The sequence below is a fragment of the Arvicola amphibius genome, chromosome 11 (genome assembly GCF_903992535.2).
Source record: "Arvicola amphibius chromosome 11, mArvAmp1.2, whole genome shotgun sequence".
NCBI classification, from domain to species: domain Eukaryota; kingdom Metazoa; phylum Chordata; class Mammalia; order Rodentia; family Cricetidae; genus Arvicola; species Arvicola amphibius.
The window spans coordinates 96,815,202-97,074,787 of NC_052057.2; the positions used below are offsets into that span (position 1 = coordinate 96,815,202).

At 49.4% G+C, this 259,586-nt stretch overlaps 1 protein-coding gene across 1 annotated transcript; it reads right to left on the reverse strand.

Annotated features, from left to right (window-relative positions):
* Positions 1-73,579: 73,579 nt before the first annotated feature.
* Pax5 (paired box 5) lies at positions 73,580-238,029 on the reverse strand. The gene is given in 11 exon segments (XM_038347799.2): positions 73,580-73,656; positions 79,074-79,110; positions 79,112-79,161; positions 109,809-109,910; positions 146,351-146,480; positions 180,974-181,149; positions 213,302-213,430; positions 216,681-216,745; positions 226,391-226,588; positions 232,242-232,407; positions 237,987-238,029. Coding segments are annotated over 11 exon segments (1,173 nt in total).
* Between the last annotated feature and the right edge of the window lie 21,557 nt (positions 238,030-259,586).

Here is a 259,586-nt window from a genome sequence, read left to right on the forward strand (position 1 = left end):
TTGTGAACAGGGTGAGGACAAGCAAGGGGATTTTATTCTGGTGGCCTGCCTTCCTCCTCAGGTAACTAAAGGCAGCTGAAGAGGAGACAGCGCCCATCTTGGGCTGATTATCTTCTGTCCTTTCCGGACAGAGCTGAGCTGGTCTGTGCGAGCCACTGGCAGGACTCAGGTCAGGAGGGACATGCTGGCTTGTCTCACAAAGCCACTGGCTTGCTCACCCCCATGCACGTCACTATATTCCTTACATTTGGACAAAGACCAAGTTCCCCTTCGTTCACAATCTCACCATTCAGTCTTCCTGAGCTGGAGTCTCCTAGAGTCCTGGGCAGTTGTGAGGTCAAACTCAAACCCCACTTCCTCCGTTTCCACTAGAAGCTCCAGCCCTTTGGCTCTATTGCACTCACTGGCTCCTGACAGGTTTTTTTTTTTTTTTTTTTTTTTACCTTCAAGAAACCTGTCCAGTGGGACTCATGGTTGAAGAGGAGTTCAAACATCCATAGCAAGGGAAAGGCACGGGTCCTGTCACACAGAGGGGAGGATGTCGTCCCTGCAACAAACACTGCGGAAAGCGTCGTGCCCACAATAACAGTCCTGGGGGAAAGTCTGATCTTTCAGGTTATGGAGACCATGTGAGCAGGGGCTTCTGAGTGCCTACTCATACCAGCCCCGCCTGCCGTGTGACAGTTCCTCTAGAAGTATTTGTCATGTGAATGGTGTGTTTCTTAAGCTTTCTCAAGCCCAAGATGCAAGCACTCTAAGAAACACCACAGAAACGAAACAACCCTCGCCACTTTGAGCTTCTCAGGAGCTGCAAAAGGCGCCTGTGCCCGTCAACGTGTGCACAGATGAAGAGCAAAGCAGAGAGGCACCCTAATAACAGAACACCAGCAAGGCACCCTATAACAGAATACCAAACCGTACAAAGACACTATGCTCATTCCAGAATCAAACACTCCTGTGGCAACAGCTCCCTCCCAGAACTGCTTTGCCAACTGGGTCTTCAGGCTAGGTTCACTATGCAGGGCCCATTGCTTTTCTCGGTTGGTCATCTGCCCTTTCCTGCCTGGGGATTTCTGGAGCTCAGTTTTTTCTCTCCCTCAGAAAGTAGCCACAGCCTCACCCCCTCTTCAGCAGTAGCGTGTTGAGAGGCTCTGTGGGCCATCTCACCCCTGACTTTGCAAATGACCAGCCCTGTGTAAATGACCATATTTTCTTCACTTTATGGGCATAATGGAACTCTGCAGCTAGATTCAAATGAAAGGACAAATGTCATTGGCCAAAATGAACAATTACAGGAAACAAAGGGAAAATAACGATTAAAGATCTTTCATTACAGCCGGCTAATTATCATGAGTTCTGGACTTAACTGTTCAGGCATAGAATTAAAAACCTTAATTATATTGTCACCTTTGTCTCTCAGCTCCCATTGCCACAAATGAATCCATTTACTGTAAGTGCTGCTGATGCGCAGAAATTGATGGCAGTCCCGGCGAGGTGGGAGAGGGGGTCCAGGAGTGTGAGGGGGGACGTCTGTACACCAGGCAGGACTACCGGGCCTGCACAGCTGGGCGGCCTCTGCATTCCAGGACATTATAAATTAGGAACACTTTTAATGAGACAAATACAGGTTTGATGGATTTTATGATTTCTTCTCCCCTTCAAACCACTAACAATGCTCCTCCTCTTTCTTCCTTTCTATTAGAGCAGGCGCTTGTTAAGTGATTGCGTTAATGGTCTTCGGAGACAGGTGAATGTGCGAGGATGGGGGGACCTCCCTTGTGAGGCCATCAGAGGGCTCTTTCCTCTGAAGAAGACAAGTCCCGTCTGTTGTTCCAAATGGGAGACTTTTAAAGCCCAGAACTGTGAGTGGAAAGGCGAGAGCATTCGGAGAGCAGGGCAAACTGGAAGAGAGAGCTCTAGGCTGGCTGGGAGATAAGGCTCTCCACGGCAGCCGGGGATAGAGGCCACTCTGAGAGGCCAGCCACTTCAGTAAGAGCCAGGTATAGATACCAGAGAGATGGCCGATGGCCAAACGGTCAGTGTCTTGCCTCCAGGGTGTGGTGGAATGCAGCTGGGGGTGAGGACTTGTAGAATTACAACCAATCCCAGAACTGTGATTCTGGCCGCAAACTCAGAAAACAAATTGCTCGGGCTTGGATCTAGGCTCCAGCCTTTCTTATGATTCTGCACAAATCATCCAACTTACCTGTGCCTCAGTTTCCTCTTTTATAAGGTGATTTGGCAGTACCTACTTCTTAGGAGACTTACAGGCTGGCAAGATGGCTCAGTGGGTAAGGACACATGCAGCCACGCTTGGCAACCTGAGTTCAGTCCCTAGAATACACATGGTTGAAGGGAAGAACTATCTCCTGCAAGCTGTCCCTTTTCACACACACACACACACACACACACACACACACACACACACACATGCACACACACATGCACACACACACACACACAGAGTATTACAAAATAAGTGCCTGTCATACCATAAGAACTACTGAGTATTAAATATGCCAATAAAATATGTCCTGGCTCAAAAGTACATCCTCATAGCATCCCTTAACCTCGCCAGCCTTCAATTTCTCCTATATATGGGAGAAACCACACGTAGACTTCCGAAGTTTACAATAGGAGTCAATGAGAGAGCCTGAGTTTACCATTGCTGTGGATTGCTGCTGCATCTGCCTGGGTCTGTGACGGAGCCAGCTTAGATATCAGTGTTTGAGGGAGACAAGGCGGGGATGTGATCCTGGGGCAAGATTACTTAAACCAGGTGGAAAGCCATCTGCTAACACTCTCGGTGGCCGAGGTTGTCTTAGGTGGAGGCTGGTTCCTGGGGCAAGCTCTGTGTCGGGTGCATGACAGGAGGGCAGGTGGTGACCTCAGCTGGTAATGAGTGAAGTCTCCGCCCCTCTCTGTTCATGTGGGGATGGAGTGCAGGCCTACCCTGGTGGCGATGGAGCATCTCCTGTCTTTGGGAGAGTCGGGAGCCTGTTACCATGGTGATGTGGAGGAGTTAATGGGATGGAACTTCTCACAGGGCTGGCTTTGGGATAGCACAGTGGCACCGAGGCACTGGAAACAAAAGGGGACACCTGGGCCACTCAGGGTCACCACCAAAGCCAGCTTATGGGCACTGGGGTACAGGAGTCTGCTCCTGGGGCTTTCGTCCCACCATTGGGTTGTCCCCTCTGCTACCACGTGCTGTTTCCTCTTCCTCTTCAGAGAAGAAATAAGGCAGGGGGGTGTCAGGGAGATGTCAAGTAGAGAGGAAGGGAGTGGGACTTGGAGACAGGAAACAAGGGTCAAATGCCCCACTGGAAGAGTGTACAGACAGCTGGATCTCAGGGGTAACTAAAGGCCTTCATTGCTTTTGTTTCTCCAAAGACCCTGGCAGCAAACAAAGCAAGACTTCTGGGTCCATTTTACTGCAAGCTGTGACTCCGAGGTGACGAGCAGCTCCAGTTTGGTGTCAGGGCCTTACAGCCAGGAGACTGACAGGGCTGAGGTGGACAGAACTCCGTGCTTCCATCTCTCCGCGGTATTAATCTTCTTCAGCAAAGGCCTGGGATTCATCTTCGGTTCTGATATGGGGTTCTCTGAGGTCCAGAGGCAGCTCGGTGAGAGCAGCTGCCCGATCGGCAGGTGTAGCCCCTGCCAAGCACCGATCCTGCAGAGCTGATGGGCTCTGGGGAAGAAGGACCCGACCCTATATCACAAGAGTGCGGATGTGCATTCTTCTTCCTCGTGAACTCCACTTCTGATCTCCAGTTGGCCTCCGACCTCAGAACCTCTGTTTCTCTGTCTGTAAAATGGGGCCACATGTGACTTGTTCACCTCACAGTTGGCAGTAAGTTAGATACTGTATCAATTTCTTTTTTATTGCTGTAACAAAACACCATGACCAAGGCAACATATACAAGAAAGAGTTTAATTGGACTACAGTCCCAGAAGTTAGAGTGTATAATGGCAGAGTGAGGCAGGGTGGCAGATAGCTGGAGAAACAGCTGAAAGCTTACATTTCAATGAGAAAGAGAGAGAGAGAGACAGAGAGAGAGAGAGAGAGAGAGAGAGAGAGAGAGAGAGAGAGAGAGAGAGAGAGAGTATGCATTGGGAATGGCAAATGTCTTTTCAAATCTCAAAGACAGCCCTCAGTGACTTACCTCCTCGAACAAGGCCACACCTCCTAATCCCTTTCAAACAGTTCTACCAACTGAGGATCAAATATTCAAATATATGGGGGCCATTCTCATCCAAACCATCACACTTATTAAGACCACTAAGGCAAATTCTGGGATGCTGGCTGGTGTGATGGCTGACCTGCTTCTATCATGGCCTTGAGACTCTAAGCCAGGCCCAGAGGCCACATCCTCATCCACCCGCCTTCCTCCTTCTTGCTCCACACTTCATTGTTTCCCAAAGTCCCAAGACTGACACACTTGAGGCTTTGCTCTGGCTGTTGTTGGGCCCTTGCTCTGGCTGTTGGGCCCTTGCTCTGGTTGGTTCTTCCATCTGGGAGTTCTTCCCGGATAGGAACGGTGCCACCCCTGCACCGCAGGAGCACATGGGGACAATGATGGAGCACAGGGAGGACTCAGCTCCGTGGCTGCAGGCTGCACTTCTGTCAGTGCTGCACATCTGTGGAGACTGAGGTTTACAGTAGACAGCTGCCCTCCGTGAATGAAAGCAGAGGACCCGGGCCCGGGCCCAAATCAGTGTGTTCAATGCCACCTCCCTGCCACTAATTTAATCGGGACCCACTCCCACGGCCAGGTAGGTTGGAAAGAATGAATCAGGGTTCTTTAGTTACAGATAATAAAGATAACTTCAGCTGTTTAAGGAAATGAGGGACTTTTGATAGAAAGCTAGTTGTGCGTGGAATCTGAGACGTGCTTGGGGAGCAGGGCTCAGCTGGATCTCCAGAGATCTCTCCTGGATCCATGCTGCAGAACTGGCTGCCAGGGGAGTCCCCACCTTTATCACAGCAAGGGATTGTGGAGGAACGCACAACAGTGGGGTAAATGGTCTTGGGTCTGCCCTGCTTCCCGACAGGCCAGGACGCCTACGGGCGCGTCTGTACAAGTTGAAGCACAGAAGGGCAGCCCGTACTTTACTGCCAGCTATTCTCATGAAAGCTGAATCATGTCCTGGCTGCCAGGGCCTCTTGCAAATGTAGCTTTTGGTCATGAGTCTATGTAACAGTATCCCCACGGCCATGTCTCCGAAGGAGTATTTGTTTCTTTCCTCTTTGCTGTGACCTGACCAAGAGGTGACTTAAGGAACCAGAGGTTCATTTTGGCTCATGGTTAAGGGAATACAGCCCCTCAGAGTGGGGAGGGCACTGTGGCAGTGGGACCAGTTCTCTCTTCATCGGGATGGCAGGAGCACAGAGAAAGGACTCAGGAAGCAGAGAAAGCTGGTTTTCAGTGACGAGTTCCTTCTTCCCTTTTCACTCAGTCGGTGACTCTGGCCCGCAGGGCGTACTGTCCACATTCAGAGTGGTTTCCACAGGATTAATCCTCACTGGAAAAGCCTTCGCAGAAAACCCGGAAGTGCTCCTCACCCAATGCCCTAGGTGTTTCTTCTCCAGTCAAGTTGACATCCAAAAATGCCCCATAGCAACCAGAGTGAGTCTTTTACCTCTCCATGGGACGCCCCTGGCAAGCTCATGGGACTCAGTCAACCATTTAGTACATAGGAAGGGGATGGGTGTGAGGCACAGGCCAGAGTTTCTCATCATGGCTGTGTACTAGAAAGTCCACGTCACTCAGCCTTCTGGCTAAGACCAAGAGAAAGGTACAGGTGCAAGTCCACCAGCAGCCAGGAGGTGGCGCTGTCCAGCCTGGGGTGGGCTTGGAGCTTCGGTCTTATTCAGGGATGCTAACAAGTAGCTCAGGTTGAGACATGCTGGACCACGTGTCCTGCCATGATCTGATGTGTCAGGATGGAATAGTGCCACCCTTATATTTTAACCAGAGGATGTATTTGGTTTCACCAAATCCTTGCAGAATAAAAGTAAGATTCTCTTCGTGGTGAGGAAATGGAAGCTGGCGACGCTGAGGAGACCCGGAAGGTAGCGATCAGCTAGAAAAACATTCTTGTTCCGTTTCGGCTGCCGTGACCAAAAGCAGGTTGTGGTCCCTCATTTGGGGGAAATCGAGGCAGGAACTGGGGCATCTAGTCATGTCACATCCACAGTAAAGGAGTGAGAGAAGTAAATGTCTCTATGGTCACTTGTGTCCAGTCTCTCTTGTCTACACGCACGCAGCCTGGAATCCAGGCCCAAGGAATAAGACTTGTCCGTAGGCCATGGAGGTTCTCTTCCCCAGTGATTCTAGATTGCTCCGACTTGACAAATACAGACAACAAATCGATGAAGATGATTTTGATGGCCTTGTCTTGTGAAGTAGCATCACCAACAATGGGGAGTCTTCATGTAGGTCCATTCTGCTTTGGGAGGAGATAAGAGCTTGGACTGTTCATTGAGGGCCAGGCTTCAGGGACTGTCCCCCTCTGGTCCCAGCCAGCCTTTCCATCCAGCTGCAGGAGGCCCCAGGGCTTTGTTTACTGGGACAAGATCTTGAACTTTCCATCTCCTGCTTCTGCCTCCCTTGTGCTGAGATTACAGCTATAAACACCAAGTTTCTTCTGTTCTTCGAGGAAGGGTTCCTCCTGCCCTGGCCCAGTTAAAGAGGCTGAGTGGGAAAAGGAAGGAGTTCTGGCTTGGAGTTGGTTTCCTTCTGGGAGACCAATGGCGTAGAGGCTCCTGACACTCAAAGAATCCTGGACAGGCTGTACATAGTCTAGGTCCTGTGATTGGCTGACTGCACCTTCCCAGGAGGATCTGACCTCTTGTCTGTGACCAAGATTCATTCATCACGCCGAGCATCTCCCACATTGAAGGAGATGGGATTATGGATGGCACCGGGAGAAAAATGGGCCTCAGCTTCTGAGTAAATGGATTTATCTATTCCCAGGCCCCGGGTCGGACCATGCTGGGGGGAAGAAGTCATTTATCTCTTTGAGAGATGATTTTAGAAATACAGTCATGAATGTGTCATTTCTGTGCTTCCCAACTCAGGGTGAGGGAGGAAGGACTGAAGTGTCTCCTGCCCAGGGAAGACAGCAGGAGGGCCCACTGCAACCCAAGCTTGCCTGACAGCAGGGTCCAGGCACCGGTGCTAATTACGACATCCTTTCTGAATGGGAGTCGGGGTGGTTCCTCTTCACTTCCTTTTGATTATCTCAGGGCAATTCTGAGAGAGCCAGGGCGAATTAAGCAGAGCTGCTGTGGACATTATTATGGCTCCTCTCTGGGTTTAAATGAGTCTCTTGAAAATAGGTCTTTTTATTCTGTTTGCCTCTCCTTAAATGGTAGCCCAGCCCCAAAGGCGTGGATTGATTGTGCATATCTTCGCTTTGTAATGAGCCAGCCTCTTTATCACTTCTGAGGTCCTGGAATTGGGAATGCAGATGGGCGTGTTGGGGCCATGGCTCCTCCCACTAACCCCTCCTGTTCCCTAGGACCAGAGGAAGCTTTGCTCCCAACCCTTCAGTTTTTAAAGAAGGCACACAGTTCACAGCAGTGGATGTGAGGTGAGTATGGGGACAAGGGGAGTCTTTGTTTCCTGTGTGTGCATGGACCTTAACTTGGGGACAGGATCTGTGAGGGACGTTTTTAATGGATGAGGGAAGCAGATACCCACAGAGTGGCAACAAATGACTTACCAACAGAAAAGAGGAGGCCATGCCCAGGTGTTTGCCATCAGCTGGGGGCCCAGAAGCTCTGTCCTGGGCACACCGATCTTACCCTGGTCTCTAATTCTGGAACTTAATGACAAAGTTGTGACTGACATTTTTCTAGTCCTTCCATGATCTTAGCGGCATCCGCAGTATAAGTCTTTGGTGACTCTTGCTGCATGCCTTGGTTGTAGGCCTCCTGCAGGCGACACCTCATACGGGGACCTTCTGGTCAGAGGTTGCTCTGTCCTAGGCTGTGGGCTAAGTGCTCGCCTGTGTTGTCACAAGGTCTTCACAACAGCTCGGGACGTGGTGGTATAGAAACAGAGATGCTGAGGCACAGAGAGATTGGATAGCTTGCTTGTGGTCACCACATTGTATGCGGAAAACCTAGAGTGAATCTCAGGAATTCTGGCACCAGGGGTTTTTAACCTCTGCCTCAGCAAGCTCATGCCAGGTCTTGGGAGATGGGCAGGGAATAAATAGTCCATTGGCTCTATCCGCGGATCTCTCATCTGGAGGGAGATGGGCAAGGAACAGTACACTGGCTCTGTCCACGGATCTCTTACCCGGGCACATTTCAGCCTCTCTATTTGTGCCATGGCTGTAGTGTGGCTCATCCAAGCACTCTCTACACTTGCCTGAAGGCACTGTCTTGAGAAACATCCTAACATGCCACTTCTCTAAGTCCCACCATGTGACCTAACATCTCCCAAGTGTCTGATTTAGGTGTGCTTCTAACCCATCTGGTCCTACTCTCCACTAAATTTTCTGTGGATTCCAACTGGCCAAGCAAAAGAACTCACCATGTTCTCCAGGTGATGTATTTTCAAATGGCCAAAGCTTCGGGAAAAAAAATCATTTGTTATGGTTACTCTCATTATTTTGGGACAGGATTCTATGTGGCAACTGTCCTCAAACTCACTATGTAGCCGAGTAAGGTGGTTTGAATGAGAATGGCCCTCGTAGGCTCTTAGGTTTGAATGCTCAGTCTCCAGTTAGTGGAATTGTCCAGGAAGGATTAAGAGGTGTGGCCTTGTTGGAGGGTGTTTGTCACTGTGGATGGACTTTGAGGTTTCAAAAACCCACACCAGGTCTAGTCTGTCTCTCTCTCTCTCTCTCTCTCTCTCTCTCTCTCTCTCTCTCTCTCTCTCTCTCTCTCTATCTATCTCTCCCCACTGCCTGTGGATCAGGATATAAATCTCTCAGTTCCTGCTCCAGTGCCATGCCTGATGGTCATGAACTAATCCTTTAAAACTATAAGCAAATCCTCAATTAAATTTTTCCCCCATAAGACTTACCTCTTCACACTGGCTAGTGTGTATCTGCAAACAAAGCTGATTTTTTTCTCTTTTTGAGTCTACAAGAATACGCTTGAAAAATCTAGACAATCTCTCAGGAAGAAGAAACCTTGAAGCCCTGCATGGGGTGTTAATATTTTGGTATATACATTTGCAAAACATAACCTTTAGCACTTCTTATTTCAAATGTGGACAGAATTGAGGACATTTTCTCATTCTCCATGGCACACCCTCTCTTTAATCAATGCAGCAATTTCCCCATGTAAAATTATAAGTTGGAACACTTCTGAATGATGATGTATAAATCATATATAGTGCTTGAAAGCTATTTCTCTCCCTTCTCTTCCTCCCCATCCTCCCCTCCCTCGCCACCTTATTATTCACAGATGCTTTCCACGGCTAAAGAGTATTGCTTGTAAGGACATACCCTAGTTAATTCCATGAACCCATCCCCTATTTTGGAATATTGATAATGACAGTAAGCATGTCTGACTATTTTACTCCAGGGTAGGCTCAGAGAAGCCTACTTTTTTCGGTGTCAGAGAATAGGAACAGCTAAGTTGGCTTTCCAATTGGTTGTGCTCACTTATATCTCCATAAGCGGCATGAGAGAATGTCCATTCAGTTCATCCTAGCAAGAATTAGACATTAAGTGTGTGAAGTCTTACCAGCAACGAAAGAGTGAAGGAATGAATGGAGAGAGCCTTAGTGGGGGTGGGAATATCTCCCTGGGATGTGGCCATCTTGCTATCCCTGTCCTGTGAACTCAGATGTCAGATGCCACCGTGTGTGTGTGTGTGTGTGTGTGTGTGTGTGTGTGTGTGTGTGATCTAGGGGTAGCGAGAGCAGCAGAAGGATGACTTCCAGACGGTCCCCTCAGCCAGTCAGTCTGTGAAGTGACCATGCCACCATGCATGTGACCAGGCTAATGTCTCCTCCCTGACTGCTTGGATCAATACTGTACTCACTGCAGATTAGCTAAATGAGCCAGCACAGCTGGGAATGAACTTCCAGAGACAATGACTGTGGGAAATACAGTCATATTTTAGCTAGCACCACATGCATGAGTCTCTTAAATATCGATATATATTTATTTGCTTGCTTGACAAAAATAGATTCAAGTCATGAGATTAATTCAAATGATTAGACTGTAAATGACCCTTGTGCAGACTGTGGTGAATTCTTGACCTTTCTCATGGTTGCTATTGTTCAGGTTGCCCTGGAAACATCCCAAAGCAGGCAGTGGTTGGCTCATGCTGTTGTCTGCCAGTTTTCTGTGGGCAGAAACATCAGATGAGGAAAATCATTCCTATTTGGGTAGTGTTAGCTCACTTGATCCTTGTCACAATTTGGAAGGCCCAGTAAGCATTGACTTAGTAAATTAATTCATCTATGTCACAAATAATTATGGAGGAGGGGCCCTCATGTATTGTCCTAGGCTTTTTCAGTGCAGCTTGAACCAGGGAGGGAAAAAAATGACTTTACATAAATTTGTGTAAAGATGCAAATTTGTGAAGCAGGTGCTACAAAGAGAAAGATTGCTCGGTCTAGGAAGAGAAACTGTGGGATGTCCTTCGTTTCAGTGAGTGTCTAGAGGAGGGGTCTCTGAGGAGGTCATGTTAAAGATGAGGTTTGGTGCCAGGGCCAGAGGGGAGGAAAGGAAGTGGCTAACACTGGCATGAGCTGGGAATGAGAAGACAGAGTGGGTGAGAACAGACAAATCATGTAGGATCCGTGGGAGAAGCAGACATCTAGAGCCCCTCGGAACGTAGTAAGGAACATGGCTTTTGCTCTATGGGGCAGAGGAAGCCTTGAAAGCCCTTTATACAGGGGAAGGAATGGCCCAATTTCTATTTTTAAAAGATCACTCTAGGGAGAGTGTAGTGGGAAGGCTGTTTGGTCGTTCCAGCTGCTCAGCCCTGAAATAAGCACACAGAAACTATATTATTTAAAACACTGCTTGGCCCATTAACTATAGCTTCTTGTTTGCTAACTCTTACGTCTTAATTTAATCCATCTCCATTAATCTGTGCATCACCATGAAGTCATGGCCTACCAGCAAAGTTTCCGGTGTCTGTCTTCAGTTGAGGCTCCATGGCTTCTTTCTGACTCCACCCTTCTTTCTCCCAGCATTCAGTTTAGTTCCCCCTCCCCAGCTCTGTTCCCCTATAGCTCTGCTATAGGTCCAAAACAGTTCCTTTATTAGCCAATGATATTCACAACATACAAAGTGGAATCCCACACCACCAGAGAGGAGAAATGTTGCCCATTCACCTCCAGAGCTGGTCCAGAAGAATAATGAAAGTAAATAGGTGAGCTGCAAGGGGTGGGGGTGGGGGATTGGGTAGACACCTGCACAGGCCTTTCTGGGATATGAGGTATCTTTGTATCTGCATTTTGTCTGAGTCCATATCTCATTTCACAGATATGAAGTGATTGGTGCTGGCATTATTCTTAATCATGGAAAAACATAGGATGGAGAAGAAAAGACTTCTAGGACTCTTTGATGTTGTCAGTGTTATCCCAACTCTGAAATGTCAGTTTTTGTCCTGGAGGGCAGCATGAGCCTTTCCTGGCTGTGGTAGGTCATTGGGGAATGGTGGGAGTGTCCTCAGGGTACTGCTCCTTACTCAGCCTCTGGACTGATGGCATCCAGGGCTCAAGGGTCAGCTCCTCAAGTTACTCTTTCCTGAAGACGAGAAGGCCAACTGTCAAGGTCTCTGGTTCCCTCCACACTCAGTGTGCCCACAGTCTTGAGACTGCACACTGCTATGACCAGAATATTAAAGACCCTCAAAAGGCTTATACGCTAACTGGATCTCAAGGTATTGCTACTGGGACTTGGAAGAGCCTTGCGAGAAGTCTTTAGATCACTGAGGGTGTGTCTTCCTTCTCTTCTTTGTGCTTTCCCAGCATCTAAGATGAGTAGTTTTGTTTTGCCACACACTCTGCCATGATATGCTGCCTGGCAGTCACTCATGGATTCAAACCTCCAAAACTGTAAGTCAGAATAAAACCTTTCTTTTTAAGTAGATGACCTCAGATAGTTTATTACAGTAAGGAAAATCTGACTGACATCCTTACCTGGCACTACACCGACATTGGTCCCCCTCCTAGATGGTACACTATGGGCTGGTATTGGTCCCCTGTTCATAGAACCTATGTTAGGTGGATCACAGCCATCTATAACTCTGGCTCTAGGGGAGATGATACAGGTTCCCAGACACATGTGGTATACACTTAGACAACACACATAAATAACAAAGGCCCCAGGGCATACTATCTCAGGAACTTGGTCATAGGGAGCCCAGATAGGCTACTCCAGGGCCTGTGTGTGTCCTTCATTGGTTTATAATGTCTGCCTCTGTTGTAAGGAGGCTGCTTGTTTATTTCCCAGTGGCTCAGACCCAAAATAATCACACAGAAACATATTATTTAAATCATTGCTTGGCCCTTTAGCACTAGCTTCTTATTGGCTAGCTCTTATATATTAATTTAATCCACCTCTATTAATCTGTGTATCACCACGAGGCTGTGGCTTACCGGGTAAAGTTCCCAGCATCTGTCTCTGGTGGGGCTACATGACTTCTCTCTGACTCTGCCCTTCTTTCTCCCAGCATTCAGTTTAGTTTTCCCCACCTAGCTAAGCTCTGCCCTGCTATAGGTCCAAACCAGTTTCTTTATTCATCAATGGTAATCACAGCATACAAAGGGAAATCCCACATTATGCCTCCTCTCAACTTTTAATTTTGTGGGGTCCAGGGATGACCCATTTCATCTCTACCGGTCCCTAGGCAGCAGGAGGGTCTCCCCCCATAGGTGTAATATATTTCCTTTGTTCATTTAAAATGTGCTTACTTATTTGTGTATCATGCCACAACACATGTGTAGAGGGCAGAGGACAACTGGAGGAAGCTGATTCTCCCACCATGTCAGTGTCATGGATCAAGCAGGATGTCGGGCTTAGCAGCAAGCACCTTTGCCTGCAGAACCATTTCACTGGCCCTGAGGTCTAGTTCCTGGAGAAAAGAAGGGGTCACGTTGGCATTGTTTGCTGCCAGCTTCTTCCTCCTTCTGGCTATTGCTGTTTTGTGAAAGGAGGGAGCTCTGGCCCCATGTTCAGGTGAGAGGATGGGACACAGGAAGCTGTTGGCACTCAGGAATAAGAGACTTTATTTCCACACTGAGTTCTTTTCCCATTTCTCTCCCCACCCCTTCCTGTCCTCTTCTTCCTCTTTCCCTTTTCCACCTCCACCTTCTTCTAATCTTTCTTTTGACTTTAGCTGGATCTTAGATGGAAAAACATATTGGCACCCTGAGAAGTAAAAGAAACTTGGGGACTCTTTTTAATCCCTCTTGCCCTGAGAGCCCGTCCCTCCTTCAGATTTGTTGAAATAAGGGATGGAGAGGCACCGTATCTGGTAAACTATTTGCTAAGTAAGTATTAGGTTCTGAATTCAAGTCCCCAAGTCTTCAAAGAAGCTGGATTTGATGTTCCAGGGAGCAGGAGATAGGAGGATCCCCTGGTGGGCTGTCCAGGCAGCCTGGCCCCTTGGGTGAGCTCCAGGCTAATGAGAGACCCTGTCTCCAAGAACAAGTGAGAGGCTCATGAGGAATGACACTCAGGGTTGACCTCTGACATACGTGTGTGTGTGTGTGTGTGTGTGAACACGTGTATTCACTTCAGAGCCCAGAAACTCCTGAGAACAACACGGATGCTTGTGCCTCACCAACAGGAGCCCCCCAAAACAGGATCTGCAGAAATGAGTGGCACCTATCCTGGACGTCTCTGCAGCATCCAATGGAGACAGCAGGAAAGCACCCTTTCAGGGCCTTGTCTGTCCGGGACAGTGAGTTTGTCCCATACTTGCTAAATACGTCGATGAATGATTCACAAGACAATTAAGATCTTTATGGCCACATTATCTATAATTCAGACCCAACCTGAGAAAGCCAGAGTGAGCCAGATTAATTTTCACTCTGCTTTTCTTTACAGCACCAACCTTTGGCTTACAAAAAAGGAGGACCCGAGAATGAGGAAAATCTGTGCTTACTTGGCGTTTGAAGGCGTTTCAATCCTAGCAACCCTCTTGGAAGGTCATTATTTCCTTGGGAGTTCAGGAAACCAAATATTGATACTTTTATTAGAAATAATCGTTTCTGTGTAAAGTCTATCAAATACTGAAATTTCAAATTAGGCCATTTGTGATGTTCTGTTAAATGAAGGCCATCAACTGAGGAAAGGTTTGTTAGTGCCACTGGTCAGTTGTCTCACCGTCTCCCTCTGCCTTTCCTAGTAGGTCCAGTGTGCTGTGGGATAGGCCTTCTAAATGGGCCTCTCTGACCTGTAAAAGATGCCAATATGTCACCACGTTCCCACTTTTTTTGTTGTTATTGTGGTGGTGGGGAATGGGTCTAGGACCTCAGCGTACCAAGCAAGCATCCTCCCGACTGACCTATATGCCAAATTCTCTTTTTCCCTTAAACCTTTCATGTCCTGTTTGGTCTCTTGGGTCTCTTTTCTGCTGTTTGCCCCTGTGGCTTCCCATTTCCTTCTGGCTTCCTGTATCTTCTTTGTTAGCAGTATTAAGACCAGGAAGGATTACCAAACTCTCTCCACCTGAGCTCCCAAGTCCTTCTCTCACAGGTTCCCAGGTGGCAGCATGGGGTCCTGGGTAAATCCATCACTCATTCTTTATTCATAACACCTTTTCCCCCCACCCTTCACCTTGAACCTGCTGTGGGCTGTCCCCTCAGTGCTGGCTCCAAGGATTTAAGACACCTGTCATGGTTCTTCCTCCTCCTTGGTCACCTTCTCTTCCTTCATCTTCTTTTCTTCCTCTTCTTCCTCTTTCTCCTCCTCCTCTTCCTATTCTTTCTCCTCCTTTTCATCCTGAGTCTTTCTAAGTTCACTTCCTGAAGTCCCACTTCCTGTGTGCTTGTCCTTTCTTCTGATGTCCACTTTGAACTTGGGAGGGAGACTTTTCCATGGATTCTCTAGTATCCCTTCAGTCCTTGCTTCTGTTTGAGGAAGTCCTTATCAACATCTTTCCTTTTAACATCCGAGTTTCTTAAAATGACACACGAACTAACAAGGAAGTTGAAAGGACATCCTTAAGTAGGAACATATTCACAGAAGGGGTAGAGATGGCAAGGTGACAGAGGCCCTATGAGCCATGTCCAAGACTTCACAAAGCTGAGATACCCATGGAACAGGCAGATCATTGACAGATACCCAAGCAAGAGTACTAGTCATGTTGACTTAAGGTCTTACCCCAATCAGCTCAGCTTGATTAGATGACTTTGGTAAAGACCCTCCTCCCCAGGACTAATGGCTAGGGGTCCACATAACTCTTTTAGGAGGACATGGTATAGGTAGTGATAAGAGGCCTGTTCGTCTCTCCTTTCTCTCTCTGGGTTTCTGCCTCTCATTCGCTCCTTTGTGGGGCTCCATTCAACAGCAGATCTTTCCCCAGGCTCTCATAAAGATGGACATGTAATAGTTTGGGGTCTCCTGTCCACCATCGTAGTTTCTTAATGCCTTTTCTGTGAATTTTGGCTGAAAGTTCCTGGTTGCTTCTGGTTGGATTAGTCTAAATCAGGTTCCCTCCCCCTCTGGATCCAGTCCCTGGGATGCTCAATGCTGGCCGATTCTGGAGCCAGGGATGAGGCCAGTCTCTCTAAATCACACAGACCATGAGCTAGGCAGAGATGGTGGCCCAGCATGAAGGCCAAGGCCTTGCTTTCATAAGGGGTACTGGGCAGGCAAGAGAAAAAGATGAGCTATAGAGTCCCCAAAGAGCACGGCCAAGAGGCCTGACCTCTATTCCCTTAAGGCTGGTGTGGGAAGTGGAGTGGGTTTATTTAGAGGGATGGTCAGAGAACAAGAGAAAACCAGGGGGGGAGGGGACAAGTGGCACATATGAGCTCCATGGGAGGAAGTACTTCGTGGACACAGAGCAGTGGGCATTGGAAGGGGCCTTGGCCCCATGAGAAGTCTTTGAATTCTCGAGGAGGAGTGGGTGGTGAGCAAGAAATACCACACGATTTATTGAAAATGTCATAAAGGCAGTCCACACCAGTGTGGTGTGGGCTAAATCAGTGGCTTTCAAACGTTTGCTTCTGTGACCCACAGAGACAGATTTGCAATCACACACACACACACACACGCGCACACACACACACACACATGCTTCTGAAACAAAAGTTTCACAAAGCAATTTCTTTTGCTGCAAACAATATATTCTGACATTTATCCCTCCTCTTATCTCATTTTAAAGTCATTTTCAGTTCAGTAAATTGATTTCCCAGACCGGGGTTTGGACACCTGGGCTGTGTGACCTCTGAGGTCCCTGAAACTCAGAGTCTGGTACTCTGGAAGGGCATTCTTGTGTAATGATGTTGGGGAGCGGCGAGAAAATCTGTCTGTGTTTGTCCTTCCCTGGGTTGCTCTAGGTTTGGCCTGGGCTCTTTAAAGCAAAGGGGCACCTCAGAGAGTATTTTAGGTCAGACTCCGAGTCTCCCATGCCCAAGTGCTCTCTATATAGGGGTCTGAGCTTTTGATTCTGTCCCTGAATTGGGGTGCTTGAGAGGGGGTTAAAATTGGGGCAAACATTAGATGACTTGCCTCTCTTCCTGTTGGGGTTCTGGGTTCCTCTCTCCTGAGCCCCTCATGCCCACCCCTTGCCCAGGACCTTGTTTATCTCATTCTGAAGCATCTTCTAGAGATGTTTCTAGTCTCCCCTTCATCTCATCCTCAGTTTCTTCAAACTTCTCAAAGATCTTAGCCGCTACAACCTAAGGGGTAGAGGGGTGGAGACAAAATGAATTCTGACAAAGATAATTGCGCGAGTGCTTGGTAGCTTAGACCTAAACATGGCTGTACACTGTCAGTTTTTATTTCGTTCAAAGCCTGCATACTGAAGTCAGTGTTCTCCTGTAGGTGAGGGGGTAGTGGGGATGCTGACAGAGGAATGGTGCAGGGGTGGGGTGCTGAGGGATGAATGGTATGGGGTGGGGGTGCTGGGATAGGAATGGTGCAGGGGTGGGGTGCTGAGGGATGAATGGTATGGGGTGGGGGTGCTGGGATAGGAATGGTGCAGGGGTGGGGTGCTGAGGGATGAATGGTACCGGGTGGGGGTGCTGGGATAGGAATGGTGCAGGGGTGGGGTGCTGAGGGATGAATGGTACGGGGTGGGGGTGCTGGGATAGGAATGGTGCAGGGGTGGGGTGCTGAGGGATGAATGGTACGGGGTGGGGGTGCTGGGATAGGAATGGTGCAGGGGTGGGGTGCTGAGGCATGAATGGTATGGCGTGGGGGTGCTGGGATAGGAATGGTGTAGGGGTCAGAAACAAGGTCCACGCCCCACAATGGGGCTCCTCTGGGACCTGGGCTGCATTGCAGAGCCCTGGGCTTCCTTTGGTCTGGGGACCTAGGCAGTCTCTGAGGTAGATAAACAGACACATGAAGGGCTTTGGGGACCACCACATTGGCACGGCTGCTGGGCTGGGAATCACAGCTTTAATGAACACTGAGTTTCTTGATGAAGCAGGTACAGGATCTCCCCCCACTGGAAAAGTTGAGTGAGCCATTGGCAGGAGGGGGGTCACAGTGACCTTGCAGGCTTGTTTTGCAGCTGCCTCTCCTCAGAGTTCCCTGCCATCACCGTTGACAGGAGTCTTGGGACAGCTGCTGCCCTTCAAGTGTGCTCTCACATCCAAATCCTCCCATTTCAAGCCTTCCGGCTTTGCTCATTGGCCTCCACACTAAACGCAGGCTCCTGGTCTTTGTTGGATCAGGCGCCAAGTGTCCCCAGGGTTCTGCGCAGGGATGTTCCTGTGGGTGGACCATGTGGTTTTTACCTGTGGCCACCTTCTTCCATGTCCCAATTTTCACTGTGTAAAATCTAAGTCACCCATTAGCTCCTCACTCTGGTCCTCAGAATCCTCCTCAACACAGCCACCAAGCAGCTTCTGCTGGAGACTGGGGTGAAACATGTTGTCGCCAGCTTTTTTTTTTTTTTTTTTTTTTTTTTGGTTTTTCGAGACAGGGTTTCTCTGTAGCTTTGGAGCCTGTCCTGGAACTAGCTCTTGTAGACCAGGCTGGTCTCGAACTCACAGAGATCCGCCTGCCTCTGCCTCCCGAGTGCTGGGATTAAAGGCGTGCGCCACCACCGCCCGGCTTGTCGCCAGCTTTTTATCTCCACCCAAAGAAACAAGTTAAAAGAGCAAAGGGCTTATTTTGGCTCCTGGTTGTAGAGGGATCAATTCCTCAGGGTGGGGAGGGCACGGTAGAGCCCATTACTCTACATGGTGGTAGTGGAGTGTGTGATGGAGGAATGCCGGTCCCTTGCTGCCACCGGGAAACAGTGAGGCAGGAAGCAGTCAGGGATAACATACTTCCAATGCTCAGTTTCTAGTGATGTATTTCTCCTGGTCGCGCCCCACATCTGAAGTTTCCAGAACTTCTCTAAGTGGTGCCAGCATCTAGGGACCAAGCATTTCAATCCTGAGCCTTTGGGGGGACTTTATGTATCCAAACATCACCCTTATTTACCCCCCTGGATCTCAGGGAGGCAATCAAAATTTAATTGGCATGAGTGTATTTAATACTATCAGAGTTGGGGCTGCAGAGGTGGCTCAGGGGCTAAGAGCACCAAGTTCAAATCTTAGCACCCACATGGCAGCTCACAACCAACTGTAACTCCAGTTCCAAGGGATCCCATTCCCCTTTCTGGCCTCTGTGGTCACACATACACTCAGGCACACACACACATACAAATAAAACAAATGTTTAAAAATGAAGAAAGCCGCTCTAGGGATTTAGTTTGCATGTCAGCTGTGCCACAGGTGCTGGAAGTTGGTCTGGTGCTTGTCACAAGAGTTTGTCATAGTGATTGTTGGTGAGGATTACTGTATATAGTGTTGTACCAGAATTCCTTTTCCTGGGGAGGGTGTCAATAGCTTTGGAACCTACCCTGGCACTCACTCTGTAGACCAGGCTGGCCTCGAACTCACAGAGATCTGCCTGCCTCTGCCTCCCGAGTGCCGGGATTAAAGGTGTGCACCATCACTGCCTGGCTCAGACTTTTTTTTCCTTTGGGCCACCAACTAACTCCTAAATCATAACAAGGAGACTTACTATTAGTAATAAATTCTCAACCTTAGCTTATGCTTATTTCTGGCTAGCGTTTTTTTTCCCTTTAGCTTAAATTAACCTCTTTTTCTTCATCTATATTTTGCCCCTGACTTTTTACCTTTCCCTCGGTTGCCCTGCTCTGCTGGCTGGTGGCTGCCTGACTGGCCCCAGGTGTCTCCTCTTTCTCCCTCGTTCTCTCCTCTCTTCTTCTCTTGTTCTCCAGATTTCTCCTCCTATTTATACTCTCTTCCCGCCAGCCCCACCTAGCCCTCTCTGCCTAGCTACTGGTGGTCGTCTTGAACTGTCCCTTGGAGGTGCGATACTGAGAGAAACTATACATAGATCGCATTTGAACTCCCCACATTACATCCCTAAACATGGAGGTGACACCACCCACTCATCAGTTCAGTGGTATCAGCCAAATCAGAAAAATGTCCCCGAACCCTGGCTCAGGCACTCTCTATAGAGACCCGTTACCTAGAGTTAGCTGGGGCTTCACCTTGCCTCTTGCATGCTTCTCAGACCCACATCTCTGTCCTTTGCCCAGAGGTACCAGGAAAAGCTGGTGAGACAAATGCCGGGCCCTGTCTGTGTAACTGGTTCCCTCCTTTGGGGTCTTTAAGGCCTTGTGCAGTATTTACAGGAATTGTCCCCAGAGCAGAGAGACAAAGATAAGCACACACCACCAGTCTCTCACAGCTCTCTAAGACAGACAGCCTGGTTGGGAGTCACTGTGATGCAAGACGTGGAGCCCCCCCCTCCCCCGGAAGTTCGGGTTGAAAGGGGGTAGTGGGTTGGGGATATAGTTCGGTGGTGATACTCTTGGCCTAGCCCGAGCAAGGTCCTGAGGTTCATCCCCAACATCGTTAGGCACTGAAAAGGGGAGGGGTCACAAAAGACTCAGGACATTTCTCTTCAAAAGACACAAGTAGGCCTCACAGGCCAGGAAAGACCTCTGCCACCTCCAGTATTTCAGAGGCTAGGTTTGCATTTGCCGCTCTTGAGGCTTCTTGCGCCCGCCGTTTGCTGGCTCACTGATTTTCCTGCTTGCTCATCTGCCCTGCCTGGCCCATCAGGGCCTCCACTGTAGGGCACTTTCACCTGGAGCTAAAAGGTCTCCTGCTCCCATCTGTTCTCTGTTCTTGGAGAAGCTGTGTCTGGGCCAGCCTATGAGAGACGGGCCAGCCTATGAGAGACGGGCCAGCCTATAAGAGACGGGCCTTCATGAGAGACGGGCCTTCGGCCCAATCAACTGGAAGCAGGGGAAGGTAGCCACGTTCTAAGCTTTCTTCTAAGAAATGGCAGGAAGAAGGATGCAACAAGCATCTCCGATAGGAATAGCATCCATCCTCTGAGCTGTCACATGGAGTGTGGCCTCCCCTAAGCTTGTCTTTTAGGACTTCAGCTTCCTCAGGGGAAGGCCATACCTGTGCCTGTTCCTGACTTGTCAGGATGCTGGATAGTCACACTAGGACAGGAGCAGGGGACTGCCTCCCAAGGCTGGATAGCCACACTAGGACAGGAGCAGGGGATTGTCTACCAAGGCTGGATAGCCACACTAGGACAGGAACAGGGGACTGTCTACCAAGGCTCACCTTGCTCCTTCCCTCTAAAACCAGTCAGGCAACTTTAAAAGCACATTTAATGTCTGTGTTGGAAGTGGGAATGATGGGTGGCTTTATTCCCTCCTTCCATCTTGCCAGTGAGTTCTCACAGGTGTCCCCAAGTGTCCCCAAGTGCCTGTGGTTAAGGTACAGACTCTAAGCCCTGACTGCCCCAGCTGAGGCGTAGTCAGTGTTTAGACCTCAGAGCCGGTGGTCCCATGGAGATCAAGAGTAAGTGCCATTTAGATCCCAGGTCAGTCCATGAAGCTATGGAGTAATAAATCTTTTGTGGTTCCCGATGGCCATTTAATAAAAACCTTCGTTGAGAAGACAATTCTAGAAGGGAATCTTTTCTTAGAGCTGAAAGGGAACTCCTAGCAACCTACTTAGCCATCCCTAAAAGGGAACGTCTGGAAACCTATGTAGCCATTCTTTTTCCTGGAGGCTGGATGTAAAAAACCTGTGTTCCAGATCACGTCCAGAGCAGCACTGCAGTGTAGATATGAGCTGGTTAGGGAAACAAAAGCCCCCTGCGGAAGAGTCGAATTAAAGGCAAGGTTAGAGAGATGGTGTTTAGAGTAGGAGGGACTCTGAGAAACCAACCGAGCTGTTCATTTCCAATGTTGACAGCTAAGGAAAAAACAACTTGAATCAGATGAGGGATGCTACTCAGTTTCCTTAAACTCCAGAGGGTTTCCATACATAATCTCTTCCTCCCATTTTCATGTGTATGTGTGTGTTTGCGTGTTAGCATGGAAGTGTGCACATACATGTGTGGGTGCATGTGCATCTCTATGCATGCACATGTGGAGGCCTGAGGTTGACAACAGGATTCTTCGTGGACCCCTCTTCCGCTTTACTCCAGACAGGGCCTCGCAATGAAACCCAAGGCTCGACATTGTGGCTAGTCTCTTTCTCCATCCTGCTAGGCGGGATTACAGGTGGATGAGCATGCCCGCTTGTCATTTTATGTGGGCTCTGGGGAGCCAAACTCTGGTCCTCACACTCACGTGGCAAGCACTTTAACCACTGGACCATCACAGCCCCCTCTCCCCAAATACCTTTAAAGGGATTATCTAGGGAGATGTGGAGCAATGCTACTCAAGAGAAGGGCTTGTGGTGAGAGAAATGGTCCTTCATGCACATCTAGTTCAGCCACCCCAACCCACGTGACTACAGGTCACTTGCCGTGTGGATCAATATAGCATAGAAACTGAGATTCCGACTTTGTTTAATTTTAACGAGCACGTTTAAGTGTGTGGAACTTAAATTTAAAAGTACCAGCCACTGCAGCTCTTGGTGGCTGTTTTGGGCAGTGTGCACAGCGTTGTTAGGCATATCAACCAGAAGAGGAACAGATTTAGGGCTCAGAGGTAAACAATGAATTTGGAAGGAAGTGTTGAATTAAAGGTAAGTGGGCCAAAGTTAGAGAAGGGGTTGCTTATGCATAAGAGGGTCTCTGAGGCAGCAGACTGAGCTATGAACAGAGAGAGGTGGGGAGAAGAGGAGCTTAGTGTTCTCATTCTCGGGTGGGATTAAAGACGATGAAGAAACCGTGGTCCAACAATTCCAGTGCTTGCCACCAGGGGTCCCCACTGACCTAGTGCAGCTTGGTTTCTGTGGTAGCAGAGGCAGTGTTTGTGGTTGGCCAGCAGCCTGTGAATATGCTGAAGAACATGGGGGTAGCGAATGACTCACCATTTGGTGCTAACATTAAGTATTTTAAAAACAATAGCTTGATCAAGAAATTATAGCACCCCCATTTTTGCAGACTAGGCAGCTGTTAAGTCCAGAGCTAGGAAATGCACTCAGCAGACAAGTTCCGGAAGCTGAGTTGGCTGTTGTGCTATGCAACCTCTGCGAGGAGCCAGCCCCTGTCTCAGTCCTTCCTAGAACGTGGTCACTCGACTGGGCTATCTCCACTCCCGTCTTAGTTTGAAGCTTTTGGGAAGTTTTATGTGAAATATTGCATTATTTTATGTTTTCTTTCCCCAAAGTCACTCTTTTGCACTTATTTCTTTGTTGGTCACATCATACACAGAGGCTGGGACAACAAAACCTCAGAGAGGTGACCCTTGGCAACTGGTAACTCAGCAGGAGCTGCGAAGTGGATGGTCACACCCATTGCGCACTGTGAGTATCGTAGGCCTTAAGACAGAGGTGCGAGGGGAAAAGATACCACTGATAGGAAATTCTCGGCTGAAGTCACCTGGCGTGAGACACTGAGTGGCCACAGCCTGGCGTGCTACGGGGAGACGAGGAAGCCTGTTAGCTCTTCCCACCTCCTCTACACACTGACCTTCTTTGGATGCACATGACCAGCTAGAGCTGCACCTGAGGCCCTGGATTTCCTCCCAGGCCTTGCCCAATGCCAGGCATCTGGATTCCTCAGAAGCCCACTCTTGAGACCTGTCCAGTAAGGCTTGGAAGCCCAGGTCCCTACAGACCTGCTAGTTAATGAGTTCTGCAAAAACTAGGTCTGTCTGTAATCGAAAAGGGAGTACAGGGCCGCATAGTCCCTGAATTAATTCAGTCCTTCTCATAGAGGAGCAAGGAGAGTGTTTCCGCCACTGCCTGCTGGATCCGGATCCGGAGAGGTCTGTGAGCATTGCTTCCATTTGGGGACTTGTTGTTTTCCATCTCTTTAGTACAATCCGGAAAACCTTTTCCAGGTCTGTTTCTCCTGTCTCCGCTGCCACACCAAGGCAGTTTTAACAGTGCCCTCTGCCCCCACAGGTCTCTTCTCCATTTAATATAGCCGGATGGGCAGAGTATTTAATGGCTGCTCTAGACTCAAAAGTCCCTATTATTTTATTTCCCCCCTTACTCTTGTCCAGTTTTTTCTCAGGGTGGGGACAAGCAGGTAGGAAACAAATGAATCGTGAACTCACAAAGAGGAGACGTCAATGCAGTGGAGATGTGGCTGATGAATTTTTTGGGTCTCTGTGGGAGTGTCCATGCCCCCAGTACGCCCTGCCCCCATGCTCTGGGAAAGGGAATCAGGGTGTCTGAGGTTTTGCTGTCTCTTCGGAGCTATCTGGATATGGAATAACAGGAAAAGGGAAAAAAGACAAGGGGCTCTCAAAGTGCCAGCCTTCAAGAGGGGCAATGTCAGCCTCAGACTGCCTCAGTCCCAGTTATTGTGCCCTAGTGTGACAGTACCAACCCGCCATTCCTTCTGGGTTCTCTCCCCTCTCCTCGTAGGAAGTGTCCCTTCCTCAGCCTGGGATTAGTTACTCCCAGCTGCTCCCTCAAACTCTGCTTATGTGTCCATTAAATGTGTTATTTCTGTCAGGTTGTTCGTATGGTTGATTGCCAACTTGATGTGACTTGATGAGTAACGTAGGAGACTCACCCCTGAGCATGTGGCGAGGGTACCTACAGAGAAGACCAGCTGAAGGGAAGAGGGGACCACAGCCACAGTGGCCAGCACTTTCTGAGGAGGTCTGAGGAGAAGGCAGCGTGTGCTCCTTCACTTCTTTCACAATGAGGGCATCTATCGTTGCTGAGGTCAGACGCCATCTTCTCCAGCCTTCCAACACGGTCTCAAACACAGTGACTCTCTGGGGGAGCATCCAGGTTTTCAGAGCTTGGCTGGGACTGCTGAGGCGTCCAGCTTGGTGGACTAAGCAGTTGCCAGGTTCTCAGCCTCTGCAGTGTGCAGATGGCCTTGCTGGACCACCGGGTCCCTCGTGTATAAATACTCTTCGTCTCATAGATTTCGCATAAATACACATATCCATATACACGTCCAAATGCGTATATAGTCTCTGGGTCCGTTCCTCCAGAGAACCCTGTCTGATATGACTCCCTTCCACTTTACACCATCTCCACTTTCCCTGAAAGGAAAAGGCTATGATGCCATGCCCTTGGGATGGAGTCCTGATTTATCACCTGCCTGCTGCGTGACTTCATAAACCCCTCCTAATTCTGGCCCCAATAGCTCAACATGAAACAGGAAAGCACCAAGACCCACAGGCTGTTGTGAGCAGTCTCTGAGATGCCAGCTCCCTTCTCTGGCAACTCTTTATGGCATAGGAATTCTGCAGTGAAACCCATCTAGCCTGAACCCCCAGTGTCACCATTTCTAACCATCATGGGCTCTGTTGTAACCTCTCTGAGCCTCAGCTTCCTCATCTCTGAAGTAGTGACTAGTGACAGTATCTCACCCCCGCTTGCTCCCCCCGTCTCTGTCTCTGTCTTTCTCTTTCTCTTTTTGAGAGAGGGTTTCTCGATGTAACAGCCCTAGTTATCCCAAAACTAACTCTGTAGACCAGACTGGCCTCAAACTCACAGAGATCTGTCTGCCTCCCAAGTGCTGGGATCAAAGGCCTGCGCCCCTACTGCCCGGCCATCTTTGTCTCTTATTGGAAGGTAGTACCTGGCACTATATAACACTCAAAATGTTAGCCATTGCAACTGCTGCTATTATTAGGCAATCTGCAAGCTGGTGGGGCAGAAATCTCAGCCTACTATACTGCCCGGTGTCCACTAAGTACTGAACATGAGTAGCAGAGGAGAACGTTACATAGTAAATTTAGGAGGCACGTACTGCAGATGTACTGGTGGGTCATGTCACTCTTTGTCAATCAAGAATAGTAAGATATTCTGGTGATCAGAGCTTGCAGGGGAGCGTATGTTCCTGGGCTGGATCTCCGGGGTTCCCATCCCTGCGGCTGTGCCAGCCTCTTCACCTCTTAGCCTTCCAGTTCTTCCAGAGGCCGGGAACTACAGGTAATAGACGCTCATCCACTGACGGCCAGAAATTTAACCCAGAAGGAAAGAAAATCCATGGCTGCCAGCTCCCACGCAGTCGGCAGCAATTGCTCACAAGTCAAGGTCGATGGCTCGACAGATGGGAAGAACCAAGGAAGGGCTGGCATTTGCTGAGGTTGCTGATTCTCAAGCGCTGGCTTCTAGTGAAACAGCTGGGGGTGGGGGAACCTCCCAGTAGAACCTGTGGGGGCCTGTGGAGATTGGGGCCTGGGATTTCCCTGAGACATGTCTTGGGAAAACTGCCTACCCTAAAAAAAATTCATATCTACATCTAGATCTATGTATGAGCTGTGGCTATAGACATAGCTAATGTTTATTCAGAACTAATTGCATTCCAGTTTACACTGGCCAAGCCAGGTAATAATCAGATGTGCCCACGCAATAGATGCTAGTTCCTTGTTGTGAAATGGAGAAGGTAACAGGCCCCATGGGCGTTAGTCAGGGTCAGCTAGTCTGTGCTGTGGTAACGAGCACCTCCCAGGTCTCAGTGGCCTACAGCACTTTTCCTAGGAATCAGCCAAGGGCACTGGTCCATGCTATTGTCATTGGCAGCCAGGCCCTGACTGACAGGACAACTATTATATGGAACACTGCTACTCAGTGTAACAGAGGGAGAGAGAAGAGTGACGGATCGTGTGTGGACTCCTAAAGCTTCCCCTTGGAGGGACAAGTGGCACTGCCTGTCACACTTTCTTGGCCAAAGCAAGTCAACCACACCTAGCTCTAAGTGGCTATGTCATGTGGTCCTCTTGGATGCCCAGAGAGCTAAAAATGTTAAGTGCACAGGAAAGAAAGCAGCCACATCACCCGCTGCTGTGTTTGGGGCATCCGATGGCCTCCTGGACTCTGCCCTTGAGCAGAGTAGATGCCCTTGGAGCTGTGTGTGGAGATGTGCCAGATACGCTGTTATTGCTTCGATTTGCTTTGTGTGAGACAGACAGGACACTGTAGCAGTGTTAGTACCCACTAGAGGTTCTGGAATAGGTCCCAGCCCCTGAATAGTGGCCCTGTCTAGAGTCCAGGCTTCCAGGATGGCCATGGGGATCCATTTTTGCCCTTAGAGACAGTCTGTCACTGAATGGCACGTGCAGGGTGTCACTGAGTGCTCACAGGATTGTGACAGTGACTGGCCTCTTGGATGCTCTCCTCGGGGATGGGGCCTCGGCTGTTTCAAGGGACTTAGGGTCAATTCGAGAATGACCAAGGTGCCATTTCCTATTCCCACAGAGGAGTCAGGTGTGTGTGTGCGTGTGTGTGTGTGTGTGTGAGAGAGAGAGAGAGAGAGAGAGAGAGAGAGAAAGAGAGAGAGAGACAGACAGACAGACAGACACAGACAGAGACAGAGACACACAGGGAGTCATAGAGACACAGAGACAGATATACACAGAGAAAGAGACAAAGAGAGGCAGAGACAGAGGGAGACACAGAGAAACACACACATACAGAAAGTGAGAGAGAGAAAAAGAGAGAGAGAAAATGTAGTGAGCCCCTTGTGAGCAATGATGGTCCAGGCTTCAGAGAAAGAAGTTTCTACTTACAGCTGGTAGTCTTCAAGGAGAAGGTGGCATTTGTCCTGGGCTGGATTTTCTAGTTGGTCTTTCATGGACATGTAGGAGAGTTAAGGACCTTTGTTCAGGATGTTTGGAGGTGCTAAATAAAGGGTGGCTGTGGCTGTGTTGGGGACAGATGTGTGCAGAAGGAGACTGTTCGTTTCCCAGTTGCCCAGACCTGAATAATCACACAGAAACTATATTAATTACAACACTGCTTCACCAATGACTTAGGCATATTCCTAGATAGTTCTTACATCTTAAATTCACCCATTCTATTATTCTGTGTATCACCCCAAAGCTGTAGCTTACCAGGTAAGGTTCTGGTATCTGTCTTTCTCCTTCAGCAGCTACACGGTGTCTCCATGACTCCGCCTACTTTCTCTCTATATCTCCTTTCTGATTTCCTGCCTGACTTTGTTCTGCTAAGCCATTGGCTGAAACAGCTTTGTTCATTAACCAATGATAATAAAACATATTCACAGCACACAGAGGGGAGTCCCACATCAGCCCTGATGGTGAGAGCGTCACCTCCACCAGCAGTACAGACTAATGCTGACCCATAGTGAAGATGGTGGGGAAGGGAATGCTGATCTTGACACTGCGGGAAGCAGCTGTCTGGAGGGAGAGGTGCTGGGGCCTCTCCCTTGTTCTGCTTTCCACCCTCGTCTCCCTACTTTCTACTCTGCAAGGCTTACAGCTTTCTGGCTTCTGGAAGGCACCAGCAGAAGGCAGGAGGATGGTAATGGAGGCTGGGGTATTTAGTGCCTAGCTTCTTCCCTGTGGCTTGACAGTAGCTATTTTTTTCTTGCTGTTTTCTCCTGATATCCTTTCAGGCCTAATGATGCTAATGGCTCCCTCTGTTACTAGGGGACAGTTTAACCAGCATATCCTGGTACTCTGTTCCCTCTGTCTCACCCTTTCTTTCTTCTTCTTTCTTGTGGATGCTCACATGTCTAAGAGTTCACACGTGTGAGCCATGTGGAAGCCATAGTGCAATCTAGAGTATCAGTTTCAGAAAGGAGGGTCTCTCATTGGCCTGGAGCTCTCTGAGTAATCTAGAGTAGCTGTGTGGTGAGCCTCAGGGTTCATTGCTTCTGCCTCCCCAAAACTAAAAGTACAAGTGTATGCCATCACTCCTGTTTTTTAAATATATATGTATAAATAAATTATATATATACATATTTTTATGTGTATGTATGTGTGTATGTGCGTATCTGAGTGTATATATGTGCACCACATAGATGCAGTACCCTTGAAAGCCAAAAGAGGGCATCAGATTCCCTGGAACTGGAGTTACAAGCAATCGTGAGTCACCTGGTGTGGGAACTGAACCTGGGCCCTCTGGAAGAACAGCAAGTGTTCTAATCACTGAAGCATCTCTCCAGTCCCAACACTCGTAGGTTTTTAAGTGGGTTCTGGGGGTTGATCTCAGGTCCTCATGCTTTTAAACAAACACTTTGCTGACTGAGGTATCTCCCAAGCCCTTGTAGAGTTTTGTTTGTTTTGACACAAAGTCTGGCTATGTAGGTCAAGCTGACTTTGAGCTCACAATTCTCCTGCCTCAGCCTTCCTGAGGGCTGGGGTTACAAGGGTACAAAACTATACTGGGCCATTTGCTGTTTTTTCTTAATCAGGCCACACCTGTGTAAACATCGCCACCAGATTCCCTCTTGTCTTGATTCTGGGTTAGTCATCTCCTTCCTGCCTGACACGGACGGTCTAGGGACATGCTTTCCACAAAGATACTGTTCAGACAGGCCGTGGTCTCAGCAGTGGCCTGGCCTTGTAGAAGCATTCGGGAGTAATGGGTGTGGGGCTCAGATAGCAGCCCAGACGTTGACACTCACAGGGCAGTGGAAGTAAAAATGCAGAGAACAGAGCCGCGCAATGTGGTCAGGACTTGGAGGTTTGGTCTTGTTTTCCAGGATCTCTGTGACCACGGCTCTGAGAGTAGCTGGATGCTGGACACCAGAGTTGGAGAGGCAGAGGGTTTAGGATCCAAGGAATGCTGGGCACCAGGGGCTTCTTTCAGTGTTCCCACCAGCAGAGTGAGGGTGCTGCCTCAGTTTCTTTATTAAACTGTGAGTTCTTCAGCACCAGGTCGTCTCTCCCGTCTCTGCTGGTGAGATCACCTGAGCTGGGCTCCGCCAGTTTGGCTTGACCTGAAAAGGTCTTTTAGGGTGGGTCCTGATTCCCTGAAGCACCCCCCCCCACCCACCCACATCACAGACATGTCTGACTTACAAGGATTCTAGAAAACACCATTTTATTCCTTTCCAGACGCACAACAAGCAATCAAGAACATTCCTCTTGAGTCTGGTGTGATTTCCTCTCCAGTTCACTGCCCCCGAAGCCAAATCCCAAGTCTGCTCTAATGAATATAGAAAACTCACTTGTCATTAGTTGGACAAAAGCTAATGGACTGGAGTCCTTGAGGACAGTGGGTCTCTTGAGCAAATTAAACACTCCCCTTGCAATCTTGAAGTCAATGTTAAATTGTTTATCAAACCTTCCTTCCCAGGTAGCGTTACGCTGAAGTTTCCCACCTTCTGGCCATTCGGTCAGAAAATTTTATTGAGCTGGAGACAGGAAGGAGGAGGTAATTTCAAAACTGTTTTATTCTGGGGAGGGGATAAAAGGGTATATTGCTGAGGGTTTGGAGAAGGGTCCATAAATATACTTCACCTCTGGTGTCACTCTGGCCTTCGCTCATGGCAGACATTCCTAATCCATCATACGTCCCCTTCCCATTAGCTCAAGACAAAAGCCGCTTGCAAACCCGGGCCTAAGGAGCACGGGGCTGAGCATCAGAAAGCCTGGTTCCAGTGCTGTGACCTCCATTTCTTCACTGAGTCTCGTCCTTTTGCTCAAATGGAGACCCTTCCTTCATGTGCAGCCTGAAGGCTCCATGCAGAGCTGCAAAGAGCGTGGCTATTGCTGTATGTGACCCCCCGAGGTCACATCAGCGTCCCAGTCATAGTGCCCCGGTTCCTCTTTCCATTTTCTGTCGCTATAAAGTTATACAGAAAGCTCGGTAATTTATAAAGGAAGTTTATTGAGCTGGGTTCGTGGTTCCGGAGTCTGGGAAGTCTAGGAGCATGATGGGAAATCCAGGAGCGTGATCACATAGTAGACAGTGAGGGAGTTTGTAGCGCAGACAGGGGAGGTGAAAGACGGGGGCGGGGCAGCCGTCACGGGGAAACTGATCTCGCTTAGCTGTGCAGGGATGAAAGAAAAATTATTTGCCCCAAAACTGCAAGGAGCATGTGCAAATCTCCGAATGGGGCCTCTGGAAGGGGAATAACTTCACTTGCAGACATCACATCAATTTCATTCAATTTGTAAGACTTGTCTCTCCACTCAGGAGGAGAAACGAACTCAGTTCCATCTGTCATCCATTCCATCTGTCAGTCCGGAGAGAGGCCACCCTTTCTCAGGGGTTCAGGCTCAGCACTTCCAGGAGCAGAACCACAGGAAGCTTGCAGAGCACTGGGTCAGCATACACATCTCAATCCTGTTCTTTCTGTGTCCTCCCAAAGCTGAGACTCCCAAGGAGCACTCAAGCTTCAATCTGGGGGCCGTCTAGAGGTGATGAAGGTGTGCTGTGGCTTCTTCTCTGGTCATGGATCAATGTCTCGGGCTTTTCCACTACGATGTACAGATGGAGGAGAACCCTAGGAGGCAGCCACCATCTCTCTCCATCTTTTCTTTGACCCCTGTTTTATGACACTTACCCCTGTTTGCTCCTGAGCACGAGTCTGGCCAGAGTCAAGTACCAAAACCATCTGTCTTCTCACACAGTGGAAGAGTCTCCCATACCTGCTTTGACCTTCCTGCCTGACCTGGAAGTGTAAGTGTTGAGACTGGAGAACCGTAGGAAGTAGATCCTGGGCATAGCCAAGACCTTTTACTTGTCTGTTTTCATCCCACTCCCTTCCTTACCCTGTCTTTATCCACAGCAGACTGCCGGAGTTCCCACCGGGATTCTGTCGAGTGGGGCCTCCCACCACTAGCGGGGTTGTCATGAGCCCGACCTTTAGACACAGCAGCTGCTACTGAACGCACGAGGAAGTACAGGAGACCTTCACTCAGGCCCAGGCCACCAAGTACCCTGTGGTGGGAACACAGCAAGTAGCATCAGGGTGAGCTAGTTAAAGTGGGAAAGGCGAGCACTGGGTGGGGCCGGTGGACTTTGTTTCCCCCCCTCTTTTTTCCTTTTTCTGCATCTGTCCTGCCTTATCTCTGATAAAAGGAAATTAGAAGGAGGGAGGAAGATGAAGCCTCAGGAGAGAACCCTGTCTGGAGTGCCTGCTCCTGTGAGCAGCCTGCCAGCCTCCCTCATGATGGAACCAGCTCTGATTGTGGTAAATGCTGACGATTCTCCTGCCACAGCCCCTCAGGGACAGATTCTGGCAAGGATGATAGATAGACCTTGGAGTGGGAGCGCAGATGATGTTTGAAAACACGGTGGCGCTGGGGAGAACCTGTCTGGGGCTCAGGAACTGAACACGTTTTGTTTGTTTTGTGTTTGTTTCAGCTGATCTTCAAGAGAGTGGAGCAAAGCTGCAAAATGTGACACACATGGACATACACACACACACACAGACACACACATGCGGGTATATACACGGACACACACTGACCCACTGATCCACACATACTGACACACACATGGACACACACTGACACACTGATACATACAGAGGCACACAAACACACACACAGACACACAAACACATAGGCACACATATACACTGACACACACAGACACACAAACACACATAGGCACCCACACTGACATACATACTGACACAAAAAACTGATACTCAGGCACACACACAGACATACATGCACACTGGCACAAACACACACACACAGGTACACACATACACACAGAGGCATGGACACAGACACACAAACATCTACACAGGCACACACAGACATACAGACACACACACTAACATGCAGGCATGCACATAGGCACACAAACACATACACATGTACACACATATACATACAAACACACACACTGACACAGACATACACACAAAGGCACACACAGAGAGACACACATGCACACTGACATATAAACACACACACCAACACACACAGATGCATAAACACACACACAGGCACACATACAGAGACACAGACACAGATACACACAGACGCAGAAACAAACACAGTCACACACATACACACAGAGACACAGACACACAGACACAGATACACACAGACACACAGGTACACACATAGACATACAGACACACACTGACACACACACAAAGGCAACACAGACACACACATACACACTGATATACATTCACCACAGACACACACTCACACACAGATACACACACACACACACACACACACACACACACCATTTTGTCCTCTGTTGAAGCTCATGTGTGGGGTGGCTGGTATTTGGCAATGTCAGAAGCCCCCACTCTGGGCCAAGCCTTGAGGAAACTCTGGAAACATAGGAAGGAGCCTGCTGTGGTCCTTGTCCTGAGTGCATCAGTCGTGTGGGGAAGCAGCATGTTAAGACAAGGATGGTGCAGAATGACCCATGCTGTGATGGAGGGGACAGCAGTATGGGGAGTGAAGGGAGGGGGCGCTTGGCGTGCGTGCGTGTGTGCATGCGTGCGTGTGTGTGTGCATGTGTAAATGCTCATGTCTGCACACAAATGTAGAGATAAGAGGACAACTTGGAGGACTTGGTTCTCACCTTCCACCGTGTGGGTTCTGGGAATTGAACTCAGGTTGTCAGGCTTGGTGGCCAGCCGGCCCCTTTACCCACTGAACGAACCATTGTGTCAGTCTGAATGTTCTCATGTGATGGCCGATGCAGAAACTATCCAGACAGGAGACAGAAACCTGCTGCAGTCGGTGAGAGCACCAGAGAGACAGGGAGTGCTTTGTTTTGTTTGAAGCACTGGGAATCGAACCCATGACCTTGTATATACCAGGCAAGTGTTCTACCATTGAGCTACATTTATTTATTTATATTATGTGTTTGTTTTTGAGACAGGGTCTTGTTAAGTTGCCCGGGGTTGGTCTTGAACTCACTTTGTATTCCAGACAGACCTTGAACTTATGGTCATCTTGTTTGAGTCTCCAAGGCAGCTGGAATAGCTGCACCAACAGGCCCAGACACAGAGTAGTTAGTTTTAAGACAGTGTAGAACATAGTAAGACTGGAGCTTTAGGGGGAGAGTCCAGATAGGAGGGAGGGCAAAGGGCATAGGGGAACAGAGGTGGGTGAGATCATCCATGCTCTTCCTCCTGTGAGCACAACTGCCTTTGTGGGACCCAGGAGCATTTCAAGCTAGGAAGAATGGAGCCCTGAGAGTGTGCTTTTTTGATCAGCAGGTTGGGACAGGGAGTGGGGATGGGGCAGAGAACCAGGGAGCAAGGAAGAAGGGAGACAGTGTGGTAAGTAGTACCTGAAACATAAGCTTTATTAGGCAAAACTGGCTTCAGATTCCATCCACACAACCTTGGCAGCATTTTGGCCAGTTTTGTACCAGTCAGGATAGTATAGATTATGCTGCAGTAACAAATAGCCCCGAAATCCAAGTGGCTGAAGATGACAGCTTGCTATGAGTTCTTTATCTAGGGTTTGCTGGCACTGCTATTCATAGGGGTAACTTGGGACTAGGTTTGTGGAAGCTTCTTTTTATTACTGCTTCTCTGGTGACCAGAACAAGGCAGAAAGGGCAGGGTGACAATTTCTGGTTCTTGAAGTGACCTACTTCATTTCTCCTCTGGTTTTATTGTTGAAACTAATTTAGCCACCCTTTCTCGACAGGACATGAAGAAGCAAGAGCTGAACTCACTGTGAACAATTCAATTGAGACCCAAGTCTCAACTGCTTTATCTGTACAGTGGGAATAAAGTTGCCAAGCTCAGATGGGCACCCTGAGTCTAATGAGATAACGCATGCTACCGCCTCCATGGAATATAGTCACACTCAAACAACCACAGCCCCAAACCTAAAAAGGCGTGGGCAACCAGAGGAGACAGGAGAAGCATTCGTTGCTTGTGGGGTTTCCTAGACGCCATGGTTGACTGGCCAAGGAAAAGCAACTGAGCCTGGAACAGCTGTAGCCGGAGCGGCAGCTTTGCCTGCGACCCAGGAGCAGTCCCCGGTGCTTCTGAAACTCCTGCCATTGAAAAGCTTTGGGGTCCTCAGAGAATCTTCGGGCTGAGCCAGGGGGTGTTCTCGGAGGCAGCGGCAGGTCTCCTTGCCAGGAGTGTGCATTTCAAACAGCAGCTAACAGCGTTCCCACTGCTGCCACAGCCCCATGGAAATAGCAGTTTTATTCCAAGAATCAGTTCCCATTCATCACCGTGAAGCGCAATACCTGGGGGAAAACGGGAACTGAGACTCTGCGCGCGCGTCTCCAAAGAAGGGAGGGTGTCTGCGCCAGCGAGTAATTAGAGCAGGGCTCTGCACACATGCCTAATCTTTATTTAAGACATTTCACTTAGGTACACATCCAAGTTATTCAAAAGTCAGTTTGGTTTGAGGCATATCTGTCATTAAACGGTTTCTCGTCCCCATTCTAAGTTATAAAAGTTCCCAGAACCATCGTGTTCAGTGTTTACTGACACCACAGGCTAAGCAACCTCACTCAGCCTTTTCCCTGACTTGACTTTCAAGTTTTAGAACAACATTTTCTGGTGCCTCTGCCTCTCGTAGCTGAGGAACAAGAAGGAGACCTGAGTAGTCTTTTTGTTTGCTGTTTTGTTTTGAGACAGGATTTGGAGCCTGTCCTGGAACTAGCTCTTGTAGACCAGGCTTGGCCTTGAACTCACAGAGATTCACTGGCGTCTGCCTCCGAGTGCTGGGTTTAAAGGTGTGCGCCACCACCACCCAACGGCTTGGGCAGCCTTAAGCACTCCCTTAAGGCAAGAGTGAACAGACAGAATCTAGTCTGGGAGGACAATGAAAATGAAACGGCAGTTCTCATGAGTGGAAGTGATCTTGTAGGCGCACGGGTGACCTGGCTCATTGATCCTCTCAAGGACTGGGAAGGGGAGTGCCCTGTTTTCTCATTAAGGTGACTGGTGTGACGAGATTGTGTGACTCCCTCGACATAACCATAGCCGAGAGTGAGGTGGAACCAGAATGATAGCCCAGATTGAAGTCACCGGGTCTTTTGCTTTGGACCATAGCGCATCTCCGTGGCTTAAAGACCTGGAGGGGCTTTTATGGGAAAGCAACAACTGGACATCTTTTCTCCATTTTTTTTTTAGACCAACAAAAGTAGATAAAAGGGGTAAAACCACAAAGGCAGATCGGAATCTGCCGCTCAACCAACGCTGCTCTAAGGTCTGGGTTTCTTAGAGTGAGCTTACCATGCCCAGAACGCTTCAAGAATAGCCCGAGGGGCCGGAGAGATGGCTCAGAGGTTAAGAGCATTGCCTGCTCTTCCAAAGGTCCTGAGTTCAATTCCCAGCAACCACATGGTGGCTCACAACCATCTGTAATGGGGTCTGGTGCCCTCTTCTGCCCTGCAGGCATACACACAGACAGAATATTGTATACATAATAAATAAATAAATATTTAAAAAAAGAATAGGCCGAGTGGCCACAGCTGTAGAACGTTCCTTCCTAGCTTGCCCTGACTTGGGTGGCCTCTGCTATTGCCCCTCCCCCTTCCTCTCTCCCTCCCTCCTTCCCTCCTTTCTTTTTTCTTCCCTCCTTCTTTCCTTCTTTTTTTCTTTTCTGAGAATGCCTCAATGTAGCCCTGGCTGTCCTGGAACTTGCTGTGTAGACCAGGCTGGCCTTGAACTCACAGAGATCCGCCTGCCTCTGCTTTCTGAGTGCTGGGGTTAAAGGCATGCGCCACCACCACCTACGTTCTACTATCCTTTAACAGGAGAGTTTTCCAAGCATAGCACAGTTCCTGATATCCGATCATGACAAATTTTTACTGTTTCCACTTTTCTTTCTTTCTCCGGGGTGGGCGTCACATATGCTTGTGTGGAAGTCAGAGGGCAATCTGGGAATGTAGTTCTCTCTCTTTATCCCACAGGTTCTGGGGATCAAACTCAGGTCATCAAGCTTGGTGGCAGCAGGCACCTTTGCCTGCTGAACCGTCTCGGTGGCCCTAGAGAAACGTTTTTACATTAATATATCCTCCCCCTACTGATAGCTGGGAGTGGGCGGCAGCTCTACATTGCAACTCCGAGGCCCGAATGAGAGATCAGTGATATCACTGAATTAAACTCATCGCCAAACGGGTCTGACACATGATAATCATGCAAATAAAAGCTTTACCTGGACTATCGACTGACCTCAGCTCACTTCATTGATTCATCCGTTCTACCAGTGTGATTTTATTAGCCAAGCCTGCTGCTGTGTTTTGTGTTTGCCTGCTAGCTCCATGAATTTCCCTAACTTTCACAGGGACCGTTACATGTGGCGGTTTCCCCAGGGTGACACAGAGTCTTGTCTGTTGGGGGGCAGCCTTAGGAGGAGGGAACTGAGTTATCGCAGGTTGGCCTGAAGAACCAGGCATGAGCCGGGAACCTTTGTGGTGAGTGAGAACTGTAGGAGAGTGAGACCCAGTGGGAACACACACCAGATGTGCTTCAGTTGGGGGAACAGACATAGCAGCAGCAGCTCAAAACTGGGGGATGGTAGCATGCTCCCCCAAAGCTCCCAGACCAAAAGGAAAGGAACTGGGGACTATGGACATAGCTCTCCGTGGTAGAGTGTTCACCTCGCATGCAGATAGCCCTGGCTTTTATTCCCAGTACTGCCTAGACAAGGAGGGATGGTGCAGCCTGTGATCCTGTGGTGCTGCCTTCGGCTCTGTAGGCAAGAGGTCATGCTCTGCTGATAGTGAGTTCAAGGCTAGCCTAGAATATATGAGACCCTGTCCCCGTCAACGAACAAACAAACAAGATATGACAAAATGGGGTGAGCAGCAAGGATGCCTTAGAAGATTCTGGGCATCTTTTATCTGCTCTTTTGGGTGCATTTCTAAGTAGGTAGCCCTGATTCTTGAAGCAGGAACCCAAACCTGGTAGTAATAAATAACCAAAAACCAAACCAAACCACCAAAAAACCAAAAAAGCCAGCACTGGAGACCCAGGGGCTTCTAGCAGGAGGCTCAGGGTTGGCTCACAAACCTCCTTCCCTCCACCTTATCCACCCGAGGCCCCAGGGCTGAGGGTCTGACCTTATGGAGTCTCTTTGACTCCCTGCTTAGCTGCAGGGCTTCATCCTGCTGCAGGAGACCTGGTGTAGAAAGTTCCTAAGGATTGCCTGGTTCTGCAACACAGTGGGTCACCTCTCAGATCTCACCATCTCCCATAAAGGGCTGGCAAAGAGGTTAAACTGGCCTACAGTCTCTCTTTCTTCCACTTGAGAACTAAGAATTTCTATAACCTTAAAGTTTAGATTTACAATTCCAAGAGCAATTTGGCGTAGGAGAGAATAATATGTTCTTTAGACCTGGAAGCCCCTGAAAGAAATGATGAATGCCCCCAAGGGAGGGTAGATCCAGGAAGAGCTCCCCAGGCCCCAGCAGGACTCAATTGCCCTGCCCCTTGAACACTTGGTATCATCTCTCACAGAGTTTCCCACCTCATGTTCTGAGTAGCCTCTTGTGACTTATGCCCCACAACCAGGTCATAGCCTCCTGAAGTCAGTGATTGTGTACTTCGATCTTGGGAAGGCCTCATGATGTGCTGGTTGGGTAGAGAAAGCACACCTTTGTGCTAAAGATGGAAGTGTCCCCATCATCTCAGTGGGATGATCTACCAGGGCCCATGCTGCTTTAAAACTACATAAAGGTCCAGGCATGGTGGCACACACCTATGCCCCCAGAAACTCCTGAGAGAATGAAGCAAGAGAGTCATGAGTTCAAATCCAGTGTGGGAAAATAGAAATTCAAGGGCAGTCTGAGTTGCATAGTGAGACCCTCTCTCAAAAATAAGACACATATAAAGCTTATTTTAAAAGAATTTTTTTCATAAAGGCTCTGGGGCTTTGGGTTTCTTTAGATATAGAATATGTTATAGAGTATGGAGTGGTTCAGTTGTTATATGGAATGAACCCTGGGTGCTTCACTGCTACGGCCTGGCTTCTAAATAAAGGCCCTGGGTGCTGGCATGGGCTTCTCCCAAAAGTTTTCTTGGCAATTCTTAGTATGAGGGACTCTGGAACTTGGCCTCCCTTGGCATCATATTTCAAATGGCCACAATAATTAAAAACATGCATGTGTGCATGTAGGTACATGTGTACTTGTGTGTACATATGCATGTGGCAATCAGAGGTTGATGTTGAGTGTCTTCCTCTATTCTCCTTCTCATGTTTTGAGACAGGGTTTCTCATTAAACCTGGAGCTTACTAACTGGATTAGACCAGCTGTCCAGGGAGCTCTGGCAACTAATCTTTCCATCTCTGCCTACCCTGTACTTAGGCTACAGAGAGCTGCTACTGTCCTTGCTGGAATAGTTACCACCAGAGAGCTCACATTTGGGCAGAGTCTGTGCTAAGCCCAACCCAGGGAGTGTCGTCACAAAGCATCTGAGGGAGATGAGGGAGAACCAGTTCCCAGCTAGTTCCCAGCTGAGGAAACTGAAGCCTGAGGCCACACAGCTGAGGCTGCTTTTCTCAAGGGGCCCTCCTCATTCCTTCAGCCTCACTGCAGGGCGCTTCCCAGGCGAATCTCACACAGCTCCTCAGCACCTGTGGTGTTTGAATAAGAACGGGCCCCACTTTTGAATGCTCAGTAACCAGAGAAGAAAGATTAGGGGAAAGTCCACACCAGACCCAGCAACCTCTCTCTCTCTCTCTCTCTCTCTCTCTCTCTCTCTCTCTCTCTCTCTCTCTCTCCTCTCTCTCTCCCGCCTCACGACACCCTCCCCCTCCTCCACTCCCTCCACCACTCCCTCCCTCCCTCACTCCCTCCCTTCATAACTACACCACACAACACACACACACACCACACACCACACACACACACACACACGCGCGCACACACACAGCTACAGACCAGAATGTAGCACCCATGCCTGCTTGTGTACCACCATGCTCATCATCATGATAACAGACTAACCTCTGAAGCTGTAAGCAAGTCTCCAACTAAATGTTTTCTTCTATAAGCTGCCTTGGTCATTCCTCTCTCTATAGCAATAGAAGACTAAGACACCACCCAACCTGCCATCACCAGGGCCTCAAACTCGATAATGTGCCTAGGTCACTCAAAGGCTTGGTTTGTAAACTGCAAGCTACTGGGCTCCACTCCAGAATTTCTGATCTTGTAGGCTTGAGTTCAGGGCCAGGAATTTGCGCTCAGGACATGGTATCAGGTACCACTGCAACACTTGACTCAGCCAAGCATTAAGATTCATTGCTAATATAGCACTGTTTGTCTCCTTCGAGACACCAGCCTGAGTCTGTAACTATGCAATTGATTTGTTTACTTCCTTGGTTGTTGCCACATCCACCAGACTGGAAGCTTGGGAGGCAGGGCCTTGCAAGAACAACATCTGTTCACCTCTGGCGTGTGGCAGAGGCTCAGTTACATGTCTTGACTGAATGGGTAGTGAGGGACTGAGACACAGCCCCGGCCTGTCTGCTGAGTGGATGCTATAGATGTCACTGGGCGCTATGTGCTTCCAACCTTACACCCTCCAGCTGTGCTGGCTGGCTGCCACCAAACTTCTGTGTCCTGAGTGGCTATTCTGCCACTGTTCAGCTCTGTATTCTGGTAGCTCCAGAAGCCCAGAGAGGCCAAACAATCAGGACGTGAGGTGTCACAAGTGCAATGTGTCTGGCTTCTGACAGTGCCAATGTGTGGGCAGCCAGGAGTACAGGGTGAGCCCATCTGCTGCATCATTGGCCTGTCTGGCCCTGCTGGGACCCCCTCACATCTCTATCTATCTGCCCGCCCATCCACCCATCCACCCATCCATCCATCCATCCATCCACTCATCCATCCATCCATCCATCCATCCATCCATCTATCTATCTTATCTATTTATCCATCCTATCTATCTCTATCTATCTATCTATCTATCTATCTATCTATCTATCTATCTATCTATCTATCTATCATCCATTTCTATCATCCATCCATCTATCCATCTCACTATCTACCTATCATCTATGTATTTGTGTGTCTGTCTGTCTTTCTATGTGGAGGGGGACAAGTTGTATGAGTCTGCTTTCACCTCCCACCATGTGGGCTCTAAGGATTGTACTCGGGTTGTCAGGTTTGGTAGCAAAGGCCTTTGCCAGCTGAGCCATCACACCAACCCCTACTCCGCCTCTAAGAACCCCAACCTAAGAAGCCACAGGTACTCAGGTCTGACCATGGGGAAGAGCTGATGGTCTGGAGATCATGGCTGCACGCTCAGAGACCCAATCCCGTAGATCCGTCCTCTCAAAGGGAAAGGCAGAGGGAGAAGGGAAACAAGGGAGAATGAAGCCAAGGAAAGTAGACGGTGTCCCCCTCCATGTGGCCAGACAGAATGCTCACTGGTTAAGATAAGCTGCACAGGCTTTGGCGAGTGTTTTGGGGTCTATCTTGAATAACCTGCCTTGGGAGATTTCTATTAGAAATGACTCCACAACTAATAATGTGGTCTCTGTCACTTAACTGGAAAGTCCCTCTTGGACCCGCACAGTGAAGCGTTAAGGAAATGAAATCTCTCTCTCTTTCTCTTTTTATTTTCGGTCACATACAGCAAACTTTGATTTGCTGAGGACGTTTCTCCAGCTGACGAGTTATAAGCCATGTCTGAGCGGCCCGCTGGGAACTTCCACAAATCACTGGCGATCATTAGCATTTTAGCGGATAGATTTTTGATAAGAAAAATTTTTGCTCTGTGGGAAGAAAAAAAAAAATCCTGACAGCTGATAATGTAAACAGAGTAGCAATTTTAATTAGGCCCCCAGCCTTCCTTGGGGTGGCAAACATCACACATGATCCAGATGTTTTTCGTCTTGTAGGATGAGAGCTTAAAGTGGTGTCAAGGTCATGAGGCCAAACAGAATCAACTACCGTTTCCTGAGCACTTACTACAAACCTGGGGCCCTGCTCCCTCACCTCAATTACTTAGTTCCGTCTTGAGAGAGAGCTAACTGCCATTATATCGTCCCTCCCATTTTACTGAAGGAACACTGGAGCCCAGAGTGGTTCTCTGACCCAAGAACTGGAGGCATGAACCAAAGTCTGTGTGCTGTAGAGTCGCCAGCCTTACCCACTGGGCCACACTGCCTCCCAGTTGCCATCTAACAGGGGACAGGCTGAGTGAGCAGGAGAGAGCATTAAGATCTCCCACTGCCTGGCCTCTGGGACTGGGTGACGAGTCATGTGACCTCTCCTGGCTTCAGCTTCTTTGTGGGGTGCGGACTGTAGCGGCCACAACTTCCTCACTGGGATCTTGGGGGTCTCCGGGAAGGAGTGGCTGCACTCAGGGGGACATTTTCCCCTCTCTTGGATCCAGATTCCACTAATCCACCCATGGGGCCGCCTGGAGGGGGCTTTCCTTGGGAATGTCAGGAGTTTGTCATCAATTCTGGGGTTTTCTTGCTTTCAAGGGCTCAGTGGTTTTCATTTCTTCAGCAGGTCAACCTCCCGTGGGGCTGTTGCAATACTCTGTCAAAGAGCCCCTTCATGTGTGGAAGGAAGACACTCACAGCCACTGTGAGGATGAAAGGAGTGCCTGACACTGTGGTGAGCAGGCCGGGACACCCAGGTGTGTGCAGAGTGCCTGCTTGGCACCATTGTTCCCCCTTACTTAGGGATAGAGCCATGGTTTGATCCAGAGCGTCTCAGGGCGCTGTTGCCTGACTTTCCTGCGTACAGGAGACTGCATACATTGTGAGCGTGTTTGCCATCAGTGCCCTGGATGCGTGTTAAGACAGAACCTTTTTATGTAGAGATTCTCTGAGTTCTAATGAAAGTTAGTTTCTCCCGATCTAGAACAAGTGGCATCATAGATTGTGTAGCGGATCTTCCTTGTTGGACTTTCTTGGACTGACAATCCCCAGTAATGACATGGAGACTTATAATTAGTTATGAAAGACTGGCCGTTAGCTTAGGCTTGTCTAACTAGCTCTTATAACTTAAATTAACTTGTTTCTATTAAGCTATGTTCTGCCACATGGCTTTTTACCTCTCCTCCATTCTGTATGTCCGACTTCTTCTGTGTTTCACTGGTGTCTCTCACATGCCTAGATTCTTCCCGAGTTCCTCTCTTTCCCTGGAAGTCCCACTTACCCTTTCCTGCCTTGCTATAGGCCATTTTAACTGTTTATTAAACCAATCAGGTGCCTTAGGCAGGCAAGGGAAAACAGCGACACATTTTTACACAGTGTGCTCAAACATCCCGCAAGAAGACTGTGCACTTTCTGTGCCCGACTCTTTCCTTCTGTTATGATATTCTGAGATTTGTCCTCAGTGCGTGTCTCTGTGGCCCATTCCTCTATATTGCTCAGCAATATTCCATTGGGTGGCTAGCCCGTGCCTGACTCATTCTGACACCTCAGTTTTTTTTTCCTGCTTTTAACTGCTGTGGGTAAGATCCTATAACAATTTTACCAACCTTTTCAAGAACATATTTTAATTTTTTATTGACGAATACCTAGACATGAAGTTGCTGGGAAGATGTATGCTTAGCTTTTTAAGAAGTGATAAAACAGTTTGCAAAAGTGGTTGTCCCACATGACACCACAAAGTGCGAAGCCCAGAAATCCCAGTGCCTTCATCCCCCCCAGTGTCTGCTGCGGTTGGCATTATCGGTTCAGCCTTCCTACGTGGGAGGGAGCGATGGCTCATTGCAGTTCTGATTTGCATTTTTTCTGATGGCTAATGCCAAGTGACACTCTGAATGTGTCTTAGTCAGTTGTATAGAGATCTTCCTTGTAAAGTATCTGCTCAAGACCTTTACCTTTTTCTTTAGAAATTCTGTTTTCTGCTATTTGGTGCTAGAGTCTGAACCTAGGGCATTGCACATCCTAGGCAGGCTCTCTACCACTGTGCTACAGTCCAAGCCCAATTCTGCTGTTTTTCTTCAGTATTGCCTTGTTTAGGACTCCCATCGGATGGCGATGCTGTGAGTATTTCCTCTCATTTTATGGTTTACTTGTTTTTTTTTTTTTTTTTCTTGGTACTGATTTGTTTATTTATTTGGTTTTTTGAGACAGGACTTCTCTGTGTAGCTTTGGCACCTGTCCTGGAAGTCACCCTGTAAACCAGCCTGGCCTCGAACTCACAGAGATCCTCCTGGCTCTGCCACCCTTGTCTGGGATTAAAGGCATGTGCCACCATCGCCTGGCTATTTTTTTATTTACTTTTTTTTATTAGTGTGCATGTGTGCAAGTGTATGTATGCCACAGCATGGACCTGGAGGTTAGAGGATAATGTTCAGGAGCCAATTCTGTCCTTCCTCTGTGGGCTCCAAGAAGTGATCTCAGGTCATCAGGCTTGCGCAGCAAGCGTTTTTGCTTTCTGTAGTTGATTGAACGAGACCGTCTGCACAGGCTCATGCGTTTGAATGCGTGATCCTCAGTTAGTGGCACTGTTTGGGAAGATTAGAAGGTGTGGCCTTGTGGGAGTGGATGTGGCTTTGTGGGAGTTGTTGAAGTAGGTGTGGCCTTATTGAAGTAGGTGTGGCCTTGTTGGAGGAAGTATGCCACATGGGAGTGGGCCTTGAGGTTTCAAAAGCCAGTCCGGCCTCTCTCTCTCTCTCTCTCTCTCTCTCTCTCTCTCTCTCTCTCTCTCTCTCTCTCTCTCTCTGCCTGCAGATCAGAATGTAAGCTGCTAGCTCCTGTTCCAGCATCCTGCCTACCTGCTTCACCATCATTTCTCTCTCTGTCATGATGATAATGGGCTCAGGACTCTGAATGAAACTGTGAGCAAGCCCTCAATTAAATGCTTTCTTTTCTAAGAATTGCCTTGGTCATGGTGTCCCTTCATAGCAACAGAATGCTGACGAGTACGCCTACTGATCCATCTCTCCAAGCCCTTGATGATACTTTTTGATAAGAGAAGTTTCTAGTTTTATAATTCATTCTTTTCCCCCTTTTATAATTTATTTTATATATATCCTAAGAACTATTTGTTTACCTAGAGGTAATCACTTCTCGGCCTTTTGGCTAAGATCAAGTGTTTACCTAGAGGTCATAAACATATTCTACATTTTCTTTTAATAGTTTCACTTTTGGAAATGTCTATGCTCCATCTTGAATTAGTGTCTGTGTATGGGGTGAGGTGGGTCTAGACTCTTTGTTCCTCACATAGATAACCATTGCTCCAGACCATTGCCAAAGACATTTTCTTTCTCTACTAACTGACTAGGCTTCCTTGACAAAAACCAAGTGACTATAGATGTACAACCCATGTCTGGACCCTCATTCTGTCCCACTAAAACAGCTGTCTCTCTTGTCATCAGAATCAACTTCTTAGGCTGTTGGAGCCTAACATAGTAAGTCACGATGTTTGGTAGTGTAAATCTCCTCATTTCTAATTGATTTTCAACATTCTTTTGGCTATTATTGGTCCTTTCCTTGAGACAAAACCTTATTTTATATTCCTGGTTGTCCTGGAACTCACTCTGTAGACCAGGCTGGTCTCAAACTCACAAAGATCTGCCTGCCTCTGCTTCCCTAGTGCTGGGATTAAAGGTGTGCACCATCACACCTGACTTTCAAATGAAACTTAAGGATCTTTATAACTTGGATCTTTAGGTCAGTTTTAAGACAGTTAATATCATATGAATATTGAGTCTTCTGTCACATGGATTTTAATTTTTTTTTATTTCATTTGGTCATTTGAAAGCATGTTTCTTCTGGTGCATTTTCATAATTTCAGTGTAGAAAATTCATGTCATTTTTATTACATCTACACAAGTATTTTGTGTTTTGAATGTTGTTACAAATGGCATTTAATTTAACATCATTTTAAAATTGTATGCAGAATGCAATTGACTTTCTACTGGCTTAATACATAGTGAGAATCTAAATTCACATGCTCGTTCCAGTGGGTTTGTTGCATTGTGTTTTGTGGACATTTAGGTTCTCTTATACATACATAGTCATGTCCACTACAAGTAGAGACAACTTTTGTTGTTTTTGTTTTTTGAGTTTTCTTTTTTTAAACAATCTATATACTTTTTATTTGTTTTTCTTGTCCTATTTCATTATCTAGGCTTTCCCCTTTAAATGTCTTGATTTTGGTAAAAAAACAAACAAAAAACAAACAACAGTCTTTACAAAGCTCTTAGTTTTTCCTGTCTTTTCTTTCTTCTTCCTTCCTTCCTTCCCTCTCTCCCTTCCTTGCCTTCCTAAAGATGTACAATCAGCTATAAAACATCTTTCTGTTCACAGAATTGGAATTTTTCTAGACAAGAAAAAAAGCAGCTTTATTAGTGTGAGTAGCCAATTATTTCTAGTCCTTTGGGCAGAGGTATCACACTTCTTGGGTGCTGTATGCCTATTCCAAAGTCATCTGATGACTCAGTGACACCAAAGCACTGAGTGTATAAAATGGAAGTTATTCCATCTGCCTGGGTCTCTGAGTATCTACAATTAGCAGAGCCCATGCAGCTGGTCCACAGTGTACGTATGACTTGAGATAGAAATAAAGTTTTGTTCTTTGAGGGCATTAAAACCTGGCATCATTTGTTACAGCCAGGACCTACTTTACCTTAGCCTAACCTCGCTCATGACCACCTTGCATGACATTTCCAAAGGACAGAGTAGACCAAGGATACGTGATGAGTAGAAATGACATATGGACAACACTATTGTTTCTTCTTTGGAGTGGAACAATGGAAATAGCACCCAGAGAAGAGCATCAAGTGAATCAGTACACATGACGGGTCTAATAAGGGCCTTTGTATTTGTATGTAAACAAGAACCCAGACATAGCAGACCATAAGAAAAAGGCGCTTCCGTTCCAGCAAGCCAGAGTTCTATCAGCATCGTGCTCTGCATAATTGAAGCATTGCATCTCCTTTCCTTCCCCCACGTTCCCTCCTGCCTGTTGAATTGGAAAAGACAAAAGATCCTTGTCTCAAAAATCGTCGGGAGAAATTGTGTTGATTACAAAATGCTCCGCAAATGCAAAGTCCTATCTAAGTGGCAATTTTCTCCATTGCTCTGCCAGTTGTAATAAATAAATATTGTTTTTAAAGCTGGCTCCTGGCTTGCTTTCCTGTGGTCATCCCATCAAACACTCCACCATGCCTGGGGTTATTGTCTATTCTGGATCTGCCTGCGTGTGCATGGGGCCTGGGTAAGGCTGTTTACTGAGGAGTTGAGGATGCCCATCTTGTAGTAATAAAATTTGAGAACGATGTCATAGCCCATTGGAGAGGTGATGGGTCAGAACAACTCGGGAAAAATGTACACACGCGCTCTAGGGGCAGGGGGCTTGTTCAGCAATTCTGCAGCCCCAGTGTGCAAGGACAAGGAAGTGCTCGCTACAGCTATTAAAATATGTCAGCTCCTGGCCTAGCTTGAATTCGGTGCTCAAGCTTCCTGGTGTCCGAGATAGCCATCAATAGTCCAGGAAAGCTTGTAGACTGTGCACTGGCTGATAGCTGCCATCCTGTCCCCTGGCTACTAACAGTGACTGTGTTGGAAACAGTGAGGGACATAAAGTCTCTGGCCCCTACCAGTGCTCAGCTGATAATGGGCTCGGCAAGACATTCATTCATTTTCTTGTTCATTTGTTTGTATACCTATTCAGTCAGTCACTGCTTCATACCAGTGCCATGGTCTGCTAACAACAGACTGATATTCAGACAGCATTCTAGCTACCTACCCCCTGGAAGGTGGCTCAGCCTCAGGAAAATGTTCTCTGTGTAGTACTCAAGACCCGAGTTTCAGGCCCTCAGTCTCCTCATTGCAATCCAGGCACAATGGCATGTTCTTGTACAGCCAGCACTAGAAGAGTCAGAGACAAGAAGATACCTGGGGCTTGCCTTAGTAGCCTGTTTAGCTGAATCATTGACATCTGGCCCCATATACATGTGTGTGTGTGTGTGTATACACATGAATGTGTGTACACACACACACACACAAATCTCAGCCCTTAGGGAGCATATGTTCTGGTCAATGATATAACATCAATCAAATATTCATGCTATAAATATTTGATTATAAAATGTAATAAGCCACCACTAAAGAATAATTTAAAATTCTGAAGAGGCTAAGAAAATGAAGGGAAAGACTGTGGTAGGGGAAGCAGGTAAGGGAACACCTCTTGGGTGCAATCCGAACCTCTAAGTGCCTAACGGATAAACCCAGGACAGTGTTTGATGCAGCTAGGGAGAGAATGAAGCTGGGTAGAAGATGCACTTAGTGTAAGGCAGACTGTGATGGGGCACTAGAGAGGAGCAACCGCTTTCAGGGGTGTACCAGCAGAGTTGCTTTGTTTCTAGGATCGAAGGAAGATTGACCACAAGAATAGTTCTTGGGCTGGGCCCAAGAACTTCCTGGGTGTTTCTGGGACAGAAAGGAGGGGATGAGGCCTTTGTGTCAGGCTGTGGCTCCTCTGGACTGCTAAGCTCAAGTGCTACACTCCCTCTATGGCAGTGAGGAGTCACTGAAGGCTCCAGGACAGAGTGTGGACTCGAGTTCCTGGCTGAGAAATTGCCCTTTGTTCTCTCTGGAGACAGCCTTTTACAAGATCCCAAGGAAGCTGGGGAGAAGAGCTCACTGCACAAGCATGGAGTCCTGAGTTCAGATCCCCAGTACCCACGGAAAGAGCCTGGCCTGCTCATGCACATCTGTGATCCCAACAGGGTGGAGCCAAGTCAACAGGTCCCTGGGGCTGATGCACCAGCCAGCCTCTCCAAAGTGTGAGCAGCAGGTTCAGTGAGAGACCTTGCACACATGAACAGGCACACACAAACTCAGTCAAGTTCTCAAAGCCTTTAGCTTAGCTACTCTTGAGCTCAGAGAAGGGACACGATGGTCAGCTTTCCTTTGTCCCAATGCCCTAAGGAGACATCGCAAAACAGGCAGTTGAAGACCCAGAGTCCTGCGGCTCAGCCTTTTCTCCTTAGTGACAAGACAATGTGTGTCTGAGCATGGCACCCAACGTGGCTCACTGAGCAGGGGGCTGAGTGCCAACTGCTGTACAAAACACAGAAAAGGGCCTTATGTTAGTCTTGTGCCTCATTTCAGATGCAAGGGAAAGGAATTTTTAAAACACATTCTGTAAGAAAAAACAGAGTAACAACTGGGCCAAAGGAAAGGACACCTCTAGGAGATGCCGGGTAACTTCAGGCCTGGCTGAATCAAGGCTTAAACCAAATCCTCAGGATTCTTTCTCCCCAGTTTCTTGGGTTCCCTTATTTTGTGTATTGGCCTCATTATCTCCCACCTCAGAGCTTCCTCAGTGTAGGTGCTGGCGTACACCTTCAATCCCAGTACTGGGAGGCAGAGGCGGGTGGATCTCTGAGTTTGAGGTCAGCTGGCTCTTTTACATAGAAAATTTCAGGAAAGCTCTAGTCTTCCATTCAGTAGAAAGGAGTGGCTTGTAGCTTTGGCCAAGCCTGTTCCAAGACCGACTGTGACCCCAGTAAATTAGCCAATGGCAAGTAGAGCTCCAGCGGAAGCGGAAGATCGGTGCTGACAACATCTGCTACCTCCCCATGGACTGTCTTTCTCGCCGTGGTCCCAAGTTGGCCCGTCTTCACATCTGAGAGGGTTTTCCTCTGCTGGTGAATCTCACAGGCCATGGCTTATTCCTGCAACATTAACTTTCTCTTGGTGAAGTCCTTTTGTGGGCAGATTCCTTGTTCCCACAAACACTGCCGACCCCACCACCCTCCCTCTGAGGACTGGAGAATCTGAAGCATGTGACATTTGCTGAAGTGGCGAATGAACTAACAGTCAATGTTTCCAAAGCTTCTAGTCCTGTGCCTAACAAGAACCCACAAAGAGGACCTTTACCACTGGACTGAGAGAAGCAGATACACAGTCACAGGAACCCTGGGCTGGAGGGCTCTCAGAAGCTCCGGGTAAAGAGTCTCCTCCTATGCAGAGATTCCCCCCCAGCCCCGGGAACACTGGCTCCTCCAGTTGCTGTATCCAACACCATTCATGGCATGCATGGCTGGCCTTCCATCCTTGGACTCCTTCCAGCATCTGATTTGTCTGTGACATTCCAGAGAGGCCAGAACAAGGCTGGCACACCAGAGAAGATAGGCTGTTTAGAAGATGAGGAGAGGAGAGAGGAAAAGGGTTGGGGAAGGGTACAGAGAAAGACAGAGGCAGAGAGAGGAGTCAGGGACACAGGGAACAGTGTGACTGGAACACTGGAAAAAGGCAAGAACAGGGACAAACAGTGGGGACCACAATCTCAGTGTGAGCGAATTCTCTCCCTTTGAAGGAAGCCAGGAAAGGGACACTTTGCTTTGTAGGAGGTTCCCTGGCTGTGATATAGAAGCCTGGGGACCTCAGCTGATGCCTGGGAGCCCAGCTCTGAGAAAGATGTGTGAGCCAAAGGCGATGGTAGGTATCGAGAGCAGAGAGTTGTCAGGAGACAGGTGAGGAGGCTGGAGGTGAGGAGGCTGGACGTGAGGAGGCTGGAGGTGAGGACGCTGGAGGTGTGGGTGTGGTGGTTCACTGGCCGGAGTCTGCAGTTTTTACCACAGCCAGGCACCGTACATGGATGAGGGCTCTAGGGAGCAGACAAACTCCTTTGGGTATAGGGTCAAGGTGTGTGTGTGTGTGTGTGTGTGTGTGTGTGTGTGTGTGTGAACCTGGAGACTTCAGGGGTAGTTGGTCAGGTGGGATTTCAGACCAAGCACCCAGATTCACATCCTCCAGTGGCATATGCGTGTCTTCTGTGGGAGAATTTAGCTTCACTTACCTAGTTGGGTCAGTTGGATCCTGGGGGCAGGATCCGTTTCTGAGCAGCATTCTCTACAAAACAATGACTTCACTTCCTTTCTGGAATTTTCTCTAGAAAAGGGTTAGTGAGGGTCCTGGGGGGTGGTCAGCTGGGTTCTGGGTAATCCCTTGAGGACAGAGAGATTCGCCTGCAGATCCCCTTCCCCAGGGATATTTCAGGTCAGCTGATGGGTGGATGGAGGTTGAGAGGGAGAGACAGGTGGCTGACAAGTGTCAGCCTCATCTTGCAGATGGTCCGGTGGGTAGGGCCTGCCATTGGTGCGTCTGACTGCCCTCCTGTGTCATTACATATTCTTTATTGAATCTTAATTTTATTTTATGTGCGAGTGTCTTTCTTACATGTTTGTCTGTACCAAGGGCATGCCTGCTGCCTGAGGAGGCCAGACTAGGACATCAGATCCCTTGAAACAGTTACAGATGGCTGTAAGCTGCCATGTGGCTGATGGGATTTGATCCTGGGTCCTCTGGAAGAGCAACCAGTCTTCTTAACCACTGAGCCACCTCTCTAGCCCCCTCAGTACATATTCTGATAAAGCATTTCTTAAAGGCGAGGGCCACGGAGAAGGACTAGCTTTCGAATTACTTGACTCTGAATGAAAACCTAAGGACTCCTGAGAGGGGAAGGGATGAACCAGGACACAGTAAAACTGAATTGCACGCAAAGGTGTAAGATCATGATACAAGTGCTAGGCGGTTATACTCATGGCTTACAAAGTGTGATGTCTAGCTGAGCATTGGGGCCCATGCCTGTAACCCCAGCCCTTGAGGGGCCCAAGAGGAGAGGAGAGAGTTTCCAGCTAGCCTGGATTCTACAGAGAGATCTTGTCTCAAAAACCAAGACCAAAAGTAAACAAGAAAAGGTAATGTATATTTTAGAAATGAAAGGGCCAGGGGCAAGGCTTCCTTTGGCCTGGGGTTAGGGAGGGAGTGGGTGCCTACTGTCTGTCCTGGGGGTGTCCACTGCCCACCAGGAGCCGGCAGAAAGGAAGGCTTGGTCTGCCAGTAGGTTTTTGATCCTACCTGCCCCTGCCTAGCCTTTGCCTCTGTCTTCCTCCTCTGGAAAATGGGACCAAGCGCCTGGCAGTGGCGTTGTGGGGGTGGGGCAGCTCCAGTCAGGGGACTAGGCTGATTGAGCGTGAGGCAGCAATGGAGGGCGCTGCTGGAAACTGGTAATTAATAAAGGAAATGCCCTGGGACTGCCGCCCAGCCGCCTCACATGACATATCTGTCGCAGACTCGGCAAACCATTAAATGACCATTTTCTGACAGAACGACTTCTCCGCTGTCGTGAGCTGCAATGGCTTGCCAGGGGACTGTTCTCTCTTCCCGAGATCCTCTCTTCTGCCTGCCCACCCCACTTCCTCCCTCCTCTCTCCGTCCCAAACGCTGTCCTCTTTGCTGGGCTAAGGGTATCGTGTGTCTTTCTTGTGCTGTTTCTCTTGTCTCTCTCCCACTCTGGGTGCCTGTGTGTCTCAGTGGGCGCTGGTTTCTGCCTTCCTGGTGTCCCTCTCAAACTGGTCTCCTGTCTCTGTCTCTGTCTCTGTTTCTGTCTCTGTCTCTGTCTCTCTCTCTCTCTCCTTCCCTTCCCACTCTGCCACATCATCCTCAGCTCTCTGCCTTCCTTCTCCCAAGCTGCCGCCTCTCCTACCAGCTGCCACCCCCTCCCTGGCCCACTGCACCTCTCTCCCTACTCCCCCTATCTGCTTTGACTCCCACCCTTCCCCCAGCCTCTCTGTGTGTCTGGTTTGGCTCCCCCATCCCACTTCCCCCCTCCCCGGCTGCCTGACGGCTCTAGTTCATTTCTGCCTGTTTAATTGGGCCCCGGATGAGTTTGGTCGACAGGGCCATTCATCATGTGGCCGCGGCTGGCGGCGGAGCCCGGGGGAGCTGGGCTGACAGCTCCGCCAGGCTGGGATGCGGCCTGCGTCGGGAAGTTCACATATTTGGGCATTAGTGCAGCTATTAGTTTAACAAGCTTCGTTTATCCTTGTCACTACCACTTCAGCTTCCCATGTAATCATTTGAAATGTAGATTACAGCCAGACAAATGGGACAGCACAAGACGCGTGGGGTGGAGGGAGTGACACGCAGCTCGTTAGGGCCGCCTTCCTGGCCCCATCCCTTCTCAAGCAAGGCTTTGATTAGCTTAATATTCGCATGATTTCAGTGGGAAGCGCCAGTCACCTGTGCCGAGCCAGGGGCTGGATGGAGGTACCCAGGGTGCATCCAGGTAAAGGGCCAGGCTCTCCTGAGTTACAAGACAATCCAGCCTGGCAATGGCACAGGAGGGGACCAGAACCTGCCCTGTCTCTCCTCTCCATGATTTTTCCTTCCTAAATGAGGTGGTTTCCAATTAGACCATGACTTTTTCCTTCCACCCTGGTCTTAGCAGCCTTAGCCTTGGACTGCTTTTTTAAAGCTCACATGACCCGAGGAAGGCCTGAGCTTCTCCAGACCTCCTGTCCCCACGTGGAAAATGTCGGGTTTGCTGTACTTCAGGACCCGTCTCACTCCAGCGCCCGAAGTGGAGCCCTTCATTTCCGGCCTGTTTTTACGCAGCACACTGTGGGCCAGGGGCTCTTAGACAGATAGAAACCCGGTTCTGTCCAGGAGCCCTGGGGTTCTGAATGTCCTGTAGGGCTTGGGGGGCAGGGGTGGAGACGGGGAGGAGGCTGCAGATCAGGCGGCACTGCCCACCCTGGGCGCTTTCTCCACCGCCCGCCCCTGCTTTGTCTTGCACTTCACTTCACTTCTCTGACTCCTGCCGTTCTCCCTTGCCTTTGGAGTTTTGTATATGCCACATGTCCTCTGCCAAGAACGCACTGCCCCTTGTCCTTCCCCCAACGCTCTTTCTCAGACCATTTTTCATCCTTTGCGCCCATAGTTTGAATACTCTTCCTCCAGGAAACCTTGCTCTCTGGCCCTCGTGTTCCTGTCCTCTCACCTGTTCTTCAGAGTCTGAGCCATGGCATCATAGTCTAGCACACAGGACTAGCCTGCTCTTGTAAATTCGCTGAGGGCAGGGCCTACCTGCTCTGATCCCTGGTTCCCGGAAGCTGCCGGGCCAGCATGCATTGGAAGGACAGCACGGGCATGTGCAGCTATGTGCCTGAGAAGCCTTGAGAAGAAGCCATGCACCAGTGGTCCTCGTGTAACAAATGTGTTGTGCTGAGACTCCCTCCTCCCGACTCCCCTCTGCCTCAGCCTGCCTGTCTCCCACTTGTTTGTGCAGCCCCTGAAGCAGCAGGGGCTCCAGGGGAGGGGCTCTTCTGAGTCAAGGGAGGGGCCCCCAGGAGAAGTGGCTGCCCCTTAAATAGTCCAGCTGTGAAGAACTTAGTGATGAGCGCACAGGCTGAGGTGGGATTAGGTGCAATGGGAGATGGGGGGGGGGCAGCAACAGTGGGGAGGCCCCAAGCCCTGAGGACAAGAGGAAGAGTGTGGTAGCCAGCACCTGAGGAAGCCTTGGAGAGGAGCTGCAAACTCCAGAAATCAGCCATTGGGATGAGCCAGGAAGGAAGAGAGGACAAACTCTCTGACCTTTCCCGCCAGTGTCTCATGTCCCACTAATGCCCCCGCCTTTGGCTACATCCATCCATTTGAAAGTCAGAAGGTTGGATAGTCAGGGTGATTTGTTCCAGAGACCAACCTTGGATACAGGTCAGGACAGAGCAAGATGTAGACCAGTGTGGACGAGAGCAATGGAATGTGTCTAGCGTAGCATCTCTGTGAAATGCCTCAGGCAGGCCAGTTTGGGCCACACCCATCCTAGAAGGGCTACAGAAAGCGATAGCCCAGAGCCAAGTGGAGGGTCCTCTAGAGAGGGCACTCCACGAGCAGACACGTTCTTTTTTATCCCCTGTCATCGCCTCACCTAGCACAGCTGACCCAGAGCCATCCTCCGCTCCAGCATCCTTTCTTCCTTGGCGCTCCCTCTGTGAGGAGCTTGTCTCGCTTTCTTCCTGACACCTTCTGAATAATGACACCAGACCCCGAAAGCAACGAGTCGTGAATCAAAGTGGCTTCTTGCTATCATAAAAAAGATGTTCTAAACCCCAAACATAAAGATCGTTTTATCTTTATTAATAGTTTAATGCATCTGAGAAAGCTATTTGACATTTTTTACACCTCCAACTCTTTCCTTCATGCATTGCTGGTCAGATTACACCAGGGTTCAGCCACTTAAATCCACTTAATAACTGACTGAATTCTACACTGAATTTACATTGAGCTACAAGCTGATTCTAGGATACAGACGAATTTTCTAGTGGGAGAAAAATCTCAGCACCCTGACTCCTAAGTTGTAAATCTGCTCTAATAATGAAAAAGGAATTAGTCAAAGGATGGGGACCGATGTCCTCTTCCCGATGAAGACTCTCCAGCATGAAGTAAAGGAATGCTCCTCCATCAATAATTGGGAGTGAGACATTCTCCTCACCTGTGTAATTAAAGCTGCACACTTGCAAACACAGATGTGAGATTAATTGAAAACACATGGAATTTTCATGGTGAACAATTTGACCCTTCCCAACTGCTGGCAAGCCCAACACACATCAGTGCATGACATTGTGAGGAGAGAGGTTTGTTATTGATGATATCTGAATTGGAGTAGCATCTAATTGGCTAATTTTTTATTGTAGATGCATTTGCACACCACCACCACATCACAAATACATATGCAAATGCACAGCTCAATAACTAACATATACATGCACACGCACTGCAGCCCAACACACCACACACAAACATAGCCCCACACCCATGCACACACATTAAACACGTATGCATAGGGCTTTGTTGTACAAAGTACTCTCAAGACTCAGTGAAAAAAGCAGGGAAACATGTCCTCTGCCTCTTCCCAACTTCCCAGAAAGGAAAAAATATTGTAACTGTCAGAAATGTGATAGGACTGTCAAAGACATGTGGAAAAATCCCAAACACACCATGTAAGTTGTGAAAATAAATCCTAATTCCATTTGTTGCATGACAGTATATAAACCACACATTTTTCATCAAGATAGAAAATTAAAGCCTTTCCCAGGTTCAGAATGATGGGGAAGTTGGATAGAAACCCTTGCATCCTGGCAGAAGGAGGAACATCTGTTGGCTGGGCTAGGCCGGAAGGATGCTTCAGTACCACGGACAGCGAACTCTCGCCAGCCCTGTTTCCGAATTCCTTCTTGAGGTTGTGTCCCCACACATACCCGAGGGTAATGCCGAGGGTAATGGCTGTCTAAAAACAGCACAGGTATAGTTCTCATTCTAAAAACTCTCTGATTAAGGACTGGATAAGTGACTCAGTGGCTAAGAGCTCTTGCTGCTCCTCCAAAGGACCCAAGTTTAGTTACCAGCACCCACACCTGGCTGCTCACAATTGCCTGTAACTCCAGCTCGTGGGATCTGGTGCCCTCTTATGGCCTCCTCAGGCACCTGCACACATGTGGCATACACATAAACAGACACAGATACACAAATAAAAATAAAATAAAACTACTGGAAACTTGTTTAGTTAAGCATAGGTTTGCTTGGGGGGAAGTTCTTGAACAGCCTTAGCCTTCACATGTCTGTTGAGCTGCATCTGATTCACCTGATTCATTTCAAATCTCCAGGTAGCCTGGGAATTTTTCCAATACTTAACCCCTTCCTCACCAAAAAAGTTCCCGCCCCCTCAATAGCTGCTAATATTAACTGGCATCAGTTAATCCCAGGCTCTAGAGAATTTGAGGATGTTATTCTAGTCCATTCAAAGTGTCTGTCAAACTACACATTTGACTTTTCTTCCCCTAAGTCAGGTTTCTAATCACGAGGGAGGGGCCCAGTGCTTCTCGAGAACTTCAGTGTTGTTAGTGGGGCTCTGTAGAATGTTCTTTAAGGCTGCCCAGAGACTGAACAATAACGCCTGTGGCTCATTCTCATTGACACACTGTTCTTCCTCAAGGACACTGCAAGTCAGACAGGCATCTCTGCAGGACAGACTCCCTTGTTGTGGTTTGAATGAAAATAACCCCCATAGGCCCTGGCATTTGGATAGTCCCCACTTGGTGGTGCTGTTTGGGGAAGCTTAGAAAGTGCAGTCTGGCTGGAGGGAAAGGTTTCAAAACCTCACACCTGTCCTTGTTTTCTCTCCTGGCTTCCTGCGTGTGGTTCAGGACGTGAGCTCTTAACTGTTTCTTCCACTGTTTCTGTCACCTGCCCCATACTTCCTTGACACAATGGGCTCTTATTTTGCTGGAACCACAAGCCTCAACAAATCCTTTGTTTTATGAGTTTCTGGGGTCATAGTGTTTTAGCAAAGCAATAGAAAAGTAACTAATACATCCGTTTTCAAAGTTTGCCTTTTGTGGCAAATTTTGCCCCTAAATCACTATTTTTAATAGTTCTCCTTATGAGTGGCAGTTTCTAGCAGTTTGGTGTTTCTTCAGATGGGGAGTTATTTCCAAAGCCTCATTGTGACCAGAATACTGAAATTTTATTCAGGAGTGTGTTGGTTATTGGCTGTAAATAATGTCTGGCCAAACAACATAACGGAGGAGGGGTTTTTGGCTCACAGTTTGAGAGTACAGTCCACCATGGTTAGGGAGTCAAGGTGGCAGGGGTGTGAGGCAGCCAGTCACACTCAATCTGTGGTCAAGAAGTAGAAAGGAAGAAACTCTGGTGCTCGACTGGCTTTTTCTTCAGTTCAGACCCCGGCCCATGGGAGAGTGCCACCCACATACAGGTTTGTCTTTCTACCTCAGTGCACTAATCTGGAAACTCTCTCACACAGGTTTGCCTTTGAGGCGACTCTAGAGCTGGTCAAGATGACAGCGTTAACTATCACATGCGGGGAGCAGTACTCACTGAGATCCTGCTCACCAATTCAGCAGCAGCACGACACTTGGGATTGCAGGGGGCCTCTGAACTACCGGGACCACCACAGGGGAGTCCAGACACAAGCGGCCCTCAGATCTCTGACTCACCCTTACCTCTGGGTGAGTCATGGTGACTTTTTTTTCCCTTGAGTGTGGCCAATTATGGGACCGTGGACCCCCATAGACTTCTGAGGCAAAAAGACTGGCGCTTACAGGCTCTATCTTAAGTCCCTATTGTGCAGATAGGGAGGCTGAATCCCAGAGGAGGGATTGGGCAAGAAGATGACAGTTCTCTGGGGTCTGGTCTCATCTGGACCTTGGTGGGTTTCCGAAGAGGTCCAGATCCTCCGACATTTCTGCACAGGACTACCCTATCCCCTCCCCCCATTCAATTCAACTCCACTGAACATGTCTCTAAACTGAACCAGTGGAGTAGGCAATGGGGTCCTGAGGGTACTATGGCTATGCTCCGTCAGCTCCTCTCGGTTCTATTAATAGGATACGCAGATAGACAAACGGGGCTGCTGGGTACAGAGGTCATAGTCCTGGCATCCTCTGCAGCTAGATGTCACCACACGATTACGTTCCAGTCAGTGGAGTGTAGGCAGACATACCAGGTAGTAGTTTTCTAGAACCTCACTGAAGGGACATTTTCTTCTTTGTCTCCTCCGTTCTGAAGTCTGGAATCCCCATGCTCCATCTTGGGCCAATTGGCTAAGGAGATGCTGCCTTGGGAGGGCCAAGGCTGACTGACTCTGCTCCCCGTGGGGCTCCTTGGCCAAGCTGCCGTATCAGCCATGGATCACTGACCTTCAGACTCCATCTGTGAGAGCAGATCATCTGTCCTGTTTAAGCCACCGTTATTCTGAATTTGTCAGTCATTCATAGCAGATCTAACTAACTATTACGAGCAGTAGAATAAATATTTAACAAGGATTTGAAAAAAAGTCTGCTCTTTTAGTTTTGCCAAGGAAAACATCACACTTCTTCACAACGAAACGCCCCTAAGAACCTAGACTGTGGCCGAAAGTACTTTTAAATAAAGTGATTCCTTCTCTACACGTGTTATCAAGGGTACTAGATGAAGGCTGTGGTCAGAGGCAAGAGGTCTGAGAATCTGCAGTGGGGAAGACGTGAGAGCCACTTGCCTGCTTTATAAATTCCTCTTGGATTTATTTTAGTTAAAAAGTTTTTATTTTACATTTATTTAATTATTTGACTGCCTGATTGTTTGGCGTGTGTGCCCTTGCAGTACAACATGCCACACAAGTGGAGGTCAAAGGACAACTTGCAGGAGTTGGTTATCTCCTTCCGCTATGTGAGTTCCTGAGATCTAGCTCAGATGCTAGGTTTGGCAGCGAATCCATTTATCCGCCCCTATATTAATTTTTATGTATGTGTCAGTGCCTGTGTGTGCGTGCACATGTGCTTGTGAGTGCCTCTGGAAGAAAGAAGTCCCCTGGAGCTGGAGTCAGAGGCAGTTGTGGGTCACGTGACATGGGTTCTAGGAACCAAATGCCAGTCTTCTGGAAGGACAGTAAGGACTCTTAACCACTGAGTCATTGCTCCAGCCCCTTGAATTTGCCTATCACATGTTGTGTGTTATCTTAAAATACTTATCTATTTGTCTGTCTGTCTATCATCTGTCTATATATCTGTCTGCCTATCTATCATCATCTATCTATCTATCTACTATCTATCTACTATCTATGTATCTATGTATCTATCTATGTATCTATTATGGTGTGTATAATGTATGTGTGTACACAACAATGCTATGGCACATGCATAGGGGTCAGAGGACAATTCTGAGGTGTTGACTCTTTCTTTCCACCCTTACATGGGCACCAGGGATGCAACTCAGGTTGCCAGGCTTCTGTGGCAATCACCTTTGCCAGATGAAACATATCATTGGCCAGAGTTATCATGTCTATGTATTTATTGTGTGTTTGTGGATGCACAGTTCAGAGACAACCTGAGGGAAGCTGTCCTCTTCTTCCACCAAGGGACCTGAATTCAAATCATCAGACTTGGTGGTAAGGGCCTTTACCCATTGAGCTATTTTGCCCACCTTTTTTTAAAAACACAAGAGAGAGAAACAAATGAAAGCACATTTTATGCCTTCAAAGGCCTTGCCCAGGTGGACCAAATGGGCCATTCAGTATTGCCGCGTGGCCATCCAGCTCCTGCTTGGTGCTCAGTGCCCGGGCACACACCTTCTTCCCAGAAAAGGACAATAGGCTTCTTCATCTGGGGGAATACAGAAAGTCCCTACAGGGCTCAGTGAGCATGCTTAGCAGGTGTGGCCCATTCTTGCTGTCTGGTGACAGTACTGACTCCAATGGGACACCTGTTCCACGCAGTCCTGCATTCCAAGTAACTTGCAGACACTGTCCCTGAACTACTGAACTCCCCAAGTATTTGCCTCCCTGCTCACCAAAAGGGGTTTTTAGCATGATTAATAAAAACCCAAAGACAGAAATTGGGGTTTAACCTAAATGTCAGAAAAACAAAACAGTTCGCCACTGGCTCTTAGCTTGCCTCAGTCCGAAATGGCGATCCTGCCTCCAGGAATCTCAGAATGAGACTATGTGTGTGAGCTGTCTGCTCCCATTTTATATTCCTCTCTAGGGCTGGGATTAAAGGCGTGCACCGCTGCGATTAAAGACGTGCACTGCCTGGTTTCTATGGCAACCTAGTGTGGCTACTAGGATTAAAGGTGTGTGTCACCACTGCCTGGTCTGTAAGGCTGACCAGTGGGGCTGTTTTACTTTATGATCTCCAAGTGAGCTTTATTTATTAAAATACAAAATGAAATGCCACCACCATGGGTTTTCTCCCAAGCCAGGGACCAGGCTTGATTCACCTCTGTCCTGCAGCCCTTGCACGCTGCAGAGACTCTGTCACGAAGTGAAGATCAGGGAATCCTTGCTGGCTGAGGAGCAAGAGAACTGGTGATGAACTTAAAGCAGATATCCAGCCAGGTGTGATAGCACCTGCTGTCAACCTAGCACATGGGAGGCTCCATATTGTTTGGAAATCAATCAATCAAACAATGAACAATAACAACAAAAAGGGAAAAAAAAGAAACAAGGACAACAGCAATAACAAATTCAGAGTGTGGCAGCCTTCCACTGCCCAGTAAGCTCTGAGTTCACTGGTCTTTTGGTTTGGTCCGTACCTGCCGGGGGCATTAGAGTGTGAGGAGGACCCAAGAACCCTGCCTCTAGGGAAGAGTAAGAGGAGAAGGCCCTTGGCATGCCCCAGGCCTTCCCGGCCTCCTGCAAAGCTGGCTAGGGGTGCCAAATAAGTTGAGTGTTCAGTTGGGATTCAGATACTCAGTAACTTCCTTTTTGGGGGGCCAGACCACTTGGCTTCAAGTCTTGACCACACTGCCTACCACCTGCATAACAGTGAAATCCCTCTGCAGGCTCATCTGGGCGGCTGGGAACAACACGCACCATGTTATTGGGCAGGTTAAATGAGATGGCACATGTGTGGCATGGCTCTTTGAGCTGTGAACACGAAATGAGATACAAGTCCCCTCTTCACTATGTAAAGCTGTTATTCTCCATTTCTGGTAGAGTGGTAGGAGTTTTACCATCTTTGGTCAGATTCTAGAACTTTCTAATTATTTCCGGTTACTAGAACAGTTTCATTCTGATGTCAACTCTGTTCTTTCGGGAACTTCTGTCTCAAACATAATTCAAAACTGATGCTCTGCTCCCCTCCCCAGTGCAGGGTGGGCCTTTCTGAGGCTTGCAGAGACATGTGTCCATCTTCTATTGATGGACACATGGCTTCAAATAACTTTGAGTCATTGTCTCATGGTCACTGTGGACCAGGAGTTTGGAATTCCTTAGCTGGTCCACTCCTTGGGGCTGTCAAGGTTGAGCTCAAGGTTCCTGAGAGGCCGGCTACTGCTTTTAAAGCTCAGGACCCGCCGGGCGGTGGTGGCGCACACCTTTAATCCCAGCACTCGGGAGGCAGAGGCAGGTGGATCTCTGTGAGTTCGAGACCAGCCTGGTCTACAAGAGCTAGCTCCAAGACAGGCTCTAAAAAAGCTGCAGAGAAACCCTGTCTCGAAAAAAGCTCAGGAGCTCAGGACCCTCTCCATTCCTGAGCTGCTGATAGAACTGGATCCACTGGGGCCAGCGAATCAAGTTCCCACAGTTCTAGACTGATGCTCTGGTCTCCTGGAGGTTGCTGGTCATTCCCCGTGGCCAAACTCTGCCACAACATGGCAGGTATCTGCCCCCTGCCCACAAACCTCTTATAAAAAGACAGCCTGTTTAAGTCAGGCCCACCCAGGATACTCTCTTTCCACTAACTTAGAGTCAGTACATTAGGGACCTGCATTCCATCTGCATGACCTTCCCACTGTGCTCCTGTAGCAATCCTATGTTCCTCCCCTCCCCACTCCTGCACCGGGTTCATGTATGTTGGGAGATGTGACTCTGTTTCTCCCAACCCCCTAATGAAGACTTCCCACCCAAAACAGCCTGCAGCGTCTCTACATGGGAGAGGCTCTTTGGGGTTCCAGCAGGGCAATATAACTGTAGTTATCACAGATGTATATGTATATACAGATATAGATATCACAGCCAGTGGCATTCAGTTGCCCACAAGGTACTGACATATAGTTGGCATACCCTTTCTCTTGCTTCAGTAAACAGAAGGGCAGGCCAAAATCTTGGCGGATGGAGGAGATGCTCAAACAGGAAGCTGAAGTCCAATCTCGCGAGGGGTTCTCTCAGCTGTTGCTGCTCAGCTTGAGGAGGAATTAGCAACCCTCCTCACAGGGAGGGAGTGTCTGGCCTCTCTGACGAACTTGCTTGTTCTGCCTGCCGTCCACTCCTTCTGTCTCAAGCCTCTTGCATTTGTGGTCAGTGGTGGTGGTCATGGATGGTGAGTGGAGGCAGTTAGAGAGTCAGGTCTGGTCTCTGCAGTACATCAGCACTGCAGGAAGTAACTTCAACACTTGGCTTCAATTATGGGCCTTGGTTACGTAATTCTGGAGCAACAGGAAAAACTCTGCTAGGTGTTAGTGGCTGGTAAATAATTAGCACTTAGTAAATGCTAACAGGCCTTCTTGTTCATGGCTCAAACCAGAGCTGTATTCAGAAGGGGGCAGCAGATCAGAGAGGGCCCCAAGCAGGTTTGCGGAGGACGTACCATGAACCGCCTTCCATCCTCCCAGGACAGAAGTATGCTAGTCTCCGTGAGTCAGCTGGGGTTTAGCTGAGGGCAGGGCAGAGCTGAGGTCCGAAGCAGGGCAGGGCGTGTTCAGGCCATTCTGAACAAAGCCAAGGTAACAATTCTCGGCATTCGTGGGTGTTAGGCTGACGCGGTTAGTCCTTCCCCAAACCTGCCTTCTCGGTCTTCCTCATCACACGCTAGGCTGCTTCCCCGTCTCCCTTGCAATGGTCCATGGCCACAGGACTAGGCTCTGGCTAAAAAAACTCTAAATGTGTATCATTTCCGCCCTGCTGATGGAAACATCTCATGGGGTGGTCTCCAGGCGCTTTGCTTTTTGGCAGGCATGCTGCTCTCAAATACGGCGAACTTGAAAAATGGCAGAGCCAAAAAGAAGAAAGAAGCCTGGATCCTCGGGTCACCTTGTGGAAGGCTGCCTGCCTTCTGTGAGTGCCAGTGTGAACCCCGAGCAGATTTCTATTGGGTTGCCATTGACGTTAGGGCTACGCTTACTTCATTCTATAGGCTGGCATTGCCTTGACCAATCCGCACGTTTCCCAGTGAGGGGGACAGTGAGAGAGCATCTACGGAGTCCGTGGTTTAAGAATTTCTGGAAGTTTCCGCCTACTTGCCATGCTCTGTAAAATATGCACAATGTTTTCATTCCACTTCACAGAAAGGCTTTCTTTATAGACGCTCTTCGGGGGCCTTCCTTATTAAAAGAGGCCTGTGTTTAGAAACCACTACTTAGCGTTTTTTGGAACTTGTTATCCTATTCAGCAGAGTCCAAGTCAGGAGGCTCTGCACTCGGACAATTACTGCTCTTGATTAGCAACAAGAACTGATGAGTTGGCCTTTCCAGTGTGCTAAGCAAACTCAGCCAAGCAGAAAATATCACTGAAGGGGAAACAACAGGAAGTGATTTTCTTGGTTACATTAGCGCTGTTGCGATATTTACACATGTTTGTGGATGACGGGGGAACCTCCGCTGCCGCGTGCCCTTCCAGACAACACCGCTGATCTGGAAAAGTCACATCTTCCGAACCTGCCCACTTTCCAGCGACTGAGGGACCAGCATCAGGCCTAGAAATGGGAGGACAGCTTTGGTCTCACCCTCTCAGACAGCTCAGGGGCAGCCTGGTGGACATTTCTCTGTACCGTCTCCAGCGCTGACAGGACGTCTGTCCTTTTGAACAGTGTCTGTGCTGGGTGGGTTGGCTCACCTGTAACACCTGGAAGGCTGAGGCAGGAGGATCATCATGAGTTCAAGGTCAGCCTGGGCTAAAGTGAAATCCCATTTTTAAACAACAAAACAAAACAATAAATAACCCTGTAAATTTGAATTATGCTTTGAATCACAGGCTGAGCTTGTACTGAGAAGTGGTACGTGTCCTTTTGTGAATGAGCCGTGCATGCCTTTGACTCATTTTTCTGTTGAGGAGGAGACTATCTTCATATTTCACATATAAATTTTTTTGTATATTAAGGGCAGTGTGTCTTTTCATATTTCTTAGATTTATTTAACCAACCACCGACCTATTTGCCTTTGCATTTTGCTAAAAATATTTAATCACATATAAAATTTTATCTATATATAGTATATCTTATATATATCTTATATCTTATATATATTTTATCTAAATATAGTATTTATATTTCAAATACATTACTCTTTTCTTTTGAGACTTTTCTATCTCTTTTTGAGCTACAAAGTCCTGTTTCACCCAGTACCTATAGTTTTATGAAAAATTATAAAGTAACCTCTTACTTAGTCCGGCAGACACTGGATTAAATGTAGGTGCAAGGAAAGATCTTTCTGGGGGCCATACTGGAGAGCTAGGAAATGGAGGTGGGTGGTGGAGCAGAAGCCTCCAGCACAGACAGTACAGTCTGCTGGTTAGACACAGTATGAGACATGCCAAGGACGGCTGGCATGTGACGAGCCAGCCCAGGCTGGACTTGGGTCTGTGAGTCTCTGTAGTCTTGGGTGGATTTGTGGACAGTTCCCCAGGTTCTCATCCTGCTGGCAGAGACCTCAGAGGGCTCCTGTCTCTGTGCATCTGCACACACGCACCTTGATCTTGGCCCCAGACTGAAGGGAAACAAGTCAGTGAGCCACCATGTGTGTAGTGCTAAATTACTCAGCCTTGAAAACAAATACAGAAGGAACTCTCTTTACTAAATGCCCTCAGGGTTGGCCTGAAGCAGGACTTGAATCCTCCTAGCATCAGGGGAGACCAAGCCAAGAACAGCTTTGTTGATTTCAAAACATTACATAAAGATGGTGTACAAGGTGGACTCCCTGAAGAAAAAGAATCAGGACGTACGATAAGCAAACCAAAACCGAATCCGACCAGTTGGGGTGTTAATGTCTAAAACCACAATGGCTATGTCTGCTGTAAGGAGGCTTTCGGGTACCAGGGCACCAACCACTCCACTTCCTGGACTTTGATGGACTATGCAGGCCAAGAACCTCTCCTGAAGTCAGCTCTGGCATGCAGGCCTGAGGTGCCCCTCCCCCAACATAGCCATGTGATGGATATGCTTGCCCGGTCTCTGCAGCCCGCTGAGGAGGGGCTTCAGCCCCTGCCTACACCTGCCACCTCCCTACTGCTTAGGCAGCCCGACCTGCTAGGAAATGACATGGGCCCAGGTAACCATCCTTTTGAGTCCACAGTCAGGTTAGCTATGAGTCTGACATACAGAGCCTCAGAGGGTAGGACCACGGTGCACAGGGGTAAGCGGTCATTCCCCACTCTGGGCATCCCTGTATGCAGCTCCTACTAGGGCCTAGCGTGGAGGGAATCTGCGAAATGAATGGACCCGAGGCTTTGCCTTGCTCTTCAGACCCCAGCATCCCTCCTCCTGCTTTGTGGTTGATGCCAAGTGGAGAGAATTTCAGGCTGGCTGGCACTTATATAAGCCCCTAGATTTATTACTTTTCTTTTGCTGTGACAGGAGAAGAAGGATTCACTTTGGATCTCCGTTTCAGAGGGGTCAGCACATATTAGTTTGGTCCCCTGCGCTTGGGCAGCGCACCATGGTGGCGGGATCATGAGGCAGAACCGGTGAGTTCATCTGGTGGTCCAGGATGTGCAGAGAAGGGGGAAGGGGAAAAGGCCAAAGACCCACCCGTTTCCTCCAGCTGGGCTCCACCTCCCGAAGACACCAGAACCATGCAAAATAGTGCATCACACCAACTTGTGGGAAACATTTCCAGTTCAATTACAATCACCCTCCTCTCCTGGGGGCTTTGTCCCTCTCCTCCATTCAGCTGTCATGTGGGGCTACACCTGCCCTGGCTACCACAGACACACAGCAGGTGCAAGGTTTCCGTCCCCAGGGAAGCAGAAGCAGGAACCTGGTTGGCTCCTCCCTGTGTTACCTACCCCCAAACACAAGCGCTTCTCTCTAAAGTTGGTGCTCTGAGCCCGAGGCTGGGGAGGAAGAAGAGCTGGGCTCTTGCACGCTCATCCCCCTTTTCCCTCCCAGAGGAATCATCTTCGTCGTCACCATCCATTGCAGAAATGAATGGAGGCCACGCAGCCAGCTTTATTAAATATGAATGAGTCGCAGTCCATAGCCCCCACATGGTCACTCACCCACTCCATCTCTGGCAATTACTGAGTTACACACACTGTGCCAAGGGGCACAGCGGTCCCCGCCTGCCCTTGTAGACTGACAAAGCCCGGCAGGGGCATGGCTCAGGTCTACAGCTGCCCTGCCCCCTAATGGGAAAAAAAAGCTACCCCTGGTTCCTGTGCAGCCCAGCTGCTCAGTTCTAATGGCTCAGAGACAGGGCTTCCCTCCCAGGACTGAAGAGTCTGGTCACCAAGCTCAGGCCAGACAGAGCGGTGCTTTGGAGACTAGGGACGAGGTATTCTGGTGAGAAAGGCTTCTGAGCTGTCAGCACCCAGGCACTTCAGGTTGGAGGAGACTCGGCCTGGGTTTAGGTCAAAAGCATAGGTGCAGGCAGATGCCCCCCACTCCGTAATTCAGCTGTGTTTACTCCATGCTCCCAAGCTACTAGGTTAAGAGTGTGATGTGAGCGGGGCTCTTGCTTGCTCTGGGGTAGACGAGATGCTTGTCAGTTGTTGAATGGATAAACAAATGAAGCGAATGATGTGGGTAGTCCTGGTTATCGCTGCGTTGAAGAAGCAGAGATTAATGAGTTTAGTGAAGGCTTCCATGCCAACGAGTGACACAGTGTGTGAGTGTGAGAATGTGTGTGTATGTGACTGTGTGCCAGAGTGTTTGAGTGTGTGTGAGAATGTGTGTGTGATAGTGTATGTGAGTGTATGAGTGTGTTTGAGTATGAGAGTGAGAGAATGTGTGTGAGTGTGTGAGAATGTATGCGAAAGTGTGAGTGTGTAAGTGTATGTGTGTGAGTGTGTGTGAGTGTATGTGAGTGTGTGAGAATGTGTGTGAAAGTGAGTGTGTGTATGTGAGAATGTGTGTGAGAATGTTTGTGAGAGTGTGTGTGAGTGTGTGTCAGAGTGTTTGAGTGTGAGTGTGTGAGAATGTGTGTGTGTGAGTGTATGTGAGTGTATGAGTGTGTTTGAGTATGTGAGTGTGAGAATGTGTGTGTGTGAGTATGTGAGTGTGTGTGAGAATGTGTGTGAGAGTGTATGTGAGTGTATGTCAGAGTGTTTGAGTGTGTGAGAATGTGTGTGAGTGTAAGAGTGTGAGAATTGTGTGATAGTGTGTGTGTATGAGTGTGTGATAGTGTATATGTGTTTGAGTGTGTGAGAATGTATGTTGTGTGTGAGTGTGAGAGTGCATGTTATGTAAATGTGTGTGAGAGAATGTGAGTGTGTTGCACAAGAGAGTGTGTGTATGAGTGTGAGTGTGTGTGCGGCAGGGAATATCACCCCTCCAGTGCACATTCTGCTCCTTCTGTCACATGTGCAGTCCTATATACTGGGTGTTGAAATTTGTTTCTGACCCCAGTTTAACCAAGAGCCATGAAGTTGCTTACCACTCCAGGGGCCTTCCTCAGGATTGGCAAAGACCATGTACGGATTAGTAAAAACAAATACAATCAAATCCTTTTTCTCAACTTAAAAAATTACTTTTATTTTAGGAACCAATAAAATTATGGCAAATATTTACAAATAATTATCTCACATAAAGGTTACATAAAATCAATTCTTCACAAGAAACAGTCACTCATGAAAAGACACAGATATTGAGACTACGCCAACCTTATTGCATGTTTCTCCAGCTAATTTAAAATAAAGGTGTTGCAGTCAACCATTTAACTTAAAACCACAAATCCCAGGTTTGACGAGAAAAAAAAAAGTTTTAAAAAAAATCAAACCAGTATACCATCCCAGTGACCTCCCAAGTCCCACCCGAAGCCCCGCCCTTCCCCCAACAAAAGAAAAATATGTCCAACATCTTTGGCAAATTGGCACTGCTGTAATTACATTCAAATATTATCACACACAAAAGCAACACACATCACTAAGAAAAAAAGCCACCAATATTTCAAGTCAGTTCTACTAGAAAAAAAGAATATAAAACATACACACTTTTAAGAAGCTTTTTGTTTCTCAATCTGTTGGAGACAGATCGTCTCCCACTTCCAAAGGCAATTCAATTGTGTGGTTGTATTTATTTTTTTTTGTCGGTTTTTTTGTATATTTTTTAAACAAGCGTCTATGCAGGCATCACAAACTTTGGTGGATACAGTAGATATGCATTTCTTTGATGCTGGGCCAGTCCCTAGGACAGCGTTAACTGTCTAAAAGAATGAGAAGCAAAACTCACTTGTCTTCCTAGCAGAGTTCTATCGGAATGTTATCTACATTCCCACAAATACTCAATGTCCCGAGGCCACGAGAGGGTGGCAAACCAGGGCAGCATCGTCCAGCAGGAGTCAAAATTCCAACCCCTGCTCACTGTCGGGGCGGCCCTGTAACCAGGCAGAGAAGCAGCATGCTGGCCACAACAGGTCCTCATGCCCATTACCTACATTGTGCTGGTGGCTTGGGCCTGGGGCCAGCTCTGTCCCTCTCTGAGCCCCAGGACAGGCTGCTGCTGGGTCCACTCACCTTCTGTGACCAAAGGCAAGCAGAGCCAGCAAGAACTGGCATTGGGAGACACAGCAGCTCTTCTGAGTTTCATGTCCTAGTATTAGAGAGAGGGTGTGTGTGTTTGTGTGTGTTTTGTGTGTGTATGTGTGTGCTAGAGAAAGTCTGTGTGTATGTGTGTATGACTGACTGTGTGAGTGAGTTTGTGTGTGTGACTGTGTATGTGAGACTGTGTACATGTATTGTGTGTATGCTTGTGTGTGTATATGTGTGTAAACTCCCCTGTCCATGCACTTGAGCACATGGCATGGAGAAGAAGGCCTGACTACGAGGCTCTAAGTTTTGCATGATGTTTAGAATAGATTTGGGATTTATTTTCTTTTTAATTTTATAGCAATTAATTGGCTATTATCGGTTGGAAAGTCCAACTCTCCATTCCCTCAAATCCAGTGAAATAGTTTCGCTAAAATGTCTCATGCTTGAAAACAAAGGGGTCATTAAATAGTTTCCTTTCTGTTCCATTTTAAGTGAAATGCACCACGTATAAATCAAAAACCCATCGTTACATGTTCTCAAGATGCTTTTGGAGAAGACAAAGAATGTGCCATCTGCATGGTGGTTTGGGGGACTATACCCCCCCCCCCCCCTGTGCAATTTAGCAAGTGAGTGAACCAGGTTGGGGCAAGTGAGACTACAGGCTGGTCTCCTGAAGTCAGGTCTTAGAGACAGCGAGAGACACAGAACTGCTAAGTCTCTAACATTTTGCTAGTTTCCCTTGTTCCCCTCTCTGCCCCCTAGCCAACGCTGTCCAGGCTGAGCCTGATCCCAACTGAGAGCTCACCAACATGTTATGCCATGCCATGCCCACAGTGAGGACAGAAACAGCAGCTTGGTGCTTGCTACTCAGGAGTCTAAGGTGTAGGCAGAAGAATCTAGAGGTACTAAAGGGTGGCTGTGTTCAGCCTCATCTGGAGATGAACTAAGAGGAACTTCTGGATTGACACCCGTGAATGGCAGTGATCAGATATGAGTACCCCATTGGTCCTAGAAGGGTCCAGGAACTGGGCCTCAGTACCAAAGACAAAAAGAAAGATGGATGCCTGCTGCTCCCAGCATGCAGCGCAGTCTACCTTCGCTGCATCTGTTTCCAAACAGCACCTGTGCAAGGGACTCACTATGTGTTCTGCAGCTGGCCCTTGGGGACCCGGCTGCCACTGCAGGAACAGCCTTAGCTGACAGCAACAAAATGTGGATCAACTCTGTGGCTCCCTCATGAATATGCAAAAGGGAATCTTGAGGTCCAGGGACAACAAGGGCCAAGGAGCTGAAGGGGCCACTGGGAGGTAGGGCAGACGGAAGGCAAGATGTCGTGGCCTGACTGTCCAAGTCTGCAATCATGTGTTTTGTTTCCTTTTAAGAAATGCACACGCCTTGGACCTCTTGGCGGTTAAAGCGATAAAGGAATAAATTTACCCAGGTGCACCACCGTGTGCCTGGAAACTATCACAGGCAGACTCCAGATGGGTGACAAGGCCAAGGCCACCAGGGAGCTGGTCTAACTCAGAGACTTATGGGGTCAACCTACTCTAGCCTGGCCTGGCCTGTGCAGGGATCTCCTGGGAGACCACATTTCCGATGCCACTTGTTCCTAGTATATGCTTGGGAGTGCTCGGTTTGTTTTTAAGATTTGCTACCCATGACTTGGAGTTAAATTCTAGCTAAAATGTCACCTACAAAGGGGTGGATGGAGCTAAGGCTGCCAAAGGCACATCAGTCACTCTGAAGTTTGCCTCCTCATAAGAGGATTTCACTCCTCAATGCCCTGTGGCCACATCTGGGGCTCTACACACAGAAAACCAGCAGCTCCCCTCATACCCACCGCCGCTTCCAAAGTTCTAGAAACAATTTGTGCACCGCTCTTCTCCCTCCCATCTTCCCCAAGTGTTCATGAAAGAAGAAGGAGAGAATAGAAGGGCTTTTGACAAGACTGGTTCACAAGTTGGTGGCTGGCTGGCCCAGTTCAGCCCATAGGCATCTTTTTCTTTTGGCCAACAGAGTGTTTTTAAAGTTTTCGCTATTGAGATGCCAACCCATGGGCCGATCATGCTCTAGACACCTGGGGATGTACCATACCCTGCTGCGTTGTTCCCCGCCCAGAGGGTTGGCTTCGAACCACCTGACCGGCCTCAGGTTTTGCAATCTGGAGAGGCCAGGTTCTAGGCCAGGCACCCTTGTACATTGTCACAGTTTGTTCCAAAGCAGAAAGGGCAGAGAAAAGAGAAAGAAAGGGGACGGCTCATGGGACGTTCGTATCTAGACCCTGCCAGGGACTGTGGCACAGGCTTGGACACATTGTCCTCGGAGCCTCAGGGTACAGCAAGGAAAGGCTCATGAGAAAACTCAGAGGTGTTTGTGGGAGTTTAGGGAAAGACTGAAGTGTCAGTGTTGATGGGTCCCTCAAGGCCACCAGACCCCAGACCCTTCCTGTTACTAGACCAATTTTGGGCTCTGTTCTTTCTTTCTGTGTTGTAGGTCTGGGGATTTCTGGAAGACTCGGGGTGGGAGTCTTCAAGCCATACACTTCGTGATGGGATCTCAACTCTGCGGGCAAAGAATGTGGCTCAGAGACCGGAGGATTCACTTCATCCTTTATCTTCACAGTGAGCCTCGAATGTCAGGATCTTGGCCTTGTGGGGGTATTGGAGCATTACAAACCCCTGTGCAGTGTCGTTTATGAAGACAATCTCTAAGCTGGTGACTTAGCAAAGGGACGGTGGGTTTGTTATAGCCTCACAAGCTCTCCAGCTGGAGCTAGACAAGCGGTATGAAAATGTCATTTTTCACAAAGTTCAAACAGGACTGAAGGTTCTTGGAGGGATAGCCCGGCCTTCTGCCACGGTGCCCGTGAGACCCCAGACTCCATTCTGAGTTCTCTGGTGTGTGCACCTGCAGTGCGAGGGTGCTAGCTGGAGAGAGCAGGTGTGCAAACGTGAGAACACCCACACTGCATTTGCATCTCTGGAGCTGGCAAGAGCAGTGTGTGCGTGAGCCGCCATGTACCTCTGTGCCCTTGTGCTTCTGCCTGGCTTCTCTCCCAGGAACCAGGGGGTTGTCTAATAAATACAGACTCCAGTCTGAGGCCCAGCAGCACCTCGGGTGTTTTCCTCGGAGAGGAGAGACATACAGATGGAGTTCCTTGTGTGGGCAAGAATAGGTGGCAGGGAGGGAGCCACCGTGGGGCGGGGTGGGCTTGCTGAGGAAGGGAGGTGTGTGCATTGAAGGCGGGTACGGGTACGGGGAGGTTGTGCCCTCCTGCAGTTTGGAACTGGGAGGAGCACAGGGTGAGCATCACTATAACAAAGCAGTAGCAGGGACAGAGAAGGAACGAGGAGGGAGCCTCTTCCTACCTTAGCTGACAAAGGAAGGCTGAATGCAGGTCGCTCAACTCCTGGGGGTGGGCTGGGGCCCCAGCTACCTTCCTCCGCTAGCAAGTTCCCCAGGTGCTAAGCCTGCTCCAAGCTCATGTGCCTTGCCTCTAGCTTGGTGACAGGGATCCTTGGCAGTTCTACCAGTCCGAAAGCCTGGTCTGGAGTACTGGGACAATGTGCCCCCTGCCATCTTCACTGCCACCTTCTCTTTCAAGTAGATGAAGTGACAGTGACCACCATGTGTTAGAAGGGGCCCAGGTCCCAGCCCTACCTCTGCTGGGACTCCACTTTACTGAGCCTCAATTTCTTCTTCTGTCTTACTACCCTGTGGGAGGTATTGAGGCACAAAACAATGGGGGATATGGGGTTCTATTTGGTCTCCCTGTCTGATTCTGGGCTTCCCTAAGCTGGGCCCCAGTTTCCTCTCAGAACTAAACTAGATCTTTCTGAGGCTCTGTGGTTCCTGTTCTTGTTTCACACTTGACTGGAACATTAGCAAGATCCCATATGCTTGCTCAAAAGTGAGGGCCTGACCCAGGTGACCCTGCCATTGCCTCAGCTCCCTGGGAGGAAGGGAGAGAAGGAAAAATAGTGAGATCGGCCAGCTGTAAGCCCAGTAGAAGCTCAGAGAGGTAAAGGGTCCAAGGTCCCACTAGACAGCAGACCCTACTGACACTGTCAGGAAAATGACTGCCTGCTGTCCTCAGTTTAGACAGGGGTCCTTCTCTACAAGAGGGACCGTGTGGAGAATAGAGGTCCCAGATGAATAAATTGTGTCACTGGGCACCCCAGACTCAAGCCCACCCTCAAATTACCCACCCCTGGCTGGTTCCTCATTGCTTGTCCCGGCCCTCCCCAGCCCTTCCTCTGTCTCCCACACATTCCCCTGCCTTTCCCACAGCGAGTTCCACCTCCGCCTTTCCCACAGCGAGTTCCATCTTGACACCTTCTATGACCAGGCTGGCCTGCAGGCGTAAGTTGGGTACGTGCCACACCCCCACCACCTCCGTGCCCAGCCACACTCTGTGCTCCCCAAGGGTGGCAGGGCTGCTTGCGAGGAAGCCCAGGTCCTGGCTGATGCCCACAGGGTGTGCTAGTCCCTGTGGCTGGGACAGGCTTGCCCAGAATCCAGTTGTTGGGGTCCCAAAGGACAGCTGTGAAGTGCCCATGGCTGATGTCCAGAGTGACTTGAGCTTGGGCATGCTTCAGAAAACACGTTCAGTTTGGTTCCAGGGGCCAGGATGACCAGGAAAGCCTCAGGTTTGTCCCTGGCCTGGGTCCGATGATCTTTTGATCCAGAGAGCCATCCAGAGTCACAATGCCATCTGCACTTGGACGACCTCTTACTTCAGGAGAGCAGCTGTCCAGACAGTTCTCTTGGAGTCCCTGGATTAGGAAAAGGACTATTGACGCTGTGGTGACTCCATGGAAATGAGGGTAAGAGGCCAGGGCGTCTCCCCGAGGTGAATTCCTTTGGTGGGGAACCTCAGGGGAAGCTTACGCCGTGACCACCAGTGAGCCTTGTAGATATCAGAGAAGTGGAGTGAGCTCGAGGCCAGGCATCCTCAAGGTGGCTGCTGTCAGTGTCAAAGACACTGACAGGGCACCAGGGCAGAGGGGGGTGTTCTGTGCAGAGCTGGAAGATATCCTGTGATGCATTGTGGGTAATCTGCTCTGTTAGACCCTCAGGTCCACAGAGAAGCGAGAAGGTATTTACATGGGTGCTGTGAAGCCAGCTGGCCTTTCCACAGACGGGCGGGCAGACAGGAGGACTGGCAGGCTGGGCTTGGCCGCAACAATCTTCAGAACAGCAGAGAAGCCTGTCACCCCTGGGAGAAGCTCGTCGATTGACTCTTGAAATGGATGAGAACCCAGAAGTCCAACAGCCCTACCTGGATTCGGGGCAGGAGAAAATGGAGGGAGGGTGCTCCAAGTGTGTGTGGGATGGGGTGGGAGACGGACTTGTCGGGTCCCTCTGTCTGTCTTGGGAATCGGGAAGCTGTCTACCTCAATGATATGCGTGGTGGGAGTTGGCGCACATGGCTCTGAGGGTCAGTGGCGGTCATAGGCGGTGGCTGCGGCAGGTGGCGCGGCTCCTCGGGCTGCGGCGCTGTAATAGTATGGGGATCCTGGAAGAGACGAGAGGGCACGGAGGTCAGACCTGGGGGTCCCCTTCCCATCAGTCTCCCCACATCTGTCCCTGATGTCCTCTCATCCACTCAGGCCACTGTCCGCTCTCCCTAAGACCTTTGTCCTGATCTTTTCCCTGAACTGACAGTCTGATCAGGGCTGTCCAGAACTGCATGCAGACTGAAGTCCCTGGTTTCTATCCTGGCTGCAGCATGTGGTCTCCCCTTCCTTTTGTGTGGCTTCTGGCTCCTTCCAAGATGTTGGGAAGAACTGGGTAGTTGTCCCTATGGACCATAAAGTCTAAAATATTTAGTGTCTGGTCTTGGGTAAAAACATCTTTGAGACCTTACTTACCTACGAGAGTAAAAGGGTTCAGGTTTTTGTTTGATTGACAAGCCTTGGCCAACCTCTCTGGACTTACTAGCCACACTTCCCATTATTCCCAGCCATGTTCCATGCCATACCTAAAGTCTGTGCCTGATGCTGTCATCTACATGGGTCATCTCATGCAACTGTAGGGGCAGGGCCAGCAACCCCATCTTATCAGACACAGGACCCCTGCCTGTACTTCCCGGCCCTATGCTCCTAACCTCTCTTCTGTCTAGGCCTTCTTCAAGTCCTCGGCCCTGCCCTCTCCTCTGGGAAGACTCTCCCATGACCTTACTTTCCTTCCCAGGTTGAGCCACACGCTGTGGCCACCTCTCTCTTTGGTGGGTTTCCTCTATCTTAGGGCAGAGAATACTAAGGCAAGGACTGGGCTCTAGCCTTCTTGGCATTTGCCCAAGTTTCCAGCCCTGCTCAGTGAGGATTCTGGTATGAAGGAACAATGGTCCCAAGCGAGCAAACAGGAGTGGAGAAACCCTTTGGCCACCCTGCGCAATCACTCGCTAGTTTGCTCCCTTCCTGACCTCAGTGGCGGCAGGGAGGGGCAACAGCGGAGAGCCATTGATTCAACATGGCCGGACACTCAGAGCTAAGGGGAAACTGACCCACACATGTCAGCTTACATGTGTAATCCAGGGGAGCCTGAGGCAAGGAGACTGCCCAGAGGCAGAGGCCAGCCTATAGACCCTGCCTCAGAGGGAAAAATTTAGAAAGGCGTTTGTGCTCTGGGAAGCTGGGCTTTCAGACAAACTGTGGTGATCACTGACAGAAGTGGGATTGGTCTGGGCTCGGGCATGCGTGTGGACGTGGATATGGGCGTGGACGTGGACGTGGACGTGGATGTGGACATGGAGCAGCTGCAGCAGTGTATGTTGGGTGAGGCCTCTTCCTGTCTGTACCAAAATTCTTCCCCAGGGACCTGGGGAGCTGAGGATCCAGGGACCTGGCTGGATTCTCAGAACCACGGAGCTTCAAATCTTTCACAGCAAGGAGACGGATGTTCAGCAATATAAAAACCACTCATATCACACCTCAGTCCTGAATCCTGGGCTTGAACCAGGGATGTGTGTCCTTGGTGAGGGCTTCACCATAACACAGCTCCAGGTCAACAGCAGAGCGACTGACTGATAGAAGTTGGGGTCCTATCAGCCGGTCTTATTGGGGTGGGCCTAATGAGCTAAATTCCCAGAAGAACGGGCTTGGAATTGTTCTGAAGTCTCATTCAAATCCAACCAACCCTGACTGGGTCTCCCCATAACTGGGGGCAGAGCCTGACCATTCTCCCAGATACCCTAACCGGGAGTGGATCTGTGTGGTTTCTTCACAGGCCCACCGTGTCTTGGTGGAAGGCCATGGCCAGGTGGCTTTGCTCCCCTGAGCCTCAGTTATGTTCCTCTTTAAAAAGGGGTCACAGGGGGGCAAATGTGAGGGTACCCTGAAATGAGGGTGTGATGATGCTGTGGAAATGCCACCTTCTAAGGACTTACACCCCTTAACTCTTATCTGGTAGGAACTATGATGATTTCATGGATGGGGACACTTGTCGAACCACATGCAGCTAGCATGCAATAGGGTTAGAGGACGCAAGCATCCTGACCCCCTTCCACACTCTGCCTCACAGGCTGATCGCTCTTGCCCCTGACTCAGGAAGACGAGGTAGCCTCAGGCAGTGATAGTACGGTGGCTCTCCTGGTGGTTCCATGAGGTCCAGGCAAGCATCGCACATGCAAGAATCCCCCAAAGACATTCTCTGCTACCTCCAAGGTCACTTCCCTATTCTAGCCTGACTCTTTCCCTCCCTGGGATGGGACCAGCAACAGGGTGGGGGTGGGGTTCATCCCCAGCGGGTCTGGAGATTGCGTGAGGATATGAGGATTTTGGGGGCAACATCACAAAGGGTCTACAAGGGGCAGGAAGTTGAGGGAAAGAAGCCCTCTCTAGAAGCCCCTGTGGGGAGGTTTCCAGCTCTCTCCCAAGCTCTGTTCACCCCTCAGGGCTTAGCCGGCCTGGGTGGCAGCCTCCGCTGAGGGTTTGATTTACCACAGAAAATGAAAACATCACCTCACAAAGCCAGTCTGTCTCTTGGCCACCCATTAGACCTCCCTCTAGAATAAACTTGTCCTTCCTTCTGTCATTTTTTTCCCCCCTAATTCACATATCATCAATTTACCTCTTGACCACAGTCATTCCCGGCTGGCTCAGGGCTGGTTCCCCTCCCCTAATCCCTTTTACAGCGGCCACAGGCGCCCATTATTCTAATCCTAATTGACCATGGCCTGCTTTTACGCTGCCAACCCTGCCAGCTCTGCTTGCCTCTGCTGCCCCTCGCCAGCCTGGGGAGAGATCCCACAGGATGGGGAAACCCATGAGATAAGGTTGCTGAGGGTAGCTGTCAGTCCTCACTCTGTGCTGGTAAAGGAGGCTTCAGCCGGGCCAACTTGGGGGTACCTGGGGGCCTGAGTTATGATGTATGTCTTCCGGGGCTCACCTGAGCCTGAGGAAACACAGGCCAGGCCCCCACATTCCTGGCCTCCTTCACCCCAAACCCGAGAAGTCATCACGACTGGGTCTTTCTGTGGCAGGGCCCATATGATGGGAGTCGTGGGAGCAGACCGGAGCTATTTGCAAGGCTGTGGTCAGCTGAGCCACGTGTCTTCATCTACATGCAAGCAGGATCCCTCTGGAGTCAGAGCACTGGCCTCAAGAGCTTCACGTTCAGTGCCAGTGAGAGAGGCTACCATGGTAACCAGCCTCATTTCATCCCCAAGCCAACTGAGGCCCAGGTGGGTACGTGGCCTGACGGATCCAGGTTATGGACTGGAGCCTTGTCTCATGTTTGCAGGCCCCACACGATTCCGACCCTCCTGTGTTGGCACCTTCCTATGGCACAGGCCTGCCTCTGGCTTGTCCTCCTGGCTTCCCTTGCTGCTGGGGCTCAGGCGTTTTACCTGAGAGCTGCCTATTAGACCTCTGTTGTGTAGGACCATTGATGGGGAAGGAAGCACCTTCGGGAAGTGGGCTGGGGGACACCCATTTACTGGAAACAGGTATCGAAGACCTCTGTGCTTGAAACGGTGGTTGGGGGCAGCCCAGAGGCTGTCAACACCTAAGGAAAGCTGCCTCCTGCCAGCTGGCAGCCATGGAGGCTGAGCAACCTGGCCATGCCTCGGAGTGTGTTCCTGGCTCTTGTCCCATGCCCGTTTATTGAGTCTGCCTGGAGATCCTGGGAACCTCTGATGTCCTTCACTAAATATGTTTCTGCTTAAATTAGCCAGAGTGAATTCTGTTGTTTGCAATTATAAGTCATTAACCTGCCTCTCAAAACCAGCCGGTTGTCCTCATCACACACAAGGCTTGAGTGTTGAGGGCTCCTCAACCTGTGTCTACAGAGGCCCAAGGTCTCCTTTTGACTGTAACTGCCCAGCCCTGATCGGTTAGGGAGCTTGACGGGAGCCCCATCACACACTGCCTAAGCATACAGGCTCTGGAGTCAAGGGGACACCTCGTCTGACACCTGCCCGCTTGTGACCTTGGGGTGAGTGAGTCTGTTCTTCTCTTCTCTCAGAGACAGTGGGGTGGCTCCCATAAGGCTTATGAAAGGACAAAATGAGAGGACCCCCGCGATGCATCTGGGATGTCTTGTGAAAGGCACCACCGGTGACTCCTCTTAGCAGGGCTTTGTGCCACCCGTGGGCTGGATTTCTGCCCTTCTCATGATCCCTAGGCCATGAAGTCCTGTGTAGCAGCCCTGGGTCAATGAGGCTTTAGAAAGCCATTCCCACAGACCCTGGACCTCCTTTGAGACACACTCCCTGTGAGTCTCCCAGAATTGGGATCAGGGCTCAGTTGGAAGGAAAGCAGATCTCGTGAGAGTCTCGGAGTCTTTTGTAAGGCAGGCTGGACCTCTCCCTCACACAGAGCATCAATTGCTCATGGTCCAAGTTCATCCACAGGTGTGCCATGACAACACCAGAATGCTAGGAGTAGTCCCAGGGTCCCAACCATGTCCCATGCCCAGCTCAGGTGGTGGTAGTGAGAAATGTGGCATCCACACCATGTTTCTGTCTAATCACACCAGAGTGGGGAAGGAGTCAAGGCTGAGACTTCACAGGCCTAGGGTTTGGCAATAATTAAGGATCTGGGGGAATTTATGGGCTTTGGCTGAAGGAGGCCTTGCTAGTGTGGACAGATAGGCCAGAGCAGTCTCAAATGCTCCTCCTCTCTCTGCTCACTGCCCCAAGTAGAACACCTTTAGCTGACTGTAGGGGTGAGATCGGTACTGTAACCTGGAAGCTGATTGGTTGGTTCTACCTGGTAAGGAGTTAAGGGGTGAAATCTGCATCCGGGTTGAGACCTGTTTCAGGTTACTTCAACTTTGGTACTCACCTGCTGGCTTCATGTAGGTTTAGTTAACAAACCAAAGGGCTCTTCCAAAGCTAGTCCTGCTTGTGTGTGTGTGTGTGTGTGTGTGTGTCTGTCTGTCTGTCTGTCTGTCTGTCTGTGTACAAATACACTGATGATATTCACAGACCAGGCTGTTCCAGCCATGGACATTCTGCCAGTTTGAGTCTTGGATAAAGGTTAGGCACCAGCTGAGCCCTACACAGCATGCCTTGGCAAGCCACAGGGCAGCTGGTTTCTAATAGAGCTGGCACTACTTGTGCCCGCAGCAGACATCATTAATCAATCACTGGGCCTCAGAGCCCTTAGTAAGACAGCCAGCACCATCAGTCCAAGTCTGTATTTTCAGTGCCTTTATTTGGGGAATTTACACTATATTAATGGTTCTTAAGAAATACTAGTTCTTATGGACAAGCATTTCCCTATCTTCTTCCTGTCTCATATTCCCCCACTTGAGCTGTAGGGGAATTAACTGCCCTGAGGACCACCATAATAGCTCCTACTAGTCCACATTTATGGGCAAATGACCCATCTCACCCCAGTGGCCAGACCTCAGGAGGGACCCTGGCCCAATGAGGAGGCCAAGAAGGGCAGCCAAGGACCCAGGGACCCCCACAAGACAGGTACTCACCAAGCAGTCCTGGGTTGGGGAACCTCCACGAATCGTTTGTAGGAAGAATACTGAGGGTGGCTGTAGGGACTCCCAGAAAATTCACTCCCTGCAGGAGGTAGGAAGAGGGACAAACAGGAGACAAATGTGAAATCAGGCTCAGAAAAGGCTGTGGGTTCAAGCCAGCTTAAATACTGAATATTGAAGGCACTTGTCTCCTCCGTGGGCTTTGGGCACTTTCAGAAACCAATTATAGCACATCAGGGCTACATCCTCATGCCGTGAGCTGTCTCTCTCACCCCAAAGCACTTTGTATCCCTGGGAATGGAAGGCACGGAGTCACCAGGTGCAGGGTGGGGCTCACTAGGAATACCCGCCTAGGTTTGCTCCTAGTCTGCTGGGCCGTTGGCACCGGCTAAGGCTCCTAAGGGACCCAAGTGTGGGTTGGTTTCACTCCCCACGACCTCAGCTCTAGTGTGGCCCCTCTGTGCTGTGAATGCAGAGCGACTGTGGCAAGCGCAGCCAGCTGGGCAGGGACATGAGACACAGGCCTCCCCGTGTCTGGAGAATGAAGACAGCAGCTCTGCTGCCTGGAAGGGATGGGCTAAATGCTTAGGAAACACAACACAGGGAGTGGGCTGGGATCTTCTAGGCCCCTGGGAGGAGACAGTTGTCCATGGTTGTAGGCATGCTCAGGAAGGCATTGTGACCTGCTCATGGGTGAAGGGAGGGTAGGGTGGACCCAGAGGACGATTCACCAAGATCCAGCAACCTGAAGAGCTAAGCACCCACCCTGGCTGGTCCCTGGGTTTGCAGCAGCCCCAAGGGAGTCTCTTTTCTGCCAGCTAGGCCAGGGCACAGCTTCAAATCCTGTCCCCACACTCTCGTAGCAGCAGAGTCTGCCCACTTCCTCCTCCCCTTTCCCTACAGCTGGGGCCCCAGAGGGCAGACTGCTTTCTCTAGTCAGCACTGAGTGTCTGAGAGCCTGCTGTGTCTAGCGTGGAGGCTTTGGAGCAGGGCATGGAAAGCCAGCGGGGCACTGAATGGTTTGCTCAAACCCCAGGTAAGGCCCTCCCCTGCTGGAGATGACAGAGGAGGTTACATGGTCCTGAGAGACGCCCTGAGGCCAAGCATGACTCCACAATCCCCCTATAGGGAAGGCACAAAGGCCAAAGGGCAAGAGGCTTTGGAAGAGATCAATCCTCCTCCCACCTCATAGGAAAACCCAGGCAGAGTGTACACACACACACACACACACACACACACACACGCATGCACAAACACACGCACACACACGCACACACACTCCTGCTCAGGCCTCTCCTGGGGCCACTCCCAGCCTGACAGGCTGAGCCTTCCAATTCTCTGTTTTTTATGCCTCAGTGGTCAGGGTGTCAGGTTCCGGCATACAGAGGGAGAGCATGGTGATAGTGCTGAGCCGCACAGCCCAGCCTCGGCCTATCCATCAGCGCTACAGTGCCTCCTCCTCCCCCTCTTCCTCCTCCCCCTCTTCCTTCTCCTCTTCTTCCTCCTCCTCCCCCTCTTCCTCCTCCTCCTTCTCCTTCCCCTCTTCCTCCTCCTTCTCTTCCTCTTCCTCTTCCCCCTTTCCCTCCTTCCCCTCTCCCTCCTCCTCCTCTTTAAGAAGCATGTTGGGGGGAATGTGGAGATATGGAAGCCTGGATAGGGGACACACTGTCCCCAAGGCTCTGACACCAGAGGGACATCCTGATAGTGCCGTGCCTGGTCTATCTCTGATTAGCGCTGTATCTCCTACTGCCAGGCCACCTCTTCCAGGAAGCCTCTCTGAGCTCCATCCCCAGCTGAACAAGTCTGAAGGCCACTCAGCTGGAGTGAGGTGACACAGACCCCTGGAGGCCTGCAGAGGTGAATGAGCAACATCCAAATCCACTAGGAGTGAGCCTAAGTCAGCAGCGCCACGTTCTTCCGCCTGCGTGGCTTCCAGAAGGCACCCTTTCCTGCCAGCACAGAGTGCCCTGCATGGCCCTCTAGTGTCTCAGCGGCCTTGCCTTGGGTGCAGTCTGGTCTTGCAGGTCTGTGCCCTGCCTGCTCCCCGTATAATGCCCTGTTTCCAGCAGACAGGGTGCCCAGTAGTTCACTGGTACCCCCATGGCACAGAGTCCCTGAGGCTCTTTCCTACCCTCTTTCTGGGCCCCATGGAGGAGAGGCCCTCCCTGGGATGCTTTCCCCGACCATCCCATCCTCCCTGTCCTGCCATGGTTTATTCCACGGCGCTCATCGCATCCCAGCCTGTCTTGTTCACCATGCTCATCTTGTTAATTATCTGTCTCTTCCACGAGGCTGGAAACTCCGTGGGGACAGAGTTTTGTCTGTTTATGTCTCGATCCCAAGCTTCATCGCCAGGCTTGGCAGCCTGCATCTAGCATGCACGGATGACTAATTGTTCACTGAGCGGGTGAGCAAGGAAGGGAACGAACGAACAAATGAAACACCCAGGTCAACAGGGGACAAATCACCAAGTAGGCCTCTCACTTGAACAACGGCCACCACTTCTTCTTCCATCATTAGCTTCTACAGCCAGGGACCTGCTGTGGCATCTGTTGTAGGCCAAGATGTAAAGCAATTTCTGATCTGTTATCTACCACAGCATCCGGTGCCTAGGAGGAAAGAAAGTCACCAGGGCCCCTACCTGGTGTGCTCAGAGTCATGGTGAGGCGGGCACCTGGGTCCTTGTCCTATGAAACACCATTAGACTAGTACATTCTTGGTAAGGGGAGCACGGCCATCTCAGAAGCATGAGGCTGACCTAGAAGCTGTTCAGCCATCTGCAGGGGACTCTGCAATGGTACCTGATTATCTGGCATGCTATATAGTAAGCTAGCAGAGTGTACGGGGTGGAGAAGCCAGGGTCTCACTACCAGGGAAGCTATCCACAGATCTGGTCCATAGAGTACCAAAACTGATTGTGGGTCAGCAGACTGACCAGGTGGACGCCAGTCCTTGATCAATTTGGCACAAAGTCTCCATGGGTTCAAATCCTGAGCCTGCCTCTTCAAAGTTCTGGGACTCTCAATGGGTCACTCAACTCTGTACCTCAACTCCTTCTTTGAAAAGTTAGGGCAAGTTCAAAGCTCATGTGGTACTTGTAGGACATCCAGAGAAGGCTCAACACATGTCAGCCATAGTGGCAAGCTCCTCCATCAGTCACCAAGTCCTCCTCCATATCCAAAATCTCACTGAAACTCCCTGCACCCTGTGATACTCACTGTATTGATAAAGCTGCATTACAGACATTATTACTAAGGCCAGAACACAGCTCCAAGGCCAGATTTCTGTCTCCTGGCCTTGAACTTGCTTGCCTTTAAGACACTGTTTTCCCATTTGTCAAAGGATAGAACAGACCAAATGTTCTCAACCTTCCTAAGGCTGTGACCCTTTAATCCAACTCCTCATGTTGTGGTGACCCCCAACCATACAATTATCTTGTTAATTCATAGCTGTAATTTTGCTGTTATGAACTTATAACATATAAATGCATATGTTATATATAAATTTACATATATACATTTATATCCGATATAAGGCCCCAAAGGGGTCGGGATCCATAGGTTGAGAACCACTGCCATAGATCTTACCTAGATCCACACAGCAGATATGATCCCTGTGTCTTTTAGGCCGAGGACCCCAGCCTCCTTACCACCAGCCTGACACTGAGGGGCACCTTATTTCTGCTGGAACTTCACAAAAGCAGCTTATAAAGCAAGATATATTTAGCTTAGAGTCCTGGGGCACCTTCTGGGCCCACTGAAGGGTCACGGAGCCCAGCCTTAGGGATGGGTAGAACTCCAACATCAGAGGGAGGCAGGGACTTGGAGCCAAGCTGAAAGCTGGGGCCGGGCCTTGAGGCCAGTCAGCGTGTGATGTGTGATAGTGAGGCCTTCTGAGAAGCCCCAGCAGAGGCTGCCGCAGAGCCGGGTATGGAAGGGTCAACACGGAAGGGTTTCCTTTAGCATGTCCCTGCTGTGCAAGCTACTGGCAGAGGTAGGGGTGGCCACAGCTGAGGGAACTGGCCATCACGGGTATAAAATCCTCCTCTAGGGCTGGCTTTCACCGGGTAGGAAACTCAAGTTCCTGATTCTAGCTTTTGGTTGGGGCTTCCTGAGGCGAAGTCAACAGCCCCGAGGTCAAAGGTCACAGCAACAGAAAGGCGACAGCAACAGAAAACACACTGAGACAACACCCGCAGACTAGGGTTGATGTTCTCCCCAGACATGGAAGTCAGAGGAGATGTCTGGGTGCGGTCTTTGTGTGGTCAATGGAACGATGAAGACGTGCGGTCAAAGGACACTGTAAGGACAGTGTAGATCATAGTGCCACAGGCCAGGGTGGGAAAGAAGCCTGGGAACATGGCAAAACTGGGAAGGACATCATAGTTTTCTATGAGGTGACTAACAAGGGCCTAATTCCATCTTGCTTTTAGTTGAAGACCTAAGGGGGAGCATCCAGAATGGAGCGGTTTGGCCTCAGGAGGCACCGTGTGAGCAAAGGCAGGATGGAGTTGGCTAGTGGTGGCCCAGGATGGGATTCTAGCTATATGAACAGGTCATAGAGAAGCAGCCCAGGCCATGCCCTAGGTATGTGTAGCCTGCTCTTGCTAGAGCTGCCTACCATGGAGAAGAAAGGAGAAAATGGCCTGTAGGGGACTGGAAAGATGACTCAGAAGGAGAGTGCTTGCTTTTCCAGAGGACCAGAGTTCAGTTCCCAGCACCTACATTAGGCAGTTCCCACTTGCCTGTAACTGCAGCTCCTGTGAATTTAATGCCCTCTTCTAGCCTGGGAGGGCACCCACAAACAGGTATTGTATACATATGCAGACACACAGACAGATACATACATAAAAACAAAGTCCTTTTTGAGAGAAAAGAAAATGACTTGTGATGTCACGTGGACCCAGGCTACAGACCAGGCTGGACCACTTGCAGGCGGCATTGCCATAGGCTGTGGATTTACTCCCCTGAGGCTCAGCTTCTTCCTCTCTAAGTTGGAGGGAAGGAGAGTTTCAACTTCCTAAGCTTGTGGAGAAGGTCAAGGGGCATCATGATTACAAATGATCTGCAGACCCCAGTTTGAGGGGAAGGGGCTGTATTTCAACCCCAGGCCCCCTTCCACCACCCTGGCCACCTCTTCCCATCCTTAGCTACCCCCGGCATGTTCACGCTGTTCTCTCCATCACTCTACCCTGACACTTGTCATTTTTGCATTTTAAAGTAAGTTACCAACATCGCTACATTTTCTCTTAAGTATTCCGGTGTGCATATCATGAACTAATGTTCATAACTGATATAAGGAAGACACCTTCCCTTTGAATATAAAGTTTACATGTAATGAAACCAATATATTTAAGTGTACTGATGCTTTCACTTGACAAATGCATGGACCATGTTACCCAAGCTCAGGCCTGGCAAGTTCTAGAATGTTAACATCGCCCTACAGAGAATGCTGAGAACCCAGATGTGTGGATTTAACATAATATGCTCTCAGGTAACAGTGATGACCCGGGCTCTGGTCACTGAAGGAGGCTCCTGCTGGTCACCAGAGTCCCATTGAGGTCACTAATAAGTTGGGGAAGGGCTCTTCTCTTAGAAGAAAGATATAGCTTCGGGCTGAGCCTGATGGTAGAGGCCTGTCATCCCAGTCACTCTGGAAACAGAGGATGGCAAGGTCAGGGGCGGCACCACAGAGAGTTCAAGGCCAGTCTGTGCAACATAGTGAGAATCCATCTCAAAACAGAAAGTCAGAGGAGGACCAGGACGCTCCTCCAGCATGTGCAATGGGCTAGATTCAGATCCCAGTACTGTAAAATACAAACAAACAACAAAAACCAAAAAGAAAGCAAGCCGAACAAAGCATTTAGGACAGATGTGGGATTTCCCCCAAACATCACAGCCTTCCAAATACAAATGGGTCAAATACAAAAGTGAAACTCTCACGACAATTAAGTTCAGAGGGGGCTGTGATAAAATGTTCGGATGCAGTTGCCTGGGAAACCTGCGATTTCAACATCATAGGTGTTTTCATTTTCCCCTTCGCTCAAAACCCAGGGATGGTAAGAAAGTCAAAGTTTCCAAAAATTCTCAGAAGTGACAGGCAAGCAGGCTCCTCATAGCTCTTAATTAACCCAAAACGACACCTGCCAGATGATGGGGATTTGCCAGCTCGCTGGGGGCCGACCTGTCTGCAGATGGTGGGCTCCCACCTCCGCTCCAGACCTTGGCCGGCTACAATTAACATATGGAAAGTCTTTCAAAGTGACTTCACAGTCAACTTCAGTTTCTGAAGGAGTCAAGCTGGGCTGTGAGAGAAAATCTTTGTGGTAAAGGAAGAGGGTGGAAGAGGAAGAGGAGGAGGAAGGGGGAGAAGAGGTCTGGAAGGGGCTAAGGTTACCCTAGTTCCTCCCAGTGGTCTTGTAGAACCATGTGACTGGTGGTGGATCAGGGATCAGCGGGAACCTGGATCTGTCCGTGACCACAGTGATCAAAATGAGGACATGAAACAGACACAGCCAGCTTATGCGTTATTATGTTATTTAATACACATATTACATATAGACAGGATATACACAGATACACAAGCACATATATGAATATACAGAAATATGTACAACATATACATAGGTATGTATGTCTGCATATGTCTATATTTGACAGAGCTGTGTGACCAGTAAACACCTTACTTCTTACCAAACCTCAGTTTTCTCATCTGTGAAGGTGGCAGATATGCAAATGACCTCCAAGAGGTTTCTCTCTCCATCTTCCCTGAATCTAGCCTCCAGGTTGGCCCTTCAGAGGCCGAGGGATGCTTGCTTGCCCTCCCTCTCCACAGCAAGACCTTCCTGGGCTCCCAACAGGGAGGCAAAAACCCAAGCCCAGGAAAGGTCAGCCTGTCAACCTGGACAGCCCTGCATGGTGCGTATTGATCGGCGGCTGGGAAAAACCTCTTCTCCTACCAGTTCAGGTTTTCCTTCAGAAATGCCAAGGGAAGAGAAAAACCAAGAGAGAGAGTGGGCACAAGGAGAGAATGCACAATGGGTTCCTTTCGGCTGCTGCTGGCCCACAGCAGTGCGGGAGAGCTGCCAAGACCTGGGTGAGCACAGGCCTGAGCACTGATGCTGCTACTGGCCAGCCAAAGGCGGTCACGTGACCTCCCTGACCCCGGTTTTTTGTGTTCTGCTTCCTTTGTCTACACTTAAAACCCTGTGGATTCTTCAGGGACTCATGACTGCTTCTAGCACACCCACTTTACGCCCTGGCACAGCAGACTCTACCCTGCGTTGGTTTATCAGATGCAGGAGTGGAGCCTTGAGCTGTGCAGTCCTATTGACGCTGACACAGACGAAAGACTAACTCTTAAAGGCATAAATGTTCATTAGCCAGCGACCAAACAAGGGAGGTCTATTGTCTTGTCCCCCGAGGCTTATTTCCCCTCTTTCTTGGACAAGCTTGTCCCAGTAGGCATTTCCATTTGAGATCAATGGTCATGTTGTAACACGTTTGGAGCAGTTCTGGTCTGGTGTAGATCCGCTTTCTCACGGTAGTCTCTTTCCAGAATTCTGACCCATTATGCCCCAATCTAAGCAAGCAATGGGCAAAACAACACACACGGCTCCTTTCTACTCCCCATGGTGCCAGAGAGCACCAGATTTTTAGGGGTATGAATGTGGGCCCTGGAGCCCCGCCATGCCTCAGCAGGATGTGCCTGCAGGCTTTCTGCTTGTGAGGATGAACTCCAAGTTGCCTCATGGAGGCTAGTCAGGGCCCTTCAGGATCTGCTTGTGAGGATGAACTCCAAGTTGCCTCATGGAGGCTAGTCAGGGCCCTTCAGGATCTGCTTGTGAGGATGAACTCCAAGTTGCCTCATGGAGGCTAGTCAGGGCCCTTCAGGATCTGCTTGTGAGGATGAACTCCAAGTTGCCTCATGGAGGCTAGTCAGGGCCCTTCAGGATCTGCTTGTGAGGATGAACTCCAAGTTGCCTCATGGAGGCTAGTCAAGGCCCTTCAGGATCTGCTTACAACAGACCTGGCAGCCACACTTCTCACTTGGCCACATGCCATGTTCCAAGCCCCCACCCTCCTGCCATTCCCCACGAATGGGCCATTTCCTTCCACCGAAGCTCTACCTGTCCTATCCTCAACTCATCAAGCCCAGCACAAATGCCATCTTCTCCAGGAAGCCTTTCTGGCCAACCCTCCCTAGTAAGAGAGTCCCACCTCTGTCCCCCAAGTCTCCAGCTTCCTGGCCAGACTCATGGCCACTGTGGACAGCCTTGTTCTTCCCTGCCATGAGTCTGCGGCTCCTCAAGGCTGACTATGGTGACCAACATACCACTATAGCCCAAACACAGGGCCCTGCCCGTATCATCAATGCCAACTGTGGGTGCTGAGTGCGGCCTACAGTGGCCACAAACTATTCCTAGGAGCCCCCACGCCCGGGTTTACTCTTCCAGGCCCCAGGTTCCTCTGCTCAGGTGGAACGGCACAGAGGTGAGTTCTGTTACTCGTGACAACAAAGACCTGAGGTCACTACCCTGAAGAGGAAACAGGTTTATTCTGGCTCACAATTTTGAGGTTTCAAAACCCATTGGTTTGAAGTTTGTAGCCGGGTAGCCTATCATGGCAGAAGACAGGACAAGAGCGAAGCTGCTCACCTCACAGTCAGGAAATGGAAGGGAGAAAGTGGAAAGATTTGTGGCTAGAATTCCCCTCAATGTCCCCACGACTTCAAGAATCCCGTACGCCTCACCTCTTACAGGGTCTTACTACCTGTCAATAGCGCCAGACTGGGGCCTTTAACTCAAGGGTCTTAGGGATCCTTGCAGATCTAAACTATAGTAGTTACCAAGAAAACTCTCCCACATATCCATGAAGGTGTCTAATGATGTCAAGCTCACTGTGAGAACACCCTCAGGGCAGCTCAAGAGTTGGGAAGAAAGAGTAAAATGGTTCTTCTGATGAGATTCCACCTGAACCCAGACATGAGCTTAGGGAAACGCACCTGCCATCTTTACTACACTTTTGTAGTAAAGATGGGGCTACATCTTTACTCTTAGGCCGGCATACTAGTGCTGGACCGTGTTTTGGCACATCCATCTCACTCAGCATTCCCAGCGGCCTTTCTCCAAGAGGTCAACATGCCCAGGTCCCAGACCTGTGAGCATGTCTGTGGCAAAGACACATGGATGTCAGCAGAGGGCAAGGTAGACTCAGGCGCAGCGTGGCAGCTGGAAATCGTTTTGACTAAGAGAGCCAGGAAGTGGCTTGTCTGGGTCTCAGAAGATGTATAACCTCGTTTGCTTGCTTCCAAAATTCCTATCTGTCCACCTGCCAGTCCAGGCAACACTTGAAAGCATCAATAGGCATGGAGCGAGCCCCAGCTCCTCCCCGTCCAGAGGCTGATTCAGCAGGATGTTGGATGCCTCCCCTAAAGGGCCCATGTGTTAAAGATTTGGTGGCCAGGGTGGTGCTCCTAAGAGGGACTGTGGGTCTTTCAGGTGGCCTTTACCTCTCTGAGGGTGAGTAATGGTCCCTTCCTCACTCTGCCTCCTTATTCACTATGCCACTATTTACTGCTATGCCCATGCCACCCTTGCCACAGGCTCAGACCAGAGAGGCTGCTGTCTGATCTGGAACTTGAATCTCCATACCTGTTGATCTCCAATAAGCTTCTTTTCTAGGTGAGTAGCCTGTCTCAGGCATTTGATTTTTTTGTTCTTGTTTTGTTTTGTTTTTCTGTAGGGGACCCAAGGTGGTGTTGACACTTGGCAAACGATGGACCACAGCCCAGCTCGGCTCTCAACACTGTCAGAGCGGCTGCAGGGCTTGGACCCTGGCTGGCAAACCTGGGAGCAGGGGACGCTCTGAGCTGCAGGTGAGTTTAAAATTAATGAGAGAAAGATGTGTCCAGTTTTCTGCAGTCTAAGAGCTTAGTGGCCCTTCTCTGTTAACAGTTGGGAGGTCACTACCAGGCCTGCCCAATGCCCACTGGCACTTACTTGAATGGCATTGGAAAAGTCACTAACTTTGTAACTGAATCGCAGGGGCTGTCTTGGTGTTACCCCAGCTCTCACAGGGCCACATAATATTGACACACTTGCAAGTTCTTTGTGAATTAAAAAGTGTGACCCAAAATTATTAAACTCAGTGCTTTGTAGGACTGATTGAAAAATGAACATGTTGGGGCTTTGATCTTCTGTGTTAGAGGGTATATGGTATAGGAGGTTCTTCTGCCTATGTGTTGTTTTCATTGGTTATTAAAGAAACTGCCTTGGTCTAGTTAGTTGATAGGGCGGAACTCAGGTAGGTGGGGAAGACAGAACAGAATTCTGGGAAGAAGGGCAGTGTGGCAGACGCCATGGTTCTCCTGCCCAAGACGGACGCTGGTTAGACTCATGCCGGTAAGCCACAGTCAAGTGGCGATAAACATTAATGGAGATGGGTTAAACTAATATGTGAGAGTTAGCCAATAAGGGGCTGGAGATAATGAGGCCAGGCAGTATTTGAATGAATACAGTTTCTGTGTGATTATTTCGGGGCTAAGCTAGCCGGGCAGAAGGGACCAAAAGCAGGCCCTCTCGTTCTTTGTAACAGGTATATTCCAGATGGTTAACACAAAAACTCACAACTGATCAAAGTAGAGACAGTGAGTGTCTGTGGAGTATCCCACCACAAATGAGACGTCTACACCACATTCCCTCCCTCCAAGGCTCAGCGACCATCTCAGGAGAGGGGACAGAAAGATTCTAAGACCCAGAGGTCAGGGAAGACTGGAGGCAAACAGCATTTTCCGGCGATGACAGGACCACTGCACCGTGAACTCACAGCAGCCGTGGCTGCCTGCACAAGACCCGCACAAGACCACGCCAGTCGGCATTCTAGCATGAAGAGTGAGAGGCGTAGGAGCCACCCCCAACTCCCATGACTAAGGAGCTGTAGACAGCTGACTGCTTCTGGGAGAAGAGCCAGTTTTCTTTAAGAGTCTGGCCCTGGTGGGTCTGTCCTGCTCCAGTAGATGGCCCCGTGCCAATATATATGAATTGGATGCGAACTGGACTTGGTGGGTTATTAAAAATAATAATAAGAAGAAGGCAGAACTTTGGGAAGGGGTGGAGGGTGGATCTGGGAGGAGCTAGGAGGGAAGAGGGGTAAATATGATGGACATACTTTGTATGGAAGTATTAAATTCTCAAAGAATTAACAAAATATAATGTTAAAACACATCTCAGGTGTTTCTATTACATTTCAACAAGTATCTAAAATCATTGGTTGTAAGGAAACTCTCAAACCAGGAACCAGGACTCCTGATCATGTGTCTCTTCCAGCTTGCCCCTTCCAATTAGCTTAGCCTCAGTTTCCCACATGGTGTCTTGGCTTTCTGCCCCTGGGAAATACTCCGGGACTGGACCCTGGACCAGAGACTCCTGGCTTGCTTAATGATACGCCAGTCTCCATCCCTTTAATTTGTTCTCTTTGTTTATTTGTTTGTGTTTTGAAAATACTGAATTTCCTCCAGGCTGACCGTGAAGACCTTGTCCCTGGTCCCTATCACCAGCTCCCGGTCTCAAAACATTGTCCCCGGCCACTCCAAGTCAGAGACCCTCTAATGTCCCAGCACATTCCCAGGGCGTATAGGGATTCCATTCAGCCTGGCACCAGCCCAAAGCAAATGTAGCTCCCCGTGGCCTTGACCTGGCCTGTCCCTCAGAGCAGCCGTGGGTCTGGGAGTCGGCAGCCCCATCTGCAGCTGAGGCTGGGCTTTCCCTGAGCATCCTGGACTGACTGATGAGATGCAGGTGAAGGTGTCGTACCTTGCTGGGAAGTCACAGTGCTAGTCCCGACCTGCACTGCCTGCCATCAAATTTTAATGCCGCTGCTGACATATTTATGGAATGCCTCCCCAAGCGTTTGCGAGGAGACCAGACAAGATTTACCTCTGCAATTACTACTGCGATGTGTGGCTTCACTGTGGGCTGGGAACTCCGAAGCCCAGAGCCCCGCCGCACCCCAAGGAACACACTCAATTTTGCACACCTTTCCTGCCCCCAGCATGCAGGGGTAGAACTGGGAAGTAGAGATGAATCAGATACGGTTCCTGCCCACGGAGAGCCCGCAGTCTGCAGGAGGGGGCTGTACACACATAAATTACCTTCCTCTGAGGTGGCTGGGGACCAGTGTGCTGAGACAGGTACTTGAGACAAGTTGGGGCTTGGTGGGGGGGGGGGTGCAGGTGAGGGGAGGCTTATTTCTTTCTTCAGAGTCAGAGTTGAAAAGGAAGCCAGATATCAGAGCCTTTGGAGTCCTCAGCTGCTGCGTTTCTCCTGGTTCCTTCCTTGCAAGAAGGGGCTCCCCAAGGCTCCCATCCATCCCAAGCTGGTCTCACAGACTCACGCCCCCTTTTCTATAGTGCACAATCCTTTGGGTGTTCCTTTCTTAAAGGAAGCAGTGGCGTGCACCCACGTCTTTCTGTTCACCCTTCCTCGCTGGGCCAACAATTCCTTTCTTAGACTCTGCTATCCAGATTTCCCTGCAGAGCTGCTCCAGGGCAGGAGCAATGCTCAGTGATTTGGGGGCTGGGGCTCAAGTCTGGATGCTCAGCTTAGGTCATGTGGCCATCCACAGAGCTCTGAGACTTTAGACTACAGTACACACCCCAGACTGAGTTATCTGAGGCCTTTAATCCCAGCATGCAGGAGGCAGAAGAGTGGACCTTTGTGAGTTCCAGACCAACTAGAGTTATATAGTGAACCACTGTCTCAAAGCAACAACAAACAAAATAATACAACAACAAAAAAACCCCATCAGTCTCTAGCTTATTTGAACATGAGTAGAGCCAGCTGTCAGGATATAGTGAGTCAGTTTGAAAACTAGGGAGAGAGGACTGGTCCTCAGAGGGGCGGGGCTAACCTCTGGCAGAGAGCTGTTTGAAATCTAGATTCTGGAATTAGCAAGCTGAGGAGCTGGACCACCTTCTGCTCAGATGTTCCTTTGGCTGTGTGCAATGGCGTTGGAGGCATGCTGGTCAACACTGTAGAATTTCCCAGCATCCTCTGAGGCTTAAGAGTCTAGGCCTCTGAAATGGGCGCCTCAGAGGTCAGTTGCTAAGAAGGCTGTCCCCAGCAGGCTAACTCCCAAGGACTTGCTGCGTAGGAGGCCTCCTGTCATACTTTGGGGCTACCATTCTTCACAGTGCTTGGTGAGGCAGAGGCACTGTGAAGGCAGCTGGATTTGCAGCACCCCCTGGCTAGAACACATGCCTGGCATGCTCTTGTCTCTACTCCAAAACTCATTAAATCAAAGCCCTTCCCCAGCCTGGGCCTCAGTTTCCCCAGGAACATAGTGAGCAGGTCCACCTGGAAGTTGGCTGTCCTGATGGAAAGCTTTCTTCTTTTAAATATTTTTTAAGAGCATTGATCTATGTGTGATATATGATGTATGTATGTATGTATGTATGTATGTATGTATTTGTGTACCTGTGGAAGCTGGAGGACAACTTCTGGGAGCTGGTTTTCCCCTTCTACTATGTGGGTTCCAGGGATTGAACTCAAGCCGTCGGCCGTGACCACAGGTGCCTTGACACTCGGAACCATCTTAGGCTTGAGACCTCTTCTTTCTTAAATATTACTGACTCTTCAACTATGTGTCTTCTCCGACTGCCCCCACAGACTTGCCTGAGGCAGTTTTGGGGAAAGGAAGTCAAGTGGGGTGGGGGAAGGAGAGGAGAGCTATCTTGGTAATCAAGGGGAGAAGAATGGAGATGTTTCCCAGAAGAAGAGGTGCTGAGCAGGTGGAGGAGTCCCCCAGCTGTGCTGGGAGCCTGGCAGGTGCCCACCTTGAGGCCAAGTATTAAACAGGGTCCCCCCAGGTGGGCTGGGAGACTGGCAGGTGCCCACTTTGAGGCCGGGTATTAAACAGGGTCACTATCTCACCCCTTTGCTCATATTCCAGGTACAGAGAGGGTGCCTGAGCTAGACCTGGAGCCATGGGCCTGAGCAGACCAGTCAGGACTCCCAGGCCTTTTGGAGCTCACGGTCTGGGGAACCAATCGCCCAGTAAAGCCGGAGCACAAAGATACAGAGCACAGCGTGTCAGACAGCGCTATGCAGGGAGGAGACACAAAGTAGGGCTGGAGTAGGAAGTGCCGAGGAGGGAGAGTGGCTCGGGATGCCCTCCCTGTGAGTGAAAGGGAAGTGAGAGTTAGCCGAGTGGATATGGCAGGAAGAACAGCAGAAACCGGCTGTGCAAAGGCCCTGAGGTGGGATGGGCAGAGGAGTCCTGTATGGCTGGAGAGGAAAGAGAGAGGAGGGAAGAGATGGGGAGAGAGTGGCCAAAGGGTCATGGCAGGACTCTGGCATCCACACTTCAAAGGAGAACACCACCTGGTTTGGGGTCACTGGGGCTGCTATTAGAAGTGGCCTGGAAGCTGGCAGTGATGGCGCACACCTTTAATCCCAGTGCTTGGGAGGCAGAGGAAGATGGGTCTCTGCGGGTTCGAGGCCAGCCTGGTCTACATTGCAAGTTTTGGCAGGCCAGTACCTGGGTTTCTATTGCTGTGACCACAGGGGCTCTTACAAAGGAAAACATTTAACTGTGGCTGGCTTACAGTCCAGAGGTTTAGTCCACTGTCATTATGGCGGGAAGCATGGTGGCATGCAGGCAGACATGGTGCCGGAGAGGAGCTGAGAGTTCTACATCAGGACTGGCAGGCAGCAGGAGCAGTCAGAGAGACTTGGCCTGGCTTGAGCTTCTGAAACCTCAGAGCCCATCCCCAATGACACACTTGCTCCAACAAGGTCACATCTACATCCTAATCATTCAAATAATGCCACTCCCCACGAACCTATGGGGACCATATTCATTCAAGCCATTGCACCCCATCTCAATGAAATAAAATACGATAAAGGTTTGCAGGAACAATGGTGTCCATGAGGAGACGTGGGGAAGCCATCACAAACATTCACTACGAGACCAGTCTCTCCAAAGGATGGAAAACTCTGACTCTTGGGGTCTTATGCCACAAGGCTGGGGAGGGCGGGGCCACACGCCATGCAAGCAGATGGTCACTGGTCAAATCTAAGATCACACCTGGTGGTGGGATGCTGGGTAGGATGGAATATGTTCTGGTCTAGCCTGGGCTGTGCTTGGCCTGCCCATCCTCTCACTGAGCCCATGACAAGAGCAGTGGGAGATGGGACTTTAAGGTTGTGGTGAGGATTCTGGCAGAGAACAGATGTGGAAACTGAGTAAACCAAGGGTGTGTGTGTGTGTGTGTGTGTGTGTGATTCCACCACGCACAGGAGTGTAGGGAGTGGGGCATCTCACTTGTCCACTAGGGGGAGCCCTGCAACCCTTTCTTCAACAGAAATTAAATTGGCAAGCCTCTTCACCATCTCACGCAGGGAATTTCACAAGTTCCCAGCAGCTCTCGGGATGGAAACAGATGTGCCCCTGAGATGTGCAGGGGTTCTGCGGTTGGCACGCTATGAGAGGTTGATATACAGAATCCAAGGTTTCACCAGTTTCTCCCCATGACCCCACCCCAAATTCAATCAGAATAACTGGAGAAGGAAAGCTGTAGGGAGCAGAAATGCTGCCCCAGGCACTGATGGGAGCATAGTGGTGACCAAATGCTGACTGCATGCTTCCTGGGCTATTAAATAACCCACAGGTTATTAAAAGTGGGTTAATCAGTCCATGAGCGTTTGTCTTGTGCCAGGCTCTGGGATGAGTATGAAGCAGCCTTGCAATGCAGCATGAGCTGAGGCTCATGACCTGCTGTCTGTCCCCAGAGAGCCGGGAGAAGCCAGGGCTTTGAATTTCTTGGGTCCCTCTTACCTCTTCATTTATCTGAAGGTTTAAAAAGGCCCAGCGAGGACCGAGAGATGGCTCAGCCACGAAGAACACCGACTGTTCTCCCAGAGGACCGGGTTCAGTTCCCAGCACCCACGCGGCAGCTCACAGCTGTCTGCAATGCCAGTTCCAAGGCATCTGGTACCGTCTCTGGCCTAGGAATGACTGTGTTGCTTACTGAACAAGGAGAGCCAGATGACAGGCAGGGTGATTTGGGGACTAAGACCTAGCCTGCTTTCCAAGCTCTGCGTCTTGGCAAGAGGTCTTGTCTACTCAGGAGAAGGAACAGGATCCCAAGAGACAGCCTGGGAACAACCTGAAAAACTGGAATAAGCCATGGGTCATCTGCCAGGGAGAGGGTGATCTGAGATTTCCCTTCAAAGAGCTCTGACGGCGGTTCCATGGTTGAGTGTTTGCCTTGGGTGGCCCCCTCAGCACCATGAAAGAAAAAAGAGAAAAAAGAAACCTAACATTCAGAAGTTCAAGGCTAGCCTGGGCAACAGAGTCAGCCTTCACCTCATAAAAAGAAAAAAGCAAAAGGCTCTGTGAGACTATAGGGCTCTAACCTAATTATCCAAGTCACAAGGGGGAAGCACGCCCCAGCTCGATCCTCCAAGAAATGGGGTAGTGCCCGCCTGACTTCCAGATGGACAGAGAAAGGCCAGGGGCTGAGGGGTGGAAGCAGTCAGCGAAGGGACAGTACTTGGAAGATCTCAGGTAATTTCACCGCCTCTACCGCACAAGGCCTGCACCCCCTCACAAGGAGCGCAGAGAGAGGGCACCATTGAGAAGGTGTCGATTCCAAGTCGGGATAGAAGCAGAGCTCCCTCTGAGCCCAGCCATCCCGGAATCAGGAGTTGAACCACCTTCCTGCACACGTGCAGATAGAGTAGGTACTCCCAGAGCCCCATGGGGTCACTTGGAGCCCATGGGCTAGGACTGGACCCTCAGTCAGGGAACACCTCTCCATTCTCACGTCGCCCCATATGCCCAAGCCAGCCAAGGCCAGTGGGCCCGAGCCTGGGCCAGCCTCCCCCGCAGCCCACCCGCTAGCCTGCCTCAGGCCAGCATGGTGGCAGGCCCTGCTTGCTCCCTAGGGAGTCTGCCGCCAGGCCTGATGGCGCTAGCCGAGGGAGGGAGGCCGCCAAGCTGTCAGTCTGGAGGTGCCCCTCAGAGCTCCTCCTGGCTGGAGCAAGGAGGGTGGGCCAGCTCCGGAGCTGGGCTGTCAGGGCCTTCACGGAGACGAGGCCGGAGAGGCCTGCCTGACAGCTCGCCCACCGAATTAGGACCATTTGCATGCTAATTTCTAGTGCTCCAACGGGCTGGCAGGCGGGCTGGGGTGTGCGGAGTGTGCAGAGAGGCGCACACCTCCCAGCCCGCCTGCGAAGGAACAATGCTTGACTGATCTAGCTGCGTTAACGAGCAAATTATGGTAATTTTGTTATTACAAATGCATAGAAATTTCCAAAGCAGGCAGCCATTCAGGGTACCTCCCTTGCTCCTCCCTGCTCCTAAATACTGAGCCTCCTGTTTGTACACACGGATCAGCCCCGGGCTTCGGGACTGAGATTTGCACGCGCCAGCCTTCCCTCGGAGCCCTCCCATCATGAATGGGACTGGAGCTGGTCACCAGTCAGGCACGCATCCCAGTGGGCAGGCCAGCCTCCAGCTGCTGTGTCCCTCAAACCTCACCCCTTTGTATCCTCTTTGCCTCCTGGGCCTACCATTCCAGCAAAGCCACTCCCAGACACCATGTTCAAGTTGGCTTCCCTCCATCCTAAACATGAAACACGGTCACTTCTCCTCATAGAAGCTCTTCTGGCCTCAGAACCATTTGGTCGTGTCTGTGCCCACACTGTGACCTGGGCTCAGCCACACGGAAGAGCCTGCGATTACCTGGAGAATGAACGTGGGAATGAACAAGAGTACCAGTGAAGTGGGACAGCCAGAGGCTAGCTCACGAGTGAGGACCCCACCCAGCTGGCTCCCTGGCAATGTAATGAAGCCAAGTCACTTCCGGAATTTACTTGCCAGTTGGCAGCCCTGCCTGGTGTTTGTAATTGTCCACTGTAGAAAGAGCAACTTGCCCATGTTTCGGTTGGAAGTGCGTCTCTGGAAGGATGCCCTGGGGTGCATCCAGAGAGGCCCTGTTTGTTTCCTGGGCTGGAATGGGGAGGGGTGTGGCCACTCCAGGAGCAGGGCTGGGCACCAAGGTGAGTAGGGTAGCTGCCTTGCAAGGGTGGGGTGGTCATGTGTCCAGCCCTACAAGGAATGTGGGCAGCCCTGCTAGTCTGTGATGGGGATTTCTGGCCAGCCTGATGGGGCTGAAATCCACCTTGGAAGGTGGTGAAGAATAAACCCTCAATTCCAGGACGCCTGCTGTGAGGACAGTCTGCTTCTGGTAGCTGGGGAAGCAAGGACTCAGTCAGTACTGGGAGGCAAAGGACTAACGCAGGATGAAGACTTCGTGACCGCAGGCCACGGGCTGTGGTCTGAGTTTTCTGTTTGCCCGATTTTCTGGTTAGGTTCCCGCTTCCAGAGGAATTGAACCCAGGGAAAGAATGCAGTCATTGCATTTTGTCCAGATACCTGACTAGGGTAAGATGCAGAGCTGGAAGGAGCAGGACACCCCCTCACCGACACACACACACACACACACACACACACACACACACACACACACACACACACACCATGCCTCAGGTTCCAGGGCTACTCTGCTGGCCTGGGGAGGTCACCATCTATATCTACTGGGTCAGAGCAGGAAGGGCTCTCAGAGCTGGCCAGGCCCACAGGCCCCAGCAGGAACATGATGGAGAGCAAGGGGGACCAGGGATTTTCAAACACTTATTAGAAGCTCTAGTGCCTGGAACATTCTGGAAACACCAAGTGTGTGTGAGGACGGGAGGCAAGATGCTTCCTTTCCTTGCTTCAAGGAAGACTGAGGCGATGGGGGGGGCATGAAGGCAGGCTGGCTGTTCCTTTTGCCTTCCCTGTGACTCTGCCCACAGCCTCTCCTGTCCTTGCTTGGGACACCAGGCCTCTCTTTCCACCATGGAGGGTGAAATTGCTGTAGACTGCCTGAAGACCTTTCTGGACCCCGAGAGGTAGGCGTTAGCACAGAACTCATCTACAGTCCCCAACCCAGGCCTGCTTCAACCACCTGTCATGTTTCTCCAACAGGGTGGACTTGCCCACTGTGAGCAGAGCCACTAGCTGCAGCCTCTCTTGAGACAGTGCCCACATGGCTGCCCCTCCCACCATGATCCCCATTCCATCCCCCTCATAAAAGAGTCCGGGAAGTGGAGGCTGCAGGACTGATTCCTGAGTGGGGAAAGTCAGACAGAATTTTTTTGTGTCAATCAGTTTTCTGTTTTCATCTCTGCCCCCCACCCTCAGTCTCATTCCTGGGTGTTCTCTCTGTATGACTCCTTACCTAACGTGTTCTTGGAAAAGCGGGGCATTCCCCAAATCCCAGCGCATTTAATTCAGACGAGGTCCCTCAGAATAGACATGGTACTGCCACTTGTCACAGACCGGCTCAGGCCACAACCCATCTCTGGCGTCTCACAGAGAAATCCACTTCTAGACACAAGTACGGAATGCTGAAGAGCCAAACTTGGAGTGGGTGGTCCTTCCCTTGTCCTCCAAAACCTGCACTTGCTGCATGGCTCTAAAGCAGCCCTTTCTCCTGGGCCTCAGTTTTCATCTCTGTAAACTGGGCCAACAACTAAGCTGCGAGGTTCAGAAACTAGAAAGCTCTGAGCAAATAAGAGGTCATATTCTTAGCACTTGGGTGGAAAATGCCTCAAGACGGTCCCAACTGTCTTGAACTCTGGTCCGGCAAAACAGTTCCCAAAGCATTTCTGAGCTGGGATGTTCTTTAGACAAAGGAACAGGAGGAGACAGTTGTCGTTTTAAAGTCTTTCATTTCTCTCGCGTTTTCACCCCCTCCTTGCTTCTTCCTTCCTTCCTTTCCAGCCTGGCATCGAGTCTCCCTTAAGTCCTTAATTTGTGCCTCTGCACATCGGCTCCTTATAAAGACAATTCATTTGTTCAGGGTCACCGCGTGGTTTTTCATTAAAAACAAATTACCCGCATTCAGGGAGGACATCTGGGCTTCCCGGCTCCCATTAATGACTATATTTCCAGCCTCCCCGGCCTGGTTGGGCTCCTCTTGCCTGTCACCCTGCCTTCCAGGCCCCGGGAGGACAATGAGAGTGACAGCCAAGTGAAAGGGGAAACATGAGGGATGAGGGCGAGAGGCGAGTCCCCTGGGAGGGGAAGGAGGGAAAAGTGGAGAGAAAAAAAATAAATAGCTCAAACAGAGGGTAACAAGGGCCATTGTCTCAGTATCTTCCAGAGAGCAGCCAGAGCCAATACTGGAAGGACTTAGGGCAGCGTTTAAGTGGAGCACAAGCCCCGCATAATTACACCCTGGACCCTGAGCCTGGAGTCCACTCAGGCCAGTTATGCGAGCAAGCAGTGAGGGTAGTATTTACGTGAGTTCTACCTACAGCTCTCAGACATCTACTGGGTGTTGGGACCGGGCATAGTCCCGCCTCCAAGAGGAGCTGCAGACTGGGTCTAACCCCAAAAGCAATCAGGAGACAGGGGCACATAGTCCCAACAGCTCCAAGCAGGCAGATCACGGTTGGTGGTGGCCTGGGGTTGAGCTGACCATGGGCAAGGCCCTGGGATGTGCACAGGGAAACTTAGTGCACCATAGGTAGCCCGAGAGAGTAAGTGCTGGTTAGCCCAGGGCCAACTCACATTGCCAGATGGCTAGGGATGGAAAAAGGAATATCCCAGAACCTGAAGCACAGCGTCCTAGCATCCCAGCAGAGTCTGGCACCTCAGGGGAGCACCAGGGAAGCCATAGTCTTCCCCGGGGCCCAGAGCCTATCAGACAGGCTCCACGTCCTCCTGGTTCTCCAGGGGCACCAAGGCTGGCTGAACTTGAGATAGGAGTTCTAGACCTCACTCGGTCTGCTTGCTCCCAGGCCGCCTATGGCGTGATCCAAACTAGGCACATCACCACCAGAGCTGTTAACTTGCTTCTGAACTAGGGTGAACATTCCTGTCTCACAAGGCGCTTTCGGTGGTAACTTGGGTAATAAGTGTGTATCATCTCTCTGGACGGTAAACACTGTGCAGGTTAGGGGGTGGGTGGCAGAGGCGTGGAGATTTGGCATCATTTGAGAACACTTTCCTTGGAGGGCAAAAGCCTGACCTTACTGACTCCGGCTGCTTCCGTGGGTTCTGGGCTCTGGAGAGAGTTGTCTCAGGTGCAGTGAGTTAGAGGTGATGGCCAGTCCAGCTGAGGGCTGACAGCTGACAAGGCCTTGGAAAAGAAGGGCGTGGATTCCCGCAAGCCAAAGAGGCAAAACACAGCCCAGAACTGGTTCAGAAGGACCCCAGTGTATGCAGGACAATGCATGGCCCAGGCCCTATCGTGTACCATCATGTTCTGGCCCTTGGTTTGCTCATCCCCCTCCCCTCTCTGACCAGCACAAGTTTCTCCAGGTGAGAACTGTCTTGCTAGGTCCCTCCCATGCGTAGGGACAGTGGCACAGATACCTCTGAAGGCTTTTGCTGGGCTTCTCACTTCCCCATGGGAATATGGACCATGATGTGTTCCCCATTTTTACACTGCCCTCTGTAGAAGTACATGCCCCTCCCTTTTCTGAGCCTGGTACCCCCTGACCAGGCTCACGTCATCCCTGGGCTTACATGATGCCACACTTGCTTCTCTCTAGGCCTGACAAGGTGTCCTTAGGTTCGTATGGAGATGATCAACAAACCAAAGGGAGGAACTGGGGGCCGCTGACACCTCATCATCTGAAGGCCTTGCCTTTACTTATTGTGGTCAAGGGGGTTTAACAGGGAATCAGGTCTGTCCCAGGTCCCTTCTCCTGGGCATCCAAGTACCACCCTGTGCCCCTACAGCACAATAACTACAGCACACTATTAATTTCGGCTTGAAAATTACAAAAACCTCATATCCATAGTCTTGCTTTGGAAACCACTTGACCATGAGCGATGTGAGAGATTATTAGCTGTGATTTCTTAGCAATCATGGTGTGGACTTGGGAACATTTGCAAAGTGAGACAGTCTAACCTCAAATTGTTTTCAAGTATGATGAAATTTTTATGAGCATTAAATGTAATAGTTAATAAAAGTTAATGTTGCAATCTGCAGGCATTTCGCAGAACGTTTATTAATGCCAGCCTGCCAGTTTCCTTTCTGGAATCTCAGAGGTGAAGTACATTTCCCCCCACTTCCCCCGAGGCATCAGACTGTTGTAAAGTCCTGAAAAGGGAATAGGCCTTTGGCACAGGGCCTGTCTGGGATCCTGACCCCCTCTTTACAGTCTTGTGGGAGATCCAGGGTGGGCCTCCCTGCAGGATCTCCAGTCTGGTAGGGGCTAATATCCACAAAATGTGAGAAAAAGCAGAAGGAAGGCTGGGCAGGCGTGAGTGGGGGTTCTCAGCCTTAAGTGGTCTATTGATGCCCAGTGGACAAAAGCTGGTGTGAGCCCCGGGCACTCCAGCATGAGAGCGGTTGTGGGTTGCTGTCTGGCCTGACTCCTCCTATGGCTTCAGTCTCTCCTACCCCACCCATCCCCTGCTAAGCAAAAGAGGCGCTTCCTCATTTGCCCCAGGCAAGATTCAGGTAGATAACCAGAGAGAATTGCCAGGGGCCCTCTTGGCTGGCCTTTTGGCAAACAGTGGTACTGGAGGCATTTGCAGATAGATCTAGGCCTGGAGTCAAGCTGCTTTGTACTGACTGTGAGGCCAGGGGCCAGGATGGCACTCCTTCCTCAGCATTGGATTAACGTCTAATCTCTGCATCAGAATCCGGCTTGATCATGGCCAAGACCCAGCAAGACCATCCAACCTCTTCAGAACTCCATGTGTCTCTTATGTTCCTCTGTGTACCAAACAAGCACCCCGACCTCTCAGCGGGGGAGGGCCTTGAAGGCGTCAGGCTCAACTCACCCCTTATGCATCCAGTGTGCACAACTCCCACAAATGCTTTTGTGTCTTCTAAAGCAAATCTTGACTGTAGCCCCTTATCTACAGGGCCACTGCAACATAGTCACTGTATTGTTTCCGAGGAGCGTCTGTGGTGGCTCGAACCAGAATGGCTTCCATAGGCTTTTATATTTGAACACTTGGTCCCCAGTTCATGGGAAAGATCTGGAGGTGTGGCCTTGTTGGAGGAGGTGTGCCACTGGAGGTCACTCTGAGGTTTCAAAAGCTAATAGTAGGCCCAGACACTCGCATGCGCTCTCTCTCTCTCTCTCTCTCTCTCTCTCTCTCTCTCTCTCTCTCTCTCTCTCAGTCTCTCTCTCTCTCTCTCTCTCTCTCTCTCTCTCTCTCTCTCTCTCTCTCTCTCTCTCTCTCTCTCTCTCTCTCTCTCTGCCTGAGACTTGTGGAACGGATGTGAACTCTCAGCTACTTCTTTAGCATCATGCCTGTCTTCTGTCTGCCACTATGTTCCCCGCCATGATGATAATGGACTGATCGTCTAAAAGCAAGCCCCCAATTAAGTGCTTTTGTTTTACAAGCTGTCTTGGTCATGGTGTCTCATCACGGAACTAGAAAAGTAACAAAACAAGGGCTTTTGGTGGAAGCTTGGTCAGAATCTCAACCCAGCCTCACGTACCGTGACTGTAGTCTTGGGTCCATCACCATCACCAGAGGAGCCCGAGACCTGGGAGCTATGGACTGTGACACAGATAAGTACCCAAGGTACGGTCCCCTCATCTACCAGCTCCAAGGCTCCAGATTCCCAAACTTTTGGGCACCCATTCCTGGTGTGGTGGTCCTGAGAGTTCATCCTGGCCTCCGAGGCAGTTTGGGGGGCTTTTCCAGTGGAGGTGTAGAAGGACTGTGTATCTCTACTACATCACCTCATAGCCCCAGATAGGAAGAGAGCCTGGAAGCATTTCCTGCCCATTTAGAGTAGAGATGGGGGGACTCCAGAGCTTCCTAGGCTGGCTAGATGACATTAGTGTGGACACCAGCCCTGGAGTGGCAGGACCAGGAAACTCCTTAGTGTGGAGACCAGCCCTGGAGTGGCAGGACCAGGAAACTCCTTAGTGTGGAGACCAGCCCTGGAGTGGCAGGACCAGGAAACTCCTTAGTGTGGACACCAGCCCTGGAGTGGCAGGACCAGGAAACTCCTTAGGGTGCTTTCAGTCCCGTTTCTCCACCCACTGCCTCCTGTTTTAGGAACAGGAAGCCCCGGGATCATGCACAAGGTCCTCCTATCAGTGTCTGACAGTCTGGCAGCTGGGATCAGGCTCCAAGTCTCCTTGGCTCAGGCAGGACCTCTGCCTTTGTAGCACCTTCTCCCAAAGTGTAACAAGACCTCTGAGGGCTGCCAGTTTCTCCCCAAGCCCAGAGACACCTCGGTGGATCTATCCCACACAGGACTGAGCTATTTGGGAGGACAAGGGCTCAGGTCCTGAGCACGTTCCAGACATCTCCATCAGAGCCTTGCCTCATGCCCTGATGCTCAAGAGAGGGATAATGGTGCCAGCAGGGGCCTGTCCATCAGGCCCACTCTGCCTCTCCTGCTCTTCTCCTCAAGCCCTGCAAAGCTTAAGACCCAGTCCTCCCAGGCCCCCATGTGTCCTGGTCCCCGGGTGCCCACACTCTCTGGTCTCTCTGGGGCTCTTAGATGACAATACTGGTCCCTTACCTACTATTGACACTTCTGATTGGCAATTCCAATCTTGTAAGCTGTGGCTCAAATGATCTCTGAGACTCTGAGACATCTCTCATAATTGCCTTCACTCCATTCCATTGCTCCAGCTGACTCAACAATCCCTTCCCCCAACCTCCCGGGCACTGTATACATTCCTGTTTTTTTTAAATCTTTCATCTATCTATCTATCTATCTGTCTGTCTGTCTGTCTGTCTATCTATCTATCTGTCTGTCTGTCTGTCTATCTATCTATCTATCTATCTATCTATCTATCTATCTATCTATCTATCTATCTATTGAGTCTGCACATGTGGATGCGTGTGGAGGCCATAGCACAACCTCAGGGTCACTCCTCAGGGGACACTTTCCACCTTGTCTTGACAGTTCCCCACTGGCATAGAGCTCACCCAAACAAGCAATGGCCAGCAGGCCCCGGGATCCTCTGGCTCTGCCCTCCCAGAGCCGGAATGACAAATGTGTGCCTCCATGCCTAGATTTTTATTTTCAATGTGGGCTCAGAGGGTTGCACTCAGGACCTCATGCTTGTACACGGGTATTTCACTGACTGAGTCGTCTCCTCCATGCCTTAACGTTTAACACACTACATGGGATGATGTACTTTTTTAAAACACTACATGGGATGATGTACTTTTTTAACACACTACATGGAATGATATACTTTTTTTTTAACCTGTCTCCCAAATTAGACTGTGAGATCCCTGAGGGCAGCAGCTGAGTCTGAAATGCCACACTGGACCCAGAACCAGCACTTAGTGTTTCTTAGAAAATGCCTGAAGAGTTAATAGCAAACAAGAGAATGGACCTCCTGTGGCTTCTTCATGTTGTGTCTGGGTTCCTTAGTCCGTTCCTAGCATGGCAGAATGACTGGCGGCCACAAGAGGGCAGCAAAGAGTCAGAAACAAGCAACAGGTGTGCACTCTGGGACCCAGCCCAAGCCAGTTTCACAGAAGGCCCAATGAGCGCTCAAGCAAAAAGCAGGGGGCAGGGGGTGGGAACCCCACAGGAAGAGCCAAAGCCATTCCTTCTCTGAGAAGCACCCAGAGGGCAATGGCTCCACCTCCCATCAGTGCTGGATTCTCCATCTCTTGGCTGGCTAGCCTCTGGGGGGGGTCCTTTCCAAACTTGTCCAGTTCACTGGGTTCTGTTCTGTGGGAAGGGTCTCTGCTCGGGGTGGGGATAAAGTGTCCCAATTATATGTACCACCTGTGCCGAGTATGATTTACTCCCATGAGTAAGAATTGGTGGACTGCACAGGGAGTCCCTGCTAAATTTGGCCACATCCTGCCAGGTTCTAGGCCCCAGCCCTTAAGCCTGACTGGCAGAACTCAGAATCAGGGATAGTCTCACCAGGGCAGGAAAAGCCTTCCTTTCCTGACATCCTAGTCCCCAGATCCTGTGAATATGTAAGACTCCCATAGCAGAGAGAAGTGAAGGTGACAGAGAGGATTACGGTCTGGCGAACTGTCCTGAAGCAAAAGGAATTAGCCCGGTTGGGCAATAAACCCGAGGTAAGCATGCGACTCCTCTAATAGGAGGTAGAGGAGGCTGGGAGGGAAAGGTGGCAGCACACATGAGGCCCAACACTGCCAACTTGAAATACAAAACAATGGGACCACAAGCCAAAGGATGCTTGCAGTATCCACAAGCTAGAGAGCGAAAGAAGACAGCCCTCCCTTCCTCGAGTCCAGAAGAAGCTCAATACCCTGACGTTAGCCCTATTAGACTGTTTTGGGCTTCTGACTTCAAGAATTGGAAGAGAGACATTTCCATTGTTTTAGGTCACTGGGTTATGATCACTTATTATGGGTGGAACAGGGAATTAACACATGTGGGTTACTAGAGAAGGCTTGTCTATGTAGGGGAACAGAAAATTGTGCATGAGCCAGGCGGGCTGGAAGAGAGGAGCTGAGAAAGCCACAGTGCTGTGGCCAGAGGAGCAGGTCCCTCGCCATCAGGGCAGAGCGCAGTCAGTCCTGCCCCAACCTGCAGCTTGCTCCAGATTTCCCTTCTGGCCCCAGATGCCCCTTCTGTCTTCGTCCTCGCCTATCACCTCCTCAGAGACCAAAATGGTCATTTCAGTGTGCTTCATCGCAAGAAGTCCTAGAAGTCATTTTTCCCAATCCTTGACTACTAGTGAGAACTACAGTGCCCAGGACCACAGGGCCCACAGGGCCCACAGGGCTCATAAGAGCCAACAGGGACCACAGGGACCGGTCATGCTCCTTCATGCACGCTGCCCTGACAGGTCTCCTGTCTATCAGCTTCTGTATCCACTGTCAGCCCTCCTGGTATTTTTGCCTAAAGCTCCAGAGCAGGAGCGAAGCAAGGGGCTGGGCAGGAGCCCCCGATGCCTTGAGTGATTCTCAAAGATGCTTACCCCGTGTTCAGACTCACTGAAGCCAAAGGGCAGCAAACTCCCTTCCCCGCAGCCCAGCGTATTTAAGAGTTCCAAATGCCATGTCAATATCTGCAGGGCTGCACAAACATCTTCAGGCAGGCGTCTGGTACTTACTCACCGATCAAGACACCGTGGAATCTTTGGTGCAAAACTTTTGGTATTTGCTGAGACTTGATGAAAATAAGATCTGAAAACTGTCTCCACCTTAAGCTGATAGAACGTGCAGGCTTTGCTTTTGGATGTAATGGATCTGCAAAGGGCTGCAGGAAGGAACTCCACAAACACCTCAGAGGAGCTCACAGGAGACTGTGAGGAGCAGGAGAGGCAGACAGCCCAGCAACAGCCCTCGGGCCAGGAAGTGGGGAGTGCCAACAAGCTGCCACTCAGCACAGAACACACCAGGCCCGTTTTCTCACAGCCCAAAGTTCAGCTGCCAGAGTGTACCCTGGAGGCAGTCCCTCTTGCCTGTGCCCTGAAAGCGAACATTAGAAACGGAAGCCTCCACTCACACGTAGGAATCAGCAACAGCCAAGCGTTTCCTAAAGCCCTCGGAGGCAGGGAGTCACGGGGTTTCTGGCTTCCCTGCAGATTGTACTGCAGGCCCACAGCAAATACGGGAGACTGATTCACACAGCGAAACCATCCATCCCAGTGCGGCCACCTCAGAGCTGGGGAAAGCAGATAACGGCTCCCCCTGAGTCATGTCAACTGTTTCCTCAGAACACGTCAACAGGCCCGCCACGGCTGTGAGAACTGGATGCCAACATAAATACCTCACGGGCTTAGAAACCCGAGAGGTTAAGCAGCAGAAATCTGAACACATGTAAGATCGAAGCCCTCAAACAGATCACAGGGCAGTTTCGTCCCGATCCCTGGAACCTGACGTGTGAGGCTTCCTGTGTGAGACCTGTGAGTGCCAAGACAGGCTGGCAGACATGAAGAAGTTGGGAACTTGAGTGCCCTTATATGGGAGAGAAGAGAAGGGTGGCATGCCGACTTGGCCCTGGAGTGCTGCAGCGCCAGGAAGGAAAAAAGCTGGACGAGCTGAGGAGCAGCCACTTCCCAGGGCTTCCCAGGGAGTGGGACTGTGCCGGCACCAGCATCTTGGCCCAGTGATCCTAACTTCAGACTTGTTACAGAGACGTGAGAGAATTCTCCTGTTATCCTGAACACTACACTGGGGATTTTCTCCTGCTTGCCACAGGAAATTAAAGCACCGGTTATCTGCTTTGCCCTGCTACTGTCCCCTAGCCGACACTCACAGAAGGCACCTAGGACGTGCTTGGTACTATGATGGTGCCCAAGGCTAAGACAGCTCCAGTGAGAGCGGGATGCTCAACATAGCGGATGGAACACAAAACACTAGTGGCCCCAGGAGGGACCATCCTTGGAAGCTTGTGGGCCGTGACGTTTGTGCTCAGACCTGGAGACTGAGGCTGGATCTCAACAGGCCAAGGTGGGAAGCAGTCCAGCCCAGGAGACTGAATGAAGGAGATGAGTGATTGGGGACGGGGGGGGGGGGGCTGGAAGAGGGGCCCACAAATTAAGCAAGGGCCAGACCCTGGCAATGCACGGTGGGAGAGGGGGCTAGACCACTGCTCTGTTGAAAGGCAAGGCCCTCTGCGCTGGGAAGGCAGGCCATCCAAGAAACAGGTTTGGAGACAACGTAGAAACGGGACGCGGCAGTGGCTAGGACACTGAGGAGCAAGCGCTAAGCTGTCTTGCTCTGGCACTGACTGCTGCGAGTGTGGGAAAAGAGAAAGCTGGAAGCCAGTCAGGAGGAGGGAGTGGTGACGGGGCAGGAAGCAGGGGCAGAGATATGGAGAAGGAAGAATCCAGGGTCCCTGAGCAGCAGGCTCCCCAAACATAATTCTTGCTTTCCTCCCTTCAATTCTGTGCAACTCTCCTCTGTGGTGGAGGATGGAGTCCCAGAAGTCCCGTGTTCCCATTGCAACAGATGGGAGATTGTGGCTTTATATGGTCCTGTGACTCCTGCTGCCGTCCCTACTGGATGAGAAGCTACCACCATCCCACTGGGGCCTCAGCCAGGAGTAGCCATTTGCGTGTGGAGCCTGGTACTGGGGCTGGAGGAACGACAGGGCCCAAGGGCCACTTTGTTTTGATAAACCAGGAAAGGTTCGGCTGCATCTCTCTACTTGGCCTCTTGGGGAGGCCCGGGTTTTCTGGGAGGGCCATCAAGGTGATGTGACTTTGATTGGCTCTAATTGGAACCAGGACCCAGGGTTACTACAGCAGTTTCCTCCTAAAAAGCCAGGGTTAGGGACTTAGGGAGCCCATTTGCTAAGGGTCAAGCCCATTAGCAGCCCCGTGAAGTCCACTAACTTCTTTGGGTCCCAGCCATTTAGGAGAATGGGGTAATGCCCTCGAGCTAGCCCATCTGACAGCGTTGTTCTGTATAAGCAAGGAGGAAGGAGTTTGCCTGTTGATACAGAAGTGTATAGAAAGGGGAAGAGCCGTTCTTGAGTGTGGTCTGTGACCCCAACTGGCAGAGGCTGGAGAAAGAGGAGCCCAAGGGTGTGGTGGTGGCAGTAAGTGCCCACCACCTCCGTGCGCCTGTGCGCTATATTTCTCCGGCCTCCGCCGCAGGGCCATCCTTGCAGCAGGAAAGAGGACACTCTCACTGTGCAACCTGGCAGGCCTCCCAGGTGTTGGCAAGGCCCAGGACAAGAGTGCTCGTGGAGGCCATTTCCCATATGCCTCATATTTAAAAGGCATAAATCAAGCTAACAAACCGTTAAATGAAATATGCTCCATCCTCCTACCTTGTTAAATACACTGCGCACGCAACTAGGCCAGGGCAGAATTTTGAATTGTGGGGCTCCTTGATGTTCTCTGCCAGGGTACGCAGTGTGGGAAACTCCACTTGCCTGTCTGTGCCCTAACCTGCTCCACTTGTTGTCGTGTGAAGACACACACACACACACACACACACACACACACACACACAACTGTGAAGCCTTATTATATACCTTACACTCAAGCTCGTTCAAGTCCCTACCAAGAGCTCACCATCGGGGGTTCACAAACAGGCCATTAGGGCATCTCCAAGAGGACAGCCCTGCGGTAGAGCCAGAAGAAGCTCAGCTCCATCTGGTGGGTATCCAGAGTGGAGGAAGGAGCCCCACGGTTCTGTGGACTCACCCTGGTCCATGGGATAATGGGGAGAGGGCAGCAGATGGCATCCTTTTAAGGAATGGTGATCTCTATTCTCGGTGTCAAAGCTGACATACCACTGGTGGAGGGACAGGTTTTAAAGCTTTCACAATGTTCAGTCTACTGGCAAAACTCAGGAGTCGACAGCCTATCTGACTTGAAAACACTTCTCACACTCAAGGGATAACACCACTAAGAGCACCTTGTGGGGCTTCTATGTGGTTCATGTTACACAGATTGGGGAATAAAGGAGAAGTTGAGGGAGGGAAGGAAGGATAGGGAGATACTCCAACTGGCTGGCCCTGCACCCTTCTGGGCCCTGGCACCCAGTGTGGCTGACCAGGGGCTTTTTAAGTGTCAGACAAGGACCCACCCTCTGATGTCCTCCTCAGCACAGCCCCACTGCAGCCCCAGCTGCAGAAGGGGCTGAGTCAACCTCTGTTGATTTATTCAGCTTGCTTTCTCAGAAGCATGGAGGTCACCCGGGCTGCTTTGGGGCAGAGAGTGCCCTCCCATGGCCACCCCATCTGCCGCCTGCTGTGGAGATGCAGGCAGTGCAAACTCACCCGGCACCATCCCTGTCAGCGTCGGTGCAGAGTAGCTGCCCTGTCCAGCGGGGGGGACGTGTGGAGGGTACCCAGGGAGGGTCGTGCTTGCCAAGTCGCGGCCTGAAGAATCAAAGCAACATATGACAGGGTGAGCATCTCTGCAGCCTGATGTTTGGCCACAGCTCCCTGGACATTCTACATGTTTGTCACTTCTGGAAGCTGAACACAAGCGTGCCCTGTTCCCCATGTCACTCATACATGCTTACAACACACACACACACACACACACACACACCCCTCAGGGAGGTGGGACGATGTCAGTGCCACATACCAGGCTGTGTACTCTTGTGACTTTGATTGCTCTGCCCCCACCTTGTTGCCCCTGATTGGTTCTCAGCATACAGTCCATCCTCCTCCTGCCACATGTAGCCCACCATTGCCTTCGAAGACAGGCTCACTCTTCTCCCTCCTCCATTCCCAACAGCATGGGGTGGGAGCACATCAGACCCTCCAGCCCCATAGTCTTGTATTGCATTTTCTGTCCCAAGACCCAGATCTCTTCCTTATTCAGTAAACATGAAGGACACTTCTCCCAACCCAATATTGCCTTGCCACTGGCACACGGAGGTCAAGACCCTCCAGTGGAGGCTCTCAGCTCTTTGAGAGCAGGGATGACTTCCTGTCCATCCCGATGGCCCTGCTAGAGTAGTGGGAATCCATTAAGAGTCTTTCACTCTGCTCAAGAATCATTGCAAGAAGAGCACGGAGAGCTCCCCTTGGCTAGCCCACGCTGATATTTTGGAGACTGCAAAACAGACTTGAAGCAGAAGAAGGGGAGCAAGTTGGCTCAGATCTCATGGGGACCCATGGCAGAGCAGGTACTTTGTGGCACATAGTAGGCATTTTGTGCATAAGTCTACAGGGTAACTAAACATCCAAAAGGCTTGTGGGAAGTAATCTCAAGGTAACCGAATGCCGTAAGCAAGGAAAGCACAACCGTGCCCCTGTCTGTGTCCCTTCAGGGAGGAGCAGGGCCTGTGGCCCTTCAAACCCTCCTGCAGGTTATATACGACAGGGAGACCACTGACGAGACGTGGAAACCAGACCTTGGCAAAGCATTGTGTTCTGTAGTTTCTGGACCCCGAGGGAAGCCACTGTCCTTGGGGAGAGAATTGGCAGCTTACCCTAAAAGGAAGGGGCGCGACCACCGTCTGCCTCCCGGGAAGTGGCGGGAAGTGGCGGAGGTTTGGGACTAGGGTGTGGACACTGATAGGGAGAGGGTGAGGAGTCAGAAGGGCCCGTGGGCTGCACACTGAGTGACTGCTGATCACGCAGAGCCGAGATGAGTCTCAGCACTTCTCAGTCTTTCCTACAACTGCACACGTACGGCCTCTGAGCCCAGCCCCACCAATGGGTGGCTAGAAGAGGGCCATCATTAACCAACAGACCCCCCCAAAAGAACCAACACCAGCATGCAGCATGAGAACATGAGCATGCTCTGAGTGATTCCACAGTCCTTCTGGGGCCATGAGTCAGCGACCATTCCCGAGGCTGCCCCATCTCACAGTCCCCCAACCTTCCAGAATTTCAAGAACCCCAGAAGCCCTCCAAAGGAGTCCCCTGCCCCTGCTCATCACTTCCCTGGCTTTGGGCTGGGAACCCTGGCTCAGGTATCTTTACATGAGATATCGGAGTTGAGCAAACGCTCCAGGATTAACCTTGGAGTCCATCATCCTCGGAACGAGTTGCAACCACGCAATCCTCTCAAGGAGGGGCAAGACAGAACCAGTCAAGCTTGCAGGACCAGAGATGATCGAGGAGGTTTGCCCCATTAGGCTTCCTGTACCTCTCTGCAAAGTCAGAGCTCCAAGTCAAGTCTTTGAACCCTAAGGTCAGAAGGGCACAAGGCAAAAACATTTTAGTGAGAGAAGCCACTCTGCTGGAGTAGCAAGGGTCTTGGGAGTCTGGGCAGTCCCCACCATTCCTGTTCAAGAAGAGAGTCAAGGGGGGCTAAGGAGGCTCTTCTTGCCATTTTGCAGATGGAAAACTGAGATCTGGCAGAGGAAGAGGAGCAACCAGCTTGGGGTCCCCTGGACACAGCAGACTCCTCAGCCCAGGGCCTAGCCTAGCTCAGGGTCCTGAGAAGGGCAGTGTGTGCCCATGCAAACTCAGAGAGTCTGAGTGAGGGTGTCTGCCTCCTGGGATCCAGTTCATTCTTCAACACGTGTCTGCCCTTTGGTTCGTGTTTGGTCAACAGTTTTTGCTGCTGGTACACACTTTAAAACCTTGATCCTTCAAGCAAAGGTTCAGAAAATCAGAACCTTGGCAAAGAGCTCGACTCGGAAGGCCATAGGAAAAAGCAATAAAAAGCCACTTGGGGAAAGGAGGAGGAGGACGGAATCAATAAATAAAAGGGGAAACAAAAAGACAGACACAGCCAAGGGTCAGTGTTGGAAAATAAAGTGACGTCTATAGCCAGACCACCTCACACAGCCCAGTCTCGTCTGAAAAGACCAACGAAACAGACAGACCCAAGTCAAGGTTTAAAATAAATCCCATAGATTTATCAAGATAAATGGGCCCAGGCTGCTGCTGAGGGCCATGTCTGGGTCCATGGTCCAGCTGCAGCTGAGCTCAGTGCTGATGTCTGTGGCCAGCATCACCACAGGGGGCCAAAGGAACCATGTGTGATGAAACCAGAGGGCCATGCTGAGCCAGGCCTGCTCTCACTGACCCTGGGTAAACTGGCCTTGCCTCTCACTGGACACTGCAGCAGGAGAACTGACCCTGAGGGCAAGGGCATAGGAGAGCTCGCTCTGCCCCCTTGCCTGAGTCAGGCATCCCCAGTGGCCTGGAGTGACCAGCTCAGCTACCACCCAGGCCCACAGCCAGGGCTTGGCTTGGCCCACCCTAACATCTACTCCACCTAAGACCTGCTGGAGCTCATAAAGGGACTGGTCCCATGGAACGATACCCACAGGATATCCCAGGGGAGTTTCAGTGAGAACCCAGTGATGATGGTGGACCAGAAACCAGAGGCCTTGAACCAGACCAGTGACTCGCTGCAATGAACATTTGCTAGTGAAGCTGACTGGACAAAGGGTGTACTGTGTGACACACTGCTCCCAGTGCCACCAGGACAAATGGAGAGGTGTTGCAGAGGCGGGAAAGATGGAGAAGGGAAGGTTTTTTGGTTTGTTTTGTTTTGTTTTGTTCTTGTTCTTGCTGGTTTGTTTGTTTGCTTGCTTGTTTTGTTTTATTTTGGATTGATTTTTAAAAATCTTCTTTTTGGAAGGGCACTGTAGGGATGAGGAAAAGATGAGGGGGGACTTGGAGGTAGGCAGAATTAGGGTGCATGGTGTGAAATTCTTAAAGAATCAATAAAGAAATTATGTTAAAATTTTAAAAAGATAAGAATGAACAAAGATATAACTAAAATAATAGAAAAATAATATTCATAAGGAAGAATATGAACTGCATACTTATAAACATGAAATTCTGGACAAAAGGTTTGATTTTTTGTTAATTAATTACCATAATTAACAAAAGAGCAGCTAGAAAATACCAGTGGCCTCATAGTGTTGGGAGAAGTAGAACAAATGTCTTTTGTAAATAATAAATGCCTTGTCCACTTAGCTTCCTGAGCAAGTTTCTATTTGTTCTCGTTTGGGGAAAGTTGCTTTAAATCTTCATGGGATATATTCTTATGTTATTAAATGCCCTGGTTTATAAACCAAGAGAGTCTTCCCAATTCATTCCACCAACCTGGCCTAATTGTGATGTAAGCACTTAGCAGACACAGCAGAAGAACTAAGGGTTAAAGGTTAGTATCATGACTCACTCATGTGGTACTTCTTGCTGCTGTCAACAATGGGAGCAAACGTCCACCATCACACCGATTGGGCATCTCGGGGGAGGCAATGACAGGCTAGGACCAAATGAGTTTCATTCCAGGTATGAAAGGATAGTTCAATATCAAAAGATTGGTTAGAACTTCCTATCACTATTTAAAAAATCTGGGTGTATGAAAGAGATGGAAAAGACATTGGCTACTATCCAAACATCGTTCTTTATATGTTAGTAAGTAAGACTGAAGTACACTCTGGTCTTACATTGATTTTAAAATAGTCAATATTTTATATTATACTTCATTGTTGAAACACTTGGAGGATTTCCTTTCAAAACCAAGAATGTGGCAAGGAAATTTATTAGCAAGGGGAATTGTTCTGAAAGTTTCAAGCAATATAACAAGACAAGAGGAGTTACTGGAGGATGTGGGGAAATGGCAACCAGAACTAGCCAGCCGGATTTGCTTTGGGCCTGGAAAAGTAGCTCCCCTGCTAGAGCCAGTGGAAGAGCTGGTGGGACTGTCGAGTCATGGATGGGTATCCGTAGGTATCAGCTTAGAAGACTAGCTCCCACCACCTTTGAAATTAAGAAGTCTCCAGCTAGTTTTCCGCGGCTTCCTCAATCTGAGCTTCCCCAGCTCCGTCAACACCTGCCAGTTGCCAACCTGCTTGCACCCTCAAGCCTTTGCTCAGGGGGTTTCCATTTCAAGGAGCCTTCCTCGGGTTCCTATCCATTTGATGTTCAGTCCAGTCCCAAGTCACCCGCTTTTCCATACAGCCTTTTCTGCTCCTGCAAAAGGTTTCCTGTCCCCTATCCCAGAGCATTGGAAACACTGGAGGGGAATGGACAAAGCTGAGGTGACGAGATTTTAATGACAAAATAGTCCTTGCTTTGCCACTGGACACTCTCAACACGTTAACACCATTGTCCTAACAAGTGTGGAAGGGGAAGATGGAGGAAGGGTGGATAAGTAACCTATGCACAATGGCCCATCCAGCAGGAAGCAGAGCTCAGCATTGAGTCCAGGGCTCTGGCCCTCAGCCTGAGCCTCTGCTGATACTGAGGGGTGCTGGGACTGTGGGGAGCTGTGAGAAAGGGTAGCTGGCAACGGGGAGGGCGAGTTGATAAGGTGGACAACAGGACCGGATGAGCAGGTGACACAGCAGAGGGGGAGGAGGCCTTTGACAGGCCACTGGAAGTCACAATGGAGATGGCTGTCAGTCTCCAGGGAAGAAGCCCTGTGTTGTCCAGGCCAGAGCTGTGTGACACTGAACACACAACACTCACTAGCACTCTGGAGGGGGAAGATATGAAGACCACCCAGGGCCCTTTTGTCCCAGTCCCACCTCTGCTTCTGAACCTCTGTGGGACCCTGGGCAAGCCAGACTACCTCTCTCTCCAGCCTCAGTTTCCCCAACTTTAAAGAGACTTCCCAGTTGAATCTTTAAGAGCCCCTGAGGCTCTTGCTAACCTAAGTGCGCACAAGTGTGAAGGGCTGTGGGCATGAGGTTGTAAGTACGCGTACGCGTACGCGTAGCCTTAATTCCCCACAGGTGTATAGCACTTCCCAGAGGACTTTAGGTACTCCTCGGGCTGGGGGAAGCAGGTTCTTCCTCAGTGGGGCTTGGTGCTGGCTCTGGCCTTGTCGTGGCACTAGCCGGGCTCATTCTTTCCCTTTCCGGCAGTGCGCCCTGCGAGAAGCTGGCAAATGGTGACGTGTGTTCTACCAGGAACCCTGCCACTGAGTCTCTTGGTTCCTAGGAGCTCCTTTGCGTTCCCCTGTAGCTATGAGCACTCTCAGGAACACACAGTTGTTGTTGGGAAAATTGAGGAAGTCAGACTGACAGCTTTTTGTGTCATCTCAACTTTCTGCACTTCCGCCAGAAACCAGTACCAGTCAGGATGGAGGCTGCAGGTGGACACCTACCCATCTTATCTTCATCACTGACACAATTCTATATGGACCAGGGCGGAAGACTGCCTCCGGCTTAACGCGTTAGAGCAGCCTGCAGAAGAGCGAGGAGAGCATCAGCTCCTGCTGCCATCCCTGACCCGGTATGACTCTGGGAGACTCTGCACCACTCTGAACCCCAGTGTCCTCATCTACAAAGGGCAACACTTTACCTCTCCTGCTGCCATCTCGAAAAAGAATGGTGGCGGGACTCCAAAGATGTAGCAAGGACATAACCACATTCAAAAATTAGGAAAATGGAAAGGAATGGTTTTTAGCTCTCCTTGTTGAACAGAGAGGGTTTTTCTGCCCCTGTGGGACCTTAGCAATATACCTTGCCTTGGACAACAGAGTACCAGTAGGTACCCCCGGGGCAGCACTTGATGCATGAGTGTGTGTCTGGGTGTGGCAGTGGGTACGTCTGCTGTCGCCATGAGAACATGTCTCACCTAGCCTCTCATCCAAGAAGCAGGGAGATAGGGTAGAGAATGACTCATCCTCCCCTGATTCAGCCACTTCCCGCTGACCCCCAAAGGCATGAACAAGACAAGTGATTGCCGGCCCTGCATCGCAGTCTGGCCTACTAAGCCTCTGATGATTGATACAAGATTTCTATGTGAGATCTACTGTTTTTAATCCATATTCTCTACTACAAACACACTTCCTGGGGCCTCCAAGGACTCCATTCTGAATCCAAGCAGAGGCTGACCACATCCTGGGGAGGAAACACAGAAAGAATTCAAGGCTTAGCTTTGCCATGTTGGCCTCTGAGGACTCTCCTGGCCTGGAACGTGGATCCCATAACCCTGAGAGCAGTGGGCATTTCCCCTGTCCCCTCACTTGCCTCCATCAGTACAAAGCAATTAATAAGATACTAAGATCTTGCTTAGCTGATCCAGAATCAACATCTCCAAACACAGCACGACACAGGGCTCACGTCTATGCCCCTTCTCACCAAGGAGGTTTTAAAATGAAAAGAAAATGAAGATGACCATAGCATGGGAGAAACATATTTTCAAATTAATTTTCTCATAAAAGGCTTATATATCTAGAATATATAAAACATCAGAAATTAATGAGAGAGAGAGAGAGAGGGAGGGAGGGAGAGAGAGAGAGAGAGAGAGAGAGAGAGAGAGAGAAACCAATTCCAAACAAGCAAAGGACTTTTATAGGCACACGGATGAAAAGAGCAATAGAAGCCCAGATTAAGCTGCTCAGGGCCTTGGCCATTAGGGAAATGTAAATCAAAGCCATAGTGACAGAGTGTTTCTCTCCTACCAGGACAGATGCATCTTAAAGACAGAATATAATCTTCCATAGATGAAGAAACCTGGAATCTTGTCTCCCGCTGGAGGCAATGTAAAATGGTACGCGTACTTCAGAAAGCCTGGCGGTGCCTCAGAAGGCTGGACATAGGGCTTCCATGTGACCCAGCAATTCCACGAGTTGTACCGCCGATAGAAATGGGACCAAGTGCCCCTGTGACAGCCGGCATGTGAGTTCATAGGAGCTCTGCTTGTGATAGCTCATGTACCCGCCAGCTGACGGACGCAGGAAGTCCAAGGTTAGATTGCGAGAGTCTTCCAGAAAGTCTTTGGATGTAGGACAACAAAAGGTGTGTGGATATGGTTGAACACATGAAGAGAAGGTGCTAAACATTTTGGAATGCATCTAGGGGAGAGAGCAGGGTTGGGCCAAGGCAAGCCACAGCTGCCCTGAGGAGCATGGCCGCCAGAGGGCAGCCTTCCCTCCAGGGAGGAGAAGCTGGGTCAGTGCTGTGAGGCCTCAAGAGCCAGGACGCCCCCATAAGCAATTCTCCTTTCACACACCCTCCACAATTACCTCTGGAGCCAAATCTAGACCTCAGAATGTGGCAGGGAAGGGTTAAGTCTGGGAGACACACGGGCCTGAGTTCAAATCTTACCTCCGCTACGTACTACCTGTGTGACTTTTCAGAAAAGTAATAAGATTATCTGAGTCTTTCTTTCTATAATTGGAAAAATAGTACTTTTAGGGATTGAAACAGTGGCACTCTTTATGACCGTTTGCAATCCCTCTCATGCAGAGGTGGTATGTATTTACCCTCACATTGACTCTGCACGCTGGACACTGGCCAACCAAAAGAGCCACAGCTTTTCTATGAGCTATGCTTTGGAGCAGGACTTCTCAATGCCAGCTATGTTTGTAGCATGGGCAATGCTCTAAGTACCGTTTAGGTTCTGTAGATAAACATTCATTTAACCCTCAACACCTTCGTAAGACAAGCTCTCTTGCTGGCCGTTTTCCAGATACAAGAACAAGGATGCAGAGGTTAGGTTTAGGCATTTGCCCAAGTTCACACAGTTGGTAAGGAATGGAGTCACATCCAAACCCTGGGCATTCTGACACCAGACAATGCCCCCCTCTCAATCCCACACCCTGACTCTTGTCCTCCTTCTGCCTCTGGACTGGAACTCTCCAGAGATCAAGAGCTACTGTTGTCCCTACCCTTGCCTGCCCTGGCTTGGTCAGAAGGAGGTACAGAAAGTGCCTGTCATGGTGATCTTAACCCAATGATTCAGTTCTGCTTGGCCGAAGGAGCCATGGCTCCCTCTTACCCGCATCTCAGAGGCTCTTCCTTGCTACCTCTGTAAAATGACCAGACCTGGCTTACCAGTTTCTGCTCAGATACAACTTTGTCTTCCACCCAGCCCCTTCCTAGGTAGTCTGTGTATACTAATGGGGGGGGGGGGAGGTTGAATCCAATTAACTTCAAATTTAGCTCATAATGAACTTATCTCATTTTGCTACCAGCTCGGTTCTCATCGTGTGGCAGTAATTAACCACTGGGGGTTGTCACTCTTAGACACATGACACAAAAATCCTCCAGCCCTTGCTTCAAGCCCTTGCAGAATTCATTACTCTGACAGTGTTCAAAGCCTTCACTTTGAATGCCATGGGACACAGACTCAACTCCCCCTCCACCTACCTGATGTAGGGAGGGAGAGACAGGACAGACATGCCACTCCATTCTCAATGGAGAGGCAGTCATTAACTGTGAATGGGTTTGGGCTGGGGTGAGTGGACAGGAAGCTAGTGATGACTCCTTGGCCAAGAGAGGGGCTGCTGTCCTTGGTCCTGACAACCCTGGGTAGACAGGAGGAAGGGTTTCTGCATGTAGCCTCTCCTTCCACCCCAGCTATAAAGGACTACGGTGGAACAAGCTGGAAAAGGTTCTTCCCATGCTAATACCCTATGAGTTGGTGTCCTCTGTCTTGGGACAGATAGAGAGGCTGGTGCTGCTGGCTGCTGCCAAGAGCAACTGCCTGATACCAGCGCACAGCCCTCCTCCCCCTCCCCCCAGTCACCCCAGAGCCGCTGAGCTGCACCTGGTTAAAAAAGGTTAAAAGTCAGTCCTGTTGTGTGTCCAGGAATGAAATCTCTTGAAGGAGATGGGGTTGCTTAGACAGCTAGGAGTAGAGGGAGTCCAGCTTTTCACACAGTTCCCTTTCATTTGGAATATATGGACTATGTCAATGCTAATAACTAATGTGATCTTAAAATTTAAAAACATAATTTTTGCAAGCATTTATAATGAAATTTATCTTAAAATTAAAAAACTAAAATAAATATATATCCTGAAGAACAAAGAAAATACATCCAAATGTTTAGTCCCTAGACTTCCAATTTCCCACCATTACCCATCCACAGGACCCTGGAGTCCCATCTGAGCCACCTCACCAGCAGCAGCTCCATCCACTGCCAGGCCTGGCTCGAGTCAGGACTGTTGTTTGGGACCAGGTACCTGCCAGAGAGGAGAGCCCCTGATGGTGGAGGAGGCCAAACAAAGCACAGACAGCACCCAAGAAGACAGGGGTGGGAGTCAGTCAGCTTCTGGAGGCCACCCTGCCTATTCATCTCTTTGGCTGACAGTCTTAGCTTCCTGTCACTCTGGCTTCAAAGTGAGAACATTTCTTATGAAAATGAGACTCCCCTTCACACCAGTCAGTCTCTGAGCCCTCCTGACTTTCTGTCCCCTGCTCCACGATACCGACTTGCCCTGCATCACACTGTCCCTCCCTCTGTCCCACCATTCTGGCAGCTGCTCCCAGGCATCCCTGCCCCCATGCCAAGGCCCTCTTTGGCTTAACTGAAGAGTGCAAAGGCAGCTCACTTGTTCCTGTCCCGTTCTGTCGTCACCACGACAGCAGACACTTCTTCCTCCCTCAGGGTTGTTCATGGTGTCTTACCAGAAGCCCCCTTCTCACAGCCAATGAACCGCAAGAAACCTTGTTCTTATGAGTTGAGGAATATCCCTCACAACTTAAACAACAGGTCATAAAGGTGGGCAGTGTACAGGGCCCCTCAGTGTCCCAGGGCATTCCTTGGTGGCAGACCAAAGGTTGCGTCTCTAAGAGAATGCATCTAGCTATGTGTAAGTTGAGCTCTGACTCAGTGAAGGCACAGGCTAACATGAATTTCCACGGGCTAAGAGAGATAATCTTATAAATAAGGCCTCATAGTATATTAACCAGCTATATTTTCAATCTAGTTCTTACGCTGATGTATTTTTTAAAATCCTTCTCTTGAGGAATTGGAAGTGCAGCTCAGTGATAGATTGCTTGCCTAGCACAAACTGGCCCTGGGTTCAATTCCCAGCATTCCCCGCCCACAAATATTATTTATTTATTTTGTTGGTTTGCTTTTGAGGAAGGGTTTCTCTGTGTCTCCTGGATGTCATGGAACTTGCTTTGTAGAGCAGGCTGGCCTCGAACTCAGATATCTGCCTACCTCTGCCTCCCAAGTGCTGGGATTAAAGACATGTGCTTATTTTTTTTTCTTAAAAAAAATTTAGGGGGCTCAAGAGATCGCTCAGTAGTTAAGAGCACTAGCTACTTAGCTACTCTTCCAGAGGACCTGGGTTTGAGTCTCAATGCCCATGCAGCTATGGAGGCCCACAACCGTCTGTAACTTCACTTCCAGGAAATGCAATGCCCTATTATGGCCTCTGTAGATGCCAGGCACACACGTGGTACACAGACATAATGCAGGTAAAACACCCACATACGAAATAAAATGAGATGATTTACACTTACATTTTGTGCACGAGTGCTTGTGTGGACATGCATGTTAGAGCATGCGTATGGCAGTCAGAGGACAACTTGTGGAAGTTGATTTTCTTCTCCCACCATGGATTCTAGGTCATCAGACTGTGTGCACCATCTCTCCAGTCCACAAAGAAGGTTTAAAAAGGCCTTTCCTGATCAAGGGTATAAATCCCTGTTTCTCTAGTAGTCTTGGAACCAGTAAATTTCCCAACTACTTAACAAATAGAATTGGATCTTCATAGATATTGTCAGTTTTCTATTGGTATAATATTCATGCGATGGCTTGGGTCAGTGTCTGTCAAGGGTCCCTGTGCTTTGTCCCCAGTGTGGCACTGCTGGAGAAATGGTGAGAATACAGCAAAGTCGGACCTAGGGGGAGGTCCTTAGGCTATTTGGGGCATGTTTTTGAAGGGGACTGTGGCTTTTTTAGATTTTACTTCCTGGCCATTACGTAAAGTGCCTTCCATATACACTCCACACTGCTGTGGTCCAACATCCCCACTAGAGGCTCAAAGGGGCAGGTCCACTAGATCCTGGGCTGGGAACTGCAGTGCTATAGACTGAGTACACATCTCTCTGGATGTTATTTTTCCCTAGGATCTTGTTATAGCAATTATGACTAAAACGATTATGTTTCTAACCTTTCAAAAGTGTATTTGCTATCTGTTGTAGGAACCATGGCTGAGACAGTGGCATGAGAGGAAGGTTTTTAGCAAGATGGACAACTGCCACTTTGGGGGAAATGAAAGAGCCATACCAAGGACTTGGAGAGGGAGCGAGGCCTGCGGCACAGCCTCTCGTGCGAACCTGCGCCCAGTGTGCACAGTGGTAGCTCACAGCCCCCACTGGCAGCTGAAATGTACAAACGGACTGCTCAGAAGTCCCTCTTCTTTTGAACTTGTCACTATCAAAGATGTGCAGTTACACAAGGGGCCCTGCCGTAGCAACCCATCTCGGCCTACAGCGGCCAGCTAATTGAGATGAGCGGCAGCTAGCCATCACAGGAGGTCTGGCGGGCTCCTAATGACAGGCTTATTAGCCGTTAGTTTAGGAGTGTTGTTTATCTAGAAACAATAAGCCTACGCTTTTTTTCCCAAATTACAATTTCTCACATGTAACTAATTCTGACTGGCCTGTCTTTTTTCTAGCCAGACTAAAAGTGCGGCCTGGGTCTGTAGAGCCAGAAGGACAAACAGGAGCGCTCAGGAAGTAACTGGGTACCATTTACTTTACCATCTCCAGTCCTCCCAGCCCTTCATCTGGGCAAACCTCAGCTACTTCTCCGAAGTCACTGGGAGCTGTGCCCTCTCCCCAATCCTGTGTTTGGGAGATTTTTCTTTGTTTTGTTTATTGATTTTGTTTTGGTTTTTGAGATAGTCTTCTGTTCCCAAACACTAAAGTCACTAAGTAGCTGAGACTGGTCTTGAACTCCTCATCCTCCTGCTTCTACTTCCAAGTGCTGGGATTATAGGTGTGTGGTTGGAAGGTACTGGAGATTAAACTCAGAACTTGCATGTGCTAGGCAAGATGTATCTCTGAACCCTTGTGTTTTGGTTTTGAGAGAGAGAGTGACTTCCATCTGCCTGGAGTTTTAGAGCAGATGCAGGGCTTAGTCGATGTTCTTGTGCACCTTTGTGGCTTCCTCTTGCCTCACTGGTGACTTTTGATCCAACACAGTGAAAGGCAGAAGGCAGAACTCCGACTGGCAAGGCCAACAAGCAGCCCCACCACACCAGTGGCTCTGAGTCTTTCTGCCAAGACCAGCCCTGATTCAGGGAGAGGAGGGGTTCGTAATTGCAGGAGGAGCCACAAGGCAACTAGGGCTGGTCCAGTCACTCATTTATGCAGTATCTGAAATCTGCTCAGTGATGCTCCTGAGTGTCCCAGAGAACTCAGACACGAGAACAGCCTTTGTAACAACCGAAACATCATGCATGTAGCTCTTACTGAGCTCCAAGCACAGGGGCTGAGCATCACAACCATTCTGGGAGATGGAAAACTTTGAAATCCTTAGTTTGAAATAAAGTACTCAGATAATAAGGGTGTGTGGTAGTTATACTGTAACTGGCCCCCATAATCTCATAGGGAGTGGCACTATTAGGATGTGTGGCTTTGTTGGGGTGGGTGTGGCCTTGTTGGAGGAAGTGTGTCACTGTGGGGCTGGGCTTTGAGGTCTCCTATGCTCAGGATAACCCTAGTGCCTCAGTCCTGTTGCCTGCAAGATGTAGGACTCTCAGCTACCACCCCAGCACCACATCTGCCTGCACAGTGCCATGTTCCCCGCCATGATGGTAATGAACTGAACCTCAAACCAGCCCCAAGTAAATGTTTTCTTTATAAGAGTCGCTGTGGTCATGGTGTCTCTTCACAGCAATAAAAACCCTAACTAAGACAGGGTAAGTTGCATGTCGATTGAGGCTCTGACTTCAGACCCTTAACTCCCCTGCCCACACCACGCATCCATCCCATATATTTGGTTTCAATAGAAAAACTGCAAAATACAAAATGTACCTTCCCTTTAACTAGCAGTTCTGATTCTAAGATTTACCATGGACATATGCAGCAAAACGCACCAAGACTTGCATTTAATTAGAAGAAAGGAAGGAGAAGGAATTTGAATGTGGGGATTATGGAAAGATCTCCAACATATATTATTAAATGTATAAAAAATGCAAAAGAGGATTCTGTACTATATAGTTTTATCCCTGCCAGTAAAAACTAATAGATAAAAGCCATGTGCTAAGAGACAAATAAGATGTTAAGGTGATATATGTTTACACAAAACTGAACAAGAAAGCTGAGACTGGTAAGGAAGAAGCTTATTTATCATTTTATATTTTCCTCTACAGTTTAAATAACTTTTTTTTTCCTTAAGAGCTAGACAGTGTCCATTCCCCAAGGGGTCCACTCAGTCTAGAAGGAGAATGATATTTAAGATGCAGGAAGTTGCTGTCCCTTGTTCTGGAACTGAGCTGCCATAGGAGAAAGTCCTTGCTTTCCAGGACGGCCTCGTGATGCCAAGAGCGTCTTGGCTGTATCACTTACACAAGTAGCAAATACTCATCCAAAATTCATCAGGCCTGTCCACGCCAGTATCCAATGCTCAGTGGTGGCCTGTCCCGCCTGCCTGGAATACCCTAGGAGACAATGTCGGCCTCTTTCCATGTGGCCAAAAGAAAGGTCTAAGGCCTGCTCTGAGTCCTTCCTGCCCCCAACTCTGGAAACGCTAATCTTCAGAGGAATATCGCTCTGACAGACTTGGTGGCTTGGTTTCCCAGGCTCCCACTAACGTATTATGGACAGCAGACTAAAAAGTGGGGGAGGAGACTTTGGACCTGCTCCCGCTGCCATTAGGAAGAGTGACAGGTGATTGGCAAGGGCACTGTGTTGATTACTTTCCTTATTGCTGTAGTGAAATACCTGGGAAAAGCAGCCTGATGGCTCACCAGGTGAGAGTACCGTCCCTCATGGCAGGAAGTCACGGTGGCAGAGCATGCTTGACGGATGACTTCCACAGTGGGGACCAGGGAGAGATGAACGCTGGTGCTCAGCTCAGCTCTGCTTTTATCCAGTCCAGGGCCCCAGCCCACGGGATGGTACTGCCCACACTTAAGGTGGGTCATCCCATCCAGAGCACTGCTCCCAGACAAGCCTGGAGGTTTGTCTGCTCGGGCATGACCCTAGGGCCAGTCAAGCTGGCAAGCAGTATTAACTGTCACATTTGGAGATAGGAAAATGATAGGAGCAGATACAGAGCCCAAACCTCAGGGGTCAGGGGTAATTAGTGGCAACACCAGTGACTGCCCACCTTCTCCCAAGGCTTCACTGCTGTACGGGGGATCAGTCATGCCTAGTCACAGGACAAGCCTGGGTGAGGTCCTCAGAAGTAGGCCATGTTTTGCCTACTGTGCACCTCTTACCAAGACTTGTATAGGCAAAGAAGTCTGGTAAGCCACCCACCCCAATAGTTGTCATTAACAGAGGGTGAAAAGTTCTTTGCAGGGGGTGGCACCAGGACACACCTCTATGAGGTTAGATTGCTGATGGGTGCCAGCTACACCCCTTCTCCTATATCTTCCTGTCCAGACCAAGCCATCTCCAAGCAGCTGGAGAACTAAACTACATCTTTGCCTCTTTTTTTGTTTGTTTGTTTGAGAGAGAAGCTGGCCTCAAACTCACTATGTTGCTGAGGGTGGCCTTGAACTCCTGATCCCTGTGTGCTGGGATTACAGATGTGGGTCACCGTGCTTGACCCCCTTTGGTCTTTTGATGTTTCAGAATCACACAGTTGCTAGCCTAGACTGAAGAGGATGCAGTTGCTGAGTGTCCTCCTGCCCAGGGCTGCCAGTACTGCTGCCACCTGTTTCCCATACTGCTCTGCCCACTCCTAGTAGCTACTGCTGCTGTAGAACACACTCCCCAGACCTAAGGTTGTAGGACAGCCTGTCCTCCTGGGAGATGGCGTCTGTATCTAATACATTATTGCTAAATGAAAAAAACGAAGGCACAGGAAACACAGAGTTCTCAGGAAGATGTTGTCTAGATTCAAGAACATTCCATCTGTACAAGGTAGGTGGCAAGGCATCGTGGTTAGAGACAAAGGCCTAGGACTGTGGTCTCCATTAAGCTCCTGGCTCTAAGTCTGCTAGCCCGACTTGGAGTGTGGTTCCAAACAAGCTGCTTCTCCACATCCCAGCTTCAAATTCATAAAACGAAGAACCTTCTGTCTGTATTGTAGCATTATCGCATGGATTAAATGAGCACGTATGCACACAACACTGTGCCAACTCAGCATGTCCACTCATGATGCCACTGTTGTCACCTATGGCTCCCTGACCCTGCAGTTACCCTCAGTCTGTCCATATTGGTCTCAGAAGTGCCGTTCTGCTTATGCCAGGTCACTTTGGAAACCTTCCATTGGTCCTCAACACTTATATGGCTAAGTGCACACTTAGTTAAAAGAATTTTCTAGACACTCAACCTACTGGGACCCAAACTCCAGCTCTGCCACTTACTAGACTCTAGAAAGGCAACAGCCTCTTGTCTTTACTGACAGCCGGCTGGGGGAGAGGGAGGCTGCAGCTCTGAAGCTGCAGATCCCTGGCCCCTCGACTTTCTTTGTCTGCTGGAGTGAACTGAGCAAAACACCCGTGCCTGCAGCTGCTCTGAGCCTGATGAGTCTGCAGCTGAAAGATCCCGAGAGCTGGGCGTGGCTAAGGATCCCTATATAAGCTGTCCCTGAGCACAATCAAGGTTGGCATTCTTGTATCAAGGATGACCTGCGTCTGTGTCCCTCTCTGTCTGTTTCTGTCTATGTGTTTTTAAGTCTCTCAGCCTGGTTCCCGGCTCGCGTACCGTCTTGTAGTAGCTACAGGACCACACAGCTCCTCTTTGCTGGGACAGTCAGAAGGCTTGACCGAGACAGAGTTGTGGGCCACCTTTGCGGCCCACTCTCCACATGACCAGCCCTTCCTTACATATACCCCCTTTATGCTGTGCTGCTGCCAGGTTGGGCCCTGTGTGCATCAGGTGACGGTAGAACTGGAGGTCACTGAGTGGAGAGGGACCCACTGCTTCTTCCAGTGTGCAGAGCCTCGAGAGCCACTCACTCCTGTCCCACAGTGATGCAGCCTGTGCTTTGCATGCACTGTGGCCAGAGAGCCTGCGTTGAGCATGCACTGTGGCCAGAGAGCCTTAACCGAGCATGCACTGTGGCTGGAGAACCTGTGCGGAGCATGCACTGTGGCAGGAGAGCCTGCGTTGAGCATACACTGTGGCCGGAAAGCCTGCACTGAGCATGCACTGTGGCAGGAGAGCCTGTGTTGAGCATGCACTGTGGCCGGAGAGTAGTGTGGACATTGGGGCGCTCCCACTATCTATCAGACACTCTTACTTAGGTGCCTTGTGCCATTCAGCCATCCCCACATTCCTATGGAAGAGAGTAACCAGTGCTGTTGTTATTGAGGTGCTGAGTTCCCGCCACTGACAGCCTTGGGCGTGCATAAGTTCCTTCATCTACAAACTTAGACTGGTAAACAGGAACTAAGACTTCATACACATAAAGCCTGTGCAAATGCCCTAAGTGTCAGTTAGGCTGGTTTTACACCTAGCACATCAATGTAGGTGTCAAGTGATGCTGGGACAGATTTAGTAATATGCCTAAGGTTGCATAGGCAGAAAACAAACCAGGTTAGGAGTGATGAGGATTGGACTTAGGACCCCAACAGCCTGTACTCTTAGCACCAAGGCCTTTGCTCTAGGCTGGCATAGATCAAGCATGGTGGGAGGGGCTTGCTGGTCCTTACAAGCTAAGGAGTGAGGTCAGAGCTGGACGATCACATACATGTAAAGCCCACTGGGGCAGAACCAGCCTGGGCTGGAGAGTGAGAAAGCCCACCACTCCCTTGCTATACCTCAGGTATGCTCCCTCCCCTCTTAGAACATCCTGCCTTGGAACCCGGAGCCCTGGTCTGCTTACCTAGGAGATCAAATAATACTACAGAAATATCCAAGGACTCAGGAAAAAGCCAGTAGGTAAAGGTCCACACCACTGATACACGTTGATCTCTTGCAAGGGACTCGGGTCCACTATGAACCAGCCCGACAACCTGTCCTTGTCACATCCTGAGGTCTAGATGTCAGTGTCACAGAGCCCTGCCTGGGGGGCGGGCACATCTGGGCAATGCTAAGATCTGACACAACCCACACTCTCCTTCATCTCTTTCCCCAATCCAGTGAGTAAGGCCAGCCTTGATAAGCAACAGCCAAGGGTAAGAGGAGGGTTGAGCAGGTGTGCTGCTTGCTAAAGAAAACCAAGCCTGCCCTGCTGGGGCACCTCCTAGGGGGCGTAGCAAATGAATGTGCTGCAGAGAACACCCATTAAATCACACTGCTGGGCTGGCACAGCAGGCAGCCAGAGCACGGCCCTCCCCTCCCAGAGAAGCAGGTATGGTCACAGCGTTCCTGCTTGCTCTCAGAGGCCCAGCATCGCTCAGATTCCTGCTTGCAAGTCCCTGCCAGCTCAGATCTTGGTTTCTCTTGTGAAATGCAGTCACCCCTGCCCTGCCTTGCTTCCCTCGTGGGTCATCAGGAGGCACAGGTGGGATCACAGAAGGCAAGGTGATTTGGGCTGGCAGGGATGGGAGTTTACCATGTGGGGAGCATCATGGAGGATGGGAGTCAGCTGTCTTGAATCTGATTGTTGTCTACTCCCCAACTAAAGCCCACAGCATAGAGAGGCAGAGGCAAAGGTCACAGCCCTGGTCTCATGACAAGTAAGAGTAGAGCAGCTGGACAAAGAGGGACACATTTGTGATCCCAGCACTTGCAATGTAGAGGTAAGAAGATTAGGAGTTCAAACCCAACCTTTGCTTCATAACCTGGGATATATAGATTATAGATGAGAGAGAGAGAGAGAGAGAGAGAGAGAGAGAGAGAGAGAGAGAGAGAGAGAGAGTTGTGGGTTTGACCCCACAGGACCTCCTACTGAAGATCTTTTGAGCCCAGAAATTCAAGACCAGCCTAGAGAACATAGTTAGCCCCTATTTTAAAAAGCCCACTGAAAAGTCTTAAAAGGCTTTAGCAGCGCTGGAGATGACTAAATGCCTATTCTGTGAGCTGTGAAGACACAGCAAAGGTACAGCCTTGTGCAGTCAGACAGCCTAGCCAGGCCTGGGTTCTAGAGCCACCCTGCACGTCTCTGCACCCATGGCCTGCCTTTACTTTCTCTGCTCCCTCCCACTTCCACTTCCTCCCTCGAGTCACAGAGCTTAGGAAATTGGCATGAGTCTGTCACTAGTCTGGGGCTTGGGGTCCCAGATGAAATGAGCCGGAAAGCATTTTGTTTGTTTTGTTTTGTTTCTTTTGGCAGCAACCCCAAGAATCGTGGTATCTTCTTGAACTGTGCAGACACATAGCCAAGTAAGCAGGGTCTCTGGAGCCTTCTGGAAGCCACTGGGCAGGGAGAGATGGGGTAACACACAGAGAAACCTGATAGGGAAGGATCTGCCATTGCCCTCTGCCTCTGCACTACCAACAAATGACAGCGTGCCGCTAAAGCCTCACTTCTTTGTTTATTTCGTGTTGGTGTGTCCCTGAGGGCATGTATGCATGATCTTGTGTGTGTACATGAGTATGCTTGCTTGTGTGTAAGCCAGAAGTCAACCTCTGCTGGTGTTCCTCAGGAGAACCTACACACTTTTCCCCCTAATTGCTTGTGTGTGTGTGTGTGTGTGTGTTTGTGTGTGTGTGTGTATTTATGCGGCACAGTGCGAGTGTGGACATCAAAGGACAACTGTCTCTCCTTCCATCAAGTAGAGCTCAGGGATTGAACTCAGATTGACAAGCTCGGTGACAAACACCTTTACTGGCTGAGCTATCTCATTGTCTCACTGGCCTTACCTTTTATTTTATTTTAATTTTTCCTTTTGAAACAAAATTCCTTAGTGGGGCCCGGGACTTGCTTGCCAGTGGCATCAGAGGTGGGTTTGCCCCTTCCTCCCTGACTCTGGGATTACAAGCACTCACCACCACTTGAGGCTCTTCATGTGTGCGCTGAGGATAGATTCAGACCTTCCCACTCTCGTGGCAAACACTTTCTGATGGCGCCCTCTCCTTAGTCCTCCCAACCTCACTTTGTACACTGCAAATGTGAGCAAGCCATGGCTTTGCCTCCTGGAATTTCTAGGGTTGAAACTAGGGGAAGAAGAAGCTGTGTGTGTGTGTGTGTGTGTGTGTGTGTGTGTGTGTGTAGAGAGGGAAGAGGGTTCTCCAGTGAGTTAGGTTTAAGACAGAGCCTTGCTATGTAGCCCTGGTTGACCTGGAGCTCCTTCTGTTGTTCAGGATGGCCTCAAACTCAAGACCCCACCTCCCCAGTCTCCAAAAGGCTGGGGTTATAGGTGTGTGCGGCTGTGCACACACAACATTCACCTTGAGTTTGGAAGATCATCACGCGGGAACTGGCGGTCCTGCTGCCTGCACACTGTTTACACAACCTCGGGCAAGGCAGCTTCCACTCCCAGTATCCTTAGCTCCAAAAAGGAGCAAATCTACTCAATCTGAACATTTTTGTAAGTCAGAGGGAGCTGCGTGGAGTCTCAAGTCCCAGGCACAAAAGGCATCTCTTCTCCCCTCTGGCCTTGGGGCCCCAGGAACCCAGAGGTACCCTCCCATCCAAGTCCCTTTCTCTCTCCAGCCATCCCCACCCAAACGCAGAGAATTAAAACATGCAATCACACAGCTTCTTGACGGGAAATGCTTCGGAAATTTTCGGCTCCATTTACTTCTCAATCTAATTTTGTCCTCGGTTGCACATTATGCGCGAGATGGGATCTCATGTGGTTTGCCCGGCGCTCCATACACCAGCAGGAGGCAGCCAGCAATGCTCCTGTCTCTCCCCAGCACATGAGAGGCATAATGAGGGCATCCAGCGGGCTCTGGTGGCACCCCTGGATGAGAGGGCCAAGCTCGGGCACTTCGGCGCGGGTCCACCTACCTCTCCTGCAATAGCCTCTAGCTGGGGACTAGGGAATATCCTCATAGCCAGTCCGTTCACAACAGAGGTTCCCGTTGCGGCTCCAGCCTCCTGAAGAAGGCTATGCCTGTGGCTCTTCAGTGCCTCCAGTTCACAGCCAGACGCCCACTGCCCTTTCCCCAAACATTTTGATAGAAGTGGTGTATTCGTTCCACACCACAGACAACCTGTTCTTCCTCACTTCATCTCCATGACTTAGCAAACTCTGTGACACCCTCAGCATCTTCCCTTGGGCAGATGCCTCCCTGGGTACCGCATCCCTGCCCCCACACTCCCTGTCTTGAGCACACTCAGAGTCCGGCACACACGTTCCTAGCACTTCTAAGACTGCTGGGACAGCTGTTCACTAGAAGACTCAAGCCTGACTGCCTCCAACAGTCACCGGGGACCCCGTCACCGTTCCCTGGGAGTGCCTGCACCACGCTTGGCACAGAGACGAGACTGAGGGCCCATTAGCTCTGAGAACATCTTCCCCGCCATTCCACTAGGCTCAGTCTGGGTGAAGTGCTGGGGTTTTGAACCCATGTGGACAGGGGCTTTTGTTTTGTACTTTCTCACCTGCCTAGTCTCCCAGCTCCAACCAGGGAGCTATCCTGACTTGAGTCTCCCAGCTATCCCCTGCCCCCCACCTGTTGGACTGCAGCCAGCTCTAGCCTCATTGTTCCTCCTTAACCCACACAACTACAGTTGGCCCAGGTCCTCACCTTTCTTTTTTGAGAGTTTGCAGCCTCTGTCACCTGGTCAGAGCTTCTGGCTATGTCTTATCCTCATAATGTATGTCCTCTGCCAAGACACCCCCCCCCCCCCGCAAGAGAGGCCTATAGGACGCCACTTGCTATTTAGAGGCCTTGGAGGTGTCTTAACTTCTGAGCCTGGGAGCCCCTGTGACTTGTCCCTCCCTCGCCATGACCACACTATTCCCTCTGCTTACAGACTTGTCCCAGCCTGGCTACGTCCTCCCCTTCCAAGGCTCCAGTGTAGACTTCTGCAGGAAGCCTCCGCTGTCCACTTCCACACAACCTCGGGAAGGAAGTGGTGGACCTCCTTGGCCCCTGAGTGCATGCCTCTCACTGTCTCTCCAGTCTTTGAAAACATTTCCTTCTGCTGTACCAGGAGCTTGTTAGGAAAGGGATATACATGACCCCATGTGACCCCTCCAACAGTCTATGAAGAGAGAGATCTTCTTGTCTCTAGGTGTGGAAACTGTGGGTCAGAAAATTTAAAATCTTTCCCAGGCTCTTAAAGCAGAGGTCAAGGATTCTCCCTAGGACCGGCAGTTAGGCAGGTGCCCAAACTTGATGGCGATGCTCCATGGCTTCACCCTGAGGGAGTTCCTTTGGTATCTACTTGGTGTGGCCCACGAGGGGCAACACTTCACTTTGCTTAGCTCTGGTTTCTCCTTCTGTAAATCAAAAGTTAAGGCTTTCCTTGTTGCCCTCTCTGGGAGGGAAGGAGCACCAGCAGGTAGCAGATGTTGAGTCACTAGGAAAGCCGTGGCCGGTGGCGCAGAGGTGAGAGAGTATGTATGGGTAGACTTTAGGCACTGTCCCAGTGAGGAATGTCTTGCTCATCTTAGAACCCAAGGCTCTTAACTGGCTTCTTTGAGACCATAGATGAAGGAAGGGCTCCTATTTCCTCCCTAGACCAGAGTGTCCCTGAGATATTTAAAATCACCACCTCAATGTGCCCATCCCCCCACCAATACAATTGTGACAGTCAAGCCAAGTAAGGGGCAAGGAGGATAAAAATCCATAAAGGCTCTGCAAAGTGGAGGCCGGTGGAACGCTCCAGCTCCTGACCACCAGTTAGTGACGTCAGGATTTATAACTGTATTAAATGGTGTGACAGGCAGCCTTGATATATCAGTTCTCCTTCTCCCCAAATCACAGACAATAAAAGCTTTGGCAGTGAAAGTCATTCATCATCATAAAGACCCGAGGCATCTTGATCATCAATTTCACTCACATCCTTAATACCCTAGAGAGGGGGCAGGAGGTGAGCACCTCAAAGCGGGGAGGAAAAACATGAGGGGAGATTGAACAGGAATAATCACAAAGGTCAAAGAAGGGATTCACCCGAGAGGGTGCCAGGCGGCCACCATCACTTCCTGCCGCAGGTGAGCTCCAGTCAGAGAGAGGCTGGCCGCTTGGCCCCGCCCCCGGAACACGGAATGGAGCGGCTGAAACAGGGCCCCTGAGACCTAAACTGGGAGTTCTAGGGACTAGGCAAGCACACGTGGAATCCAGAGCCTCGGGGCTGATTCCTTTGGGAACCTCTTCCTCCATCCGGAAGAGATTTTGAGCTAACGAACCGAGCAGAATCTTTTCATCACCTAGCCCTACCCTGGCCGCCCTTGTCAACGCTGCTCCTCTCAGTAACAACACCAGAGCTGGTGTTCCAGGTACTGAAGGCTGATAAAATATTGCTAGTCCATCCAGCTGGTGGAGCCACTGCACCCTTAACTGTTCTCTTGGCCCTTCGCTCCCACCTCACCCCCAAACCCAACCACTTTGATCGTTCACAGAGATGGGAGTCTAGAAGAGGAGACTTTGAATAAAATTTGAAGGCTCTAGTTAGTGAGGCCGGCCAGCCTTCCCATCCCATGGATCTTCCTGTTAGTCTTGTCAGGTACCCGGCTGGGGTTTTCTACAAACCCTAAGGTCTACTCTTGCACTTGGCCTCTTTTGCCCTCTCAGCCAGGAAGAGCAATATTGGATAAGAGCACAGGAAGCCTTCTCAGCCTAAAGGTAATGAACTGGGAACATACCTGAAGAGAACCAAACCCAAAGTCACGAGCGCTCCCTCACAGGCTTGGCCAGAAAGTTGACAGAGGAACATAGTGATGATCAGCTCTCTATTGCTTCCCCCCTCAAAACAAAAGAATGAAATAAAGTTTGGGTCTAGGTAGGAGCTGCTGGATTAGTGTGGGCTCCTCACACTGGAAGACAGTCTGTGGGGTGGAGAAGCCTTCCAGGGGCTAAGCTAAGCCTCCTGGGATTGCTGGACATCTCTAGTTAGCCTGGTCCAGGTAAGAATATGCTAGAATAGAGAGGGTCCAAGTTTCTGTTATGACTTGAGTCTGAGTTGCACCCCCACCCCCCACCCCCAGGCTCATGTTTTGAATGGCTGGGTCCAGCTTGTGGCTGTAGGAGGCAGGGCATGGCTGGTAGAAGTAACTCAGTAGGAGTTGGTCTCCGGAGAGTCCACCCACTCCTAGTTCCAGACTGTGTCCTCTGCTTCCTGTCTAAACCAGGGTGTGAGGAACCTGCCATGCCCGCCTGCCACACATATTCTGCTGTACCTTCCCCATGGTGACAGGTGGAAATCCTCCTGAGACAGTGAGCCAACGTAAGCCTACCCTTCCTTCAGTTGCTCTGCGCAGGCATTGTGCCAATGATGAGAAAAATAGCAAATACGGTTTCCCAAGATAAAAGGGACATTGGCCAGCTGCCATCTGCTTTGTGCGTGCTCTGTCCCCTGGGTTGCGGTCTGCCCCACTGAGATCTCCTCTGCCGCACTTCCTGTCTGTCACAAGCACAGCAGGCCTGGTGAGAGGCTCCGTGGTCAAGCGCGTGGCCTCTGTAGCCTGGCTGTCTACATTTGGATCCTGACTCAACCGTGTGTGAGCTGTATGGCATTCAGCAAATTTCTATGCACCTCCCCCTGTGCCTGTTGTCACACAGCAAAATGGAGACAGTGAGAATAACCCCCTTCCAGAATGAGATGCCAACTGGACAAGTCAATATAAACCAAAAGACCGAGAACACTGCCTGGCAAGGGCAGGGCAGAGGCAAGTGTGTGTTTCTTCTCTAGTGGTGGCTTTAGGTCGACTGGCCCCTAACTTGGGTGTGCCTCTGGCTGTTCAAAATTAAGACCATCTTTCAGGAGAGAGGCCTGGCCCCAGAGTTCACATAGATTGCCAACTCCCTCCAGGAGGTCCAGGGACACCATCCTGGACAAGGCACAATAGACACATACTGAGAGATCCGTGAGGACAGAAGACAGGCCCATCCAATAAACAGAGGGCACCCCGAGACTCGGGCTGACTGCAGCCTCGTCAGGCCTTCATAGACATTCTCAGAGTGTAGGAGTCCTACAGCCTCAGATAATGAAAATAAAAGCTAATAGAGATAAATTAGAGAGGCTTTTTTTTCCCTGGGCTTGGAACATTGGCAGCAGGGTGGGGAGTGGAGGCGGCAGATAGTAGAAGCCAATGGATTGGGAAAGAAATAATAATTATGATAATATCTCAAAATCAAATGTGCCTCTTTGCTCACAGAAGATATGTATGTGTGTGTGAATTATATCAATAACCTTGACCATGACCTAGCAGGGTGGAGTGAGGGGCGATTAGCAACAACCAATCACCATAGCTCATCTACCCATTTGTCTTCCACTCCCCGAGTCCCTACTGTATTCCAAGCCGCGCACCAGGCTGGAGTGGAGGAGGCAGAGAGGATTGGGAACAGGGCCCAGATGAGTGAGCACCACTTCTAACTGGGACAGTCAGGGGGAGGGAGAGCTTCTTGGGAAAAGTAACACACACACAAACGCACACATGCACGCATGCACGCACACACACAGACTGCTCCCAGGAGATCTGTGCTGAAGGCGCATGGGGAGAGTCAGCTGGTTCCCAGGCCCCGGGGTGGAAGTGTTTTATAGGCAAAGCCCTGGTTCTGCTTTCATCTTCCTTCTAGGAGTCAAACCTGGAACACCTGGTGCCGGCAGGGTGCCAGGCTCTCTGTGGGTTCACAGGAAAGGGCACAGTGCTTACAGATGATGGGGCGCTTGCCTTGTCTCCAGGACACCTCACTACAGTCCAGAGTGAGGGACTGGCTGGGATTGGGACTCCCATTCCCAAGATGCATGAAAATTGCTGGCCAGAGAGATCTCAGAGCGGTAGGAGGGACGGAGGCCTAGGGTGTGGTCTGACCCAACTCCAGGGCATCCATTCTTCCTTTCGCACTTGGCCATCACCTCTGGGCAAACAACAGGGCATCCTAGTCAGGAGGTCAGCAGGAGCCAGGACTCCAGTGTGGCCAGATGGGAGAAGGTGAAAAGACAGGCCTGAGTCCAGGCGCCCATGTTTAAACCACTGAGATAGCCACTGAGGGAACCTGCTGTAGCAACAACCAGAAACTAAGACACAGGAGTTGTCTAGAATAGAAAACCAGAGTCCCTGGCTCCACGGCAGCCATACCTTTGTGTGAAGACCTCAAAGTCTGCCTCTGCCTCAGGCTAGTTTCCTGAGATCCAGATTTTTAAAATAAGACATAAGTAGCCCAGGAGGGAGTGCCATGCCTTTCGAGACCAACTCACATGATAGTTCATCTTAATCGTCCCTTTGTACCGAGAAATACCTAAGAGATCAGTAAAGCCTGCCTCTGGGGGTATTTATGATGGTGTTTCCTGAGGACTTCGGCCTAAAGAATGGATGAATCCATTGACAGATTCATACATGACAGCATTGTGGGGAGGCGGAGAAAGGAGGTGATGGGACCTCATCGTAAAAGGTGAGTCCCTTCTGGGTGTGTAGTGCCATGGCTTCGCCCTGCATTGCTTTCCTCTGCTTCCTGGTTACCGTGGTGTGAACTGCTCTTCTCAGTCACTCTCTCCCCATAGGATGGGGCGACACCCCGGAAACCATGGGGAAATGCTTCATTCCTCCCTCCGATTGTTCTATCAGGTATTCTGGTCACACAGCAAGGTCCTACTCCCGTGTCTGGAGGGAACTGAGGCTCACACACAAACAGCTGAAAACAGAGGTCCCCAGCCCTCAGTCATCAAGCTGCAGGGCGGAGGCAGGCAGACTGCTCTAGAGTCTTATGGACACCATGTCATGTGCTCAGCTTTCATGGCCTCGGGGCCAGCCTGGCTGTGCTCCAGAAAACAGAAGGCTCTGTTCAGGGTCCTGTGATGACAGGGAGCTCAATGCTATCAAAAGCAGGGAGGTGGCGGGGGTAGAAGGCAGGTGAAAACCCCTCCCACTTCAACCCAGGCACTCTCTTCAATCCCAGCACTCAGGAGGCAGAGACAGGTGAATCCCTAAGTTTTAAGGCCAGCCTAGTCTATAGAGCAAGTTCAAGGACAGCTAAGGATACAGAGAGAAACTGTGTCATAGAAAACCAAGGAACAAAACCAAACAAACACCCTGAACTTTAAAGAAAGAGGCATGGTAAGCAGGGCATTGTGGCATGAAATTCCAGCACCTGGAAGGCAGAATCAGAAAGACTGTCCACTAATGTAGGGCCATCCTGTTCTACATAGTAAATTCCAGACTAGTCATGCATAACAAGATCCTATTTAGACAGATAGACAGACAAACAGACCTCAAACTCACAGAGATCTGCATTGCTTCTGCCTCCTGAGTGCTGGGACTAGAGGTGTGTACCACCACTGCCCTGCTAAGAGAGGTGTTTTAATCTTTAGGTCAAGTCCTCTGATTTTATTGAGGCCACTTTTAAACTGTTTTGGTAGTTGCTAAATAGACAACATTCAGAAGCTTAAAAATGTAAACAGGGATTTCAAGGAGGTTCTGTGGGTGAAGGCTCTTGCCAAGCAAGCCTGATGACCTGAGCTCAAACCCTGGAACTTCTGTATGGCTGGAAGGAGAGACCCACTCCAGGAGAGTGTCCTCTGACCTTCATGTGAGTGCCATGGCATACACACACAAGCACACACACACACACTAACGTTTTTGCAGATATAAACGGTTCAATAATAATGTACTCTTCTCACACTCTGTGCTTAAATATGGTCGTGTGTGCCCGAGGTTCTTTCCAGGGTGTAAGATGCACAAATACAAACATGCATTTATAGTATTCAAGTGCACGGTTACACAAAAGGCAGCCAACTGTGTGCATTGCTCTCTGCCTCGCAAGTCACAGAAAATGAATACTAATAACCCCAAAGAGCCCTCCCCATAAAGCCACTGGGAACTTTGTATGTCTCCTCCCAGTGGACATTTTAAATCTTTCTCTGATCTTCAATATGAAAGATGATATTTTTAGTTTTAAAAACATGTTATGCACATCAAAAACTCTTTGGGGTAGACATATGCCAAGGGCACATGCCTAGCTGAGGGATATCCGGGGCAATGCTTAGGTCTGTGAGCTCACAGCACAGATGCCAGCCTAGACTGCAGGACCCTCAGCTCCTAACCTGAAGATGCTTCAACTGAAGGCAGCTTCCAGCATGTACCATATGAAGGTTCTTTGCTCTTGAGATAGTAAGGTCACTGGCAGCAGAGGTGACCCAGTTTTGGTAAGGAATTGTGCGGGACTATGTGAAGAGTCCCATTACCCTGCTTGGTAGTTTCTACTAAGTCTGAGAAACCCCAAAGTCTGAGTTATAGCCTGGGCCCAACTGGCAGTTGAGAGGGAACTGAGAAATGGCCCCACCCTTTAGTCCCCTCATTCTCTATATACATTTAGAGGACACTTTCTGGGGCTGTGTCTTCTGTTGGAAGTGTGTTTTCCCCCAAATAATCCCCAAACTTCTGATAACTGACATCTCTGATCACATGCTGGCACTCTGGGGAGACTGATTCACCACCCCAGCCCACTTCCCACCCATCCTTTCGATAATCTCTCCCTTGGGATTTTGCCCCAAGCTCCCGACATTATGAAACCACACTGTGTGTTCATTCTGTGTTGACTGTAAATGCCACCCCGACACCACCCTCACATGCAGACACACCCAGGGAGGGTAGAGACTGTCTCCAGAGACCCCACAGAATGAGTAGCTATTGATGTCACCCTTTCCAAGGCACAAAGTCACTTCCACAGCCCATTTTCTCCCCCTGGAAGCTGGTGGCCCAGAACTGGTCCCAGCTCTCATGCGGTATTACGACTTTCACCGTCTTTTCCCCCAGCCCTTTTCAGCAGCCTGGGTGCAGACATTTCTCCGAGTCTTGCTTTCATTTTTCATTATGACTCCACTCTGAGGGAAGAGGTATTTAGCTGCGTCTGATGAGCCTCCACAAGCCTCCTAAAAAGTGGGTCAAAGGAGGTGTTCCCCACGGAAGGATGAACAATTGGCTGTTCAGAGCTGCCTGGCGGCTAGCCAGCAGGAGCCTGAGTGAGAAACAGAGCACATCTGAGCAGGACGCCTCCTTAGAAAAGCTCCAGAGTTGCTCAGTAGTATGAGGGGGTCGCCCACCAGGGGCCTGCAACCAACCCTGAAGATTGCCCCCAAGGGTCCAAGTCCCTCAGTTAACAGGCCAAAAGTGATGTAGAGGTTTTTATTGTTTCTCAGATGGGGGAAGATTGTTCATTGCTTGCTGCAGTAGCATTAGGGTCTGAGCTCATCTCCCTAACACGGTGTGTTTAAAAGGTGGGGTAGTATTCACCCTGTAACCCCCGTGGTGAGTAGGCAGAGACAGGCAGATCCCGAAGCTCCATGGCCAGCCAGCACAGTTGAGTTTGTGAACTCTGGGTACAGTGAAAAGCTCTAGTTCAAAAGCAAGGTCAAGAAGGATCGAGAGCGACACCCAGCATCAACCTCTGGCCTCCACACTTATGCATACACATGTGTCAGAACACACAGGTGTTCATACCCACACGAGCACACACAGAGAACTGCAAGAAACACACAAGAAAACGTCCCTGACTGCACTCAGACACTTGTACTCCCTGCCCCTCAGCCAGACGTCCTGACAACAAATGTCCTGAGCCTCTTTCTGTGAACATGTACAGGCAGAATAAGGACCCTTTGAGAGTCCCCAAAAGAGTTTGCCTCCCTACCTGCCCCCCATAGATAACTGACACTGGGTAGTCTATGTTATACACCAAGGACGGAAGTAAAGGACTCATTTATGCAAGAACCAAGATATATATTAAGCACCATACTTAGCACTAAGCAAGGTAGACTCAAAATATCCTCACAAAATGCCAGATGCCAATACAGACACCACCACCACCACCACCACCACCACCACCACCACCACCGCCACCACTACCACCACCACCACCACCACAGAGCTTTTGTCTAAGATACAGCAGATCTTGCTGGCATCACCAGTATTACAAACCAGAAATGAAAAACCAAGTCAAACCCCCAAACTTCAAAGGCAGGCAGCAGAAACAGTCATTCTCCCATTTCATAACTAGAAAAACTGAAGCTTATAGAGGACACTGAATCTGCCCCCAACATAAGAGCACTTAAGTGACAAGCATAGACTCAACTCCTCCCCTCTGGCTCCTGTTCTGAACTCCTTCCTCTAGCCTCAGCCCCTGCTCAGATCAAGAGAGCACAGGGGTGTCTGGGGTCCTAATGCTCCCAACATTAACTGTAGCAGGCAGAGCTTGAGACTTGGGGACTTGGCAGCTACTCTCTCTGCCTTTGAGGGTCTCACCCACCGTGTTATAGAAGGGCCTCTGTGGACTGATGGGAGCAATGTCAGAAATGTCTCAGATCCCAGGCCACTACCAATGTGGGTCAAAGGAGGCCTTCCTCGATGTCCTGCCATTCCAATCTGCTGATGCAGAGACCTGGTCCCCAGGGAAGAAACCACAGGGACATATGTTGGCCTAACTCCTTTATTCTCAAAGGCAAAAGGTCAGGGGGGCCCAGCTGGGGGCAAGACTGTCAGCTCTTTGACCAGTGGGGAGGCAGGCAGAAGCTAGGAGCCTGGTCCCACACCCGCCATGCCCTTTTGTAGGTAGGTAAACCCAGTAGCTTCCCCATCAGCAAGCCTGGGGCCCAATAACACACACCTGCAGGTAATTAGTCCCAATCAGGACCGGCCTCAACTGCTGACAGAGCAGGAACTGGCTGGTCATGTCACCAAATTTGCAGATGGTGAGCGGTTTCTGAAGCGTGGCCCTGGCTGGCAGAGCAGGGTTTAGCTTAATATTTAATGCGGCATATAAACAGTGTAGAGAGACTGACTCGGGCTCTAATGAGAACTTCCTTGGTATATGGACCCGGCATATGGAAGCAGGGATGGGGTAACTCTGGGACTCCCATCCCCCATTCTCTTGTGGCCAGGAAAGATGGACAGAAGTGGACGGGTGGATCAACTGCCACCAACACAGCCACTAACACAGGCTGAGGTAAATGAAAAGATCTGGGGCCCAGCGGCTCTGCAGCCTTTCTTTCGAGGTCTGGAACGTTTGTGGGGTTTGTTTTCTATGATGAGGGGCATTGTTGGCTGACAGACAAACAGACCATGTTTCTCTTTTTCCTTCACTATGGCCTCGTCCCACCAAACATTCAAGTAGGTAAAAACCTGTTTACAATCATCTGAATTGGGAACTACACGTCATTTCCGTGTAAGTGTGGACCTGCCATCTCCACGGTCTTCACAGACCTCATACTTCCTAGGAACCCAGCTGCTGTGTCTCACTTGGAGCTGTGCCAGGAGTTCCTCAACCTGCTGGTAAACCATAATGCCAAGATGAGCCCGTATAAGTCCCCCACCCATACCCCTTTGCGTGTGTTCTGTGCACGGGAAAGCCCTGGGTCACCTCATTATGTCTACAGTACGGACGTTCAGGATGCGTACCTAGCAGACACACATCACTTGGCTCCTCCCGTGCTTCATAGTCCAGGCGCTGTTCTGATTTTATTTGAAAGTAGATGTGAAACAGGTGTGGTGGTTTGGATGGGAATGGCCCCCCACAGGCTCATCTATTTGAATGCTTAGTGTCCAGTTGGTGGAACTGTTTGGGAAGGGTTAGGAGGTATGGCCTTGTTGAAAGAGGCAGTCACTGGGGGTGGGCTTGAGGTCTCAAAAGCCAGCACCATTCCTGGTGTCTCTTTCTCGGCCTCCTATGTGTGGATCAGGATGCAAGCTCTCAGCTCCTGCCTCAGTGTCAATGCCTGCCTGCCTACTGCCAGACTCTCCACCATGATGGTCACGAGCTTGAACCTTCGGGAACCATTAGCCCCACTGAATGCTTTCTTTTATTCATTGCCTCTGTCGTGGTGTCTTATCAAAGTAATAGAAGGGTGACCAAGACAACAGGCTACATTCTTTGTAAACTTAGATATCAAGAACATAACGGGGGGGGGGGGGATGTCTGCAAACATTTGCAGAAAACCCCACTGTGAAAAACCCCACTGTGATAACAAAGGGATTCAATGCCCCATGAGACAGAGGTAGGGGTGCAGAGGCCTCCTACTGAGACTTCATGTACAAGCACCTGCTACACAGGATGTGTGTCTATGTATGTATCTACCTACTGCGTGAGCTCAATGGTTCCACTAATGGCAGTACATTTTTTTAAACTGTGTTATGTTTTTCATCTTTAAAAATACTGTATCGTATTTTTATATATGGGCTCATACTTTATTCCTCTACAATTTGTTTTTTAATCAAATGTATGCCTTAGACATTCACATTGGTACAGATAGCTCTCCTTTGAAAAACATTGATTATCACTTTTGTGCGCCTGCTTTTCTCTACGTGTACCATGTTCATGCAGGTGCCTGCATGGAGGCCAGAAGAGGGCATTGGAGATACAGGCAGGTGTGAGCCCTCTGATGGGTGCTGGGACCCAAACCTGCGACCTGCGTTCTCTGCAAAGGCAGCAATGCTCTTAACCCCTGAGCCGTTTCTCCGGCCCCTAGCTCTGCGTGTGTGCGTGTGTGCGTGCGTGCGTGCGTGCGTGCGTGTGTGTGTGTGTGTGTGTTGGGGTGAGAGATAGGCCCCCTGGGCTGTATTTTCAGTCTTTGGAGGCTGTGAGCCACCTGACATGGATGCCAAGAACAGATCCCAGGTCTTCTGGAAGGACACAGGCGCTCTTAACCACTGACCATCTCTCCAGCCCCTTGCCTTTCTTTTCAGAGTAGCACAATACTGCGCTGTGTGAAAGCACCATGAGCTACTTAGCCAGTTTCTATTGCAGAGTCTGCTTTGGTTCTTTTTATTTGCCGTTACATATGACAGGCAAAGCCATCATTGCAGGTCTGGAGAAGGAGTTCTTTAAAGGGAACAGAAAACTTCTGAGTCAGAGGGTACTCAAATGTACTTAAAACTTTGATAGGCACTGCCAAGTTTTCCTCTAAAAGGAATTACATCAACTTATGCTCCTATAGAAATATATGAAAATACCTTCCCTGTGCCCTTTGCCACATCAAGCCTTAACCCAGAGCTGTTGGTATCAAGCATCTCTCATGGCTGTTTTAACTTGCAGCTTTGAGATATCGGGGCAGGCCCACATCTCCCCACACACTCTGGAGGCACTGCACTTTTGCCAATAAACTACCCACTCACTGCCTAGTTTCTCTACAGGTTATTTTTATTAATTTTGAAAATGTTTATTTTTGTTATTTTTAATTATGTGTGTACATCAGTGTGTGTGTAGGGTATGCGTACACTAGTGAGGGGCCTGTGGAGGTCAGAAGTGTCAGATCTGAAGAGGGTTGGGGCCACCTGACAGGTGCTGGAATTGGAACTCAGGTTCTCTGCAAGAGCAGAGTGCGCTCTTAATTGCTGAGTCATCTTTCCAGCCCCCTTTTCACTTGTTTTTATTTATTTGTTTGTTTAATTTTGTTTTTTTCGAGACAGGGTTTCCCTGTAGCTTTGGAGCCTGTCCTGACACTCACTCTGTAGACCTGGCTAACCTCGAACTCACAGAGATTCGCCTGCCTCTGCCTCCCAAGTGCTGGGATTAAAGGCATGGGCCACCACCGCTTAGCCTTATTTGTTTTTAAAAGCCCTTTTTATAGAGGCTATAGAGATGGCTCAGCAGTTAAGAAGACTGTTACTCTTAGAGGACCCAGATTTGGTTCTCAGAGCCCACACCAGGCTGCTCACAATAACCAGTCACTTCAGTTCCCACGGTCTTGGTGTCCTCTTCTGGCCTATTTGAGCACCTGCACACATATGGTGTACATACAGATAAGCAGGCACACACACATACATATAAAAATACTGCTTAGCAGTAGTTTGTGTGTACACAAAAGTTCTTTACATATTAAACAAACTAACTTTTATCATCTGTATTACATTCCATACCCTAGTTTTTATTTTTGTCTTTAGATGTTTTTACGTACAAAAGGCTTTACATTTTAACATTTTTTCAATCATTTGCATTTGAAGCACTTTTAAAGGCCTTTTTCTACACTAAGATTATAATTTTCCCTAAGATTTTTTTGTACTAGTTTATTATGGCTTTATATTTTTTAAAGTTTTGACTAACTGGAATTTGTTATAAATGATACAAGAATATACATGTTTAGGGGTACCCTGTGATGTTTTGATAGACAGCACAGTGTGATATGACTAAATCTGGCTAGTTAGCATATTTGTTAACTCAACCCATTTGTTCCCATGGAGACAGTGAAATGGGGATCTGGCCACATGTATTTGGACCTGTTTCTGTGCTGTCCATTCCAGCCCATGTGTTTGAAACCTCAACTTCTACAATAGGTTTAGTTACTATAGAATTATCACTCGTTTTTGTTCTTATTTAAAATTTTATTACATTTATTATTTTTGTTTGGTTCGTTGTGCACGCGTTGCTGGCCCCTTGTCACCTTGTCATATGTTCTGGAATGTTCTAGAAGATATACTTATTTCTTTATTCCAAAACATTTGTAGCTATCCTGCAGTGTTTATTTAGCCAGTATTTAGCACCATTTTGACGATTTTTCTTAAAGTCTATTGTGCTTTCTTTGGGGTTGCTTTATGATAAGAGGTGACTTGGGAGTGGACGCCTTTCTGACAGGCAGTCTAGGAAGAAGCATCTCTCCATTGTCCTGTTCTGTCACTGTGGTTCTAAAGCTAAATTTATTCTCTGGGATCACATATATTGTTGTTAAAGATTTGTTCTTCTATTATGCTAAATATTACTTCTTTATAAGGAATCTAATGATTATGTTGATAATCGGAATATGCCTTCCATTTTGTATGCCTGCTTTTGTGTTTTGAAATTAGGTCTTACTATGCAGCCCAGGCTGGCCTCCAATTCCTGATCCTCCAGCTCAGCCTCCTGAGTGCTGGATACCACAGGCGTACCCTCCCATACCCTGCTCTAGAAGGTCCCTGACATTTCAAAACTAAGCATAGCTCTAATTTTGGTAAGGGATGTTTATACTCCTTTCCTGTGCTATAATGTGACTTTAAAAATGAAGAAATTCAAATAAATACAACTAATGTCTGGTCCGGGATTTATCTGAAAACCAATCCATGCATCTTACTTCTGGCCCTCCTGCAGCCTTCTGCAGGTCTGAGACCCCCTATAGCATGCTGCAGGTCTCGGAGCTCCTCTAGCATGCTGCAAGTCTGGGAGCCCCTGTAGCATGCTGCAGGTCTGGGGCCCCTGTAGCATGCTGCAGGTCTCGGAGCCCCTGTAGCATGCTGCAGGTCTGGGAGCCCCTGTAGCATGCTGCAGGTCTGGGAGCCCCTGTAGCATGCTGCAGGTCTGGGAGCCCCTGTAGCATGCTGCAGGTCTGGGAGCCCCTGTAGCATGCTGCAGGTCTGCGGGCCCCTGTAGCATGCTGCTGGCCTTTTCAACTGCAACTCTGCAGATCCAAGTATAATACACACTCCTTTCTATGCATGGTTTCTAACATGAGTGTGGTGGCCTTTGGCTGGGAACCATGGAGGCCTGTTTGAGGAGCTGCTGCCACTTAGCCCCCAACCTGCCAAGGTCCAAGGGACTACAGCCCATTGGGGCCAGCTCTTCTAATATTTTAAAAAATCAGAAGGCTTGTTTTTTTTAAAAGTCTTGGATCAAATTTTCTAAAAGCCCCATGAGGCCCAATTAGATTTATCTGAAGGCCAGATTAGCCTTAGCTAGCAAGCATGCATCTCCTTCCCACAGACAAGAATCTTAGCCTCAGTGCTCACTGGACTATTAGCCGCCTAAAGAAGCATGCTCCCAAACCCACTTCCTAAATCCTGCCCCAAACGTTTCCTCTGCAGTGCAGTTTCCTAGGAGGCAAGGGTGGCTGTAAACTCAGTTTCTTACTCCATACAGTGGGCACATCTCAGCTTGGCTTCTGCCCCTGTATTACAGCAATATTGTCATGGAGGTCCCTATTGAACCCAGGCAGGGGTCCTCAGGAAACACCTCACCATCTGGAGCTCCCTGGCTGGCATCCCTTCTGTTCACCTCCTCCCTGAAGCTCAGCTGGCTTTGGGCTGTTCCCCAGCTTAGCTAAACCGAATACCAAGTTACTCTTGCTCTGCCCAACGCTCATGTAGTACCCAGACCTGCACACAGGGCTCAGCTGTTTTTACCCTGAGCCCCAGGGCTGACTTGGTTGTTAGGTCTCAGAGACAGGCCTCTTTTCTTGTCGCTAAGGGACCCTTGGGCCTTAGATCTTGCCTCGTTCATCCTTCCGCTTCAAATACATGAGAATTTCTTGGTTCTGTCACTACTTTCGGGTTATGTCCACCAGCCAATGGGGACATCTTGCCATCTCTGGTTGGATCCCAAGTTCCAGCCCAAGTATAGCCTGCCAGTCCCCACTGTCTGTATGTTTTATATTCTGGAGACCCTCCTGCCTCACTGGGGCCAGAACTCGGGCCCCGCACATGCTGGGCAGAACCCTGGCTGAGCGACACCACCAGCCTGAGGCCCCTACTCTTAATTTTCACACTGATGGTGTAATGGAGGCTGGCAGAAAAGCCAGCTGCTTGGCACGGACCTGGCCCCTCCTAGCCCTTCTGTGTGCAGCCCAAGACAGAAAATCTGAAGCACCAGTGGTGACTCACAGAGTCCCTCTTCTCCTGGAAGCTGATGCCAACCACAGAACGTCCTGGCTCACAAAAGGAAGAAATCCCAGACCTCTGAGTGCCTGGCACTACCACAGGGCCCCTCTGACTGCAATCCCTGCCTCTCTCAGCACTCATTCTCCTCTAATTTTGCGAAGCAGCGTGCAATCATGTCTCATTTCAGCCACAACCTGTGTCCTGTGTTTCCCAGCAGTCTGCCACCTGACCTGAGCTGGGACCTTCTAACCTCATTAAAGCAGAGGCCATTCATATCCAAAAGCACAAAGAACAACTTCCAACCTCACATTCTCTCTCTCTCTCTCTCTCTCTCTCTCTCTCTCTCTCTCTCTCTCTCTCTCTCTCTCGTTCCTCTCTCTCTCCTCTCTCGTTCTCTCGCTCTCTCGCTCTCTCTCTCCCCCTCCCTCCCTCTTCTTCCCCCCCCCCAAATTCCCATCCAGGTATGCTCACCTGTAACAATGGGGTAGGACTGCGGACCTGGCACGCTGCTTCCGATGTCAGCAGGGGTGGGGCTTGTCAAGTTAGCTTTCATGTCGTCCAGGCCTCCAGCCAGTGAGGCCATGGCTGAATACTCTGTGGTCTGAAAGAGGAAGCAGACATCTCAGCATGTAGCCTAGAGGCACCCTGATCAGATGCAAGGCCATGATCTGTCCACAGAGGTTCCGGGAAACCCAGGCGGAAAGGGCAGATGCAGCTCAACAGAGCAGCACATGTCTCCAGAACCGACCACTGCTCCCAGGTGAAAAGATGGGCAGGAGTTCACACAGCATCACAAGAAGTCAGATCTAACCGACAGATTCCCCGGCTCAGCCCCAGAGGCCAGGGAGGGCGTCCGAGCAAGCAAGGTAGAAATAAGAGTCTACTTGCCAAGGGCAGGGGCAGCCTGGTTTCTGGTTTGGGGGCTCTCAGACAACAGGGTGGGACTCCAGAAACAAGGGTTAAGAAGGAGTTTGAGGAATCACCCAATCCAGACCCATTTCACAGATGGACAAACTGGAGTCCAAGAGAAAGAGGGCTGGGTCCTCAGAAGATCAGAGAGAATCCCGATCCAGGGGCTAGCTGATGAGAAGTTCCCAGCCCTAAGTCAGCACACAGAGCCAACCCAGTCGCAGTTTGAGGAGTGACTTTTGGATTCTGGAAGTCTATGAACACTTGTGTGCTAAACGTTCCAGGCACAGATGTCAGATTTATCAAACCCACAACAACCAAGTGTGCTGGGCAGCGAGTCGTGTCCATTTCTTTAAGTCACTCATGAAATCTAAGCCTGTGACGAGCCATTCCCTTGACATTAAAGCCATTGCAGAATGGCCTCCAGGGAAGGCAGAAAAGATACCAGCCTGGACCTTCCCATTCAAGGAAGGACGACATTGTAACTATAAACGACTTGTCTTCGCGCCCCTTCCAAATCCCACTATAAACATTGAAAGACAAAGATTTCAGTTGTGTGTACCAAGTTTTGGCCGGGGGCTTCTCTGGAGCCTGGCCTTGCTAACGGCGGTCACATCCTGTCTGTCCAAGGTGACATACTTGGCAGGCAGGGACAATAGTAGGTGGGTGATAATGAAGGAGGGTCATCTGTCTATGTGTTACTCTCATTGGTTAATTAATAAAGAAAATTGCTTGGCCTGATAGGTCAGAACATAGGTAGGTGGAATAGACAGAACAGAATGCTGGGAAGAGGGCAGTGAGGCAGACGCCTCAGGCAGTCGCCATAACTCTCCTCTCTGAGACGGACGCAGGTTAGGATCTTTCCAGGTAAGCCACCACCTCATGGTGCTACACAGATTACTAAATATGGTTTAATCAAGATGTGAGAGTTAGCCTATAAGAGGCTGAAACTAATGGGCCAGGCAGTGTTTAAAAGAATACAGTTTCCTTGTAATTATTTCGGGTAAAGCTAGCCGTGCAGGAGCCAGGCGGCGGGAAGCGGCCCGCAGTACCTTCTACAGGGTGAGGAGGCTGAGAGCTCGGGAAGCGGCCCGCAGTACCTTCTACAGGGTGAGGAGGCTGAGAGCTCGGGAAGCGGCCCGCAGTACCTTCTACAGGGTGAGGAGGCTGAGAGCTTGTGACTTGGAGTTCCTCGTGTACTTGGGAAAATGATGGTTGCTATTCCTGCAGCACCACTTGGCCGGTGGAGCGGGACACATGTCCCCTGAGGAATGGTCCCCAGAAGACGACCTTCCAGAGGATGAGGAGGCACTGAGGTGGGACGGGGAGATGGCTAAGACCTGCTCCTGTCTTCACTGTGACAGGCCACTTTGTATGAACATCCCTGTGCCCCTCCCCAAGGCCTCATCCTCCATCCCATGAGGCCATGTTTGTGCCTCGGGAGTCTGGGCAGGACCTGAAGCTGGCCCGATCGGGTGCCTTTGCCTTTTGCATTTAGGTCTCTAATCCACCTGGGATTGATTTTTGTGTCCTGTATAAAGATCTAATCTCTCCCTTCTCCTCATTTCTGAATGGATAACCGGTTGCCCATTGCTGGTTATTAAAGAGTCCATCTCTTCCTGCTGATTTGTACATCTCCTTACCTATATATCAACGTTCCGTATGTGCGCAGATGGCTTTCCAGCCTGGATCCTGTTTCATTGGCCTATTTATCTCTCCTGGTGCCAATAACACACCATGTTAATTACTGCAGATTTCTAGTGGTCCCTGGTGCAGGTAGACCCGGGCCCCAGCCTGGCTTCTCCTTGGAGTAGCTGGGCCTGCAATAGGCCTAGGGATTCTTTGCTACATGTTTTTGGAATCCGCCTCTTCTGGAAGATGATTGACAAGCCCTGGGGGCTCTCTGAGCTGTCCTCAATGGGCCACACCTCGGAACCCCAGGGCCTGCAGTCCCTCTCAGCTCTACTGCAGCCCTCAGCCTCAGCCGGCAGTGACGCTACTCAGGCAGCCCTTCCCAGCCTCCAGAGAACACTGTGTCAGGGATTTCACCTGTGACTTCCATCTCAAGCCAAGCTCTGCCTATGAAGGGGGCTGTGTTATTCCACTTCTCAATGCAAAAGCTTGAGATGTCGATTCTAGAAGAAACATAATGAACTTAAAGCCAAACAGCACCTCGGTACCAGGATTCAAACATGGGTCTATCGCACCCCAGCATCTTGACAGCTACCCTAATGATTCTCTAACTGTGAGACCCAACCTGTAATAGTGATGAAATCAAACAGTTGGTTCCAACTATTTAAAGCTGAGTTTTTTTGTTTTGTTATCTTTTAGCTGGTTCTTGTTATTTTGGGGTTGTTTTGAGACAGGGTTTCATGTAGCCTAGGCTAGCCTAAACTTAATTTGTAGTTGAAAATGACCTTGAACTTCTGATCCTCCTACATTCAGCTCCCCAGGTCAGGATAGTAAGCATGGATCATAACACTCAATTTCCTGCCGTGCTGGGGATTGAACTTAGAGCTTCATGCATGCCAGACAGGCGCTCTACCGGCTGAGCTATATCCCCAGCTCACTGGTAGTGGAATTAGAAGGCATAGAACAGAGATCGAGGCTTTCACACCTAAAAAAGTTAAGCCCTATTTTGTAAATTGTGGTTCACATATGAGTGGGTAGAGAGGAAAATCTGTTTCCTGCTGCGAGTTAGAAACAGCAGCATTTGAAGAGCGTTTCTGCACTCCATGTAGCGGGGAGCTGTTGGGGAAAGGTTGCTGTCCAGATTCCCTCCCTGTAGGACGGAACTGTGGCTCATGCCCTAGAATACTTCTGAGATAAAAGCTCCCCAGAGGCAACTACCTCCTGCAGTACACTGCCATGCCTCTAGGGGGCGTCTCTTTTGAGGTGGTACCTTCTAGAGCTCCTGGATGCCTGAGCTCAGTGAGGGTGTGTTTTCTTCACCCGTGCTAGGCCCTGTTGCATGCATGCGGGTGCGTGAGACAGAAGAGATCCTCCCAAGCTCCCAGAGAAAGATGCAGAGCCCCAGAAAGCCCATTCAAGATAGAGGAAAGCACCCGGCCGTTCATTCTCATGGGGTGTGGTGTGGTCAGGAAAGGTTTCTTGGGGTGGGCTGAGCAAGCTCCATCCCTTGAGTTGGAACAACTGAGCAGAGCTGAGAGGCGAAGGGAAGGAGGGGGTCAGACGGGAATGGGGCACTGACTGAGGGAGCGAACACGAAGGTAGGCCCGCTGGAACTGGACTACCATGGATCTCTCCCGTGGAAAGAAAGCTAAATAACAAGCAGCTCCTCCAGGCCCTCAGCATCCAGTCAAGTGTCAGCACAGCCCCACACCATCTCTGGCCACGGTCTCCAGGACTCTATCTGCAGACATGGCTGGCAGCTGAGGCTATGCCGGAAAGCGTAGGTTTCCCCCAAGGAGACAGAGCCATTTGCAAAAGTGTGGCTGATGGGGATTTCCTGTCTCTTCATGTATTTAAATTTCCAGGTAGAAACCAATAATTGATTTTGTTCCGTGTCAGACAGCGTGAGTGCATGGAGTCACTACGAACTGTTGGTTTCGCGAGACTAGGTACTTTCGGCATGTGGAGAAGGCTCCCTATGCCATCACTAAAGCACCATCGGCTTTCAGGAGGCGAAGAGAAAGAACCTCACAGAAGAGTTCAGGCTTGTGGGCGGTGGTTCTCACAAAGGAGGCTTTAGCAGCTCTGTCTCCACCCAGCAGGGGCCCAGGGCTGTTGCTGGGATTTGACAATTCTTCCTCTGCTCCTCTGGGAGCAGGCTACTATCTTTTATGGGAGTGCTCAGTTGTTCCTCCAGTCTATCCTCAGAACTGTCTGTGATGTTCAAGGGCTACTATGTTCTCTCCAATCTCCAGGGCTTCCACCGACTGGGCTTCCAACATGCCAGGCTCCTATCTGTCTCTGTCTGGAGGGCCCATCTCCGTATGAAAAGAGCTCCTACACTTTCCATAAGACCCAGCTCAAATCTGACCTCCTTGGTGAAACCATCCCTAGTTCTATACCCGCCCACGAAATCATCAGTCCTCCGCTTCCTCACTCTGTGGCTTCTTGTATGACTCTGTCATAACACCTCCATATATAACGTCTCTCTTCTTTCAGAGCACAGGGCCTCCCTACTGCCTCCCCACAAGTGTGAACTGAATGAATGAATGAATGAATTAATTAATTAATTAATTAATTGTCCATCCTCATGACATAAACTACAGATCTCAAGAATTTACTGGAGGCCAGGAATGCTAATAATCTTAGCATCCATGAGGCGGGGGGCGGGGGAGAAGGGGAATCAGAGTTCCAGGATAGCTTGGGCTACACAGTGAGATCCTGTCTCAAAAAGCAGAAAAAAAACAAAAGAATTAACTAGAAAGTTTTCAAACAGGAGCTCCAAGTGACACAGTAGCCCTGCCTCCTCCCGCTCGTATGCCTCATCGGGCCAGGTGACGGGAAAGCTGGGTCCCTGTCCAGTGTTGGTCAAAGTCATTGGAGAAGTACACTTATTAAAGACAATAAAAGAAAAGGGTCATACAAAGGTATTTTTTAAGCTCTGGAGACACTGTCCATTAGAATATTCAAATTCCTTGCCCTCCCTCTCTCGATTCCCTGGGGAAAAGGTTATTTCCCATGCTGAGTTGTTCATTTGCCTCTGACCAAACAACTAGCACATTCGAAACCCACTGTGTTTCGCCTTTTGCTTGGGCCGGCTGGAAGCTCAGTCAAACTCGGGGTTCAGCCAGCAGACCCACACCACTGCTGGACCCTGGAACAACACCCTCCCCTTTCGCTACAGTACATTTGGACTCCTTCAGACGGACTTTAGACATGCATAATCACTCCTCAGATCACCTCAAACAAGTCCTTTGTGGAAAATGGGGCCTGGGAGAGATAGACTCTTGTAAAAAAGAAGATGAGATGATAGAAAGATGAGAGATGAGCCAGAGACGAGAGGGCTCCTGGTGCCCCATTCCTGGTAGCAATGTCTGTCTTCTTCCATTTCTCTGTTACTCGGGAAGCCGAGGGCAAGCCAGCGGGACGTGAATGTGGAGGGCGCATATACACACTGTGTGTTGATACACCCACACTCTGGGCTCATCACCCCATCCCAGTCACCCCCAGTCACAGAGCCCAGCTGTGTTCCCCACTCTCCCCTTCTCTGAGCCCTGCAAAGTCTGTCTGAAGCTGTCATGTCAGGATCCTGCTCCCTCTCCTGGGAGCCCCTGCTGCCGTCCTCCTCCATGACCCAGAAAGAAACAGTAACCAAGGCCAGCAGTTCACAGACTGCCCAGTCCCGCACAAATAACAGAACTAAACCCCTCTGCCTGCAGCCACAGACACCTCTAAGGCCCCAGAGATCATGCCCACCAGTTCAGACTGTGTACCCTCCTTGACAGAGAGTAGACTCCAGTTCGTGGTGGGCCTCACCCTCTCTTGAACACCGGAGTTACAAAGACACTCAGAGCTGCCTTCTCTGATGTCTGAAGTCTGAGAAACAGAAGAGTGGGTGCGCTTCATGTTTCTCTTTCATTCGAAATCTTGGTCCAATGGGAGACAGAAATGAAGCTTGGAGTGATCACATGGGACTCTTGTCCCAGCTCAATCTCTCCTGGACCCATTCTAGGGGGAAAGGCTATGCAAGTGAGACAGGGTGAAATGGTGTTTTTGTTCTAAATCCTGGCTGCCTGCCTTGTGGAAGCTCATGAAAATCTGATGAACAGGAGAGGGAAAGCAACCCAGAGACAGGTACTGAGTGGTTGAGGAGTCCTAGCCACAGACTCTGAGGCACGTGTCCCAAGAGTGTGTACCGCATGTCATTTGGGTCCCTAGGAAATTACCTGGAAAAGCACTGCCTGGGGCTGCACCAAGTATTGTCTCATCAGCACCGGGCACCACTGCCATAGCATGGAGGAGAGAAGAAACAGACACGTGAGAAAGAGGGGCACAGCACGGGCATGAGAGTTCAGGGTGCCACTCAGCCAGCCCTGGACGGGGGACTTCCATGCTGGGGTACTATAGCGTCAGACAGCCCTTGGGAGCCCAGTCAGAACCAGGACACCCACCCCTTCCTTCCTTTCCTTTTTTCCCCCCACTCCTCATGGTAGTGTTTAGGTGTCTGTCTGAAGGACCAGACCCTTGCTCACCTCCGCCCCTCCCCAGAGGAGGCTCGAGGCTAGGGAAGAGGGGGAGAGTCCTCAGGGTCTGGCCTGAAGACGGAGACTGGAGAAGTAAGGGTTCTTCTCCTAGGAACACCTCATGGGGCTTCTAGAGACTTCCATTTGGGGCCGCTCACTCTATGACCTCGAATCCTTTTCTAATGCTGATAACTCTCTGCCGTTATCACTGGCCCACAAGACAAAGTACCACCTCCATCTTCATGAAGTGAATTCCAAGGTGAGAAAAGAGAGGCAAGGAGGCCACCAAGCTAACAGGGACTTGGAAAAATGTCAATCCATTCAATGGGTACCCTGATTTAGGCAAACTGTAAAACATCTACTAAAAAAAATCATGCCATAAAATGGGAAACTCGTGCTTGATAACATCAAGGAACTTGCTAACTTTTCAGGTATGATAAATGAGACGGTCACACTCTGCTCAACATCTTTAGAAGAATCTTTGAAAGATTTGTTTCAAGCCTTAGTAGTGAAGTGGGGTACCGTGGAGCAGGGACTGAGCACCGCATTCACATCTCTGCATCCCAACGAGAGATGCCGCGCAGCCGGTCTCCTCATCCTTCTGCCTCTACTCCCTAGTTTCCAGGACAGAATGCATCCCTCAGAACCCAAGCAAAATAAACCCACCCCCTTAACTGGCTGTTTCCAAAGGTATCCGGTCCCAGCAAGGAAGAAGTAATTTCGCCAGCAGCCCCCAGTACCATGGCATAATGAGAGCATCCAAGAGGCCAACAAGAGCCAGGAGTTCGTTCTCTGCCCCCTCTCCCCGTGTCTGCTCTGCTTCTCCAGCCTGCCGCATCCCTACTCCAGCTTCTGCCTTCAGGGACTGTGAATTCCAAACCATTCTGGAGAAAGGAGACCTCACACCTTCCTCCTGCCTGGCACCTTCCCTGCCACATCCTGCAGGTCCACTATCTCGCTGGGACCCTAGGGTGTGGGCAGATGAGGAAGAGCAGCTCAGGAGGGAGCCCAGGTGTTCTCATGCCTGCTCACGCCAGCAGTCCTTCAGCCCAGGGGCAGAGACAGGGCAGAAAAAGACTTCACTCATTCGTAGCCATTGCCCCAGACACAGACCAGCGCTAGGTCTCACCTAAGTTCATGAAGTGAAACGTGAAAAATGGTCACACACTTCCTGTTCTCAGCTCCTTTTCTTATCTGGAATATGGAGATTTGTGAGCAAATTTGGAAGGCCACAAAAACACGGAAGAGGGAATGCCAGGAGCGCAAGAACTGGAGGGCAGCTCATCTATTCTCTTTCTTTTTTCTTTCCTATTTCCTTTCCTCTCTCCTCTCCTCTCCTCTCCTCTCCTCTCCTCTCCTCTCCTCTCCTCTCCTCTCCTCTCCTCTCCTCTCCTCTCCTCTCCTCTTCTTTCCTTTCCATTTCTTCCACTACCCATGGCCAGGCATGTTTAAAAACAAACAGACAACAGAGCAACAACGAACTTGAAAAACACCAAAATGTTAGGGTGGAAAATACTTCAGTGAAACCGCTAAGAAGTGGAGGGAGGCGCAGAGGGGATGGCGGACTCCACAAGTGTCGGGGTACGGCTGCCAGTCACCACACCACGCTATGAGGTCACTGTGGGAAACCGGGCGAGCGAGGCATGTGATTCACCTGCGTTACTCTAAGTTCATCTACAGCGATCTCAGAACAAAAGGTTACGTTTGTTTTCAAAATAACAACTGCAAACCAACAGGCTTTAGCATTCTGTCTCTACTAACCAAATTAAATGAAGCAAAATTTGAAAATAAACTCTTTGCTGATTGTAGACTATGAATGAATGACACTAGTAATAGTATCTGTCGTCTACAAAGTATGGCTACTCCTATTAGCTTGAGGCAGGAATTGTCAAGGATCCTGGAGGGCCTCCTGATTTCCCTCCTCTGTGCCCCCCAGACACGCCAGTGTGCACAGCTCTACCAAGCCATGTCACCACTGCCGTCTTAACTACTCAGGGTCCCCATCCTGCAGCCGAGTGTCAGCTTCGACAGGAGGGACAGAGTCCCCCTTATCTTTGTGGCAGCAGCTCCTGACCTGCCTCAAAACAGCAGTGACACAAATGCCTGGAACCAAGAGGACAGGGACAGGCACCTGGCTGAGCTCTGCCAGTGGTGTCTGAAGGGTTTTGCAGTGTAAGGAGGGGGGGGGGGGGGGAACAAGCGATGACGAAGGTCTTTCAACTCTAGCAGAATAAGGGACAGGACTGGCAGACTGTATCTGCTGTCTATCTAGGATGGTGGCCGTGTCTGGGTTAAAACGATTCTCAGCAGAGCAAAGGGCTTCCAAGGAGACACATGCAAAGTTGGATGGTGTATCTTCTTTCTGTCTGCAACCCCAGAGCACCCCAAAAAGCTTCTGGGTGGGATGGGCAAAGCAGAGACATTCCAGAAAGGAGAGTGGGGTCAGAGGGCATGCCTTCGGTCCCTGGGAAACTTTCAGCAAAGAGTAATGAAGAAACCCTTCTCTGGTCTCTGGTAGGCCTTAGGTGAGCCTCAAGGCTCGGAGCCCAAAGACAAGATGCCAGTGTCTATCTGGTGTTCAGAGCTCACCAAATGTGTGTCTTGGTGACAAGGAATTTACTACTTTCTGAGGGTCAACTCTTCTACTGCCACAGAGCCAGCTTTGGGAACAGAGCTCAGACTGTTCCCTGGAGGCCTTGGGTGAGCTTTCTCTACTCCACCACCATCAAACGTCCCCTGAGTTTCCCAGGCTGGTATCTTCCTGTCTGATTCCATACAGAGCTCCAGGGGCTCCGCTGCCCCTTCTGCACCCCTTCTGTGGCTGGGGCACTTGCTTCGGATTCTGGGGTCCTCATTTCCTGGCTCCTCATGTTGCTCTCCGAGGCCATGAACCGGAAGTGATTGTGTATGTGACACAAAATAAATAAGTATTCACTCCCCGCCCCCACACCCACGCCCGCTGACCAGTGTGCTATCGGCAAGCTCACACGTGTCCCCAGACACAAACTGGAAGGCCCCTCTCCACAAGGACACCCTCATTGTCCTGACAAAGATCTGAACCTTGGGGCATTTTGATAACTGACACCCATGTCTGGGGCCACTGGAAGGGTGAGGGCCTGCAGGGTTGAGGCCTGAGGGTAGGGGAGGAAAACTCGTGTGAGGCTTGGGCCTGCTCCAGATGAACAACCAGTTCAGGTCCTAATGTGTAGAAGGAAGGAAAGTTCCAGAAACAAAGCTTCATCTTATGCAGCCAAATTCCACAGCTTTCCCCATGGCTGTCCCATCCTGCTTTAAAGATAGCAATACGCTGGGAGGGTCATTCCTCTCCAGGAAATGTTGGATTCTTATCTAAGACGCCTGAGTAGGAGAGAAAAAAAGGGGACCCTTTTCCTCAAGAGAGGAGAGAAGCCACCCCAAGATGCCCACAGCTCATCTTCTTTCATACTGTCCAGCTGTGAGGAGGAGAGGGAGGTTTTCCTGGGACCATGAAGAAATGATAATGGACCACTTCCCTTCTAAGAGAGAATTATCAGATAGAGCAGGGACAGGGTACAGGTGGGGCCGGGTGGGGCGGGAAGGGGTGGGCGGGGCGAGGCAGACCCTTCTTCTGACCCTCTCCACTAGTACAGCAGAGTAGAACCATGCCTATTCTTCCCACCCCTCCCTTAAGCCAAAAGGCCACTTCTCGGGCCCTTCTGTCCCCTGTCTCTAACAGGCAATTCTCTGCAAAGGAAAACAAACACAGGGAGCCCGAAGGGAATGGCCTCTTTGTCACAAAAGATTCCCTAGGCCAAACAGAAACTGCGATGGAACTTCCAGAAAAAAGAAGGCTAAGAAATCCATGAACACAGATCCACGGTCTATAGTTTAGAGGACTCTGCTAGAACTCAAAGAAATCCTAACGCACCTTAAAAACTGGAAATAGCTTGCATGTTCCACGTGCTTCCTACACACAGGGGACTGTTGCAGGTTAAAAGGTATTGATTCATTTAATCCTCCGAACAATCCCACAGGGTATCGCAAACCCCCTTACAGATGGTGAGCATGAGGTGCAGGTGCCAAGTGTGATGAATGTGTGAAAACCAGCCCCCATCAGCAAATAAAAAGGAAAAAAAAGGTGCAAGAGAACACACGCCGCCGTGACCAACCCTCGGTCACTGTCCTTAGCCCTGTCACGTCACAGATGAGAAGAGAACACTGAGGCTGAGGAACATACAGAGCAGGGGGAAATGCGTGTGCTGATTCTCGAGTCTATGTCCATTTCTCTGTTTCTCGATTGCCTTGCGGTGAAGCGCTGCTGCCCAGGGCAGCGGGGCCAGCTGCAAGGCCAGGTGTGGCTTCTCACAGTCTCCAGCATCTAACTAAACCTCCCGCCTTGGTGCCCACTCCCTCTGCCCCTCAGATCCTCGCTCAATGATGACATCTTCTGGAAAATACTACCAGACTGGGGTGGAGAGGCTGTTTTGTGCTTAAGAGTACAGTCTGCTCTTGCAGAGGACCAGAGTTCTGTTCTCAGGACCCAATTCCAGCCCCTGTGGTGAGATACTCACCAAGACATATAACCCAAGCTCCAGGGAATTCAGTGCCCTCTTGTGGCCTCCATGGGCAATGCGCTCACAGAAACCCATCCCCCACCCTCACCACACACACACACACACACAAGCATAACAAATACTACAATATTAAATATTTTTTTAAAAATAAAATGCCTTCAGATTGGCCCAGTCCCAGACGTCATTAGCTTCACCATTTCTTCTTTCTTTCTTAGTTTCTGTGTATGTGCAGATTTATGTGTACCAGGTACATGCAGTGCCTTCAGAGGGCAGAAGAGGGCATTAGAAGCTCTGGAACTGAAGTTACAGAAGGTCATGAGCTGCCATGTGGGTGCTGGAATCAAACTCAGGTCCTCTGAAAGAGCAGCAAAGCACTCTTAACCACTGAGTTATCTCTTTAGTAACCACGCCCCCCCATATTCTCCCTTTTAATATTGAAGCTTGTCTATGATTTGTTTGTGATGCTCCTATGTGATAAATTCAAAGGATGGACATGCTCAGATCGAATGCCAACATTAACAATTAATCTTCACACCCATGGGAAACAATAGAGAAAGGGAGGGCATGGTATTAGCACCTCCCAGTCAGTTGGCTTGTGGGCTCTGTGTTCTTTACCGAAGGTGACACCCTGACTTTACTAGAAGCTGATGGAAGGAGATGCTGGCTGGCCTTAGGTTTCAGCAGTTCTAGAGAAGCCCAAATTTCCTCTGAGTTGACAGTAAAGAAAAGGTGGGCTCAATGGCAGAGCTGCTCTCTGCTTATGCGCCTTTCTGTGAAGGTTAAGTTTGCGTCAGAGCCTCTGATTCCATTACACACTGTCTGCACTTTGCAGTAATGTGTTAATTTCATGAAGCCTGCACCTCGGAACAGGAAACAAAGCATAATAATTATTTTCAGGGCTAATGCCTATAATTTATTTAAACAAGCAAGCCGTTTGCCCTGAGTCTGTACGTGTAAACAAGCCCACTTCTCCTAAAGGCTCAGTTTGGGTTGGTTTAAAGCATGCCTTGTCCCCCTTCCAGTGATGCTCACATTCATTTAGCTCCTCTCCTGCAAATCAAGGCTCAGATAACACAAACATGCTGGCTAGAAACAAGCTCTGCACAAGCAAACAAAAGCTATCAAGCCAAAGGCAACTGAGACCCATCTCCAATCCCTGCATTCATCCAACAAAACCATCTCTGAGCCCAACTGCCCGGCAAAACCCCCCAAATATCTCATTTTCATTTCCAGAAGAGGAGGAGATTTGATCCTTAAGTGGAAGACAAGTTTGGTGTAATAGGAGGCTGAGAAATCTAGGCAGGCTTCTCCTTGCCACCCCGTGTCAAGCTCACAAAGAGAAAAATCGTACCATCCGACATGGTTGGGAGAGTTTAATCCAAAGCGGTGCTAATTAATATCCCCAGCTTTCCAGAAGCCGGTGCCACACACAGCTGCGAGGGCAACAAGGCTGTTCTCCCTTCAATTTTATGGGAAGAACATTTTCATCACTAAGCCGCCTCCCATGCCCTCCTCTCTTCGCCAGATTAGCCCCGAGAAGGAAGCAGGCATGATCCATCTTTCGGTACCCCTTCATTTCCCATTAATTTTATTATTTATATCCCGTTTGAAAAGTTATTGGCAACTCATCGTGCACCTGGCCAGAGCCCTTCCTCAACAGGCGGTGGCACCTTCCTGAGACCCCTTGTCGAGGGGAGTCTGGGCATTTGTCGTCAAAACTGATCAACTTTTTTGATATCGGTCTTGGAGAAAAAGTCAACCCAGTGGCAGACACCCCTCCCCTTAAACGTGGATGGTTCTAAGTGTGCCCTTCTGTGAAATCTGTGTCACAGCCCTGGGGAAGACCCTATTGTACCCTTTACTCCCAGACAAATGTCCTCAGTTTCTACCCCATTTTTAGCCTAAACTGCCAGAACCCAGGCAGACCATTTTGTTCTCAAACCCCACGTGCTTCAGGCTGTCTCTTTCCAGCCTCCTAGAGGGACCCCCAAATCCAATCTAGATGTTTCGAATTTACCTGTTTGTCTTTTATACATATAAATAGCTGCATTTCCATTCTTTCTTTGTTTCTCATTTTCATTTGGTTCTAATATCTGCATGTAAATGTCGGAAAATAGCATCTGTAATTGGAGATTATGAAGTATGGCCAGCTCCTGACAGGCTGCTAAGGAAGATGGATTATCCTCATTTTTCTGTAAATTTTGTCAATTTTGGAATTCATAAGCTATCAACACTGATCAAAATGGGACTTCACAGCTGTGTCAAAAAAAAAAGGGGGGGTGGGAGTGGGAGTGGGAGTGAGAGCGCACACGAGCAGGAGAGCACAGAAGCAGCATGGGTGAAGCAGATTGGATGCCCAGCATCATAGGTGCCACCCTTGGTCCCCTCCCCTCCGCCCTAGCATCTCCCTCAGCCCCAGCTCTGGTCCCCTGGCTAAATCAAATAGCTAAATCACGAGACTGAGGGGCCGCAAATCCTCTAAGGCGCCCACTCCAACCCGGACTTAATTTATTGCCTGCACTGCCTGCCTTATTTATCCCGAGGAGTCCGTGGCGCTCTCTGCTCAGGCCTCAGAGGTGTTAGCTCCTTCCAGACCATCACAGCCCACTTGGGGCAATTGTGTTGGTCTCTCTCTCTCAATTTTCCCATTACTGGGAGTAAGTACTGTTGGGACTCTGTAATAGCCCGACTGCAGCCCATATCAATAACAGATGAGGTTTAATCGTCCAACACAAAAATTATTTAGGCGCAGTAAGGACATTCAATGTCATTTGCATAATGGCATTTCTATCGCACGCACCTAACCCGTCTTGCATAAACAAGGCCTTGGGACCATAAATAATAATAAATCATGACGTCTGCACGCCTCTTGTGGTAATAGGAGCCACTCTTTGTGAAAATTATTTCGGCAGGAAATGGGCACTGTAATTTTAAAGACATGTGGCGCGGTGAGACACGGTAAATCACGTGCATTCGCACATGAGCCCCAAGAACAGCTTGGGGACCTGCCCTCAGCCCATGGTGACATACTGGAGCACTGCATAATGCCAGGCCCCCAGGGAGAAAACATCCTGAGCCTCTAGAACAGCCACTAGAACGTGCCACTGTCCCAGGAAACACCAGGATGCTCAGAGACCAGCAGGAAGGAGAATCGACTTAGACCCGCAGAAGTTTCTAGGCCTCTAGGTCAGATGCCTTCTTTGTTCCCGGAGAATGGAAGCTCCCTCAGGGCAGCTACTTTTATCCACCATGTTCCTCCTCGTCTCCTCTGTACCTAGTACAGTTTCTGAACCCAGGCTCTGGACATATCCTGAAGTCAGGTAACAAGAGGATGGGAAGTGCCCGGAAACCCAGCTTTGAAAAGGGCAGGCAGAGGTACATCCCCAAAGAGGAGTCAGCAATGGACTGGCACAGAAGAGCTGCTGTCCCCGATGGGGTGGCGGCAGCTCAAAAACACCCAGGAGACTCTGTCATACTGCAGGCAGCTGTGCCGGAGGCGGATCACACACAGATGGCGAGGCTGGCTGGGAACGCCAGCCCTTCCTGTCAGACCAGTGGCCTCACCTCTCCAGGCTTCAACTTCCTCCTCTGTGGAACACACCTAACCCTGTGCTTTTGCAGGCAACCCTGAACAGCAGACCACAGACTGCACAGAGAGGGAGCACACAGAGCTCTCTAGGAGAAGCCAGGTCAAGCACTGGCTCAGCTTCTTCCTCAGATTTCTCTCCCCGATAAGGACACAATGACCAGTGCCTCTGGAAAGCAATGCGGTTGTGTGATGAAGTGCCTTGTTTACTTACACAGAGGCCTGGTATCCATAAAGCCTTTGGAGAAAGGAGTTTCTCCATTCCTGCCCCGGGGTCCTCTTCTGCTACTCTTACCCCCTGATGACACCCTGAGAAATCTCTAGCCAGATGTGCAACAAATCTCCAGACAGGAGCGTCAGCCCAGCCATCCCTGCCCTGTGCTCAGTGTGCACGTAGAGAGGAGATATTGCGTGGTCCCACTTGTCTCCCTGAGACTCTAATGGATGAAGCATCCTACTTCCAGGCTTTGGCACTTGCTGATGGAACAAAGAGCCTATCTGGACATTTAACAGCAGACGCTGTATTTGTTTCCCAAAATGAGAGGAAACAGTAATCATTGCTCCATGGAGTCCAGCCTTTCTGACCTCTAGAGGCTTGAGTGGACAGCATAAAGTGCTGGGTATGATGTGAAGGTTTAAGGTGTGGTACCCTTGAACTCAGGAAAGAGAGGGGCTCTGGTACAAGCCTTGCTTTCACCAAAATATGCCTAGTTTTGCTCAAAAGTGAAAGCCTGGAGTTTAGTTTTTAGTATTGTACCAACATTGGTTTCTCAGTTTTGGTAAATGAGCTGAGCTGTGGTTAAGCCAGACATTAACGCTAGGGGAAACTGGGTGGCAGGAATGTGGGAACTGGTTGTTCTACTTCTACAGCTTTTCTGAAAACTTTCTGTAATTTTTCCAAAATTAAAGTGTATGGGGGGGGAGCCGACCTTACTCACAGTCAAAAAAGAACAAATTAAAACCACAACATCTCATTTCTCGTCTTCCAGACTCAAAAGGTTGAAGCCATAGTTCCTAGAGCCAGGCCTTTCTCACACAGGGGCATGAGTCTCATAGGGGAGCAGTTTAAATCTATGTTTAAAACTTCACGGTGTTCTGGTAGGAGAAATGGAGAAAAAGAGAGGCTCCTTGGGGAAGGGAGTGGGAGGTAAATACAAGAGAAGGGAAGAGGTGGGCAAAATAACAATATGGGTGTCTGAAAAAGCCACCAGGAATTATTCTAAGAACTATTCACCCTAAAAAGCAGCTATGATGCATGTGATTCAGTGAATAAATACACATATATAGCTTTAATGAGCCTTTTTCATCGAGGCTCATAATCCTGCCCCCAAGAGCCAAAGACTACCTAACAAAACCCCCAACCCCAGACATGAGAGGCCCTCTTTGGTTTGTTGGTCAGGACTTTCTAAGAGAGCCCCAGAACATACAGCCTACTGATGTTGCCCTTGGCTAGCCCTCAAAGGTGGAAGGTTGCTCTTCCCTATTGCTGAAGGAAGACATCATGAACTTCAGACACAGAGCCCAAAAACCCCTGAGCTGGATCTGACCTGAAAGCATCCTCCCTGAAGACCAGCATTCATGGTAGCAGAAGATGCCACGCAAGCTTCCATAGGAGGGAGGCAACTGACAGGCTACCCTGCTATGGCACCTATGAACCACATCTACAACCAGCATGGCATGATGACGTACGGACACAGCAGTGGCATGCACACCGTAACGGTAGCCAACTGCTCTCTAATGAGACTTAAGACTTGCTCAACAAGAGAGAGACCATGCCTGGTCCTGCAGACCTAGCTAACTACTCAGTGCTAATGAAATCATGGTTATTGAAGGAGAATCTACAACCTTCAATGCACTAAACCAGCATAATCCATAACCACAATCTATAAACATTTTTCCTTATACCCACAGTTAAGAGCAGTTGTCTTGCCGGGCAGTGGTGGCGCACGCCTTTAATCCCAGCACTTGGGAGGCAGAGGCAGGTGGATCTCTGTGAGTTCAAGACCAGCCTGGTCTACAAGAGCTAGCTCCAGGACAGGCTCCAAAGCTACAGAGAAACCCTGTCTCAAAAAAAGAAAGAGAGAGAGAATAGTTGTCTCCTCTCATCAAGGAAACATCTTCTTTACTACTGAAGGAGATCACAATCAAAATGCACAGCTGTGGAGCCCAATCCCGATGGATACATCTATAAGACACTCCTGCACCTAAGACTCAGGGGACATTGTGGAAGAGGCTGTGGAAAGGTTGTAAGAGTTGGAGGATCAGGGAGTCTGCTGTGAGGCTGTCTCTCCTAGTACATCAAAAGCAATGCTGGTAAAGTCTCACCAACATGACTGCTCAACAAGAGCTGATGAAGGACAACACCAACAAACTTGTCAGACTCGATAGGGAAAAGACCACAAGGCCTCAACCCCACACAAGGAACTACAGGCAAAGCTGTGAGTGGAAAGGTGGTCCTCCCCAGGGACGAGCACACCAACTGGTTATTTAATGTCAAATGGTCAACCCTGAAAACATACACAAGCTACATCATATGGACTCAACAAGTTCCATTTAGGAATATATATGTATAAACATATATATATATGCATGTAATAAAAATTAGTGGAAGAAGAGGTCATGAATTTGAAAGAAAGTGGGGAAGGATATGTGGAAGGGTTTGGGGGGCAGAAAGAGAAGGGATAACTGTTGTGATTAAATTACAATCTCAAAAATAAATAAACAAAACATTTTTAAAAAGAAAAATATCATAATGCACATATACCGAGCCAGCTATTCTACCCCTGAGAACATATGCCAGGATAGTCTCTCACAGACATAAAGAAACATGGGGGGAAATGCTCATTATAGACTTTTAAGAAGAAAACTATCAGAAGCAACCAAAAGCACACATCCTAAACAACCTTCGATAGCTCACACGGCAGAATGCTATTATAATTATTAAAGAGAACAAAGCAAAGCTGGGTGCAGTGGTGCACACGGGGAGGTGGAGGCAGGAGGGTAAGGCGTTCAAGACCAGTCTCATCTATATTAGCAAGTTCGAGGCCAGTGTGAGCTATATGAGACCTTGTTTCAAATTTTAAAGTAAAGAAAGGAACAGCACATTTTAAAACAACATCTATGTAGTGTGTGTATGTGTGCACATTAATGCCACAATGTACATATGGCAGTCACAGCACAACCTGCAGGAGACGGTTATTTTCTTTTCCATTTGTGTGGACTCTGGATCAGACTCAGGTGGTCAGGCTTGGTGGCAAGTGACTTTACCCTTGAGCCATCTCACCAGCTCCAAAAAGCAGTATTTTATCTCTGTGGAACAATCCCAAGAAACGCTCATTAACAGAAGACAGCAAAAATAGAACACTGTACACAGTGTGCTACCATCTGTGTTCCGAAGTAGGTCACAGCAGCTATGCTGCACCTATGTTTCTCGGGCACCTTTCACCTTGTTTTGGGGGGTCTCCCACTGTCCTGGAGCTGGCCAATTAGGCTACTCTGGCTAGCCAGTGAGCCCCAGGGATCTTCCTCCCAGCATGTCTGACCCTTTTCATGTGTTTTAGGGACTGAACTCAGCACTGTGTCCTTCCCACAAACACAGAGATGTCTCCCTCACCCCCTCACCCTTCACCCTCTCACCCCATAAATAGTCTTTAGGAAATATAGAAGCAACTGATAATAGGGCTATCTCCTAGGGGTGTAATTAATCATTTAAAAAGGTGGGGAGGAGGGAAAAGATGGAGAGGCTTAATTTTTGCTGCATGCTTGTAGTATTTCGAAGTTTTACTATTTTGCAATACCCTCTATTGTGTTATGCTTTTATAAATTTTTGTTTTAGTTTTTGAGACAGGGTCTTGTTATAATATAGTCCAGGCAAGTCTTGAACTTGCAATCTTCCTGCTTTCCCAGAATTACAGAAAATTACAGCCGCAGCTAAAAGTTTTAAAGAGAAAAATAACTGTTATACAGGTAAGTGGCCATGGGCAAGTATCTTGAGGACTGGTACTGAGCCGTAGCTGCAGTCATAGGTCCTTCAGAACCTGTCTTGATAACCCTTGCATCACCTAATCTGGGTGGCATGATTCTGCAGGACACCTGCTCAGCAGTGGACACCTGGTATGTGAATCTGTGTGCCCAGGAGGCTGAGGGAAGAGCCCAGGCTCTCTCATGGATCTGTCCTGCAGCCCCAGAGAGTGTCTGAGCTGGAATGGATTTGGTGGTATCATTCCCAACCTCCCTGAGTTTCAGGTGAAAACTGAAGGGAAGGGCTGGAGAGATGGCTCAGTGGTTAAGAGCACTCCCTACTCCTTCGGAGGTCCTGAGTTCAATTCCCAGCAACCACATGATGGTTCACAGCCATCTATAATGAGATCTGATGCCCTCTTCTATCTGATGCTCTCTTCTGTCATGCTGGCATACATGCAGATAGAGCACTCATATGTATAAATAAATAAATAATTTTAAAAAACGGAAGGGAAACACTTGTTCTGGGGACACTGTTTGATGACAGGTGGGTGGTCTCAAATCAGAACTCGGGTTTCAGGAAAAGCAATGCATGCCACTGAGAGGCATCAAGAGATGCTTCTGTGTCTCTCTGGTTCTCACTTGCTCCATCAGCAGGACCAGAGCAGCGGCTCCCGTTCTTTTGTCTTGGGCTCTGTCCTACTTCCTCACTTCCAGACGCGGAAACTGAGCACAGTGTCGTGACCACACAGCACAATTTCACCCTGGACTGCGATGTTACACATGCCTGTGCCTGAGACAGAGCACTCAGCGGGGCAGCCACTAGACATGGTGGAACCTGGCTTTCCCCAAGTGAGTGAGCACGGAAGGAGCAGCGGTAAAAGCTCCTAACCTGGGTAGCCTGGTCGGTCTGGTGAGGCTGCAACATACCAGAGAGTGAGAAGTTCCTGCCAGCCCTGTCTCGAAGCCCTTCTTCTCCACACTGAGCCTCCAACTGTCACATCTGGGGCTCTCTGTGTCCTTGGGAAGAACCTGTTCCAGTTCAGATGCCCCAGTCCCGCTAGTTCCGTTTATTCTTCTCCATCTCAATTCTCCCTGCCCCAGCTCCATGGATTTACACTCTTTTCTCTGCATTCTGTTATATCACCAGGATCACACAGCCTTGTAGGATTGTGGTTTGTCTACAGAACCACCAAAGCATGCATTCCCAGAGACATGGCCTTGGGATGGGTGCAGGTCCAGGGTGTGCCCAGACACTTTCCCACCCGACTGGTTCATAGTGTCCCACCGGCAGTGGCTCTGGTCCCATCTCCCATTCCTCATTTCAAATGGCCACTCCTGGTCTCCAGGGCATGAGCCTGGGGTTTCACACACCTAGAGCGACTTTTCAAAGCCAGAACTTGGTGTTGCCATGGAGATAATCGCATTTGCTGCGTTCAACGTTCTTGGAGACCTAGCTGAGAGAGCTTGTGAGTTAGTTCAACCCTCACGCGCTTGCACACCCACAAGCCACACCTCTGCAGATAGATGGTTTCGTATAAGGCAAAGACTTAGATCACTGTCCAAGGAAAAAGAGTAAATATTATCTCAAGAGAATTTTCATAATGAAAGTCCCTGAACCAAAAGAAAGAGAAAAACTTAGAGAGGGACAAGGAAGTCTTCCAACAACTCTTAGTCTATTGAGCATTGCCAAATTGGTTAACTTCAATTGCTCCATAACTCATGTCCCAGGAAAGGCTGAAGAGAGCTCACATAATGCAAAAAAAATACAGAGAGGTGTAGAGGGGGGAAAAAAAGAAAGCCCAAATCAGAGCCTAAAATAGGAGCCAGTGAGATGATGCAACGGGAAGAGGCATTTGTCACCAAGCTTGGTGACCTGAGTTTGATAAGCAGGATTCATGTGGTGGAAAGAAAAGACTCCTGAAGGTTGTCCTCCACCCTCCACATGTGCACATACACAAGATAAATAAAGCATGGAGACAAATAATAACTGCAGTAATGAAAACGGAACACACATGACATGGTGGGCATAGTCTCTCCACTTCATAGGGATCCACAGCTCATGAAAGCTCACTCTTGTTATGTCCATTTTGTAGACAGAAAAACTGAGACTTAGCAAGGCTACCTGGCCTGTCCAGGATCCTGAGATTGGTACTGGTATCCTCCCTTTCCCCAGACAGAGCACACACATGTCACTCATGTTCCTCCCCTTTGCTTTCCATGTGACAATCCCTTGCTCACTGTCCTCCCCACCGCTTTATGCGTAGTCCCCCAGATGGTAGGCTGGGGCAGGCGGGAGCCCTGTCTGCATTGTTTAGACATTCTCTGGGGGGGTCAGAGTACGGATCAGTAACCCCCTAGTGTCTCCTGAGTGCAGGGTTAGATTCCAACACCAGGCTGATCCTGGCTTCTCCTCAGGGCCCTGCCATGTGGGCCGTGCAGTGCAGCCCAAGCATGAGTGACAGTGACAAGCGTCTCTGGGAACAGCTCCCTCCCTTCCTCCAGGAGGGATCTTCCAAGCCTTGCTGGCTGGCCCCTCTGAATCTCTCCTCTGAGTTTATAGCACCTCCCGCCCCTCCGCTTTGAGCAATATCCAACGCTTGTCATGTCCCCTGTTTCTCCAGAAAGGAAACAGGAATGCCCTTGTTTGCAGAACTAGAACTATTCATGTCCAACCAGAATTAATAATTTACTACAAGGGTTTCTTAGCTCCTCCAGCAGAAGTCCTAAAAGTGGTACAAATTGTTATTTTTATTGCTTTAACAGGATTTCCCCTAGAAGCCTGAGTTCGTTTGCCTGTATAATCTGTAGCCAGTAAATGCAGAGAAAGTCTGGGGAGGAGAAAGCCCCAGCCACTCAATGGCACAAAGACTCTACCGCTGCAGGCAGATAAGATCTCTGAACCACTGCAGTGGGGGATGGGACCTCTGGACCACTGCAGACAGATGGGACCTCTGGACCATTGCAGGGAGGATGGAGCCTCTGGACCACTGCAGGGGGGATGGAGCCTCTGGACCACTGCAGGCAGATGGGACCTCTGGACCATTGCAGGGGGGATGGGGCCTCTGGACCACTACTGGGGGGATGGGATCTCTGGACCACTGCAGGCAGATGGGACCTCTGGACCACTGCAGGGGGGATGGGACCTCTGAACCACTGCAGGCAGATGAGCCTCTGAACCACTGCAGGGGGTATGGGACCTCTGGACCAGTGTAGGCAGATGGGACCTCTGGACCAGTGTAGGCAGATGGGACCTCTGGACCAGTGCAGGCGGGATGGGACCTCTGGACTGCTGCAGGGGGGATGGAACCTCTGGACCAGTGCAAGCAGATGAGCTCTGGACCACTGCAGGCAGATGAGCCCCTGGACCACTGCAGGCAGATGGGACCTCTGGACCATTGCGGGGGGGGGGGGGATGGAACCTCTGGACCAGTGCAGGGGGGATGGGACCTCTGGACCAGTGCAGGCAGATGAGCCCCTGGACCACTGCAGGCAGATGGGACCTCTGGACCAGTGCTCCTCTCCACCCCAGTTTTAGGCATTCTGATGCAAACTAGATCCTGCCCCACCCTGCCCTATCTGTTGTAGGATATCTGATCATACTGTGAAGCCAGAGATTGCATTATTTATGGAAAAAACCTGTTTTCTAGTTGTGGTGCCCTAGCACACATCTTTAATCCAAGAGTTTTCTGCCTGAATATTTTTAACAGGATTAAACAAAGTCAACCATAGATCAAAGGCAGAGAAGCAACCAGTTGGCAGGATTATTTTTTTAAATAATTTATGAAATTATTTATGAAAAAGCTATAGAGAGCAAGAGGGAGTCAGGAGGATGGATAGAGAGATGCATAGAAGGTAGGGACACTGAGTTTGAAGAGTTTTGTTTGAGACAATGGAGGAGACAGGAGGCTTCTGGGATGTTGGCTAAGGAGGAAGGCCAGCTAGGGGCTTTCCTCTCTCTCTGAACTAGCAGGCTTTCACCCCAGCATCTGGCTCTGGAGTCTTTATTGGTAGTAAAGTCAAACCGTTGAGATTTAGTCAAAAACAACACGTACCTGCTGGGATTTCTAGCACTCTTTTCTAGAGAGACCCTACTAAGCCCATTTGCACTCATCTCACTTAATCAAGACAGCACTGTGACAAAGGTTATCACTGTCCCTACGTGAGGAGGTTGAGGTGAAAGCACTGGTACTCGAGCATCTTTAAACACCTTTATTCAAGAAGGCAGAAAAGTGAACCCTTGCCAGGAAGTGATGGGAATCAGTAACCAAACCCAAAAGCAGGAGGCTCCCGCAGACGCTGCAAGTAAGACTGCACTTCCTCCAGGAAGCTCACAACCAGTGTAAGAGGCTGGAACAGTGCCAGGTCACTGGTACCCTCCCCAATGGGGGGCACGCCTCCCTTCTATCTCTGGGGCTGTCTGAACATGGCTAGGTCTGCAGGCTCCGTGTAGCCTTACCCGACTACACCTTGCTGTCTGCTGTGACACCTCCTCAGGTCCCCGCTCACCTGCCCACGTCAATCTTCCACACACACCTGACCGCTCCAGCTTCCTCCAGACCTTTCACTTGGCGTTCAGCTGCCCTGAACTTCCCTGAGTCATCGCTCAAGAGCCATCTGCTGCCAGTCTCCTCACAGATCCCGGGGCTGTCAGATTCAGCTCAGATGTTTGAATACCAGGCTGCAGCAGGTGATGGTCCTCAGCTCAGAACACAGGCATGACTAAAAATTCCATCACTTCCCCAAGATAGAAGACATAAGTCACTTCTCTTGATTTCCCCTGAGACCCTGGTTCTGTCTCTTGCACCACAAAGATACCTGTTTCTTCTGCGCTCCCACGGGAGCCTTCCTGAGTCAGACATGGTAGTCACTGTGTTTTCTTTTCTCCGGGCCAGACAGCTCCAGTTCCTTGAAGGACAAGCTTGGAGGTGGAGAAGTTGGGTGGTGTGAGCGACTGTTAACGCTGGCATTGTGGGGGGCAGTTTAGGTGAGGAACAGGAAGACAGCCTCCCATTTTTGTATATTACTGACTTACCATTTGGATTTTTTACAATGTATTACATTCCTTCTGGAATAGACTCTATTGGGATAGACCTTTTTGGAATAGACTCTGCTGGCCATTTTCTAATTTTCTGAGACTTCCTAATTTTCCTTAGACTTTTACCTTTGGGGGAAAAACGCACCCAGGGGCTGTATTAAAAATGGCTCAGTAGTTAAGAGCATTAGCAGCTACTGCACAGGGCCAAGGTTTGTTCCCAGCACCCTCGTGGTGGCTCATAGCCATATATAGCTCCAGTTCCAGGGGATACAATGCCTTCTTCTGGCCTCTGAGGGCACTGCACGCACACATAGTGAGATGTGTCTGCAGGTAAGCAGACAGAGGGTTCTATAAATGTTTTCAAGGTCACGGTCTGCTCCAGGTGCTGTTCTGCTTCATTGCTCAGCTGTGGTGTAGATGTAGATGCATGGCTAGATACTCTCATTTTGTGTGTGTGTGTGTGTGTGTGTGTGTGTGTGTGTGTTCCACCAGGACTTAAAATTTTTGGCACATGGATTTTTTTTTCAGGATGCTTATTTTGGGTGTTTCTGGGTTTGTTTTTATTGTTGTTTTGATCAAATCAAATGAAGATTTATTGAGAAACGCTAAGATAGGGCTGGAGAGATGGCTCAGAGGTTAAGAGCATTGGCTGCTCTTCCAGAGGTCCTGAGTTCAATTCCCAGCAACCACATGGTGGCTGACAACCATCTGTACTGAGATCTGGCACTCTCCTCTGGCATGCGGGCATACATGGAGGCAGAATGTTGTATACATAATAAATAAATCTTAAAAAAATGAAAGAAACGCTAAAATAGTACTCTCACAAGTAGGAAGGACTCCAAGAAAGGAATGCCTTTTGTTTGTAATTACCGTGTGTGTGTGTGTCTGTCTGTGTGTGTGCTCATGCATGCGTGAGTACTGAGTTGTCATAACACACAGATGGAAATCACAGAAAAACTTGTAGAAATTCCATTCTTCCACCATGTGGGTACCCAGGATGGAATTCGAGTCATCGGGTTTTAAGCATCTTTACCCACTGAGCCATGTCACTGGACCTTGCTTTGAATCTTCAAATATGTTTTCTTTGGACTATGCATTTTACTTTTAATTAATTAATTTGTTTATTACTTTATGTGCACATTTGTCTGTACGAGTATGTTGGATTCTCTGGAACTGGAGTTACAGACAGTTATAAGCTGTCATGAAGTTGTTAGGAATTGAACACAGGTCCTCTGGAAGAGCAGCCACTACTCTTAACCACTGAGCCACTTCTCCAGTCCCTGGACTATGCATTTTTTTTAACTTTATTGCACTGTGATCAGAGAACACTCTGTCTAGGATGAGCTGCTGGAGTTGCTCAGACTTGCTGTCCCAGCTGGGGAGCTGTCAGTCCTCTAAATTCTGTCACCATATGTAGAGCCTGTGGTTCTGTGACTTGGCCCTGGTGCGAGCTGTCTGTGAAGCTCATTCACTACATTGCTTGAGTCCTACAAATATCCCAGCCAGCATTTTGTCAGCATGACTGCTTCTTTGGGTTGTTAAAGTCTCCTAACGATATCGGGGAATTTGGGGCTAGTAATTGTTGCTTCTGATATTTGAGACTCTGTGGGCAAGAGTGTAGAAATTGGGGATTGCTCTGCTAATTTCCTTGGAGTTGTTTTTGCTATCATTAAAAACAACTCCTTTGTCTTTGGGGAGGTTTGGGACCTTAGAATTTATTTCTCTGGTGATGCTATTATCAGGCAACTTTTCTGGCTAGCATTGATGGGTCTATATTATCTATTTCATTGCTCGAATTCTTTCTGTTCCATCTTGTTTCAAGTTGCTTTCTATAAATAGCATGTTTGTATGCTTTGGTTATGTCACATGACTTATGATCTGAAAGTTTTTAATTTGACTACTTCCATATAGTTCTACTCTTTATGATCTAACTTCTTGTTTGTCTTGCATTTTCCTTGTGCCCTTCCTTCCTCCTCTTATCTTCCTTTGGATTTCCTGAGAATCCTCTGTGTCTCTCTTTGTCTCTTCTGGTTTGGAAGTCACGCATTCTGTCACATCTAACAACACGTATTAGAGAGAACCCTGAATTTACTCCTCTGCCCCCAACAGTCCCTCACATGTCTGCCCTCCACCTGGTCAGCATGAGACCTTGGAATGCTGTAGTTGTCAGTATTGCCTGCCATTATTATCTCCTCTTCTACTTGTGTCTAAATCCCCAAAACTAGCCATGATTTTGACAGTCAATATAACTTATTGAATAATCTTATTTAGATTATTCTTAATTTGCCATTATACTGGTTACCATGACTTCATAAAACCTACTCTCTCCTAAGTTTTGTGTCCTTCTTGTAGGGTCCCCTGGCTTTTCTTACGCACTCTGCCCTTCACCATCCTCTGATGGGCCCATTCAGACCACTTACATCCAGAGTGGTTCTTACAGAACTGGACTGATATCTACTGTTTATAGCTTCCTGTTCTATAGTCTCATTCTTCACTCCACCCTCCCCTTGCTTTATTCATTTTCCCATGATTCCATTTTGCTTCTTCTGTTAACACTTCCCTTATTCTTCTTAGGAAGTTTTATAAATTACAGTACTTCCCTTGGAATTTGTAATACACAGTTATAACGCTACACCTACCTCCAAAGTGACATTTCTCCTCATTGGTAGGTTAGTACAGGCACTTCCCATTCCCTCCCTCCTGCCCCCAGGACACTGTTGCATTCATTTCCTGTATCTATAATCAATCTATATTAATCACTCCATCCCATGTCACTATTATTAATTTAAACTAGTTTTAGTTAGTTACACTGGCTTTAGACCAGTTGAGAACATTAAAAACCATAGGTTTTATTTCATCTTCATTCACTCTGGCTTCCTTCCTTGTGCAGCTTAGTTCCTGACTTGGATAATTCTCCTCTCCCTTCAATACTCAAATGCTCCCTTTCTAATGTTTCTGGATTAACTGACTTTATTTTACGTGTATGAGTGTTTTGTCTGCATACATGTGCATCAAATGTGTGTGATACCTGTGAAGGTCATAAGAGGATGTCAGAGCTCCTGGAACCGGAGTTACAGATGGCTGTGAGCCACCGTGTGGGGGCAAGAGTAACAAGTGCTCTTAACCTCTTAGCCACCTCTCCAGCCCCTGAAGGTTATTTCTTAGAGAATTTCACGTAATGCATTTGAATCATATTGAGCCCCACTCCTTCCCCAACTCCTCCCAGATCCACTCCCTCCTCCCTACCCCCTCAACTTCCAATCCTTTTTTTCCCAATCTCCTATTGACTCCAGCTTATGCCGCCTATGTACTCCTGGGATGGGCCATCTCCCGGAGTGTGGCTGACTTGCCAGGAGGTGCACCTTAAGCCTTTAGCACATTAAATATTAAACCTCATTCTCTGTTTACACAGTTTCCGACCAGAAATATCTGTAATTCTTTACTTTCTTCCTCTAACAACATGGCGGGGTTTTATTTCTATTTCACTTGCTTGTTTGAGACAGGGCCTCTCTGTATAGCTCAGATTGGCCTCGAACTCAGAGACATCTGAGTGCTGCGCTTGAAGGCATGCATGTCTTTGTGTGCAAGCACATATGTGTGTGCAGGTGCACATGGAGGCCAGAAGTCACCCTCAAATGCCATTCCTCCGCCCACCTTGTAGAGACAGGGGCTTTCATTGGGTCTTGGGGCTCCCCAAATTGGTGTGACCCGATGGCCAGGGAGCCCCAGAGGTCTGCCTGGCTCCACCTCCCCCTCACCGGGATTCTGTGCACATGTGATGATTCATTTCAGGACTCTCTCTCTCTCTCTCTCTCTCTCTCTCTCTCTCTCTCTCTCTCTCTCTCTGTGTGTGTGTGTGTGTGTGTTGTGCTAGCAATCAACCCTAAGATCTCAGGCAGACACTGCACTACCAAGCTACACCCTCAGCCACACCTGTGCAGAGTGGTGCTTAGGGTGAATTCAGGGATTTTATGACTTCACTCCCCACTCTACCTTTCTCTGCTGTGTTTCTAGTTCCTCAACTCTTGTCTCCCAAACAATTAATTTCCTATTTGGCTGTTTCTTAGCGGGCATTTACCCTGTCCATTGAACTTTTAATTCTAATGGGTACCAACCACTTTTATTTCTAGATGTGATTTTCTAATCTGTATCTTTTTTTTGAAGATATTTTAGTCTTTTATAATGGTTTTTACTGTTTCTTTTAATTTTCCTGTTCTCTTGGGTTCTTGAAGTCGGATTCTCTGGCTGTCTCCTGTCTCCCTCGCATTTCTTTGCAAGGTTTGCGTCTTTTAGATTGTGAGATCATTTTTAGTAGCTGCGGCTTATTCTGTATGGAGTACACACGTGGTTGTAGAAGGGTCAAGAGGAGCGAGTTTCCACGTGCTTCTCTGAGGCATCGCTGAGATTACACTGACATAATTCAGTTAGTATAAATTTACACTCAGGTTTCTTATGCAAAGTATGATGAGAGAAACCACACCTGGATATAGCACAGGTCTGAGGTTTCAACTTCCTACTGGAAACTTTTATTCTACTCTTAGTCTCTCAAGATAAGGATGAGCCTGGCCTACGGCTTTTTCCACTGACGGTGCAGGCCTTCCAGATGTTGGTCGGTTTGCCAATGTATCGGTGACAACTCTCACATCACATAGGCCAGGTCTCTGCCAACATCAGCAGCATACTCCAACCCCTCATTCACTAGAAACAACGCAGGATGGGCGCGCTGGGCCACCAGGACGGGCACCCTGGGTCATCAGGATGGCCACCCTGGGCCTTTACAATGGACGCCCTGGGCCATCAGGATGGGCACCCTGGGCCTTTACGATGGGCGCCCTGGGCCATCAGGATGGGCACCCTGGGCCTTCATGACAAGCACCCTGGGCCATCAGGACACTAGCTGTGGGAGTTTGAGCTCTATGTTCCCTCTTCGTTTCAGCCCCTAAGGATACACCACTCTCCCCGCCACCGACACAGAAGTATTCTACTGCTGCTCTTGGTGCAGCGCTCCTATCATTCAAAATATGGTGACAGGAACCGGAAGTGGACCCGACCGTGTTAACAACCTGTGTGCATTTTAAATATAATTTGCAAACCAGGAAAGGTTTATTCACATAATTTTGAAGAGCTTTATAATACTAAATTCCTTAAGCTGAACTTCCACGTGTGGCTTCAAAACTAACCAAGCTATTGGACAAGAATGTCTGGATCTTCCGTCCTTTTTAATTTGTATTTTATTCTTTGAGCTGGGGTCTCGTGGGGCCCAGGATGGCTCAGTCTCATCATGAAGCCAAAGATAGCTGAATTTCTGCTCCTCCTACCTCTACCTCCGAAGTGCCGGAATTCTGGGCATTACCACCCCGGGTTGGTGTAGACACCGAATCCAGGGCTTTATGCATGCTAGACAAGTACTCTACCAGCTGAGCTATGTCCCCAGACTGTTTCTCTCTTTTAAATTGCAGATAGTGGCCAGAGTAGTTTGAGGGGAAACACCTTGACCCAAGTTGGCTCTCACACAGGGCCTTAGGCTGTGTCAGCCATTATTTCTTTCTGCCGCACACCACAGCACAGGTGGCCAGTGTCACTGACACGGCCTGTCTGTAAGATTTCCAGGATGAATGAATGAATACATGAATGAGAGAGCATCCCAGCAAGGTGCAGGCAGCACTGTGACAATTCCCTTGTAATCTTAAACGCCACAGACACGGAATTGGCCTGTCATCAAAAAGAGTAGAATAGACAGGAGTGGGGGGGGGGATGTAAACATGTCAAAATAAAAATAAGAGGTGGGTTCTGATTAATTTCATACCTTACAGAACGCTAAAGCTTAAAAGAATCTCAAGGATGGCCCGGTCTAATCCAGCACCACAGATGCAGAAACCCTGGAGAAACATTCCTGAAGCCTGGGGGCCCCGTACTTTCATTCTGTGACACCTCCCTTGGTCACCCCCCAAGAATTCCCTTTCCTCGCGAAACAGACAACATGATTTGGGGAGAATCCACCCTTCCACTTGATCCACGGGAAGAGAGAAGTGTGCCCAGTGTTTTCAAAGCTGCCTGGGAACACATGGGTGTCTCCGGGGCGGTGTCTACACAGCATGCCAATAAGGCTGAGTCCCCAGACCCAGGTCACTTTCACACGTGGGGCTCTCAGCAAGGATGACAACAGGAAGGGAAGAGAGAGGGTCGTCTAGGCATACTGGGTACCTTTAGGGACCTAGAAAGTAAGAGCTACTGGACACTCCTTCTCAATCCTAAGACAAGGAGACGCTGAAGTGAAACAGCAAGTGTCGTGTGTGAGTCGTCCGTACCGCTCTTTCTTCACACTGGGGAGCGAGACCTCGCCCTGCCACAGACAGTCCCTCCACTCTTGTCGCTCCCTGCCTAGGAATGAGTGCTCACTTCTCATCCTCACTCTGGGCTTGCTGTGCTCCCTTGGCTAAGTCACGGTACAGCTGTCTCACTGGCCCCTTTGCTGTGCCGTCTGCATAGTGGGGTGACGGAGGTTCTTGTGGGAGGAAGAAGCATCGAGTGGCTCTTTGCTGAATCTGCCACGGCCCGTGGTGAGCAGTGAGCACACACTGGCTATGATTCTACGGTAAGAGTTAGCACTCTGTGAGTCACACAGGAGACAGGGGGTGTGGGTTTAGGGGGCCGTGGGTGACTCACAAGAGTAGATCTTTTTTGGGATCTGAGTCCCTGACCTCCTGTCACTCAGATGATAGTCCAGCTCCATGCTGGCATCCTCCAGACCTTTGCCCATGCTGTTCCAGCTGTGCAGAACACCCTTTCCAGGCAACAGTACCGTCTCCACAAGCCCAGATCTGCCCAGCCCTCCAGATATCCCAAGGAACCTTCCTGTGAGTGTGGCCTGATATACCCGTCTCCCTATCCCTCCTCACCTCCTCACGACAGGACACACATACACCAGGGAGGAAAACGAGCCCCCTGAAGCCAGAGCCTCACATCCCTCCCCAATGTCCAGGCTCTATTCTGGTTCATAGTAGCTTCTGAGTCCGCCCCTGAAGACCAAGATTAGGCTTGTTGGGTGATGCCAACAGCCAGCCGCTTCCCATGGGGAGGATGCCCATGGGAGCAGGCAAAGTTAGAAACCAGTCCACCTGCTGGCCGACAGAAGGGCCACCATGCAGTGGGCAAAGCTGCTCCGGAGAACAGGAGGCACTTCTGGTGGCTTTCTGTTAGACAAGGAACAGGCCATCTCCTGATTTAACCCCCCACGACCTTTGAACTTCCCAGGAGGTCAGCAGCACATCCCCGTCCCCAGCTGTCTCTCTGTCTCTGCCCCAATGGGAGGGAGGGCCCTGGGCCCGTTCCATTTTGCTCCCGTATTGATCTGTTGGCAGCAATGGGCTGGATAATTAGCCAGGAATTAGGGTTTCTATTACAGCCAGGAGGCTGCTCCAGCTGATTTATCACCTGAATAATTTACTGTGATTGAAAGGAAATTAAAATGAACTCCATTTGACAACTGTGAGCTTTTATGGGCTTTAGTGAAGGCTCAAAAGCCAGATTAATAGCCTAGTGTTGGTTAATAGTCTGCCGAGGGTAAATACAGCAGGCTGCAATCGGCTGCGTCCTCTCGGTGGCCGGAGGAGGGACCCACTCTGCCAGAGCCAGTGCCCACCACAGTGACAGCCAGCATCAACTTGAGTTTTACTGAAACAGATTCCACTGCTGGACACACATGTGCATCTGCGCACAGCCGTGAACACACACACACACACACACACACAGACACGCACATGCATGCACGTATGCACGCACACAGACATGCATGCACTCACATCAGCAGATTTTTTTGCCCCCTACTTCTCTTGCTCTGTGGTAACTTTCACTCACCCGTCATCTAGGGAAAACAGAACTACTTTTTCAATAACCATTTTGAGAAGGGAGTGCTTCGTTGCCCCAGAGTGAGTCTCCTTAACCTCTTTCACCAAGGCAAAGGGAATTCTTAGTTTCCCTTGAAAAAGAGTCCAAGTTGGCCACCCACTCAGAGCAGAAATTAGCAGGAAAGGCTCCCAACGGTGACCTCGGGACCACTCTGACATTAAGTTATTGATGTTTTTCCCACGAATGGGATGGGTAATCTGTCAGGCCCGTGTATGTCCTGAAATGACCCACAGACTGTCTGAGGAAGGCCTGGCAAACACTAGCCAGTCCAGGAACAGATCCCAGAACCCTCCAGGAACACAAAGACCCATGACACCATCTTGAACAACACGAAGACAGGGAAGAGCCTGAGGTCAGACTCTAGCCTTGTGGCCTCAACCATCCTGGGCCTGAAAATGGGTATACACTTTATTTCAAAGTTCAAATCCATAAACAGGGCCTTAGCGGTATGACCCAGCCGCTTGGAGGACATTTAAAGGGACGGTCCAGTGTGGGCTGCATTCAGTCCCTGTCACGCAGAGGTGACTAACCTTGGTTCTTACTGTCAGTTGGCTGCAGCTGCTGTCATTGTCCACCGTGATTACACAAATAAGAAAACCAAGGTCCAGAAAAAGAAGCAAGGAGTTCAACAGAGCATAGGCAGGGCTCAAAGCAAGGTCCCAGCTCCTCAGTCAGGACAAGCTCTTTATAGCCCCCATTAGATCATTCAGTGAAAGTAACAACAAGCCCTGTGGCAGGCCACTAACAGAGACGCAGGCCACTTGATTTGCTGGCAAGTGGATGAGATGGCCAGTCTCCACGGCCAGCAGCTCAGGGGCCCACTTCTTGGCATCACTACCACTCTGGGGGACCACAAGGGTCACAGGCAGAGCCCACGAACAGTCATTCAGAAGACAGTGAGCAGGAGGGGCTCGAGGAGCTCATACCCTTGATGCCCGTGTCTTACCCTGCAGCAGCCCCTTGCTCAGCTCAAGTCATCATTTGTCCCTAGTGACTGGGAACAGGGCGCGAGGGTGTGTCATTCATAGTCCAGTGCCTGCCTGTGTGCAGGGCGCCCTCCAGCCTCACCCTCCATCTCTCCTCATTACGGCGTGCCTCAGAGAGGTGGAGCGGATTAACCAGAAAACACTGAGTCAGTCATTATCCTGCCTCGGAACTCATAGGCAGGCCTGCGCCAGGCCACAGCGTTCTGAAGGACACCATAGAAACACATCTTCCCAGAGCCCGCGCAGCTCAGGCCTCCTCCCTATTGGGCCTCGTCTCCTCCTGAGCCCGTATGGATCCCATGCGGCATTCCCTCCTCAATACGGTGGCCCTCGGTGCAGCCCTCACAGCTAATGCCTCCCCCTCTTCAGTATTCCACATCCTCCATCGAGCTTTCTCAGGCCTGTGGCTCCTGAGTTCACATCACACCATTCTGCGAAAGAACTGACAGGGACGACACTTGGCTTGTGCCTCTGCCCCCTGCAAGTCTGGCACTGTTCTGGGCCCACTGCTCAGATGCAGGAAATGTGTTGGACCAGCGAGCTCCAGAGTGAGCGAGGAGGTGCCTGGACAGTTCTGGGATGCCTCCCAGTGAATGCCTGCTCTTGGGCCCATCTTCCCAGACATTTACATGGATAAAGAGGAACTTCAGGACTTCTGTGAGACACTCCTATGAAACGCAGAGGGACTTGACACTCAGTGTCTGTGTTTCATTCGTTCTGGTTTAATGGAGAAGCTGGCAACCTTGTGTGGGAAAGCCAGGCCGGGCACAGAGCCCTTGGTCTCTTATTTATGTCTCACAGAGCTCGGATGAAATGTGCCTTTTACCAGCTCTCAGAAACACTCAGCAGTGGAGGGCGGCTGTCTGAGAGTCTCCTCCACAAACCCAGGCTCTGGAACGGGGTCAGCTTTGCCCAATGCACATGGCCATGTCTCTTGCAGGGGAGGGATCATTTAACTTGTAAGAGAATGAGCAACATCCTCTCTCCGTCCGTACGACCAGGCTCATCTCTTCAGCATCACCTCCCACCGTTCCCTGAATCTCAGTCACACTGGATCTTTCCACTCCTGGTCTCTCCACCTCACCTCAGGGCCTTTGCCTTGCCATTCGTTCTGCCAGACACATTCCTCCACGCCCATATCCCCTACTGTTGTTTACCATGGCAGTGTCCAAGCTGGCTAGTCTCACAGGAACTTAGACATCTCTCTAGTGCCAAGCTGTGATTCTTCTACAAATTTGCAGGTTTGGGGGTGAGTCCAAGCTTATCTGCTCACTGATGGGCACATGGTATCTGGTTCTGTGCCTTCCCCGTACTAGACAGTTGCCAGTGTTTGCTTAGTGAATACTTGCTGAGCAGTCTTGGGCAAGCTGCTTTGTCTCTATGGGCCTCAGTTTCCCCATCTGAAAGCAAACTGCCTAAATGGTCTGTAATCTCCTCATCTCAGAGAGAGTCATAAAAGAAAGGCTGGTGTCTGACTTACCTGTCAGAGCAGGGCCTTCTGATGACTGACCCCATGCCTGGCCTAGCCACACCTGCCAGGAGTTCCATGATGCCAAGCACAGGCCAAACGTCACGAGATATCATCCATACACTCCATTACTGTGAGCCCAAGGTCACAAAGTGAGTCTATATATCTAGATCATGTTCCTAACTTGACAGAATGGCAAAACCACCTGGAGTCACCCAGAAGTTCATCACATACACCCCTATCCAAAGAGCCCTGGGAAAGCAGACATTCATTAGCAGCAGAGCAACCACAGGAATCACGTGCCTCTGTGGCTGGCTACAGACAGAGCTAGCAGGCCAAGAAGCCTCAGAGGCCCCCTGAGCAAATTCTCCTGGCCTTGTGGGATGTTGTGACCAGCCAAGCTTGGCCAACACCAACAAAAAGCCCACTTTGCGAAGACCCTCAGCCTCACCATACAGATGCCCCTGCTTCCAGGAATGACCCAGGCCTGCACGGTGGCAGCAGGGATCATGGACAGGAGTCGCGGCGTACCTGCTCTGGCTTGATGGGCTCTGTGGTGGTAAAGATGTCTGAATAGTGCTGTCTCTCGAACACGCGGTCCAGCACCTCCAGCTGCTGCTGTGTGAACAGATCTCCCCGCATCTGCTTCCGGAGGAAGTCTCTGCCTGGAAGTGAGTGGCCGTTTGGCACTGGAGACTCCTGGATACCTTTGGTGAGCATGAGAGAGAAAGGGTAAGTGGAGGCTATTCTGCCACTCACAGAGGAAAGGCCAGACCCTGAGACTGGGGAGGGGGCCGGACTGACCCTCCAGCCCTGCCCATGACAGGGATTCAGGGGCTGCGGGACAAGGTCACGTGCTGCTAACTGCAGAGCCAGCTGCTCATGATCACACGCTAGACACTGCAAAGCCCGTCTGTTAGGGGTTCTGTCCCTTACTTTCCACACAGACCCCTCATACATGTGCCATGGTTTGTATTTGTGCTACTAGTGCTTCTGTGTTGCAAGTGTGATAGTGAGTGAGTGTGTAAAAGGGTGGAGGGGAGGAGGTCATGGTGCCTATTCCTCCTGCTTCCTCTTCCTCCTCCTCATCTCAGCTCTTTCATCTCCCACACAAGCGTGTGCACACTCACACAAGGCTGAGCCTGCACCACAGGTTTGAACTTGCGAATCATGAGCTTCTTCACAAAGTTACCTGCCCTGAGGAATTGCGTGGCAGAAATAAAAACAGGAACTAACTCAGGATATTACTATCCCCCTGTTTCGCAGAAGAAAACTCCAGGCCTACGGAAATGACACAGTTTCTTTGCCCAAGGATTTGAGCTCAGGGTGAGTCAGGGACTTAGTCACAGGTGTTGTCGCCCCTTCTGTACCTCACCCTGTGCATCTGTCACCACCATCGTGCCCAGTCTGCAACACAGTGTTCTCAGAAGGTAGGAGGACACTTGTACAATTCTAGTCACACACTTGTGCTAGATGACTTGACAAAAAAAACTGTCAAAATCCCATGTGCGCTGTCCCTGAGAGACTGCATTTCTGGGAGTATATTTTACAGCTGGCTTATGTATATGGACGTGATAGATGCACAAGGCTCTTGGAACAAAAGGCTAGAAACAACCCAAGTTCATTCATAGGGAGCTGGCTAAACAAGCTGTGGCATTACTGGAACAATGGAAAACCATGCAGCGGTGAACAGCAAACAAACCAAGATGCAAAAACCTTCAGGATCCACGGTTATGTGAAGAATGAGCAAGGTGCAGGATCCTGATGTCCACAGTGTTTTGTGAAAACAGAGAAGAAAAGATGGTTTGATGTGTTCTTACTAATGTTCAGATACATGTATTCTGTGTATACATATTTTCTAGCACAAATATAAAAGAAATATTGCATATAATGCATATAACGCAACTGCCTTTTGTTTCAGAACTTGCAAGCACTGCCTATTCTGATGCATAAGTTAAGAAAGTATCCTGCTATGTTAGCTGCCCACCATGTCTCTCTGGGGATGGTGTTTTTAGTTCAAAGAAAATACAATGAATTATTAATTTGAAAAATGGAGTTGAACCATCTTTTGTATATTTTAAATTTCACACACATGCATACATACACACATGCACACGTGCACGCCCGCCCGCATACATGCACGCACACATGCACGCATGCACATCTGCAATACTCAGCTTGCTCCCACTCAGCAACTGCTCTGTCCAGTCATCCTGTCCCAGCCACTTCTGCCCCAGTGACCTTGCACTCTAGAGCACTCATCAGGTTTCTTGCTGCCATGGAGATCATATCAATTTTTAAGAGATTGCTTTCTGCCTCCCTACTTCCGCTAACCTCTCCAGTCTGCACGCTGCCTCCCAGGCAGCCAGCAAACTCCAAATGAAACCAACTCCCACCAAGATCTCTACTCTTTCTCCTATTGGTTGTTTCTGGAGAAGGTCCAACTCTGCCTTGCATAGAGGCTTCCCAGCCAGCCAGACCCTCTGGCTGAGAGCCCTGCAAGGGTGGAGCTTCATCTCCTGAGGAAGCCCAGGGAGGGGTGGCTTGACTCTGGATCCCTGTGGACAAGGTCACTGGTCACCAAGTAGGGCCCAGCACAGAGTGAGGGTTCGGGGCATGGAGCCAACTCAGGTTATGTACAATAGGTCCTTGAGCCCCTTGAGAACACTGTGTGCACTGCGGGTTCAAGCAGCTTAGCTGGGACCTGGACCCACTTCTACAGAGTCTTTCAGGAAAAGGGCTGGCCTGATCCAGCTGTGACTTTCTCTAAGTCAATATTGGCCCCATGGGCTGCACTCAGGGAACTCAGGCTGCTTTGATGACCCAGATGCTACCAACTTGTCCCAAGCAAGCACCTCCATTCACATGCCTGAAGAGTGGGGAAAGAACTAAGTGACATTTCCCTAAGAAGTCATGGGATTGCTGGGGAGTGTGGTGCAGGCCTGTAATCCCAGAATTCAGGAGGCGAAGGCGGGAACAGTGAGAGTTCCAGACTAGCCTACCAAAAGATTCTCTGTCAAGAATAAAAACGAAAAACAAGTAACTAACAGCCACAAAAAGACTTAGGACGCTCCTAAAGACATAATTACACGTTCAGTTTAGTAAATATTTTAAAAAGTTACCCTGTACCAGGTAATATTAAAAACTTAAGATGATTTGTTTTTTAAGTATGTGTATGTATTGATGTTGTGTCTGTGTGGAGGGGTTATGTGTTCATAAATGTGGGTGCCCACAGAGGCCAGAGGCCTTGGTTCCCCTAGAGCTGTAGTTACAGACAGTTGTGATATGGGTGCAGGGACCTCTGCAAGAGTAACATGTACTCATAACCACTGAGCAATCTCTCCAGCTGGCAAATTAAATTTTTATAAAGCAAACAAGAGAGGATGCAGTGGTGAGGGATGCAATCTCGATAGGACAGCCCACTTCCATGAAGAAATCAAACAAACAAACATGTGACTGCACACAGCTCGACAGTGAGTATAAAACAATGCACAGAAATACACGCGTGTAACCATGTAAAGCTGGAGGGAATGCCGGGGCGGGGGGGGGGGGGAGAGAGCTTCCAAGGGGCAGAGGCTGTGTTTGAATCACAAGTAGAGGATGGGTAGGAGAGGAACAGAAAGGGAGAGATGAAATTCCAGGAGCCTGTAGACAGGCTCAGAGGCCACAGAAAACTTGAGTCTTACTAAAGGAGCCCTGAGCAGACTTGAGCAGCTGAGGAAAGAATTACCCACTTCACTTCTCAACCCTAGGCCCTGTTTCCTGAACTCTGCTTCCAACTGCATCTTTGGAGATCAGGAGCCAAGCAAGACAGTGTTTGCTGTCAGCCTGTTAGCTGCAGGTTACCCAATCAACCCAGGAGTAACACAAACTACACTTCTCATTGGCCTGTGTCCTGTTTTCCAGGACGGACAGCCTGCAAGTGCACACACTTCCTCCTCTAGGATGCCGTCCATCCTGCCCCAGTACTTTTCCAGCTCCAGTTCTCAGGACTCTAGCCACTCCGCATCTCTGCAGCAAGCCGCTGCCCCCCCCCCCCCCCCCGTGCTCACACTGCGCTATTCGCTAGTTCATCTCTGTCGCTGCCAGATGAAGTACCTGTGCAAAGCATTTACGACCAACACCTTCCTTCTGCAAATTTGGTCTGTGCGAATCAGGATCCCTCCACGGGTCTTCACTCAGCCATCCCCTCTTGCCTCAGCCCAGCTCTGCAAGTGTTGATGCAAAGGATGCAGCCATAGACAAGAAAGCCCTTTCCTTCCCGGAGTTCCACCCGTAGGAGAGGCAAGAGTTAACTGAAAACTAACCAGGCCAGGCCAGGCGCAAGTATCAGCCAAGGTGAGCACTCTAGCAAAAAGGAATCTGGTTGCCAAGAGGGCAAGGGCATGCCAGACTGCCTCCGGATGCTGCACACAGTGGGTGCACTGTGGCTATGAGCTACACCAAGAGATCATGTGCTCAGAGGCAGCTACAGAGATGAGCACAAAAAAATCACCCCCAGCACAAGGGCAAGCCTGACCCGCCAGGCAGGCAGTGTGACCCTCTGTGGCGCTTCAGAGATGTTGACTTAATTGGAGGCTGTGGTCTTAGAGGCAGGCTACAGAAAAACTCAGATGGGTTTTATTCCAGGGAGAAACTCCAAACTCACACCGTGGATAGTATGCTTAAATATATAGACAGATACGGGCAAAAGTGCAAAGGTATACAGGGGGCACGGTATCTTTAAATCTTTTTTTTCTTTCGGCTCCAAATCAAATAATATGTAATAGACCCAGTGCTGGGCTTAGTCAACCATGGCTCATAGAATTAACATTCTGGAAGCAAGCTTCAGGGGAGCAAGGGGCAGGAAGCCCCTTCTTGGGAAGCAAAGAAATGCTGGCTTCAAATTTCAGGTTAAGCCAATGTTATTCAGAACCCAGCTTTGAAGCTAAAAGCTTTATACAATTGGGTTTGGTCACGCAAAGCAGGAAGAAGCAAGATGGCCTGAGATTCCCATCTGGTGGGAGAAAGCCTTCTCTTGTGTGTCTTAAAAGATCATAAAGCATTGCGTTTTCTTCACAGCACGGCGGATTCTGGGAGTTTGCATTTCTCTTGCAGGGTTCTGGTTTTTTCTTTGAAAACCACCACATGCTTTATGTCTGAAGATGCTTGCTGGGAGCAAAAAGATAAAAACAAACAGGAATCTGCAAAACCCCTCTGGCATCATGGCCTCTGGGACTCAGCCTCAGCTGGACACTGAGAAACCCTGAAAAACCAGGTTGGAGTCTCAGAAGCAGCCGCTATTCTCAAAGTTCTGCTTCTCCAAAGATCTGGGAGAGCCCTAGAACCATGAAACTTCTTCTGTCCTCACAGCTTGTCCCCAGCAGGGCAGCCAGGCCCAGTGGGAGAAGTATTAAGAACTGACAAACCTGGGTTCTAGCTGTGTGTGCTTGGCAAAGTGTCTCTCTGTCTCTGGGCTCCTGAGTACCCATCAGTAAACTAAGGAGGTTGAGGACCACTGAGGTTCTCACTGAAACTGAGTTACAGTGGTACACACCTGTAATCCTCGCTCCTGAAAGGCTGAGGCAGGAGGATCAGGAGCTTGAGTCCAGCTTGGACTCCATAGTGAGTCTGAAGCTAGCTAGCTTGGGCCACAAAATGAAATCCTATCTTAAAATATATATATATATATATATGTATATATATAGAGAGAGAGAATATAAAGCCATTTCTAACTCCTTTCTCCTTCAAAACTGACTTATATTTTGTCTGCTAAATAATATCAAATGATCACTGTCCTCTCTGTATTGCATTTATAGGCAATGCCACACATACAGCTACCAATGCCCTAAGCGATTGCTTCAGCCAACCAGTATCTAATTGTCAATGCTTTGTTTAGAAATGGACTAGCAATAAGGAAGAGATTTCTTTATGGAGAGAGGCTTCTGACAGAGAAAGGAAGAACTCCCCTCCTCTCTCTCTCTCTCTCTCTCTCTCTCTCTCTCTCTCTCTCTCTCTCTCGCCATGCCTCTCTCTCTCGCCATGCCTCTCTCTCCACCTCCCTCTCTCTCTCTCCCCCTCTCTCTGTGTGTGAGAGTGTATATGTGTGTGCATGCCTTGTGTGTGTGCGTGCATGTGCACATGCATCCCTGTGGGGGGGGGGGCTACAATGGGACCTAAGGCTTTGGGAAAAATAGAGAAGGGCTCTATCCTTGAGCCATACTACCCAGACCTACGGCCTCCCTTTTCTTCCCTGGAACACATTCCCCAGAGCCTCTTACAATTCCAGCAATATTGCTCAGGCCCCATTACTGTGTTTACAGACTCTCCACCCTTCTTCTGGCCCCAGGGCTTCCTGAGGTACATCAACTGTGGTTCCACTGTGCACCCAGAAGGCACACTGCCAACATACAGACCCACCATTTGCCACTGGAGTCCTGAGCCAGCCTCATGGGACTAGATTGTCACCTAAGGCATTTCCAACTTGGGTCAAATGAGCTGAAGGAACTTGGAATTGGTCTTTGCAAATATAGCGACCAGTTCTACAAGCAGTCTAGACAGCCATGGTGACCCATACCTGAATTCTCAACACTTGGGAAGTAGAGGCAGGAAAATCAGACTCTGCTACATAGCAAGTTTAAAGCTAGCCTGGGACATATGAGACCCTGTCTCAAAAATTAACAAACAAAAACAAACAAAAAACAAGTAAAAGCAACATCTATAAAAACAGACCAGTCGTGTTAATCCGCATCTTAAATGTTTTGGGTGGAATTCGCAGGACCCTTGCTGTGGGCAAAATCAACTGTGGAATTTCTCCACAGGAGGGGCTCAAGGTCACACAGGCTTCACCAAGGGTAAGGAGCCAGAAGGGGATGAAGCTGGCTACGTTAGCTGGGGCTACATTAGCAAAAGCATTTCTGCATCTGTCCCAGCAATGAAAGAAAGAGGCTTGGCAGAGACAGTGGGGGCATGGGTTCTCCAACCCGCTCGATGGCTTCTGCTGTCACTATCATTTGCATTGGGAAAACCCTTCACGCCTCCCCTTCCAGGCCCAAGGACCCCTGAGCCTCTGGAGCCTCTGTGATCTGCCACCCCAGTCAGGACCAGTTTCTGCGTTCCCTACCCCCACAGTGCTCAGCAGGCTTCTGCCTGGCTTCTGCTGCCTCTTCCCTGCTCCTTAATGCTAGTTCACTCCGTGCCCTGCCCCATTGAGTGCTGGTTCACTCCCTGCCCCGTGCTGGCACACCCTTCACCCTGCCCAGCAAATTCAGCCTGAAAGCAACCTCCTTCCTGCAGCCCACCTGAAGGACTGAATTAGTCACCCTTTCTTCTGGGTCTCTGTTAGAGGGCTTTTCACAGGTCACAACTCCAGGCTGAAGTTGACTTCTGACCATCCCTCCTGTGAGCTTGGTCTCCAGGACTGGAGAGATTCAGCTGTTGCTCAAGATCACACGGTAAATACACAGCAGAGCACTTCCAGGACTCTTACTATGCAGGAGGATGAAGAGGATGTGCTTCAGGATACTGGGGAAGCCTGGGTACTCCACATTTACAAACCCATGATACCTAAGCAACTTCTCCCCTCTCCCAGTGTGTGTGTGTGTGTGTGTGTGTGTGCGTGCGTGCTCGTGTGCATGTGCGTGTGTGTGTGTGTTTTACTCAAACTGAAGCCAGAGCCTTGTACCTACTTTCTAAGCGCTCTAGCGCTGAGCCTTTTTCACCTGTTATTTTAAGACAGGGTCTCACTGGGTCAGCCAGTCTGGCCACTAGCTCACTCTGCAGGCAGGCTTTGAAGTTGCCATTCTTCTGCCTGAGCCTCCAGAGTAGCTAAGATTCCATCCAGGCTTGTGCCACCAGGTCCTGCCTGGACATTCCTTTAACCTTCCTAATTCTTAATTTTGCAAAATGGGATGTTCACCATACCCGGAGTTACCAAGAGTCATTGCAAACCACAGAGCAAGATACCTGGTGCATAGTAGGTGCTGTTTCTAGGACATCAGGTGCGCTAGCTCGTTTCCCTTGCTGTCTGAGGGCAGAGGCTCTGTGTGACTATCTCATACAGGAGATGCTGATCTTCTGATCAATGCTTGTTGACTAGAAGAATAACCTAAGGAGAGGCAAGGGGCCACAGGGCTACACGCTTCGGGGAAACTCCACAATGGCCAGCCTCCATTATGAGTTCAGAAAAACCACCCTTTGCCTCTGTGACTCTGGAGGAGGAGCGAGAACAACAGCTACAGGTTCATTTCTCCCTGGGATTTGAAACAGTTCACAAACGTTGACATTGGGGTGGATCAGGGACAGCCCAACAACCTAAGGGGGCCTGAGGAGGGAATACCTGAAGTCAGGATGCCTGAACAGGTGAAAAGCACCAAGCCAGGCAAGGTCATGGGAATCTAGGCAGGGATAATCAGAGCCAGCTGGTTGCCATTTTAGGGAATCTATGGGGGAACCAGACTTCTCTCTAGGGACCAGGGTAGTAGGGCAGGAAATAGTCCATGGCAGCCCAGAACCCAGATAACGTTCCAGGTGATTTTCTACATCCCTCCCTAAACTAGCGGCACAGACTGAGAAAATCTGAAGCGGCACGGAGGGAAATTCCACTGGAACCACCACGATTCAGCCATTCGTGCCACCCAATCTTCCTTCGCAGGGGAGGAAAACACGAAATTGTAAAATTGGCAAATGCATTCAGGTTTGACTCGAGCGAATCTGACCGTGCTACGTGTTAGCCAGGGAGTCAGAGGCACCGGTGATGGAAAGGACCCAAGGGACTAAATATCACTCCTTCGGGGATGGCACAGGTGAGGCCAGATGGCAAAGCGCTTTGTCTGGGGCCAGACAGAAGGTCCAAATCAAGCCGCCAGCCCAGGCCACGAGGCCCCTGATGCCGGCACCAAGTCCCTCAGTTCACTGCTCAGGAGTACCAGGTGGGTATCTGCTGTGGCCCTTACTCCAGAGCTTTGAGGGTTCGAGTCTTAACTCCCACCCTGGGGTGGAGGATGCAGACAGTGGACACTCATGCTGTTGCACCTAGAGAAGAGTTGGGAGCCTGCAAAGCAGACAGAGCCCTGGGGTCAAGCAGCTGACTCACCCACTCTCACAAACGCCCAAGGACAGCAAGTGTGTTGCTGCCTTAAATTCCAAGATGAGGGAAACAAGGCACAGGGAAGTTAAATTCCTTGCTCAAGGGCCACAGCTGAAAAGTAGAAGACATAGGATCAGGTATTCTGGTGTATGCTCTGAACTCAATCTAACCTTCTCCGTATAATCCAGACTGGGACAGGACAGTTCAAAGGGGCTTCTCGGAAACAGTCCAGCTGGAGTCCTAAGGTGCGCTGGAAGGAATTAGCCAGAGAGAAGTACTGGACAAAGTCCACTAACCCATGCAAGCAAGGTCTCCCTCCCTATCTGCTCAGCTCCAAGACTCCTTATCCAAAACGTAACCCCACCCCCAGCACGCAGCAGTCTGTCTCTCTCTCCCTGCTATGCATAAATAAATAAATAATAGTTTCAAATCATATACAGTCTGCCATCTTTGCATTACCCCATTTGAGTTTTTAAATCACTGTTTTTATTTTTCCGCCTCCAAGGACAATCTAACTAGAAAGAAGGTTCATATGTTGAAGTGTATCTGTCTGATCACTGCACAAATGTTTTCAAGAGAAATCACTATATTCCTCCAAGATGGTTATGGGTTTAGGCATAGATCAAAGTGAGAGGGGGAAAAAAAGATATATCATCAGAGATCCAAAAATACTTTTCATTTGGAGAAGATACCAGGCCATTTTGATAGGGCTGATGGAATCCTTGTTCTGTCTCCATTACCTGCCTTGGGCAGCCCCAGCCAGGAGCCAACGGCCAAGATGATATTCGCCATAAGATAGTCCCCGATATATATAGATATATATATATATATGATCTTCAACCTCTATTGATTGACCAATTTCACAAGCAAAGACTGGTGAAATGAAGCTGAAATGAACATCATGCTTTAACTCATTGAACCTATCAGGCCTGAGTTAATCTCACTGTCCACTGTCCCTGATAGAATTCAATTGATCAATCATGTTTCGGTGATAGTACCATTTCACTGGCTTATTGCTTCTTCATTTCAGAGCTTGACCTGTTAGATATACTCGGCCTGGCTCGACTTCTCTTGGATACACAGAGATCGGCCTCTGCCTGCCAACGTGTGTCATCTCCCATCCCAGCTGAAAAGAACTCAAGAGGCTTTTGTGTGTATCTGGTGTGTTTTCCCACCAAGCGCGCACACAAAAGGGGCGGGTTTATGGAAGACAGCAACCACAAGTGCCCAGAAGGCTCTTCTTTCCGCATGGAAGCCTGTTCCTTCTTCCCTATGGGAGCAGGTTGACGTGTCTGGGCTCTGAACTCAGCGTATTTCTATGTTAGACAGCCAAGTGGTATGCCTAGGGAGAAGGTACACCGGAAAACGATAAAAAATAACAATCTCTACAATCGAACATGTTCATGCTGTGACATTTTCCTGCTTATCTGATTCTAATGATGACCTCAGTTACCAGCAACGGATTATAGCTCCCAATGTACAGATGAAGAGGAAATGGGCTCTGCCTTGGGTCACAGTGTTACCAGATCAATTGATACAAAAACTCCAGTGTATCAGTCCTCTGCACCTCTGACCCACAGAGACCACCCCATGGGCGATTTCAGAATGCCCAAGGCATTTCAGGCAAGCCATTCTGATCCTGACTTCTTGGATCTTTGCACTTCTGTTCTGAAAACTTTTGACTTTAGGATGGATTCTAAGATTGTCTGCAACCCATAAACTTGGGGGACAAGTCAAGTTCAGAGTCACTCAAAGCCACCCAGACACCTAGCAGCATCACAGGAACTGATACCTTTGCCCTGAGCCCTCCACTCAGGACTTCCTGTCTTCCCCTAGAAGGTTCCCTAATTTATGCCAAAGTGCCCACCTGTATCCACAGCAAGAACCTCAGTCTCCATTTTCAACATGGTCCAAAGAGCTGTTACCGTTTCTTTGTGAAGTTTAATTTCATTTTCCCAATGAAAGCCAAGATGATGCTTGGGGAAATCAAGAGGTTGTAACTGGTAGGGCAAGCTGCCTGGAGGAAAAGACTCGTGCAGCAGCGGGAGGGTCTCTAAAGAGAGCAAGGCAACAGCAGTTCGTATCTGGTCGGAACCACTGTCTGCTCTCAGATGGCATGGGGAAGAATCGTGAATAAAGCTGGAGTCTCTAGGGAAGTCGTTGAGGGAGCTGGCACAGGGCTGAGACTCAGAGGTGGGACAAAGAGCTTCAGGACAACTTCTCTGCCACGTTCTGCCACACACAAAAATGACAGCCCATCTGCCAGGAGGCTTAGTCCACACATCCAGAGTCCACAGGCTCCTCCCTAGGAAGCCAGCCCCTTATCTGACCTTATTAATACACTCACAGTTATTCACAGTTTGCCCCAGACACTGGGGAAGGAACCCTGAACCCTGCATGAGCTAATGTGGCCGCAATGTGGGGATCTTGCTGGGGAGAGACATTGCCCAGGCAAGCAGGAACTTATTCGGAGAGAGGCCATGTCAGGGAAATGGCCATCTACATTAGCGGCAGGTGCAGGAGTGTTATTAGCAAGGACTGTCTCTAGAAGTGGTGGCTGTCTAGGGGTAGGTGACAGGAGGGCCTGGGAGGGTCTGGCTGCTCTCTTAGCAAGATCCACAACTGCTCACAACTGATGTGACCTTACTGGGCCTGAATACTCCCTCTGCAGCCCTGCATTTCCTTACTTTTTTTTTTTCTTTCTTTTTAGTTTCAAGGGTCTCTGTGTGTGTGTGTGTGTGCATGTGTGTATATATATGCACATTTACATGTATGTGGCAGAAGCACATGAATGTGTGTGCATGTGCATATGTAAGCCCAAGGTTGATAAAGGGGTAGCTTCCTTTTGTTGTTCTTGCACCTTATCCTTTAAGGCAGACAGCCTGCCTGTCTATCTAACCAGCTTGCTCTATCTCTGCCTTCTGTGGTCGGAATGAGCAGTGAACTGCCATATCCACCCAGCGTTTCCATGGGTTCTGGGATCCAAACTCTTGTTCTTTGGTTTACGTGGCAAGTGCTTTAACCATTGCGAGGCCCCCCGCCCTGCCTCTCTGTGGCAGTCCCTCGGGCCTCCCCACTGCTCCTTAGCCAGCTACCTGAAGCACACCCTGCCTTTGTACTTGCCATTCTAGAACTTTCCCAGATATCTGTTTGGCTCATGCTTGTTCTTCTCAGAGCCTGTACTCAAACACCATCTCTGCATCCATAAGACACCCACCCCCCAGCCAGGGACGCTGCATCCCTTAACTCCTTCCTAGTTTTGTTTCCAAGCCTGTGTGTACCAGACCCTGAGGGCCATGCCTAACATTCAACAATACAGCATCGGTCGTTCTTACTTTTCTCTGTCTTTAGTAGAATGCCACTCCTGTGTACAAAGACTTTTGTCTGCCGCATCTTTTGCTGTGTCCCTGCCACCTAGGCCTAGAGCAAGGCCAGCACAGAGCCGGCATCCGCTTATCCGATGGTAAAAGTGGAACAAAACAAACAGTACAGCTGTTCCTCGGTGTCCCGACTTTCATGCCCAGTGCGAGGCACCTCTGGGCTTCTGAAGGGAAGGGAGTTGCCAGGCCTTGCCCACTGCTGAGACCACAGCAACAGCAGCACATGGGGAGCTGGTCGGTGGATGACCCTCTCCTCAGGAGGCCTGGCCTTGGAAATGTTAAAAGTGGCGACAGTCTAGCTTTTGGGAGCCAGCTCTGGCTGTGGGACCTTCCTGTCCCTTACCTCATCTGTGCACTGGGGTCGGTAAAACAGGCAGACCCCAAATAAGGGAGAACAGCAAGAACCTGGGGTCACTCAGTGAGAACAAAACGAAGAAAACTAGTGCCTGATCACGGGGGGGGGGGGGGGGGGGGAGGGGGATGAACCTGGAGGCCTGTACCTGCAATCCGCCCCCCCCCTCACCCCACCCCTGTCCCCACTCCCTCATTCCCACTATGAAGGATGGAGGAGAAAGGATGGGTGAACCTGGGCTACTACCAAATGAGACCTGGCTCAAAAAGTAATTATTTCAGTCAATGAAAATGACAAAGCTGGCTGTGGTACCCATTGCCCGTAATGTTAGCCCTCAGAAGGCGGAGGCAGGAGGATCAAGAGTTCAAGGTCATCCACCTGGGCTTTCTGACATCTCTGGTCCCTCTCATTCACTGTCCTAACCCCTACCCTCCACAAATTACAGAGATTCACAGACTTCCCAAACCTTTTTATCCCATTACTCTTTACTAAGAGCCACTTGAACAGCGCTGGAAGTTCAAGACCAGCTTGGGCTACATGAGACCCTGTCTCTAATGAGCAAATAAAATGGCAAGGTACACAAAGAAAGGAGAGGAGGTTAGACTGGATCTCTGGTTCAAGGTACACAGAGAGAGGAGAGGAGGCTAGACTGGATCTCTGGTTCCAGCATCTTTGGGCTCTGGCATCAAGGAAGACTTCTTGGAGGAAGGTGATATTTCAGCCAGGGTTGGGTTTGGGAGCATGAGTAAGGAGGTCAAGGGGATCACAGAGAACAGAGATGAGGGACCTGCACTTACTGACTGACATCCCCTGGGAGTCCAGCAACCTTCGAAGCTTACATATAAATCAGGTTACATGCTTGATTTTTTTTTTTTGTCTCCACAGTTTAGGTCTTACACACAGTAGATACACAGAATACGAAGTGGTGTGTGTGTGTGTGTGTGTGTGTGTGTGTGTGTGTGTGTGTGTGTGTGTGTGTGTGTGTGTGTGTGTGGTTGTTTGGTTTGGGGGACTGTGGGGGAGACACGGTCTTGTATAGCCAGGGATAACATTGAGCTTCTGGGGGGCTGGAGAGATGGCTCGGTGGGTAAGAGCACTGATTGCTCTTTCAGAGGTCCTGAGTTCAATTCCCAGCAACCACATGGTGGCTCACAACTACCTATAATGAGATCTGGTGCCCTCTTCTGGCCTACAGGCAGGATACTGTATAAATAAATAAATAAATAAATCTTTAAAAAAAATTTAAAAAAAAAAAAACAAAAACCATTGAGCTTCTGCTCCAAGAGGGTTGAGATTGCAGGTGTGTCTCAGCACCGCTGGCTTGTGTGGTTCCAGGGATTGGACTCTACCCTACTGCATGCTAAGCAAGCTCTCGCTCCACCAACTACACTACAGCTCCAGCTGCAGGCCTTTGCTTTTAGGAAGACTTGTAGAACTTCCCAGAGGAAGATCACACAGAGGGAGACCTTTTGTAGCGACAGCCCTTTGTGCGCATCTGCAGTAGGGGGGTAGGTGTGGGTCTGGTGTCTGCGTGTGTGTGCTCACATGTGGAGGTCAGAGGGGATGTTGGAGATGTCTTCTATTGCTGCCACCTTACTGTTTGAGACAATCACTTGCTGAACCTGAGGCTCACGAATTCTGCTAGTCGTACTGGCCAGCAAGCCCCAGGTATCCTGTCTCCTCCTCCCCAGCACCGGGATGACAGGCTTCATGTAGCTTCTTGTGTGGGTGCTTAGGGTGTGAATTCAAGTCTTCGTGCTTATGTGGCACGAAGTACATTACTGGCATCCGTCTCTCCAGCGCTGTTCAAGTGGCTCTTAGTAAAGAGTAATGGGATGGAAGGGCTTGCGAAGTCCGTGAGTCGCTGTCATTTGTGGAGGGTGGGGGTTAGGACAGTGGATGAGAGGGACCAGAGATGTCACAAAGCACAGTGGGCTTCAAGGGAGATTGCTGTGTGCTGCCAGGCTTGGGAGCACATTCTTGCAATTCCAGCACTAGGATGTGGGTGGTAAAAGATCAAGGTTGTCCTTATCCGTGCATCAAGAGAGAGGCTGGGCAAGTCTACTTGTCTCAAAAAAAAATTGTCATGAACCCCACACACCTTTAGAATGACACATTCGGCAGTCAGGTTGTTAGAGACTGTGTATAAACATCTGGGCCAAGAACCTAACTCTCTTTTACTCAGAACCACAAAACCTTAGTGTTTTAATATCTACTGACTCCCAAGAATACAACCACCATATAAATAGGAGGAAGACGGCGCTTTGCACTGGCTGGAGTTTTATCAGGACATGATCACAATTTCAGAGACTCGGTTTACTGATGGCAGGACCGCCACAGGCATTGATATTGCATAAAGCCACAGCTGTCTACATTTGTAGCTGCTGGATTCATGACGATTCCGCACTAAGAGCAAGCGCTAACCGCCTCCCCGCGTCTCCTGGCGCAGTCACACCTGAGCCTGTATGTAATGAAGTACACATTTCATTACCACTTTATTTTATGTTCCCTTTTATGTTACAGTTGGGCATTATATTACTTTTTAAAATGATGAGTATTGGTAGGTTATCTTTTACCTGAGTTTTATTTTAGGGCAGCAAAGGGGGGCACTACCTCACACCCATTGCCAAGAGGAGATGCTGGGATGACGGGAGTAGAGCTGGCTGGGATGAACAATTTCCCAGCTCTTCCATTCTTGCCGTTTAGAACTATTCCCTACTGGAGACCATTTTCCAACTCTATGCATCTGAGAAAGGACTATCTCAGTGATGCAAAGAATTCTCCAGAAACTGTTTTAGGGACAAAAGATGGGTGCCCAAAAACTGCTCTGGAAGCCTGCTCCTAGAGCCTGCGTCCTCCACTTGGTTCTCAGCAAAGCTCAAAGCTAGTGTGGTGGCATATGCCAGTAACCCCAGCTCTCCAAAGATAGAGATGGGAGGCTTAGAAGTTCAAGGTCATCCTCAGCTATGTGAGATCTGGTCTACAGAAAAAAAAGAAGAAAGGAAGAAAAAGAGAGAATGATTTCTCAAATTCAAAAATCCTGCTAGACTACAGCAAGGAGGGCTCCGGGTTCTGCCTTAGCTGTTCCTTGCCTATTCTCAGCTATCCACAGCCAGATACAGAGGGCAAAGCCAGAAGAAGAAATGGCACTGGGTCATGGAGTGTGGTGACACATGCCTGCAATCCCAGCTGAGAGTGCTGAGGCAGGAGGATCAGGAGGTCAAAACCAGACTTGACTGCACAGTGAGTTCAAGGCAGTATGGGTTTCCATGAGGCCCTATCTCTACAGCAAAAAAAGAAGGCTAGAAATGTCATTCACCTGCTGTCCTGCAAACGTGGACAATGAGTTTGGGGGCCACAAGAACAAAAGGAGGAAGTAAGGTGAGCAGGAAAGAGCAGGGAAGGTGTCAAGGGCACTATTGCTATCTATGCCAACCGCTTGGGTTTGTATCTAGCCCCCAATTTACTGCCTCTGTGACCTTAGACTGTTTCTCTAACTGCCCCTGGTTCCCATCTGCAAAAATGAAGACAGCAATAGTCCCCATGCTTCTGAGGGCTGCTGTGAGCTATGCCTGTCACATAGAGAGCCTGTCACTGTCTGCCTCAGGAAGCTGAGGAGGGAGAATGATTTATTCCCAGTGGTCACACTGCATGCAACACCCAAGGGCTCTGAGGTAGAATCAGAGGCCTGACCCTGGCCCCAGTTTCCTGGTTGATGTCTCCCACTCCGCTGGCTCTGTGAGCCAGTTTCAATTCCCTCCTTTTTGCAGATAGGGAAACTGAGGCCTGGAAAAAGAACAGAACAGGGACAAGGTTCACACAGCAAACCTGTGTTACAGTATCAGTCCAGACCCCATGCAGCGCATACCCTGCTTCCTCAGAGGCTCTGCACATCAGTCTGTACACCTGTAAATGGTGGGGGTGAGGGGGTAGGGTGTGGGGGAGACCCTGGTGTCTAGAACCAAAGAGAAACAAGATTACCAAGAAGCTGACTAGCTCACAGCTCCAAGTCAAGCCCTGAAGTCTTCTGGGATGCACCTCCGAGCCCCTGTCCTTGGAGCTCGAAGGCATCCTTCTCTTCTGGGACAAGGAAATCTGCCTGTGGCAGGTGTCACGCCAGAAAGCATGAGGATGCAGACAGGAGACAGAGCTCATTGGTTCTGAAATGATGTCCCTCAACCCCCCAATCCACAGTATTCGAGGAAGGGATGCCTTTTGTCCCTTTTGTAAAAATAACAAAAAGTGACGGGAACCTACTTCCAAGCTCAGTGCCAAAGGCGACAGTCATAGATACAATCAGGAAGACTGGCCTGTTCAATACGCAAGGGAACTCAATGAATTCCTATCCGGCTCTGCGCTATGTGTCCCTTATCCGTCCTCTGCAGCACTGTCCAGGGCGGCCCGGAGCTGCTCTCTTGATGAGCCAGGCTCGGATGTCACACTTGCTCTGTCCCCGGCCCCCGGCTCCGGCGCCCCTCTGCTCAGCGCGTGCATCATCTGCTCGGCTGCGCAGCTCCTGCGGCTCGGCTCCTGAGCCCGCACCCCCCGGGGCGGCGGAAAGCTGGCATCCGTTGTTACCATAACAAACTCAATTGTTCTCAGCAGGGCCCCGGCAAATAAAGTCATTCATTACGGGCCTCTCCCGGCCACCGTGGGCTGCGCGGCAATCAGCGGGCCGCGGGCTGCCCCCTCGCGGGCCGAGACACGCGCCAGCGCCGTTACCTGCCGGGGCCAGCCCGCGGCGCAGCGGCCGCCACGCTGCGCCCCGAGGCCCAGCCGCAGCGGCGCCGGCGGGAGCAGCTCCCGGTCGCCGATTAGTTTTATCTCGGAACGTCAATTGACTTATACTGATTGGCTTCCAGCCGCCAAATGTCAATTAAATTGCAAATGTTCAGCAGAGGCCCAGCGCGGGGCGCAAAGGCAGGCAACCCCTTCCCGAGGGCGCCCGGTGCTGCCGCGGTAGGTTTGATTCCTCCTTCCACACCAGGCGCGGCAAAGCCAAGCCCTCCCGGGGCCAAGAACCTGCAGGTCCAGCCTGGGGATTGGAGGGAGGTCCGCGGGGGCACCAAACAAGCCAGTCCTGGAGTAGCTCCGGTTTCTGAAAAAGGGACCATCGCTAGGTGCCAAGGCAGGGTCCTGGAATGCAACTTTTGGCGTGGTCTTTAATAAACCCCTTCTCGCTGCTCCCGCCTGTTTTTCCTCTCCTGCCAAGGCTCAGAAGGACTTGGAGGCTTGGAATCTTCCAGCCTAAGCCCCAGCTTTGAGTGTGCTGGAGGCAAGGGTTGGAAGCATCAGTCGGTTGCCTGGTGCACACACAGAGCCAAGTCCTAAAGCAAGGCCTGAGCGTCCCCCTTCCCCCGCCCCAGCCCTCTGAAGCAGATTCTGTCTGCTTGCGGTCTGGCTGACTTGCTTTGAAACAAGGTCTCTTTTATCCCAGGCTAGGCAGGAACTCACTGAATAACAGAGGATGACCTTGAACTTGTGATTTCTGTTCTTGCCTCCTCTCTCTGAGAGTTGGAATTACAGGTGTGCACCACCGCCACCTTTTTTGGTGTGGATCTGGAGTGAAACTCGGCGCTTCACAGACCCTATACAAGGGCTCTACCCAGCCAGGAGGCACTACTTTTGTTAAGTTCGGTTTTGTTTTTGTGACCGGATCTCTCTATGTAGGCCTGAGCGAGCGATCCTCCTGCCTCCATCCTCTCCTACTGGAATTGTAGACGAGCATCACCATGATTGACTGCTGGAAACGACCTTATTGTCGTTACCACTACCATCTCCAAGAGAGTACCTGGAGCACAAGGCAAAAAAAAATTGTCCCAGGGTTCCCAGAGGACAAGTGACCAGTCGGATCTGCATTCTCCAGAAAGTCTTGGCTTCATTCCTTGAGCAAGATCCCAAAGCAGATCTGTAAGATGTATGGCATTATGGTTCCAGTAGGTGATTGGTGCCCTAGCGTTTATAGAGCACTTTCTTGGGCACTGGGACTCGCTAAATTGCCAGGCCTTTGAGGGAATCGTTCTTTGCTGGTAAGAAAACAGAGCTGGGTATGGTAGCACATGCCTGAAATCTCAGCACTTGAGAGGTCCAGGCAGGTGGATTGGGAGTCCAAGGCTGGCTTAGGCTACCCATCAAGACCTTGTCTCAAAAAGTGGAGAGAGGGGAAAGGACTGTGGAGATGTCTTGGTGAGTAAGATTGCTTGTTCTTCAAGAATAAGGCTCTGAATTTGAACCCCAAGCACCGGCATAAAATGCGGAGCATGGCTGCTTGTCTGTAACCTTCGCATTAGGTAGAGATAGGTGGATCCTGAGAACTCAGTGCCTACAAGTCTAGGCAAAACAGTTGGTGGAAGACCTGTCTCCAGACAATAGCACGGAAAGCAATAGAGGAAGACTCCTGATGTCCTTCTGTGACCTCCCCACGAGTGCACAGGTGTGTGCACCTACATATTCACATACATGCAACACACACATATGCCACATACATGCCGCACTCACACACCAAGAAGAAAAGGGGAGAAGAAAAGGGGAGAGGAATTTGAGGCCCAGCAAAGCTTGCTCAAGATCAGCAGCAAGGGAGTGCAGAGGAAAGACTTGAGGGCCCAGCATTTGAGAGTTCAGTGCTCTCAGCCCTATCTCAAAGGGGCCTTGAACTAGGACAAGCCAGACTTGGACTTTGCTGTCACCCCTCTCTCCCTACAGGGAGCCAGGAGGATGACAGGTGATGTTGATCTGGAAGGTGATGTGGAAGATTCTCTGAGCCATGCTGAAGAACAGGAAGGAGCCATTTGCTGGAGAGATGCAGCCTCGGGCCCCAGAGAGGCTTTGCTGTCAAGGTCTCCAGCAGACCTCCCTGTCTACCTCTTCAGTCTGCCTCCCTGAGGTTGTCTCTTGAGAGAGCGCTACGAGGGTTCTTAACTGATAAAATGTCCAGCATTTAAAAGATACAAACCCAGCCAGTCTCCCTTTGCAGAGGAGAAATGTTCACTGAACAAAAGCGCCATTCAGAGGTGCTGGATGGAGTCTGTGTCTCAGAGAGAAAGGACATGAAGAGAAGATGGTGGGGGAGCGTGGGAGGAGAAAGGAGAGGGGATCAGGAGCTAAAAGACTCGGCAGGCTTCCAGCGTCCGAAAGGGGGTCCAGATGGAGCAGGACCACAGCTAAGGTCACATGGCAAGGGAACCCAGGCTCTTCCACTCCTGTGTGAGCTCAGAGCCTACAACAGCCTCCCCCTCAGGCGGAACTGGAATCCGCTGAGCTTCTGCAGCATGGGGCTAAAATGCTGCCGTCTAGAGTCCTTGCTGCACGTACAAAGCACTGGGAACCATCCTGCGCATGACATAAACCTGGTTGCGGTACACCTCCAGTCCAGGTAATCCCGGTGGGAAAATCGGAAGCGCAAACTCATCCTGGGCTACAAAGCAAGTTCGAAACCAGCATAAGCGGCATCAGACCCTATCTCCATAAATGAATAACTTCTGGTTGGTTCTTCTTCTTCTGAACCTAGTCAGAATAATCTTATTTAAACAAGAGAAAGCAAGATATGGTGCTTACAATCCTAGCACTTGGAAGGCTGATGCTGCAGGATCACTGGGAGTGGGAGGCCAGCATGGCTTTACATTGAGACCATGGGAGAAAAATGATGGGGGGCAGGCTGGCAATAGACTAGGAGATAGAGGAGCCAGGCGGTGGTGGTGCATGCCTTTAATCCCAGCACTTGGGAGGCAGAGGCAGGTGGATCTCTGTGACTTCGAGGCCAGCCTGGTCTACACGAGCTAGTTCCAGGAAAGTCTCCAAAGCTACAGAAAAACCCTATCTCGAAAAAAAACAAAACAAAAACAATAGGAGACAGAGAAATAACCCCCTCAAGATTTTGTTACGGAATCTTAGAGTCAGGGTAAAACTCTGCTCTGATATTAAGAGAAATAATGATAATTTTCTCTGGTCAGTGCAAATCAAATATTATAGGTTCCATTTTTAGTTACCAGGAAAAGTGGGGAAGCCCCCACTTTTAACAGACAAAGAAATCAAGGAAGACCTTCAGCCGTGAAGCACACCCATGGTGTCACCCATGTCAGGGGCCGGCCGATAGCGGAGCTAACTAGCACCAATGTGTCAGGGAAGAGCACAGAGCAGAGCTCTGCTGGAGACATTTCAGAAATGGAGACCTGAGCGGTGACACAAACCTGAGCTGGGGACACTCAGCCCTACACGGGCACTGTCCTATTGTGACACTGAGAAGCAAACCTGCCCATCCTGCCAAACTCTGAGCTGAGTCGGGTGACCTTGGACAACTTCCATGACCTCTCTGAATCTCTGATTCTAAAATAGAGGGTCATGAGAGTACCCGTGTGGTAAACTGGTTGCAGGCACTGCATTAATCATTAAATGCATGTCATCAAAACTTGCCAGTGCTGGTGATTGTATTTTCCTTATTGTAGTTCCTGGTCTGGGGCACAGTCCACACTAGGAACACATGCTCAGGCATCAGGTAAGAGGAGAATCGTAGGCACACGTATGTATGCATGTGTGCCTTAGGCCAGAAGATGTTCCATCCCCTGTAGAATAGTCTTCCTAGCTCCCTTCTATGGGACTTGGCCATGCTGGGGGCTTTGGGTTGGACAGGAGACTAGGAGTCTGATGGGTAAGGCTCTGAATTCCATCCCACAGCCTCCCCTTACTAACCAGCCAAACCCATGCCTCAGCCATCCAGCCTTCCATATGGGACATACATGCTACCATGCACCAGACCCAGAGCTGGGCACTAAGGTGACCTAGTGACCTATGTAGCTGTATATCCCACCCCGATGGGATTCACTGCTTTTGGGCATCAAGGGGGAATGGATGAGTGACAGGTGTTTTATTTTTATTAACATTGCTGAAGGGACAGGTGGCCAGGGGATCCCTCTTTGTGGAAGTGACAAGCTGGATCCTGAGGTCCTGGAACGTCAGCTGGGTTATGATGTGGCACGGAAGGGACACAGTACCAGAATGAAAGGCCTTGGGAGAGTCCTCAGCACCCCACATGCTCAGTCCATCCCTTGGCTGAGCTGCAGACACAACCAGCACCTTTGTTTCCATATGGGGAAACTGAGGCTCACATGTCGCTCACAAAGTCACAGGAGTAGCGACGGGTGAAGCAGACCCCAGGTTGCCTGATGTCAACAGGAAAGGGCAAGTGGCTCTGAGGAGCTGCCAAAAGAGCTTTGGTTTGACAGACTGAACCTAAAGTAGTGGGGGCTCCATCTCATGAGTCACCCAGCTTTGTTCAGAAGTTCAAAGGGCTTCTGGGGGCAATGTATGGGTGAGAACGGTTAAACCCTCCTGTGAGCCACGGCTCAGAACAGAATTGCAGAGGAGACACTACGTGTGCTGTGCAAAATACAGTCTGGAGAAATCGGGAGGCAGAGACCAGTGTGGACCGGAAGCAACAGTCCGAAAGGAACCATGTTTGGACCAGGGCAGAAGCAGAGATGGAGAACAACAAGGGGTTGAAGAAACCTTTAAGACAGAGACACCGTGTCTTCAAGCGGGCATCTGCCAAAAGGCTTTGTTCTATGTTCGTGGGCAGAGATTCAAAGCTAAGGAGGGAGGACATCAAGAACCCTGCAACAGTCCCTAGGGACCCAGACACACAGTCACACACACACACACACACACACACACACACACACACACACTCCGAAGCATTTCCAATCAGATATTTTATCTAAAACCAGGAAAAGTTTTACTGAAAGATATTTCCTGTGAGAAGTGACCTGCCCAAGGTCACACACCAAGTAAAAGCTCAGGGTAGACCAAAGAATTCCTAGAAACGTTTGTGTTGAGACATCTGGACCACAAGGTGGAAAAAAAAAAGGCAGAATTAATCCCCACAACCATGGTCAGCCTCCCCTCCGGCAGAGAAAGGAGACTCAGGTAAATGGAATACAAAGGGAAGCCACTCCCACCCAGGAACAAGCATACCAGTTCACAGATGTCCAGTACCCACTGCCCTGGTACCCTAGACAGCAACTAAGCTGTCCTGGGTCAATGGTGCCACCTGGTGGTTGGTGCTGGGAAGTTCTAACCCCGCCTCACTTTTAATCCTTTCCCAAGGGGCCACACCTGTTTGCTCATCGCTCCCTTGATCTCACTATAAGCGACGCCTCTCACACCACCATCTTCTTGATAACTTCTTTCAATGCATCTTTTTTTTTCCCTGGCACATCTCGGCTTGCCTCAGGGCAGGCTCTTCCTCTCCAGCTAAGCGGAGATGCATGCAAATGATGTGCATGCCGGTGAAAGTGAAGACTGGGGTGTCAGAGTGAAATCAGACATGAGCACACATTGTGCACACACGTGCATATGAGTCACCTCCCCTGATGGTCTAGAAACACCCAGAAGCCCCTGCGTAATCAGATCAAAAATCTCCTTTCATATCTGCTTTCGTCTAGTGCCGGGCATCAAGATAGATACTAAAGGCACTTTCTTATTTTATTATATTTCATTCCCAATCAGTATCATAGCTGAATTTTTCTCCCACCAAAAATATGTCCAGGGAGGGGCTGAAAGCCAGTGTGGAACTGAACTGGGTAAAGAGATCAGTGGGTCCCCAGCTCTGAGAGAGCACAAAAGGATCAAGCTGGAGGGAAGTCAGACCTCAAACCCTACACACGTTCTTCTGGAATACAAAATGCTCGGTAGTCACGTTTCTCTGTGGAAGCAAAGGCCAAGAGAAGAGTCAGAAACTACACTACACAGCCGCTGTGTGGGAAGACTGTCAAATTCCATGTGCCTTGCCACTCCCTCCCAGTTAGGAATGAGAGACCCCAGCACCACCTCTTTTAAATGAAACCACGTATCTGTTCTCCCTGTCTGTATGAGAGACGAGCAGGCACATTCCGGGTCAGGAGCAACCTGTGCAGAAATCCCCGAGGTGTAGTCCAGAGACTCAGGGGGTTCCCAGGACCCCTCAGGGGGGGGGTTTTGGAGGTTGGAATGATTTTCACCATAATGCCCTGGTGTCATTTGCCTTCACCTAAGCACACAGTGGCGTTTTGCAGAGCCTGGCATATGTGGCCTTATGCTACAGAAACATCGCTGAGACTCCAGCTGTCCTCTGTCAACCCAGACACTAAGGAAACTTGCACAGGTATAGAACGGCCTCATGCCTACTAAATTTTCAGTTCGGAAAACAGTTCTTATACATGCTTTATTTATTATTATGATTATACACATCACTCACTTAGTGTTGCTATTTTAATAAATACATAATTTAATTTTACCCACTTCAATTAGCCCAATAAGTTAATTAGCCCTCAATAAGTTTTACATTTAAAGGAGTCCCAATACCCCAAATTTGAGACCTGCTTGTCATATCCCAGGGCTTCCCTGAACGCCAAAGCAGTGAACGGGTGTTAGAGTCTGGGAGACTGTAGGAGGTTTGGGCTAAGAAGGCAAGTAAAGGGGAGGGGGAGGGTCAGTGTCTTTGGCTCCCACGCAGGTTCTCCCTCACTGAATCAAAGTGAAACTGAAGGACCAGAGCTAGGAGGAACTGAAACCTGGCCCCCCACCCATGGGACAGGCCCCAAGCCCGAGGGAAAGACCCACGAAGCGGGCAGGAGACCACCTGGACAGCCCAGGAGCCCTTGCAGCTGGCTGCCTGGGTCTAGGCTGGAGTGCTCACGGTTTCAAAGGCTGGACAAGGAAGAGCCGCACTGGGAACTAGACATCCAGTCCTCAACATCTCATGGACCCCAACACGTCCTCGGGTGATGCCAGAGCCTCTCGCCCTGGGGAGTATAACACAAATGACCTCAGCCCCACTGTTCTGGAAATGTACAGCATGGCTCCTTGGCCTCACCCCCAAGAATCTGACTTCCCAGCCCACCCGCTTTTGGCCTGTGCTGGACTCTCCACACCCCTGACCATAAGGGTGCACACACTCACGTACAAGCTTACACACCCTTTGCCACTTCTGAGACCTGGCTCCCATGGCTCTAGGCAGGGCGAAACTCCTTTCTCTAGGGTCTGGGCGTGGATTCTAGAAGCATTAGGTTATTGAGGCCTAGAAACTAGCACAACTGAGGTGCTAAGGCAGGCTGGGAGCAGTCACCCAGAAACCCAAAGGGTGGTTATCACCCAGCGTTCCAGACTCCAACCTCCAGATGAAAGCACGACCTGCAGCCAGCCCACTGCTGCCTCGCTCTGAACACTGAGTGCAAGTGAGGACTTTGGTCATTGCCTGGACAACAAGAGAATTCAGGGAAGAGGCCATCTAGATGAGTGTACAGGACATCCCTCACAGGGCCAGGGAAGTCACAACAGGGGCCACAACAAAATGGCCGAAACCACCTACCTGCCCCCTAAAAGCGACTATGAGAATGGATGCCTCCGTCAGTCAAAGATCATTGCTTTCCAGGCCTCCATGCTGACCCTGGAAGCAGCCATGGCATTAGCCAGTTGTGAAGGTTGAATGGCTAGCACTGAGCATCCACACAAGGGAGCGAGCTGACTGGGGACAACCCAGACGGGCTGGCCAAGCTAAGCAACTTCTTGGGCAGCCCTGGCCTGACGGAGGGTGCTGATACATGATGGCTGAGATGCAGGGCTCACAGAACACTCGTGGCCCGGCAGCACTGAGCAAAGAGAGGAGGAGGAGGGAGCCACAGGTGGCAGGTCGGCGCTCATGGTGAAGTGTCTCCGAGCATCAGTGGCTGAGCTCCTCCTGCAGCAATAGGCTCAAGGTCACAGTGCCTCGTAACAGTGAGGACCACAGAGGACACCAAGGAGTTTCTGGGGATCCAGGTTTTCTGGGGTTTACCATTGACCCACTCGGACACCTCTTCCAGCCCAGCCTCAGTTCTCATGCGCATAATGACCTTGGAGAAGGTCGTTATGGACCTAACCTCCTAGCTGCTGTCCATGACATAAGCTGGTGACTCTAAGAACCCCTGAGACACGCAGCCCTCCGGCCCCAGGCACTGTGCTTCTGTCCTCTACCCTGGGGGACACCAGCTGGTGTGCACTCTGCACCTCTTTCCTCGGAAAACTGAGGCTTGCTCAGCCCCTTTTTTTTCTGTAAAGGAGAGTGGGAAACTCAGTTCTGAAGGAAAAGAGAAAGGATACGGAGTGGCCCCTGGCTTGGCAGCCGACACCTGGGGGCACTGTTGTTCAGCCTGGCTGTTTGTGGGCTCCCCGGCTTGTCCTCCTTCCCTCCTTCAATTCCTTCAGTGCCCCACCAAGCCCTGACTGTTATAAACAGGAAGTCAGCAGCAGGCAGACTTGTGAGTTTCAGCGGCCAAGCAGCTTGAGCTGTGGCTGGAGCCTGCCATCCCACGCCTGAGACAGTCCTCACATCTTCAAGTCCCCAGCACCATTTATTTGTATGTACTTAAACCCTCTAGGGGAGCCACTTCCTTTTAACCTCAGGATAGTCTACAAGGCTCTTGCCACCTCTCCTTCCCAAATGACAAAACGCAGGTTCAGTGACCAGATTACTTACTCGAGATCTTACTACAAGAAGTCTTCCCACCATTCCTCTCCTGCTCTACCCAGGTTCAACATTGCTAAGAGGCAAGGCTCCCCAGAGATCACAGGTCTGTCAAATAAATAGTGAGGCAAGGTCTATGGCTGCCACCAACTCCCAACAGAAGAGCCTCAGCTTTGCCCATTTCTAGGAAATCTGACAGGAAGTTTCCCCACTCTGTTCCGTCCTCTGCCCAGAGGGCAGGCACTGTAATGCAGAGAAAGATAGACAGACCAGCGCCCACCAACCTCCGGCTAGAGTGAGCGCTGAGCCTTGTTCTCCCATCCCTCCACATCACAGGCCTTAAAGGGTTTGCAGGGTCCGGCTCTGACCAAATGACGGAAGTTTCTTATTGGGGTTGATAAGAAAGAGAGATAGAAAAACAAACAAACAGAAAAAGTGTATGGTGTAGGTGACTAATAGCAAACACACAGAACTAGGAGAACCCAACTTGAGAGGTGCTCCCAACAAAAGGAACCGCCAGAGACACAAAAGCACCCTGGCAACAAGAACAGACAGTCGTGGGAGGAGCCCACAGCCAACTGCCCCAACCTCACTATGGGGGTCACACTGAACTTGGCATTATTTTAGCAGACTGGCACCTCAGGGTCTTACTTCCTAAAAAGCCAGAAGCCTGTTTGCAGCGAGCCTGGCTGCCCTGAGAGGAGCTTCTGTCCTGGAGTCTATACAGGTGCTGGGTCGTTAGGGTTTTCTGAGCCAGTGAAAGGGTTCTCACTCCACTGACCTCGGGTATTCATGGCCTTTCAAACTCAGGGGAGGCGGGGAGGGAGGTCGAGGGGATCTGAATGGGGGCCCTTGAGACCAGCGGAAGAAGACAGAAGAAGGTCTCGCTGGAGATCAAAGTCCCAGGAAGCAGCAGAGGGGCTGCCCTTTCACCCACGGCTGCTAATCACAGCCCCGCCTGATGCTCCCAAGTCCAGTCTGCCCGCAGCTCCTTTGGGTCTTCTGGAGACAGAGGTCTCGCCTCTGGCACTGAACCCTAAGCTCAGCAGGGTCCTGGGACCACTGCCACAGTTTTTTCCATGAAAGGTCACAGGTGAAACCAAGAGACCAGGCTGCCTCTCCACAAGGTTCAACTTGCCAAGGGTCCAGGCCTTCCCCAAGACTCCCGGACATCTCTGAGCAAGATCTTGGCAGGGGGTGGAAGCGCCCAAAAGAGAACCCTTACCCAGTTCCATCCCACGAAAAAGCAGATTCAGAGCCAGCCAAGATAGAAAAGGGACACATGAACAGGAAGGCCACTTCAAAGTCTGCACGTCACAGAAGCACTCAGCTGTCCCAGCTTCTAAAAGTCACAGTAACCAAAGCAGATGCCTCCTTTATTTTCCTGCCCTTCTTTTGTCCAGCCCCTGTTCATCTCTCCCATCCTTGGTCCAGTCTAGCTGGTATGCGGGAGGGAACATGAACGATACACTAGCTGCCTTCTGCTCCCCAGAGCCCCCTTTAACCACCCAGAGGCCACAGGGACTCCATGCTGCCTCAGGCACACAACAGTCCATCTGAACTTTGGGCACAAGGGTCGGCTCCCCAGGTATGGTCCCAGACACATCCGGAGAGGAAGCTGGAATTTCTAGTCTGAAAATCTCTTGTCGATGTGCTGGTCTGCCAATGTCCTAAGCTGTTTGTGTGGCTCTGAGACTCTACTAAAGCAGGAGGCCCTAACCTGCTAGACAGAAGCCCTGGGACTGAAGAGACAAGAGACTCCATTTGCCCTCCTCATTAGCTATGAACCCGCTGAAGGGACTGGTTACCCATTCTTCCAGTAAGCATTTATTGACCACCTATTATATGTGTGGTGTTGTTCAGTACAGTAGCCATCAGCCCACTGTGCTGGGTAAGCACTGGAAATATGGCTCGTGAACTGAGAGCTAAAGTCTTTTTCCTTCTTGTTTTAAAACACTATGGCTATGTACCCTCGGCTGGCCTTGAACTCACTACACACCCAGGCTGCCCTCAGACTCACAGCCACCCAGCCTCCTGCATCATTCCCCCAAGGGCTGAGATTATAGACATGTTCTACCATCACATTTGTCTAATATGTTTTTCATTTCATTTCAATGCACTTAAGTGTTAAAAGCAGAAACCAGGAAGGTAGACTACTCAGGGTGGAAGGGTCTGTGGTGCAAGTTTGAGGACATGAGTTCAACCATGAACCCGTATAAAGGTAGAAGGAGAGAACGGAGCCCACAAAGCTGATCTTCAAGCACCACATGTGCTCTGTGGCATGCGAAGGCCCTAACTCACACACATCACCCATATACAGCGGTAATACTAATTAATAAATTAAAAACGAATAGCAAATAACATGAACTATAAAACTTCATTGTTTTGACAGGACTGACAACATCCGGTGTGAGGGTTCAGATGAGATGTGTTGTGTCTGCTTAGCTCCAGCAGAAAGAGGCAGCATGGCATATCCTAAGGCTCGGTTATATGTTGAAATGATGTTTAGACTAGGGAAATATGTTAGGATTGATTCCACTTGTTTCTGGGTAAGTGTGTGTGGGTGCACAAGCATATGGAGGTCAGATATTCATGTCAAATGTCTTCTCTATTACTCTCCAGATCTATCTATCTGTCTGTCTGTCTATCTGTCTGTCTGTCTGTCTGTCTGTCTGTCATCTATTGAGACAGGACTTTCAGTGAATTTGGAGCTTAGCAGTTTGGCCAGGCTGGTGAGCCAGTGAGCACAAGGACCCTCCGCCTGTTTCCCCAGAGCAGGATTACAGGCTCACACCACAGTTTGAAGCTTTTTAGGACTCAGAGGGTACAAGCCCAGGCTCTCATGATTGTTTGGCAAGCACTTTACCAACCGAGCCTTCTTCTCAACCCTTAATTCCATTTCTTTCTTTTTCTTTTTACTCATTTTTGGGTTGGGGTAGGGGATTGGTTGGTTGATTGCATTTTTGTTTGTTTATTTTTGTTTATCTTTTGAGACTTGACTCCCATAACCCAAGCTAGCCTCAAATTTACTAGAGTCAGAGGCTGACCTTAAACTCCTGATCCTCCTGTGTGTTACCATGCCTGACTTTTGTTTTTAGTTTTTTTTGAGATAGTCTTGCTGGTAGCCAGCATGGCCTTGAACTCAATCCCACCTTTGAGTGCTAGTAATAGAGGAGGACACAGTGACTCTTGTCCTTCTTGTTACTGTTTGTTCTCCAGAAAATGGTTAATTACACCTATGGCTTCTTCTCTGTTTCTACTGAACAGGGCTGGTGAGTCAATCATTTCCAAAACCACATCAACACCCCCAGACATTCAGCACTGTTTTGTTTGTTTGTTTGGTTGGTTGGTTGGTTGGTTGGTTTTTCGAGACTGGGTTTCTCTGTGTAGCTTTGGTGCCTGTCTTGGAACTCACTCTGTAGATGACGCTGGCCTTGAACTCACAGAGATCCGCCTGCCTCTGCCTCCCAAGTGCCGGGACTAAAAGCATGCGCCACCACCGCCTGGCTAACATAGTACTTCTTGAGTCTCTAAAGCCGTTCTATTTTCAAACTAAAATTTCAGGGACTACAGTCAGTATTTAGCACCTGACATGTTTGCCACCTCTCTCCCTGCCCAAGTTCTGGGGCTGGGTACACACTCACTGGAGTCCCAGACTGGAACACTCTCCATTACCCTTGACTGGCACGTTCTCTCTCCTTAGCCCTCCAATGTATCTCCTGAGATGAACCTTTCTAGACCCCTCTAAACAGGCCGCTCTCTACCTTGCTTGCTCCGCCCCCACGGAGGTGTCACCTCACACTCTGCCCTGTGGAGAGACTTAGAGACTTCAGTTGATTCCCCTAGCCTGTCCTCTGCCTGAGATTTAATTATAGGCTTCTCAGACCTGAGGTCTGGGTAGGAATGCTCCCAGGGCAAAGTCCAAGTCCAAGCTGGGGATGATAATGCACCAGCGAGCCAAGTGGGGGACCTCACCAGGATGTCTCATGAAGATGTGGAGCGAGATGCTCGGCTCTCTTCTTCCTGACCCTCGAATACCCCTTTCTTGCAGAGACTTCCTGAGGCCTGCTTATCATCCTAGAAGCCAGCACCCTTCCGTATCCACAGTAAGAAGCCTCATCCCAGCTGGTCCCTGCCGTTCCTAGTCACTCTCTCAGTTGCCTGGGTTACTGGGTCATACTCCCTCTGCTCCCAAACCCTTGACCTCAAGGTCTCACTTCACCAACACCCTCAACATCATCCAACCTACTAACCACGCTCTGCTGCCTGCCACTCTCTCAGGACCCACCACAGGTTCTGCCCAGCCAGCCACAGGCTGCTTCACCTCCACAGCTCCTCTCTGGAGGACAGGACAGTGACAAGCATCCAGATAACACCGGGGGAGGTGGGGTGACCCTCAGGGTTCTTCAGTCCCTTTACTTCCCAGTCTACACAAGTTGTGTGACTGTCAATGGCACAGAGAGCCCTGAACCCTCGGTTACCTTCCTTGCTAAAGTGAGGGCTCTGGCTCTGCTCCTTCACCTCTCTTTGGGGCTAATGCAGAGATTCGGGGGAATACAGAAGAAAGGACAAGGAAGGAGGAGCCCTGTGCAGGGCCCCTGGCCCTGAGACATCTCCTCAACAGAAACCACTTCTCTGCTGGATCTACTCCGTTCTTCCTGAAGCAGGGCAGCCATGAGGGGCCTCACTTAGGTCTCCATTTTTCTCAATCTTGCAAAACTTCTAAGACTACCAAGTCCTTCTTAGCCTCCATACCACAGACTGAGATTTCATGCAAAGTCTTCTTAGAGTTTAAGACTACTAAAGTTTCAGGCCTGGGAGGACCACAGAGCACCCATTCCTACATCTCATTCTGGACGGTTATGTTTTGTTTGTTTGTTTGTTTCTGTTTCTGTTTCTGTTTTTTGTTGTCTTTGAGACAGGCCTTTGCTGTGCAGCCTACACTGGCTCTGGGCTCATATTCCTGTCTCCACTGCCAGGTGCTAGGATCACAGGCATGCACCACTACAGTCCTACTTCTGCATGCTGTCCTTTGACCCCCACGTGTATGCCATGACACTGGTGCACCCCACCCATAAATAAATAAATGTTTTAAAATCAGTCTCCCCAGAGCAGCCGCCATCCTCAGTAAACAAGCTGATTAACCAACCTTCAAGGACACCAGACCCCCATAACCTACTGTGTGCCTGGCTGAGAGGCCAAAAAGCTTCTTCTGGTCAACGACAGTTAACCATTTAACTCTCTAGCACCATGGCCTCCCGCCATCAGAATATGTCTGTTAATAAACATTAAACTAGGTTTTTGGTTTTTTTTTTTTTTTTTTTTTTTTTTTTTCCAAAAATCTCTGCCTGAGTTTTTCAGCTGCAAAGGAGGATCCAATAACCCACCCTTTCACTGTGATCAAACATAGCCAGGTGCCAGCTTGATACATCTGCTTAGAGTCCATGTGACATGGAGAAAAAGATGACACCATCAACTCCATAAACCAACAGAGATGGCAGGCCCACTGCCTCCCGCAGCAAGCTGGCACAGCAACCCACTGTGTTAAACACTTCTGACATCTGTTCCGAAGTATGGGAGCAAAGGAAGGAGATGAAGCTGACTTCGAGAACCATGAATCATGCCAACTTGGACTACCACTGCACACGGAGGCCAGCTCCAATGCCTGGGGCATAGAGACCCCAGGCCAATCCACCAGTGGGCTCACTAAATTTTCTATGTGCAGATGTTAAGTGATTAGGCATATATGTATGACAACATGCATCCCTTACATGATGCTGAGGAAGAAATGTGCCAGCAGATAGATAATTGAATCAAAGTTCCTGTCATTCTGCTCTCCAGCCTCAGACCACAGCCCGCATGCACGCGTGCCTGTGCACACACAGACACAAACACACACACACACAGACACACACAGACACACATACACACACGCGCACGCATGCATTTTCTGACTAAGGTTTTACAGACTCCCAGGGGCTTTTTTAGTGGAAGAAGACCAGGTTACAGCAGTCTGTGCCCTACACAGAGGTGGCCATCTCCAATAGTGCAGGTAGCACAGGAGAAGGTGTCATCTTTGAAATCCCCAGGAGGCCCCGCTGCTCCTTCATCTCAGGTGCAAGGGCAAAAATGGGATAGTGTATTTCCCTCCACCCTTCATCATCATCTCTCCACAGAGGAGTGTTTCCGGTTCCTGCCCTTTCTCCCCACATGTGCCCCTCACTGCAGAGCAAAGCAGTGGCTGCCCCTCCCTAACCCATCTCTTGCCTCCAAAACCCAAAGAGGAGACATTGTTGCTGAGCTAAGACCATCTATACAGCAGCCCTGGGGTCATCTGTCCTCAGGATCCTCTTAAAAACAGCGAGGCTTTTCTCACCCAAGGAGTGAAAATGGGTGGAGACCAGCAAGGAAAGAGTCTCAGACAGGAGCTTGTCTGTCTTCCTTGTCTCAGAGAAAGGACAGAGCCTGGGAACTTGGTCCTCTGCAGGTAAGGGTGTCGAGCTGGCACTTTTGACCGCCCTCTATGAGTGCCCCTCGTAGACCCTATTTGGTCCATCCCTGACAGGGATGCGTAGCCATCTCTTACCTTCATCCCTCTTGCGCTTGTTGGTGTCGGCACTGGGGGACGTGATGCCCAGGATGCCACTGATGGAGTATGAGGAGCCTGCAGAGTCGGTGCTCACCGATGATACCTGCGTCACCGAGCCTGTAGACACTGGAGAAGGAGAGGGGTGTGGGCCTGTCACAAGGGTGCTCACTAGAAACACTGGGCTGGGTACAACTGCCACAGACCCAGCAGAAAGGAGTGCAAGCACAGAATAAAAAGAGAATGGCTGCTAGGCAGTGGTGGCGCACACCTTTAATCCCAGCACTCAGGAGGCAGAGGCAGGCAGATCTCTGTAAGTTCGAGGCCAGCCTGGTCTACAAAGAGCAAGTTCCAGGATAGGCTCCAAAGCTAGAGAAACCCTGTCTTGAGAAACTAAATAAATAAATAAATAAATAAATAAATAAATAAATAAATGGAATTGTTAAGATCTTCGCCAGTCCACGGGTGCAGGAGACAGGAGGGCATGGGAGGAGGGCAGCCGGTGCCACCTCCAATGCCAGGAAAAGACCTAAATGCACACTTGAATCACATTCATCTCTGCTTACTCTCCTCTCTCTCTCTCTCTCTCTCTCTCTCTCTCTCTCTCTCTCTCTCTCTCTCTCTCTGTGTGTGTGTGTGTGTGTGTGTGTGTCTGTGTGTGTGTGTGTGTGTGTGTGAGAGAGAGAGAGAGAGAGAATAACGTGTAATAAAAGAATGCCCTCCACCGTGAATATGGAGAAAGACAACATGCCCCCCCCCCCACTGCCACCCTGCTTTTCACTTGGCCCTTGCAGCAGCCCAGGGTGCTACTGATTGTTTTACTGTTTGCCAAATGAGGGAAGTTAGTTTCATAAGGTGAAGAGCTTCAAAGTAATCTAGCTACGCAGCAGTAGGATTTTCCCTACCTAGAAGGGGAAACAGAGGTGGTGACTTACTGTAGCCAGGGCCAGGTCTCTAAGTCCCAGAGGGAAAGAGAAGACGGGACTTAAACAAGTTTCACACTGACTGGAGTCCAGGGGACCTATGAAGGTCCTCTCTAGCTATGTGGCTGGATTTCCACTTATGAGATGTGGGGGTTCTTCCTCTCTTCATCAAGACTATTAGACAGCTCTCACACTCCTCTCCATGAGCTGCCAGCTGGAAGCAGATGGAGCCTTTACTTTGCAGAGCAGGGCACGGATGGAGGAATAAGCCACATTTCCTTGGAGCAGAGGCAGTCTCGTCTCTGGCTCTAGAGACCTTACAGGGTACAGGGCCTTTCTGTTCACATTTGAGCTTGAGTTTAGATCTCCCTTAAGAAACACCAATGCAGAAATTGCTAACTTCCCTTTCCCTTCACCAGAAAAAAAAAAGCTCCTCAAAATAGATTTATGCAAATCCCATGACCTCTCTGTATTGAGGTGCAAAAAACAAAGGAATAAAGAGACCACTTGGCGCGTCAACAGCCACACAGAAAACAAGCTTGGCTGTGTCCCTGGCAGAGCTGATGACACTTGGTTACGTATTTTGCAATCACACTTAGCACAGAGGACTCAGGTTCCAGTTCTGGCTTCACACAGGACTCTAGAGTAGTCACTGAACCTGTGAGCTCCAACTGCTGCCCATGCTCAACAAGTCTGTAAACTATATAAGGCTGTATACATGTGAGATAAGGTTTTCCCAGAAATTTCTGGGGTAAAACAAATCACTCTGTTGAATTACTATAGAATTATTTCTGTAATGCTACTGAAAGATAGTTTGATTCTTTTTCATGCTACGTGCCCTGAAACAGTTAAACCCACAAGTGAAATCTCAGCAACAAACACCCCTTCACCACACCCAGGAAACCCTTCTCAGCCCAGTCATTCCATCCAGCAGAAAGATGGCCCCTTCCTGCTACTCATGTAGACCTGTTTCCTGGGCTTTGGTGTTTTGTTGTTCTGTTTTGTTGGTGTTTTCATTTGGCTTTTTTGTTTGTTTGTTTTGTTTTGTTTTTCAGACTCCCTTCCCACATTCTTCCACGGGACTGGAAACCCTTGAGAACAGGGACTTTTGTCTGGCATTGCTCTCCAGCCCCAGGGTTCTCATAGCAAGGGCATAGTAAAGTCTGTCTAATGGCAGTACAGAATGAAGAATGGTCACGGGCAGGGAGGACTTCTATCTCACCTTCCTTCAAAGAGCCACCCTTGGGGGATCAGAAATCTCAGGGAACACCTGGTTTGTGCCCCTCCCCCATGCAACAAGGGAGAAACTGATGCTCAGAGGTGAGACACTGGTCTAGTTGACAGGGTGAGCTAATGACAGAATTAGAGCAATAAGCCAGGTCTCTGCCAGAAGTTCGGGTTTTTCTTTAAAGAAAGAATGGCAGTGGAGGCTGGAGAGAAGGCTCACTGGCTAAGAGCACTTGCTAAGAGAACTTCCAGAGGACCTGAGTTCAGTTCCCAGAACCCATATCAAATAGCTTGACTTCCTTTAACTCCAGCTCCGAAGGATCTATCGCCCTCTTCTGGTCTCCTCAAGGAAGCACACACATTGCACACACACACACCCATTTACCTGGCAGTGATAAATGCACTGAATACTGCACAATCTAAGATGCAGTGCTTCAGAATTCTTGGGGTCTGTGGCACCCAAACTGACAGACGCTTGCCAAATAGCTACCTGCTTCCTTACAGTAGAGCAATTTTTCCCCAGCAACCTAGAAGTATTCCCTTGTGCCAAATGGAGAAATGACATCAAGAACATGCCTTGATTATGAATGTCATTTTCAACTCCTCTTTGAAGAGGGAGCAAGAAAAAAAGTTTAGACTTTGGAGTGTGACAAGTTAGGAGTCCACCCTTATGAATCATGGTCACTTAGACTTCCCCTGCGGACCTCAGAAACCCCACAGGCAGCCCGCAACAGTTAGCAGCATATGAGAGAGTGAAGCGAGAGCAAGAGAGGAAAAAAGTTTGGGAAGTTTTGCTACATCTTCACTCAAGACTGCAAGTGCACAAAGAATTGCAGAAGGCTGGTTATAGAAGGAAAAAAAACACATTCAAAACTACTTACTGACTAATGATGCAGAAAATGTTATGAATAAGTATCCCTTTCTTGATTTATTACTTTAATTATCTGACATTCTATAGACCCCCATTAGTGGATTTTTTTGGCTTAGATTTCAATTTTCTGTCTCATGGTGAAAGCTATTTATCATAATAATCAGTAAAATTCAAAACCTTTTAGCGGTATTTATAAAATTCATTTGCCAGGTTCAGCCCTTGGAGAATGACAAAGAGAGAGCATTAGGACGCGTGTGAAGTGTTTTATGCAGAATTATCTGTCCATAAGAATGATTAAAAGTTCTTTAGAATATTTGGAGCCCATTAGATTTTCAATTTTTTTTTTAAAAGTTCTTACCTATGCTGTGACTGGAAGCTGGGACTGGCTGGTTGGGGGGCTGCTGTACTTTTGTCCGGATGATCCTGTAGGCAGTTAGGAGGGAAGAAAGAAAAACAAATGACTATTTACCATTGAGAAGGAAAGAGAGAGACCCTGAGGCTGGGGAGTGGCTCCCTTGGTAGAGTGCTCGCCTAGCGTGAGCAAAAGCCCTGGATTCCACCCCCAGCAAGGATGGCGCTGCACGAGTTGGTACCACACCCACAGTCCCAGCACTAGGGAGGAGGGAGAGGGAAGGAAATCAGAAGCTCAACGTTATCCTCAGCTACATAGCAAGTCCAAATCTAGTGTAACATACAAGAGCCCCTATTTTTTTAAAAAAAAAAAAAAAGGAGGAGGAAGAGGAGGAGGAGGGAAAAAGAAACCTTAGCTAGTTGTGCAGAGATACAGCAAAGAGGCAGGGCTGGGGTGGGAGATAATGGGCCCTGACTGGGTACTATGAGTTCTGAGGAATTTTCTACCTGGGTATCTTTGGATGGTTGGCATCACCCCTGAACCCTTGGTGCCTCTCTGTTCAGTTTTTTAATTTTCTTTGTTTTGGTTTGTTAGGTTTTCTGAGGCAGAATCTCATGTAACTCAGGCTAGCCTCAAGCTCCCTATCTACCCAAGGCTATCCTTGAAATCCTGATCTTCCTGACTCTCCTAGGTGCTGGGATTACAGGTGTGCACTACCACAACTGGCTGAGTGACTCTTTTTCTGAAGAAAAAAGCAGATATGCTACTGGTCCAAGTGGGCCGAGCCGGCTCTCAGGTGTATCTTCAGCCCCACTAGAGACTCTTCCCCCTCACTAGAGCTCAGCTTCCACCTGCAGGACTAAAGAACCGAACCTGTCTATCCTCTGTCAGGGCTCTCATGTTGCTTTCTTCGCCCTAAAGACTCCACAAATAAGATTAATACACCCACCAGGGAAATTAACTAGAAAGGATGTGCTTGACAAACTCTGTAGAAAGTTTCCAGCTGTGGTCTCTGAGAGACAGAAGATTCCGGTTCCCTGGCCAGAGCAGCCTTCAGGGCCGCCTTAGCAAAGAATGCAAAATGACCACAGAGCACAGAACCCAAGTTCACACCAGAACCACAAAGGATGGAGACGCCCCAGCTACTGCCAAAGATGCAGGAGCAGGTTCAGCAGACCGCACACTTGCACAACCAAAACTTTATTCAATTAAAACCAACAAACGTTATAGAAAGGACCCAAGCAGCTAGAGCCAGGAGTGCCCCAGTTTGCCCTCCCAGAATCCCTTGTTGTGGTTCTGAAATGAACCTGACCATAATCTTGAGTGAGTCCGTTAGACCGTGGGCCTCAGCACAACCAGGGAGTTCCCACAGGTCATTCTCCACTTGTTTAAGTAATCAAATACTCTTCATAAAAAACGAAAACCTTGCACAAAGGTTCGCTGTATTTAAGCAGTAAAGGCATCAGTGACTCGCCTGTGCCCAGAGTCTGGCAACACTGACACTCTGCAGGAGCGTGGGGAACCCTGGTGCAGACTTCCAGCAGGACCCACACATGGGGCCTCCAGGAGACCAGGGCACATAGCAAAATGGTGACTTTCTCAAGAAAAGTGCTATTCCAAACTATTACGTGGTAGAACTTTACGTCATTATTAAAGTACCGTGTGTTCCTTATAGACTACTGTTTACATGCCTGTATATGTGTGCATGTGTGCATGTTCCTGTGTGTGCCCGTGAATAGTGTGTGAGTATGTGTAAAGGCCAAAAGACAACCTCAGATGTTACTGGGCTAGGCCGGTGGCTCCAGAGATCTGCCTGTGTCTGGTACAATGGAGCTGGGAATATAAGTGTGTGTGAAGTGTGTGTGTGTGTGTGTGTGTGTGTGTGAGAGAGAGAGAGAGAGAGAGAGAGAGAGAGAGACAGAGAGACAGAGAGACAGAGAGAGAGACAGAGACAGAGAGAGAGACAGAGAGAGAGACAGAGACAGAAAGAAAGAGACAAAGATAGAAAAACAGAAAGAGAGAGACAAAGAGAGACAGACAGAAAGAGAGACAAAGAGGAAAACGATAAATAGACAGACAGACAAAAGACAATTTTCTGGAGTCTGTCCTGTCCTTCACCACATGTGCTCCAAGGATCAGACAATTCTCAGGTGGGCAGCATGCACCATTGCTGGCTGAGCCATTTCACAGAACTCTGCCCAGCTTTTGTAAATGTGGATTCCAAGGAATCAAACTTAGGTCCCTGTTTGCACAGGGCAAGTCCTTCACCTCCTGAGCCATCTCCCCATGCAGACTATGTGGATGACTTGGGGACAGATAAAGACGATCTCTATCAGACATGGTGCTACATGCCTGTAATCCCAGCACTTAGGAAGCTGGGACACAAGATTGAAAGTTCGAGGCCAGCCTGAACTATATATTGAGACCCCTATTCAAAAAAAAAAAAAAACAGGGGGAAAAATCACTGACATTGGATACGTTATTATGCCCACATCCCTGCTGCTGTATCAAGACACCAGTTCCCACCAACAAATCAGAACCAAGCTGTGCACAGTTTAATGTCTTGCACTTTTCACACGGCATTCCACCAGGAACCCTTCACATGCCAAACCATTGCACATTGCGTCTAAATGCTCATTTTGAGGCTGCCCCAGGTTTCCAGCGTCTGCTGGAAGTGGCAGGTGCCTCCCATTAACCTCATTAGGTGGCCAGCTCTGCCCGGCCTGACCTTACAGCTTGGCATAGGCACCCAGGGTACTTGGCATCGTTAGCTGATATCTTGGAATAGACTTGTTCATTTGATGCTATAAGCCTAATCATAGAGCATTTGTGTCTTGGTCACCTGAGTGAAGTCATCTGCCCTTTTCTGATGAGTCAGCTTAAACACCTCCTCAAATGCAGCCAACATGTGCACACATCTGTTTGTTTGTCTGTCACAATATTTAAAGTAGTTGTTTCCACTCGGCAAACATAGAATATATAGAATAAAGACCTGGAAGCAAGGTACTTTCCTTGACCTCTTGAGTTATGTTGCTACCCAATCTAGTTGGGTTTTTATATTTTTAAGATCACATTGTGTGTGTGTGCACGGCGCATGCACCTCAAAACAACTGCAGGAGTCGCTGCCTTCCACCTTGTGGGTCGAAGGGATCAAACTCAGGTTGTCAGACTAGGTGACAAGTCACGACCTGCTGAGCCATCCTGCCAGCCTTGACCTAATTTTTCTGTGTGTGTTTACAAAGATGCAGCAGATGAGTGAGTATCCAGATATGCTAGATATATGTTCTATTTCCTACTGAAGTCCAATATAAATCCTTGCCTTTTTATGAAATTTGTCAAGAAACAAAGCAACGTACATATTTTCACATTTCTTTTCAAATACCTATAAACCACTGGCAAAGCATTATGAAAGGCCACAAACCATTAACAGGCCTCTTGCAGCACAGGGAGGAAGCAAACAGACCCCAGAACCAAAGTGCTGGCGCTCAAATCCAGCCTTCAGTTTCTCATCTCCACGACCTGGAGGTTGCTCATCTGAAAAATGGGAGCAAGAATCATTCCTACACCATGGAATTATTATTAGGGCTGAACTAATAAACTATTGAGATGTGGCTGATCCATATCAAATGTCCAATAAATGTCACATGTCATCATCCTCATTACTGTCTTCATAATGACGAACGAGCAGCTTCAACTTTAAAACATTTAGATGCTTCCCATTTGCCTAAGGCACAGGGAGCAAGTGTGATACCTCACCAAGGAGGCTGAGGCAGGAGGATTCTGAGCTCAAGGCCAGCCTGGGTTTCATAGTGAGACCATATCTAAATGAACAAGACCCATCCTATAGTGCTAAGCACAAGCATGGCCCAAGATAACACAATGTTAACAGACTGATACAGGGTGCTCCAGTGATCTAGCCAGGGTCACCCAGCATAGGGCCAGCCCAGACTCCTAGCCCCCAGGCCTGAGCACTTTCCTCTGAGCTACATTTGTAGGAAGCAATCCCTCTGCTAACCACATCCTGTATGAGACATAAAAGCTATTTGAATTCAGAATCCCTTTTTCAGAATCTAAGGGATTTTTACATTATAAGCATTTAAGGATTCCATTTCAGCATCCTTCCTCCCTTTTGAAAAACTAAGTCCCCCTGACCACATCAGCCATCATCTCTCACACAATTTTACTGGAAGAGATTCCTTGCAGTGAATTGGAAAAGGTGAGATGGGGGCTGGGATGTAGCTGGATGCTACGGTTCTTGCTAGCACACATCTACACAGCTCTGCCTTCTCAGGCTCCAGGATCACCTGAGTTGGGTGTGATCCCAGTACGCTGAGGTAAAGGTAGAAGGCCAGAAACTCAAGATCATCTTTGGCTACAGAGCAAGTTGAAGGCCAGTGTAGGTTATATGAAACTCTGTCTCAAAAGAGGGGCAAGTTGCTGAGGGGATGAGGAGATAGCTCAGCTATTGGATTGCTTGCCATGCAAACGTGAGGACCAGAGTTCAGAACCCAGAGAGACTCGTGTGAATGCGGGGTGGCCCGTCCACAACTCCAGCCTCAGAAGGAAGAGCACAGAGGATGACCATGGCACAATGGCTACTTAGACCGATCATTAGCAAGCTTTGGGTTCAACTGAGAGACCCTGCATTAGTCAATAAGAGGATTAATCAAACAGAGGATGATTCCTGACATCAAACTCCAACTTCTACATGCACATACATACACCACACACACACACACACACACACACACACACACACACACACACACGTTGCTAAAGAGGACAGAGAGAAAACCACTGAAGGGACTCCAGCCAGCCTGAGCATGGCCACCATGGCTCTCGCAGGTTGGGACTGGTTGGCTGTGGGATGTCTTGTGGCAAATACTGGTCCCTTCAACCACACTGCTAAAGCTACCATCAACACAGAGAGATGCACGGGCCATCAGCTACACTGAGAATCCGAAAGTCTGGGACTAAGCTGGGTGCATCCACAGCCACACTGAAGCCTGCCACCAGCATGAAGAAGGGGAGTGAGGGAATGTCTCAGAAGACTTGCTGCCAAAGTCGAGGTTAGAAAGCAGAAGTAAGGCTGGCATTGGGGCGCAGGCCTGCAATCCTAGCACTCGGGAGGCCGAGGCAGGTGTATCAGCAGTTGCAGACCTATCTGGACCACAGGGTGAGCCCCTGCCTCCAACAAACAAAACGGAAATAAATAAAAAGTAGTTAACAAACTACCACTCAGCAGGCTGCCTCCAGCTCCTGCAGATTATTGTTGTTTACTGAATAAATAATAAGTATGTGTAAGCTTTGAGCTTTACCATAGAAACCTGACCTGAACCAGTAATGCTGGCCCCACTTTCTCACATGCATGCCAACCAGTTGGTGCCAACCAGAGCTGGCCTCCATCACTGGGAATGCCACTTTTCCCAGCACTAGGCCACTGGTTTAGGAGCCACAGAGCTGGTACAGAAACTTCAGTAAGCTCTGAGATGGCCACTTCTAGTTGACGCCCTGCCTGGACTACAGGACTCTCCAGTGCAGCTGTACAGCATCCCAACGAGCAAGGACTTCCAGGATGTCCCCACCAGCCTGGTAGACGTGCTTCAATGATATCTGGCTCCACATCAGCCCTGTTTCCAGAGGAAGTTCCTGCAGACAGCAGGATGGCACCTGCCTCTAGGTGTGAGCGGTAGTGAGGACGCTGTAGCCCCTAGAATAACTATAAATGCAGATATCACCTCTCTGACTGTTTAAAATAGAGGAATAGTGAGACACCGCCTTGGTGGGAGCATGGCTAGGAAAGAGCTATGGACTCTTTCTTTTGACCCTTGCAGGCTGGTTATTTGAAGGTGCATCATTCTCAATGCAGCGGGGTCTGCCTTCCTATAAAAAAAAAAAAAAAGCAGTTCTGCAGTGGATAGCATAGGCTTTCCAGTGAGATTGGGGTCAGGGGGTGCACTGGTAAGAGACTGCATCCCATTTGGGGCACTCTCACTCAAGGTACAGTGAGGAGCCCCTGAGAGGAGCACTGCAAAGAGCTGGGGATTCCAGGGATCGGCAGTCAGCAAAGCATACCGTGATGCCCTGAAACAGGGGAAGAATGGGGGTGTCTCCTCCTGGTCTCCTTCCCATTGGCTCTCCTCTGATCTCCATCTCAATCACCTTTCCCCTGGCCTTCCCATCAGGGCCTCAGCACTACACCTGCCACAGGACAACAGGCCTGAGGGCTGTGGGAGACCACAGATAGAGAGGCCATGTGGGGACACAATAACTGGCCACACGTGTGGCCTAAGATTCTCAGGAGGTCCCAGAATCTAGCCATGGCCCATCGCCAGCAGCAGAACCTCCAGTAGCACAGATCTGGACACACAGAATCAGACGTGCCAGGCAGTCCTGGGCCACTCATTCAAGTCCACCCTCCAGGGCCTCTGCCACGTCTGTAACTACTTCTAGCTTTGCTTTATATGTCTCTTTGAAATGATTTACTCTGGACTTAAATGTAGTTTTAAATCACACTTGTTTATTTATTTCCATTAGGTGACAGTGCATATGGAGATCACAGACCAACTCCCAGGAGTTAGTTCTCTCCTTCCACCACGTGGCTCCTTGGGCATGGCACTGTACAAACGCCTTTGCCCACTGAGCCATCTCTCTGTCCCTCAGATGGATTCTATAAGGCTACCAGACCTCCCTACTGTAAGTAGCTAGGAGAACGCTCGCAGTGTTAGAAAATTCACGGGTGTGATATGGCGCTTAGATTTTCCTAAATCGTGTGACAATGAATTCCACTGCATTCCGGAAGATAAAGCAGGAGCCCTGCTATGTGCTAGCCTTGAAATGAATCGCCACCATTTAAAAGTCTGGATGTTTTTCGTGTGCAAGCATCCACATCTGCTCGCACACAGAGAGCCGGGTTTCTAGACTCTCTGAGGAGTGGAAAGATTCTGGCTCACACTCCCAGCGGCACTCAGCTGACGCTCAGGAGTGGCTGCCACCCACAGGGCTGTGCTGTCTCACCTGCCTCAGCCCCTGGAGTCTCACACGTCACCTGCTTCCTTCATTAGCCACCTGCCTGCCCCACCCACAGAGGCAATGAAGTTTGTGACTGCCGTGGGGCACCCAGGGTTATTCTGTGGACCATGTCATTGTGTGTGTACCCTACATTAGGAAACACAGGGCTCCCCAAATCCTGGCCTGGTGTTTGTGCAAGGTTACCCTACAGAGTGGACCAACTTCTCCACTATTGCCTCTGTTCCTGCCTCTCCATTCTCCAGTGAGGCCTCATAGGGATCTAAGCGGCATGGTGCTTGAACATGGGGACACTGGAATATGTCTAGTATGAGTCTAGTGCTGCCAATCACATTTTAAAGCTTAGACCAAAAAGAGAATGTTAAATAGCTCATTAGTCATTTTCATACTGATCGTACACTGAAATACTTTTTCTCAATGCTGGGTTAAGTAAATATAATCACAGTTAATTATACATATTTCTTTTTACTTTTCTTAAAATCTACCAGGAAATTTCAAATTGTACCTACTAATAATAGAGTGATATGTATTAGTAAAAATCACATCTTCCACTAAACTTTCACCGGAAAGGTGGCTTGGATCTCTGATTTGCCAACTCTGTTCTGATAGCAGAATGCTACCATTCTGAAATGCAATTTACTTTAAAAAATAAAAACAATAACTTGGATACCCAGGGAAAAAATCAAGTTTGTTCTGTGTCCTGGAAATCCTGCAAAGAGTCAGGTGTGAAAAACTCGCAACTGTAACCTTTCATAACTAAGAGAAAAACAAATAGATTTCACACACCTCACCCCAGACCCCTGGCCTCCTCACCTCCTCCTCAGTTCTACCCACCTGGGCAAATCTAAAAGGATTTCACCCAATTTCTGTCTTCTTAAGCACCTTGCAAAACGGCAGGGCCTCAGTAGGGATTGGGTGGATGAATTAGCAAGACTTAAAAAGACAGCACATCCATCCCATGGTGATGCTGTGCATTTGGGCCCACAGTGCTGCCATTGGGACCAGAGGAGACCTTGGAGACATTCCAGTCAGACTTCCTCTTTCTTCCAAGTGTAAGTAATTCTCTGTGCTCAGGCAGGCTCAGCACTAGCTGTAGTAGGGTGTGACTCTGGAGAAATTGGAATGGTTCAATTCCAGGATGCCCGGCTTCTTTTTCTAATGTGGGTTCTAGAGAACAAATGTTTCTGTTTGGCTCACCATTCCATCCCTGACTGTGAGCTTTTCGGTTTAATTGTTTATTTTTATTTTTTATTTTATGGGTTTTTTTTGAGGCACTTGAACTCTCCGTGTAGCCCAAGGATGATTTGAACTCTACTGTAGTTCCAGATACTAGGATTACAGACCTATACCACTAAACCAGGTTTAAGAGAAACTAGGGATGTAACTCAGGGCTTCCTGCACGCAAAACAAGCAGTCTACCAACTAAGCTACAACCGTCGTTCCTGCCTGTATGCTTACATGGGTCAGAGACTGCACTATCTATAATAGAAAATTACCTTCTCCAGGCGGTGGTACATCTATAAACCCAGCATTCAGGAAGCTGAGACAGGAGGATCATTTCAAGCACATAGCAAGTTCCAGGTCAAGTAGAGATACAGAGTGAGACTCTGCCCCATTAAAAAGGAAAGGAAGAGAAAGGGGGAGAGAGAGAAAAGAGGGAAGGAAGGAAGGAAGGAAGGAAGGAAGGAAGGAAGGAAGGAAGGAAGGAAGGAAAATTTTCTTCTAGATTGTAATTTTCATTTTATGTAGTATTTTATTTTTTGAGTTGGGGGGTCTTGCTATGTAGCCCAGGCTGGCCTCAAAGTCAGTTTCCCCAGCCTCCAGAGTGCTTGGATTACACAGATGTATTACCACATCTATTCCAAGTTAGAAATTGATTTTTAAAGCTCTGATGGTATCAGGCAACATGCTTTGGATCAGCATAAGGGAGAGAGAAGAAAGGACACCATGTGAGCTCCAGGAAAACCCTATGCCTGGCACCATGGTGGAGTAGGCTTTTGTCTCTCCATGGGTGGGAGCTGAGGGTGTGTGGGAGCAGGCATCTTTTTGGCTCTGAAGCACCTGATATCCCTGAAGACCTACACTAGAATCATTAGAAAACCACATTAGAGCCCTGGGCTCTCAGAAAAACACAACACAACACACACACACACACACACACACACACACACACACACACACTCCCACAAGATTTTGCTGAGATCTCACTTCACTTTGGCAGCAGGGTTAGAACAAAGAGCTGCATGTCCCCAGCCCAAAGGGAACTTCGTTTCCCACACCTTGTGCTTCAACCTCTGTCCAAACTGGAGGCTGGACTGTCTGCCTGGGAGCCTCTGAGATGAGTTAGCACTCAGACCTGGAGCCCCTGGTGGGGCCAGGGGTGTTTGTGAAGGCCTGATCAGGACAGTTTATACTATCGACAGTTCAAGCTATATCTACACAGGTAGATAGTGAACTAGGTGGTGCCAATCACTCCTGGCTCAGAAAACTCAAGTGGCCTGGGTGTTGACATAGCGTCCTCTCCCTCAGCTGAGAAGTCTTGTCCTTTTTAGAGAGGAGAAAGGTAGCAGAGTCCAGCAAGCACCATTGTTCCTCTCTGTTCACCTCCCCAAGGAGAATAACCAGACCTTCAGAGAGAGCAGGCAGGATCCTTCAGTAGGCTAGCCCCAGCCCCGCCCTGCCCTCACCTGTTGATGGAGCTGACGCTGGGTACCGTGTCATTGTCACAGACTCGCTCTGCCAGCAGCCGGTCCCTGATCTCCCAGGCAAACATGGTAGGATTTTGGCGTTTATACTCAGCGATTTTTTCCACCACTTTGGGAGTGGCAACCTTTGGTTTGGATCCGCCAATCACCCCTGGCTTGATGCTTCCTGTTTCGTAATACCTAGACCCAAGAGAAAAAGGACACAGTTAGCCATGGGAGCCCAGAAGGAAGGGCCATAGTCAGCCGCGGGAGCCTGCAAAGTGGATGATCATTTGAAACAAGTGTGATTTAAGATGTGCTGAAAATATAAACAGCAAATCAGATTTTTAAATGTAGTACCAAAAGCTATTAAATAGCTCGATAATCTTTTAAATTGTATGTCTTAAAAAAATGTATTTTGTGTGCATGCATGTGTGCATGTGTGCATATGTGTGTCAAGCTCAGAAAGCAACTCCATCCACCGAGGAGTGCCAGGGATCGACACCTAGCCACCATGCTTGGCAGCAAGCGCTTTGATCGCCCACTAACCATTCCATATTGGTTATATGTTGAAATGACAATCTGTACACATTGGGTTAAACAAAATTCATAATTAAAATAAATCATTCTAGTTTCATTTCACTTTTCTAAGTAGTCTATGAGAAAATTTCAAACGGCTCACATGGCTCATTACATTTTATAATATAATTATAAAATACATATACTGGACAATGCAGCAGCAAGCTACACATAACAAAATGTTTTCACATTCATCCACCATTTTATAGATTATTAAAAAAAAATGCAAGTTAGTTTTTCCTCTTGGTCCTCTAAGAGCCCTGAAGCACATAAATTGTTTAAGATGAATGAACAAGCGCCTGGACAATGAGGGGAAGTGCCCTTCTGTGATAGTGAACATAGCTTTACAGACATTAGATGCTTTCCCTGGGGTCACAAAGGATTAGGGTGCCCAGTCAGGACTCCGGTCAAGCCTCCTGAACTGAAATTTCCCCAGAAAGGTGGTGTAGACCTCCAGTTTGCTGGCTCTCCCATCCCCAGCACAACGTCCAGAGTTCTCTGAAGACCCTCTACAATTTTTTTCCAAAAGAGAGAAACAATAACCCTGATATAAAATTAAAGAGTGTTGGATTCCAGCGTTAATGGGACATATGTATTAGAAATCAAATCCCAAGCAATCAGAAAAACCAACCGCGATTCTCGACAGCTCTTCCAGAGGCCTCCCCTGAGGTAAATGGCTGTTTCTAAGGACATTTCTATGCTATCAGCCTTTCCTCGTTAACGCAAATAGGATGTCAGGGTTTTACAGCCAAGCCGTGCCAGAGAGAGGGGTGGCACGAAAGCTAGTTTGAGGGGAGGAGGAAAAGGGACCTGCTTATTTTTCTGAATTCCAACTATCACTGGATGTCTCTCTCAGTGTTTGCAGAGGAATTCCGGATTCCCTCTTCCAAAGAAGATTATCTTGAGGTTGAAAGATTTTCAAAAGACATTTTAGAAATTTTAAGTTTTAAACCTTGAATATTTATAAGAAGTAAGGTAAGGGTGGCACACATCTGTAATCCTAGTACTTGGGAAGTGGAAACAGGAGGATAAGGAGTTTTCAAGGAGACTTGGCTACATGCATGCTGAGAGAGAGAGTAAGAGGAGGAATTGGAGGAAGAAGAAGAAAGGGAAGAGGAAGTGGAGAAGGTGGAGGAGGAAGAAGAGGTAGGAAAAGAGGAAGAGGAAGAGAATGAAGTGATTCTACTGGGTGGATGGAAATATGTCCTAGAAGCAATGGTGGAACATTTATAGGGTTGCTAAACTCTCAGCTTAGGTAAGTCTGTTTAGGGCCAAGTATGTGAATATTCTGAAAGTGAAGACATATTTATTTGTCATCGAGGAGAGTGAGTCATTTAGAATTTTAAGCATAAAACAAAATCCAACTTATCTTCCTTTTTTATAAAGTTGTTGGAAGCAAAAATGTTCTTAATCACAAAAGGCTTCAACAGATACCCACAAAAAATATTTTTTGACAGAAAGTCATCTAAATTCTAGTGCACAGCAACTCTGGAAGACTCTACAGTCCTTTCAACTTCTCAAGAGAAAGTCAATTACTTTTAAACTTATTTATTCTTATTTTACAAGCATTGGTATTTCATCTGAATGTATTTTTGTGTGAGGGTATTGGATCCTCTGGAACTGGCCTTACAGACAGTTGTGAGCTGCCATGTGGGTACTGGGAATTGAACCCAGGTCCTCTGGAAGAGCAGCCAGTGCTCTTAACTTCTGAGCCATCTCCCCAGCTGAGAAAGCCAATTATTTACTATCACATAACAACTTCTTACTTTGGCACAACACTCTCAAGTATGGAGTTCTTCAAATTACCACGGTCCTCACACATCTTTTGAAGTCATCAGGATTTTACAGAAGAGAAAATAAATGATTGGAAGACTAAGGGACTCGCCCAGCTCCTCTAGTTACAGAGACAGCCCAGATTTCAAACCAGACTTTGAGTCCAATACTCTTCGCATTACCACAAATTTCTGATTTGATTATAACATTTTAAGCATTAGTAGCTGCAATCTTTACAATGACAGAGAGATTTGCTATTTGCAGGGTTTTTTCCTCAAGCATCCTCCACTCATTCCATGAACCAGTCGTCACTAGGTCCTCTTAGTGCAAGGATAGTCTCGGGGAATAGGACTTACATATATGTAGACCACACTGTGTTCTCAGAATACATGAATCCAATAGAACCACAGTGGCCACGCAGAAACTCACCAGGCAGCAGGATAAAGTCCCCTGCTTACATGGCTGGTATGTGACAGCCCAGGGCTCCCTGCCCAGCTTGCTTGAGCTGTGCCAACTGTGGAATTCCACAGTCTTGACACTCGAGGTCTCTGTCTTGCATTTGACTGACACATGGCCTAGGCTCTTAGAAAGCAACACAGACACTCCCGAAACCCCAACCCAAGACTGCGTCAAGTGAGGATTCAGACTTAATAACCATCCTTTCATCTCAGCAGAACAGCCGTGCAGCCCTTTGGCTTTTACAGACAAAAGATGAACGGCAGCCACCAGCCCGGTGCCCCTCGGTGCAAAGAGCCACAAAGAGCATTAGGTTGGGAGTGGAGAGGTGCCATGCCTGTAGTGATTCTGACACCAACTGGCTGTGTGATCATGACCAACTCAGCCTTCCTCGGCCTCAGTTACCGTCTTCCTGCAATAGGGGAGGCTATTTGCCAAGATTCCTTTGCAGAGCTATTAGGATAACAAGAATTCAGAATGGCTGTGAAGACTTTGGGGGAAAAGGACAGAAAGAGAGAGAATTTGCATAAAGTAGAGTGCATGGATGGGGATTAAAATCCTCATTGTTTTATTTTTAGCGTGCGACATGCCACCAAAGTTCAAATGACCAGGCATTCACAATGAGAGGAGACAGAGGCCCTGCTCCGTGATCTGACTTGGCCTTCGTATGATGCCCAGATCCTCTACAGCCCTGAGTTCTAGACTGAATGTTCACACTCCTGTCAGCCCACATACCTTCTTGGAGGGACAGGAACCCTTTCCTGCTCCCAAGGACTTTTCCTGCCTTGCTCCACAGCCTTTGAAAACCACAGCTACCACACACCAAGCACTATGTAATCTGTCACCCCGTGAGCACCCATCAAATTCTTCTGGAGGGTGGGGGTAATCCGTGGGTCAAACAGGCCAAGTTCAGAAATTCCCAGTCACACTGTTTTAGGGCTGAACTTGTTTCTTAAAAGGCAGTTCTAATTAGAGTGACATTTTGTCCACTGTGGTTCTTAGTTATGAAAATAATGAGCTATGAAATTCCAATTTATTGTTGACAACTTAAACGGCCAGGCACCGGAGCGGCGCATAACTTCCGAGTGCCACTCTGCCCAGTGACAAATCTATTCTGGTCCACGGGAGTCTGCTGACCTGACTTTAGAAGGATCCCTGTCCACCTCAGTCTCCATGGGAGATGTAGAGGGCTTTGGGATTCTAGAACATGAGACCCAGTCATTTGGATGTCTGAGAAAGGCTCTCAGCAACTTGAAATGTTCAAACAGTAAACAAAATGTCAGCTCAGCAAAGATGTCTCAGGAAAAACAAAGGAAAGGCCTCCCCTTTCTTTCCCCTCCCACCCCCCACAAAGAAGCATCTTGCATAGAAGGTAGGGACCATTTGGCTCCAAAAGTGAGACTAGCGACTTCTAAAACAGCTTCCTCTCACCCTCTTTTCTTGTACGTTTTCTATTCTTTCTTCCCTTTGTCTTCTCTCTTCCTTCTATCCCCCCGGATGCTACTTCCTTTTGCTGCACCCTCTCTCATCTTCCCTTAACCCACCATCTAACATGGTCACCAGGCTGATTTCCTAGGCTCCTTCCTGAACTCAGGCTGGGAGTCATTTGCTGGCTGAGTGTTTAACAGAAGTGGATTGAGCCCTTGTCCTCCATGGCTGATATGACCCATGCTGGGCAGGAAGATGACGAATAAGCACAGGGGTAGGTGGCTCTAATGGAACTGCCAGATTCCTGTCCCTGAGACGTCTTCCTTTGGGCTTAATCAAGATCCCCTATGTTATTACTGCTATTATTAACAGTGTTAACACTGTTGGAACAATTTTTAAATTCCAGCAGACAGAACAGAAAGTCATGAAGTCACTGAGAAAACTTGAAAAATACTTCAAAATGCTCATGACTGACAGTCAGGTATCAATTGTTGAACCATAATGCAAGCTCTAGGACAAAAATGAGGATCACTGACCCCAGGGGGAGAAATAGCAAGAAAGCCCTGAAGAGCTAACCTGAGAATGTGCCTGTCTGCCCGGGAAGACCTAGAACAATGTCACATGAGCAGGACATTAAAAAACAAAAACAAACAAACAATAACAACAACAACAAAACAACTATCCATGTGTTTTGGGGTTATGGAGAGAGACAGAGTTCCAGAGTCATTTAGGCCCCCATCCTATCTTGGCCAGACATATGCCAATCAGTCCCAGAAAGGTTTATTTCCTCATCTTGAAATCTTCCTGTATCACGCTGAGGCTGGCAAAAAAAAAAAAAAAGAAAGAAAGAAAGAAAAAAGAAAAAGAAACATAAAGCTAACATAACAGTCTGCACAGTCCTTTGAGAGGACTGTCATTGTAAGTATTTTGCTTGCAGCAAATTGCTGGGTCAAGTGGCAACTTTCAAATGTCAGATTTGAGAGTTAGTGTTTGCTGCTGTTTTGTCTAATTTAATGTGTACTTAGGATGCCTGTCACTACAAAAAAGAAACAAACGCACAGAAAGAAAACCCTACAGCAACTTGAGAAAAGGCTGATGATACAACTGAAGAAGATGGCTGGATTTGAAGTAGTGGGTGCTATTTGAAAACATTCAAAAAGAAAATAGTGAGGGCGGGCACTATAGCTCAGTAGTAGACAACCACTTAGCACACACACAGCCCTGCACCAAAAGAGAAAAAGGAAAATAAGGAAAGAAACAATCAACTATGGTTGTATAAAATAATATATGTCCCACCCCAGCCATTCCCTTGACCCCAGGCTCTCCTAAGAGGTTTCGGAGAAATTCCCAAGAGCCTCTGACTTCGGGTTCCTTAAAATAATCCACCAGACTTTTGAGAAACATATTGCTCCTCCTGACAAAGTCACCCGATTCCACATGTCGCTGAAAACAGGGCGTTCCACAGATGAGGAGGATCTCAAAAGATGTTGCCGACTCTCAAGTGTGGAGGACAAAATGCTGCCGTGTCTCACAGTCGACACTGGCACCTTGAACAGCCGCGGACTGTCTCTTAGATCTTTCTTAAAACATTGAGGGAAGCCTGGAGCCCGTCCTTTACCTGCCAAGAATTTTGCTGACACAACCATGGCTGACCCGAAGCTGCCTGGAGATGTCGCAGGGCCTGACACCTTGATGGGCAAGTTCCACTATCCTTTGGCGGACTACGTCTGGGAGTGGCCGTCCATTCACAAAAACCCCCCCAAGCTGATTCACTCCTCCATGTCCTGAAACAGATCAGAAACAAAGGCAAGGGGAAGGGTGGTTAGAACCAGTCACATAGTAGAAGTGCCCTTCTCAGCACCCAGAGCCCTCTGGTCATAAATGGCTCGCAGGCTAAATGTCTTGCACCTGGAGTCCAATCATGCAGATGACATGAGGACCCTAGGTTGCTTTTTAACACCGGTCTTAGCTTTTGTTCCTCTGCAGGCAGTCAACAGAGCCACTGGTAGCTCCCCACTCTGGTTTTTCTTTTAGTTACTAGCCTCTTCCTTGTCATTCGCGGGAATCGGTAAGGGAATGTGTAAAAGAAATCTATATGAAAGGAGCACAGTTTTCTACACAATGCTGAATTTGAGGGAGATCCTGGGGAGAAAATTATATCTTAAGATAATCAGATTTAAAGAAGAAAAGAAAATAGTGGAATTCATTTTCTTTTTAACAAATGTCTTCAAAAGTGAAACAGGCTGTTCTAAGATCTACATATTGAGGGAAGTGTTTTTGCATCAGCAACCTAATTCAAGAACTGAAGTCTTTCTTTTTAATGACCAGCATTTTCAGGTCACGGAGACAAAGCCTAACTGCTGCCTTAATTTAAAAATAGGAAAGAAAAATTTAAAGCCTTCCTTTAAGACGGTGAGGTTGACATGCAGGCCTGACCGTTGTACTCTCTCAGAGCACACAAAAGAAATGAGTCACAGGGTCTTCTGCACACGGCACACTCCACCGAACCAGAATTGTTAGAAAGGTGTGCCCCTGGAATTTTGGGCAAGTTTTGCAATCTGTAAGCAGATTTAAGTTGGTTAGGAGGAAATAAAGCAACTGAGTACCAGATTTTTACAAGTGCCATGGAATGTATTTTAAGTAAAAGGAGTCAGAGAAAGCTCCCTTTCGGTTCTGATGTTCCATACTGGTAATCCCCTGCAGCTGAAAGGAAACTGGACCTGAGTAAACTGAAGAGCCGGTCCAGGAAACCAACTGATACCATGTAGTGTAGTTGGCCCTTACAGCTTTGAAGCATGCTAACTTGCATTGCTGAGGATGGAAACTGAAGCCAAGTTCGAGAATACCCTGATGCTGTTGACAACTCAGAGGCCAAGGAGGGGACACCGCCTAGCCTAGGACAGACGGAACTCTAGAAGGGGAGTCAAGGCACCTCCGAGGTCATACACACATCCACCCTCCAACTTTAAAACAGAGAAACAACACCCACAGTTCGGCTCCCACCACCCTATCCCAGTCCAAGACTGATCTACAAGCAGGCCCATGAACATCTGGAACTGAGGGATAAAACAACTCCTAAAACAACCTTTATCCTTAAAAGTATCTAACATTCACAAATGAGTTTCCCAAATCTCCAAGTTCAGGCTATTTCCAAGAAAACCACAATTTTTAAAAGGTAATTTACATCACTTAGTTCTAAACTACACTGGACTTTCCTCTGATTGTCAAAATGTACCTTTAAGGAATTTTGATTGTTCTGAAACATTGCACACAGGAGGAGAAAAAATAGGAAGAGAGAAAATTTTCTTGAACAGGGTTTTATAGCTAGGGACATGATCGCATAGTTTACCTAAAACAGAAAGATTTCAGCAACCCTGAGCAAGAGCTTTGTTCTGGGACAGAGATCATCTAAGGGGGGAAAGGGTAAACCATTTTTTCCAGAAGAGGCTGGATTTAAGTAAAACAAAGTATATCCATAATTGGTGTGTGCTCATTGGGAGGACACACGTCAAAAAAAGGCAGCTAAAGACCCAACACACATTTGCTGGATATAAAGATCCAGGCATTGCAGCCAATCTGCAATTATTGTTTACTAAACCACTAACAATTGAGACTTCCTGCCCAAAACACGGTGGCAGCCTTCAGAGGATTTCAATGCCAAGAATAATTCTGTAGGGAGTTTGTAGGTTTGTACCATAAGAAAGCAAAACCAAAAACAAACAAATGCCAAGAGTTTCCTAGAGGTGGGTCTCCCTAAATCACAGTAGATCCCTCAAACTACCTTCCTTTGGCCACAAGGAATTTGCAGACTCCAAGGCAAGTGCCTACAGCTGACATGGACTAGACATAGGTGACTCTTACTTTTCTTAACTTTCTGGACAGGCCCCACAACCTTTTGGTCCTCTTGCCTCATTCATGAATCTAGCCAACAGAGCACTTTATAACAGGCCTCAAGAAAAGTAAGAAAGGAAGTCCAAAGTCTGAGGGACAGTGGAGGTGGGACAGGGAAAGAGAGGTATGTGTACAGGATATAGATGCTATAGACTCTCTATATTCTCTCTACCATAGAGAGGAGGGCCGAATGAGATAGAAGGCAATGAAGGGAAGACTAGATAGGGCACAGAGAGTAGATTAAGCAGGCAGAGAGAGTGGGGGAAGGAATGGAAAAGTCTAGACAAAAGGAAGGGGCTCTCTAGAGGGCAGGTCTCTACGGGTGGGGGTTTGTTTCCTCTCCCTCCTGCTCAGGTCTTTCTCCAGCTTTGTATCTCCTCAAAGACTGAAGTCCCAAGTTCTACCGTGGATTCCAGTTAGGTAAGGGCTCATCTGCCAGGAGGGCACAGGGCCAAGACATGAACTTGACTATCATTCCTAAGAGGAGCAGAATTTAGAGACTGGCACAGAAACGGATGCAAACAAGTTAGGTACAAACTGGGAAACACACACAGAGATACAGCAAAAGTAGAGACCGGCCCCATCTGGAAGAGCAGGGTTTGAAGGCTGATAGAACGATGGAATTGCGGATGACCCTAGGACCTTTGAGTCTCTGCTCCGGAAGGAACTGCTTTCTGCAGATGCTCCTCAGACCTTGTTAGGGGTATATTGACCACAAAAGACACGGCCCACACCCCCAAAACTATGGTTAGGCACAGATAATTAGGAAGGTGATGTCTGCTGCCAGCTGAAGACTGAACTACAAGAGTCCGGATCATTGAAATTCTTTCTAAATATACCAACGCAGAAGGGGGAGGCAAACAGGATCACACAGAGCGGCCAGCCAAGTGCTGACACACATGCTGTGAAGACAGACATAGCTGGACTACAGAGGCAGAGCCTTGCATGTGTGTACACTCCAACTGGCCTCTCTGGGACCAAGTCCTTCTCGTTCTCCCCTTCCATTAATTCTCCAAAGCTGAACAGCATGCCTCTCTCTATTCCCAAGAATCTGCTGCAGCTGATCTTTGCCAGCCTTTTTCTCTCTCTAGCCTGAGTATCATGTTCTGGAAAATGGCCAGTAACTGACAGTTTGGGTCACACTCAGGTGTGGCATTGGCCACAAAAGTACTTTGCTAACTAGTAGGCAAAATGCTTTGGAGGAAGGAACCATCTGGGGAAGAGTCGCTGTGCCAGTGTGCTTGATGGAACTGGAGGAGGGTGTGGGGTACCTCTGAACTCAGAAGCCCGCTAGGCAGCAGTGCCTGTCCCTCCCAACAGAAGCTATCCTGTGTAGAATTGGTTGGGTGTGAGGGGGTAGGGGAGAAGGGAGGCAACAAGGAAAAACTGACCAGAGCCAGAAATAAAGATGAAGCAAACGACCCCGCTATACCAGCCACCTTGCAGAGCCTGTTTTCTCTGCCCTCATTGTCAGCAAATTGGGACCCAGAGACAGACTACACTGGGCAAGCACACAGCTTTGGGCACAAGAACTAAGGGTCTTTCCAAATAAGCCAAGGGTTTCCACTAGCTCTGGAAGCAAGGCTGGCCCAGCCCCCACTGTGCTGCCAGGGAGATTGAGAATGGGAGGAGGGAGCACTTCCCGAGGAGGGGGCAGATTGAAGGCCCGGCAGGAAGGCTTAGGCATTAGCAGTTGGTTAACCAGCACCTGGAAGGAGCTGCTTCTCCACACGGATGCACACCGGAAGACCACCGAGTCTGATGCTATCTCCCCAAGGGCTTGGGCATGACCTCTGGGCAGCAGAATTCTGGACAGAGAGAGGCAGTGCGGGCCTTTGGATTTCCGCCAGTAAGGAAAGAAGCAGGGGAGCCAGCCCTACCCATCTTGTTTCCCAGTTGCTTTATGACTGAGCCAACGCTTGCCCACCTCTCAGTGTGTTGCCCCCAATTCGTTTGTTTTCAGGTTCGCTCTGAGTAAAAGCACAGAGGCTCCAGAGCCACTCTGTGCAGGAAAATGCAGTGGAAGACGCTGGAGCCCTGGTGGACTGGAAACTGCTTAAACCCAGTCCCCAAACCGCGAGGAATCGTTGGGGCTGGGACCAGAGCAAGCCGCTTCTCTGTGCGAATCTTGTTGCGGCTTGGGAGGATTACCTCCAACTAGGATATTGACACAAAGAGAAGCTGACCGGCTTGCAGCCCGCTTCGGCTGCCTAAACAAACCTTCCCCAGCGGCCAGGCCACTCGATCCTTCGTGGAAGACACGAAGATTCTTGCCCCAGCTTGCCTTCTCTCTAGCCGGGTCTCTGCTGCCTTTGTTAAATAGGGGACCCATGACTAGAGTAGATCCCGACTGGTTGAGGTTAAGCGAGCTTGCAGCCGGCTGCTAGCCGCGGAGTTACTTCGTGATCTCCAGTCCACAGAGACCCGAGCTGGGCACCCGGGAGCTGCCAAAGCCTGGCGCCTTCCCCTGGCCGATTCTACAGCCAACAGAAGGAAAACGCGATTCGTTCCACTTGGAATTTCCTTGAAATCTCCGAATCTAATCCAGCGTTAACTCGCCGTGAGAAGAGCGCTCATCTCACACGAGGCTGTGTTAATGGGTGAACTGGCAGAATCCCTGCGGGTCAGCCAGCAGGGCCCTGCCTGTGCCCGAAATGACCCTGCCGGTCTCCTACACCGCACAGGCTTTCAGAAGGCAGACGCGCCTGCATGGGACTAATTAGCTTTCTTGCTTGCTTGCTTTCTTCCTTCCTTTCTTTCTTTCTTTCCTACTTTCTCTCTCCCTCTCTTTTTCTTTCTAAGAGAGAAGCCATCTCAAGGCAGGCACCCTACAGAGAACGACCCAATGGTGCCTTTAAAGGTCTCTGTCAGTACTGACCGACGCCTAAAATGAAGTGTAGCTTAGGGACCCGGACTTCGTTGATTTTTTTTTTTTTAATTCCCTCTCCTCGACCCAGGAGACATTTGGAACCCTGGATCAGGTGCACTTTCTTAACTCTCACTTCTTTTCTTCACACATACAGGGACCGGTAGGGGCCTCACTTTTCATCCTAAGTATCAGTCTTGGTCAGGTCCATAGCTGAAAAGGGCGCCAACAGAGTTGGGGTTTGGGGCACTCTCTGAGACTCTTACTGACCTCTATTAAAACTTCCTGCCCTCCAACTGGCCCAGTTCTGAGCCTTCTTTGAGTATGAACCAGGGTTCTGAGAATTAGCTTCAGGAGACCAGGAAAGGCTGCAGCTTGCTGCCTACACTACCTCGTTGCTGGAGGCGGGATTTACCGATCAGGCACTTGGGCTTTGGCGGCCAATGCGTTCCGTGTCCGCTACCTGAAAGCCTTGCACTTTGCAAAGTTGTCTACGCAGCTACAGAGGCCCCAAGCCCTCCAGAACTTATTACCTGCCCCGTAGTCCGGCACCCCCAACCCGACCCCAGCCGGAGAGTGAGAGAAGCGAGCTCGCCGCCTACTTACTATGCATGGATGCAAACGGGTCGTGCTTACAGTGTATTTCCATCGGGGCGCTCCAGACTGCAGGTCGGCCCACGCCGTTGCCTCTCGGCGCCAAAGGGCTGCTCAGGGAATCTAGGGACCCGCGCCACCAGGCCAGGCACCCTGTGAGGTGGGCTCAGAAAACACCTCTGCAGCCGTGGGGTCCCTCTCCAAGCCTCTTGCGGAAGATCGCGGAAAGCTGAGCCGAGAGGCGGGAAACGGTGCTCAGGTCTGGGAGCGGGCGCCCAAACTCCAGCTAGCTTCGCTCCTCCGCGGGCTCAAGCGGCGGCTCCCGGCCCACACCCGAGAAGCAGAGGCCCAGGCGCCCGCGGCGTCGAGAGCATAGCGCAGGGGCCCACCTCCGGGACTGCTAGGGGCGTTCGGCGCCGGAGCAGAAGCCTGCAAGAGGCCACGAGCACACGGCCCTTCGTCTCACTCTGGGGCAGCGAGGCTCACGAGCTGCCAGGCTGCTTCGGTCACGCTGCTTCGAGGGTCTGTCCACCACTCGGCCTCCGCCAGATCCTTCCTGTCTCCCACTGCTCCGTCTCTCTGGGGCTGAAGTGCCCCTCCGCCTCTCTCCCGCCGGCTCTCCGACGTCTCCGACGAAGTTGCAGAGAACTCCCTCTCCGGCCACGCAGGGGCCGCGGCGGATTCTAAGACGCTGCCGCTACTAAGGCTAGGAGCCCGGAGCGCCCTGAAACTGCAACCCTCGAAGCCCGGGACCCGCCGCCTTCAAAGTTCCCGCGGGCCCCGAGGCTCCCGGCCCATTCGCTCCTGGCTGTGCCCTCACACTACCAACTCTTGGTAGCCGCTGCCGGCTCTTGGGGGTCCGTTTGGACTATCCCAGGCTTGCCTCTTCCGGGACAGCCACCGCGTCTGCAGAGCGGTGAGCGAGGGACGCAGGAGAGGATGAGGGTCCTTCCGCTGGGGCCGCCGGGGCCGCCAGGGCTGTCGGTGCTGAGATGAAGCCCCTGCCGGCTCTAATGCCCGCGCTGCTGTCGCCGCCGCCGGCGCTAGCCCTCCGCTTGCTCGGCGCGCACAGTGCGCCACCGCGCCGCCCCGGAGCCGCTTTCAGGACCCGCTGCGTGTGGACAGCGCCGCCCGGGGCTCAGCCTCCCTCCGGGCGGGGGCGGGGCGGGAGCGCACCTGCCAATCACGCCTCACCAAGCCAATCAGAACGGGGGCATCCGGCCCTAGTCCGAAGTACTGCCCTATTGGCTAAGCAACCCACGGACTCCGCCTGATTAGCCGGTACCTGGGCAATGGGAGAGAATGGGGGGCGGGGCCCAAGCGGCGGCGCCACGTTCATTGACAAACGCGTGGGGAGAAGGCCTAGTAGAACGCGGATGGAAAAGGGGGAAGAGATAGAACAGGGCCCACTCAGTCAGTGTCTGGAGATTCCGGCTCTTGATCCCACAAAACCAACCTTTCTGCCGTTGGGATTCTGGGATTGAGAATTAGAGACTGAGGGCAACGAAGGGTGAGGATGAAAGAGAAGTCTCCAGAAGGCAAAAAGAAAGAAAAGCACCCACAGTTACTGGAGGAAGTCGTGTAGCGCAGTAGAGATTCGGCTTTCAGTCTAGGTGGAGGAGTTACGTGTGTATACCTGCCGCTTCAGACTCACTTTGCTCCTCAGTAAAATGGCCAGTTTAGTGAAGGAGTCTTTGATGCTGGTTCCTTCCAATGGATAAATTTTCTAATTTTATCAAGAATCTACTAAGTGACAGCATCTCCTCTGTATCCCCCCCACCCCGCTTCTCAGTCTCTCCAGAGTCCCCAGTGCTGCATTAACCAAAGGCAGGCGGCGGGGGGGGGGGGAATATTACTTTGAGGTTACCAAAAATTGGGCAGACTCGAAAACTTAAACAAGGTTGTCTCAAGCAACAGAGCCATAGATTCTTTTTGCAGTCTCAGCCTAGGAGCTGATAGGTCCCTTGGGAGCTGGTGATACTCTCAGCTCAAAGCTTCTGTCAACAAGAGGATTTCCGCATCTGGTGCAAGGCCTCCTTTAAAACGGAAGGCGTGCACTGGCATCCAGCGCTAATGAGAGCACCTGAAACCCGCGACTATGTGGTTTCTTCTGTTTACAAGAGCCTGGCAGTGTGGTACCAAGATGGCTACAAACGCTGCAGTTTCCAATTGCCAGGAAAAGCTGACCTTCCGTCACCATAGCTCCTGTAGACTTTAGGACAAAATAGCGTTCCAGTGGAATTCTGCTGATCCAGCAAAGTTCTTTAATCAGCCCACTGCTCAGTTTCTCAGGAGTGTAAGGCTCTCAGACTGTAATCAAAGCTGCTGGACTTTAAAAAAAAATGAAATATTTTCATTCAAGCAGCTATCCTTCCGTGAGCCCCCTAGCGTGCTCAGATCCAATGCAGACACTGAACATCCCCCTGCCCCAGCAATTGTGGGAGTGTAGAGTAAACACTCACCCCTTTGAATCATAAGTGATGACCCTCTGATACTAAACATAAATCCACCTGAACAAGGACACTGAGATGTCTGCTTCAGTCATAACAAGCTGATCTTTGGAGGATCCTCGAGCCATTTTTCCTATTTACTTTCTGCCTGAATTTTCCCTCATTGTCCAGTCTTTTCCCCCTTGCTCCACTTCTAACATCTCTATACTAGGTCGACCCTTGGGTCCACTCTCTATAGCTGTCTTGGCCGCAGCTGCTTGGTACAAGTAGGCAAGTTTCTCCTTGCTGACACCATCCCCACCCCCACCGGGCCACAGCTGCAGGAAAACGGCCAAGGCCAGCCTCTGGGGACTCAGAAGGCTGTGGTGTGCAAGGTGGTGGATGGTAGCTTTCTCTCTCCATCATCTGGAACCCCTCCCAGTCCTGATCCTTTGCCCCCACATCCACCTCTGCCTTAGGGCAGAAAGGTTACAACAGGAAAAAGACCGATGGCATAAGGTTCCTTTGGCTTCATCCTGTAGTTCCATGAGAATTCAGTTCCAGGCCAGGTAAGGAACTCTTGATTCCCACTAGTGAGTTCAAGAGTGCTGCCCCAGAGAAGCAGTCAGTGATACCTCATGTTCCTAACCATGCTCCTTGAGCTTCCAAACACAGATCTAGGATCTTAAAACTAAAATGGTTCTGGAGCAATGTTTTCCCTCCATTTTACAGATGTGGAACCTGAGGGTAGGAAGCAGGATACAACTTATCTGAGGTCATACTAGAGCAAGTCTGGGACAGAGGGAAGGCTGAAGGCTGGAAGGGGAGGTGATGTCAACCCAAATAATTCATCTGGACAATGCCTGAAGGGGCCAGTTGTCCTGTATTGTTTGGACAGAATCCCCAGGGTACTCTGAGGGCAGGGTGAAACTGCAGATAGCATTCTAACAGGAACAGCCCAGATTCCCCCTTTTACAGGCGGTGATGTTCATCTGCAGATCTGCAGGGCTGTGTTCTCCTCTGTGGAACCCAGCCTAAACAGTGAACGAAGGTAGCCCCTCCCTATACTTAGTGATCTTGGGTCAGAGGAAATTTCCTTCTGAGTGGGTTTTCTTGTCACTCCTGGAGTGTCTGAGCTCTGAGAACTTCAAATCCCCAAAGAAGTGAAGAGTCCTGATATGGCCACCCAGTCCATCCTTACAGGCTGCCAAGCAGTGGCCCAGAGAGGTTAGATGACCAGTCTGAGGTCACACAGCTATTCCCTAATAGAGCTCTGCTTCCATGCCTCACTTTTGCCTTCATCTGCAGCCTAGGTCCAGGAAGGACTAGCAGAGAGCTACACAGAGGGTATAGAGCTATGGAACCAAACCACCATGGTGGTGGTGGGGGACGGGGACAAAACAAAACAAACAAAATGCACAACGTATTTCATTCGATTAATTGCTTTGGCAAGTTTTGCCTGTTGGAAGAATGACCATTTTGAGAGTATTTCAGAAGCCAAAACACCTTTGAAGAGGGGGCATCTATCTAATTCTCTCTGCACTTGGAGACTTTGCTTGATGGAGTCACATGCCACCCCCAACCCCTCCCTAGCTCTCCATCACTCCCTTCAGTATTCAGAAGAGTCAAGTCCTCAGCATGCTGCTGCTGTCATGGAATTCTAGCCTGAGAGTGACTCTTGCAGCTCAATTCCAGCCCATTTGCCTGCTCTTTCTTCCAATAAAGCAAGGTTTTTCAAGACTCAGACTGGGTGCTCAGTTGGGAAGGATCCGAGCTGCCTGGGCACTGCCGTTCTAACCTGATGGGTTCTTTTTTTTTCTGATGGGTTCTTTTTAACCTTTAATTTGAAAAAGTATCAAAGAGGAAAAGCAACTGATCTGCGATTGCACAGCAAATGGGGCTTAGAGATGCCCATCTGATTCCTGAAAGTGGATCAAGAGTCTGCCCTCCCTGGTCTGAGTTACGTTGCAGGAGTCACTGTGGAGGAGAGCATTAAATCAATGCTCACATTTCCTGTGCTGGGGCTTGTCACCCCTTGCAGAGCTGGAGCACCAGGACAAAGTCTCTCTCCCAAGACCTAAGACTTAGCAGTCCTTTCTCCTAAGGCCTCAGCTTCTAGTGCCTGGAACAGAGAGGATAGGACGCTCTGGAGTGTTTCCCAGAGCTTTGTGAGATGCTGTCCCATGCATGGGAAGTGCTATTCTCCCTGCGTCTAGACCTAGTCTTGTTTGATGAGCATCATAAGCTACTGTCCTCTGAACCTCCACCTCCACTTTTCCAAAGAAGGGGGAATCTGTTTAAGTGGCTCCTTGCTGTGTGCTGGCCTTGCTTAACATTGGGTTTTGAGTTACAGAGAAGCTAGGAGTGGGGAAACTGGGTTTTGGAGAAAGGATTCTGGAGGAAGGACAGTTTGGTGGACCATGAAAGGCCTAGAAGTTGAGAGTCATTTGAGTGCCTGGACAGTCCCTCAGTTCTCTCCCTCCTCTATCCTAGGCTGGGTCTCAGAGACAGGCAGAAGGGTACTCTGGCCTGAGATGTGACTCCATCCCAAGCAGGTGGCTTTTACCCTAACCCATCAGTAAGGGGTGTGGCTTTTAGGATTGAAGCTCCAAACCCCCCAGGATTACCCTTACACAAACCCCACCTAGCCTAACCGCACAGAAGAGAGAAATGCTTTATTGATTAAACGATTATTCAGGCGATTGAACTAATCAAAGAGCCCATCGACCGCCATGAATTACATTCTTTGTGGTAGACAGCTTGTCGGGAGAGGCAGCCACTCAGACCCCTCTCGACTCACATGCATCCAACCCATTTCCAACAATAAACAACCCAGACACAAGTACCTCTGGGCATCCCAGCACTTGGAGAAGGGAAAGTTGTCTGGGAATGAAGACTGGAAAGGAAATAGAGTCCCAGGTCTCTGCATCTGTACTGTCACGGCAACTCTTCTGGCCACTGTCCTCACTCTCTTGCTGTGGCTTTTCTGGACCCACAAGAATCCTGGTTTGGGGTCTAAGTTTTCTCCTCTCTGCCCTTAGACTTTTTATCAAAAGCTGGAGTTGAACTGGGGACCCAGGAACAAGAGGAGTGGGTTTCTTGCCATAGTTCAGAGTATTTGTGTGCACATTGGCAGGGGGCTTAATGAGAAAAGGGGGTTGTCTTACCAGGTTATGCCTTAGGGTAGACAGAGGCCTTCTGCTCTGCCTCATCTTCTCAGACATAAACACACCCTGCTACCCAGTGCCTGGGCCTCTGAGAGACACAGGGGCACTGTGCCAAGAAGACCTATGTACATACAGTCACCCCAGCTAAATGACCAGGCTAGGCACATATATACACCCACTTGAGCTCCCCTCCATTGGAGCAGCACCCACAGGACATAGCCTGAGCATACAGTGTGACACACAGACACATACAATGTCAGAGGCTAACGAAAACCAAAGGCAACTGATTTGGGAAGGGAGTGGGTGAGGGATGTCAACATGTCATTAGTAGCCCACAGACGGCTTGTTCTTACCCACCAAAGTTGTGTCTGCCATAGGAGACCCTTGTATACAAATGTAATTCAGTAGTACCCCAGGAATAAAACAGTACACAGTGCACAGTGCAGGCCCAATTGCCCTGAATTCACATCATTTTTGATTCTGTCTCCCAGTAAAAGACTTGGGCCTGGCAACACATGTTTTGGACACTATACCCCAGTAGGCCCAGAGTCATGTTGGTGCCTGGAGACAAGCACTTTTGTGTGTATTGGCATGTATACATTGGACAGCTGTTGACATCCAAAAATGGAGGGGTCGGAGTCACCACCTCTTCCTTCCTTCCAAAGGCACTTAGGAGAGCTGAACAGACCCTCAAAGCGGCAGATTCACAACAAGTGAGGTGCTTATCAAAATTATATATGAAATATACATATATTCATATATTCACTTTGGAGGCTTCAAAAGAACACCCACACAAGCACCAACTCTTAAGCACACACTAATACACCCAGGGCAAGATACAAGCTTGTGAAGACACAATCAGGCACACAAACTCAAACAAAACACTCATTTAGGGGCACACAAACTCATCCACACTCATGCACACATTGAGCCTTTTAGGCAAACACTCAGACCCAAACGTGCACACCTCCAGAAACACCAACACAAGCATCAGAAACAAAAACAAACAAAAACCAAAGAGAACGGGTCTCCTTGAAGACAGTAGGACAGGGTAGTGAAAGCCCTAGAAACACAGGTAGAACGACAGGCCTTTCCCCGAGGAAACTCGGCACATCCCCTCTGTTTCACGTGGGAGCTAGGAATGTGTCCCAGAGTTAGCATTAGCATGGATGATGCCCGTTTCACGGTGGTCCTACCTGTCCTGATGGTCCGAGGAGTCGGGTAATTTTTCTCTAAATCCATTTTGATATTTCAGGACTTGATGAAATGGACAGGGGGGAAAAGTTTCCACTTTTTTGTGCCCTTCCTTTTTTTTTTTTTTTTTTTTTGTGCTGGGGCCGCTCACAAGTCGGAATAATTCAAGCCTTCCGCTCCCCCGCCGAGCTGGGGTAGCTGATCACTGAGCTGAAACTAAACGTTTTAGGTGGAAAAAAAGCGTCCGAAGGCACCGTGAAATGATTAAGGAACTAAAGAGCTTCTCGCCATGTGAGATCATGTCCTGTTCTCGCCAACATCACAAGATGTCCCCAGACACGCCGCGCCCCCGGCGCACCGCCCCGCACTGCGGGGCTAGTAGCCGGGAAAGGGTGTCGACTTTGCGGCCTGCCCAGCGTGCCAGACGGGGCGGACCGGGCCGGCCGAAGGCGTGCGAGAGGCCCGGAGAGCAGTAGTGCCGCCTCGGTGCCGCGTCGGACTTTTTTTTATAGGGGGTTGGGGGGAGGGAAGGAAGGATTCAGACTGCACCCGGCTTTAGTCGCGGGCCTAGAGGAAGGAGCGGAATGAGGCTAAACCCGAGCTACCGGGTCGCACCTGCTTCCAAACCTGCGTCTGGAAGTCGCGGCCCTGTACGCTTTCGCTCTATATGCAAACCCTGTTTCGTAGGTGCCAGTAGGCCAGATTTTTTATTTTAAAGAAAGAGCAGTTCTACCAAGCAGGTGATTTTTGGATACTGTGCTAGCACAATTGTCAGTCTCGGGGGATGTTCCAGCATCCTCGGATTCACCCCTAGGGCGGCGCCCGCCCTCGGAGTTCCCAATTTCCCCACCCCCAATCCATTTGCGATCTCCACAGTTTTGCTGGGCTCTGCTTCTAGGGCAACTTCACGTCCTTACTGTTCCCAGGTTCCACTCAGCCTTCAGGCCCCATATCTGCTCTCCAGAGCAGGTTCCTTTCCGCCCGGAACTCAGAGGTTCAACAGAAAGATTGCTGATAAACCCGGACCTTTGCTTTGGAGATCCCGGGCCAAGCAGAACCATCTCAGTAGATTCAGAAACAAGCGAAAATTATGGACACCTTACCCAGGCCCCTAAATGAAATCCCACTGCCCTCAGGCTAGGAGACCTTGTGGCATCCCCTGAGGCCCCAGACTTGATTCCAGAGGTGAAATCGGATGCAGAGAGACTAGGCAAAGGTGTGGCGCGTCCAACTCGGCTCCCTGCGGCCCAAGCCTCTCCTCCTGTCCCCTCCCCAATCTGGAATCTAAGCCGTGGCCACTGGAAACCTACGGAGCCCCGCCGCGGGGTGGTCGCTAGGGAAGGTTCTCCAGGGCGGGGGAGCACTTCTGGCCCGCTGGACAATGGCAGTTTCGGAAACTGAATCGCCCTCAGAGACAGAGTTTGTTTGATTTTTTTTTTTTTGAGGGGGTGGTCACGAGGCTGGGCTGCAACCTAGGGGGAAGAGCCTAGAGTTCGAGGATGGGGGGAGGGGGCTAGTGGAAACCGGACATCACGAATCCACTGAGCAGATTTCGCCACAATCAGAAACGTAGCTGAGGAATCCCGAGCGGCCCCCGTCACCAAAGGGGTCTGCGCAGTCCCCCGTGTCACCTCCTCCCCCTGCAGCCTGTGGGCCCCGGTCCCTACTCCGCGATTTGATTTTTGGCGGTCCTGGAGCTTTAGACTCCCGGCCTCTGCTCTGGCTTCCCGCCCTTCCGCCTCGGACGCCGGGAGGCTGCGCTAGGGAGGAGCGGCCTGCCTACTCCAGGAGATCAAAAGCCCTTTCGGAATTGACAGTTCACCCTGGGCTGGGGTGGGAGTTGTACGCTTTTCTTTTCTTCCTATTTAGGGGTTTTGTTTTGTTGTTTGTTTCCTGTGCGCTTCCATTATCTGTGAATCTTTTGTTTCTTGCGTTTTGCTTGTTGGTTTTCTTTTTTCCTTTGTGGAACTGATTTTTTGCAGATTTAGCTCTGGGATGGGTATTGTTGTCTGTCTTGCCTGCTTTGATTTTGTGTGGGTTTTGTAGTTTGCCCTTGTAAACTGTCTCCTTGCCAGGCCTTTCCTCTGAACAGTGCTTTGATATGCTTTGTATCTGTAAGTGACTTGTGTGTGCTGCGTTGGTAAATGTGTTTATTTTGTTTTATTCGATTTTTATTCCTTTTAATGAGCTGTGGTTTTGGATGAGGGTTTTGGGATTTGTTTTGCTGTGTTGGCTTTACTTGTGTATTTGTGAGACGATATGATGAGTTTTGGGTGTATATTTTGGTTTTGTGGGGGCTTTGGGATTAAGGGAGGGCACACTAACCACTATTTCGTTCCTGCCTACATCTAGCTAGGCACCAGGATTAGGCCAAACACTACGGAATGGCGGGGTTGCCAGACTCCCCAAAAAGTAGACCCGGGGGCGCTCTGTGCGCCTCGGACCAGTGTGGAACGAACATGCGTTCCCGAGGGGGCGCCCGTTGCAAGCCACAACCTTGAGGGTCCTTGGTGCAGAATTCAGAATCCCCTTCCGCGGTACCCAGGCCTAGTCGCTGTTCCCTTACTCACTCGACCAGCTGTGGTTTGAAGTCTTCTTGCGATCGGTTAGCGTGCTTTCAACTCCTCCAAACCCCCTGCCAGCAGCGTTGAACGTAGAGGCAGCTCCCCGCTGCGGAGCAGGTGACCAAACTAAACCACTTCGGAGGACACGGAATTGATGCTGCGGCCCTAGAGATACCGCGTAAGGGCCTGGAAGCAAGGAGTCTAAGCTCAGGAAAGAGTACGGATCCCTGAATGCACCCTACTTCCTCGCCGTTAAAACTCTAGAAACCTGTGTTCAGCTTTTGGGCTCGGAGTGCCCGCTCTGTTTGAAACCGTAGGTCTGTATATCCACAATTGAACACATACATACACACAGCTCCGCAGCGGCGGCCTGCAAGGTGGAACCAGCGCTGGCATCGCCTGGAGGGGAAACCAAATCGTAGTGACTGGAAATAGTCTAAGAACAGAATAAGGCATTTTTTTTCTAGTCACGTTGCCGCAATAACACACTAACCTCAACGTGTGTATTTTAATTCTACGCCAACCAGTGAGACGGGGGTGAGGGGTGGGGTGGGGTGGCGGGAGCACTTAGAGTCAGAGAATCATGCTAGCTAAACCGGCTAGGAAATGCTAGGAGAATCTATAGAGAAAGACAGAATGGCAGAGGCGAGGCTGGGAAGAGGCAGATTGGAGGCCCAGGAAAGGGGCTGGTGCCACGGCTCCCAAGACCCCGCGTGCTCCGTCAGTGTGTAGGAGAGAGAAAGCAGAAACCGAGAGCAGAGAGTGACAGGAAAAGAAAAGAGCCGCAGAAGGGGTTGGCCTAGGCGCGCAGTGAGCTTCCCCCCAGCCAGGAGGTTAGAGTCAAGGGGGTGGGGGTGGGGGGAGGCTGACAAGGAGAGGAGCCAAGTTCGAGTTCTTCTACTAGGCAGGGGAACACCACCCAGAGCAGAGACTGAGATTTGGTTCTGGCCCGGCGATCTCCCTCCCAAGATCTTGGGGTGCTAGCGAGGGTTTGGGTCATCCTTGGCTGCCTGGGCAAGCCCTGAGGGCAATCACCCGAACCGACTCTAGTCCTAGGGCTTCCCTCTGTAGCCGGTGAAGTTGGTGGGTGGGAGCAGCTGTCCAGGCTAGAGGCGAGGAAGAGGCCCCGCCCTAAAGTCCGGACCCCAGGTCAGCGAGATCCCGTGGCCTGAGCTGGACTTGCCTGAGTCGAGTTGGCTCAGCAGGCACGTGGTACCGCACCTTCGGCAGGCGGTGCCCGGAAAGCCCAGCCCCGCCCTGCGTCGTATGCCAGGCCCAGACTGTGGCAATAGGGAAAGTGGACATGGAATCAGAACCAGTAGGGCCATTGCGTTGAGCTTGGAGCTTGCCTAGGCACTTTGCCTAGATGGATGGGGTCGCCCTCCACCTTCACTTCTTGGGGCGCAAAGTGCAAAAAGGACACAACATCGGTCACTTGCCGCGGCGGGTTTTTAGGGCTGGCTTGAGTCAAAACACTCATTTCTGCTGCTGTTAAGTTCCTCTGCTTGTAGAGGGCTTCGAGCTCTGGAACTCTGGCTGCTGGTTCGCTGGGGTACCATGTGACAGCCACTCGCCGTCTGGAAATACTCCGGTACCGCGGAATATATGATGGGGCTATGTGCTCCGGGGAACTGATGCTTTATGGTGGGTTATCTCGATTGTTTTTCTTTACTGCTTTTCTTGTTTTAGTTTAAAAAGTGCAGATCAAAGAGTGCAGACCGTGGTCGTTTGGATGGGTTCATTTCAACTCAAATCCAATAGTTCAATTCAGTTTCACGACCGGTTTCCAGTGCACAGGAACACATGGCAGATGTCAGATGTATATGCTATATACATATGCACAGAGACCCGATTTGACGGCAACTCTTAGAGAATTCTGAGATTGAATCTACTCTCTTAGAGTTTCACTTGCAATTTATGAATACAGAAAACCGTCAGCTGTATTTAAAATTTGCTAACACGTTCAAGCAATTCAAAATACCTTAAGAATCCAAAGCGAGGCGTTGAAAGATTTGCAGGAATTCTGATTAAAAACAACTGTGAATCCGTTGGTTTCTTTCTATGTTTTCTTTGAAAACTAGCAATACCAGAATTGTCAGTAATAAATCATATTTTTCTAAAGAAGGTTGAGTTTTTATTTCTGACTGTATTTGTAAATGGGCCTTTCGTTCTCTCTACTCGTTTTTCTTCTTTCTTCATGTCGCATGTGAGCTTTAAATATTCATACACCAGCCCAGACTTACATTTATTCAATGTGTTTTGAGCTAATAAAAAATTAATGTGATGAAATTTGATTCCATGAAGTATTGGAATATAGAGGTACTCACTTCACAGGCAGTTTGGAAGTGAAAGCAGCAGGCTAAACAGTTCTTTTGCTTTTTAATGCCGATAATAATAATACTAAATGGAAGTGAAGCTTTAGTAGGCCCTTTAATGTTCTCGTTTACTTTATTCGGTTTCTCTGGATAACTCGGAGCTAGGGCAGGGGATCACAGCAGGATGGGGTGCATTCCTGAAGCCTGAAGTGGGAATCTGCCATGTGGACTGGTTTTGTTTTTAATTTTTCTTGTGGGGAAGTATCTTATGGGGGTGGTCAGAACCTTGCTGGGTATAAAGTCTGGGCTTGAAGATATGGCTCAAATAAAACCGTGCTCTAAAAGTCTTTCAGATTTTGTGGATACCTGCATTCTGTTGGGAGCGGCTTCCAGAACTCAGCCTAGAGTAGGTGGACACAGAAGTGAAGCTGAAGTTCAAAAGGTCTGTGAGCCGAGCCTGACACCAGCCCCACTGCCAGAGACATTTCCAACGTGTTCAGTTTTGCTTTGTAGTGGAGGTGGGGGCTAGACCGCCCTACGGCATTCCAACTTGAACCAGTCTTCCAAAAGGAAGAAAATTAAAGATCTCTCCAAAGAAGTCTTCAGTCAGCTGGAAGCTTTTTGGAATATAAGGTTAGTTTGAAGAGTCTGTAAACATAGAAGAAATAAAAAAAAATAGCTATTTGAAAAAATCATGATGCGCTATTCTCTTTATGAATGCCCAGGGGTCTACCTATCACACAGGGAAACCCTAGCAGCTCACTATACCAAAGACCAAGATGAGACACTGAAAAGACTTGAGGTCCAAGGATAAAAATTCCTACAAACATAATCACACCAAGTTATTTGTACTAACGTGCTGCCATAATTTCCATTCCAACAAGTTTCAGAACAGCTGCTGGCAATTTTCTGGGGAAATCTTTATAAGTTCCCCCAGAAAAAAATCTAGTTAAGCAACACACACTCAGCTTTTATATTGACAATATACACTCCTATCTACCATACAAACTTATCTCCACATACATACACATGCTTATATTTAGTCCTCTACGCTGATGTGCTTAGGATTCAGGTGGGTTTCCCTTTTTATGGACAAATTCTTATACAAAAAGAATAGGGAGAGGAAAAAGTTTTGGTGAACTTAAAGGGGACCGGCTTTTCCTAGTTTGGTACCTCATTTCACAGGCCACTTGAACACAGATTCGTGTACCCCACGAAGTGACAAAAGAGAATTAGGCAAGGATGAAAACCTGCCTGCCTGCAGGCGCCTTCAAGACAGGACCTCAGAGCACTTCTCCAGACACACGTTCCTGGTGGTGGGGAGTTTGCCGCCTCTAAACCAAGCCCAACCTTTTGTCTTTTGACCTCTGATGCATGAAATTAGGTAGCAAAAGAAAATTCGAAGAAAAGGAAACAAAAACATGGAAAAACAGCCCTCTCTGACAATAGTCATTGTATTGGATCATAGCTGAGCTGCCCTGCACAGCCAAAGTGCTTGTTTCTAAGGCTGTGGGTCTTCCTGGCCACTGGGGTTCCTGTTCTCCTTTGTGGGTGATTTGCATTTGTTGGGGGAGGGATTAAGCACTCTTTTTAATTAAGCTTGGAGTGGGGTTTTGTCCTGGCTGCTTTCACCAAAGCCTGTTTTAGGGAGTTAGTCTTTGGTCCCTCCTACCTCCTAGGCTCTCTGTCCTGGCTGGGTACCTACTCCAACCAGGGCAGCTTCCAAGATCCAGAGAAAACTCTGCCCCTAAAGCTTTTCTAGCCATGGGTCTATGCAGGATTCCTGACTGATGGAGAGGGAGGGTGGCATTTTGCATGTTTGCCCGTTTTAAAGGACCAACTATTCCAAAGGTATTCCTCCCCCCCCCCCCCCCCCGAGCCAGGCAGCAGCCTGAGGTACTAGAGATCCTTGCTCTCTTGGCCTAATGGGTTCCACTATCAAGAGAGCCAGGGTGGAGAGGGCCTCAGGTAGCCTCGGCATAGCATCCTCTGCTCCTCATAGGTTGTGTGGAAGGGTCACAGGCACATGAGTCAGAAGCCAAGGAACAATGTCATCTGAGACCCAGGCCCTGTCCAGAAGGGAGACAGGCAAGGAAAGTGTAAGATTAGTTGTGAACAAGAGGGGGTTCTGAAATAAGACCCCAAGGTGGCAAGCCAGACTCTGGAAGGACATGGGAGAAGATCTCCTTATATCTTCTACAAAGAATGTTGAAGAGTTAGTAGAACTTCACTAAATACCCTGGGTAGTTTTTCAAGAGTCATCATAGGGGAAGGAGCCTCAGGTGAGGAAATGCCTCCATAAGACCCAGCTGTAGGGCACTTTCTCAATTAGTGATCAATGGGAGAGGGCCCAGCTCATGGTCAGTGGTATCATCCCTGGGCTGGTGGTCCTGGGTTCTATAAGAAAGCAGACTGAGCAAGTCATGGGGGGCTCCCTACCCCATGGCTTCTGCATTAGGTCCTGCCTCAGGATCCTGCCCTATTTGAGTTCCTGTCCTGACTTCCCAATGAACAGCAATATGGAAGTGTAAGCCAAATAAACCCTTTTCTCCCTAACTTCCTTTTTGGTCATGGTGTTTTGTTGCAGTGACAGAAACCCTCACTAAGATACTAGGAAAACAGAGACACAGGACATAATTAAAATCCCATTTTGCAGAGAAGGCCACCGGGTATCAATGTGCAAGCAAAATACCATGAAAAAAAAAGCTGGCTAAGAATTAGAGGTGTGAGGGTGGATGGCAAGTGCTTCCAAGAGGAGGAATTCTCACTGTCAGAGGAGCAGAGCAAAGAAAGCAGGGTACATTAAAGGGGGGGGGGCAGGCTTCCTGCTCCTTTTACCGAATGAACTAAACAAAGATGATGGACCAGCCTCAGGACCAAGACAAAAGCTTCATTTCTCCTCACTTTTGCCTTCTCCTGTGTGGGAGAGACATTCTCCAAGACATCAGTCTGGGAAGCACCAAGCAAACCAGACCGGAATTTCCTTCACACACATTACTACACCCTAGTAAGGAGTTAAGGGACCCTCCCAGAGACAGCCTGTGAGTATTATTCCTTGTCAGGCCTGGCATGAGGAACTCTCCCTTATCATCTGGGGGTTCGGTGAGGAAATATTTGTACTCTATCCTCAGCCCCCCTCCTACATTGTAAACTCCTGAGCAGGCTCCTCCTTAAGGTGCCAGCTCTTTGGCTGGTAAATTCCTTTCTAACAGAAGTTTCTAAACTTCAGTGTGAGGAGAGTCCCTTGAAGATCCCAGAGAGCTTGGTTAGTGCTAGGGGATGAGGCTCAGGGCCCCAGCGCTTCCTGACTTCCCCAAGTGAGCAGACGTACCTAGCCATCCACTGAGAGATAATGGCTTAGACAGGTTTCCAGGGCAGGTCTGCAGCTCAAGCATTGTGAGGGTTGAAGCAGGAAGGTCATGGGTTTGAGGCTAGCCAGGGCAACATAGTGTAAGTCTGGCTCAAAAACCAAAACAGGAAGAAAGGAAGGAAGGGAGGGAAAGAGAGGGAGGAAGGACGAGAAGGAGGGAAGGAGGGAAAGAGAGGGAAGGAGGTAGGGAGGGAGGGAGGAAAGGATGAAAGCAGAGAAGAAGGAAAGCATTTCAAGGAAAACATCCCAATCTATTGATTGCCTCTGCCTCACTTACCAGGTCTGCAACTGTTCAAACATCAAGAACTTGGAACTTACCAGAATGGCAGCAACCAGACTCCCCTAAGCACCAGCAGCCAGACTTAAACACTTATTTCCAGTCTGCTTCAAGAGGGCCAACGAAACATCCTACTTTGGAGACAGGCATGTTCCCTTTTCTTGTCCTTAATTTGATTCCATTTGGTAAACAGCAAAATGCTTAGGGCTGGTGCTTCAGGGAGAGGAGAGCCTCCTACCCTCAATTGCTCATAGGCAGAATGCAGAAATAAGCCTGTAACACGGGGCAACTCAACCAGGCTTTTAACTAAGTACAGTAAAGAAACAACGGAGGGGTTCTTCCTTTCTCCTGCTAGGGGTATTCATAGACATTTGAAGATTTAGGGGCCACAGCAGATTAAGACAGAGTCTCATGCAACCCAGGTTACCTCAGCATATAGCTGAGGCTCACCTTGAACTCCAGGTCCTGCTTTCGTCTCCCTAGTGCTGAGACTATAGGTGTGTGTCAACACATCTAGCTTACAAAGATCTCCAAAGGACATAGCATTTTACCAGGCTAGTGGAAGGGTGAACTGGAAAAGATAAGACAAGAATGCTACATCCTGAAGCTTCAGTAAGAGTAACGAGGCAGAAGAAGAACAAATACCTTAGCCTGGTTAGAAACTGGCTAGGCAGGCGGATAGAGAAATTCCAGGGACCAGCTGAAGAGACAGTCCTCAAAATGTAGAATTGCGCTCATCTTAAGGTTGGTCCACTTACCCGTCAGTCGCAAGCAGCACCCATAGGACTTCTGCCAGAGCTTTGCAAGGCAGCATTCCTGGGTGAGGAAGAGCTACCCACTTTCCTGGGCTTCTGCGACTACACGGGGTATCATGGATTTATTTAGCTCTTTAGTGGGGTCCATGTTTCGGCTAATGAGTTCGTCACACTGTCATAGTTCCCTGTCCGTCTCTTGCCTTCACAGTGCATGTTCCATTTCCAAAACCCTGGGAACAGCACAACATTTGCTTTGGTGAGTCAGATGGATGAATAAAGTTTCTCTGGACGGGGCCTCTTTAACCCTCTTCAGGCTCCCTGGTCTCTGAAAGACAGCCTCACCTCTCTCCTCCCCAGTTTGCTAACCTTGACAATGGGGGACATAACTGCCCCCCACTCACCTTACCCTTTGCTGCTGTCCTAAGAACCAAATGATAGAATGCCTGGCTAATTCCTCCACAAAATAAGGATGGGTTTTCTTTGACTCCTTGGTGCTGTTAAGGAGAATCTATTTTGGCTGACTAGATACAGTTCTCCTTTAGTTCAGGAACCTATGGCCCAGCATTTGACAGGCGCTGAGTGGGGTTTGGATAGGAAGGAGGCCGACAGAGCTCACGTGTTGAAAAACTGTATGTTTCCTTTGAAAGGATTCTTTTCTTACACTGGGAGAAAGGGAGCAAAGAAATTCAACTCAAGCACATCTGAGGGTTGTGAGGTTAACAGCTGTCATGATACTGCTGCTGGGATTCTGAAAAGACAATGCGGGATGCAGACTTGCCGGGCTAGCACACAGCTGGGCAGAGCTAACGGGGGAGGAAAGCCTGGGGTCCTGAGCGGGAAATGAAGATGTGATAGCAGTCATTAATGGGGGAACTTCTTCTGTGTATATATACATACACACACCACTGCAGCCGCTGCCGCCACCACTGCCACCACCTCCACCAGGCTGGAAACTGAGGAAAGTATTTCACACTATAGGTGAGTCACGAGTATTCTGTTGCATCCTTCACCCTCCAATGGGCATTCTCTTCAGGGAGACGTTGAATAGGGCAGAGTCTGTAGATGGTTTAATGTGAAATGTTCCCCCACAGGCTAACGTGTTTGTTTGCACGCCTCATCTCCAGACAGTGGTGCTCTTTTGGGAGGTTCTGAAACCTTTAGGAGGCGGGGCCTATCTGGAGGGAATGAGGCCCTAGCCTGGGGGCACTGAGAGTCATAGCCTTCGTTCTTTGCTTCCTACTCCTCCTCAAAGCAGCAAAGCCGTGAAGAGTGAGGAGACCCAGCTCTACACTGCCTCAGCCATGGATTCCGTCATGCCTTCTCTGCCTCTGCCATGAGGAAGTAGACCCTCCCAAACCATTTAACCCCGCCCCCATCTTCCCTCTCTTGTTTATGTCAGATATCGTGTTACAACAATGCAAAAAAACTAAGACATCCTCCAAGAAGCTATAGCCAGTAGCTTATCAATTAGTGGCCTGCTAATTAAGCAATAATTGGTAAATAATTCATTAACAGAAACAGAATTGGAATAGTGAGCCACGTTAAATTGAACCATCTGCCTCTAGGCTGGCTGCTCTACTCCATCCCAGTAAGCAGATGTTCAGCCTACAGCTGAGTACTTCCAAGGACAGTAAGCGCTCTAGCCCTTTGCATTGTGGGATACCCGATAAGACAGCCTTTCCTCAAGAATGAGTTGGCTTCCATCTACCTTCTGTCCACTGTTCCTAGTTCTGCCCTTCGGGGATTCACTGAGGATTCTTTTGGCAGCATCTGCTCAACTAGAATGAGGGAAGTTCCAAAATCTCCCCCCTGTCATTGGATGAATAACCTCAAAACAAATGCTGGGGCTTGGAATACCAGTTGGAAGAGCACGCTCAGGAAAAGCAGCGGCCAGGCTTCTGGGCCCATGAGCCCGGTCTGCAGCAAATCCCTAGAATGTGCTCCTTCCAGTGCCTGTGTCCTCCTGGAATACACACTCCTACACAAATGTGTCTGAAAGGGAGATGGCTGGGCTGGGTGTGGCTCGGAAGCAGAGCATGGGAAGGACATTGTTACAGCACAGCAGCACAGCGGGAAGCTGCAGGTTTGCCCTAGCTCTGATGAGACAACCCCTTGAGCACCAGCACTTCTCATTCGACAGATGTTGACATAAGAGACCCAGAGGAGACAAAACGGTCACTTTCCATGGTAACTGGCATTTGTTTTTTGTTTTATTTTTGTTCTTTTTGGTTCATATTTAGAGCTTTCTCTTTTTAATCCTCCCTCCCTCTCTCCCTCCCTCCCTCCCTTCCTTCCTTCTAAGCCTTCACTGTGTAGCCCAGCCTTCCCTTGAAGTCATGATCCTCCTGCCTTGGGCTTTCCTAGTGTGGACAACACACAGCACTGCCTGTGCTTTTGTCTTGCTTCCTCATTTAACTGGGATGTCTTGAACATTCAGGGGATGCCCCACCCTTATTATCACAAACTGTCACCATATGCTTAGCAGGTTTTACTAATGATGGCTTCACAGATGAGACCTCAACGGAGGCTCAGACACAGCCTGATTCTCTCCCTGCCCATTGCATCCCACTGACTTTTGTATTGTTCTTTGAAACCGGACCTCGCTTGGCCCAGGCCAGCCATGAACTCCTGTTCCTGTTGGAAATAGAACCCAGGGCCTCACTAGACAAGCCCTGACTGGGCAGCACTTCTCTTCCAGCCCACACTGAATTTTTTTCAAAGAACAAATATCCAAACAGTTTCTCCGTGCCCTCCTGCGAAGTCCTCAAGGAATCCTGAGAGCAGACGGAGGCTCAGCTGGCTCAAATTAGATGCTCATGTCACAGTGCAGGCACTGTGGGTCCCTTCGTTCTCGGACCATTATCGCCACTGCCTCTAAACGTTAAGAAATGTGTAACATAGAAATGGTGATCCAGTTCCTGCCAATGAGGAAGAACGGATGGTGAGACTTGGCTGAGCAACTTTTAACCCAAAGTAGAGAAAGGACATATTCCTTCTCTTTATGTGTCTGAAATAGAATAATGAACTAATCCTGGATTTTAAAATCTGCTGTTTATATTTTCATTTATTCTTGGGAGGGTAGGAGGGTCTAGAAGAAATGCAATCTGTGGGTCTTATTTTAGGATTCACGATGGTAAGCCATATCTAATCCCTTTCTCCAGTGAGGGATTTATGAACGCTACAACAGACTATACCTCTACGGTGCAGTTTCTCAGATTTTTATTTAGTTTAAACCATTTGAACAATGAAGGAAATTGAAGGAATGAAAATTACCCACAACCCTGCCACCTTAACAAATGAACTGTCGCATGTGGCGGGATTTACAGGGTGGTTTATCATCTACACATCATTGTGTTCATCTCTCCCACCATCATTTTGTCACCGTAATGTCCCATGCTCTTCATAAGTATCATTTAAAAATAAATGCTTTAATACTAATTTTAATAACCACTTAATGTCCTCTTAAGGGGCTTGCCGTCCTCTTGAACTGAGCATTTCGAAGGACTCCCATTTTCCACTCTCCCAGATAATCCCATGTGTGGCCTCTTACATATCACTTTCTTCTATTTTTGTCATTTCCTTAATATCCCCAGATCTAGATTTTCTGGGCCAAAGGGCCTGAGCTCCTGCATGATTCTCAATGTGTGTGTATATGGGAAAATCATTCTGTGAAAGTCTTTTTATGAATGTATTTTGCCTCTGGTAATGGACAGTTACCACGACTTATACTGTGCCCTTGCAAGTGCATAGAAAAATCTATTAACAAATGAAATAAGACCTGATAAGCAACCATTTCAATTCGTTGAAAACAGCTTGACAAAACCGCAATGGGCTGTCTTCTCTTAGCTCTGCTTCTGTCATAAAGGTCTACTCTAAGAATTTGGGAGCAGCTATTTTACCCATTTTATAGCTGAGGAAACTGAGTCTTACTTAACTCACGGTTTTGCTCAAAGCCAATGAACAAATGAACAAACGGAAGTGCTGAGACTCTGCTAGGGACCAGGAATATTTCCACTGCTTTCTTTTAACCTCCTGAAGATTCTCTGAAGTTTCGGTGCTGGGGGTTAAACCCAGGGCCTGGTACATGCTGAGCATGTGCCCTACCAATGAGCTAAATTCCCAGGCCCTCTCATCCGTTGCACCTCTGGATTCTTAGAGAAGCAGGAGAAAGACATTCAAACCCCAGGTACCTTAGGTCTCTTTGCTCCACTCTCTACCATGCCCATCCTTTGGAAGAGCTTTTGATACTTGATTGCAGGACCTGACTTTAAGGCACAGAAGGGATGAAAGGGATCCCTTCACACCACTGTTTCATTTTGCATGTGGAGCCCCTGAGACCCAGGTGGAAGGGGCTTTAGGTTCATCACTGAGATCCATCTTCAGGTTGGAAATGTTCCCTAGAGCCTAGAAAGGGTTACTAACTTCTTTAAAAAAAATTTATTTATTTATTATGTACACAGTGTCCAGCCTCCATGTATGCCTGCAGGCCAGAAGAGGGCGCCAGATCTCATTACAGATGGTTGTGAGCCACCATGTGGGTTGCTGGGAATTGAACTCAGGACCTCCGGAAGAGCAGTCAGTGTTCTTAACCTCTGAGTCATCTCTCCAGCCCCCTAACTTCTTATGTTAGTAAATCAGTGCTATTTTGGGTCTTTTGCTTGTTTTTTTTTTTTTTTTTTTTTTTTTTTTTTTTTTTGTCTTTAAAGAACATCATAGTCAAAAACTGTTTGAGAAACACGGGAGGACCAGAGAGATGGCTCAGCTGGTAAAGGCACTTTCCACCAAGCAGGATGGATACCGGAGTTTGGTCCCTGGATCCATGTGGCAGATGAAGGTTAGTGCATGCCTGTAATCCCAGCACTGGAAGTGTGAAGACATCAGAAGATGTTCAAGATCATCCTTGCTTTCATAGCTAATTTGATGCTAGCCTGAGCTATGTCTTAAAAACAAAAACAAGCAACCAAGTGAACAAGAGATTTGTTTACTAATGGAATTTCCAAAGTTCTATATCCCAAAGGACTTTTTTCCGTTTTATTTGTTGTATTTGTTTCTGGTTGTTTTGATTTGCGAAATAATTCTCACTTACTAGGTTTTGTTTTTAAAATTAGCATTTGTTCTATTTCTTTTTTAAAAAGGAAACTACTGAGTAAATACTAGCTCAAATTCAAAAGGTGCAGCAGGAATCTGAAAGACAACCTATTCTTTTAAAGATTTTTGGCTTTTTCAAGGTGTGGCATACACCTTTAATCCCAGCACTTGGGAGGCAGAGACAAGGGGATCTCTGTGAGTTCAAGGCTAGCCTGGTCTACAGAGTAAGTTCCAGGAGAAAGATACAAAGAAACCCTGTCTCAAAAAGCCAAAAATTAAAAATTGAAAATAAAAGAAATAGAGGTTAAAATAAAGCCATGTAAAGATGGAACATACACAGAGAGTCTGGATACTGTATATTATTATAATTTTTTTGGCTTTTTGAGACAGGGTTTCTCTGTGTATGTCTCCCCAACTGTCCTGGAACTTCATCTGTACACCAGACTAGCCTTG